Source organism: Anser anser, assembly GCF_964211835.1.
Source record: "Anser anser genome assembly, chromosome: 1".
Lineage (NCBI taxonomy): Eukaryota > Metazoa > Chordata > Aves > Anseriformes > Anatidae > Anser > Anser anser.
Window position 1 is genome coordinate 182,816,486 of NC_139720.1, and position 287,150 is coordinate 183,103,635.

A 287,150-nucleotide genomic window follows, 5' to 3' on the forward strand; every position below is an offset into this window, starting at 1 on the left:
ATGACACCTGTCAGCTACTCTGTCATGTTTTACACAAGTAATGATAGGAATAATAAAGTGTTCTGATATATCTTGGAAGGATCTGGGTTCTCTTCTGTGAGAGCAAAGAGCAAGGCTTGTTTTACTGACGTAGAACTAGACTCTGGTGGAGAATCCTGTTTTATCTAAAATCTCCAAAGCACTTATTGCACAATAACCCAGGAAAGGATTGCCAGCTTCATGCTTCATGCAAGACTCAACTTATAACCATGGCAGCAACATTTATGTCTGTTGAATCATGTCAATTTACCGACTGAATCTAAATGGGAAATGCAACAACAACAACAAGTTGCATTTGGTTTCTCTGCTTGTTTTGCCTAAAGCAGCTACTATTTTACTTTTGGACTCCCATATACAAAAATACAAGAAATTAAGCGTGTAGGTAACATTGGCATAGGCACTTTCATGTATAAAACTTTGCAACCTTTTTACTATAATGTGTATCTTTAGTGCAATTTCATGTTTTTAAGATAGCAAGCTTGAGGAGAAAAAAAAAAGGAAAAATGCCAATCATGAAATTCTAATAAACATGGATATCAGATACTCTCTCGTCATCACCATCTCTTGGAGGCAGCTGATGATAGCTTATTAGATCACGTCTCAGCTGTACGGACTGTGTGAGCAGTTTTTGACTGAATACTCACTTCTGAAGGTGACTTAAATGCGCCTGCTTGTACTGAACATGGCAAGGGCATAGTCCTGATTTTTTTATCTGTGAGGCAAAACTACCTTCCAATTCTGACAGGTGGAATCATTATTTAAATCAAAAAGTGCAGACCTTTTCCTGGTTTTCTGTATTTTTGCAAATACTGAGTACATAAGTTTTTTCAGAAGAAATCTTATCTGTTGCCAAAATAGAATCATACAATAATCTAGGTTGGAAAGGCCATCTGCTCCAACCCCTTCCACTCCCCTCATGGCACTCTTTGCTTAAAGCAAGGCCAGCTTCAAGCAGATCACTCAGGGCTGTGTCCAGTTGAGTTTTCAGTATCTCCTAGGCAAGAGATTGTGCAGCCTCTCTGAACAACCTGCTGTGGTGCTCTACCACTCTCACTGCCTCTCATCCTATCACTCTACAATAGCAGGTCAAAGTAAGTCTCCAGGAGACTCATGCTAGCTCCCAAATCAAAGGACTGCTCTCACTGCTGTACTAGGTGAGAGCCAACTCTCTGCACAGTAATATCACAGAACCATAGAATAATCTGAGTTGGAAGGGATCCACAAGGATCACCAAGTCCCACTCCTGGCTCCACACAGGACCACCCAAAAATCAGACCATGTGTCTGACAGGATTGTTCAAACACTTCTTGAACTCCGGCAGGCTTGGGGCTCTGACTGCGTCCCTGGGGAGCCCGTCCCAGTGCCCGACCACCCTCTGGGTGCAGAACCTTTCCCTAACCCCCAGCCTGACCCTCCCCTGTCCCAGCTCCATGCCGTTCCCTCGGGTCCTGTCGCTGTCCCCAGAGAGCAGAGCTCAGCGCCTGCCCCTCCGCTCCCCTCGTGAGGGAGCTGCAGGCCGCCATGAGGCCTCCCCTCAGCCTGCTCTGCCCTGGGCTGAACAAACCAAGGGGCCTCAGCCGCTCCTTTGGGCACTGATAGCTTTATGCCCTCCTTACACCGTGGCACCCAGAACCGCACACAGTGCTGGAGGCGAGGCCGCACAGCGCAGAGCAGAGCGGGACAATCCCTTCCCTCGCCCGGCTGGCAGTGCTGGGCCTGATGCACCCCAGGGTACGGTTGGCCCTCCTGGCTGCCAGGGCACGCTGCTGGCTCGTGTTCAGCTTGCTGTGACCACAGCCCCCAGATCCCTTTCTGTGGGGCTGCTCTCCAGCCTCTCGTCCCCCGGTCTATACGTATAGCCAGGGCTGTCCTGTCCCAGGTGCAAAATCCAACCCTTGCTCTTGTTAAACCTCACGTGGCTGGTGATTGCCCAGCCTGCTGATTTGCCAAGATCTCTGCAAGGCCTCTCTACCCTCAAGGGAGTCAGCAGCTCCTCCTAATTTAGTATCACCTGCAAACTTGCTTAGTATGCATTCCAGTCCTGCATCCAGACCATTTATAAAAACATTGAAGACAACTGGCCCCAGAATGGAGCCCTGAGGAGCCTCCCCAGTGACTGGCTGCTGGCCTGACATAACCCCATTTACTACAAACCTTTGGGCCAGATCCGTCTGGCAATCGTTCACCCACATAAAGTACAGGATTTTATGATTTACATGTGATAAGAGCTTAGTTATGTTTCAACTTAAAAAGAATGTACCATATATTTCCTAAATTTTGGTGCTAATTTCTATCAAGGTGCAGCATGACAGTAATGGATGATTTATCTAAGGCAAAAAGACGACAATTTAGTAGAAACGTGATGAGATGTCAAGATTATGGAATAAACATAGAGATATTTCTGATACAGTACTAGTGATGAAACAGTTAACCGCGTTAAATTTTAATTATATATAATATATATAATTTTAGGATAACCATCTTCTTGAATGCAAGTGAGGGAGACTTCACACATCTTTCAAGCTTATGTTTCAGCCTGCTGGGAGGACTTCGATGTAATGCACTGCTGTTACATTCCACCCAGCTGCTCAGTGCCAACTTTGCAATGTACAACTTATAAACATAATCCCTGTGCCTTCCAGGTCAGACTTCTGCTAAGCGAATGTGAACATATAGTAAATTCCACAGCTAGGGAACCGCACGCATGAGAGTCTCAGGAAGATGGATGTTTTCTGTTTTGTACAGCGTGTGCTTTTCTGACTTGGTTTCTCTATGTGCATTCTTAAAGAACGGCTGCATAGTCATTTCAGTCCAACATAAATCTTGCCTGTCACTAACATGGTTAGTTCCATCATTCTTGTTCCCAGCTGCTCATACTCTCTGTGCCAATTCAATCATTCATGTACCTGAGCTGTAAATCATATCAGGGAACCAATCCTGCTAAAAAATAGTTTTTTTCACGGTTTGCAGAGTTAGGTTTGGCTTCATGCTATGTTTAATCTGATCTACTCTATTCTATGCCCTCCTTGTGCTGCCCAAAGCATGCTGAAAAACAAATCCACCAAAATGGGATTTTTTTAGCAGACAGATCAGTTCACTCATCTGATTCACTGCACAGCCACATCCATAACAGTGCCAGCATGAGAAACATGGAACAAGTGCTTGGGTCTGAAAACCAGGTGCCTCTTTCAATAGTAGTATGGACCCATGCTGGTTTAAATACAGAGTTTTAGCTGTGTAGTTCACGGAAGTCCTGCCAGGTAAAGTATTAATAAGATTGCAAGAGCACATAAATCTTAGTCTTGCAAGCTTTTCTACATATCACTAAGGTGCGTTTTAACTTTCTAATTCTTGGTTTGTTCTCATCTCTTTTTTTCAGTGGATGTCTGTTCACCATCACACTTGTAAATACTGTTCTATATTTCTTTCATGATCTGTGAAAACACACCTGAGGTGTTTTTTTTTCTGTTTTCAAAACCTACAAAAAAATCTGTTTTGAAGCCCTGCAAAGGAAAGGACATGTCCTCCCTGTGATCAGTAGACTGGTACAGGGACGGAGAAAGTCTTAGCTGACTGATAAATAATCCAATTGTTTATAAGGACTATTACAAATACTACAAATGTTTATAAGGACTTTTGACACTGTCCCGCACAACATCCTTGTCTCTAAATTGGAGACACACGTATTTGATGGATGGACCACTCTGTGGGTAAGGAATTGGCTGGATGGTCACACTCAAAGAGTTCCAGTCAACGGCTCAATGTCCAGGTGGAGATCAGTGACGAGTGGTGTTCCTCAGGGGTCAGGACTGGGACTAGGACTGTTTAACATCTTTGTCAGTGACATGGACAGTGGGATCGAGTACTCCCTTGGCATGTTTGCTGATGACACCAAGCTGTGTGGTGTGGTCGACATGCTGGAGGAAAGGGATGCCATCCAGAGGGACCTGGGCAGGCTTGAGAGGTGGGCCTGTGTGAACCTCGAAGTTCAACAAGGCCAAGTGCAAGGTCCTTCATCTGGGCTGGGGCAATCGGAAATAGATGATCTTTAAGGTCCCTTCCAACCTAAATCATTCTATGATTCTGTGTTGGTTTTGTTTTGGTTTGGTTTTTATATATGTTACACATATAGTAAAATATTTGTAAGAAATGGCATCCTGCTACCATTCCAACAAGCATAATGATCATATGAGTATTTTTTGTATGTTAAATGATATGAGCAGAATGATAGTGGGCCACCCTCAAACTCATTTGTAAATGCTGTTTGGAGTAAGATACATGAAAATGGTTTACTTTTGACACAAATAATGTTTTCATTCTTGTTGATGTAGTGCTGGTGTTTTAATATACTCTACCAGAATGAGCTTAATGGAGGAGGAGTTACTCTACCAGAATGAGCTTAATGGAGGAGGAGTCTTCTTTTTTTAAGATTATCATCTTGTCAACACGCAAATGACATAACTGACTGACATTTAACCTGGAGAATAAGACACTCAAGCTGTACTGGAAGACAAGATATAAATGAATGAGCTCAGTTTACAAAGCCACTTAGCTTGGGATTTTGCCCATTTTTTTTATTATTATTATTAATGTACTAATGCCTGTCATTCAGGGTGTGGGCTAAACAAACATTACAGCTAAATAAAACTGCCAACTACTGTTAAAGGGCAGCCTTACTTCTAAGACAACCCAGCCACATACTCCTGACATTTCCTGCATGCCAACACTGGGGCTCGCTTGATGCCATACCGATCCAGTTCAGGCAACTAAACAAATCCCACTAAAAGTAGTGCCCACTTTTCAGTCAATTTGGCCACATCACCTTCATAAATAAATAAAAACATCTGTATAGAAGTGCATTTCAAAACCTTACAAAAAAAAAACCAAAAACAAACAAACTATGTTGAAGTCCTGCAAAGATAAAATACTTCATATCCTTGTTGTGATAAATGGGCTAGTGAAGTGGGAAATCTTAGCCTGGGAAATATTGTAGTTGTAAGAAATATACGTTAAATACATAAGTTAAATAAATAAATATTTTTTTCTTATATGCTGCATAGTCATTCTGTAACAAAAAAAGGGAAAATGAAGGTAAAAGTGTTTGCATGAACAGATTTTGATTTCTTCTTCAATTTTATTAGTAAGGAACTGTTTTTCTGCTTAACTATGGTTGTAATTTTGTTTTAAGTAATTTCTCATTGACTCTTGCCCAGCTGAAACCATGGGCTAACATACCAAGCCACTTAATTTCGAGAACATTTAAACATTTAACACTTAATTTGGAGAACATTTGGCACTGATTGTAGTAAGTGGATGTGTATGCATGTAGGATTTTCATGTTTGTTTTAGGAAGGCCCCGATTTGCCTGCCTTGGAAGCGTTTTAAGCTCAACTCCCCGTCCTTGACTCCTGTGGAGGGGGAAGCCGAGGGGTGGCCCTGTGGAGGCTCCGCCTCAGGGAGCCGCGCCCCTCCCTGTGGGGGAGCGCATGCGCACACGCAGGCCTCACGAGAAGGAGGAGGAGGAGGAGGAGGAAGAGCAGCGCCATCTTCTCAGCCCCCCCCCGCCCCCCCCGCGGCTCCCATGGGCGACGCGGCTCAACCCCCGCGGCCGGGCGTCGGCGTCGGGGTGGTGATCACCAGCCCCGCGCACCCCAACTGCGTCCTGCTGGGCAAGAGGAAGGGCCGGCTGGGCGGCGGCATGTACCAGCTGCCCGGCGGCCACCTCGAGTTCGGGTAGGGGGCCGCGGGGAGCCGGGGAGGGGGCCGCCGTCCTCGGAGGGAGCCGCCGCCCTCCTCACGGTTTCCCCCCCCTTCCCCTCAGCGAGAGCCTGGCCGAGTGCGCCGCCCGCGAGGCGCGGGAGGAGGCGGCGCTGCGCCTGCGCAACGTGCGCTTCGCCTCCGCCGTCAACGCCGCCTGCCCGGCCGCCGGCTACCACTACGTCACCGTGCTCATGAAGGGGGAGGCGGAGCCGGGGGCGGAGCCGCGCAACAGCGAGCCGGACAAGAATGAGGGTGAGAGGGGCGGGGGCGGGGCCTTATATAGGGGGCGGGGCCACGTTGGGTGGGCGGGGCCAATCAGAGTGGGCGTGGTCGTTGAGAGTGGGCGTGGCCATCGAGAATTGGCGCGCTGGGGGGGAACCCAGGAGGGATGCATCCCTCCCTGCATCCATCCCATTTTGCTCGTTTATTTTTATTTTTTATTTTATTTATTTTATTTTTTCTACAGGATGGGAATGGGTGAGGTGGGATGAGTTCCCCCCGGCGGAGCAGCTGTTCTGGGCCCTGCGGTGCTTAAGGGAGCAGGGTTACAATCCTTTCAGCGAAGAGCTCGATCACCTGCAGGGGTACACGGGGAGCCACCAGCTGGCCTAGGATGGAGCTGCTTTATTTCTACCATGCTAACATCACCCAGGTGAAAATACTACCCTTAGCAAAGCCAAAAACTGCCCGGTGTTCCAGCGCTTCCACCCCAGTTGTCATTCCTTGAGGGCTCCCTTGAGAGAGAGCAATTCAACAAACATTATTAATGATTAATGTTTTCTTTTCTATAAAAGTCATAGGATTTTATCTGGTACATCTTCACGTAGATGGATAGCCCTTCGGAAGTCACCAAAACCATTCGGAGAAGCTTGGGAACGGTTATAGCATCGTGCCTAAGTGAAGCTGATTTAAGCCACTGTCTTGCTTTCAGTGTAAAGCTATATGGTACATCGTGCTGCTTTCCTCTAATTATAAATCTTGGACCAATTTCTAAACTTTGCCTTGTTTCCTAAGTTCAGTTAACGTACTGTCAACGTCCCTACTGAAGAAAAATCACATTTTCCAGAGAATACCTTGTTTTCCTGCAGACAGTTGAAAAGCACAGTATTATAAACATGAAAAGGTTGCCCTGGCTGGCGGGGAATGAAGATTCTCTGACCCTTCCTGCCTTCCTACCTTCACAGAGGTCTGTTGGCAACCTCAGTGACGTGAGAATTCATCTGCAGAAGTGTTAAAGATACCTGTGGTTGATGTTCACTTCTGATCATAGCACTTAACACCTTACTGGAGAGGTGCCTACAGTGTTCTACCAGGCTGACGTAACTAACGTTGTGAAAACTAACCTCATTTATAGCTGTAACTATGTCAGACAGGTGCGCTTCTTTGCTGAAGAGGGTTGCCGCTTTTACACAGCATGGTTGGGTGTCATTTTTTATGGCTACTGGGATTTGATAGAATTCTTAATTTTCAGGATGATGTGAACAGATGATTAAATTGGTAGAGAATGAAGGAACATACATACACACACAAAACCAATGAATTTAAATGTTATTTTTCTACCATCTAACAGAATTTGGTTCTTTTCTATCTGGTCATTAGGATTTCAGCCATTAATTTTTGAAGAAGGATGGACTACAAATAAAAAAAATCAGAATTGCTTTGATCTTTTTCTCTTTAGGGTTCTTTTAGAACACATTTTTGTTTCCTTTAGATATACTCATTGTAAAAATGATCTGAGATGCATTTAATTTCTTTTAAATAAACACAATATTGGAAGATTAAAATTGTCTGAAATTGGAATTGACTCACCAATTCTTAAAGGAAATGAGATTGAATGGTTAAAGCTTTTCCTTACTTTACGCAGAGCCATCTCCATTTAAGAAAGTTTTTCTCCTGTGAAACAGGCAGAGTGATACAAAGTGTAAGGGTGCTAATGATAATTGCAAGCCTCCTATGTTGAATTCAAAGCATTAACTATGGGCAACTTCCCTTACGACAGATTCTCTGTGAAGCTAAGAAAGTAGATGTGGTTAAAAAGCAGTTTTGAAATGGAAGATATCAATGAAACTTTCTTCACAGCCCTATCTTTGTACAGAACATTTTTCTGTTGAATTCAAAAGTGGAGATTTTCATCCCAAAAGCAACTTAATGTACACTGAAAATTATTCTATTCAGCTGTCAACAAAGAGGCTGTAGGAAGTCGACAGATGTCCAGCCCATCTGTCCCAAAGAATAATGAAAAAAAGAGTAATTCAAACAATTTAGTGCTGTTTTAAATTTTAGAAGGTATCTAAGTCCTGGTGGGAAAACCCAGGTCACTGTAAAATTGTTTGTATTGTAATAAATATTTCGTTACAGTTAACGGCTATATTCACTCCATGTGTTATAAATATGCAAGTAGTTACTGAAATTAGGACAGACAACATCTCCATATGTCAATTAGTGTATCCTTGCTAAGCAGACTGATTAAATGACAGCACATTACCACAATCAGTTGTCAACAATCCCTGGCTTGCCTTGTTCTGAATGCGTTTGGCATCTGCACTTCCCGCACCACACACCCTCCCACACACCCAAAAATTCGATGCTTGGTCTTTCAAGCTCTTCAAACTTGCTCCTTTAAACTAAATTTTAGGTTTAATTTGATTTTTGGTACATTTAAGCAAGTGAATACCAACATGCAGTTAAACCTTTGTGGTTTGTTAAATTGCTTGTCATAGACAGGATTCACCTCAACTGCGGCATTACAGTTACCCACCTTTCAGAAAAATGCTGCTGAACAGTAAGTACATAGTTTGGAGCACTGATGCAATGAAACTGTTTATCTAGGATGCAACTTAAATGCCAAGTCTCTTTTTATGTACTGACGTGGCCAGTGGGAAGAGCTGACTTCTTACCTATTTCTTACATGTAACCTACTGGTCCCATTTAATCCTTTAATACACAACCCAGGAAAACGTGTGGTCATTTCTTGAGTCTTGCTTCTGTTCCTTCTTATTTATATCTGGAAACAATCATCTAACTTCACAATATTTCAGTTAGTGAATCACATATGGACATATCAGACTTTTCGGGCTGACCGTACACTACACTTCCCACAAGTATTAATTATTTCTATTTGGATTTCATTCCAAGAAAAAAATGCTTCTAAAGAAGACGAAAGAGACTGGTGAGCTGTGGCTGTGTTGTACCGTGTTAAAGGCGGTGTCTTTAGAAAAAAACACGAATCCCATGGTACAAAACAGCAAGAAAAGTGCAGTCTGCAATATTATGTATGATTTTAATCATGCATGTTTAAGAAAAATGTGAACAGGGATAAGCAAGGTTGATTAATGTGATTAAGAAAGGCCAAGCACATTTGGATTAACATAAATTAAAGGGGAAATAGTAAAGCTGTAGAGACATAGGAGGAGTAAACACCAAAGAGAAAAAGATGAAAGTTGCATAGAAGTTAAAATATCTATGTATATGCATCACTTCAGACTGCACAATAGAGGTGCAATCTTAGAAACTGAAAATATTTCCAAAGGAGTAGCTAAGACAAAACCAAATTCCCCCTCTCCCTTTTAAAATAAAAAACACTGCCCAATGTTACGTGACTGAACCTAACCGAAGAGGTCGTTTTCATTTCCACATCCCCATGGGACTCATACATGTGTTGGTCGTGTGGTAGCATTACTGACATCACTGAAGGACTGTCTAAGCAAATAAGGAAGGACTTGATTACCAGAATTTCCTGCAAGGAATACAAAAAAGTAGAGATAATTCTGATCTGTGCTTCTGGTAGCCTTGTTGCAGGGGAGGAACCTCTAACTGGCACAAGCAACAGTTTGCATAAGCAACTTTCTGATAAAATTGGAAAAATAAAAGTGGCTGTCATCATATGACTCCCTAAGCAAAACAGAACAAGGAAAGGAAAGCCAAGGGAAGTGACTTTGGAAAGATGAAAGAACGCTATAGCTGAGGCAGGAAGTACAGCTGCTGAGGTAAACAAATTAGCTTCTAAGGACTGCAAAAAGATTATAGGTGACAAGAATAACGAATCTGTGAGTACTTTGAATTGAAAGTAGCTGAACCTGCAGCGTGCCCCAAAGCATGCTATCTGTGGTGGTTTTACTCCATTGGGCAGTACGGTTCCACCACAACCGCTCTCTCACTCACCCTCTGCAAAGTGAAAGGGGGAAAAATACGATGGAAAGGGCTCAAGAGTTAAGAACAGGGAGATCACTCAACAATTATCATCACAGGCAAAACAGACTCAGCAGCTCCCCCCAGGCCCCTGCTCCTGCGTGGGCTCCTCTCCACGGGCTGCAGCTCTGGCCCGGGGCCTGCTCCTGCGGGGGCTCTCCATGGGCCGCAGCCTCCTCCAGGCCACATCCACCTGCTCCACCGGGGGCTCCTCCACGGGCTGCAGCGTGGAGATCTGCTCCGTGTGGGACCCGTGGGCTGCAGGGGGACAGCCTGCTCCACCAGGGGCCTCTCCACAGGCCGCAGGGGAACTGCTGCTGCCTGCCTGGGGCACCTCCTGCCCTCCTGCTGCACTGACCTGGGGGCTGCAGGGCTGCTTCTCACTCCTCTCTCCCAGCTGCTGTTGCACAGTTTTTTGTTTGTTTGTTTGTTTTTTTGTTTGTTTGTTTGTTTTTTTCCCCTTTCTTAAATCTGCTCTCCCAGAGGTGCAAACAACTTCACTTACTGGTTTGGCTCTGGGCAGAAGCAAGTCCCTTTGGAGCTGGCTGAAACTGCCCCTTATCTGACATGGGGCAGCTGCTGGATTCTTCTCACAGCGGCCACCCCTGAGGCCCCCCACTACCAAAACCTTGCCACGTAAACCCAACACACCATCTCCAGGATCCCAGGATGCCTGACCAAAAGTATCAGTGAGGTCTTGCAAACAGGCACATTACATCACTGCCTCAGGATCCGCACTGTTAGGTGTGTACCTGCTAAGCTCAGCTGGAAAAGAGAGGCTTTCAGCTGCTGACTGCTCAGCTGCTTTTAATACTGACATGGCGCTTTGCAAAGGGGAAAATGGAATACAAACTTCTGAAACTCAATCAGAAATCACAAAAATACTGGCACAAAATGTGCTGACTAATGAAGTTACCACATCTGAGATTTAAGTTTGCAAAATGCAACAAAGTAGCATCAAAGGTGAATTTATTTATGACAAACCATTCATTATATATTACAATAATTACAAACATTTTTTTTTGCACCTTGCTGCCGTGTTTTTGTTCTCAGAACACAGTAGACGATCAAGAACATGGATTTCTGCAGTAACAAAAAAGATATTAAAATTACAAATTTTATGCCTCATTTCTGTGCCATAGAAAAGGCTATCATCAAAAGAGTAAAGTTACTAACAAACATACAAGGGGATTCCCCTTACACCTTTTTTCCCAGGAACTTTTGTCATCTAGCGTATAGTAAATATTTATATACACGTGCGCATCTCTTGCATACATACACATTCACACATTTACATAATCACTGGAAATTTGCCTTCGCTCCTCCAGCAGAAAGCTCCCATTTTACTTGAGCATCTAATGGGGGAAAAAAATCTCAAGTCCATGATCTGAAATCAGTCACCCTTTTTTTTCTTGAGCCAGCTGTATCTTCTCCTTGCGCGGGACTGCCAGCAGAATAAAAGGGTATTGCAGTCGGTGACTAACAGCATCCAACCTACCTTCACCACAGGAAAGGTCTAGCAGGGATACTGCCCCCCATGTATCTAGTCTGAGTCACTGCTGCTGCTCGAGGAGTCTGTTGACATAACTTCTACATCATCTTCATTCTCTTTATTGTGTCCTGGAGGCTCCAACATGAAGTCATTACTGTGATTAGGAGGTAGCATGTTCATCGACATATCACTTGACTGCCAAGGATACTGAGGAGCGAGCACGTCTGGAAACAAGGGGTATAGTCAATCAAACTATCAGCTTTGTATGTCCACAAATCGAGTAATACAGATAAAACAGAACTCCAGTGTAAAATTAAAACCAATCTTAAAAACATGACTGATTCTAGGACAGTTGAAACACTCAAATAACACGTAGAGAACATCTCATGACGGAGCCATTCTATCACTGTAAAAGCCTTTTCTGCCAGAGAGGTCCATTTATGTAGGTGGCTCAATCTCTCACCACTCCACATCAAAACAGTACATATTCAAAAGGTGCTTTGAAGATGAAAATCTCTATAAGAACTGACTGAACAGGCACAAGCACCAGCAGTAATGAAAATGGTCGCCCTCCGTCAGTATGCAAAAAGAGATGAAAACATTAGATCAAAAAACAAATAAATACGTAAGGCGCATCACAGAAATCTAGACTTAAAGGTTTTGTCTCAATTTGGGTCAAACACCTTTGTTATCCTTTTTCCAACAGCAAATATGGTGCACCAAGGAGAAGACAGTCCTACTACAAAACTAGGGCCACAGTCAGCAAGGAATGCCCCACAGCACCCCAGCCAGTACGGCTTCAGTTGCCTCCATCTTCTCTCAAATCTATTCCTTCTTATCTCCTACTTCCAAAGCCCTCCTGTCCTGTACTCCTCATGAAAGTAAAGGGTATTCTTCCCCCTATAATGTGTGCATTATCTAGCTATACAAATCTGACTCACCACCAGATGTGAGGCCACGGTGCAGCCTGTATGCCAGTTCTCTGCCTGCTGTTGGAAAACCAACAATAGCACCGGGTGGTCTTAACCCAGCTGTGACGTTAGCCAGCTTCACTTGAACCAGCTGAGATTGTAAACTGATGGTTTACATCCTGTGGCCATGTTTTCAACACCAGAATTAAAGTATCATTAAACCTGGTCAAAAGTGTGTACTGAACAGCCTTGGAGCTGTGAGGATACCCAGCAGCCCAGTGGCTGGCTCGCAGACTCATTAAGGACTCAGCAACTGGACATTTCTCTGTAGAAGTCTCTGAAAGGACTCAATGCCATAATTAGCATTCTCAGGACGCTCCCCATCACACACCAACAGATTGAGGATCCCTACACAAAATGCCGTGTCAGTCTCTTCCTTTTAAATGAGGTTTTTCCCTCTCACCTGACAGTCTAGTAATTAGAGGATTTCCCCTGACATGGGAGACCCAGATTCAGTTAACTCCTTTCGTTGAGTTCAAATCCCACTTTTTCCAACCTCTCACAAAAAAGCCCTAAGGAGTGAACTTTCTGTTCTTACAGAGACAACACTCAAACAAAAAAAGCAAGTCTGACATAGCACAGAGGAGCCAGCCAAAATGGGCTCTACCAAAATTTAGGGAAACATCCAAATTACAGCATGCTACAAGACACAATCTTGACACCTCTGACCACAGACCCGTCTTCGGCATTTCCCTGCTGGGTTGCTGTGAACAGACTTGAGGGCCCCATTCCTTCTCTGCAGCTCACTGACTTGAATCCTACAGGCTTCCCTATTATATCCAGGGCCAGAGGTTTAGAAAGGGAGATGATGCAGAACTTCAACTGACTTTCTATGAAGTGACATGAGGATTAGACAGGTGACTGGAAACACAAACTCCAAGTTTATTGTTTCTCCAGTGGAGTTGCAATATAGGCATTTCTGTTGTTTGTGTTTGTTTCGTGTTTTTTCTTTTAATATTTTTTGTGTAATTTTTGAAAACAAGCTTCTCATAACACCTACAATAGGCTTAACAGGTAGTTAAGAACTGTTGCAGATCTCCTCTGATTCCAAACTAGGACTTTTTCCACAATTTAGTCTAACCATGATAACTTAATGCTGCAAAGCAACAGAACTACTGAATTCTTCATTAAGCTACTGCCATTTACCATTAAATTATATTTTAGCATAAATGAATGAATCCCACTAAAGTCAGTGAAAACGCCTTAGGCAATGCACTAAGCAATTAACAAATTAAACCTTAATTCCTGCACTCAAGGCACTGCCTCACCAGCGGTCCTTGCCAATGGCTTTTCAATCCAGAAATTCTAACCAGTGTTGCTATACACAGTGTAAACTTAAAGGAAAGCAGGGGATGACAATAAACCTCCTTTCTTCTGAATACAGCTTTCACAATTTCATTGTCACCACTGCTAAGACAAGGTTGCTTTGGAAATGCTTCTTTTTGATATGATTGAATATCATTTAGTTTACAGCAATCTAGAACAAGTGACTTGAAGGACAACTGAGGTTTTTTTTACATTGACTTAGTTCTAGTGTCTGCAGTGTGATTTAGCATGAAATAAAACGATGCAACTTCTAACTGTTAACTCTATTAACTAGTCCTTCACCGCTACAGAACAATGTTGGCCATAATTTTTGTTATTTTAACTCTGACTTGACACTGCCAAGCAACGTTTGTTCTGACAATAATGTAAGGGGGGGAAAAAAGGCTTCTCTTACCTGGCAGTCTGCCAGCTGCAAGTGCATCCCCTGGTAAGTGTCCATTAACCCCATTAGTGGATGGGTTGTTCATCTGACCCAAGAGGCCACTCCTCATTTCTAGATCTGTAGGATAGGGCCTACGTGGGTCCCCTTGAAAAGAAAAAAATTACTATTTAACAATTGCCTTGCCAACATTATCTTTTTCTCTTCAGTTTCCTGATTTAAAAAAAAAGTACTCTGAATCAGCAATGAGCATCACCCATGTTCTGTTAAAATACAAGACTTTCCTTGTTCATTCACACTTGGCACAAAAAGTACGTTTAAAAAAATAATCACGTTTAGAAGGTCTCTTTGCTCTCTCTACTACTTCACAACTAAATAGCACGGGCAGGAGACGAACAGGTTGAGAACAGCCCTGAGGAGCAGGACTGTAGGGTACTCTTGGATGCCAGCTCCCGTTCAATTTTTCAGTGAGTACTTGCAGCCCAGGAAGCCAACTGTATCCTGGGCTGCACCAAAAGCAGCGTGGCCAGCAGGGTGAGGGAGGGGATTCTCCCTCTCTACTCTGCTCTTGAGAAACTCCACCTGGAGTGCTGCATTCAGCTCTGGGGATGCCCAGCATAAAAAACACAACAGGGACCTGTTAGAGCATGCCTAGAGGAGGACCACAGAGACAATCAGAGGGCTGCAGCACCTCTCCAATGAAGAGAGGCTGAGAGAGCTGGGGATGTTTTGCCTAGAGAAGAGAAGAGAAGGTCTCTAGGGAGACCTTCTGGCAGCCTTCCAGTACTTAAAGTGGGCTTCTAAGAAAGACGGAGAGTGACTTTTTACAAGGGTATACAGTGATAGGACAACAGTTAATGGTTTTAAACTGGAAGACTGTAGATTTAGATTGGTTATAAGAAATTCTTCACTGTGAGGGTGGTGAGGCACTGAACAGGCTGCCCAGAGAAGCTGTGGATGCCCCATCCCTGCAGGTGTTCAACGCCAGGTTGGATGGGGCTTTGGGCAACCTGGTCTAGAGGGTGGTGTCCCTACCCACGGCAGGGGCGGGTGGAATTAGGTGGTCTTTAACATCCCTTCCAACCCAAACCATTCTATGACTGTGACAACTACTGGAAAAAGACTTTCATTTTAGACAAGGAGGGTAGTTTCCAAATCTATCATAACATAACCCAACACAATGAAAGCCCTGCTTCTGTCTCCACTGACTACTAACATCCTCTGTAAAGAATATATACACTGGTGAGAAACTTCATTATGTTAAAACACTGTAAGGTCAGATACCAACTATGGTTTGTTATTAAAAAAAATTGTCAGAAAAACGTTATTTACCTGGTACCCATGTCAGTGGGGCACAAACAGCATTGCTAGCACTGATCCTATGGGCGTATTTAATTATTTCTTCAGATGAAATGGCACCTGGAAGAAGGGAAAGAAAGTCACTGTATTTTTTAAGAGATTGCATTATTCAGTTATTTCAGAATATTGGATATTGTCATATTGAAAACATTAGAAATGTCATTTTGCCAAACATCAAGAGTATTCTTCGAACGCAATGACTGCTTAGATTGCTTGGGCTACACAAGAATGAGGGTTGCAGTGAACTGACTTTTCAGCCACAAGTTCAGTACGCCTTCCATGTCAACTGAATGCTCTTCAACCCTGTGAAAACAACACAAACTAATCTCTTCCATGTTGCAATTCAGCACTTCTGTTATGAAATTTTCTGTAGTAATTAAAATTTCTTTTTTTTTGGTAATTGTAGATTATACATGTAGCAGACCTTGTTTAATAAACACGTCTGTATTACAGGTACTAAAATCTTTATGAAAATCCTTGATATTTTTTAGAAGGAAAATGACAAAATGATAAAAGGTACTGTAAATGAGACCAAAATTCAGTTTAGCTTGGCAACTGCCACAGAGTGGCAGTAATTGATACACATACAAACTAGTATCACCATCTAATCAGTCTTTCATATACGTTATTGTACAAAATAAATGTTATTGCACACAAAAATTCTTTCCCTTATTTAAGTATTTGGTCTGAGGCAATTTGCCTTTGTTAAAATGTTTACGTAAGCAGATACACCACTATCAGTCCAAGAAGAGCGTCAAGAAACTTGAAATCAAGTCTAATATTAAGATATGTTTGACACAGAAAATAATTCATTTCTGAAAAGCACATTCTGCCTTTATTCTGTTGAAAAGGTTTACAGGACCGTAATGAAGAGGAAATTTGTTTTATAGACAAAGCATCTGAAATCTGTGGTGACAATATTAAAAAAAATAACTTGAGCTCACTAGCAACTTTCTTTACATCTGTGTTTGTGTATTATGTACAATCATGGATACTCACCTTTTCTTGCCTTTTCAATTGATTTCAGCTTTTCCTTTGCTTGATAAACAGCTGTTGCCTAGTTGTAGGAAAAAAAAGAACTAAACCAAAACTTCAATACATCTTTCATTTGGATATTTCTACATTAAGTCAGCTCTGTGAATAAACTGTTGCATTTAATTGCACTTTGAGAGAGAAACTACTCAAGGAACATTTTCAAAATAAACAGGCATAAAGTAGGTTTGGAAGAAAATTACCATTATAAAACTGAACTGAATACCATGATAACTAGACAGTATTTGACTAACGAGAGAAAAAAAACTAACAACACTAAAGCTCCCACAAAGTTTTAAATATTTAAATCTTCTCAAACTAACACAACACTGCCTTCTCCAGAACCATCTTTTTCCCCATGTAAATGCTCAAAAGCAAACACATCATTAAGAACTTACCAGAATATGCTCTGCTTCTTTCAGTTGCTTCTGCAGCTGCTGAATATCATTATCCCTCTTTTCTACTACCTTTTCTAAAAGCTGCATTTCGTGATGGATTTTCCCCTGGTCAACTGCCAACTTCATTAGCTCTTGAAACTCTCCATCTCTCTGAATCAGCAGCTCCAGGATCTATTAGACAAGAGTTTTGTACAACTTTTAATTAGCTCAAGTAACAACATACCCTCAATTGTGCTGCAAAGAACAACTGACATGCACAAGAGTATTTCTGTTTGTATGAAAAATGAAACCAAATTTTTGCTCTTTTTGCAGAAACAGCCTAGGAAGCACACAACAAATGAACAAACAAACACCAACATGAGGACCAAGAACTTTTTTAGTAGGGCCAAAGCCTCAGCATCACTATTGGCCTGAGTATTGGCATGGACGAAGGGAGAACTTAAAACAGGGAAAAAATAAGTAAAACATAGCGCTTACCCAAACAAAGAACTACAATTAATAAAGTCAGTTTACCTGGCTCTCTTCTCCTGGTTGTGGAAGCTTCTGGTTTCTTGAAATTGCCAAAATTTCAATTAGCTCCCTGAAAGAAAAACTGTGTGTTTATGCAATTTTCTAAGCCATTATTTGTAACTCACATCCCCATATTACCCAAGTATCTATATCATTATAAAAGCATTCATGTACTTGAGTATTTTACAATTTTATATTGTGGTGATGGCAGGGATTGCAACTAAAAGTAATTCTGTGAATAGTTTCACAGACTGGAAAATGTTCTTTTTTTTGTTCTTTGAGCTCATGAAGTACTCGTGTATTTGTACTCAAAACGCGCTAAGTTCTTGCCAAACTGCATAAGACACAAGCAAAAGCTGAGGAAAAACAGCACAAACAAATGCATTCATATCCTACTTTTACTGCCTTTGTTGCAAGAGGGCACGAAAGTTTAATTTGTCAACATTATTTTTGTTCTCCGTTTTTCCTCCACTTTTACTGCAGAGCAAATATCACACTTGGGTTTAGAGCAATTACATCTGTGCTTTCACACATCTTCAGTTTGTTGTCAAACTACTTCTATAAAAACAGGTATTTCCACAACGGTATGCTAGCAGTGTATCAATCAGGCACAAACACTGAAAAATTGGTAATAACCCAGGGCTAGGTCAGAAGTGCTTCTCAAACAAACTTCTTGGTCTTGCTTCACGGTACCCATTTACTTTGCCACTGCTACGAAGAGCCATCAAGAACCTCAAAGGGGACTCACTAAACAAGACCATGCTGCAAAAAGGCATCTTGCTATAAATTTGGCGAATGTGTTTGCCTTCTAAGGCTATGGAAGGAAGTACAACACTGTGCATGAACAATTATTTATCCAAAGTAGAGTCATTGGAACAGTACCTATCCTTTGCTTGGGCTGGAGCAAGTAGCTCAAAACAGATATACGACTAATATAGTAGCGTGGCCATAATCTTAAGACGACAGCAGGTACTTTCCAAAAAGTCTGAGTAAAACCCTCACCAGTAAAGCTATAAACAGCATCTTGTCCTAAACACCAAAATCATTTAAAACTATTACAGAATAAAGAAACTTGTCATTACCACTAAAGTATCAATCACACCTGACTGACACTGATAAAAGCAAACAAAATCTGTTGTAACTAGGTCTGGTAACACCATCAGGGATGATGCTGTGGTGGGTCGTAATTCTGTCTTGTGTTTGCCAAGTAAACCACACATGCAATTCAAAACTACACAGGGGTTATAGACTAGACATGTTGCCTTGTATCTGTGCCTACAGCCGTGCAAGTACCCATGACTGTGAAAGGCCAAGCCCTGTGGGGCTGCGACACCACTGATCAACAGGAGGATTGCCTAAAATACTGCTAAGGGATGCTCTGGAGTCATTACAGTAGAATAGTAGAACCAAGATGGAAAAAAAAAATGTTGTGATAAAGAGCACGTCTGTTTTTTTCCAAAGAGACTGGACATTCTCCAGCAACCCAAGTGTCACAAGAGCTTCTAAAACTTAAAATAACTAGAAACTAGTTACGAACTCAACTAGAAAGACAGTAGCAACTTAGCAGCATGGTTTCCTTGTGGTACCTGTGGTGGCCATGGGGAGTGAGCCAGCCCCACAGACAGCACAGGATGCTCCATCTTAAAAGTTTTCGGAAGCTCCTGCTCTTGTTGGAAGGAGGAAGATAATTAAGAAGCCGTTTAATTACGCTGCCAGCTGTGGCACACAACATGGTGGCCAGCTTGGCTGGGGCTAGCAGCATGGCCTCATAGCAGTCAGGACGGCCACCTGATCACCGAGATCACCTTTACCACTGCCTTGGCAATGACCAGAAAGGCTTAAACCACGCACCACCACCTACGAATGATGACTTTAGCATGATTTGCATTGAAAAATAAAAAAAAATGGAGGGAGGGAGCATGAACACACGCCTACCCTGAGCTCCCCGCTCGCTCCCACCTCCCCACACCGATGCGGTCAGCAGCGGGGGCAGAGCACGGTACCTGGCCAAGAGCTCCAGGTCCTCCAGCGCCGCCAGCAGCCGCTCCCGGGTGCTGCTCCGCTCCCCGCCGCCCGCCACCGCCGCGGCAGCCGCCGCCATTACGCTGCCAGCGGCGGAGGGCGCAGGCGCGCAGGGCGCATGCGCAAGGCGGCCCCAGCGGGGAGGGAGGTGCCGCCGCCGCCATTACGCTGCCGGCGGCGGGGGGGAGCTGCGCAGTGCGCATGCGCCCCAGCGGGGGGGGGGGAGGCGGGAAGCGGCTGAGGGGAGCAACGGCTCCCCTGAGGGGAGGGGGGTCGCGTCTGTGTGGGGACGCCCTCTGCTGGAGCTGGGGCGTTGTACAAGCGCCTGTGGCTCTGCTGAAGGCGTTTTGGATCCCAGGGTTTCCACAGGAAAGCCTCCTAAATGAGGTTCAGATGTACTCTAAAGGCTTAGAAAGCGAACGGCGAAGAAAGGGCTTGCAGCTTGGCGTTTTTACCTCAGTGTCTGAGGGTCTTGATGTCTGAAAATCCCTTAGGTGCTCTATCAGATGGGAACAGTTAAAATTAAGTGGCTGACACTGAACATGTAACAAAACCCCAAGCTATATGTAGGACAGAGCCAAGAACACCTCTTACCCAGGCTTTCTGTCCCATAAGCACGACCTAAGAGGTGCCAAGAGGAGACACAACCTCTCCATGGAGGCTAACGGCACTTCTGCCTACATTACCCAAGTCTACGTGCTGTGATCGGGTGGTGGGGCAGCTAACATGCAAATCCTACCCTCGATCCTGCTGGCAGCTGAGCTTTAATTGAAAAATACTGTTTGGCGTGTGTTTTTTTCGATGTTGCTGCATTGGGGCTGGTGCTGTAAACAGGCCGCTAGCTCTGGGTGGGGTCGTAAGTGAAGCCAGTGGAATTTTTTACAGTCATGAAACTTTTGGTAATGGGAAGACATGGAGACAGAAGGTGGAGGGCAGATGAGGGAGTGAAAACCAGTCCAGGGCCAGGGTTTATAGCAGGGGTAAGCACTTCCACAGAAGAGCACGGAGTCCCCAGGCTCCACATTCTTCTGTTGCCAGCAGGCAGCTGCAAAACCCGCCAGCAAACAGAGATTCTCTTCTCTCTTGGTTAGAAAAAGCACTAGATGAATGATAACATCTCTGGCTGTTCTGGTATTTACTCTGATTATCCTTTTTTACCTTCTGTAATAAGTATGTCCCTGAGAAATTTACACTTATTAAAAAAAGAAAAAAAAATGAAAGGCAAGAAACTCATTAATCAATGGTTCTTTAAATTGTGGTTTGAATAACGATTCAGCATTATGAGATTTGTGATAAAGTAATGAGATTTGGCAACCCTGAGAAGCAGATAACTCTGCCAACAAGAGTTATTTAAAATTCGTTTACAATATACAACAACCCTCAGAGCCCTGATTGCAGATAGTTTGGGAATTCTCTTTAAACTACATAGCAGATAAAATCTCGCCAAATAGTTCCACTCTTTAAATAACTTTTGCTTGCTTTTTTTCCCCAGTATTTCAATGACTTTGTTCATGGAAGGATATAATCAGTGATGTTGTCTGGTTGTGCATCCACTTCGCTGATTTGTTAGAGCGTCTGTACGGGTGCAGAAACAGAAGGAAATAGCAGCTCCAGAAAATAAAGCAATTCTTCCGCTAAATCATTTTCTTTCTCACATTCCTTTTGGCATCTGAATGATTTAGACCTGAAGGAGTTCTAATACATTTCAGGGCCGTAAGAATACTTTCACTAGAGCTAAAGCCTGCAGCATTAATTGGATGCCAGAACTTGACAGGCCAAGGAGTGAATATCTGATGTAGGTGGCTCCTGCAAGCTGATTTTCCCTCTCCGTTCTGGTGCCCAGGAACCTGTTGCCTCCCTCCCTTTTGACAGCAGCACTTCTCCTGCCCAACTGTGCCATCAGGCTTTCACTGGAGCAGACCGCCTCTTCCCAAACCGCTGACCTCCTCGAGGCAGCACGGACGTCTGGCTGTTTTCGGGTGCCCAGTCCTTCCCCTATCCTTGCCCTGTGGATGCAGCAGTGGCTGTGAAGTGCAGGTTCCCAGGCAAAGACTTAATTGGAGCTCCTGCCTCTACGTGGGAGGACAGGCTGAGACCAGAGGCATCAGGGAATGCCTCCCTGTGCTGAGACACAGAAAGGCATTCAGGCTGTGTCCTTCAGGACAAAGGGGAAGGCTGGGTGAAATGGGCTTGAACCCCAAATTTGCCCCGTGGGCCCACTGGTTGAAGTGGATGATTTGCTGAATAGGCTTCTGAAACAGCCATACAAAACAAGAAAGCCTCTGTTCCCCCAGTGTTGGTTCCTCTGTTTCCTCAGTTCTTCAGTGCTTTTGGCCTTCTTTCCCCTGAGTAAACTTTTTTTCATAATTGTGTTGGTTTTGAGCCAGTTCTGCTCCTTTAAAGCTTATGCCTTTCCTGAATAGCTAAGCATTGTTCCCTAATTTTCTTCAGCAGTCTGAGAAGATTTTATGTTGTGTGGCCATGAACGTATCTTTCCATGCACAGCGAGTTTATTGGACATTTCAGAGCTCTGTGATTTCAGATTGTCTTTTCAACGGTATATTGAACATATTATTAAGAAGCTGTTAGCACAAGCAAAAATAGCGCTTTTTTTATCCACTTAACTTGAGACTTCTCTCTTCCAGAATGGACCTTTAATGACTATCTGCAGAGCAAACTGATTTCTGTAGGTACAGACCCATGAGGAGCTGAGCTGATCTAATGGTTCGCCAGCCCCGAGAAGCAGAGATGCTGCTCGCTCCTCTCCCAGCCACAGATTTTCAGTTTCCCTTAGGATCCTCCTTGGTGCTTGTCGTATGCTTCCATGAGCCCCTTTGAGTCAATTAAAAGCCCCCCCAAACAATTAATTTTGTTGTTGTCATCGTTGGGTTTGTTTCTTGCTGGGTTAGTGAGTGAAACCTGCTCATGGGCACACGGCCAGGAGCAGAAGGGGTGGGAGGAAGAGGGCGTTGTCCATGTAAATGGTAGGTCACCCAGCCTCATCTGCCTTCAGAGTGCAGTTTTATGTTTCAAGTATTTCAGTATGACTGTGGGTCAGTGCTGAAAAGTGCAGTCTTCCCCATCTCTCTCAAGCCGTGCATTTTGTCTCGCTCCTCCTTACATGACTGAGAGCGCAGAGTGAATTGGGTGGCAAAGGAGTTCAATGGAAAAGCGTCACTGTTCTCGTGGACTTGTCTGTCTGAAGAGCTCGTTGAAGCAATTGGCTTCAGGGTAGCCGGGGCAAGAGGGATGCTTCCCTTGTTCCTAGTTAAGTGAAATTCATGCCTCTGATTCTTCTGGTCCCAGGATACTGCCGGGATTTAACTCCTCACTATTCACGAACTGGAGGATCCCTGTACCTTAGAAGTTGAGCTGTGTAGAGCCTCACGTGCAGAGCCCAGCTCAGGTGTGTGTTTCAGTCTGCGCGTTTTCCAGGCTCCAGTGCTCTCCGGCTGTCGTCTTGTTTATGTATTCCAGACACTAAACACCAAGTGTTCAGTCGGTGTGTGGTGTACCACACCTTGAAATAATAATGGAACATAGTGCCTCCATGAGATACGTAACTCCTGAAGGCTCTCAGGTGTCTGACCACGTGTAATAAAACAGCACAAATAAAAAGGCAGCAGGGCAAGCGAGAGCAAGGACAGAACAAACACTCACATCCACTTCCCCTAGATAATGTAAAAATAAAATCCTTTCTGTGAAATATAAACTAAAATAGAAATTAAACATCTTGAGCGCTGTTTGGGAGGATGCCACTGCTGTACTTTGGCCTGTGGAAAAGAGAATAATCATCCCTTATTTGTCAAGCTGTTTACACCATTAATATTTTTAAATGCCTCTAATAAAACATCCATTTCTTACTGCTATTTAAAAAGAAGTCTTTACTTCCCTGCTCCCTTTGGTTGGATAGCGATTTTAGACTGATGAGATAAGAGAGAGAGAAAAAAAAACCAAAAAAGGTGTTTTTGCTTAGCCAGTGTGATTCAAAAATAGGCTAAAGATGAGGTATAAATAGATAGCGTTATGAGCCAAAGCTTATTTTTTTTGTGGAAGGAGTGTGAAACACTAGTACATATGGCCAAAACCAGAGTTTGGTACGCCATTCCAGACTGTTCCCGAACAAAATTAGCTCTGCTTTGTGCTATATTAAACCCGAGTTACACTGATTTCTGCTGGTGGAAATCTCGGCACGGAGCCCTCAAGACAGGAAGGCACCCAGGCAGAAAGCAGTCGCGGCTTTCGGTGTGCCGGAGGGCTTCCTGGGGCCAGTGCTGCCTAGGAAGGAGGAGGTGTTGAGCGGGAGAGAGAATCAAAACTGGCCCTGGATAGCGTGGGGGGAAAAAATGACATTTGCAAAGGGAAAGCTTGCTTGACAGCTTGGCCACTAGAGATGTTCACAGTCCTGCCAAGCGTTCCCAGGAAAAAAAAGAAATTTGGGGGCAATTAAATATGAGAGCTTCTCCCTCACCGCGCTAAAGTTAACACTGGCTACTTCATAAAATAAAGCATCTAATTAGGGATAATGAGACTCCTGGGATAGCCCCCCAACACATATTAATGTTGAGCTTTCATTAAGTTAAACTTGTTTATTTGGAAAAAAAATAATGTTATTTTCCTTGTGGCTCCTGCCTTAACATGTTTACCAAACACTACTGGGACACTTACACAAGCTTCTCTAGAAGCCAGGCTGAAATTTACAGTTGTTTACTTCCCTTAGAAAAAAAAAAAAATCCAAGGGCAGTGATGACAGCAGAGTCCCCACTCTCCCACGTGGTGAATTCCAACGAGGCTGATAGGAGTGGTAATTTGCTTATGATGAATTTGCTTATGATGAATTCTTCCCACACCTCCCTCATCCCTTTATTGTGCCCCACTGCCTGCTAAAGATAAAAGCTGTCACCTCTGCCCATTTAGACTAGGTCACCTGTCCTTTAACTGGCTGAGTTTGTCTTCTGATCTCCAAGGTGCTGCTCAAAGTTTCACCTGGTTCCCAGGAACACAACTTCCAGACGGCTTTTAAATACCTGCAGCTGACACCAGCTCCAGCCCAGGAGGTTCAGAAAGAGCAGAGCACCAGCCAGAAACAGCAGTGTCTGGTTTAAATTAGCTGTGAGCGCTGAGTTCTTGGCTGAGGATAAAATTAAGATTTATTTAGAAAGCTACAAGAGCAGAAATGAAGGGGGAAAAAAAAAGTGGTTTTCCTCCTAGCAGTTGGAGCTGGGAAGAGGTAAAATTCCTCGTGAAAGATGAGTCTTGGGAGAAGTGAGGCAAGCTTTTATTGGCAGCTGAGAAAACACTACGATAAACTATTCCAAAAGCAATTACGGGATGACTTGGACTGAGCAGCCAAGCAGGATCCCATGGGAGATCCTGAAATCTGACTGACTACTGACAGTGCTGGTGCCACGTGAGACGAGGGGAGAGCGCGAAGCTCGTAACCCCGGGAAAGGCCGTTACAGTCGGTAGCAGTCTGTGCTGCGTGAAGACGGCCGCATGGATCTCTACTTCAGGACTATGGCATGTATCTGGACCACAACATAGCATTCAGAAAGCAACCCCGCTCTTCTTTTAAATGCTGGCAGATTTATCATGTCCGTGGATGTGTTGTTCAGTAGCGGTGGGGCCACGTGAGGAGTTATTTCCATAGCGCTGAGCATCCAGAAATGCAGACAGCACACTGAAGTCGTTCTTCGTTAGTGGCTTTAGAGATTCACCTCAGCTGCTCACAAAACAAATTAAGCCATTCAGCAGCATTCTCAATGCAGACTCAGAGAGTGCACCTCAAATTCACACCAAACCTCTCCCCAGTAGGTAAATCCTAACTACACTTCATGTTTACTCATGTCATGGCTCCTTTTTAGCTCAAACTGCAACATACGATTGACGTGAGGTCATTAAAAGCCATGCAGTTGTATCATGCTACCCTGCGCTAAGTCAATTAAAATTATCTGCCAAGAGTTTATGCATAATTAAAATAACTGTAGCACTGACATCCAGGACATTTTGAAGCCGTATTATTGTTTTTTGTGTGTGTGTGTGTTTTTGTTTGTTTGTTTTGGGGGGAGTTTTTTTCTTTTGCCTGTTTAATCTAAGCTCCTTGTGCCAGGAATTGTCTCTTACGCCTCGTAAGGACACAGAAGCTTGTTCAGATCCAAGCTGCTTGTCAGAATTTCATACGTTATATGGCAACGCCAGCACTGGGTAGTGCTTCATTAAGAGCCACTTTGCAGGCATGAACTTGGGCACATAAAGCATATATGCAAAATTCACTGTGGAACAGAAGATATGAAGAGCAACTGGCACCATCTGTTGCATTTTTCCAGGCCCTGGAATGAGAAGAGAATAATTCACATGTTATTGTTTCTCTTAACCTCACAAAATTCCTTTCCTCAACCCTCACCTTCCCTGCTGCCCCCCCTAGAAATACATCCATTACAATAGGAGGGAAGGTGGCTGGGCTGGGATCCCACATAATTCCTGTCCCCAGGTGCTTCACGAACTACATTTCATCACCCTTAGATTATCTGGCAATGAACTTGGCAGCGAAAAGGACGGTGTAGCAGTGAGTTATATGCATTTGCAGGCAGCCTGCCACGAAGTTCACCCCAGACAGACGTCTTGCTCAGTAGTCTGCCTCTTCCCCCACAGAACCCCTTGTGCTGCTGATTCTCCCTCGTCTCTGATCTTGCGCCGGTTGCTCAGTGCCTGAGTCATACCCCGTGGAATAATAGCCACCTTCACTTCCAAGTTCAATGGCCACCTTCACTTCCAAGTTCAATGGCCACCTTTACTTCCAAATTCGAGCCTCAAAGACAAATGAAGTATTATGATACTTTAAGAAACGAAGGCTCGATTTTGCCAGGGGTTGACCTGATGAAGTGCCAAGCGTTCTGCCCTCAGCTCAATAGCATACCTGTCCCTATGTTTAGCTTCAGGCTTTGGACTCATTGCTTATGATTAATTAGATATTTAAGCTCTTTGGTAGCCTGTAGCCTGAACACACAGCATCTGGCAGATTCCAGTCCTGCAGGACGGAGTGCTCAGGAACACGTTTGTACCAGGGCCGCACAAATACGTTTATTTGAGACGCTGCTCACTGCCAAGTGCTTCTGTCTACCCTGCCCTCTAAGCAGTGACATTTTGTCCTGTCGAATACAGTATAGTCCTGCTGTTCCCCGAGCATTTCCACGAGCTGGAACTGCACCCAGTGCGGATGCCGGCAGGATGCTTACAGGGCTGTGGGCAGCTGCAGGGACTAACCAGGTTGCATCTGACATGGCCACTCCGCTGTCACAGGAGGGGAGCCTTCCACATTCCCCCAGCAGCTCAAACGCCCTACACGAGCAGTGTAGAGGTGATGTCAGTGCTGTAGATAGCAATATACCGTACACTCCCTGCCAGCACTGACTAAAACATTTTATTACATGCAGCTGTAAGCAAAGTCAAGGAATCTCATGGGGTACGTCCTAAACTGCAGAACCCAGGAGCGCTTCCACCGTGGTCCCAAGTCTAGACACACGTCTTTTGGGTGTGCACCAACTTCTCCTCTTGCCTCACCCACTTCTCCACTCCCTGGTTTCATGGGAAATAAACTCAGGCGAAAAGACAAGCATGACACATTCTTCCAGATCCTCAAGCAAAGAAAAGGTAAACGAGAAACATACTGTAGAGTCTTCTAGCTCTACACTGCAGATACAGCCACATGCACTCTGTTGTTTTAGAGACTTAAGAGTCTTCTTTTCTGTTAACTCACACCACTGATCTTGGAAAACAGTTTTAAAAATTTATTTTTTTCTCAAAAAATAGGTATTTCATAAACAACCTTGCTTTTGTCTCTGTGAAAATGCTATCCCATCCCACTCTCACATCCACAGTGTGGGATTTCTACTTCTCTTAGGCTATCAGATGCCTTGCAAAGGTGACCCTTGCTCACTGGGGATCCACATCAAACTCCTGTCTTGTGAATTCATACTTGCCTTTGCTTTTGTCAAGAAATGCGGAATTCGAAAGAGGGAAAAGTGTCTTTATACATGGTAACCTAACGCTACAGAGTATTGTAAATAAGAGAAGGATTCGATTCAGGTTTGTAAGATTATTTATGCAAGGACATGATACAGAAATTATGTTCTGACATAAGCAGTTAGAAGTGGGCTTCGGGCATTGAAAATTCTGCCGTTATCTTAAAATTTTTTGCAGAGAGACTTTAGTTTTGCTTTTTCATGTGATTTTATGTCTATTTGTTGCAGTCCTCATCCAAGTATTTGCTGTTAATCCCACGTGCCTGGTTACCTCAAGGCTTGTTTTTATCAAAACAAAATGCTGTGGTTTGTTTCAACATCTGAATATCAGAGGTGTGTTTGTTGCAGGAGCCATGCAATGCCCCCAGTTTCAGACTGACCTCTGGCAATCCTGTGCCCTGATGGAATAACAACAACACGTGCTCGCTTCCAAACACCTGACATGCACCGATTTTCCAAAAGTAACGGTATGTGGCAAGGGAATCTGGCCCTCTATCAAACCCTATTGCTTCTATCTTTTGGAAAGATGACAAACTTCTATTGACAGAAGGAGAATTCAAACAAGTCCTTTCCAATTTGAAGTTTCACACTTTTAGAGGAATATGCTAACCAGAGTTTGCTGAAAATAAAATGGAAAGTGATGTGGAAGCTCAAGGAACTTCACGTGCTATATTCAAAGCCAGACTGTGAGCGGATTTCTTGAAATACCAAATTTTAACTGTAAAGAAGCTGTCAGAATGCATCACATATGAACACAGAAAGATGTTACAGGCTGCAGGGAGATGAATATCTATGATAAGAATAACAGCCCAACTGGCATGTGGAGGAACGCTTGAAGCCTCCTTTGTTATGACTACAGTGAAAATACACATCTATTTTTCCTAGGATAACAAAGTGTTCATTCTAGATCCTGCTTGGAGCTGTTGGGCATTTACAGAGTGTTATTAGCAACTGTACAAATGTCTCGTGTTTTTGAAAAATCAAAGGAATTAGTGAGTAAGGAGAATTAATACCTTCCCTATAGCCTTGCCCCAGGATTTGCTTATGTGTTTTCCTTTAAGGAGTCCCTGAATAAAAAATGTAATCTATGCTGGAATCAAGGCCTGGCGCCTGAGACCTCCATCTCGCAGGGGAGCACCTCTATAATTAAGATACAAAGTTGAGGCTCCTGTTGTTGCTCAGGGTCTAGTTGCCTGGCTGATTCTTCCACGCTTTTTTGCCCAGTGGGCCCTGCTGCAGGAGGGAAGGCTTGTGCTGCATGGCCTCTTTGCTGCTGCGTAAGGAGCTCTCCTTCGGGAAGAAGGGAGCTTCAGGTTTGAACAGTATCCCTCTGGGGAGGACCCAGATAGAACCCCCAATTTTTTAAATTTTATTTTTTGTGTGGATAACAAGACACCACCTATTTATATAATAGATTAAAAAAACACTTTCTCCTTGGAGGCCACGTTTCAGCAAGACACACGTTTGTTCCCCAGGGCAAGAGCTAGTTACCTAAATCTAGAAGTGAATGAATGGAAGAAGGCATCAAAATATGGTCCAGTCTCCCATAAAGTCTAATTCTGGGAAGAGGAAGAATCTCGGCTCTCATCTTTGCCTTCTCATTTCATGCTGGCTGGTTTCAGCAGATGCTGCTCTCCCTTATTCAGAGGTTTTGTTGCTAGGAAAAGGATGCACCACTGCCTAAGTCTCCCTGTTCCTGGAAGAGGAGAGAGATGCCTAAATCAAGCTCATGAATCACAGTCCTTGGGTACCTGCCTACAGATAATATACGCAGCCCAAGTCCCGTTGTGAGTCTTCCCTTTTTGTTCTGGTGCCTAAGCTTAAAAATACGTCTAACACGAATAGTAAAAGTAAAATAAAATCACAGGGGAGGTAGTTAAAAAGGCAAAGTATCTTCTCTCCTTTGTTTATGCCATCAGCTAAATGTTCTTGCCCCTTCCCGTGCATGAGATGGACTTGTGCAGCGGCCCAATTCAGAAAACAGATTCCTGAGGAAACAAAGCACAAGTTAGATTTCTAGCTAGATCAGCTTCCTGAGCTTGGTTCATCTTCTGGTTGTTCTGGCACCAGTGTCATGCAAGACACGAGGCCAAAATGTGCAAGAAAGGAAGAAATGTGTGTGAGGAGGGAGGGGAATCAGGCAGCAGCAGCCCAAATTTAGAGCAGCTTATGCTGTGTTGGAATCGTACCCTAAGGTACAGTTTGGGCTGTTATTTGCCCAGTGGGTTGCCATCATCCATACCTCCTGTAAAATAAATCTGTTTGAACTGCGCACCAATTCCCAAAATAGATTAGATATCATCCACTGTAGGGTTTTGTGATACCAAAAAAATAGAAAAAAAGAAAAAAGACTTGGCAATGAACGAGGCCCAAGGGTGGGGTTTCATGTGATGCTGAACACAATTTAACAGCTTGCTGCTGCTGACAGGGGGCTGTTCATCTTTTTTCCCTCTGCATTTCCTCCCCCACAGCCACTTGTCATTAATGCTTCCCTTGTACCATCCGGCATTTAGTTAGCGAGTGGCCAGTTTGTCTTCTAACCCCATCAGAAAAGAAAAGCCTGTGGAAAAGTGAGTGGTTTTCTGCGCTTAGGAGCTCAGGTGGCTTGCTCGATCCCTTGGCTTGGTCGGATGAGCACCACAGCAGGCCGACGCCGTGAAAGGGGCAAGAGGTTGGCCTGGGAGCAGGATCAGAGCCCATTGGCAACGCTGAGCTGCTGGGTTGGCTCCTCTTGCTGCCAAACTGCAGCCCAAATCCTCTTGGACTTCACTATCCGAAGCACATTATTGAAGGCACGCAACTGCTGCGGCAGAGCCCCGCCAAACTTTTCTGCTACAGACTATGGGCCAAAGGGATTTGCAAGGTCTTCATAGTTTGAAGAACCAGCTTTGTTCTCGGCTCTTGCTGGCAGCTCGGGCATGTTATGGGCCAGCAGCGCAACGTGCTTCCCCTCTGGGAAATTCAGCTTGCTAAGGGAGCAATCTAATTACGTGCTCGAAGCTTTTGGAGAATCTGTAACACCAGCCCCCTGGAGGGAGCTGCAGTAATCCAGATGCTAGGCAACAATAGGAGGAAATGCTGTGCAGAAGCCTGCGTTCAGGAGGAAAGAATGTCACTTAAATGACAGAATGCCTGCTTGAGAACTTCCTCTCTTTCAGCAGCGATTCCTAGCAATTCCTTTGTTAAGAGGAGCTGACATTTTGCTCGCTGTCAGGTCGCAGTTTTTACAAGTGGCTCTCCCAACAGGCCCAGCCTGTCTCTGCTGGCATTTATAAGCCCAGAGATTCACAGATCAGTTTCACAGGTCACGGGTCCGGCCCTTCCCTGTTCCCCAAACAAAAGTGATTTCACTTGGCCGATAGTCAGGAAGAAAGGAGAGCTCTTTTGCCCCTGAGGAGCAGCACACTCTGAGTGACTGCAATCTACAAAGCCATCCACATTCCTTAGACAGAAAAACAACCCTCCCTGCCCCTGAACCTGGGACGTCCAGGCGACAGGATCCCCTCAGAGCCCTTGAGACCCACAAGAGGATCCCGTCAGGGCCCTTGAGACCCACAGCAAGATCCCCTCAGGGCCCTTAAGAGCCACAACAGGACCCCCTCAGAGCCCTTGAGACCCACAACAGGATCCCCTCAGAGCCCTTGAGACCCACGACAGGACCCCCTCAGAGCCCTTGAGACCCACAACAGGACCCCCTCAGAGCCCTTGAGACCCACGACAGGATCCCCTCAGGGCCCTTGAGACCCTCTGTGGTCCTGTAGAAGCTGTGGTGGAGGCGGGGGAATCTTTCCTCCTCTCCCACACATGCACAACGTAAGCGTGCCAACTCACTTCACGCTGAAGTCCATTTCCCTCAGTGAAAACTCCTCTGTGCAGTATATTCGCTGGGTTCCTACCAACAGCATCTGTTGTGGAGCTACTGTTGAGCACATAGCGAAGCCACAGGAGCTCCAGACTCCAGATTATTCCTCACAAAGTCACTCGACTTATGTGTTTCTTGGCTGTCGAGGTCTGCAAAGAGGATGCGTGCACTTTGTGCCAGAAGTTGGGAAGTGCATGTGTTTCAGTAACGTAAAGAGAGATTTCTGAAGAGGAGGCGTCCCGGGTCTCTTGGTGAGGGTGAAGGAAGCAGGTCTAAGTCACTGGTGGCACAACAGAGCTTCTGTGGTTTCATTAGGGGTGGTGGGTCCATATTTTTTGCTCTTCTACAGCTATGCCACAGCGTGCATGGACTCTGCACCCCGTTTCAGGACCTAGCTGTGCAAAGGGTGGTGCACGCAGGCTGAAAGGCGACTTGTTGTGGCTGCATTCAGTGCCTGGTGCGCAGCCTGCTTTCCGAGAACGCGCCTGCCTGAGGCCTGCAGCAGGAGTCTTCAGATGTGCTTATCATTAAAATGTGGTTAACTCGGTTTCTAGCCCAGCTGAACTTTCACAAATAAGGAGGACGTTGTGCAGTGAAATCATACTTTTGTGTTTATTTATTTTTAGCTTTGATGGTAATTACAGTGATGCAGTCATGCTCTGGGTGTATGTGTGCTCTTGTGTCTGTCTGGCTTTGCTTTGCAAATAACTCCTGGCCATTTTCATCCCAGTTTCTCTTAGGGCTAGTGGCTTCAAAGCTACTAGGTCCCTATGTACTTCATGAAAACAGATGGTTGCATATAGCACAAGGAAAGGCTACAGCCTTACACAGAAGGAGTTTTATAGCATCAGCCCAAGCCATGTTAGTCATGAAAGAGTCTACACAGGAAAGCAATACTATATGCCCTAACCTCCTAAGAAGCTTCAGTCAGAGTTGGCACCACCAGAGGATCTCACCATGAGATGAAAATGAGTTGGGAAACAGCTTTCATTTGCTGTGTGCCATATGGAAATGGTTATTTACTTTTGAGAGTAAAAATTAAATACTAATTTTGTCTCCCGCTCTTGCCTGCTCTCTTGCTTTGCTTCCTTTTCTACAGTTCTGTGATCCAGAACCTGATCCTACGTGACCAGGAACAGAGAGCTCCTACCTATGGACAGAGGGATTAATTGTAAGAGCATATTCATGAAGAGAAACTTATCATTTGGATTTGAACAGGGAACATTTTATTTCCTGTAGTCTTCTATGTCTCTTACTTAACCACACATTGGTTAGGTGTTAGCAGGTATTTGATGGATGAGTTGTATGTCCATCACTAAAACTATAAAAGATACTATTCCAGTGGGTGAATTAAAAGGCTTTCTTGGGGAAAAACACAGTAAAACTGTGCTAGTTTTGAACTTCGGGTGGTCTTCTAGCTACTTTCAACAAAACAATCTCCTATCTTGTGGTGAGGGCCTCACCTTCCCAAAACTGAATGTAGTACTGACTTTCTGAATCAGGACAAGTGCTAACAGAAATATAATATAAATTTCAGTTGCCAGAAGAAATAAAGTACATGTTTTTATGTGCGCTGCTGGTGGCTTTTACTGTCTCTGTCTTGGCAGCAGTATGTCAATCCCTTAAGTATGCAAGCAACTCTACGCATATAAATATTCACCAGATCTTCTCAAGTGTTCAGAGGTCTGTGGCTTCACAGAGCAAATACATATGAGAATGCAGAGACGGATGTTGTAATAATTAATCACGCTGTCGTTTTACATATATAATAGAATGTAATACCATTGTAATTTCATTATTATGAGTTATTCTGTTGGCTTCAACACATTTATTCATGTTAGTAGACAAATGTACCATGCTACCTATACTGCTGAAGTAAGCAGTGAATGTCCTTTGGAACCGGAATTTGAGAATCCAGACTATTAAACTGGAAGAAATATCACTGACATGGGATCCTCTTGTGATGCTTGACCTAGGCATGCAGCCTTTTCCCACACAGTTCCTGGATGCTGTGTGGTAATCAGTCAGGGACCAATTGCAACAAGAAGTTGGGAAGCAACTGTCCTGTTTTGCGAGAGAAGAGTGCAACAGAATGGGTATGGGTTGTTCCATCACAGTGGGCCTCAGTGGGATCATGAGCATATTTAATTTGCTGGTATAGACATAGCCTCAGTATCTTGCAGTTGCTAACATGGATACAGCTCATGTGAACTTGTGAGGTTTACAGTACATAAAGAAACTCCTTTAAAGTCTGACTAATTATCTGCAATTCTTGCTTATCCGTTTTGTTCATTTAAAGATGGTTTTAGCATCAGTTCCTCCTTCGCTTTTAAGGCCCAGCTGTCAGCATCTCCTGTTCCCACAGCTCACCCATAAACCAAGGTAGCCTTCTTATGCTCCCCCAAGTAGCAATGACGTCGGCAACTATTGCAGAAGCACTGCAGATATGGAAAGAAAGGCCTGAACTCAGCTTTGGCAGATTTAAAAGCCTGTCATCTCAGTGCAAGAACAAGCCTGTGTAAGAGAGGATTAGCTCAGAATGCATTTTACATAAAAATTCAAACACTGTCATTTGAGAAAGATGCTTTTCTTTCTTTTTTTTCCATAAAGGAAAACATTCCAGTGCACATTTTGATCATTGTTTGCTCTGCTTTTAATAAAAGCCTGTGGCAGAAGAGTAAAGATAATAAAACACTGCTTAAAAAGGGCAAAACTTGAGTAATTGAGATGTGAATATATTCTTTTTCTTAGTCATAGATGTATATTAGTCAACAGTTTTAAACATGTCAAAACCTGCTGTTTAATCCTCAATTCCTTTTAATTCCCTTTCCTTATTGCTATTTTTTATATCACCAAAGTATCTGGAGGCCCACTCCTGACTGAGAACTAGGGTCCTCATTCTGCTCACACAAAAACGTTATTTGACGTTATTTGTTATTTGACGGCGTTATCTTTCCTTCAAAGTGTTTGTTTATCGATAGTTATTACTCAAAAGATGCAATGCTATGAATATATAGTTATGATTACCGTGGACAGATGGTCTTGATTCAGTTCACTGTTTTGTTTTGTTTTAATAAATTACATGTTTTAGTTAACAGAAGTCTCAACCTGACATTCACCTATCAATTTTCCATAGGCTTCCTTTGCCCTTTTAATTGTAATAGCATCCATTTAACATTTAGGTGTCCAGAATATCTATATGAACACAGCCTTTTGTTGATGATTTTGAAGCAGCTCACAAATCAAATGCTTCTAGATAAATAACTATTCTCTCAGTGCACTCGCTTGATCATAAAAAGAGCTGATGTTGTCAGAATCCCTTGCTTTGCTGTAAAGTAGTATTCCTGTTTTACAGAGGAGGGCAGTAAGAAACACAGTTTAATCCCTAATTATCGAAAGCTGTTATCGGGTAACTTGTACCCTCTGGGTGTTTCTGATATTGGGGGACAGGAGAGTTTTGAGTTCCCAAAATGTAGCCCAGCCACATTGTAGCTTACTGGGATAAGGTTCCCATGTACAGTATTTCTCCTCCCAGCATTCTAGTTTCCCCTGCAAGGAAATTCAGGTGTATGGGAAGAGAAGGACCTACGCCATGCACCAACAGGTCTCCATCTGGACAAGCAAAGGACCACAGTGGTGGGGAGGATGGAGAAGGGGAAGAACAGAGGAGGAACACACCATGAAACCCATAGTAATGCACGTATTGCCTATTACTAAAGTTAATGGATATGTAAGGCAAAAAAAATCCCTTAGCTTTAGGGTCCAGCAAATGGGACTTTCTGGCAAACATGGCGAGGGTACATTTTTTTGATTCACAGCTTTTTTCTTATCCCAGGATCATTCTTTCCCTCATTTCTGTCAGTTTGCTACTACAGAACCATTCTGGATACTATGATATTACATATTCATATCGCAATTGTAAAATAATACTCTGAGCAGTTTAAACTCTGCTTTTTATAAACCAGCTTTCACTACTGAGAAAAAGAGACCAACAAATTTCCTTCCTACAGTCAGTTCATCTGTAACCCCTTTCAACAACCACATCTTTCCTGTCCCCAGTATTCACCAACAGGTCAGTTTCTTTCAGTTTTATTTTCAATAACTACTCTTCATCTGTGCTATGTATCTCAGTTTCCCTGCAGCAGGCTGCTGTTTTCTGCAGGATATTTCAAGGGAAGCTAATTTACATGAGGAAATTGCTTCAAGGTGATCCATCGGGGACAGTCAAAAAGTTTGTACACTCTGTATGTGCTATGTGGAGTGGTTTTTTTATATATTTTTTTTTTTGTGCTTAACGCATCAACTTTGGTTCATGAGCACGTCCACGATAACTAGTTTTTGCCTTTATTCATACTAAATGGGCAATAAACTTGTGATTGCCAGTGTGGCATTCCAAGAGAACTAAGAGGGAAGAGTCCATCCAGATTTAATAGTTAGGGGCTAAAAGGGGTTTCCATGGATCAAGGCTGGCTTCCAGCTTTCAGGGGAGAAATGCTAAGGGACAAAAATGGGTGGAGTTCTCTGCCCAAAGACATTGTGAAAGGACTGCTCGGAATGTCCTTCCTTCCTTTGCAAGGTTAATGTTTTTCTAAGTAGAAAACCTGTGTATTTTCTGCCATGTCCCAAGTTGGAAATGCAAAATGCTTCATTTACCACAGAGCCAGTCAGCATCAAGCTAATTAGTACCAAGCAAGAATTTGGATAGGAAAGGATACAATAAAAGCAGTTGGAGGGAATTTACTGACACATCCTGCTTTGTTGACTGACGCTGCACAGGCTCAGAGCTGTGTGCATGCCTCGTCACAAGACAGGCAAAACACTGCACTTCTGTAAAGGTCCATTTCCCTCTCCCCAGCCAGCTTTGATCTCGGCCAGAAAGGGAAAAAATGGGGTTGTTTCAGGGCGTGCGTTCCCAAAGTGACACATCACTCCCTGGAGGAAATGGGCAGCCAGGAGGCAAGTTCATGTTTGTGGTGGCTGTGGAAGTGGCTAGGGTTAACCATGGTCCACAAGGGTCTGCCTGAAAACTGTTCCCACTCAGTGACTGAAAAGCCCTTTAATTATCACAGGGGGCTCCAGTGGTCCCTCGTCACCTGGAGGCAGTGGGGCAGAATTGATGACAAAGCAAAGGGATCTCAGAGGAGCTGGCTCCTGCAAATACCCAGCTTAACTGGAAGCCCTTTTTGTCTTCAACTTCACCCTACGAATCTGTAAGATTTGTTATTTTTAAAGCCACCTTTCATACTGCACGCAAAAAATCTCTCAATGTGACAGCTTCCATTTCAGTTTCAGGGTTCCCCATGTCCCCCAGCCCCACGTTTCAAACTTCAGACATTACAGTCATTATTTTACTACCTTCCTGGTGGCTCGGCATCCTCTTTACCTGCTCCCTCCTTAAAAGGAACCATGACTCTCCACCTCCCATCACCCACAGACACACACACACCAGCGTACCCCAATTTTTCTGCCACGATCTCAATTCTTTTCTCACGCCAAAAGCTCTCTGTACAAACCATTCTCCCTTGCCATCTACCCTTCCACCTCCTGCAAGGATTTTGCCTTCCTCTCATTTTTCCTGTTAATGGCTCAGTTTACCCTATTTTCCCTATGGTAAGGACTTCATGCTCTTTCATTCTGTGCTAAGGACTTTATGCTCTATTTTTCTTTTTGGTTCAGGCTCCCCCCATCTCCTCCCCTCCTTACCTCAGGGCTGAGTTCGCACCCATTCCCCCACCATTGTTATGTTTTCTTTCTGTCTAGGAGAGGAATTATGCAGTGTGGACGTGTTCAGCTCTATTGAAAAGGGCTAGTGGAGAGGATGAATGAGCACTGTTATCTTGGAAGGTGTTAATATGTATCCGTAATGGATTTTTGATTCAGTATACATTTTCAAAAGTACCTCAGACTGTAGGTCTGATAAACAAATGGAAGAGGCTCTGTACCCTTTTCTACATCCTTCTGCATTATTAAATGTTTACCAAAATCAACAAAGTTCTGCCCACTCATGCCACAAATATTCCCTGCAACTCCAGAAACTGTATTCAGAAGTTACTGCTTTAGAGGAACCAGAGGTATCCTGAGGCTGAGTGTAGGGCTCACAAACTCAGCTCGTAACACAAAACAGAGGAGAAAACACAGTTTAGCAAAAATTATAATGTGATTTATTCAAACATGTTTTCACACTTAAGAGCATCTCTTTAGGCCTTCTAAAACAAAACAAAACAAGGTGATAGCCCCCATGTGTACTGAGGAAAGCACGCTGTGCCAAAACATGTCTACCCATATTTTTTTTATATAAGAGTTGTTGCTTTCTTTATAATTTGGCTTTAAAACTAGCATGAAAATTGACTTAATCTCCACACTCCCAGTCTCATTAAACTGCCTATTTCTCTTGCTCTTTTTCCTCTGGTTTATTTATTTTTGGCTCCTTCTCCTTCATTCCTGGTTCCTATTTACTTGTGTTTGTTCTTGCTTCTCACATACGGGACCTGCTTCTATTGTCTTCACTCAGACAATCTTTTATTGAAAGCAAATGACAGTCTTACTAGAGAAAAGGCAACGGAAATGATCCGCTATTTTCATATTAGGATCTTGCTTCTGTGACAAGCTGCATGCCGGTATAGACATTCACCAATATACAAGAGGCCTCAGCTTTGCCAGTTAAATATTACGTTTCCATGTAAAATCTATATCTAGGAATCTATTTTTCATAAAGTTTAATGTTTTAACCTATTTTTTAAATTGTTTCCATTTAGAAGGGGCAGTATTATTTAGGAATCTAATTTCTTTTGTGCTATGAATTATTAAGACTGAAGGAAAACTAGCTGCTGGCGAGGTACATATGTAAAATCATTGACCCATGCCTTTGACTGATGATGGCTTCTTGTCAAATCATTTGCATGATACATTTTGTCCAAAACCTTTGTAGTCTTCCCTGTTGCTTCCAGAAATGGCCAGGTATTTTTTGGTATATAAATGTTAATAATCTTGAAGGGGGATTGTAAGTTCCTATTTTAGCAGAGTGAAGATTGATGATTTATCTCGAAGGCAGTCGAGACACATAATTGCACAACTTCAGTCAATGGGAATATTGCTTTTTACTTCAGTAACTAGAGAATGAAGTCACAGGCAGGAAGACAGATTATTATTATTTTTTTGTCTAAACTTTCCCAGAGGAGAGAGCTGAGAATCTTTCCTACACTGAGACTACTGTTTTCTCTCTAAATCTTGGCATTTCCTTAGAAATTACCATTACGTTTATTTTTCTTGTATAATTTATTTCCCCGTTGCAGTGTCTGCACCATCCCGAACAAATAGCGAATAGGTAGTCACCACGCCGCAGGTTGTTTTACCCTGTGCTGGTCCAGCCAATGCTGCATTATGTTGGATGCAGAGAATTTCGTAACAACCGACCACAGGGATTTCCTGAGAAACTAGGAAATATTTCTTAAGTTACTTTCAGCTTCTTCAGGGTTTCATCCTCATGATCATAGCATTACCCCACTAACCAACCTCAGAAATATAAAGGAAGCTGTTTGTTAGCTCTATAGCTTTAAATAATCCTGAACAGAAAAACCTTGTTGAGAGATTACATGTTATTGATTTTTGTCTCTATAATAAGCCAAAAAATGAGGCTTTCTGGGGAGTAAACATTTTTCCACAAATCCATTTAGGATTTAAGAAGGCAGTCATTTAGTAAATTTTCTTGAAGGAAGTTTTAAAACAGGTATAAATTATTGCCAGATACCTAACTCTCTTTGGCCCACGGACAACAATATTTAACAAGCAGTATGCTGCAGCCAACTCCAAATTTTGCTGTCATTATAACCCATGGTTTCAACTTCTCATTTTTTGTCTTTTTTTTTTGTTCAGATTGTAAGCAACACCAGAAAATTTGTGCTGTATGATGCCAAGAAGTCAGAGGCAAGGAACCCTCACCTACTGCTCTGCTTTACTAGAATTACCATATCACAAAAGAAACCTCCCTCATGACGCAGCATTCCTGTGAAAATCTTTCCTTGTTTTTATTAAGCCAGGTGATCTTACTGAATTTATGGATGTTTTAAAGAAAACGCAAAACAGGGGGGGCTATTCTCTGAGTCTGTAAATTGAGTAGAAAGGACATTAAATGTCCAAGCATCTTAAAAACGTATTTTATCTCAAATGCACAAGTAGGGATACCTCTGACTACTGCTATGGTACAAGTAATGGATCCCACCCTCTGTTACCAGTATGGTTTCACAGCCCCTCTAAATTTATGTTGCTGCTCCTTCTCTGTCTTTCCAGGCTGCCCTGCGTGTCAGGAAAATAAAGGAGAAAAAGAACTGATGAACGCAGATCTCAGCATTTGGGCCATTTTAACACCCCCACCCCCCCACCCCCTCCCAACCATCTTCATTACCAAGGCTGACAATGTCAGTGGCTGTGGCATTGCGAGTGAGGTTTCGTGTTACATCTGAAGCAAAGTGGCTGTGGGCTGCTGCCTACAAGGAGCCCTTTCACTGCTCCTTCCCCTTCCTCCCCCACCAGCCAGCTCTGGCTGCTTCCCTGGAGGCAAGTCTAGGGATCGTGTGGCTGAACGGCTCAGAGCTGACCCAGTGCAAGCTCCTCCACTAAGCAAGGGCAGTAATGGAGGCAAAATAAATAAATAAATAAATAATAAAGCAATTTTCTCTGAGATCCAGTTTACCTATGAGACCACACAATGACTGACGCACCGTATGCAACGGGGGTGCTGCTCTGGCAGACACATGCAGTTGTCCAAAATTCCGTGCAACCTGAAACTTCACCTGAAGATACCGGGTGATGCTTCAAACAGGCATGTTGGGGTGCAGCCTCTCACTCCTGCTGTTTAGGAAGAAAGTTTGCCTTAGGTGTGGCAGAGCGGCTAGCAGGGACGTTAACCCTACAGTACAAGATGTAAAGCTTGCTGTTCTGTGAGCAGGGTTGCATGCCAACCCCATTGAAACCTGTTTAAACAGGATAGAGTGTTTCATGCTTTCTATTGTGTAACTCATGCAGCTTTGCAGAAGTTTATCCTAAAAACCAACAGTTGCTAGGTAGAATTAATCTTACAGCATCAGGCTGGAAATGTCAGTTCCTTACCTTTTTGCCAAATGCTGGTAAGCATAGAAAAACTCTGAAAATCGACAGAAGCAACAAAACCTTCAGAAGAGAAAAAAAAAAAGAGAGAGAGAGAGAGAACTTGGCTAGTGGAAAAGTTGGAAAAGTTGACAAATTTGGTATATGAGAATTGGACTAGTGAGGTGAGTGAGCTATCATTTCACATCAGCAGATCTCTCAGCCTAGTTTACCTGCACATCGGTGTGTGAGAGGCTGTATCCTGAGACACAGGACTGGAGAGAACCTGTAATAGTGGGGTCTCACAGAGTGTGGGTCCATCAAGTAGGCGCAGTGCGTCTGGCCTGGCTTTGTCTTCCCTGCACAGACACTGTTCACTCTGAGGAAGAGAGAAGGTAGAGAATTAAGTGCAAATGTGCAAGATTCTGGCGATCTGGCTGGAAAGCATGAGAGAAAGGAAACTTTACAACTCTGTGGAGACCCACCTGCCCCAGATGTGATTCCTTGTTGGGCTGTGGACACGTGTATTCAACAACATCACAGATTCTGATGGACAGGACAGCTCCTTCCATGCGTGCGTGATGCAGGACCAAACAAAGTTTGCACCAGCAATAATCTGTAGGACTGGCCATGAGATCTAACAACTAATATGGACAGGGCCAGGCGCCAGCCTGGAAGGCCAAGTGAGGAAGTCTGTGCTTGATGCAGCAGAAAGGGAGACAAACGACAGGTACAAAAAAGTCCTGAGGCCCAAACAGAAATTGGAGACTATGACACTTTATGTTAGGATATACTGTAATGGAGCGAGCTGAATTCATCTTTAACCTCCCGATGCAGGTGTCCTGTGGTAAATTAAATATCTGCACCTGACCGTCTAGGCACTCTTGAGTACTAATGGACAAAACAAAAAGGAGAGATAATATCAGCTCAATAAATCCTAAAAATCAAAATATATTTGCAGCATATGTTTAGTGTACATAATGGCATTTGTGGGGATGGGAAGGAGGGGATTGCAGCTGCTAGGATACTAGAGGACAAGGGCTTGCATCAAGTTTTATCTCTGTGAAGAGAAAGGAGAGAAAGAGAAGAGCTTAAGGGAAAACAGAGTGAGCCTTCAAGTTATTCCGTGTCCTTAGCTTCCTAAGATTTTTTTTCTGTACCTGATTTAAATTATAAAATCCCTGGGGCAGCAATAGTCTTTAATTCGAGTCTTCTTTAGTACTGGCCAAATCATCGATGCTTAATGAGCAAATAAAATGTAGATAAATTAATATAAAGGTTGCCTTTGTGCAGTCTAGCACGTAATAGATGACACCCAGATAAAACTGAAGTCAAAGCATTTGTATTGAACCTGAGGACGGGACCAGCTTTAAGAGAAAAGCATGAGTCCTTCCATTGACTTCAAGTGAGGGGGGATCTGGTTTATGTTGCAAACGATTCTCTGAAATTAAGTGCATGCAACTGGGTACTATACGTGCAGGTAAATTTCTGCATATTGCATATGGAAATTTTCCTCCAGACAAACTACAGACCCAGTCAGGCAAGCCGCCGTGTCTTGGTGGGCCCTAGGGTTCCACGTGGGTGCAGAAGCTGGCCATGCAAAGCAGCTTGCTGGATTAGGGCATAATTCAGTGCTGCGGTGCCACTTACGCACTCTAATTGGCTTTATTCACAGCAGGGATGACTGAGGTGCCGGAAGGCACAAGACAAGTTGCAATAGATTTGTCAAGCTTATTTCATGCATCGTAGTTGTGGCTGCATTTTGGACAGATTGTGAAAATCGTGTTATTTTTAAGATGTAGATTACAATACTGCCTGGAGACTAAGAAAAACTGGGGAGTCTGCTGTAGAGATTGGGCCCCCAAAATATTTGAGAACACCAACAGTCTGCAATCCCAACCATCTGCGATCTAAAGAATGGCAATGATTTATATGCCATTTCACTTGCTGATGTCAGGGGGCACTGGGATATTAAAAAAGAATATAGAGGCTGATAAACAGACATATTCATTTGGATATGTTTTCTTTCCTATCCCATCCTATTTATAAAAATAAGTACCACCTTTTCACTTCTGCTTTAGCCATCAGGCATTTACGCTGGTTTTATGTTATCATTTTGCGTTGTTATAGGAAAGGTAGATTTGCAGGTGGTAGCAGATTTAACGAAGGACAAAGCTAAAAAAATGCTGCCGTGGCTATATGCTCCCATCTAACCAAAACAAAGAACTTGGAAAAAAAATGGCCAGATCAACGCATAAAGTAACAGCAATATGTACATATATTGCTGATAAAAGTGGCTTTTTCGGTAGAGGGTTTTGTCAGTGAAATATACAAGTTCTTACCTTCGTAGTAGACTTATGTATTTAAGCTAAAGTCTATTCCTAGTACAAGTCCTTATGAATGAATTCAGGGATCTCGCAAAAGGGATGGTGTGACAGAAAAGTTTTGGGGGGACATAAGAAGCTGGCAGACGAGACTCTCAGGAGGAGCTGAGGGGGCTGTGAAAAGAATAGAAGGTGGAAGGAAGGATGGGTCAGACAGGTAGAGTCATGGTGCAAAAAGCCTTGAAAAAGTGTAGATGGATTTCAACTTCTGACTAAGAAAGCAAGCTGAAGACATGTCTATCATAGAAACAACTTTCGGTTGTCTGCCTTTCCCGCACTCTCCCAAAATAAGAATTATATATATATAGTTAGACAGAGGTAGATAGACAGAGAGAGACATAAAACTGGGAAGAGCAGTTGAGGGAAAAGAGAAGTAAGACATAACCATGTCAAAATGTCATGCAGTTAATAAGAAACAAGGAGTAGAAGAAACAATTAAAAAAACACCATGACACCATATGGAACCTTCCACATTGTTACACTTAAAAGATTTTTAAAAGAAACCTTATAAAAAACTACATTTTCCTCATCTCAAAACAGTGTCCTTTGTTGGAAGACAATATAGTTATTTAAAAGGCCCACAGTTTTACGTGTTTTGATCCACATATTGTCTAGTACAGGCATTAGAAACTTACGATCTTAGTATGAGAGATGGCACGTAGGCTGATTTTGAATTGTAGATGGGCAAGCAGAAGCAAGGCTTGAAGCATCATGGCTTTTTAAGAGAGGTATCTGAAAGAGAAAGCAAGTCCCAGTCCTGATGAAGGTAATAGCCATTTTCCACTGGGAGTAAACAAGAAATCAGTTAAATGCCCCCTTTGTAGTGACAGCTGAAACAATGGAAAACCTTTGCCCAAGGACACAAACACACAGATCTAAACAGTGTAGGTCATCTGCCCCACAGGGGGTTCCTGAGATCTGATAAATGATGGGGCAGGGGACTGAAGAACTAGAGCCTTCTCTGTGAGAGAGAAGGGGCAGCAATGTGAGAGAACGAGAAAGTCGTCTGCATATAAATTGAGATGCACATACTTGCCTGAGAAAAAAAATGAGGCTGTGGTTTTGAGAGATGCAATAGGCTGACATAACACTTTTATCTCAGATAAAATCTCTAATTTCTCATCCTTTTGTCACTAATGCTTTTTTTACCTTTGCAAAAGTGGTGAGGCGCCCATCCCCAAATCCCTCTCCCTTGCTGTTTTTGGCCTCGCAGTCCCACTGTTTACTCTGATGCTAATCCATATATCTCTGTGAACTGACATAACTCACCAACTCAGCAGAAAAATAATCCAGAAAAACTCGGATAGTTTTCTGCTGGATTGGAGAGTTGAATTGGCTCATGCATGGGTCATACATACGTGCAGCACAGGCACTGGCAGATTACTGGTGGAAGGAGGTGGGCGTAAAGGGTATTGTGTGGGGGAACATGAAGGGCAAGAGGAGGAAGATGAGGTAAGATTTCATTTCAGAGGAACGGAGCCATCCAATCAACTCAGCTGCATGTGAAACCACAGCCTGAAAGCAAGCACGTAGGAGCAAAACATAGCCTGAAAGTAAGCAGACAGGTTTTCCTGTTGCTTTATTCTTACTCTGTTCTCTAATAGAAAGATCCCCAAATATCCTAAATTCTTACTAATCAAAAGGTCAGAAGTGGCAACACCATAAGGGTGCCCTTATCTACCTGTGGTAAGCCGCCATCTGTAAGCATGATTCAAGAAGCAGACAGAGAGTATTTGATCCCAAAAGACAAGAGCGCATGCTGCCTGGGGTATTAGATATACTTTGACAAAGATAATAAAATGTCATGCCTTTGCCCTCAACTGTCTTTTGCATACCCATCATCTTGTGAGGAATATCTGAAGATGTCATGAAGAACAAAGCAAAGCAAAACTCAGAACTGCGGCCATTGCATGCTAAATATTGTCCTGAATACACATAACGCCTGCAAGAATTCCCAATGAAATTGGGAGAAGAGGTGTTACCGATGCACTTCTGAATGTGGGAGTGGGGCAATAAAGTCCAATTTACCAAAGAAAATCCATAGTTGTGACCTGGCCTACTGTAGTTTATGATAGCCTCATTACAATACTTTGTGATTTCCATGTAGGATGCTCAAACACTTTTTAAGAAAGTTACTACTAAAGCTGAGTAAAACCCCAGGATCACATCAAATATTTTTGGAAAGAGCCTAAGGAAAGCTCTGTATTGTGTCCGTTTTGTGCAACCATGACTTTTTACACTTCTGTGAAATATCTGCAAAGGATTCGGTTAATCTCTGTTGAATTTTAACGTAGTTAGATTGAATTCTTGGAAAACCTGAGGCAATTTGCAGTCCTGAGTGCAAACATGTTCCTTAAATTATCCGTAGACCTTTGGGTGAAAATACTTTAGGGTGATAGAATGAGCCAGGTTAAGCTAGATTTTCTATCAGCCATTTTAAGTGAAAAATTTGAAAGGAGGCAGATGACCAGGCATACAGCATAAGGACAATTCAGTCATGGTGCCATCTCATGTCCTAGAAAGGCCAGATTTTGCTGAAGTCAGCAGTGAAGTGCCCGCTGTGCACAAGGGTTGCATTTCGCTTGCCAGGTATCTTACTGAGAGTGACAGAAACATTACTCTGCCGAGCTCTTGCCAGGAATCAAGCTCTACCCAGGTGAGTCACTAAAATAAAATCCTTCTCGGATGATAGCAATATTCACAACATGACTGTGTGCCTTGCACAGTTCTCCTGAACACCACCCTGCGTGGGGCTGTGTGTGATTTTCACTTGACATCTTACACCCACTGCATCCGAGTGGCACTGAGATGTTCACTCTTGTGCTTTTTCCCTGTGCTTTTCCAGGCAGGCATGGCGCGCTCGCCACTCCTGAGAGATGCAACAAGGGTGGTTTTGAGCTTCTCTGCCTTATCGCTACCCCTTTAAAAATAAAGATGCAATTCAAAAGAGAACCCTAGAAATCCTGGCGCTGCCAGCAGAGCCCAACCAGTGGTGTCACCCCCGGGGAAGGGGCGAGGCAGGAGGGCCCGCCAGGTCGAGGAGCGGCCGGGGGCTTGGGTAGACCAGGCCGCCGCGACTGAGGGCACCGACCCTGCCCCACACAGCGCCGGCCGGGCTGAGGGCGAGGCCCCGTCGCCCTCTCCCCACCCTTCCTAGCAGGCTCCGGCTCCTCCTCGTCCCGCCTCCCTCCTCCTCCTCCTCCTCCTCCTGCTGCGGTGCCGCCTGCCAAGGGGACTCAGGAAGGGGGCAGCAGTCTCGGCGAGGCGGCAGCGAGGGTCGGGGGGCGCCAAGGCAGGAGGCAGCCCTCCCTCGCAGCTCCGCCGGCCCCCGCGCTCGTCCTCCCTCATCTCCCCCGCCGCCATGGTGAAGGTGTCGTTCAACTCTGCGTTGGCGCAGAAGGAGGCGGCCAAGAAGGAGGAGGAGAATAGCCAGGTGCTGATCCTGCCGCCGGATCCTGCCAAGGTGAGCCCGGCGGGGCACCGGTAAAGCCGGGGGCTCGGCTCCGCGGGACCCCCACCGCAGCCTCCGGACAGCACCGTGCCCCCCCCCCGGAGCGCTGCGGGCAGCTCGGTCACTTCACGGGCGAGGTGCTGCCCTGAGGGGGACACCACCGCCACCACGACATTTGGGAACGATTTTAGTCTTTTTCAGCCTTCGCCCCTGCAGCCATAAAACGCGGACGGGCCGGGAGGGAGAGAGCTGCACGGCGGTGTGCTCCGCGCCCCCCCCCAAGCTCATGCTTCTAAAATGGCTGACAGGAGAGCGAGCTTTAAAGCCCCGCTTCTCCCTACTTTGGGGTGGTTGGTGGTGGTGGTTTTTTTTTTTCCCTTTTCTTCTTTATTTCTTTCTAAGCCCGTCAGCGCTTGGCTCGCGGCCAAGCTGGCTTTTAAAACGCTTTTCGTCTCCTTTTCGTGGTGTCCCGTCCGGCCGTGTGTGAGCTCCCTTGTCCCCGAGACCCCCCTATCCCGGCTGAGCCGTGTCCCCAAAACGGGCTGGGGAGCCCTTCTGTGGGCTTGGGGCCCCCCAAACTGCCCCTCTGGGGGGGGGACGGTGCTCCCCGTCTTCAGACAACGCTTATTCCCCCTTTGGTGGCAGGGCCAAATCCTGCTGGCGACCTGCTCGAGAGGGTCAGCCTGGGGTTGGTTTCAGCACGGGAACAAAGAGCTGCCTCCCCCTGCCCCAAAAACCAGCCCCCAGACTCTGGAAACGCCATCGCCTTTCCCCCGGCATCGCCAAGCAGCAACAAAGAGCGAGGCTGCGAGCGCTGCACAAGTTTTTGAAGTGCAAAAACTGCAGGGAATGCAAAGGTCTCTGCTTGCAGTTCTCGCTGCTCCCCTAATCAAAGGCAGTTTTTAATGAGCAGTAACGTGATGTGCTCTAAGCTCTTCGAAAAGAGAGCGAAAACTTGAAAAATGGCCAGCTGCACGTAAACAGCGTGCCCCGCTGTTTTCATTTGTTTTCATAATCTTTTCGTGCATCGGGCCTCCCAGATACTAGATGGGATCTGCAAAAAGAGGGAGAGTTTGTTAATTCCCTGAATCTTTGTGATGAAATTCTGCCTGGGGAAAACTCTGTAGGTTTTTTGTGTGTGTGTTTGTGTTTTAGCATGATGATATGCCCCTGTGTAGGTTTTGCCGTGATTTTACAGGGCCGGTTTCTTTGCCTGCAGAATTCGTGTCATTTCAAAGCCAAAGGGATATCGCAAGTTGTCTTGTATGGTGACATCTTCCTGGGTACAAAAAGTGGTTAAATCCCACGCTTCTACTAAACGTACTGCATTTATAAAACTCAGACCGAAACATTTAAGTCCTTAGAAGAGTAAGCAGCCGTGTGCCACAATGTGATTATTCAAATTCCCTGCAATTATGGGAAATCTGTTAGGTGATCTGGGTGCCTACTGGCTGCTAGCAGGAGAGCCATCCTGTAGAAGGTAATTGGTTTCCCAAGTCCAGCTTGAGCTGTGGAGCCCCTTCCAGACTCTGGGTTTGGCAGCCAGTTTGATACTGAGCAGTATGTAAGCAAGGCAAAGATGACAAGTTTCTGAAAATGAAGGGTTTTTCGTATTACCTTGGAATTCAGCTCTGCCCTGGATGATTTTGTTTCCAGATCGCCTACCAATTTGGGTTTGTTGTTCCAACTGCTAAACAAACAAAATACAGCTGGCTAATTGTACGCTGGGGAGCAAACGCTCCTGACCCTGTCCAGATACTGACGGAAGCATGTTATTTGACTATGATTTCCTTAACGCAGAGCTGTAAATTGTTTCAGCTGAGGAAGAGATACAGGATCTCTCTTAACTTTGCGCAGGTATCATTACTGCTTTCCTTGCCTAGCAATGACAATTGCAAACATTTATTAACCAGGTCAAAAGGCGGTCCGGTTTCACAGTAGCTACTTGTAAGTTCTTTGGAGTCTTGTACTGTTATCAGGGGATGAACATGCCTGTTCAAGGCTTAAAGCAGCCCTAAAATAGCATGCGAGGAGCGGATGCTTTCTGCAGATGAAAATTCCAAAAGCAAATCAATGCTCTGGAGGGACATCGAGCCTTTGACATTCTCCTTGACATATTTCCATCTCTTTTTTTTTTTTTTTTTTTTTTTTAGCAGAACTGCAGACTGTACCTACCGGTATGCAAAAATCCTCTTGAAAAAGCTTTTTTGTGTTTGTGTGGTTTAGGACATGAATAAAAGCAGATTTGAGTACAGTATCTGTAGTTTTAGTAGAAAAGGCTGTGCAATCCTTGAGGGTTTAAAAGTATTGAAACAAATTGTTCCATAGCTGTAGAGGTATTTGGGTCTTCGATTTTGGGAATTTATCCTCAGATCTTGGACAAAAAAAGAACTGAGGGCCACTGCAAAGCTTGAGAACTTCAGTGTAAGTGCAAGATAGGCTCTTTGAACTTTGCCTTCTCTAATATAAATAGACTAGAAACTATTTTTTCTTTTCTCCCCTCTACAAGGCACTTCTATTGTCTATGCAGTTCTTCAGAGGAAAGGGAAAAATAAAGCACATCTGATCAATGTGTTATTCATATCGCTTACTTCATTGCTGGAAGATGCGTAGCTTCAAGTGAGGTTTGAAGGTGGTATGGGAATGCATATGGAAGAGTGAATGCTGGTAGGTTGAAAAAAGGTCACATCTCCAAAATGCCATGTGGGACATTTGGTTTCCCATCTCCGGTATCTTTGTAGACACCCAGTTTCTGTAGGATGATGGATAGGTCTGGATCACAAGAGTGAACGTGAAAAATGCCCGAATTAACATTTTATGAAGATTCTGTTACGAAAAAAGGTTCTGGGAGGCTTTCTGGTCTGCAGTAAATGGAAAAAAAACTTAAGAATGGGAGAGGATCAGCAGAACTGCACATTCGGAATTTTGTTATTAAGAACTTCCAGATTTGAGCAAGAGGTCTTAGTAAACCAGCTGATACTCATGAATAAGGACAAATAGTTTGAAATGTCTGGAAAAGAAGGATTCATGGAATAAGCTTTTAGGCTAATTTTTTGAGTCTTGTCCTGATGCTTTTCCCAGTGCAGTATCATGAAGACTGAAACTCTGCCATTGCAGGATTACTCTGAAGCGGATAATCTTCCTAGGGCTTGTTAACAGGGGTTTGCAGCCAAACTGTATTGATGATGTGGCACAGAAATGCTCTGACCTTTCCAAAATCTGCCCGATAACTTCTGATACGCACACTGATAGGAAATGTAATTGGGGAAGTCAGGAGAGGAAGATGCAAGCAGAGTAGGGGATGTAACTGGGGAACAGCTTAAAAAAAGCTTTTGCAGAAGGCAATGGTCTCACACGTTGGAATATTCTTAAAAGGAGTTTAAAAATCAGGAGTGCTAATCCTTTCTCTGCGTGATCATCCATCGGTATTGTGCGTTGTGGAAGGGGCTCCACGCTTACTGTAGGCACCAGTTACAACTCCGCTGCTGATTTTGGAATGATACTTCCATGCCACAACTCTTGGCCAACATTCAGAATGCTCTTAGCCAAGGTTCCCAGGCCATGTTTAACTTTCCACTTCGCTCCTTGTCAATACAATAGGTTATTTTATGACCCGGTTTCCCAACAGACAGACAATGCGTGTCATTTTAATGTTTTCCTTAAAATAAAGAGCCAGAGATGGTTTGTTCTGAGCACAGTTGAAGTCTTCAGACATCTTTTCAGAGCACGTTCGATAGCTCGGGTCCTCCCCAAAGCTCTCTGGGCCCTCAGCAGCCCGTGGGCAGTTGCTCCCTTGCACTGGAGGTGGGTGACAACCTGATTTTTTTCCTGGGTGCTCAGCTCAGAGCATCTTTACTAAATACAGCTTCATGCTCAGAAGCTGTGGATTCCCACGTACACATCACAGCTGACCTTTGGGTAGCTGTATCTGCAGAGGGATTTTATTGTGAAGGTGTAAATGTTAAGAACTTCAAAAGCAGCAGCTTTTCTGCATTTATTCCTTATGAGAACATTATTTCTCCTCACTCAATCTTTTTTTTTTTTCTTTTCCAGTTTAGCTTAATCTTTTCTAAAGTGCGCTAAAATGGGAACTTTTAACGCAGAATAAGAGGGCCCACCTGGGAAATAATGTTGAGCAACTAATGAGCACTATTTTTCCACATAGAAAAGCCCTTAGATTTTGCATAAGTGGTTTTATATGATTCTGAAATACAATATTGCAACTACAAAGCTAACGCCTTTGTGCTTATATATAGAAGTACACATCCTATATAACATATATGGTACATATTAGTATATACACTCACAGTTGTTTGCTTATTGTTTTGCTGTTAGGAAAATGTTTTTTCCCAATTTGTGACATTTTTGTAGATGGACGTTTGGTGGTGTTGGTTTCTGTTTTGTTGGAGGGGCTTTCTTACTCCTCTCATAGCCTTCCTCCAGCCAAATTTCTGGTAAGGCTTTGTGTTTTCCTGTATTTTCCCTGATGCAACTAGGTCATTAAACCAACAGCTTCTGCAGTCTCTCAGAGCAGTATGAATTAAGAGATGATTATTTTAAAGAGGCCAAGAAGAAAAAATATCTGGCAAACTGAATTCTTTCCCCCCTTCTCCCTGACTTTGGTAGGGTTTTAGTGAGAAAGCCTCAGACTTCAGAAGCAAACCCTCCAGCGTCAGGCATGAGGGTACCCAGGATTCTGATCCAGATTTGGTTTCACGGGTAACTGCAGGCATAAATTTAAGGAAATTGAGTTTGCGTAAACAAAACTTGTGGGAGGGATTGTTCATAAGGAGCTCTTCCTAAGAAAAGAAGCCTTGTGGCTGTTGGTGTCCCATGCATCCTCTTACGTGGGGGGTCTGTGAAGCAGTGCAGCTTCCTGGGATAACATCCCTGTGGTCTTGAGATGGTCAACTCCTAATGCTGTTTTGTAGACCTTGCCAGCAACTGAGAGAACAATACTCAAACAAACAAACCAACCGCAAGATCTTTAAAATTTGTTCTTTTCCTCAAGTGCCTCTGAAAATCTTGCCCAGTTTCAAAGCTCAGTTAGGGATTTGGGGTTAGAGGTTAGGAAGTCAAAAAGTGGTGTTGGAGAGCCTGTTTTCATCCCATCCTCAAGTTGTGGAGATGAACCTCTGGGATAGAGGAGTTCTGCCAGTGGTTTGTATCTCACTTCCTTTTCTCTCGTCACTTCCCGACATGAAACACAAATACAAAGCCTTAGTTTGGAAACACAGCTGATTCCCAGAACAGTATTTAATATTTGAAACGGGGTGCTTTCTGCCAGACCTTTGTGATAACTGCATGGTGAGTTTGTGTCATTTATGGTGTTGGTTGTGTGAACAAGAACTGGCATCCATACACATGAAGGCAACAAGAACATTTTACACAGTTCTGTATAGCTTCTGCCTTCAGATTAACAAACTCGTACATACATACTTGGCCTGGGCACCCTGCCTTAAAAATTTATTTGGAGAACTTCCTTTGTGTATAACATTGTCGCGTGACCAAGTCTGTAATTAGGTGAAGCTTTGTATAGCACAACGTCTAGAAAAACTACCCTGCAGCTGTAATTGTTGTTGTTGATGCCATAAATTCTTTTCTTATGTTCACTCATGTCTTGCTGTGACGTAGTCTTCTTCTCTCTGATGAGATTCATGAAAGCAGCTTGAACATTAACATGGCAGAGCAGCATAAAATGCCACATAAACAGGTAATTGAAACCAAAAGTTCTGATTTAGTGGGAAATGCTCAGGTTTAGAAACTTTGTTTGTTCCTGAAGATTTGGATCAAGATGAGAAACTGCACTTTACTGTAAAAGCAAACATTCCAATGAAAACTTGCTTGGGATCATCAAATATTTTCAAGGGAAATGTCCAAACGCTTTAGACTCCTTCTATTCAAACGAATGTTTACTCCAGCATATGAACGTCTATCTCAATAAAAGTTTAATTTCAAAACGTGTGTATATATTTTTCCTGTTAAGTATTTTAATTAAATGTTTATGGCTGCAAATTTAGTCTAACACTTTTTTTTTTTTTAATAGACTCAAATAAATCATGTTTCTTTTTGCCTGGTGTTTTCCTCTTTTTTTAATTCTACCAGAAATTTTTTAAATCTTGATGTTTGCCAGTGGTCATTTGTGTATTTGGGGTGTTGTAAGAATGATAAACATACTTAGCTCCAGTAATGTTTTCATTTAATTCTTCTGCAGTGGGTGTTTGTCAGCATTTTACACATTTGATACTCAGTAGCCACTAGCTACAGACTCCTGATAACTTACACTCAAGAAAATAGTCCTGTCTGACTCTCAGGGAATCTCTTTGAAAGCAAATCTCGCATTTTTTTTTAAGTCTTAGTCATTTAAAATGTCCTTTATTCTGTGCTTCTAAAGACATGACTTACTTAAAACCTATGAACTACTGCTGGGATAAGTAGTGGTGTGTTCTGTTTGCTGTTGCATAGGTTCATTTTTTTTCCCCTCCCATTTATGCAGTGACTGACAAAGGTTGGCATTATCCGCTTTTAGTCTCCTGGTCTATATGAATAATACAACATTCATTTTCGTACTATTTATGTCCTGCTTTTCATCCTCGGTGGAAATTACTTTGAATCTACAGATGAAAAGCATGCTAATTTATAAAACTCAGATATCTGTCCTAATTTTCCAGATGTGGTAAACTAAAGGAAGGAGAGAATTAATAACGTTGAGCCTGCAATAAAATCAGAAACGGTCTTGCAGCAGACATCATGTGGCCCAGGGTTTGGACCACAGCGGATGCAGAGCCTCCAGCTCTTATCTGAGCCATCCGTGCCGCATCCCCAAGCAAGGCTCCTTTGTGCGACAGCATCCTTATGGATCTTACCGTGAGCAAACAGGCGAAGTAGTATTTGCTCAACAGTTATTACAGGGGTCTTGGAAAAACTAAGCTGATGGTTGCCCTTTCAAATAGTGTCTGTGAATACGAATACATATTTTTTAAAACATTATATATTATAATGTATATAAAGCATGTAATATTTATATATACATAAAAATAAAACCCAGGTGTTTGAGGACTAGAGCTCCTTGAATATAAATTCATAGGTAATTTGTGGCTCTTTTCCTCCAAAGATTCAGCAAACTCACGCTTTCCTCTGTTCTGAGGGTAGAAGGAGACAGCGGAATAACTGGAAAAAATGTGCATTGAGGAGCTCATAGGTGGAGGGAGCAGTGATTTCTGGGGTGGGTTGCTCCCTCTGTGCCCTGTGCACAGATTTAGTCACCCGGCTGCTTAATCATCAAGGTCTCCTAATGAATTTACTGTAAAAGGTATGGTCTACCTGCAAAACCGCGCAGCTGCACGTGTTAAAGCACAGTCCCCTTTGCAGAGCAGGATGTGGAGCGTGGCGCTGAGGCTGCCGCGTCTGGCAGCGGGTTGCCTTCTCCAAGGTTAGTGACTGCAAGAGGTTCTCTCTCTGTGTCTGGCGAGGTGTGGTGGCTTCACCTTGCTAGGCAGCAGAGCTCCACCACACCTACTCTTGCACTCTGCTGCCTGCCGGTCAGGACACGGCCAGGTACCCAGTGCTGGGGTGTACGGCCTCCACTTGAAGCCCCGGATAGTTTAATTGCAGCAAAACCCATTAGACTGTTAAAGTAGTTTCTTCCAGAAAGCGTGTGATTAACAGTGAGCCTTCAAGGTCAGCTCTTCTGTGTTGCTACTCTTGAAGCGCCGTAACTAAATGCTAGTCTGTGTTCGCTAGTAGTGCGCTATCCACTCGAAGAGCTCAGCTTGCTGTACAGATACTAAACGTCGTACTTCAGGAATGTATATATTAGCAAAGTATGTTTGTTGGAGGTCGAGCTGCCATTCCGAGTGACCCCAGCAGGCTCGGACCAAAACGGGGTGCCTTTCAGAGCAGGGGAACGAAGCAGTGGTCAAACATTGAAAGAGGAGAGCTTCAGCAGGGTGAGAGCAAAACGTTTTTCGCTCAGAACTGAACACTGAAGAGGATCCCCGTGGAAGGGGGCGTCAGGGCAGGGTCAGCCCCCGCAGGTTTTCACAACCCGATCGGACAAGGGTCCTGAGCAACCTGGTCAACTCGAGCATCTCTTGAGCAAGGGGTTGGACTGGAGACCTCCTGCGGCCTCTTCCAAGCCGAGCCGTTCTGTAGCTCTACAGTCTGCTTCTGAGAGAAACCGAGACGCGGTGCTGTAACTTGCTTGAGCTGACATACCATCTGTGGCTGAACTGGGAATAGAGTTATTAAATTGCGAGGCTCAGTGGTGCATATGTGCATGCTAATGAGATCTCTTGGGTGAAAGAGCCATCACCGTTTGGGAAAATAGTCTTGAGAGAAATCTAGGTTAAATCCACATCGCGTTCTGCCATACTAATGTCTGAGATTCAGTCAGAGGAGGAAAAGCAGAGAAATGTTCAGAGATAAGAAGCGAGCAGGATAAGGAAGAGACGGGAACTGGAACAGCCAAGGTCAAAAAGATAATTTAGTATTGATCTATTTTAAATGGAATAGGAGCCTTCTGGGTTCCTGTTTTCGAACAGTGATGCTAATTCAGGATAAAGTTGAGACAAATATTTCACTTAAAATTATAGATTTATTTAGTGTAGTTTTTATAAGTTTGGTAAAACGCAAGTCGATTAAGTCAAGGAATGTGGGTGGGGAAACAAGTTCCTTCTGGCAATGTGCAGAAACAAAACATTTTTCAGAATCGGACGGTTTATAGAAATGTCATGTTTGGCATGCTGTATCCTTACAGGATGTAGCGATTTTCTTTTCTGAAAGCAAAAGGTATTCTGGAGAATGTGCCGTATAACCTCTTAGGTTTGGGGTTTCAACAACATAAACAGCCCTCAGGCACCTCTTGCCAGATAGCTCTGCAAGTTTACTTGTGTGTGTTTCGGTCTGCCTTGCAAGCTTATACCAGAACACTTCTCTGCTCTTAAAATACTCAAGGAAAAACAGATACGGAATGCAGAGCGAATGTTCTTCCTTCTCGTTTATGAGAATGTACAGGTAAACTCATCACCATGTATATCACCGAAAATACCTGGCTTCTAGCACCTCTTTACTAGCCAAGCTTGGAAAAAGTTCTCTATTCTGGCGATTGCAGCTCCCTGGCTGTCAGTGGCACAGTAATTCAGAATTGTGAATCCAGCATGCAGGCATTGAAAGGCAATGGACATGCTGAGCGATGCAGATATCGGGAACTGGAATGCTCTTGTGAGGTTTCAGGTGGGGAGCAAGGGGATGGGGGAAGAGGACAGAAGGATGGTAAAGCCCCAAAGTGAAGGAAGCAGCTTAGCCTGTCTTCCCAAGCAGGCAGCGTGCTGGCACTGTGAATGGTTTGTCTTGTAGAGCAGTAGTGAAAGGAGGGAGTGGAAATAAGGTGTGCCCAGCGTGGCACACCAGCAAACACTACTTTGGGAGGGGGAAAAATACAGGGGCACGGACCTGGGATAAGGAAGAAGTTACAGGAAGTCTTGAAAATACCAGTTCTGGTGGTGAGAGAAGGGAATCGGGGGATCTTGGAAGTGAAGGGAAACAAAAGGAACAATTTGGGGAACATAGTTTGGAGAAAACAGAGTGAAATACAATGCATGTGCAATCGCTGTAGACAGCCTGGGATGAGGTTATAGCCAAATGTTGTACACAAGAATCACCTGGAGAAAGTCTTTGCCTCGTCACACAAGCAATTAAAATAAAAAAAGTGGTTTGGGCATTGCTTTTTTTTTTCCCCACTTTCTAGTCAATGTAAGACCAAAGCTAACAATAACAAAGCTAACAATAACCACACTTAACAGCGCTGCTCATGAATTTAATCAAAGCAGAAGACTAGTTACAGGTTTCTTTCTCTGCATCTCCTTACCCGTTTTCTTTAATTGTTGGCTGCTATCAAGTTCTGTAATCTCTTAATCTCAGAAGTTGAAGGCAGCACTTAGGTAAATGAGGATTACTCACATCAGTTAAGAGTTGCAGGATCACTCTTCCAACACACGCTTTTTTAATTGTCCCTCTATCACGTAGCTGCGGGTGAACTGCTGATTCACGTCCTTGGCATTCACTTGCAGTTGTAATTTTTCTTGACTTCCTGCAGAGACATCGACCTACGTGTTCCACCATCTTTCTAGTTTTATTTCCCTTCACTCGCCTATTTACCGTGTTGTTTCTGTTCCACCTTCACCTCTGTCTTACCAGGTACATGCAACATGTTTCTGTCCATTAGTAATGAAATCCTAATTCTTCCTTAGCTTTTTAAGGCGATCTTGAGCTGGCTGCTTATATTAGTGTTTATTCCACGATGGTTGTGATGTTTGAACCAGGAAATGATGATTCACTTGACAGACACCTCATTTTATAAATGGGAAACACTCCCATCATTTGGTGAAAGGTAGTGTCTGACTAACAGAAAAAGTAACTTTGACTTTGAACTTTTGAAAGCTCTTGGAATGTATTTTCTTGACTCTGATGGATTTCCTAATGCACAAAATTTGTACAGTATTTTTGTATAGAAAATGCACAGATATTGGGACTACAGGAAAAGGTTCATAGCACTAGCTGCCTGATAGATAATTCTTCTTGATTCATCTACTTGGTTATCCAAGCTACGTGGCGGCAGCGAGCAACAGAGGAATTAGAATTAAGGTCTGGTTTTCCTGCAGCTCTTTAGGCAGAGAGCCTTTGGCCAGATGGACAAGTCCTCGTCCATCTTGCCAGAGGAGGAACTGGCGGCACTGCCGCAGAAGGGTTGCAGTGCCCAGATGCTAACTGCACGTAAACAACTATAGCTTGTTTTCGGGCTTCGTCATCCGAGTCGAAAGAATACGTCACTCCTTGTGGTCAGCGAGAGATCTCTGAAGCGTCTGTTGTATATGGAGCCTGTTGTTCCAATAGCAAGTTAAAAGAACATTGTACTAAAAATTTCGATCTAATTTTATTAGGAAGCATAAAGTTGCCGCTTGAGAGGCAGATGAGTATTGATGGCCTTCCAGTTCGGCAGCATCTGCCAGCTAAGTGAGGAGTCTTGCAAAAGCCTGCCTTAATTTCCCATCTGCAACAAGTAATAAATAGAATACCAGGCTTGGAGCAGTCTTCAGGCAGGAATACCATGGGAGGAATGCAGAGTTCTTTCTAAATTAAGTTCACTTTATATTGACTGTCTTTTGGGAGGGTTTTCCACAGGCATCAGAGCTGCAAGTCAGAGCAGGCAAGCTCGATCAACAGAACCCATTCTCTGTAGCCGTTGGGTCAGTATTTTATTCCAAGATTTTTTAGCTTCCTTCATTAACAGACACTTTTAGGGAGTTATCATTAGTTTCTCTTCTCCCCATTCCACTATTAAAAGCTGCACGTGGTCAATATTTGCTCTGTCTGCCCCACTGCCTTCTGCCCATCTGGCTAACTGGCACACAGAGGACCTCTGAAGAAAACATCTCTGAAGAGTTTCCAGCCGGTTCTACCCACACAAATTTAAAGTTTATATATATATGTGTGTGTGTGTTTGTGTTTGTATGGATTAGATGTTATTCTCAGATGCATAATTACGGACTGTGTATCATGCTACAGCCATTTTTAGTAATATTTTGTAATACTCAGCAATAATCTGCGTCTGGTTTCTCTGCGGATCAGAGCGTAGGGTGGACCTGAAAGGTTTTTCCCCCAAAATTGGTGTTTTCTTTTTTTTTCTTTCTCCCTACCATACCTATTTTTAATCTATGACCATTATCTTTTGCATAGGTGCACACTGGTCATGCAATATTCTGGGCTCCCCACAGTGTATGCAAGCACATCCTTCTTTTCTGGTTTAGGTAGATTCATATTGAGTTGATTAATATGAAGTTTTTAAATCATAAAATTGACGTACCCTTAATTTACGCGAAGGGACAATGTCTGATAATCTTCTTACCCATTTTAATACGAACTAGACATAAGCCTTGTAAATTTTTAGACTGCTTAACTTCTATCATTTTAAAGCAATTATATTCGACTATGTACAAAAAGCCACAAGGGAAAAATCCAAGTAATTACCAAGTCTAATTATACACATTTTCTGTCTCAGTATTGGAGTTTCTTAGCAGAAATTTGCAATGCTACCCCAAACACGAATTTGGTCCTTCTGAAAAGCATTATTTTTTTTAAAGAAAAAATGTAGCATTAAAGTTGAACTGAAAAGAGGAAGAGAATGTATGTGCAGTAGCCCCGTAATAATTACTGATGTTTGCAAGTTTAAGGGTTATTAACTCTTTTTTTTTTTCTTTTAATCTACTCTAGAACGGTTGATGCTAATTGTTGTAACTGTGTTTTTGTGAAGATTTCTCTTTAATCGAGAGGTGCTTTGACAAGGCGTTTGTGATACCATTTATCCACTAGCTAGTGTTTTATAGTTCCAGTAACAAGACACGATGCATCTGCATGTTATTAGCTGCTGTGGTCACTTGATGAAGGCACCCTTACTGAAAGCTGCAGTCTTTGGTGTGAGAAGAAGAGTTACAGAGCAAAGGGAATCCTGCCAACGCCTTTAAATCTCAAAGAAAATGAGAAGTATTAAATGATCTCTTATATCTACAAGAAAATGTTCCTGCAGGGCTCGGAGCTATTCCGATTGGGAAGTTCTGAGCTGATTAATTTAATTTTAACTTTGTAGGATTTAGTGTACAAGTGGCAGAAGATGCTTCTGTTTCATGTCTTGTCCATGGGAAGTAGGCTAATCAAATGTTTTCCAATTAGAACAATCAGCTCGTCAAGGGAAAAAAGCCAGCTTTGGGCTTGCATCCAGTTCCTCCGGAGGCATTTTGCATCAGAGAAGATTACTTGTGTGGCATCCTCTTCAGGTTGAGGATTCACCATGGAACTGGAAGTGCACGAGGCAGCGATGAGGCAGGAGAGAAGAGGACCAGAACAACGATGAGTAATTGTTGCAGAAGTGCAGAGGCATATTTTGTAGAGGTCAATCTTCACCTCAAATACACGATGCTCGCTTTTGTCAGATACCTCTGGCAGCGGAAAGCTGACCTAGAGAAAAATCAGCCAGCGAGGCTGCAGTGTCCTGTTGTACTGCGGCTTTGACGCTATCAGGGAACAAAGTGCAGTCCCAGCTACGTGGGGAGAGGTGCTAATTCAGCACTGTCCCTGCTGCTGGGATCTGCTTCCAGTTCTTGTGTTTTCTTTCCTTTTTTTGAGTCGCGCTTTGATCTCTCGCGGTGCAGAGGGTCAGATTTATGTAGCGTCGGATGGGTTATTCTTTTGGGTCAGTTCAGCCCAAACTAAGCTGTCATGGCAACAGTACAAAAGCTTAGCCAGCTTAGCCAGGACAGCTACTAATATGAGTATGATTTAGCTTCAGTTGGTTATTTATACTATTTTAACATAAGATGGTTTGAAACTGCTTGGTGGTATACCAAGTTGTCAAATTCAGAAGAGGAAATCCATTCTGTGTGCTTCTTCAACAACAGCAGGTACTTTCACTCTTACCTAATGCTTGTGGTTCCGCTGTACTGAGATGCAATACTTTCGTACTCTGTCTAAACAAGAGGTTAAACCGGGCTTGAAATCTTGCTCTAATTTTGGCTTGCTGCTTTTGGCAGGCTGTGGGCAAATCAATGCAATAGGCAACTGCAAACACAAAGTATGTTAATGCCCTAACGTTAGGGATGCCTGAAAAAATAATAATGATAAAGTTTAGCTTCTGGTAGAGGATTAAAGAGTTCTGTTACACCTATTATACACATCTGTCATCTTGTATATCAAAGCAAAATTATTTAGGGTGGAATTCTCATAAACTTGTCCTTCAGGTTCCTTCTGGCTTGGTAGAAGTGTAAAAGTTGCATTCCTTTTTCTGATTATTTTTGTGGCCTATGCAAACTTAATTTGACGTTAATCCGCATTTCTAAGTAGGTGTTCACACACTATATCCCTTCTGCACCATTTCCCAGATGTGTATTTTGTAAATTGTTCTGAGCTTACAACCTGATGGAAGAAGGGAAGAGGCAGTTGTTCCACAAACGGATAATTATCCTTGGAGGTAGAAAAATAATAATAATAAGCGAGGAAATAATATCAGAAAGAAAGAATAAAGGTGCTCTTTATATTCTTCACTAGGGAATATTTTGGCATTGTGTCCCAGAGACAGTTTGCTATCCGTTTTTCTCATATTCACTTAAAACCATTTAAATGACAGGTATTGAAAAAAGTTTCAGTCGGGTGTCCTCTATGCATTGAAATACCCAGGGAAATGGTTACCTAATGACACAGGGCAACGTAAAAATAAAAATCCTTGTTTTACCTGGTTTAGATTTATAATTGAGATGATGTATAGAAGAATCCGCAGTGAATCCCAACCTGACCTGAAAGTTAATTAGCTTACCGTGGGTATTACAGTCTATTCTCAGTCTCCGCAAGCAGCCAGGTTAAAAACCACGCAGCTACTAATCCTGTAATGCTTTCTACCGAATTCCTTAACTAATTAGTAAAGTAAAAACTTCTTAAAGTTGTTACTTGGCTTTTCATTCTGTTTTTTTTTCAGGCAACTGTTTTCTAGCCACTCTGGCTTCGCCTCGTAATGAATCACGGGCACGTGGTTTTTGGAAGGGACCTCTGGAGGTCTTCTGGGCCAGCAGCCCTTTAGAAACAGGGTGGTTGCCAAAGCAAGATCAGCCAGGTTGGGTCTTGAAAACCTCCAAAGATGGAGATTTCTCCATCTGATTTACTGCAGCGCTTCGCAAGGTAACAGAAAGCGTAATCTGGGGAATATCTTCGGAGTTGGACTCTAAATATTTCTGAATCGGGTTTTGGCAACTGTTGCCTGGCAAAGGAGCTGCGTCGCCACTTCTGTAGGGAAGATAATTGCAGCGCGCTGCAAAGGTGGGTTTCACATCACCTAATTTTAGCTGCATATGAATTAGGTGCCTCGTTCGTTAACCAGGAATCTCTCCCTATAATCAGTGAAAAGAAAGAAGTGCCTCCAAAAGGCTTTTTTATCCCACTCGGAGATGGTTGGGATGAGTCATGCTGGGGAAGTGCCGGCTTCTCCCCACCTTGTTTGTGCAGGGAGGGCCTCCTTTCTTTGGTGTCAGACTTGCTGTGATGGCTGTGGCCAGATGAGAGGAATTCCTTCCTAACTGGACCATGGCAGCCTGAGGGGGAGTTATACCTACAACTTCTTTTTTCAGTGGGAAATCGTCTTAATTAGCAAATACTGAAGAAAACCAATACCACATGAGCCAGAACATTCACTGACTATCACAGCTATCAGTCCCTTTTCAAGCACTCCCCTCCTGCTCTTCCTCTGTCCTGGTTGGGGTTTTTTTGGTTGGTTACTCGTAGTGGTTTCACCCTGGTCATCGTGCTATCCTATTGTTCCTTTGGCTGCGAAGGGATGATGAATTGCTTTGTATTTAGTTGAATTATCATATTTTCCCAGAATTATCATGGCTTGGAAGAAGGTGACTCAAATCATATTAGGGCAATATCGTGCTGTTTTTCTTGGTTGTTGTTTTGGGGGGTTTTTTGGTTTTGTTTTGTTTTTGATGAGAGTTATGCAAGCTCTCGAGGGAGGAAAGAGCATTGTGATGTCGCTGATAGAGGAAAGATTTAGCAAGCAGCAGCTTATTGCTTCGGATGCCTGTGGGGGCTGCATGGTTATGCAAACGAGTGCCCCAAAGGGGAAACATCCTGCCGTTCCTTCAGTGCAACACGCACAGCAGAAAGTAATGTGTGGCCAACGCTGCCTTAGGCACAAAGCTTCCTGAAGCAGGACTTCTTAAACCATCATTTTGTCATTCCCATTCTTCCTGTTTTGCCAGCAGAGAGGTGGTAAGGTCTATTTCTTGATGTGCCAGTGTAAGAAAGGATATATTTTGCTCTTCTTACTGCCTGTGATCTTTTGTTGGTTCTGCAGGTTCACTTAAATTGCATATACCATGCTAAAAAAAATCTGACCTTTCCGAACTGGCTTCCTCGCCACGCTGTTGGTGCATGGAGGTTGCCTGAGAACAGATACTTCTGTCTGCAGTCCCTAAAATGGCTCACAGAGTGTTACTGAGTGTCTTGAGAGATTTTATTTTTACTTTTCCTTGTCTCTGCTGATTTAGTCCATGACGATGGCGTTAAAAAGTGATTGTCGGTGCAAGTTTCCCTAGACCTCAGCTGAAATAGCTCTGCTTTAAATGTTTCAAAACCACAAAACCAAACGAAAACCATTCCCAAACGACTGCGATAAAGTGCTCGTGGCCTTTTCTGATGGCTGCAATGTTTGTGCTCGCTGGGCCCAAGCTATCTGCTGTGGTAGGTGTCTTGGGAACACCGTGTTGAAGGCCTCTCTCTGATCTATTGCAGGAGCCGGAGGATGTCGTCGTGCCTGTTGGGCAGAGGAGGGCCTGGTGCTGGTGCATGTGCTTTGGACTGGCCTTCATGCTGGCTGGTGTGATCCTGGGTGGTGCCTATCTGTACAAATACTTCGCATTCCAGGTAAGCCAAGTACATTTTGTTACGAGAGCATTGTGTGTTTTCCACCGCTTTCCTTGTGTTTAAAAGAGGAGCGTCTGACTAAACCAAATAGCCCTTTTGCTCTCTTTTTTATCTTTGGAAACTTCAGCCTTTCTACAAGCAAAGTGTATGGCCTGTTCTATCAGCAGAGGAGGGCAGGACCAAAGTTGGCAGATAAAAAGGAATAACAGTTTTTAACACCTCACGGAGAACGGATTATATCTAAATATAGGACTTGAATATAAGAACCCCAGCAGTGTCCCAGATTTTCACCCAGTATTTCTCATGTTCAGCACTTGCCAAACACTGAAGGTGGCTTAACTCCTTGAAAGCCTCCTTGTTTGACCCACGATTCCTAGACACATGCGGAACCGCTCATGCAAAGGAAAGGGACCGCTCGCCAGAGCGGTGCAGCGACTCTCCTCCTTCCTAGCCTCCACGGGGATACGAAAAACAGGCCCCGCAGGGGACTTTGGAGAAGCACAGTCAGTGTGGCTAAGCATGCTCTGTCAAGTCTAATCCACACTGACAAGACGAGATCTCTGACAAAACATATTTTAACTACTGGCACCGCCGCACAAAGAGCCCGGGGAAGGCAGTGGTGCCAGGGAAGCGGAGCGTTTACCTGGAACACGGGACATGAGAGTTAAATATTGTTTTCTTCTGGGGGAATTGTCACTGGGTCACGCTGGGCTTGCTGGGCTGTTGCCCAAGTGGCGTGAGCGCACCCTCCCTCCCGCAGAAGCTGTGCTGAGTTGCAAAATTCTCAAGGGCAGGAAAGGTGAGAGCATCAGCAGAATTTGAATCCCTCTAGCCCACTGGTGAGTGAGCACAATTGTAAGGTAGGAATTCTTGGTTCTTGTCCACGTTGTTAGGATTTTGCCCCCCGTTTTGCTAGGTGCTAATGTAGAAAGCAAAATGATTGAACATGAGAAATTCCAGTTGAAATTGCACTTTATAGTAGCTTTGGCTATCAAGTTAACCTGACGTACAAGGGAGCAGGAGTGCTACAAACAGCACAGTACATCGGTGGATTGGCAGGCTCAGAGCAGCTGAAGGCTGGCTGTATTACTCACTCCTGTTTCATTGGTGCTTAGCATGCTCTTTACCTTTCATGTGCCAGCAAGCTGAAATTGCAAATACCATTTAACTCAAACCTGTGATACTTGGTCACGAGCGAGATCTGGGTTGAAGGACACATTCAGGAATTGAACTAGTGTTGCGCTGAAGATGTGTTTTTTATGTAAAATTCTAAATTGCTGGCATGTGCATATGCTGAGCAATAAGGTATATGTTTCAAAAACTATCTGGCCTATAAATCTGTTACGTGACTTCCTCTGACTTAGCAGTTTATTTTACGCTCTGCTTAGGTGAGCCCTACTGCGTGTACTGTGACAGAAGGATGTGAACTGGTTCTTTTCATTTCTTTTGGTTACCTTTTTTCCATTAAAAACTGTTCACAACGAAAACAATTTATTTTAGCAACTGACTTTAAGAACTTCTCAAGCCCTGTAAAACTAAACAGCTTCATAGAATCACAGAGTAATTTAGGTTTGAAGGAATCTCTGGAAGTTGCCTGGTCCAACCGCCTTCTCAAAGCGGGACCAAATTCAGAGTTAGATTTGCTTTCTAAAGCTCATTTGGATGACCAGGTTCAGTGCTTTAAATTGGAGCTACAGACTGCAGTTAAATCATAAATTAATAACATGCATGCATATAGGCTTAAGAATTTCATACTCTTTCTAAAAATAATGCCACAGATCCTGGGTACAAAGCAGAAGACTAGATGTTAAGAACCTGCTTTTGGGATCCTGTTTGCCTTGAAGTCAAGAAGGGAAGGACTCCCACTGGGTTCAGCAGAATGAAGGCTTTGCCCACAGTCCTGTTGCAGATAGCTACTGTCTCCTACTTTGGTCTACGCGTGTGAATCAAATTAAAGGAAAAATATTTCATCTAGTCTGACAAGTTTTTCTTCTCTGTAGTGCTTTGAGAATATTAAACTTCTAACAAGGCTGCTGATGTTGTTGTTGCTGGGTTGTTTACTATTTTTAGCAGGGCGGTGTGTATTTCTGTGGAATAAAGTACATTGAAGACGGCTTAAGTTTACCTGAGCCTGGGGCAGAGGCTCAGAGCGCTCGCTACCACACAATTGAGCAAAATATCCAGATCCTGGAGGAGGAAGATGTGGAGTTTATCAGCGTGCCAGTCCCTGAGTTTGCTGATAGCGATCCTGCTGATATTGTCCATGACTTCCATCGGGTAAGAAATGTTTCTGAACAAGCAGAAAGCATTTTAAACATGAAAAACGCTCCCCCTCAGTCATCCTGATAAATGTACTCCCTAATTATTTTGGTGGCGGAAAGCAGAGGGTGGAGGAGGCAGCAGAAACGTTTTGATCATCGGCAGGCTGGAAGCAATTATTAACCGAGCATACAAAGTACAGCATTATACAACCGTCATGAGGTAGTATGTAAAGCACCACTTGCAAATACAGTTCTGTTTTTAGAACGGGAAAGATCTTCAAGCCATTTCCTTTCCTCAGTATGAGAAAGTAAAGAAAATACGCTTCTCACCGTGCTAACTCCAGCAAACCAGAGTTCAACCAACTGCTGTGGTGACGAGGGAAGTTTGGAGAGGGCTTTCATACCTTTGACCTCAACTTGCAGGGGCTGATTGTGGCTAAAGTCACTAGGTATGGTCAAGCGCCCACAGAGGTGCTGCCTAGCACAGCTCAAAAACCCCAAAGCAGCAGGAGAGAGGGAAGGAAACGACCAGCTGCCTGCCAGAGGAAGAGAGCTCATTTTCCAGATATCATAAGAAGCCTAGCAGAAGCTGAATTTTCCTTGTGCACCACAGGCTACTGTGTTTCTTAAAGGCACCAAATCAGGCTGTTGAAGCACTTGGAGCTGTTTCTTCCTTTTTTGTAGAAACAGCTTTAGTGGGAATCTCGGTAATAAATTTTTGGTAAGACAGCTGATGGGCTTACAGCTCTTGGTAGTAATGACAGAGCTGTAAAACAATTAGAAGTCCTTTTCTGTGTCAGCGTGATGGAAAGTGATAGCTATGAAATGTTCTATAGCTGGTTTTCAGGAAGCTAAATTTCTGTGAACATTTGAAGGCTTCACTGAACTGCTTTTTTTAAGCAGGGCTGGAAAAGAAGAATAGGGAAGTGTCCTATTTTTTATGCACTTAAGAGTTTTAAGTTTTCCAAGCAAAAAGAGTGCTATCTATCAAATATTCATAACCAGACTTGGAGAAAAGCAGAGCTTGCTTAAGCTATGTCATTTAAAAATATTCCTGAATATATTTAGTGAGCTTCTGTTAAGAGTTAGAGCAAAGCCTCTAAACGGGGAAAACTAGAAAAAAAGCAGTATGTAAGAAGTGAATGGGAACAATATAATATTAGAAACTTACTTTTTTATTTAATGGATTAAAATTAACTATGCATCTTTAATGCTTTGCTCTAAAGGTCAGTGCAAGGAGCATTTGCCATGGGCAGAGCACATACTCCTGTGTAATGAGATTAGTTGCACTGGCAATTGCTGTCCTGGTACTATTTTGACTACTGGTCTCGTGGTGCTCAGTATTTTACATACGTCCGCAGCCTTAGAGCTTTCAGCAGCTTGAGATAATGTTTTCTTAAGCAAGAACAGATGCAGTAAAACACAGCTCAGTGAACAGAACCATAGGATTCATCAGGTTTATTCCTGGGGCTTTTCTCTCTCTCTCTCTCTCTCTTAATTATCAAATAATGACAGATATTCAGGTGCTATAAAGGTGCTATAAAGATAATAATTCAGCTATGAATAAAAATTAACACCTCACCTGAGTAGTATTTTAGTAAATAAAGGGATTTTTATTTGTTACATTCTTTATAACGTGGTCTTTTTTTTTCCTATAGCTCGTTCTTATCAGCACCTTTTCACACTACAGCAAAATAAAAGATTTTGTGCAGGTTTGAGCAAGGCTCTATTATTACAAAAAACAGGCAATAGGAATAAATGAATACTGCATGTGATCCCCTCACAGTTCAGATGCACCTTTGTAATTCCATTAATGTAGTGCATTTGAGCTACTTATTGCCTGCTGCCTTGCACAAATCCCAGTAAGGGATTTAAACTGTTATCAAAAATGCCTTTTATTTCTGTATTGACCTCAAATTGGACTTTATTGGACAGATTTGATAGAGAACAAAACATTAACTTGAAGAAAAACATGAGGCAATAGCAGTTTAGCGACATCTTCATGTGATTTTTCTAATGTTCTGCTTATTTTGTTTAAAATAAATATTTCCTCGCCAGAGACTCACTGCCTATCTTGACCTGAGCCTGGATAAGTGCTATGTGATTCCTCTGAACACTTCAGTTGTGATGCCGCCTAAGAATTTCTTGGAGTTGCTCATCAACATCAAGGTACAGTTAAATAATAAGTGATTTGTTCTTAAGATGGGAAAAGGAAATGTTTTGCCTTTTTTTTTTTTGGCTAGGACTGACATTCACGTGGGATGAATGAGGTAGAAAGTTAACTGATCACTGGAGATCTCTGCAAAGAGAGATAAAAGGCTGTAACCTTCTAGGTTATAACCTTCAGAGGAAGACAAACAAATCTGATTTTGTTCTTTGATGCTACAAATTTGGTTGACAGCACTGGGCAAATGGGGAGTATGCGTACCCCTTGAGAGGAATCTACAAGTTAATTTAAAACCCATTATGTCTAGGTTTTTCATAAAGCTTGTCCTGAATTAAGCCTATTCAGCTGAGACACTTACATTAGATGCACTGGGAAATCCTTCAGTGTGGGCACTGTTCAAAGCATGTTCAGTGGATCTTTGTACTTCCAGGGAGATATTTGTAGGACTGATCAGGATTTGGGGTATATATGATTAGTAAGGCCCAATGAAATGAAAAGCTTTTTCATATAGCCAAATTCCTGGGTGTGCGTCTCAGGAAGAGGAAATGAGCACCAGACCTTCAGAACAAGATTTCTGCATCCTTAAAAACGAGGACCCTGGAACGGGCCGAGACACCACAGTCGCTGAGGGACTGAACATGAGATTTCAGTGCGATGTTGTGGGAGCTCCTAATCGCTTCCCAGTGGGGTCTGATAATTGAACGGCACTGCCTGGCCTGTGGTGCTGGCTGGCTTGTTGCCACCACAGGGACTCGCTGTTCTCTCGGTAGTAGTAACTGGGTGAAACGTAATGGCCTGTGAAATTGAAGAGGCCAAAGTAGATAATCTGATGGGGTCTCTTACTAAGCTGTTATGAATGATCTTAACTTTTTTTCCGCATACGTACGTGTGCTTTCAATGAATATTTAAATAGTGTTTACAGTGGTTTTCAGCCTTTTGTTTTCTTTATACGATAGCCAGAATACTCAGGGAGGGGAAGAGAGCTGATAAGCTAACTTTTTTCTAAGATACCTGTAGGGTGTTTTAATTTTTTTTTTAACTGAGCTTTTATAAATTTGGAATTGTCGGTATCATCTTTGGGCTTGCATCTTTCAAACGTGGCTTTGGAATTCAGACTCCATGAACCATTTTAGCTGTTTCTGAATGGTTTGGGTATATAAATGAATTTCATTTGAAAAACGAATTCACAAGCAAGTCCTGTGCTGCTTTTTGATGCCTGTTTCAAGACTGGCTATTCAACCACACATCCATTATCCTGTGCATAAGGATGAAGTTGTGTCTATAAAACTCAGACACCTTCTTTTTTTTTTTTCCTGTTTTTTTCCCCCCCTTTTTTTTTTGGCCTTTTTAGTCCACACAAACTCCACTGTTAAAATCTGTTACTTTCCTAGTTTGTCATTGGTACGAAATCAAATACGCTTGGTTTGCTAGTAACAGGATAACCAGGCATCATGCATTTAATTGAAAATCTGTGCAAAAGCAAACTGTTTTCATCATTGTCCCCAGCAGTGAGTGCCCTAATTTTATCAGACATCTGTTTAATTCTCATTGTATTAACAAAAAGCTGTGGGCACTTGATGTCTCAGAAAATCAGGCTAAACATTTTGTAACTGAAATCTGGGAAACTACTCTGCAGATGTACAAAGTAAGTAAAATTCTTTTCGCTGTCCTGCACTCACATTGATTGCACAAAGAAAAAAAAAAACTATGAAATTAAAGTAGTTGTGTCATTAAAATGAGTTCTGAATACATGCCAAGGGCATTTTTGGAAGATGGACGTGCTCTGGGCTGTTTTGCTTTTTCAAAAGTTGTAATTTTAGCTTAAAGAATGACATCTCTATTTATTGATACAGTCTGCTTGAGTGAAAGGCCTCCTTTCCTTGGGGAGCAAGGCTGAAACCCAGGTATTCTTGTTCATTGATCATTGTAAAGCCAACTGGCCGATTCTCACCACCTGTGATGCAGAAGACATCTTAAAGATGATGACATTTGTGGCTATGCTGGATCCCACCCTTAGGTAGTTGCTCCTGTAGTAGCTGGGCAAGGATGATGCCTGCAGCCCAGCCACTGAGCTCCTCCTCCTGCAGCCCCAAGGGAGGGCTGAGTGGGTCCAGGGATGTCCTGTGGTTTGGATGGCACAGACCCGAGAGCATCTCCAGCACTGCTGCCCACCCTGCAGGTGGTCTGAGCTGCTGCAATGCTCTGGAACTCCCCTGGGGCTTTCGTCTGAAATTCTAGAGAGCAGGGATTAAGATGATTTGCAGTGATTTGCTTACCAAGCTTTTCACCAAATAATAACAAGTCAGACAGTTTGGGAAAATCGTGAAATCTTCCCAGCTCTTATTTGAAGAAGAAAATTTCCTGTGGCTTTCTTCACAACACATGCTGGAGAAAATTCTTGTAATTTCAAGTGAATTTTATATGGATTTTCCTTTCTTTACTGAAAAGAATAGCATTTAATCAGCTTCTTCTCAACATGTTGCTTGGGCTGGAAGGATGGATGTGTTTAGGAATGGAAATTCCAAGTTGTTTATTGACAATAAAAAGGATAGTGCTCTTTTGCCACAGAACCTGGGTTTCTCTCCATAATAACCAACCATTTTATATTTAGAAAGCAAGCAACACCTTTTCTACTGACATAATAAGAATCACACTAAAAGGATTTCTTAAATGAAGTAACATTTCAGAAGAGTTGGTTATTATTTACCAGTAGCAATATTAGGAATTCAGTTGATGCACAGGTCTGTGCATCTTCAGCTGTGGATAATGAAGCCTGATTCTTCTGTCGTTTCAGCTGCGGCAAAATAACACTGAAGAGAGTAGAAAAGGCTTGGGAAGCCTTTGTGTGTTGTCTTGGCTTTTCCCTTTTTCAATTTATTGCCTTAAAAGCACCTCATCTATCACAGAGACTTTCTAATACTTTTCTGTGTAAACAGTTGTGGGACCCCCCGATAATAGCTTGCAGGCCCAGACCATCTCTTCCTGCATTTAGTTTCTAAGCTGTGATCCGTGCTGTGAAAACGTTCAAGGCTTCCCAAATCCCGTGGACTGCAGCCGGAGTATGCTGCACCTGGTGGGTTTCATCAGCAAGAACATGCTGATGCAGAACATGCTTCTGCAGCTCTTACTTGGGAAAAGTTCCCGCTGAAGTCTGTCAGCCTGTGGTTGATTAAGTGAAAACTTCGTAGGAGAACTGTGGAGTTTGATCCATGATAATGGGTGCTCCTGGAAGAAAACACTGCTGAAGAGCGATGTTACTGTAACAGGAGAAAGGAGGATGTATATATTGGTGGAAGGGTTGAATGTAATCATTATGTATAGTGCAGTGCTGTCGTGTTGGCATGTTTATAATAAAATTCCGTAGGTAATACATATTCTGAAAATTTTCAAAGAAAATACATTGCAACCACGTTGAAGAATCACAATGCAAAGTGTTTCTTTGTGTACTTAGACTACGAAGGGATGCCTTTTGACTGAGCTGCTATGCTTGTATTCAACAGGCTGGAACGTATTTGCCTCAGTCCTATCTGATTCACGAACAGATGATTGTTACTGATCGCATTGAGAATGTGGATCAGCTGGGATTCTTTATCTACCGCCTCTGCCGCGGCAAGGAAACCTATAAACTACAGCGCAAAGAAGCCATGAAAGGTAAGCGTTCCTCCGTGCGGTCCTTTGTGGGGAGAGAAAGTTCATTGCCACTCGAGTTCAATAAATGGGCTTGATTGTAGTGAAAGGAATGACTCTTATTAAAGCAAGAACTGCTTATTGCAGTAACTGGCTCTGTGGGCTTAAGTATGTCTGATATTTTCCATGTAGGTATGGAAATAAGGCATTTATTGTGCAGAAGTGCTCAAGGCCCCAGTGGGCTAGGAACTCCTAAAAATTATGTGTATGCATGGGTATGTTTTCTGTGGTTCAAGCTTTCATTGATGCTTTTCTTCAATCTTGTTTCTTAGTCCACCCCAAAAAGCAAAAAACCCTTTCATATGAGAGAGCCCACAGCCTTGTAGTCCAAGCCCAGAATGGCAGGTTCTTCTTGTCACTAACGTCCCTTATTAACCAGTCCACATCTTCCTGTTTGCATCAGTGAAATGTGAAAGAGTTGTCTTCATAGGATACTTTTAGTTCTTGGTATTTGTTCATGGAAAACTTACGAAAAAAAAAGTTATTTGGAAGGGTTTTGACAAGCTATCAAATATTGCCTTAAAATTTTCACTCAGTTTTCACTGAGACTTTTTAAAAAATGATGTGTGGTGTACAAGTGGCCACCGAAGAAATTCAGTTGTTCTAGCCATATTGTTGGACCTGATTGCTTTGAAAAACAAGGAAAATAAATATATAGAAAACAATACAGAACAATGTTTAGAAATGCAAAGGTCTTAACAGCATGAATTCAGTATGTTGCTCTTGTGGTAATAAATGATGGGCATAGCATGGCAGTGAGCATTGGTTGGACTAATATTTGGTTAAACTCAGTTTTTCTCTGATTCTTAGATGTTGTTCAAATAGCTACTGTTGTGGAAAGAGGTTATTCATTCTTTTCTGCCTATGGCAGCTTGTTGCTTTGCTGTTCCCTTTTTCCTGTCCACACAGCACTTCTATAGACTCACTGAGGTAGAATGAGAGCTGATCTGGGTTAAAACGAACCACTAGAGGGGTTTTGGTAGGTTGCTTTTAACTTCAGTCACTACTGCAGTTTGGTTCACCATGCCTCTGCAGGGATCATCGCCTGCATATCGATTCTTTTCTAAGGATGAATGTGTGTGTCTGTGTCTTCCCTCTGAGAGGAGGGGTTGAGGAGACAGAGTTCTGGTCTCTGGTGACGTCTTATTATAGTGGATATAAAACTATTACGCCTCTAATATCCATCACTCTCTTGTCTGTTTACAAACAGGAATTCAGAAGCGTGAAGCTGTTAATTGCCGAAAGATTCGACACTTTGAGAACAGGTTTGCTATGGAAACACTCATCTGTGAACAGTAAGGAGAAATATTACTGTTACAGGAGACTTAAACTACCGTATGACCCCACCCTTTGTATTGTGTGCAGTGATTATTTTTTTAAATCTTCTTTTATGTAAGTAGTGGACAGGGCTTTATTGCTGAACACCTTCCATACTTTTCATCTCATGATACACGTAAAATCAATACGTTTTAGTTTTTTTCCCTTATTTTCAGGTGTGGTGGTGTTCTTATATTTGAATAGCAATTGTATAAAGTCTTAGTTGCTAGTGCATTTCATGTGATGAATCTTGAATACTAGGAAGAAGATAAAGGCTTTGAATTATCCACCGGTTTTTAATTAAGTAAAATTGAAAAGAATTATTAATGTACAAATGGACTGCAAGAGCTACTTCTAACTGTAATATTACCTGCTATATAGTTTGTTACAGCATATAGACAAATCTGTATTTGACTCCCTAACTAAGTGCAATTTGTTTTGTTTTTAAAATATTGTCATATTTACCTTTTTAGATTGATTTCTGACTTGATGTTTTAAAATGGCAAGTGTTTGCTGTAACAATCTTTTAGAAAATTAAGAAGTAACTTATGTTACTAACTTGTATATAATCCATGTATGTGCAATGGAAAATAAATCTTATAAACCTGTTTGTCTAAAAGTTTTGTATTTTCTTCCGCTAGTCTGGTATTTTCTTCCACAGCTGAGTGTGCTGTGATTTAGGTTGACCCAGCTGAGAGCCAGGAGTGTTCATTACACAAGTGTGTTAAGCTCTTGACGTGTGCATAACTAAGACAAAGCACAGATTACTAAAGCATCCAGTTCACCGCTATTCCAGCCTGAATAAATATGTAGGGAAAGGACAACCTTACACTGTGAAGTTTGTACATATTTTCAAAACATTGCTCAATCGCTGATGTTGAAAGGAGCCTGTGGAGATCATCTAGTCCAGCCTCCTGCTCAGAGCACAGTCAACCTGGAGCTGTGTCCAGCTGGGTTTTGAGTATCTCCAAGGTTGGAGATACTACAGCCTCTCTGGGCAACCTGTGCCAGTGCTCAACCACCCTCCCAGTAAAAAAAAAAAAAAAAAGAAAAAAAAGTATGTTTATAAATGCTATTTCTTGTATTTCAAATTGTGCCTGTTGTCTCTCATCCTGATTATGGACCCTACTAAGAATTCTGTCTCATGACTGCTTCAATCATGTGTTTATACACATACATGTATATGGATATTACACATACAAGAAACCCCTGAAGTTTCTCTTCCCCAGGCTGAATGGTCCTAGCTCTTTCTGTCTCTCATGTCAGATGTTCAAATCCCTTAATCCCATCCCTTAAATACATGGGATCCAGCACTTCAGATGTGCCAACCAGTGCTGAGCAGGGGGGAAGAATCTCCTTCCTCAACCTACTGACAGCTCTCTTCCAAGCACAGCTCAGGAGGCTGTTTGTCGTCTTTGGTGCCAGGGCACATTCCAGGCTTGTGGTCAATTTGTTGAGCCCCCAGGTCCTTTTTTGCAAAGCTGCTTTCCAGCAGCTGGGTGTCCCCCAGCCTGTACTGGTGAATGTTCATCCCCAGGGGCAGGACTTCACATTTCCCTTGCTGAACTTAATGGCTTTCCTGTCAGCCCATTTCTCTAGCCTGTCAAGTTGCCCCTGCATGGCAGCACACCGGTGTGGTCTATCAACCATTCCTCCCAGTTATGTGTCATCTGCAAACTTGCTGGTGGTGCATTCTGTCCTGTCATCCAGGCCACTGATCATCCTACGAAACAGTACTGTATGTAGTCCCTTGGGTATACCACTCGTGACTGGCCTCTGGTTGGACTTCATGCCACTGATCACAAACCTCTGGGCTGGGTTTTTCAGCCCGTTTTCAGTCCACATTACTGCCCATTTGTCTAGTCTGTACTTCGTCACTTTGAGTGTTGGAAGCCTTGAGAAAGTCAACATAAACAGAATCCACTTCTCTCCCTTTATCTACTAACATTTCGTTGCAGAAGGCAGTAAGGTTGGTCAGGCACGATTTTTCCTTTGTAAAACCACACTGACTACTCACAACCACTTTCTTGTCTTGCTAATGTTCAGAAGTGGCTTCCAGGATAACTTCCCCCATCACCTTCCTGGAAATCTAGGTGATGCTGCCCAGCCTGTAGCTCCTGAATCCTCCTTCATGACCTTCTTTAATACGGGACCAATGTTTGCTTTCTTCCAGTCTTCAGGAACTTTGCCTGATCACCGTGATCTTTCAAGGATCATCAAGAGTGGCCTTGCAATGTCATCAGCAAGTTCCCTCAGCACTCACGGGTGCATCCCATCAGGTCCTGTGAACTTAAATATGTCCAGTTTAAATGTTCCATAACCTGATCCTCCTTCACCAAGGGTAAGTCCTTATTGCTCCAGGCTTCACTGTTCCATCTTGGGAGCCTGCAATTCCTGGACATAGATCTTGCCAGTAAAGACCAATAATAAGACATATCCCGAGCTGGAAGGGACCTACAAGGATCATCGAGTCCAACTCCTGGCTCTACACAGGACCACCCCAAAATCAGGCCATACATCTGACAGCATTATCCAAGCACTTTTTGAACTCCAGCAGGCTCGGTGCCATGACCACTGCCCTGGGGAGCCTGTCCCAGTGCCCAGCCACCCTCTGGGTGCAGAACCTTTCCCTAACACCCAGCCTGACCCTCCCCTGTCCCAGCTCCATGCCGTGCCCTCAGGTCCCACCTGGGAGTACCCCAGCCTTTCCCTGAGATGCCATTCACTGGGCATACCTCAGCTTTCTTCATGCTCTTTGTCACCAGGACCCCTGTCCCATTCAGCAACAGATCTACACTTGCCCTGGCCTTCCTTTTGCTGTTGATGTATCTGCAGATGCCCGTCTTGTTAGCCTTCATGTCCCTTGTCAGATTCAGCTCCAGGTGGGGTTTGGCTTTCCTAACCCTATTCCTGCCCTGTTTGGGCAGTGTCTCCATGTTGCTCCTGGGTGACCTGATCCCACCTCTTGTACCCTTCCTTTTTATGTTTGAGTTCTGTCAGGAGCTCCTTGTTCTCCCATGCAGACCTCCTGCCACAGTTACTTGACTTTCCAAGTGAGAATGGACCATTCTCAAACTTGGAGGTGTTGACCCTGGAAAATCAACCATCTTTTCGTGGGCTGCTCCAAGCCAACCTTGAATCCAGAATCCATATAAGCAGCGTAAGTGGGGCTGATCACTCTCTGGTTCTGGGACATGAACCACCACTGCATGATGCTGGACTGCACCATTTGAGCTTTGCCGGTTCATTTTGAGCTAGCTCAAGTATTGCTAATACCAGTCTGTATCGTGCCATTTGCACTTAAACTATTGTTCTTAAAGTGAGTTTGAAATTTTTGATATGGTTGGGATCTTTGTATGGCAACTCCTATGGGAGAGAGTACAGGACAGGATGTATCCTATTACCTGTGGTTTTGAAGCTGGCTGTGAGAAAAATTTTACAGAGGAGGAAAAAAGGGAGTAACACCCAAAACCAAGGCTGGAAAATCTCCCCCAAAATCCACTTCTGAGCTTTCACAATATAGGAATTGACCTGCTTGTCCTTCCAACCAAATTATGAGCGTTGATTTATCAGGAAAGTAGGAATGTTTAATAAAATATCAGCTGCTTAAACCAATTTTTTTAAATAATATCCACCATAGGTGTCCAAATATTTTGTCTTAAGTGGATTCAGTCAAGAGGCTTTGGACTGATCTTATTTTTCATCTTTTATTAATACAGTGGGAGGATGCTTTAGTGGTTTCGGAGCTATTATATAATTGTAAACATGCTATCATCCCACTTCCTACTATTGTGAACGTCTGGATTGAGATAAAATAATTTGTTTTAAAGGAAGTTTCTTAAATAACACATTTTTCCTTCTTCTGCACTTGGCTTCACTTGCAGTTTAATATAGGTGCATTGTATGAAAAATGAAAAGTGTAATTGCTACTTTCCGAAAGTTATTTAATCCATTCTTGGTGGTGGATGTCAGTCATGAACAACGTCAACTAAAACTTCGTGTAGATGTAGGTTAGACGTTTACGTATAAATTACATTTATGTAGCTACACTTTGGTGTAGGTCTAAGCAAGCTGGAAAATCCACTGGGAAAACTTCAGCTACAGACAATCAGGATGTTGAAATCGTGTGCTTGCATAAAGGTCAAATGTATGTCAGGAAATGGTTATTCTTTCAGTCTTTGAGATTTGTACTGAAGAACTTTAAAGCATGTTTCCTACCTTTTCATGGGCATGCCATTCCTATTTTCACAGATTTGTAGGGGTTGGAAGGGACCTCAAGAGATCATCGGGTCCAACCCCCAATTTTTTCCATAAATTAAACACGGAACTTATTTTATTTATATATATTTTTAGCAAGCCTCTCACCGTCTTTACCTTGTTTTCCAAATAAAACTCGGCAAGAAACTTTGCGATCTGAGGAGCATCCTTTGATGGAGAGACCAGCCAGGAAGGAGTGGAGGTGGTGGGGAGAAATAGATTGGTTCTTATCGACCAAAGGTTCCCATGAACGTGCTGCACACCTGTGTCCCTAATAGCTTTTGAGTCTGTTGACTAGCGGAGGGAAATTTATTTCTATCAGCAGTGTGAAAATAAGCGTTGGAGAAGAAGAGAGAAACTTGTGCTGAATGAAGGAAAGCTCCTGGCAGGTGCTCACATCTTATTAAATGCCAGGCAGTTTGTATGAGAAGAAGACCTAAAACACCCTGAGACCAGAAAAAGCTCCTGATGGAAATTCTGCCCTCTTGGAAAAAGTGGAAAAAAAATAACTCTTTGAACTGCCTGGGCTTTCTTCTTCTGTTTTTTACTTTTTATTTTTCTAATTGAAAAAGGGGATGATAAACAAACCTAGCTGTGCTGTACTGAAGGAAACTACATTTCAAGCCCGAGGGATTCCAGGAAAGTGATAGTGTAAAAATGACATTTTTGGACAAATATCTTTGCAAACATTGCAGACTAGTGAATCCTAGTGCTGGGAGTCAGCTTGTCACCAAAGGAGCAGAAACAGAGCAGCACCACTGTCATCTGCCACCGTGTTTGTTTTGTGCAGGGGGCTGTGTTGCTCTCTGTGTGCCACATGCTTCTGGTGTTCAGCAAGGTTTTGGTCCCCAGCTGATGTGCGTGATCTGGGCTTGCAAAGCGTGGTAAAAGCTCCCAGTCCTTCCTCATCCTCTACCTGAAGTCTTGCAGCGGGAAGAGCCGAGGGGCAGGTTTTGGCACGAAGAAAGCACCAAAGGTGTGAATGACGGAAAACGCCAGAGGTTGGTTACCTGGTGGAAGGAGAAGCTGTGGGGTTACCTGCAGCAAGGAGCACAGAAGTGCTGCGCTTGTAGAGACAAAGCAAGGGCGGGATTCATTCGTTTGCAGATGGTTTCCAGCTGAATCAGTCCTGTGGGAGCCAACAGAGGCTTTATGGAAGTGCCTACCTGAGAGCCGCGTTCTCTGCAAGACGAGCGTCTGCTTTTGTTGCCGTGAGTTGGGTGGGAGGATGCAAGCCTCCCGTGGCTGTGTTAGCAGACGCCTGTGGTTAGAAATACCAGCAGAGCTGTGCTTTCACTGGCATTGTTTGCTCGAGTCGTAGGAGGATGTTTTGCTGTTAGAGGGAAAAAAATGAAGAGTCTGTAGAGCTGTTGTCACGCTAAGGGTGTTACTGGAGTGCAAAATGCCTTCACCTAACCAGGGTGTTTAACTGCCAAGCCTTAATAAAGAATTTAATCATCTTGTGCTCACTTCTAGCAAATAGACGAGGTCACAGGTAGACTTAATTCAGAGAAACACCCACATCTGCTGACCATGAGCTCTGGTCACTCATTTTCCATTGGTTTGCAGGTTGTTGGTTCAAGTCGACTCCCGAGTACTACTTCTAGTGGAGCGTATTCTACTTCTCGTGGTCTTGGGAAGAAGAGACACGAGGAAACATCCTTGTTGCAGGGACCATCCGCAGCAGGACAGGGTGTTGGCCGTGCTGGAGCACGCTTTCTCACGCAGAGAGGAAGCAGAAGTTGGGACTGAGCAGGACGGGAAGGGAGGGATCAGGATGGGGTCATTCACACGGCTGCGTAGCCGCAAACAACAATAGGGTTGGGGCTTGTTTGCTTGTTGACCTTTATTTCTGTTTAAATATCAGTACCAATAAAGACAAGCTGTACTCCAGAGGGATCGCAGGAAGCCCTACAAACCCCCAGGACAGAATATGCTTGGGGTTAGCAGTGCTTTACCTGTATGGGGGCACATAGGACTGTACCCGTGTGGCAAAACATGGCGTGATGTAGCTATGCGCACAAAGGTACGTTTTACATTTATGTCCTAAAATCTTCCAGAAGCAAGGAAAGCTGTATCAGGAACAATTAGTTTTTCTGCCGTAATTGCATTTGCACCAGGGCTTCTTTTGATAAATTGCACCACTCAGGGATTTTTCTTTTTGTCAATGCTAGCACAAATCTGTAAAATGGACATGACTCGGGTGGCTGTTTTCACCCAGCACATGCAATGCATTGCATCGGGCCCTAATACAATTATAAATGATTTTATATAAATAGATAAATGAAGTTATCTGAGTAAAAAAGGGGAAAAAAAAAGTCAATCTCGGGTCAAAATGCTTAACCAGCACAAAACTTTTATTAACTAATGCCAAATGGAGAGAGCTTAGAAGTACCCGTGCAAGGCTTGGCTTGCGGGTTTGCATCTAGGTGTGATGCCCATGCAGACATCGCTCCATCCAGCACCAATAATCATCTCCTTTCTGATCTCTGAAGCCGTCATGGTCAGAACGCGTGAGAAGAGTGTGTGCACGCTCTTTGCCTGAAATACCCCACTAACAATGGGCTTAACCACTCTATTGGTATAGATTTCCTGCTGTGGACTCATCACAGTAACTGAGACCCCAGCACTACATACTGTACTCGTAGATGTGAATAAATGTGAAAATATTATTAGTAACGTGTATAGGGAGAGGCTTTGAACTGTTAGAGAAGCCAACAGCTAAGAAATACTTCTCCATTTAGAGAGAAATGGATTGAAGTTTGTTTGTGGCCCATATGGATTTTACATCACTGTAGAAATATTAACTTTTAGAAACAGTTTCTATCCTTCGTATTTTGAACTGAGTCTTTACATAGGATACAATGATATTGGGGCCAGTCTAGGTACAGTATAAACAAGCATATTTTAAGTCTCAGAAACGCTCATTCTTTCTCCCCGTAACCCTGCCAGTGTATCCTGAGATAAGAGCTTAACCTACACAGCATCATTGGTACTGTGAGAGGGTATTTCAAACAGATCACCAAAAATGGGTACAAATCAGACACTTTTGCACCATTTCGAACTTCAAAGGAAGAGCTGATGCCAGGTTACCAGTGAAAGTCATGCTGGGGAGCTGAAAAGGCCTGGCTAGGGCTGTTTCAAAGCGTAGCCGTTTCCTCCTCGAGGCACTCCTGAAATGGGACTGTCATTTAAGTTTGTCTGTTGCTCTGGGCGGCTGTTCCATGAAAGCGTTTCTTAAGGCCTGTTTCTTAAGGTATACCTGCTCCTTGCCCATGCCAGCGCTTGTGCTGGGGCTTTGGGAGGGATTGCTGGGCTCCTGGTGACACTGGTGGCACGGGCTGGTGGCTGCTGCACGGTGCAAGGGATGTCCCTGCACAGAAAAGTTTGGCTGGGGAAGATTATACCCCTGCTGCCTGGCCAGGGTTTGTGTTCTCACAAAACTCCCTGTGGTTTCCTAGGGAAAAGAATAGACACTTTATTTATCAACAGGTAATACAAGAGAAATCATTCAGCTCTAGCTTGCCCTTTTTTTTTGCCCACTCTAGTTCTTTAAAGACATTTTAATAATCTCTGAATTTTACAGCCCATGAGCTTTATTCCAGCAAAAATTCAGTCAATACCTAGTGCTTGGACTAATATCCAGATGCTCCCAGTTCAGTGGCTGCAGAAAATACATTTCTTTCATGTACCTGCAGAAGAAATGGCTTTATTAGAATTGTAACTTAGGTGGTAGAGGTCTTGGCTAATGTGGAAATAAGAAGCTAGGCTTGGTAGACCATGAGGTGCACTTAAATCAAGTTTCCCCATCACAAATACTTAACTTTTATGGCAACTAAAAACGTAACAAACTTCTACCTTATCTCAGCAGTAAGAGTCAAAATAAAAAGGCTTGGCTTCATTTGTAATGAAAGAATGATTTCTATTTCCACTGGCAATTACTCTGAAACTATAGCAACACTTTTAAGCGAAAGAATTAAGATAATGAAATTACTTAAGATTGTTTAGCAGCTGGAAACAATGAATCAGGACTGCCTGACTGGGCAAGGTTTCGCAGACTGCCGTTTGTGTATGACCTACACTTCAAAAGCTGTTGTGCCAAGATGTTTAGAACAAATATAATGTCAGGTTTGATGAGAAAAGATGATTAATGCCTAATTTGATTTTGCAGTGTTTCTTTTTTTTTTCCCACTAAGAACTACTTTTCTTCTTACCTTTGCCATTGTATCCCAAAAGCCAAAAGGCTCCATTTAAAAGGAAATGTTTTAAAATACAGGATTAAAATTCAAATGTCTAGCAAGGAAGAATATGCAGCAATTTGCATACAGCTTTACATATGCATACGCCTTTCTTATTACATACACGTTAGATCTTCCTCACGCAGTTTAGGTGTAGTTGCTATATCTGAGGCTCTGGGCTGGATTAAAGGCCACTGCACCTCAATTCATCTGCTGCCTCTGGTTCTCAGTGAGCTGCAACATGAAGCACTGAGATTATTTTTTGGTTGTACCTGCTTCTGGAGGGGAGCCCTGAGCGCCTTGCTTGATGAAAAGCTGCATAAAATTTGACTCGAGAAGAGGCTCGTCGCGCTAACAATTTCGGAAAATAAGCATTTACGCCGACACCGGTTGTCAGCTCTTTAATAGAATGTGCCGCTCCCTAAGCAGTAATAGCCAGGGAGTGATGAGAGCAGCACAAATTCTTTGCCTATCGTTCGGGTGATCTGGGGCCTGGCTCTGAAAGCACGCTAACGCAGCTGCGAGGGCAGCTACCCAGGAGGGCGTGCTTCCTCCTTGCTGACAGCTGGGAGGGTCTCCACTGGCTGCCACCGAGTTTTCCGGGATGCTTTGCTCTCATCTTGAATTCTTCCGTGCTCTGAAGGCCACTGACGAGGAGAGGGCAATGGGCTCTTCTGTGCTTTAGGGTTTTTGCTCCCTTTTCCAAGCTGGTGGATCTGCCCGGTTGTCCGTGGTTCAGCTGTAGATCACGCGCAGACCTAGACTCTGAACCTTCCACGCCATCTGGCATCATCGAGAAGTAAAATATTAAATATTAAATTCCGAGAAGTATTTGAAATGTGCTGAGAAGCAGGGTAAAGTTTCTGTTACAGCCTGCTAGAATTACAGGAATGTCTGAATCCTACAGTCTGCAATTCAAACACTTCGCTTGGAGTTTATGTATGTGGATTTACCTCAGAAATCCCATTTGTTCTGTGTTCACTTTACTGTAATTGGTTTAATTCTAATTATGAACCAGAAAATGGCCTGTTTGCCTATTTTTAAATGAGAAATTAATGAAAAAAGAAAAAAGCCCAAACAAGCAAATAAAGCATGCGAATCCTAAGTGCTAGTAATTTTTTTGGTATACCACCATTGTACTCATATTTTTTTTTAAAGGCAGAAGTTTGACATCAATGCCACTAAAACTAGTTGCTTTACGAATGGATGGTAAATGTGGGCATGTAGCAAGAGCCCCTACATACAACGACTGTGCTTTTACTAGCGAGTTGCCGTAATAAAGAAACTTCAAAGGAAGCATGCTAACTTGCAGCAGTGATCTGCCTTCTAAATGTAGGTTATGTGACTGTAGATGACGGAGTAAATTTTAAGATCTGGAACAGGGGCAATGGGGACTTGAATCTCATCGTCTCAACATCCATCAGAATCACAAAATGGCCGAGGTTGGAAGGGACCTCTGAAGATCACCCAGTCCAACCCCCTTGCTGAGCAGGATCACCTAAAGCACACTGCGCAGGATCACATCCAGGTGAGTTTTGAATATCTCCAGAGAAGGAGACTCTACAACCTCTCTGGGCAACCTGTGCCAGTGCTCTGTCACCCTCACAGTGAAGAAATGTCCTCTAATATTGTGCTTCAGTTTGTGCCCGTTGCCTCTCCTCCTGTCGCTGGGCACAACTGAAAAGAGACCGGCTCCATCCTCTTGACACCCTCCCCTCAGATATTTACACACAGTGATGAGGTCTCCCCTCAGTCTGCTGTTGTACAAACTAAACAGGCCCAGCTCTCTCAGCCTGTCCTCGTAAGACCGGTGCTGCTGTCCCCTCCTCATCTAAGCAGCCCTCCTCTGGACTCTCTCCAGTAGCTCCATGTCCCTCTTGTACCGGGGAGCCCAGAACTGGACGCAGTACTCCAGGTGTGGCCTCACCAGGGCTGAGTAGAGGGGCCGGATCGCCTCCCTTGCCCTGCTGGCAACACTCTTCCGAATGCACCCCAGGACACCATTGGCCTTCTTGGCCACCAGGGCACACAGTGCTGGCCCATGGTCAGCCTGCTGCCCACCACAACCCCCAGGTCCCTCTCTGCAGATCTCTCCAGCAGGTCACCCCCAGCCGGTACTGGTGCCTGGGGTTGTTCATCCCCAGGTGCAGGACCCTGCACTTGCCCTTGTTGAACCTCACGAGGTTCCTCACGGCCCCCAAAAAATCCCGCAGGCCGGATGAAATTCCTTTGTTAAATACAGTGCATGGTGTTACAAACAGGATTGCGGTGGGGAGGTGGATGAGCGTCAGGTTTAGAGGTGGCCACGCAGGACTTCAATTCCTGTCCCCTATACCCACACCGTTGTATATATGTGTATATCCGTATACGTGTATATATGTGTATATATGTGTATATATTTGTATATATGTGTATATGTGTATATATGTATATGTGTATGTGTGTATACATGTGTATATACATGTGTATATATGTGTATACACGTGTGTATGTGTATATATGTGTATATACGTGTATATGTGTATACATGCGTGTATATGTGTATATATGTATATGTGTATGTGTGTATACATGTGTATATACATATGTGTATATATGTGTATACGTGTATATGTGTATATATTTGTATATACGTGTGTATATGTGTATATACATATATATATGTGTATATATGTGTATGTATGTGTATATGCGTGTATATACATGTATATATGTGTATACATGCGTGTATATACGTGTATATACGTGTATATACGTATATATATGTGTATATATGTGTATATATGACCGGGGGCGGTTGCCCCGATAAGGGGTTGGGGGGGGTGGGGCGAGGCACCCCGCCCGTTACCACAGGGCTCCAGTGGCGCGAAGCCGAGCCCTCCTCCCATTGGCCAGCGCCGAGCAACGGCGCGCTGCGATTGGCCGAGCGGCGGGCGGCTTCTCCTTCCGGGTTCCGCCCCCCGGTTTCGAGCCCGGTGCGGGCTCGGTGGCGGAGGGGGGGGGGGGCGGGCGGAGCGGCACGGATAAGGGGCGGGGCACCGACCGGCGCGGACGTGACGTCAGAGCGGCTGGCGGTGACGCAGTTTTCCCGCGGTTTGGGCGGCGGGGAGAGGAGCGCAGGGAGCGCGGCCGGGCGCGCCATGCCGCCCAAGCCCCCCCGCAGGCCGGGCGCCGCCCGCAGCCAGCGCTCCAGCCCCGACGGCGGCTCCGGCAGCGCCCCGCCGCCCGCCAGCCCCCGGTAAGCGCCTGGTTTAACGGGCCCGGCTCGGTCGCGGAGCCCCCGTTAGCCCGGCGGGCGGAGGTGAGGCTGTGCGCTCTTGTTTTCGCCAGGCTCGGCGTCGGGGAAGCCGGCTTCGTGGCGCTCTGCGATGCCCTGAAGGTGTCGGGCAGCGTCAGGGAGAAGGCGTGGAAGACGTACGAGAGCTTGTCCGCCGCCGATGGAGCTCCGGTGAGTACGTGGGGCCGGGCAGCCCGCTCCCCGGGGGAGGCGGGGGGTGGGGAGCTCCGCCACGCCGACCCTGAGCGGCGGCAGGAATCCCCGACCCGTGGGCAGCCCCCTCTGCGAGTTATTTCAGGCATCCCAAAGGCAGTTGTAGAGGGGTCATCCCCACCTGTTCCCCTGTGTGCTTTGCCTGCTATGCCCCTCTTCAGGAGGTGCCGAAAGGGGCCGCAGAAAAATGTGAAGTTTACTGTCAAACTCTTACTTTTTCCCCTTCCATGCTTGTAATCAGTATGTACTTGTGGCTCAGGTATTCCTATCCAACATTAGTCGTTGGGTGTGCAAATAGATTAAAATATTTCTCTTTCCCCTCACTTCCCCCCCCCCCCCCCCACTACTGCTGACTCAGAGAATGGCTATGACACAGTTTAAACCCAACCAAAGCTTTGTGATACTGACCCGACTTAAATCTAAAACACCCAACTTGGGTATATTCCCCCCATCTGGGGTCTAGCATCCGTGTGTTTGTTGTGGCCGCCGCTCGTTTTCCTGCAGCAGGAGCTGTGCGCTGCTGATACCTCGCTGCCTGCGGTTTCAGAGTGGCTCTTGGTGCAGTTGTGAGTTTGTTGACGCAGAACAGAAACGGTGTGGGGGAAAGGCTGTGTGGCTCTTGCTGTAACAAATAAGATTTTCTGGTTGTGGAGGTTCCCTGGGGAGCACTTACTTAAAAGCGAAGTCAGGCTTCTTGGTATGAACCGAAACGGAAATAGTCAGTCCTGTCAAGTGAAAAAACCAAGACAGGTTTCAGTATAATTCTGCGAATTTCACTTTCAGGTGAAATTGTCATTTCACTGATTATCTAGAAGTGGCTGGATAAGATAAAGAGCTTTGGAAACCCTCCCTTTCCCCATCAGAGGATGTGCACAGAGAAGGGCTACGAAGCTGGCGAAGGGCCTGGAGCACAAGTCCTGTGAGGAGTGGCTGAGGGAACTGGGGGTGTTTAGTCTGGAGAAGAGGAGGCTCAGGGGAGACCTCATTGCTCTTTATAGGTACCTGAAAGGAAGGTGTGGGGAGCTGGGGGTTGACCTCTTCTCACAGGTAACCAGTGATTGGACTAGAAGGAATGGCCTCAAGTTGTGCCAGGGGAGGTTCAGGTTGGAAATGAGGAGACATTTCTTCTCAGAAAGAGCAGTCAGGCACTGGGATGGGTTGCCCAGGGAGGTGGTGGAGTCACTGTCCCTGGGGGTGTTCAGGGAGAGGTTGGACGTGGTGCTTAGGGACACGGTTTAGTGGGTGACACTGGTGGTAGGGGGGTGGTTGGACCAGGTGATCATGGAGGTCTTTTCCAACCTTAGTGATTCTGTGATTGACTTTGTTTATCTGTTCAGACCAGGACAATGACAAGGCCTTCATTGTGATGTGTAACTAATGTTTGTTCTCCTGCAGCTCAAGTGCAACAAGGTCTATCCTAAGAGACTCCCTGTGTAGGAAAAGGTCTATGCTATGTTGTGGTGCAGTTCTGGATGTTTTCCTCAAACTTTCTGACATATCAGCAAGGTGTTGAAATGAGGAAACTGGCAGGTGCTGGAGCTGCTGCTTCTAACTGAAGCAGCAGGCTTCATTTGGGGCTGAAATCAAGCAAATTAATAGCCTGGCTAATTGCTGCTTCTCTTTTCAAGTCAGGCTGTTATCATGGGGAGCGAGGCTTTGCAGTGTGACTTTCTGCTTTAGGTTGTGAGCACTCAGGAGGAGGCTGTATTTAAGTGCCCACTCCCTTTTTCCCTGCGGTAAGGGGATGCGGTGTGAGGGGCTGTCTCACTGTTTGTCCTACAAGCATCAGCTGTGCATGTTGTAATTGGTACAAACCTTTCAACTCTGAGCAGGAGCAGAAGCTGCTTATCAAGCTGCTTTCCCTTCTCAAGCAAAAAGGGAAATAGCAGGACACAAATTGAGACAAATGCCTGCCGGAAGTCTTCTGCTTCACCTTGTAGCTGGTTTGACTCAAGGCAGGTCAAATCATAAGACCGCTGATGGAAATAAAGCTAGCATCTAACGATCCTGACTCTTAACCTGTTACAGAGCATAAAACCTTACTTTCACTATCACATCGCACTCTTTTTTTTATCGTTGATCTCAGTTTTGCCCTCCTCTGAGGATATGGAGGGGACCTGCAGTGCTAGCAAGGAGGCAGCGAGGCTGAGACACAAAATACTGTGTCAATGATAGAGGTTCAGGGTGCACATGTGGGCTCTGACCTGGTCTGAACACATGATACATCCTTAATGGATGTTTAGTAACTTCAAGTAAAAATTATCTATTATTAACTGCCCCTTCTGGGTTGCTTAGGGTACACATAGCCACGTGCAAAGAGACTCTGCAAACAAGGTTTATTATTATTACAGTTACTATTTTGGCAAGCACACAAAAGATAGCTAGGATGTAATGACCTATGAGCCCGAGTGTACTTGCACTTCGATGACACTTAAGGTGTTTTTGCTGGACGGGCAGGCATCAGCTGGGAGGAAAAAGGCTGGTATGTGCTGCTCCCTGAAATAACTCCCCCATGCTGTCATCCCCCAACACCACCAAAACTGACTTGCTGCTTTTTTTCCTTTTAGGATATTACACCTTTCTGTATTGACTTTTTTTTTTTCCTTTTGAATCTGAGCTACTAATGATCCTACTTCTCTCTGTAACTTTACCTTTTTTATCTTGCATGGTCCACACTGTAGCTTTCTTACAGCTCTCAGCTTCTCTGTTTCCTCATTGGTTTGACTCAAGGTTATGCAGCTGGACCTTGAATCCTTGAAACAGCTGAACCCTGCTGGGGGGTGTGTAGGAGGAGAAAGCATGGCCATGTCTCTCCTGTAACCTGTCTTTCTGGAAAATGAGACCAGCGTGTAGTTTGAAATGCTAAATCTGCAGAGAGAAATTGTTCAAAACATTGCAAAGATGATGGGGCTTTCCTTCCTAAGCAGAGAACATTAAAGCATTCCTCTGACAACCAGAGTTGAACTGCACTCTTCTATGATACAATTGTAACTTGAGACCTCTGAGACAAAATCCCTAATGCTGGTTCCAGAGGTGCAGCACTGCTGGTATATGGTATGAAAGAAGTTATCTGATGCATAACCAGAAAGATGTTTGTGCTTTAAATTCTGTTTTGTATCTGGTGAACTCCAGTGCAAGTTTATTGCAAACATGGTAGTGCATATATAAATAAGGCTTTTGCATTAATGTCACACAAAGCCTTTTGTTCATTCTGTCATTAATCTTGTTTACCAAATGAAGTTACTTAGGTAAAGAAAATGTTTGGTTTAGTGTTGTCTTCGCTATCTTCATTACAAAACTCTTACGCATTGACAGTTGTTGACTTAGCAAATTGGCTTCCTGTATGGGGACCCTTGTACTCCAGTTGTGTGTAACTCACCTGCGATCTGTATTATGAATCAGTAGTGCCTGTAAACTCCAGATGGAGTGAATAGATTTAGTGGAAGTACTGACATACTTTCAGCAGTATGTGGTTTTTGGTGTGAGAAAGCTTAGGAGCGGTCCTGGAAGCCATACTTATATTATTAGGAGAAAGTTTGGGGCATTTGTTATATTCTGCTACTGTTCAGGCAGAGAACAACCTGCGAATCTGAAGTAGGTTATCAGGAAAAATAAAGTGAATTATTGCTTAACGTATTGGAAAGAATCAATATGAGGAACAGATGGGCATGTTGACTAAATTGGAACCAAACTTCCGCAGAGAAAATCAGCGCTTTAGGAAGCTGATAGAAATTGGAGTCTGCAAAGGACCTTGAGAAATAGGGTCTGGTGTGTTTCAGCTGCCCAACTTGCTGCAGTTTGTGATGCCTGGGTAAAAGCTTTGCATTTTGTTTGCTGTTTATGGAACTACTTGAGAAACCTGGCCCTCTTGTCATCTTTTCTTGTTTCTGGTTGCACATCTTATGTTCTGACTCTGTTGACTGCTATGTGGATACTGCAGAGCACTTAACTGACTCAAGTAGAACTATTTTCTTAGTGGAGAAAACGTAAAAAATGAACTGCAGCCTAAATGGAGGAACAAAATAGTTCTTGCTATATTTAAGGTTGCTCTAGACAGACAGAAAAGCTGATCAGCTGGTGACATGTTCCAAACCTCTAAAATTTCATGAGTAAGTTAAATCTTTTTGGTTGTAGTATCATGAAAAAGAAAATATTATGGTTGATAAACCACCTACTCCTCATGTTAATGACATGCAGAGGTTTCTTACTTTAAGGAAAAGCACAAAATGTACAAGCTAATAAAGTATTTTCTGGCTGGAGCTTTGTCTCTTACAGAACTGCAGCAAAACTGAATCTGAATCTGCTGCTTCAGCTGGATGAGCAGAGTCACAGATCTTGTAGTATCCTTTATTTTTAAATAAAACATAAAAAAAACTGCTCAAAGTCCCATAGCAAATATAAATCATCACCATGGCCTCTAGCTGGTCATACTCAGTACTTTAACAGCAGATCCAGTGCATGTATGTGTTTTGCTCTTGCACTTGAAAAGCATAATTAAGTGGCATGTACTTTTTTTGACTTGTCAAATTTTTAATAGGGGAAAAAAAATACTGTTGAAAAAATAGAGGATTTGTCTTTACACAGAACTTTTTGTATGTAGATAGTGGGCACTTCACTCATTTTCAGATTTTTTTCCTATAAATTTGTTTATACAGGTCTTAAATCTGTTAAGTTTCTTATTGTGAGCGCTTCTTGATCTTTTTTCCTGCAATCTTGTACCTGTAATCATAAGCATACCTGAGAGTCTTTCTCTCACCATCTAGGTAATTGCGTGTATTAAAATGTGGTGGCTGAGATTTTGGTTCTGTGTGTTCCCGTTAATAAAACAAGGCTTCAGTGTGACATCCCATTTAATTAAAGTACCTGTCTCTATTTGTATACTTCTCATCTATGTTTCTCTTGGCCTTCTCTTATGCATCATCATCAGAAGTCTCTATTCCTGGGTCACTGTTGTAGGCAATCATTCTGCCAACACTGATAACAGTTTTCATAATAAATATCTCTAATTGTGCAGACTAGAACTGAGATTTCCTGTTACCATCTCTTCCTTACATCTGTTGTAGCACTGGAGACCATTTTGAGGTAGAGAACTGAAGTTATTTCTGTTGGTGCCTTTAACTTCCAGCAATATCTGGAAAGCAGAGAGGCAATGATCCCATTGCACAGTAATTCAATTTGAGCCTTTTAAGCCAGTCGTCCAGGTTGTTTTCACTAGATTTAGGCAAACTGATGATTTGCTAAAAAAAAAAAAGATTAAATAATAGTAATAGTAACTGCAGAATAAGAAATATTGAAAGACTTTCTGTAAAGCTTTAGATTTTTTTCTACAGAAAACTAGATTGATTTAATGCAACTGACCTATATTACCTGAATATTACAGCACTGATTTCCCCAGAATGCTTAAAAGCAAACAATTCCTGTATGAACCGTTGAGTGCTAAATAATCTTTGAGTTAGTGATTAATGGATTTTGATTTATGAGTTGAAATGAGGTTACTAGAAGTTACCTTATTTGAACTGACTGGCAGTCAAGAACAAACATTGAGTCATTGCCCTGCCCATTTTCTGTAGTCGAGCTGTATCAACAAAGAGCTTAAGTCAGACTGGTCAATAAGATAACCCTCAGGAATGAATTTCTGGCTGTGAATTTGTCTTATATATGTTCCTATGCCTTCAAGTAAGTCTATCTGGGGTGAATTGTCTGGTTTTAACTGTAAACAAACCATTTATCTGTGTCATGGGATTGGCTCGTCTAAAGGTATGCCATTCGTAAAGTATTTGAACTGAGTGATGATGCTGCAGTTTGTTCTATGGCTTCGTTTAGTTTGTATAGGAAATGACTTAAACATCTGTATGGTTTGGGAGGGAAGGAATATGAAAAGGAGATAACTCAGCAGTTGGATGTAATGGGAAGACCTCCTCTTACCTCTTCTCCCCCTCTTCTAATCCCATGATGTGTATACATAGCCTGGTGGTCTGGCTTCTTTTCCTGTTCTCCATCACTCAGCTGATGTTAAGAGGTTGGCACGCTCAGGTACTGCTCACCTTTCTTTGCTAGTAGAAAAATACTCATAATCTATTAGTTTATTCTGGCTTCTGTGGAATTTTTGTTCAACATCTGTCTGGTTGAGGAGAAGATGTCCAAAACAACGTGTAACATCAGCAGTGGATATGGGGATAGTCCAGATAACTAGAATTTGACTTCCTGTAGTAGTTTGAATCTAGTGGATTGAAAGGCTGCCATCTTGTTTAATGGTAGAAATAAATGAGCTGTTCTCATCAAACCAGTATGGTTTGGGGTGAGTTTAAAGATTGTTCTTGCAAAACCAGACCTTGCTCTTACCAACTAAACCATTGCTATAGCCTTCAAGCATTCATCTTCCCTGTGTAGAGCTAAGCCTCCTAAAGGAGCTAACCTTGTTTTTGTAGGCAACATACTAGGAAAAAGGGCTCTGCTTCCTAACATTGTCTTCCTGACCTACAAAACATTGTATTTATAGAGCAGTGCCATGATCTGAGTTTGCAGGAGCATAAAGTGAGAAGGACTTCCTTATTAAACAAGATCAACCTTGATGGTGTTGTCCTCAGGAAGTGAATAGTCATCCTTCTTAGTAGCTAACTAGGTAACATTAAGGATTTTTTCAATGGGTCACAGACACTAATACAGGAGAAACCATCCCCATCCTATAGGATGCTTTTTGTTTTTATGTTCTGTGGCTTTTACCTCTTAGCAAAGGAGTGTTGAAGTTGTCTGAGACGGTGGCAGTGCATTTCTTAACAAAGCCTTTGTTATATGCAAAATCCCCTCAAGGATTCCCACATTTTTTTGCCTCATCTGTAGGTTGCTGGTGGTACATAATGGTACCTGAAATGTCTAAAAGGTGAAAGCTTCCAATAAACAAAAAACAATGGCTAGTTGATACTAATATGCATTCCTTTAAGTATTATCAAATGCATCTCAGTCTGTTAGGAGCTTCTTTCAAAGTAATTATCTGCTGTACAAGGTGTCACAGTTCATAGAAAAATTCAAATAGGAATGTAGGAAGAAAGTAACTTAACTGACAATTACCATGTTGTTGAAGGTGTCTGGTCAGTTAGCATTCAGATCTAGACTACCTCAAGTACTGTGTGCAGTTTTGGGCATCAGAGTATAAGGAGGACATAAAACTATTAGAAAGCCTCCAAAAGAGGGCTAAAAGATGGTGAAGGGTCTGAAGAGCAAGATGCATGAGGAGTGGCTGAGTTCCCTGGGTTTGTCCAGCCCAGAGCAGAGCAGGCTGAGGGGAGGCCTCATGGCGGCCTGCAGCTCCCTCACGAGGGGAGCGGAGGGGCAGGCGCTGAGCTCTGCTCTCTGGGGACAGCGACAGGAGCCGAGGGCACGGCATGGAGCTGGGACAGGGGAGGGTCAGGCTGGGGGTTAGGGAAAGGTTCTGCACCCAGAGGGTGGTCGGGCACTGGGACAGGCTCCCCAGGTCATGGCACTGAGCCTGACGGAGTTCAGTAAGTGTCTGGACAGCACTCCCACATACATGGTCTGATTTTTGGGTGGTCCTGTGTGGAGCCAGGAGTTGGACTTGATTTTTGTGGGTTCCTTCCAGCTTGAGATATTCTAAGACTATAATTCTTACCTCATCTATTCTACCAACAAATGAAATTTTTCATGCTTTGGAGGAGGCCCCAGCCAGTCTTCACAAATGTGTAAACGCTGGTCCCAAAAAAGTAGCCATTGTAGAAGATTTATTAGCAATGTTAGTGAAATTGTTCTTGTGCTATTTGTGGACATGACAAGGTATTAGTGATGGTTAAAGTGATGAAGAAGAGGGCCAGAGTTGGTTTCCTCACTGCCAGACTGAGTTTTGTGAACTGACTTGTGTTGGGACTGTTTTAGGGTTAGTCCCCTTCAGGAAGAAACAGCTGGACAGCCATGTTAGTGCCCTCCCTGGGTTTGGCTCTGGATGCCATACGGTGCTCTTGTCACCTCAGTGTGTGACCGTTGAGTGAGGGAGAGGTCTGTTAAAAGCGGCTGAGAGGACAAGAGAGATGCTTTGCAGTCTGCTAGAGGAAACTAGGGGTAGGTGCTACCTCCAGTGAGGGTGTGGAGGGGTATCAAGGGTACAGAGGCTTTTGGGGTAGTTCTGGAAGACCATGTAGGATGGAGGGAGCTAGGTCTGGTGTGATCCTATCCCTGCTGCCTTTCGAAAGTATTTGCTGGTTTGAAATGGTCCCTGTGGTTCCAAGAGGTACTGCCTGGGAGACAGCTAGTTGGGGTGGTGGGGAAGGAAAAAGTAAAATAGGGAAGGGAGTGGGTTAAAACTAAGCAGTGCAGAAGAGTGTGAGGTTGATGGTTCAGCTCCCTCCTGGCTCTGCTTTAAGGTTAAAGGTGTTTGTTACTACCATGACTTGCTAGAGATGTTTGTGGTCCAGCTGTGGTATTAAGACCCAGTTGTAGGATAAAGCTCATGAGTATTTATTTCCCTGTCTCTAATTATTTTGCTTCTCATGGCTGCCTCCTTTCTAGGAAGGAACAAATCCTTCTCTCCTCGTTCCTTAACCTCCTGTGTCTTGTTATGGTAAAATGTAGTTTGTGTCCATAACAGTGGAAGTGCAACTGAATGATGAGGGATGTTTGCTCCCTCAGGTAATCCTGAATGGGAAACAGTTCCTATTTTCAAATCGTAATTTTAATGTACATTTAAAAAAAAAGTTTCTGCTTTATATAAATTGTCAGTGGAACCACAGCTTTTATTTTGAAGCTTAGCTGAATTACAGCTACAGTTAAAATTCATTTAGTACTGTATAGTAAGAATTGGAGTACTTGATCTGTCATCTGCAATATAAAACTTTTCCTGGTTTTCACTTACCAAATAACTGGCTATCATACATGAATGTCTGCATGAACGTCTCTTGTTTTACATTTTCTAACCTACTGTGAACAAATTAATGTTCTCTGTATACCACCCACTTGTATTACATAATACACATAAAACCCATTTTCTCTTTTTCTGAAAGGCTTATGACAAAAAGAAAAAGGAAACGTGGGGAGTCTGTATCTTTATTGTAGCAATTGATCTGGATGAAATGACGTTCACTTTCACAGAGCTTCTGAAAAGTATAAGCATAAGGTAAGTTTTTGTGAATTCAGATTTCAGTGGGAATCTTTGTGTATCAGGCTTGATTTTTAAAATGAAGGTTACTTATGGCAGTTACTGTGTATCTCAGTGAACTAGGAGTCTTGCTATCTTATTCTAGTTGAGGGAACAGTGGCATTTATTTGCTTCAACTGAGATTGGCTTATGATTGTATGACAATTTTGACTCTTGTCCTTGATAAAGTTTGAATTGATTTAACTTGGTATAAATCATGCTTGATATTTTCCTTTCTTTCTCGATATCAAGATTTTCTGTAAAACCTTTCCATTAACATTAGCCTTGTGCTAAGTCAAAAAGTGGCGAAAAAAATTAGCATTCAAATTGTTTGCCAGTATGCTGCTCACTTTCAAACACTTTAATGCCATTTTAAACTTTTTACCTTTCTACATGCTTTTGACTCGAAAATGTTACCATTATATTTTTACATTCACTAAGCTCATATTAGAGAAACGAGGATTACAGTATATCTGTTCTTAATGTAAAGTTAAGTGGCAACAGCAATAGGTGTACCCTTGTGTTAGGCCTATTGAAGGAGCAGGATTCCAGTGCTTTCTGCCTAATAACCCTTCCCTGTGTGGGTGAGCAGAGCCTTCTGATGTTCTCAGGCACTGCATCATCCCCTGGTGTTTGTCAGCAGCTTAGTGCATTGCTGTGGTTTTATCATGGCTGAAGCCTCACCGTGAGTGTGTGGGACATGGGCATTTGGTAGGAGATCGTAGCAGTTGTAATTTCATCCCATCCTTGTCTTTGTGATAGCCAAGGGAGTGAATTTACAAGCTTTTGTTGGGGGGAAACATTCACATCTGTAGACAGTGTTGCAAAAATGGGAATACACAGCAGGGGTTAGGCATCCTGCTGCGGGGGGGGTGTGTCAAGATACCCATTCCCCTTGCATGCAGCACCAAGGATGCTAAGGAGGCTAAGGCAGGATGTGGAGCACATCAGGTTGGTAATTCTGGATTTGGGCCAGAATATTTTTTTCCTGGGAGTCATCAGTTACGGTTAGACTTCTCTATGCCTCTTCTCCTCATATGATCTCACAGAACAGTGATCAGGTCCTTAGTTTCAACTTAATCTGTTCAATTTTGGCTGACTTGAAACTACTCGGATGAAATCTAATCACATTTGTGAGGTGATGTTCAGTATGTTCTGCTGGAGTACAGAACGCGTTCACCTGACTAACTTACACTGCAAACCGAAAGACACTTTTTCCCCTCGGGCTTCAAAGAATAAGCTATTATTCTATTTGCTTTTAGCAATACTCAATTGCTCGCTAGTTCTGGGCTTTTCAGCAGCTATAAAGTCAATCTGGCAGAGAATTGCTACCAGTCATCTTGCCCTCTGGAGCCACACAAATATATTTGAAAGGTTTTTTTCTTCATTACGTGGTAAAAGAATTTCTAAATGAACTTCTGACTTTATTTTATTACAAAGCAAACAGAACTCTCAAAATACTGTTTTGATAAAGAATCAAAATGTTTGATAGCTTCCTCCACATTAATTTTTAGCCATTTTTTGTTTAAAAAAAACAACAAAAACCACACATTCTTGATGGCCATAGTATTACATGGATGACTTTGGTCTCCTGTACAATACTATTTCCTTGCTGCCAAATGCTTGCTGGAAGACTTGAAGTTCCATATAATTCAATGCATTCACCTGTTTTAATTCCTAGGTCTTTCTTTGCCAAGGATGAAGCCACGGTTTATGTTCTTAGAGTAATAAGAACAATTTCTAAAGTAGAACATTTAAGTAAAACAGAGAAGTCAAGATGTCAGTGTTGGGTGTTTATGGTTTTACTGGCAGAGTAAGGAAGATGTATCTAGTTAGCAAATTTGGACTACCAAATATATCTGTACTAGCCAAGAAAATTCTTTCTGTAGTAGAACCTGTGTTAGTAGAGACCTGTGGTACTTAGTTGAACAGTATTTCTAAATCTAGAAAATGTCAAAGTGGTATATGGAGCGCCAGGTAAACAAATAGACTTTCCCAAAGCAAGGTTTTCAGTCACTGCTAGTTTTAGTAAGACTATGTTGAAGTCTAGTGAAGCAAGGCAATGATTTTTAGTGTTTTTTTTGAAGAGCTATTTCAGAATAGTCATTCTCAGAGTTAAAATAATGTCGTCTTTTTTTTCAGCGTGTGCACGTTTTTTCAGTTTCTCAAAGAAGTGGATGTTAACATGGATACTGTAAGCACTAAAGTTGATAGCACTGTATCAAGGCTGAAAAAGAAATATGATGTCTTACTTGCACTATATCACAAGTTTGAAAGGTAGTGTATGTTTTCCACTTTGAAATAACAAATTCTTTATGGCGGTCAACGTTTAGGTATTTGTATTTTTCAAATTGTGTATTAGAAGTGCTCATTTCAACTGTGTGCTAATATTTACAGATCAGTTAAGTGGAGCTGTTTATGTGCATTGAATAAACACATCTTATATTCTACTCCGTAACTATTCCAGTGCTCTGAACATTCCCATTGTTGCAGTATACACAACAGTAAGAATAGCGTGACAAATGATTGCTAGTCGCTTTAAGATTTTTACAAATGTAAGAAGGATTGTTTTACGATCTAATAATTTTTATTTAACGGTGTTTCCATTTTTACACTGCCCTACCCCCCAGTTCCTGATCCAAGAGTTTTTCTTAGGAGCTCTGGAAAGAAAAAGCACAAATAAGATTGTTTCTGTGTCCCAGATCTGGAACTGAAGGCTGTTTGTTCCAGAGTCTCAGGGCATTGCAGAGACTGCTCTAACAGCAGTTCTCAACTGTAATCAAGATAAACCTTCCTGAGTGGTTTAGCTGGCCATACACTCAAAATCACTCATCTTCGTATGGTATAAATTGAATTTGGTTATGGCAGCATGCAGAGAGCTTCCTGTGTGTCACTTAAAATTCAGGAGATTCTCAAGTGGATGCTTTTTTTGGGTCCAGTTTTTCCAAGTTGGTAAGTTACCACTCTTCTTTAACCTGAAGACAGACTATAGGATCAAGGCACCAATGTGTCTTGTGATTTAATTTTTTTCTTTTCAAAGTCTGTTAACATTAGCTTGAGTAATGTATATATTTGTAACATTTTTGTGAAGTTTTTAGTTGCCTTAAAGCTATGAAGTTCTGTGCGGGTTGTTAATATTTAGTTTTTACTTATTGCAAGTCTTTACCGAGCTGTAAAAGCATCATTGCATATTTACACAGGCACACTCTGTTTTTTGTGTCCCTCCCCCTAGTTCTTTCTTCACTTATTTTTTCAAAACTTTTTGTCCAGCGTATCACTGAGGGAAGGGATTAAGAGGCAAATTGTTTGGCTATATTTTAATATGCGTGCAACTTACATATACAGAATTTGAATTTTGGTTTAGAAAGTTTTGTTTTTAAAAATCCTTTTTTTCCCTGTTTTTACACTGCTACAGTTGAATTGCAGTAACTTTTTTTTCAGCCAGAAGGATTTGCAGTTTGTTTTTTTTCTTGCTTTGTTTTTGTATAAACTGAATTTTTCTTGATGTCATGTATCTAAAATAATTGGGAAGAAGCATCAGGTATTACAAGGTTTGCAATGACACTGCAGAAACTGTAAAGGTTTAAAAATATCTTTTATGGACTGGTCTGTACAGCTGTGGCACCTGCTTTGTCATGTTTTACAAGGTACTGAGTAACTATACGTAAAAATACTGTTTTTTCTGGAAGAAAATAGTAACAAATTTTATTGTACCAAGTTAAAATTGTTTGCTATTTAAACTTTGACATAAGCACTTTAGCAATAGCATTATTTCAGCTGTGGCAGGGCTTGAGTTGGTCTGGTAATATTCTTCCGAGAGTCAGAATTATTAAAACTTATGCTAGTTCTCAGAACATTATTGTATTTTTTACTGTATTGAAGTCAAAAATACTGCATAGTTCCAGGGAAATGTTAAAAATAAATATTTTTATTTTCTAGGACTTGTGGCCTTATTTATCTGGAACAACCCAGTAGTGAGTAAGTTTGACTTTCCAAATTGTGTTTGTCAAGATGTTTGTGCTTTGTCTTTTAACCTGCTAAGATTGACCTAAGTCATAGTATGTCATGTGTTTAATTTAAATTTAGTGGGGAATTTGAATTTCAGTGAGAGATGATGAAAGCTGCAGAAGTGATATATGTATAAATTTTGATCACTTCCTCCATGAAGGATCTCCACCCAATGGCGGGTGTCTCGGCCTGGTGGAAACGAACATTTGGAGAGTGAGCTTCCTAATCATAGCAACAAATGAATGGATGAAAAGATGCCTTAGCAACTCCCAAATGAGATTGAGTTCATGCTGTGACTGGAGAATAGGGCATTAGTCAAAGGCACGAGAGAAAACAGCTCATAACAGTTAAGTGAATTATCCATATTCACTTTCTTTTCCAAGGATGGTACAGATGTTTCCTGATTCTTGAATGGCTTTACAGAAGACTTAATTTTTTCACGTGTAGTATTAATTGCATAGGGAATGTAATAATTAATAAGCTTAACTATATGGGAAATGTTGCATGCTGTTTAAATTGTTCCATAGACTGAAGCATGTTTTCAGAAATTAGTTTTACAGAACTGTTAATGTGGAGTCTTTATTTTTGTCTATTTACAGGATTTCTGCTGAACTCAGTTCTGTATTAGTCCTAAAAAATTACTGGATTACTTTTTTGCTGGCAAAAGGTGAGTTTATTCTGCTGAATATTGTTGAAGTGTGTTTATGGGTTTGTTTTTACACCTCCAATATGAGAATAGCATCCTTTTTACAAATAGCTGTAGCACAGTTCCAGAGTGTTCTGACTGCATGGCTTTGTAACTACTCAGTAATACTTCTTTCTATGCAGTTGGGCTATTCTTTTAGCTGGTATTGCTTCCAGTTTATGAATAATATTTTGTAAAGCTTTTAAAGAGATTTTTTACTTTAAAGGTTGGTATTCTGTATTTGAGTCTGTTCTGAGATGCTTTGTTATAGTCTGCCAGTATCTTAGTAATGGCTGACTACCCAAAAAGACTGGCAGATCTTTTTAAACTAAACGAAGTCCCTGAAATTATGTCCTTTGAATGCTACAGTTCTTCCGAGAAAAGGCTGAAATCCCAGTTAAAGCTGAGTAATGAAACAATTACAATAGTACAAGAAGTCCTGTCTCATTGTACTGCTCCTACAAAAAGGAATGCATCGTGTGTCTTAGCAGCTGCCTCCTCCAGATCTGTTTTTCAGCAAAGTGTGCACATCTCCGCTATTGAAATTGGTTAGAAAATAAATACAAAATCTGTACATGTAAATAGCACACAAGTAGTGTCTATGGCTGTTCTGAATTGCTATCGGCTCTCCAAACACTTTGTGGAGACACTGGAAATCTTGGAATGGCTCTGTAGATCTTTTCTGGCATGTGAATCATAAGTTGGGAACAGCTGGGGTAATGTAGTTTTTAAAGTGCTCTTCATACTAATATTTCCTAACTTGCAAGTCATTTCATATGCAATGGGCAGGCCAGGCATACAGTAAGCATGTTTTGAATTTCTCTTCGCTTTGTATTGGGAACTCACTTATGCTTTTTGAATACTTAGCAGCTTTCACAAAGTTTTATTGAGACCACAAAAAAATGAAGAAGAATTGTGCAGAAATAAGAAGTACGTGTAGGTAAAATAGTCTACACAATTACTCCACTGTGGTAAAACGAATTTCTACATGAATTATACATATTTTTATGCATGCTTTCTCCAGAACAACAAACCCCTTAAGAAACATAAGCTTTGAAGAACACGGGCATCCCACACAATGCTTTCACTACTAAATGTAGTGTATTTTATTTAATAAACTTCCACATCTTTATTTTTCCAACAATGACTTTCAAATTTAAGTTGTCTTTACCTTTTAATGTTTGCAGGTAAAGTGTTGCAAATGGAAGATGACCTGGTGATTTCTTTCCAGTTGTTGCTGTGTGTCTTAGATTATTTTATCAAACTGTCACCACCTGCTATGCTCAAGGAACCATACAGTAAGGATTTCAGGTTTTTGTTAACTAAGTAGAAAGTAAATTTTTAAACTTTCCACTAGTCTTTATAACATTCACAATTAATATAATGAAATTTCTTAACCTCATTAAAATGGATTTTTTAATATTTAGTTCAATTGAGATGCTAATGAACTTGAACTAAATTATTTCAGTGTAGCAGTGTATTTAATATTTTGATTTTTTTCTATTCCTGCCATCCATTTGCAATGCCCTCTGCCCATTCCAGTTGTTTAGAAGCCTGCAAGAAGAGTAGTCTTGGTTTGGTAAAATAATTCTGGGTAGATGTTGATTGAGTACTATTATTTAGGTTTGCTTTGAATTACAAAAGGAGAAGATGGTGCTATGACTCTCAATTCATTGATTTATAGCAGTATGATGACAGTTGAAGTGTGCAAGGTACAGGACTACACAAACATTAAAAAAGAAATACATGGATAAATTGATTGCAGTTGTAGCTCAAAATAAAACGGAAGAGGAAAAATGTAGATTTCTATTATGTCTGTTTGGTACTAGCAAGTGGTTCTTCCTTACCCAAAAATATAATGGGTCTTACCAATAGGAAGTCGTGTTCAGCAAACTTTTTTTGTACATTCAATTTTCATATGTAAAGCCTGGGAAACCACTCAAAGTCAGAGAAAGGAAGCATTTACTTGTAACTTTGAAAGACAGAAATCTATTTTTGTCTTTGAATATTTTTATTCCACAAGCTACAGAATTGGTACACTAAAGTATTTGGAGCTGCAGTATGTAGAAAACAGTTTTTGATAATACACAGGTATATCCTGTGTTGGATTTGGGTGAGGTAGTGGGATTCATAGCCTGAATCTACTTGTGCTTCTGTTGTTTTACCACTAAATATCCATAGTGAAACTATGAAGACCAGCAACTCATTATTAAAAAAACTCATTATTAAAAGACAGGATGTGTGTTTTCTATCTTGAAAAAGAAACACTGAAAAAGAACTACTTCTGTCTAAATTGCAAATATGGGTCTCAGTTGTTTTAAGTGTAAGGCATTATTCTGACTTGGGCTGTGTGATACAGGTGCTGTTCAAGCTGTCACTCAGTGCTTCGTTCTTTTAGCAAATAACACAACGTATTATTCAAGTCCTTGTGACCGAGAGGCTTCATGTTGTGCTTAAACAGTGTCGTCATAGAATATCCTGAGGCAGAAGGGACCTACAAGGATCATTGAGTCCAGCTCCTGGGTCTGCACAGGACTGCCCAAAAATCAGGCCATTTGTCTGAGCTTTATGATATTGGCTGAGAGTTGATGGGATTTAAGGTGCAACTGCCAGAGCAGTGTCATTTGTCACGTTTTCTCATAGAGCAGTTATCAAATGTGAATGAAGTTACAAATGAGAACAGCATACTGATTGGAGTATCAAGTTTTAAAACATTTAACTGTATTAACATGTTCTTAATATAATTCAGATATTTCAAGCTGACGGTACTGAGGCTGTCTGCTTTGAGCTTAACAAAACAAGATGTTTTAACCTCATTTTAGTTAAGGTTTTTGATATCTTCAAGGTGAACTTCTTTTTTCATGCTTGTTTGACTGGGATATTTGGGGAAAGGAAGAATTCTCTGTAGAACCATACTCCAGGTTCCCACCAGCAGTTACATCCTGTGTGACTTCATTAACCTTCAGAAATGTCAAGTCACTCTTTCAGCTCATCATTTCACATGTCTATAAAAATAGAAAAAAAGTACTCATCTGTGAAAAGACAAGGCTCTCCTAGCCTTGCTACTTATTCTATGCTGCTTACAAATATTCTATGCTGCTCACAAAAAGTGCTATTAAATTTTGTGTTGAATAGTGTTTTAAAAACAATGTCCAAATACTGATATAGGATTTTAAAAATTGGTTTTCTTTTTCTATAGATTTTCTGTAATGAAGTTTTCTTACCCAGCTGAACAGATGAAAAGGGAAAATAATTAAATGCCTGAAGAGTCATATAAATAATTAAATCTCTTAAGTTTTTTTCTTAAGGTGACTAACCTTGTGATGGTTCTGCCTGTCTTTCCAGAGTCTGCTGTGACTGCAGTGACTGTGAATGGTTCAACTCGAACTCCAAGAAGAGGTCAGAACAGGAGTACACGTACTTCAAAACAAGTTGATACTGACACAAAAGTTATTGAAATCCTTTGTAAAGAGCACGATTGTAATTTAGATGAGGTAAGGTCTGTTTTAATGTATGTTAGATCTTCTGCTAAACCCCATCTGGAATGTGTTTGCTTAAACAGTTTTTAAAAATCTCTGTAATTGTGCTTATTTGATTCTCTTAAGTTCAGTAGTGAGGGTGTTGTACTGTTGTGCAGTTTCTCTTGTAGGTAGTCTAAAAAAAATAGTCCCATGGTATGGGTGATAACTTTACCAGGGTTATTTAACTGTGAAGAATACAGTGTGAAGTTACATGCTGATCAGAGCATGTAGCATGGGCTACTCTGGAGGGGGGGTTTCACAGCTGTATCCCACAGTGGAAAAAATTTACACACCTAATGCACAGCTCTTTGTGGGATTGTAAAATCCCAGTTCCCCTCTTTCTCTCCTGATAAATCTATTCCTGTATAAAAAGGACTTTTTGAATACCCAAGTAGATGATCATAGTAGAAGCAGAAGGGGGTTGGAAGGAGTGTTGTTCTTTTCCAGTTTAGTCATCTAAATTTAATGTTCCAGCTGTGGATTATATGCTGTGTGCTTACATGTAACTAAGTTTTGGATGTGCAGATAACTTTATTTTTGCTTTATTGAAAACAAAACACTGTTATAAAAGCGTCTCATTTAGTTTCTTGACTTAAAGACATGAAAGCAGTGTATGCATGGCTGCCTGCATATGTTCCTAATGTTATGCTTTTTCCTTTTTCTAGGTCAAAAACGTGTATTTCACAAGCTTTATTCCTTTCTTGAATTCTATGGGTATTGTAGCTTCAAATGGACTACCACAGGTAACTGGAATTTAAGTTCAACAGCAGTACTTTACTTCATGCCAGATTATTTAAGATTCTCTTTACACATTGATCAAGTTCTGATAGGCAGTTGTGAAATAATCTAGCGAAATGCAGTGTGTTTCAGGAATGTGACTTCACAGGGGTTCCAGGATTCATTGGGTATATGTAGCATTTACATTTGAATCTAATAAATGATTTTCCTGAGGTTGAGCAAGTGGTTTTGCTCAAAGCAAAACATGACAGAGTTAAATATCCATAATCTTGGTAAAGCCATTAATTTAAGTTACAATTTAGAATATCAAGACTCTAAAGTCAATCTGTGGTTGCATACAATCTTCAATTACATCCCTTAATATAATTGGGACATGTATTTAGTCATGTGTGAGAAGTTTCCACAAGATCAGACTTAGTCTCACAACTGGCAGAGTTTGCAGTGCTGTGTCCTTGTAGAATTACTAATATCCTACTGAGTCGTAGCTTGGATGCAGCAGAGTACCTCTGTCTAATTGCATGCAAGAGAACTTCTTTCAAAGAAGTTACATCCATCATTCTTTAAAGAGTAGTTTTAGCTGTGTCACTGTTACATAGAGCCCTGTGAAAATGAGCAGTTTGTCAGACCGAAGGTCTGCAGGTATGCCATGTATACGTTGTGTTCAATTTTATAGTATGTTGGGTGGGGAATGAAATACAAGACCCACTGAAATCTCTTTATCCCTTTCAATATGAACTTCAGGGTCAGTGCAACATCGTGTTCTGTATCAGCAATCTGTCTAGATTTTGTGTTTGGGTGTGTACAGTTTAGAAGCCCTGTATGAACTTTGAGGCAGTGGTCATTGTACAGTTTATCCTCAAATTAACCAGGGTTCTCAACCAACTGCACAATTTAAGCATAGTATCAGAATAATAGCCTAATACTGCTGAAGAAAAATCTATGAAATAATATTTGAAGAAAAGACCTATCACATGAGTCTTTCTACTGAAACCTGCATGAGATGTGTGTTTAGAAACAAAGCAAAAAGTTACAGGTATATTTCAGAGGTAGTCAATCCTTATATATAAACCAACTAACCATCTGTCATAACGAAGTTCATCCATACAATTGCTAATGATAAGGGACATTTGAATTGTCTTTTATTTCCTTTAAAATAATAATAAAAAAACAAAAACACCAACACAAACCACTGAGCTTCCAATAAACTTTAATGTTGTTTCCAAAACAAGTAAAACTTTTGGGACTTACTACTGCTTACATTTGTCTTCACTTGCATGCTTGATGATCAAGCTGTATGAACTAATGGATGAGTTGATTCAGAACTTTTATTTTTGGCTGAAGACTTCCTCAGAAATAACACAGTACTGCCATTTGGTCTCGAAGCTGTTTTTTTTTTCAGTGAAAGAATCTGAAGCTTATAGATGTTAATAGGATACTGAAATACTTCAGACAGAAAGAATGTTTAAACTATTAGGAAGGTAATGAAAGATGAAAAGATAATGAGCTTTGTTAATGAAAAATTAAAGGAATGATTGGAGTCTAAAAATGTATGGATTTAATAGTCCTTACCTCAAAGTTCTAACCATGAAATCAGTTTGGTGCAAATTTGGCGAAGATAAAAAGGATGAAGAGCAAAGCCATGTAAGAGATGCTTGCAGCTTTTGCTTGGACAGGTACGGGGTTAATTTGTTGTATGCACTGCCTGTTTTTTCTTGTTGGAATGTGCTAGAGCACAGCATTATTTAGTATGATTAAGGGCTCAGGGAAGAGATAATTGAAGTGACTGACTGCTTCTGCAGAAGCAGTGGCAGAGTTGATGTGGAGGCTGGTATCTGGCCCTGAAGAACAGTTTTAGACTTCCAGTTAGCGTTAGTCACTCAAACTCACAAACTTTTCATGCAAGATAATGTATCAATGTGGGATCTAATCAACTAAGAAACTTTAAGTAATTTTAAGAAGAAGAATGTGGACTATGAAATAATGGCTTGTTTTTGTAGAACTAGGCATGTCTCTTAAAAGTTACATCAACACAAACATTAATGAGTAATAAGAAAACTTCTTAACGAAGTTTAAGCTTTGCATCTTTAAGCTTCCATCTCCAAACAAGCAAAGATGGGGGCCTTCTGGATTGTCTAGTAGCTGTTTGAAAGGCGCACATTTTATGTTTCCTGCACATAAAGACACATTTTTCTATCCTTTTCCGGAAGGAAAGATTTAAAAGCCTAGAAACACTAGTACGATTTGCAGGTCTACATCTTCTACTCCAGCTATTTTTAGCTCTTTCACAGTATCAAGACCTATGTTTCTTCAGAAATGTCTCATGATCTTCAATTGTTTTCCCTTATAAAGGATTATCTTTGTTTGCACATGGGAACAGTAAATTTCCTCTGGGTATGTTTCAGCTCTTTGTATAAGAAGTGACTTTATGAGTTCCAAGGTCATTTTCTTAGAGTTTTTCAGCATTGTATTCGGTTGTATTCATGAGGTAGTGCTAGCCTACGTTATTGAGCAAATTGTCAAATTTGTTGCTGTAAAATAAAATTTTTCAATGTTTTTTCGAGGTTGAGGTTCTCTCAAAAGAATACAATGAGCTGTATCTCAAAAACAAAGACATAGACGCAAGATTGTTTCTGGATCATGATGAAACTCTTCAGCCCGATGTCATAGCATGGTAATGTTTCCTCTTACTGCTGTTGCACTACAATAGAAAACGTGAGCTTGTTCCCCCACCCTGTCCTGTGTTCTAAGTGGAGATCTCTGTATCCTGTTGATCTCTTGGGCTTGTAGTTCAGCTATTTCTGGTGTCACCAACCTTGCTTTGTATTACGGCTTAAGTAATCATAAAACAAGTTGCTACATATCTAGATAAAACGATACGGACTTTGTAACCCAATTCTTACTGTGCAAGTCCCTCCAGTCCAGTGGCAGCTGAGGAATTGCAAAGAGGAGGTTGCATGCTAGTTTATTACATGTGCCTGAGAATGTGTTATGGCTCTGGGGACAGCTGGGTCCTTGCTGTCAAACTTCTTCTTCAAACCAGCTGGTGGTATGTATAAGCTGCCTGCTGGGAGTGCTCCTGAGCCCATTCTGACCTCTGGCCTGTACCCAGAAATTATCGGGGGGAATAGTAGATTTGCATGGGACAGAAACATGCCACTGACTGTTTAACAGAATAAACAGTTGAGTACCGGTGTCTTGGCACATTCCCTGGTGCTGCTCAATAATGCAGATATCGGATTTTTTTAGTCGTACTCTGAAGTAACAGTGGTTATTGACAATTCAACTTCACTTGATGTGTGCTCACAGTATGAGACTGACTTTACCTACACTAGAAAACACATTCATTTAGAATTGGATTAAAATGGAGCTGTACATAATACAGAATCACAGAATGGTTGAGGTTGGAAGGGAGCTTCAGAGGCCATCTGCTCCGACCTCCCCGCTCCAGCAGGGCCCCCCAGCGCAGGGTGCCCAGGACCCTGTCCAGGCACCTTGTGCCGCTCTCCCAGGAGGAGACCCCGCAGCCTCTCTGGGCAGCCTGGGCCAGCGCTCAGCCGCCCGCCCAGCACACAAGTGCTGCCTGGTGCTCAGAGGGAGCCTCCTGCCTGCCCCTTGGTGCCCACTGCCCCTGGCCTGGCGCTGGGCACCCCTGAAAAGAGCCTGGCTGCGGCCTCTTTGCCCCCTGCCTGCGGGGATTCACAGCCCTGGGTGAGATCCCCCTGAGCCTCCTCTTCTCCAGGCTGAGCAGTCCCAGCTCTCCCGGCCTCTCTTTATAGGAGAGGTGCTGCAGTCCCTATTCTAGTTGTACATAGTAAACTAAGTTGTTATAAAAGGAATTCTAGGAAAAACTTCAAGTTGGAAGGGAAATTTGGGGGTCATCCAGTCCAATAACCTACTCATAGATCTCCTTAACAATATAAATTACATTGCTCTAACATGTGGAATGGTTGGAAATCTAGATCTCTTAAAAATCTTTCATATTTTTTCTGCAGATTAATTTTAATTAGTTTCTATAGAAAACGTACTTTTCTGGATTACTTGTGTGCTTCATAAGTCTGTTTTATATTTCTGTAGTTCACAGTTGGAGAGAACACCACGAAAAAACAATCCAGATGAGGAGTTTAATGTAATACTTCCACAGACACCTGTTCGGTATGAATTTTTCACTTAAACTGTGTTCTTTTGTTTAATGTCCTAGCTTGAAATACTCATCTCAAGAGTAGTTGGTTTGGTTTCTTTAAAGTATTTTTTATAAAACAGACTGTAGTCATGGTTCCTAATGAGTAGTGAGCATGTACTGAGAATGCCAAATGCAAATGTTGCTGGTGAAGTTGCTGGAAATCATAGGAAGGTTTTTACTTAATTGTCTAAGAAGTGTAATATGTCTAAAATGTCTAAGTCTAATATGTGTAAAATAGATTACTGTATCTGTTCTTGTGAGAACAACCTTTTTACTTTCACACTAGTACTTTTGTCTGCCATATTCCCATCATCAGTTTAAGTCTAGATCTTGTGGCTTCCTTTCCTGATACAAAACTGCTTATACACACATTTCTTCTCCCATGGTATCTTCTTCCTAGTGTTGTCATCTTTCTATAAGTGAAGATGAATGTTTTGGAGTACGAACCTTTTTTCTTTATATAATGTCAAAATAAGTGTTCCAGAATGCTAATATATTCTGGTCTATTGGGGAAAATGGGGAGATATGGTAGAAATGTGGTATTAATTGCAGATTGTTCGATCTGCAATCCAGTGCAGGAAAACTCCAAGCTTGATTTCAGTTAACAAAGGAAATGAGATCTGTATGTGCTATTCTCCCTGTGTGCCACACAGTTTTTTAGTGAAAGGACAAAGATTTTTATTTAGCAGTGCTTAGAAATTCCTGGATGCTCAAGAACCAGTCAGCTGCGTCACCGCAGTGTCATGTGCTACGTGGACAAACATAACTGTTTGCACAGGCAGTTGTTCTGAAGGTGTCAGGCTTAATGAAATTGGACAGTGAAGTTTGTTTTCCATGCTTGCTATGTAAATTACTTCCGTTTTAGCATTTTGTAGAGGTGAAAAATTGAAGTATTATGCTTAATTACTACTTTCATTTTTTCAAATGAGTAAAAATTATTTTAATTTTTGTTTAAAATGCCTCTACTGTGTCTATATGCTTGTGAAAGAATGAAATGGACTCTGGGCTTGTGCATCCGCTACAAAACCTACTAAATAGTGTGTATAGAAATTGTTTTTTAGCCAACTAAGCAGTAAGGTTCTGAAAAGCTTAATAAAAATACTGAATGGAGACATGCAGCTGAGATTAGATACTGATCAGTGCACAAAAGAACTTTTAATTGCCTGTGACTGTGAAAGGTTTTATTTGTTTGTCTTAATGGTGCCTTTTAATTTTACACTTCCAGTCTTCAGCTGCTAGTGATGCTTTTTTTAGCCACATAGGCAACAGCTTGACTGGTGGTTCCCCGACTAAATGTGTGATATCAGGAACTAGACCATCTATAACTTGAAATGTATTTAACAAGAAGGTCATTGACAACAAATCCTGTTTTTTCCACAATCTGGCAGCTTGTTGCTGCCACTTCTTGGTTGTACTGGCATTAAGAAAACAACTCTTAACACTGTGAAATATGCTTGATTAAAACTCTTGACGTGGAAGTCTTTATTAATAAAGTCCAGGAGTAGCAAGCTTCCACACTGCTAAAAATTTGAAATGTGCTAAAGTAACTCTGAGGAGCTCTAGTGAGAGATTCAGATTCTCTCCATTCAGACTTCGGGACTTCTCTGAGTTTTCCAAAATTGCTGCCATTTGAGATAGCCCAAGTAGTTTATTGTTCAATAGGAATGACTTTGGCTGTAGCAACTGTTTTTCATAAAGCACAGAGCTGTCACTAGATGGCAGTAAACCTTTGATCACCAATGCAGAGTATGAAGTGTATTGCTAACTCCTTGCATTAAGTAGATCCCCTTACAGGTTATGATGAAAGCACTAGACTTAATACTTGGAGTTTTCTTATAATGTTTTCTTACTGTAGCTAGATGTTTAGGATCTGCTTTTAAGCCCCCTGAAATTGGTGAGAATATAATCATTTTCATCAGTGGTTTTCTATCTGGTCCATTACATAAAATTCAGGTAAAACCAGTAGATAAAATAGGTGTAAGTACTAGTTCAGAGCACCATAATTATGGGTTGTTTTCATTCAATTTTTTCAATTGTCTTCAAGCTTTTTATTATCGTTAGTAGAATTTCTGTTAGAAGTGCTTTTCCCAAGCCTTCTGAAAAATAGATTAGAGAATGTGTCTTTGGACTATACAATTATGATGACTAAACGTTTTTTCTTTGTCCACTTATTTTTTGAGTGATACAAGCCAAACTGAGGTTAAACAGTGCAGAAATTCAATAAAAAATTCAGGAAATAGCTATACCACTTGAGGAATCAAACTTTTTTAGATGTTAAGTGAAAAATCATTACAATAATCTTCCTAAAAGAATAGGAACTTTATGGTATTGCTTAACACAGAACTTGAAATAAACCAGTCCACATAAGTATTCATGGATGGTAATGGATACCATGGTTCTGTATGTATGTGCGAACAACAAAGGCAGAAGAATACATTATGTCCCCAAAAGTTGGAAATGTGGACTGTTAGGTACTAGCTTGTGCACTTACCTTCTTGTCCTGTATGGCAAGATCGTTGTTCTTATTTTCCCACATACAGATATTTCAGTCACCTCCCGCATAACATGCGCAATTTGAGAAAGTGCTGTGCTCTATCTTAGAATACTGATCCTTCTGAAAGTCATGAAAAATGTTTGTCATCAGAATTTCAGTTTTAAAAGATAAATTGAAAAATGCTGTCTTCAGAGAAATACCCTAACAAGACACTTAATCTGTCAAATACAAGATCCTATGCATTTGTCTTAAGAATAAATCTAATTCTTTAAACTATAGCTCTTCTGAAATACTGATGTTACTTGGGTTAACTTTAGTAAGTTAACTTCTTGTCTTAACTTTTTAGAAAAAGGCATTGGATATAAATCAATGGATATTGAATATGGTTTTGAATCTGTTTTTAGCAGGAATCTTCGAAGCATTATGTATATGTGCACATGGTTTTGATGCTTTTTTTATTTTTCTCTACTAATTAACTGTAAAAAAAAGCCAATAAGATTATACATGGACGCATAGTTCAATATTTCAATATATCCCACTTCACAAAATGTAATGCATATATTTTTGATCTTCTGCTTCTCATCTAGGCAATAAAGAATCATCGTTCTTCCTTTCTAAGGAGATACTACTTATAATTCTCAGGAACACTGAAAAATTGCTTTAATGTCCGCATCCTCTTCTTCATCCGTAACAGTTTAAAAATTAAGGATCTTAAATGCAAAAATCTTCCAACCTAGCTGCAGATACAGAAGGTAGAATTAGGATTTCAGCAAATTACAGCCTTCCTATTGGAAGTAGAAGAGACTTAAAAATTTTAAAAATATTAAAAAGTCACATGAGAACTTGAGTTAGATTTAGACCCGGGGTGGGTGGGAGAAGACCTTCTCATGCTATTACTAATGGGAACATTGGCAGCTCTACTTCAGAAAAATGTGGCTTTTCTTTTAAGTATTTATGTTAAAAAGGCTGTATCATCTTGTGAATGGATATCAAGTGCCACACTTCAGTACATTTTTCTTACTATACTTGCGATCACAAGATTTGAAACAAAGCTGTTTTCATTCACCAGTCTTTTTTTTACAAAAGCCAAATAATTTTTTGTTAGGTTTTTGCTTAATTTAACTGAATACTTTCATATACAGGGATTGCAATTCCACCTTACTGCTTTTAGAAGTGCTCATTATTTATTACTTATATCTTCTGGTTGCTTACTTATGGATTGTAATCATTCTAATAATGCGAGAATTAGATGAATCAGGTTATTAGAATTCACAATGATTAACACAGTTCAACAGATATTTCCCAGAAGGTTGTTTGATAACTGAGTTGAGAACTGAAATCATAAACTTTTTTGTTCGCAGAAGTGCTGTTCCGTTTCTGGAAACTGAGTCAACCTCAATGCTTTTTATTTTTTCCAGAGCTGCAATGAATACAATTCAGCAATTGATGATGATTTTAAACTCAGCAACTGATAAACCATCAGATACCCTTATCACGTATTTCAATGTAAGTGAAGTGACTTGATGAAATGTTTGTGAAAGATTGTTAGAATTATCACACAATTAAAACCTATTCATAGAGATCTGATACGCGTGTTCTGGTGACTCTTTTATTAACACACACTTTGGAAGATGTACATTTTCATTGGGATGGTTTAAATGTAATTACTCCTAAACTCCGAACTTAGAAAGCATTTCTATCTATCTGATGTGTACTGGGAGACTGTAAGTACTTAAACCTGTCTGTTACTGTGCTAATGGTTTATACATCAGATGGAAAAATAAAGGGGTATAAAGGAGACATAGGAAGAAAAGAAGGATGTGTTCACAGAGGATCTCTTGTGTCCATATTCAGCAACTTAACCGTACTTAAAACTTGAAAGACGTTAACATAGTTGGTAGTACTCATATTACTAGTATTAGTTGCAGTTTAGATGCATGTGAGAAATGAAGCTGTAGTTACTGGGAATTGTTGAACACCACGTATGTTATATATTCCATCTTTTTAAATAGTCCACTCTGATTTATGCTGATGACATGATTAAGAGATGTTACAAAGTGATGCAGGACTCATTTGATTAAATCGTTAAAATGTTTTTGAAGTAAAATATCCTTTCCTTGCCGCCTCTTCTCCTGCCTTCCTTCCTGTCCTCCACTAGAATTGCACAGTGAACCCTAAAGATAGTATCCTGAAAAGAGTGGAAAGTCTTGGCCACATCTTCAAAAAGAAATTTGCTGAAGCAGTTGGACAGGGATGTGCTGAGATTGGCTCACAGGTAACTAGCGTTTTGTTTGAGTATTACTCATCTGAACTCTATTGCTACTAGCTAGTGTGAGAGCAGACATAATGACTGTCCTCCTTCAGTGAAGATTAATAATGTCAGGAAGCAACAATACTCTTCAACTTCAGGAAAGGATGTGGTTTTTTTCTAATGCTCTGTAAAGATATTTAACAAGTGATTTTTATTATTTAAGGAGCAATAGGAGCTGGGTGGGGGAGTGTGCTAGAAGCACTTTAATGAAGAATAAGAAAATTGCTGGGCATAATGCATGTAGTGAAAGGTATACTTGCATTCATTACGGTAACTTAGCCTGAAACTATGCAAAGTGTGACTTGCTTCCTTATAAAATCAGTAGGCCAGCTGTGCTTTTTACAAGAATTTTTGGAAAGCAAATACAACCAAGTTTGTACTCTGTAGCCTTCTGTCTGTCAGCACTGCTTTTTCTCCTGTAGGCCATGACTTGACATAAACATGGATTGGTCTTCGTGTGGTTGAGGTGGTCACAAACCCTAGTGGCCTTTGATGCCTTTCCTGTACTACTGACAATTATAGATGAGGAGAATGAGGTTTTTATAGTATCTCTTCCAAAAAAAACTGAACCAACCAACCCAAACTACAAAACAGAAAGGGGAAAAAAAAAAAGAATATTCTAAATCAATAAAACATGAGTCTGCCTGATGCAGTTTGAAGAACTAATTGTAATATTTTTTCTTTTTTAATAGAGATATATACTTGGGGTACGGCTGTATTACAGAGTGATGGAGTCTATGCTAAAGTCGGTAAGTTTAGTACTTGTAACTTGGTATTGCATTTCTGAATTCCAAAAAGAATCACAAGCTTGATTTATGCATTTCAGGAAGAAGAGCGCCTTTCAGTGCACAATTTTAGGTATGTGCCCATAACTCATTATTATTATTATCCGCTATTTTAGTGTTAAGGCAAGTAGTAATGACTTGTTTTTTTCCCTTAGCAAACTGCTGAATGATAACATCTTCCACACATCTCTTCTGGCATGTGCTCTTGAAGTTGTCATGGCTACGTATGTCAGTAAGTTGAATCTAAAGTGCCAAAGAGCATTTTTACTTATCAATAGTTTTTGCTATTTGTTCTAATACATAAAATACAGTAAATAGCAAGAAAACAGTGGTTGCTGAAGTTTCCAAACTGGCAATGATTCAATAAACACAAAAAAGGAGATACAACAGAAGTAAAAGAATGTAGCGCTCTTGGTAATACTGATCTGTCTTCCTTGTAGGAACTGCTTCACAAAGTGATGGCAGCAGTGCTGAAACAGACTTGTCCTTCCCATGGATTCTCAATGTATTTGATTTAAAAGCTTTTGACTTCTACAAGGTGATTGAAAGTTTTATTAAAGCTGAGCCGAGCCTAACAAGGGACATGATAAAGCATCTAGAACGCTGTGAACATCGCATTATGGAATCTCTTGCTTGGCAATCTGTAAGTAATGCTTTCAAGTAGTATTTACGCTTGTATAATGTGTATTTAGAAAAAAAATCACACTCAACTCCAAAATAAGTTGCAGTCTTGTTGAGATGTAGTTTTTCTCGTAATACAAGAGCTAAACAAGTTTAGTCTTGACATGTCTTCGGGTTTTGGAAAAAAGGTTATATCAGAGAAAGTGACAGAGCTTTTCTGATAGTTTTTCTCGTTTCTGTGATCGTAATCCAACATCTCTTACCAGTCTGCCGTGGATATGAAGGGTAATATTCTTAAATGCTATCTTGGTGCCAATAGGCAATGCAATGCATTCTGTGCTTTTATATGCATGCTGTTGTTTTATCCAGTTTTAATTCCTACTTGATATGGGGGTCTTAGTTCTGTGCCTCTGATGTGGTTGTTAATAGTACTTACAATTCTGATTCATGTTGTATTTGGCGCTTCAATTCCTTTGGTATTTTTGAAGGCCATAAAAATCAGGCTGGCAGGTTGGGTTATGCTTCTGAGGCTGAATCTCAGTAAATCAACCACTGTCCCTTTATACTGTGTGTTACTTTTAAACCAAAAATATGCTATTAATGTGACAAAACAGGAGACTATAAAGACTACTAATTTTGACCAGAAAGCATAGTGACTGTGTAAAAATCCATCTGGTACCTTGCAGTTCTGGGAAGTCTAAAAGAACACAATGCCTTACCCAATATGATACTCTAGTTGTGAAGCAAATTTGTGTATGGTTTTGTTCTGTGGTATGACTTAAGCTTGAAAAGCTAACAACTTTCTCATACTGGCGATATTTTACCAGGCTGTGGGGTTGTGCTCTCATGAACAGAGACTGCATCATTGTGTCAGACCCACAGGAGCTGCATCTTGGGCTCAGGCTCCTAGCTCAGGAGAAGCACACTGGCCTCAGTGTTATAAGGAAATAATTACCATGCTTCAAGCTGAGTCTGGTTGACCTCCTTATGTCAAGCAGCTCATTTTGCTTGATTTCCATTGCCAACAGTGTCAATGGGCATGAGTCAGGCAGCTCTCTGAATGTGTCCTGTTAAGATGGTGACCTTTGCGTTAGCGGTCTAAAACTTGTGGATTTGGCTTCATGCTCATCACCCCAGCATTGCGTGTGCCCCAGAACTCCTGGTGCTGTGCTACAGCTGATATACCAGTGTAATATTTTTTCCTCTGTAATGTTTTTGCACATTATATGAATGTCTTAGAGAAATGCACATGGCCTCTCCACTGCTGTATGAATTCCATCATAGTTTGGCTTTTCTTTGAAAGAGACTGCCCGAAAGCACTCGAAGGCTGAGAGTCTTGTACCAGAGCTTACAGCAACAGGGAAGATGAAGCAGATTGCTTGAACTCTTCTTGAAATGTTTAAAGAGTGTTTGTTTCAGAATTTTATCCTTTGGAGGACAAAGGCAGAGCAGAAATTGGCTTCTGCTACCTAATGCAAACCAGTTTGTCAGCTTACTGATCAGCAACAAGCCTTTACCTACCAATTTCTACCTAGGAACAACATGCAGATAATCTGATCTGGACTTGGGCTTTCAGACTAGGAAATCCAAAGCATTGTGTTTGTAATAATTATGGGTATAATTGAAGTCTTTTGTTAAATTACAACATCAGCAACAAGCACAAGATTACTTCAAGTTCTCTGAATGCCTTATTTGAATGTTTGGGGTGTTTCTTTGATGTATTCAATCCATCTTTGTGAGTTACCAGAGGTGTGTTTGGCACTGTTTTGGGGTGGCTTATGCAGTTTGTTTCAGTGGTTGCCAGTAGGCGTCTGTGAAACAGTATTTCAAAAAGTACTTGTTTTGTTCCCTTCCCACATGTGCTTGGCCTCTATTAAAAAACAGGGCTTAGAAAAGAGCTTGTGGATAGTACAGGAGGGAATAAATACAAAGAAACATGCAGTACATGTAGCCAGGTGCCCTTCTACTTTACTGCCCTCTGTCATATCTCCTCTGGATCACCAGGAGCTCAGGATGCTCAGTCCACAGCCTCCTGTTGTCCCTCCTTGTTGCTGGCAGGCTCATCACTAGAGGGCACAGCAAGGCTCTCAAAAGCTGAGGGAAGCTGGTGCTGGCAAGCAGCTATGGGCTGGTTGCAACAGGAGTGTGCAGGTATCTTGTGACTTCGTGTTGGTCTCCGTTGCCTCCTTGTAGGACTCCTGCAGTTACCTACTTTCCACCCAGCATTGCTGCCCATCCCTGTCTTCCTCATCCATTGTAATTTGAATAAACAGTTTAATTCTTGCAGGTATTCTGTAGCTTAAAGGGAACTAAAATTTTCAATATGGTTCAAAGAATAGTCTCTACTTTAGCATTTGTTAGTGCTATGAAGAGTACAAAAAAAAGGTGAGTACCTGAACCCTGTTTGGTGCTACAGCTGCACGTAAGGGGAAAGGCTGCAAGTTTTAACCAGCCTACACATATCCTACACATATAAGCAACCTTTTGAGCAACCTGGTCTAGTGGAAGGTATGGCAGGAGCTTGGAACTAGACTTTCTTTAAGGTCCCTTCCAATCCAAACCATTCTGTGATTCTGTAACCAGGAGAGCGGTGGCTCAGGGGACCAGAAGTAGTGAAATGTCAGTGTTGACAAAAGGCTCTTTACCCAGAGGGTGGTCAGGCACTGGGACAGGCTCCCCAGGGCAGTGGTCATGGCACTGAGCCTGCTGGAGTTCAAGAAGCGTTTGGACAATGCTCTCAGACACATGGTCTGATTTTTTGGGTGGTCTTGTGTGGAGCCAGGGATTGGACTCGATCCTTGTGGGTCCCTTCCACCTTGGGGTATCCTGTGATTCTAGTATGAAAAATGTAATTCTTTAGCCTAAGTGTAACCTCTTTAGGTTAAAGTTTCTCTAACATATTTAATGTATTTTTTTAAGAAGTGTTATACTCTGAAGAAGTGTGTATCATGCAAAAAAACTAATTTTGTATTTTCATCTAGTTCTTACTTTTTCCCCAGAGGTGAAACAATCCATTACAAGGTTTGTCTGCTCTTTGGAAAGTCAGCTGTATTGTCTGTGTTTATCCGATCTTTCCTCATTTTCCTGATTGCTTCTGGAAGCAGGACTGCAATGCGAGATTTGAAGGGACAGAAATTGAACAGAGAATAGCTGAATTTATTGTAGTTTTACTTGTCACAGAGCTTTTATGAGGGAAAACGCCTTGCATAATTTCTCTGAAGAAAAAATCTTAAGAGCCCATCTGACCTTTATCTGACTTTGGAAGCTGTATTGAATGAATGTGAAAGATGGTTTCTTACTGGTGTTCGAAGATAATACATCACTCTTTTGCTAGTCATTGCGAGTATGTTTATTGCTTTTTGCATTGCTAGCTGATTTAGTCATCTGTACTTCAGGAAGCAGATGATACTTTTCTAGGTCATCCTTTCCTTTAGCTGTGGTGGTTTTACCCTGCTGGGCAGCTGAACTCCACCACAACTGCGCTCTCACTCCCCCTCCTCAGAAGAAGAGTGGGTGAAGAAAATATGCTGGAAAGAAAAAAAAAAAAACAAAACTCATGTGTTTAGATAATTTAATTAAAGGGAAAAGCAAGAGGGGGGATAAAACAAGGAAAGCTGTGCAGAAGCACAGAGGGGAAAAAAAAAAGAAATATTCTCTACTTTCCATTAATGAGCGATGTTACAGACTGTGAAGATCAATTTGGAATACATTACTAACACTACATATTTTTATTCATTAAGTAAAAGAATACCATACTATCTATACATCTATATTTAACTTCGGAGTATTTGTGCTTCATCTCGTTAAAGTATTTAAGGCACCATTTTAATTTGATAGCTTCAGTTAAAGAGACTAAAATTACTTCAAAAAATAAAGGTATCTGTAGTCACTGATTCATTTTTATCATGTCTATATAAATATAATTTAAACCTTGGAACAGATCAAGCCCATTTCCTATGAAATGAGGATAGCCCGTTGTCTGCCAGCCCAGGAGTTCACACTCAGCCTTTTTTTTGTCAAATTGATCTGTCTAATAGCCAGTCAGGAATTATTTTGAATATCTTAGATGAAGGTTACGTGAACACATTCACAATTCTTTGAGTTTCCCTTAGTGAAAGCCTGGTCAGCTGCTGTGCCACGTGTTTGGCTGAAGTATTGCTGCTCACTGCTCTACGTTGGGAAAGAACCAGGGAGGAGCAGACTTTCAGTGCCAGTAAATCAAAGTCTGTCAGTTTTCACAGTCTATTTTAGGAGCAAGACCTCAGTACTATCTGAAATGTATCTCTGCAATTTTTTTCCTGAGTTACTGAAGAAAACATCAAGAAAATGCCTGTGGAGTGTCCGTCCTGTTATCCATACTTGCAAATTGTTCCAGTTGTGTTTCCATGCCTCTCAGCCATGAAGTGGGAGGGCCAGGCAAGGCACTAGGTCTTTTTTATGCCTCTGCTTGGGGACTATGCTTCCTGTAAATGCCTCTTCACGTCTACAGTAGGTAGAGTACAGACTGTACCTGTTTTACATCACATTTGGCATACTTGAAGTCATACTTTAGTGCATCCTCATGAGTAAGAGGAGTCCAAAGGGTAATCCACACAGGACTGTGGTTTTAAAAGGTTACCTGATAGCTTCTGTAGTTAACGGGAGTGGGAGCAGCTGCAACCCCACAGCACCCAGAAATGAATGGGGAAGTACACTGGCTCTGCCCCTGTGTGCTGGGCTGAATGGAGTTAATGCGGTCTTAGGTCTGCAAATTTGTGGTGATCTGGTCTGCTAGTTTTTTTTCGTGGGTGTGTTTGTGTGAGAGACAGATGACTGCGCTACAGGTGCAGTTGCTCACTCACTGGCTGTGTTGCTCTTTAGCACTTCCTGGCCTAATTAGTGTTTATATTTCCTTAAAGGAAGGAGGAGAGCCAATATTGACAGGTGTTACGATGTAACGACTGATGCAAGATAAAGGTGTCTCTTCAAGGTTATTTCTCTTAATGGTTAAAGTACAGTCTGAAGGAAGCAAGTGTATTTTGCTTTATCCTAACCCCTTGGTCTGATCTTTAACTTCTTCCATGTAGCATTGTCTAAACTGTGCTCTGCAATGCTTCTCCTTTATCAGCGCCTTCTCTGTGCTTTCTGTTGTCAATTAAACATTTGTGATGAGATCTGCAGTGCTGTTTTGTCATGTATCACTGATTGAACATAACTCAATGTTTGCAATGCGTGTTCGTCAACTAAATATGTAGTTAATGTTTGTGCTCGGCTGCCTCATCCCACAGCAGAGACTACTATTGGTTTTAATTTATGCAGCTTGTTGTGGCAGAAATACCTTCCAGAAGAAAACAATGCGTTCCCAGAGAATATATTTACTGCACAAATATGACAAACTCCCTGAGCCGGAATAACAGCAGACCTTCTTTGATCATGCAGTAAGGAGGAAAACATTAAATAAGCATGCCTAAGATTTCTTTAAACAGACAAGCTGTGCGGAGTTGCAGGTCAAGTACTCCTTAGTTTTTGGTAGTCTTTGTACAAGGACGTGGTTATTGTGGAGCTCCCCATGCTCGAGTGCTTGCTGCCTGTTTCCTTGGATGAAGTGTACAATTTCAGGTTAGGTTTCTGTGCTCCCTTTAAGGAGGAATTAAACATCTAGGAGGACAGGTTAGTGTATTGTCTGGTGGTGTATGACCTTCTCGGGAGCTCTTTCTGTTAGGTTTGTCTGAAGTCCTACATCTCTTTTGGAGGTAGGCGTCTACGTGCAGTTAAGAAAGCCCTCTCTTTGACTTAAGTGTCTCAAGACATTGCCTTTAAAACTAGAAGAAGTAGGAATGGTCATACCATCAACACATACAAAAAGGTTACTGGGTAAGTTGCGTTGCTTTATTAGAAGAATGACCCTAAAACTTTGCTGATAGGCAGCCAAGCAAGGCCAGGTGCCAAGGATTAGAGTCTGGGGCTGCATGTATGCTGACAGCCTGAAAGGGACAGTGGTTCAGGCTTGAGTACTGCCGGACAAATATCTTTTTGTTGTTGTTGTGTTCCCTGGCTCGTTTGGGCCTTTTTTTGGTGCTCTTTGGGACAGTGCCTGGGCAAGGTGTGGGGCGTGATGCAGGTCACGAACTATTTCCAACTGCTGCTGTGGATTAGTGGGCGAGGAAGCTCTAGCTGTGTGAGTGCAAGCCGTGCTTTGCCGCTTGCCCCCAAGGGTTTAGGACAGGCCATGGCTCGTCGTGTGAACGGCTACAGATGTAATCGTGGGCTCAGCCACAGGAGTGACTTCAGCGCTGGCAAGTGAGTCACCCCTCCTCTTACTTTCTCCCCTTCAGGCTCCGGGAGTCATACGTGTGGCTGCACAGCAGCTGGTTTCTCTTAACAAATCCAGCAGACGCTCTCTTTCCATGTCTACTGAACTTTGCCTTTCAAAGACCTTAGATATAGGAATCCTGAACTTGTGCTGTAGGCACAAGAAATGTTTGGCTTACCCAGAATGGCAGCACTTGCGGGCATGCTGACTGGCAGGAGATGGCTGACTTAGGGGAGCTTGACTGGTGTAATGGTAGGCACCTCATGAAATCTTGTGGGCTTCCCCTATCTGCTGCCACCTTTTGGATTTTAGGTGCCTCATACCCAGTCTTGGTGTCGATGTTGCTGTGGTCAGCGACTTATAACTTTGAATTTTCTGTTTTTTTCTTAAGGGTCAGACTGCGTTAAGCATCACCAAATTATGCCATTCCACACACTTACTCTCCTTTTTAAAACGTTAGCTTAGGAGGGTGCAGCTTTCCTCTTAAAGGAGGAACTGACAGTTGATTTGAGGTTTTCTGTCTACATACTAAAAATATTTCTCTTGCATCATGAGCATGCGCCAGAAGTGTGTGTGATCAGGTCACTGCCATCGCTGCTGGTTTGCATGACAATGCTGAAGAATCACACCGGTTGTGCTGTGTGTGCTTTTTTTTGTCAGGGTTAAGAATTAGCCCTGACCCTTCATTTGTCACAACTGTGCCTGGAAAGCCTTCTAAATTACAGGTTTTAAAGCAAAAGCCAGCTTTTAAATTCCTGCCTTTACAATACTAAGCACGTTCTTAGAAGTCTGTAAGATGTTTGCTTTGTGTTTGTGTACATATCATATGGTAGCATATATATATTTATATACTTTTTTAGCTTGGGTATATGCATAAAAATCTTTTTAATAGATGTATAAATAAAATATATTTACGTACACATATGTAAAAGTGATTCTTTCACCTTTCTAGTGGCCTTTAGTAGGAATTTTACTGTGGTTTTTGAGCCTCAAAACCTTTACCTGCCTTAGCAGCTGAAAGCACTCTGAAGAACCAGGAAGACTACTGAATGCTAGTCTTCACTCCAGCACCAGCACTTTGAAAATCTTCCCTGTCACTCCTATTTGTCATCAGGCTGACTCAAGCTGTTACCTGTGCTTGGGTGTTACCATCCTCCCAAATCCTCTAGGCTACTAGAAGAGAGGTCCTGCACTTTCTGCTTTTGTCTGTATTGGCGATGTGCTCACCTCCTGATAGGCACTGACAAAGGGTACAAACACTCACTAGGGTTGTAAGGTATTGGTTATGTATTAAGACTTACCTGTTTCAGTTATACCAAGGCAGCCCAACCCTTAAGATGCTGTTTCGATTCAAGTACAGACACGACCAAAGGGATTACCTAAGACACAGCAGCCCGGCAGCATTTTCATTTTGAGAAATCTGGATGCCATCCTTAAGTAAGGGTTTGTTCTCCACTTCATCTACTGCTTTAACATGTAGAGGTTCTCTTACCGGGGGCATATGAATCCTTCTTTGTTAGCCTTCAAAAGTTTGTGTTTAGGCTTGCTCTGTACTTAAGGAATAGCTGCACTTGGAGAAAGCTATTCATTCTGTTAATCTTAAGCAGGTGTTTTGTGATGGGATTATTAATTTTCTGAAGGTATCTCTCCCCATTCTCTATAAAGAGAGGAGAACATCAGTCTCAATGACCACCCTAAACTAGATGGATAACGTTAGCCCATTAAGGTTAGTAGAAATGAATCATCCGCTTAATGTTCATAACTGTTTCCCTTTCTGTTCAGCACGAAGGCTATGTTAACAAAATGTGGTTTGTTATGACGCCTGGCTTGGCTGTAGGTGGTGGTTGGGCTTGTGTTTCTCACTTACGGACACTTGTGGTTTCTGTTTATGCAGAGGCCTCTGACTTAGGTACTTGAACAAGCTGCGTACCCGTGTGGTTACAGAAGCCAGGGTAACGGCATGGTCTCTGCAGCTCTAGGCTTACAGCTGTACTGGTGAGCTGTTTGTAGCCTCTGACCTTTGCAAGCTACATTGGTTGCAATACAAAGATACCTCACTGTATCTTGTCTGGTCCCAACCTGGGTTTAGGCACAGAAATTGATCTTGATTAACACAGTATCATAGTTTTTAGCCTTTCTTCCCTTCAGGTTGCTCTGATGATCCGTAACATTTTAATAAACAATAGTGAAATGATTTTCTGGGAATTCTTGCTTTTTGATTTGTGGTGTTCTGTATTTTCGTGGCCGTACCATGGCTGTAGGACTTCCATTTTCAGTCCTAGTAGGTAGTATGAACTAAAAGCCTTTTGTTCTGCAGCATTGCGGTATCTGTACTACAAATGCTTTGTAGGGATTTTTAAAGGTTGCACATGAGGAAAAATATCTTAAAATTCGGGGAGATACATATATATATTCAGGGAGCTTTACAGTTGTTTCCATTTGTGAAATCTGTCTGGATTGGGGTGAACTTAGCGGAGCTGTCTCCTTAAATGCAAAAGTAAATAGTACATGGGTTAAATTCTGCAGCTGTATCCCTGCTGCTCCTGTCTTGGATAGGATTATGCTCTCTAACTTTGTAGTTTTGTAAGTCTTTGTAGTAAAACAACGCTTGGCTTGCATGTTTTATGTGACCTGTGGTCCTCAACAGTTGTCAGAAGCTTACATTGCTCGTCCTTTCCTGACTATTATTTGAGCCATTCTGTATTTAGCTTTTCTATGGAAGATAAAATTTGTTTCCATTAGTAAGCAAAGTTGGGCGTTGAAGAAACGTTCAAGTGTGTTTTTTAGTTATGTCCTTGGCTTTTAAGCTCTCAGGGGGCTAACAGGATCCTGTCCAACCCCAACCACCAAATTATGTACCATTAGAAGTGGGTTTTCTTTCCATCTGTTGCATTTTCTTTAAGTTACTGCATGTATACATGAATGTTTTGTTTTTTTCACTTAACCATGCACAGGTACATGTGAAACATGGCATGAAGATGCGGTAGATAGCACAGTGGAAATGTTAAAGAAACTTTAACTTGTGTAAATGAGCAAACAAAATGTTTGGAATTTGATTTTATTAATGAAAGATATTTTTACTCAGGCTAAAAATGCAGATATTCCTATACTTTATCTCTATTCTCAATTTATTGTCATGTTTTGCTATGAATTTAACTAACTTGTCTGTTAGGAGATCTTCAGAGCTCTGTACAATTCATTACTTAATGAAAGCATCAGAGCTTCCATTATAGATGGTTTTAACTTAAGTCAAACATAGTTCTTGATGCTGTGATGAATGGTGAATTACTCCACTATCACTCCTTAGCAACCTGGATTTTTTTCCCAATTTTTATTACATTAATATTTCTTCTTATAAAGAGCTTGCAAGGACAAACTTCCAAAAATCAATAGATGTAATGTGGCATAATTTTACAGGAGGTGGTGGAGACTTGCAACTAACAAGGACAATTGACTTCCTTTTATAAAGAAGCAATTTTTGCAGAATTTAACTGAAAAACAGAAGAATGAGCCTGGCACAGTTGTTTCCACATGAAGTACACTTGATTCTGTTCCCAAGATCATGGCATTAATTTCTGGTACCTCCTGTTACTAGCGTTGTTATTTAAGACTTTTTCTTCAGGGCAGCAACTCATTATTTACAAAGGATGAAGGTAGGGAGCGTCTTAAAGCTGTGTGTGTGGGAAGTTATCCTTTAAAATAATTGTTTGTGGATAAAAAGCTGGGAACTTATCACTAAAGGCCTTCCTTTGTTACTCCTTGTGCTTTGATTTTTGTGTTTAAAATAAGTTTTTGTTAAATAGAAAAAAAATCTCAGTTCTCAGTTCTGGAATTTTCACTTTTCCAACAATATGGTGGTTTTTATAGGAAAAACAGATGATTGCAGGGTGTATTTTCTTTTTGTTTTTAATTTTGTGATAAGTTCAGCTTTCTTTCAGGAAAAACAGAGCTTGTTTTATAAGCAATTGTGTAACAGGAACTGGGGGTGGGAGGGAGATGATAAATGTGAAAGGCCACGCAGTGCTTTGGTGTCAAAGCAGAGAGGTTTGTTCTAGTCTAATTCTGACTTCTTGCAGAGGTACTAGACGGCAAGCATGGCTTTCTAACTTTGCACCTTTCTTTAATGAGCTCTCTTGAGTGTGTTCTGAAAATGTGCTAATTCAGTGATTGTCAATTGTATTTATACTGAAGTTTTTATCAGCACTCTGATAACTGGATAATTAAATGAAGCCCAGGCATTTATAACTCTTAGATTTATTTTCTAATTTACATTTTGCATTAGCTTTCAAATGTATCCTCTTGCATTTTGTCAGTGATGCTTAAATACCAGTAACACTGAGGTGTAAATAATAATACTCTGGTAGGGTGCAAGGACCCTCTAATATATTTACTGCTGGAAAAGTATGAAGGAATTGCTGTTCATTAACAGGACTCCTGAAAACTAACTTGGAAGAATGCATAATGCCAGGATTTACCATGCTCACGTGGGATTTTTAAAATGACCAGCCTCGAAGTGGCCCTCATTGGTTTCACTGTGATTTTACAGGAGTACTTTGTGTAATTCTGAAGATCTTATTTTTGGCTGTGATGCTGGTTGAAGTTGCGAATGAAAACCGCTTGTCATTTGCTAGAGATGATAGAGGACTAGCATAAGAGGAGTGGTACAGAAGGGCGGTATGGCAATCAAATACTCCTTGCTTCTTCGGAAGGAGACAATAATGAAGCCAGTGGATTTGATACAAAAGGTTTTCGGTTTGGTTTGTTTCCTACCACATACACTCAAGGTGAACATTTTGCTACAGAGTGTTGTGGATGTTAAAAGCTGACGAGTTCAAAGGGAGGCAGGACAAGCTCACAGAAGAAAAACGTGCGTGTTTCTAGGTCAGATGTGTTTGTTTGTTCAGTAAGTCTGAGATGCAAGTGATGAAGAGGGGAAGCCCTGCATGCCCCTCCCGCTGTTATCTTCTTCCCCAGACATCCAGCTTTGGCCACTGTTGGAGGAGCACGATCGTAGATAAGGTGCATGTCTGGGCTTTGACCCAGTACAGCCATTCCTATCTTCTGCTTGCTCTAACGAGCTCTTTTTCCAGCTGCATTTCTATAACTGAAGTTACTTAAGAAATAAAAGGTTGGATGTTGATTCCAGTTACAGATTTCTCGCTTCCCTGATGAATCTAGTTTTTAAGCCCTTCTAGATGAAAAATATAAATAAATCTGACTTGGTATTGGTCCTACGTTTCTTTGAATGTCCAAGGTGTGTATACCAAAGGAGACAAATTTTTACACTTAATCTGTTCCTCAGAAAGCCAGAAATTCAGATTTCAAGCTGAATATTAAGTTTAAAAGGGGAAATATTTTTGTTTTTTTTTTGAAATAATAAGCTGAAGTAAATCAGATTTCTGATAGACTTTTTTTCCATGTCTTTTGGAGCAGACTGTTCATTATCTAGTGAGCAGCTGCTGCCTGCCTTCTTTCTGATCCACAAAGACTTGAAGTTAACTAAATTTTCACTACTTTTATTATCCTGGTAAGTAGGTAGTATCTGCACTCTGTAGACGAAGTAACTAGAATACAAAGAAGAAATCTGCAAGTTACAGTCCTAAAAAATGAACTCCTAAACCTCTGCATAGCCATATGAGTAAAAATAATGCACTTTTAGCACGTACTGGATGCAGTGTATTGTCAGATGCTCAGGAGCTCTGACATTATAAGATATTTTTATTTAAGATGCCGTGGCACAATTAGCTTAACTTCTCATCTAGATTTAAATTTTGGCATTGTCTGTTGCCAGAGAGACAGCAGAGTTGGTATCAAAAGCAGGATTAGACTGAAGGAGTGCAGCTGTTCAGGAGAGTGGAAGTGTTGCTCCATCCATCGCCCTCCAGGTTAATCTTCTTGCAGAGCTGTAAAAGGAGGAGAAAACCTCATCCAGTCCTGATGAGCTTGTAGTTTGGTTTTATATCAGCTTTTTCTGGGAGGTACAGGTTTGCTTCCCTTCTTCTGAACTGCTTAGATCAGGAATTTCTCAAGTCACAGATTCTCTGAATTACAGATGTTCCTCTTCTGTCTTTTTCTTTTCCTGTGGCAAGAGTGAAGTATGTTCGGTAATTAAAAACTCAAAGCCTTTTCACACAGTTTTGAGGTAGCAGGCCGTTAGCTGATGGGAAAGCTGCTGTGCTGTGCTAGGGCAAAAAGCAGAAGCTACTGCCCCAGAGAGCGAGTGCAAGGCAGAAAAAAAACCCTCTTCATGCTTCCCTAGGCTTTCTGAACTAAGAGGAAAGTCTGGTTCAAAGGGCAGCACCCAAACACGTTACTTTCATCATCTTGTTCTGCTTTCAAGTCCAGTGATTTTTTTGGGGGTAGTTTTGTAATCTCAGCAGGAGCAGCTTCCTTCTGCCAGGGTGAGGCTCCAGTGGTGCTCGTGGCTGCAGTGCAGGGATGCTACTGGACGGGGTGTCACTGCCACGCGCGGCATGAGCCATAGTCTAGACATGGAGCCCAAGAGCTTTAAAGCCTTTGGAGGGGATCAGGAAGGAGATGATTAAATGCCATTCACCCTCAAAACAAACCAGCTCTGTATAAAAATTCAACTCCTCATCATACTTCTTGCTGCGTGCTTGTGGTGTCAGTGCTGGCACCTGGGCAGTCATCCCTGTCACTGATGGTAGGTGCTTCCACGGGGTTGTTGAAACGCAGCATCTCTTCTCAGAACAACTAAGAAAGGAAACCCTGAAGTTTATCAAGTATGAGAAGGATATAAAACTGACTGCAAACACTGATAACAAAAAGCTTTTTTTACCATTCCAAATACTAAACAGGCTCTTCAAAACAGATGTGTATCTGACTTTCGAACTTCGGATTTCTCAGTGACTTCTTGTATAGGAATCATACTGGATTTCTACTCAGTGGTTCTTCTCATGCATTTTTCTGAAGTCAGATACGAATCAGGAGAGTGTAGGACTCCCAGCTAGGAGCATTGCCTGTTTTAAGATATTAGCATAGACTTAAATATCTACCTATCTTTGTAGTTTAGCTTATACTGTTTGAATTTTCCTTTCACCAGTCGTACAGAGAATGAATTTCTAATTTAGTAGCATTTGAAATCTATCAATTTCTAGTAGCCTCAGTAACTCAAGTTTTCCAATAGTAGTATTCAATGTAAAAATGACTTGTAACAGTTAAGCAAAAGTATTGCGCTAGAAGTAAACTCAGACAGTACATCATATATTCTGATAGCCCAATATGCATTTTCTCCAACATTGAGTCATTCTTCCATATAGTGCCCTGAAGTAAAAGTGCCTCAGAGTACTGTATCTGTGGTGCAACTGACTGCCATAAATCTAAAATATAACTTCCTTTTAATTTAGCTCTTCACTCCATTGTCCTTGGGGAGGAAAAACCGACACTTCTACCTTTTAAATATTTATTTAATTTTAGTGTTAAATTAATTTAGAGGAATATGTACAGTGTTCTAATAACTGAGAAACATACATAGCAGGACACTTAAAAATACTCTTTTGTATTTATATTCCTGTTTGTAACAGTAATATACATAGACTTCTCCTTTACATTGGCCTTGATTTTACAGTGTCTCAATTTTGCCAGCACGTAGTCTCAACTAACTTTATAAAAATAAAGTTCACAAGAAAATAACATCAGAAATTTTAAATGCTAATGTTAAAAAGCCAAAATATTTCTTGGGCATGAAGCTTGAGAGGAAGGCTCATTCTGAACGTTACTGTGTCTTGAATTTCTTTATGGGACACCAAATAGTTTCCTGAAAGAAATATTTTGGTTAACGTGCATACTCATTCCTAGTCATCAAGGGTCGTGTCTTTTTAATAACAATATGGTATCTTGGGATGGAGTTACCTTACTTGGAGGATGTTATTTTGCTTAAAATTTGTGTTGAGTTGAAGAACTTCTCAGAAGAGTTTAATGAAGGTACTGTACTTAAAAGCACCAGCTTCAGTCATCAGAGGTTATTTTTGTTATAATTACACAGACATCTGAGACAGAGGTGAGAAGAAAAACCAGTTTTTCTGAGTTGTTTCCAGATGCCCTAAACTACTCAAAGCTTTAATTTCTTTATGGAGTAAGGCTTGTGGAGAAGGAATATATTCTATCAGATAAGTGGAGAAACAGTAGTCTTTTTTTTCCAGATCTGAAACAGAAACAGCAGTCTTTAAAGCAGAAACAGCAGTCTTTAAAGCTGAATGTGTTGAGAATAATTGTTTTTGAGGTTAAAGTAAGCACGTGAATTGTTTAGGTAATCTGGGAGAAAGCATAGTTTGGGCCTGTGGAGAAAAAAGGGGTATTAGTGGAAGGGGAGATAACTAATCTGTTGGTTTTTGGGGAACAGGCAACAGACAGGTAATTTATTACTTATGGAAGGTGGCTAACTGGGGAAGGGCAGGTACAGGAGAAATGAAGATCTTGTTAGCACAGTGATCGAAGCCTTTTACAATGAAGGAAGTTGCTGGGAGAAAAAAAGGGATTAGGAGCAAGGGAGAGGGAAGAGGAAATTTGAAAGCAGGCATGCTAGCTGTAATTACATGACCAATATGATCGGTAAGTGGATTCTGCATTGTAAACCAACTAGTTTCGCCCCCCTGTCCTCAGTAACTTGGAAACCGATATAATTGTTTAAAACGAGCAGTTAGGCTAATTTTAGAAGTGATCTGATTTCTTATTTGTTTTTTGACTTGACAAACTAGTCTTTGGACTTTGGTAGCGTAGGCTGAAAACAGAAGTTCGTTTTTAACATAAATACAATAAAAACAGATGTCTGATGTAAGTTATTAAAGTATTTTCTGTGTACTATTATGCTTAACACTTATTCATATCATAAACTTTTCTGATGTAAAGGAGGAGTAACATTTACAGATCAGGATATATTTTCACAGCTGAAGAAATGTGCAGGCTTCTAACTCCAGTTTAGTCCCAGCAGTTTCTAATGCAGTTTATTTTGGAGAGTCACTGTCAAATATTTTCATTTTTATGGTCTGAAGGCTGTGTTGAATAAAGTTTTCTGAAACTGGCATCTCGGAGAACCTGGTATCACGTGTTCTAGTGAGCCTGTTACTTTTTATCGAATTTTGAATTGTATCCGAAGTGAAATAATACACTATTGGGTCAAAACAACAGTTTGAGACAGCGATGCACAGGGTGACAGGGTACATAGTCCTGACCGCGGTTACCACCGAACAATTAATCCACGTCTGCGTTCTCATGAGAGAGTAAAGTATTAAGGTAATGTTATAAGGCACAAAACAGGAGCAGAATATCACCAGGTGGACAAAAATCATTTTGAGTACCTTTTTCTTGCTTAATTTATTCCGACTTAACGTAAGGGGTTTGTTCAGCGTTCGTAGGACCATAGTAGAACAGGTCACGTTCACGATGAGTGGAATGAAAAATCCCACTATTTCAATGAAGATAACAATTCTGGATAGGTAAGTTTTCCAGGTAGCCTCTGGAAAGTTTTCAAAGCATGTTCTTTGTTCGGTGTTATTCCGGAGGTTTGTAGACTGAAAAAAGCTTGCCGGTGTGCTCCCTGCTAACACTGTTATCCATACTACAGCACAAACGATTTTTGCATTTCTTTTGGTTCGAAGGGTCTTCGATTGAAATGGGTAAACTATAGCTAGAAAGCGATCTACGCTTATGCAGGTCAAAAACAAAATGCTCCCGTACATGTTTGTATAAAACAGTGTGACAGAAATCTTGCAAAGAATGTCTCCAAAGGGCCAGTTTCTTTCCGTAAAGTAATAAATCCTGAAGGGCAATGTAAACACAAAAAGCAGATCAGATATTGCTAAATTAAGCATGTATGTGGTAGTCTCATTTCGCACTTTTAACGTAAAAGTGAAAATGTAGATAGCAACGCAGTTTGCTATGAGGCCAAGAACAAATACCATGCTAAAGATACATCCGTATAAAGTATATTTAAAGGAGTCCTCAGTGGAACAATTAGAGCTTACCATTATAATGGTATATTTAAAATACAAGCCTGGCTTCCTGTGGTTCAAAGCCTTCTCTGGTATTTTTATTTCAACTTTTCAAACTTCAAGCGAGAGATTGTAGGTGTGTGTCCTGGGTGCTCCGATGAGCTTCGGTTTCTCCTCAGAGCTTCAGCGAAGTGGTGACAGTGGCAGGGTGCATCTCCTGCAGTAACCCCCGGGACATCGCTCTTCTCTTCCCACAGCTACTGTAATCAGCCAGCTTTTCAACGTAAAACCTCGTAGTTGCAGCAGAGGTGGCTGTCCCCAGGCTTGCTTTTAGCTCCCTTCTTCCCCTGCCTCCATCTGATGAAGGACTTTCTGCCTCATTCTGCTGCAGCTCGTGTCGTCCCAGCCTCCTTCTTTTAAACTGAAGTAACCAGCAAAAACCTAGGCTTCAGAGGACGATTTCCCAGGCTCGGTGAAGCGTAGGCGCTGCCATGTCTCCCTTCTCACAGCCTTCTTTCTGCGGAAGGAGCTTCTCAGCTTGGCTGAGGGCTTGCCGCGCCACGGGCGGGAAGCGAGAGCGGGACGGCAGCGGCACCTGGGTGCTTGGGCGGCTCTTGCCTCGCCTCAGTGCCCGGCCTTCGCCTCGCCCCGCCTGGCCCAGCCTCCGGGTGCGGAGGGCAGGGAGAGCTGGCCCCCTTTGTAGCGTCACATCACGGGGAGGAGAGGCCAGGCTCGCCGGGGAAGGGTTTCGCTTGGGGCTGCCCGCCCGCCCCGCGTCTCTCAGCGCTGCCGCCGGGTCCCTAACTCCTCCTGCGCCCGCCCAGGGGTGCTCTGCGTGCGGTGTGGAAGCTGGGAAGTCTGGCTGCAAAATCTTGCTTTGGTTGTGGGGAGGCTTTTCTGCGTCAGAATAGCTCTCACGCCTAAAAGTTAGTTTCGTTCTTTGTCAGAGGTGGTAGCAAAAGAGGGGTTTTCTGTTTTATGTAGGATTGAACTAAGCTTACGTTTTTGGAAGATCGTCTTTCCTTGTAAGAGGCTGCGTGTTTAACCACCAAAAATCAGCTGAGTAGCCCTGTCTAGATTTCCCTCAATACGCCAGTGCGTTCCTCATGAGGGACAGAGTAATACCAGTAGATAATTAAATAATTTCACCTCCTGATTTACTCAGAGGGAGAGGTATGGGGTGATGCCCTGGGGGTTGCTCCGGGACATTCCCACAACTGAGATGTGTTGCAGTGGGAGGAGAAACTCCTAATCTGTGCTAGGAAATATGTCTCAAACTTATTTCTAATAGGCACAGATAGCACTTGTTACAGAGTAGATTTCAAACATTTATTTTTTTATGGGAAAAGCATTTTTCTCTGGTACCTAAGCACAGAACTAATACGCTGTACCAAAATAAATACTGCACTATTCAGTTGGTTTTGATAAATTAATGGGGCCAGTTATCACACATGCACGAAATATTCACATTAGTCGCTGAGTAATGAAATGAAAACATGTTGTAACTAATTAAGTAAATTTTTTTAAAAAAGCAGCTCTTACTGCCTTTAGGGGCAGATAAGAGATAAATCTCAGTTTAGACAGACTCATTTATTTAACATCAGCTTGGAGAGACTCTCTGACTTCTGGCATCAAAACCAGTATATTTCAAAGTCTTTGAAAAACAAACCTCTTCATATCTGGCTGGGTGGCGTGGCTCTCTTGAACGAGATTTTAATCAGCTGTACATAAGCAAGGCTCTGCTAGGCAGAAATTGTCTAGTCTCTTGTAAAGGAGAGAAAATAATACCCTCCACAGGGTTTTGGCTTAGTTTCTTAACGCAAGGTACCTCAGACAAAATTCAGAACAGTGCTAAAATGGGTCTCGTGTATTTTGTTTCAGGTTAGCTTCAGTGAAACCCTTTCACCTTGATTTGGAGGTGAAGTCAAGCAGTTTCACTTCAGACTTCAGTAGGCCATAACCACTAGACATGTATTTTAAAAATATTTTTGAAATTCATAACTGTAAAGCAAGGTATGTTTTCCACTTCCAAGTTGGCAAGAAATGAAAAGGTGAGCCTGGCAGAGTCTCTTGTGTGTCTAGCTCAATTCACAGTTTAACATAAAGTTACCTTTCCTGGCTTTCCCTCACAAAAGTAGTTGTAACACATGGTTGAATGTTGTTTCCATTCCTGGCAGCCTTGTGTGAATAAAAGGCAGTTTTGTTTTTTTCCAATGTGTCCTGCATCAGGTCATAGGAGCTCTATACTCAATTTTCCTACTCTGACTTGTCTTCTTTTTCCTCAGGGAAAGCTGTGGGGCTGTTTCAGTTGCTAAAATCCCCGCAGTATGGGAATTTGACATATGTCAAAACCTCAAGTGAAAACTCATCCTTAGAGGTAGAAACAAATAGAAATGAATAAGTCTCTCTCTATTCATCAGTTCTTAATTTTCTGTTTGAGCTGAGATGTGGGTGTGAAGAGAAAGGATGGGGATGTGTGTAACCAGAGGTGCTGTAAATTTTGCCACATTAAATATATTTTGGAGCAATTGTGAAAGTGCATTTTCAGCCTGCAGTTGGTTAGTCAGAGCCCCTGCCTGGTGACCATGCTTGTGCTCGTATCATGAACACGGGAACTTCTCAGAGCTGTAGTTTAGGGAATCAGGTACGTGCTTCTGCTGTCCTTGGGTAAGCTTGGGACTTCCCCTTGTACCTGTTTGGTTGCTTTGCTATTAGCCCCTCACGCTAACTGAAGAAATAAGTGATACTTGTATTCTTCCAAAAATAGCATTCAGCTGCAGGGCTTCTCCACCTGCAGAAGAAAACTTGAAAAGCCCAAGTTGACAGGTTTTGACTTCGTATCATGTTGCAGTGAATGGGTATGTGACTGAGCAGGCAGTCTGACTCATTTTCTCTTTATTGTCAAAATTTGTATGGCAGAAGGGGACTGCATACCCCTTTCCTTAAATTAAACGTGACTGATGGTTATCAAATACTGTTTGAATTTGCATTCCAGCCTGCTCGTACGCTTCTCTGTGCGGATGAACCTCCGCTAGGACAGCCTGCGTTGGAGTCCGCAGGAGCCTTCGTCTGGCTGAGAGCCAGTGCTGGCTGGGAGGAAAACTCATCGCGTGCTCTCAAGTTTCAAGCTGTTGCGCTCCATGCTGTCAGATTTGGAAAACCCTAAAGCAAGCTCCAGCACTGGGAGGGGAAAAAAAAGTACATTAGTTATTATGGAGGAAGAATTCACATAGTAATGACCTTCCTTACCCACCTTTGCTGCCGGCAAACTTCCCTTTGGCATGGGCAGGTGGGGGTAGGCAGGAGGAAACAGCTGCAGGGAGGGCCCTGTATGCTTAGGGCTTTTATTTTCCCCAAAGGAAATGATGCTGCCACTGAAGGGAGATGTGTATTTAAGTCTGTCTGCTTTTCCAAAGTAGAGACAAGAATGAGTTAGGACCTACCCTTTGTTGCTAGTGCTGCATGAGGACCCCTTAAATTCAGGAGTCCAAGTTGAATGGCAAAGAAATGTTTCACTGAAATGAAACAAATATTTGAAGGCTTTCTAAACTTCTGGAGTTCTTCTGACCAGTGTTGCACGTTCCTCTAGTGTTGTTCAAGTCTTCAGTGCTGGAATCATGCAGAAATCATAGTCAGCAGTGAAATGAATTTTGAACTCATGAATTGCACTGATGCTAGGAATAAATGTTCTGACTTTTTTTAGAGAAAAAGCAAGGGCAATATCAGTAACACAGTAACATCACGAACCCTGGCAGGATAGTATTTTACTTGCCCTAAGTGTTCCTTGCTATTTTTCTATTCATTTTCATGGGGTAGTGATGATTTCTGAAGCATTTGTAGTCTATTTACTGGAGTTTCTGTTTGAGTGTGTGTGTGCATGTACAGGAAGGAATTTAACGGTTGAGACTGGGAGCCAGGAAGTCTGTAGCTGGCTGTGTCACAGATATTTGTTCTTTTCCAATCTTGGTAAAGTTTTCTGATTTTGTGCTTTAGCTTCACTCTGTGTAAGAGCTTGTTCACTTCCTTGCTGGGGTGTGAGGCTGTCTTAATTGTTAAAAACAGTTTGAAGTCCTTGGATGGAGAACACTTTATTAAATATGATATTGAGATAATTATAATGGCTAGCAAATCGGGTAAAAATGTAGTAAGATAAAATTTCTGTAGTTGTAGATTAGATCCCTGCCAAGTAAAAGGATCTATTCAAGGACTTCACTTGGTTCAACTGCATAATTATATAGCTACAGAGAAGGCAGGGCTGGCAATGAAACTGGGGTGTGGGGTTGGCTCACCAGAGGGCCGTGCTGCCGTCTGGAGGGACCTCAGCAGGCGGGAGAGGTGAGATGGGCTGGCAGCAATCTCGTGAAGTCTGCCATGGAGAAGTGCAGAGCATCCTGAACCTAGGGGGGAGCGACCCCAGGTACCAGGACGGGCTGGGGGCACCTAGCTGGGAAGTAGCTCTGCAGCAAAGGGACCTGGGGGGCCTGAAAATTCAGTTTTTTCGTTTAAAAAAAAAAAAAACAACAAACACACGACCACCAAAACCAATCACCAGTGTAGTAGACAAGTCTTAAAATGAGCATTATACGTTTAATGGTGAACAGATGATTTTTATCTTGTCAGACCAATACTGGATGACTGTTGTATAGCCAGCAGAAGACTCCTTCATATCAGGAAACTGATTAGCTTGATGCAACTGAAACTACATATACCAATTACATGTAAAAGTTAAAACTGTAAACATTTTCTGCTGAAAGATGGACTGACTGATTATAACCAGTTTTCTGGATTACTTTTTCTTTTACTAGCTATGTTCTGATACATAGATGCAAAAAGTCTTTCAAATATCCTTAAAAAAAAAAAAGGCAGCAAGCTAAAGTGTTTGGGCTGTGAGATTCTTGGGTCCTACAAGTTAAAATAATTTGTGTGTAATGGCTTAAAAAGGAAGAAGGAAGCTCAGAATAAAGTAAGAGTTCTTCGTTCCTGTATAGCTGAAATGCTTCTCTCTTCTATTTGTGTTTCCTTTATAGGAAGCACAGCTCTTCCTTTCTTGCTTACAAAAAGAGGAAACGGTTTCTCTCCTTTTGTTTAATTTTAGGCTGCTGGAGTCCTTTTTGTGTTTTCCTCCACCTTTTGGATTCATGGAGGGAGGGCTTCTTAGACCCAAATATCAGTATAGCAAAGGTAGTTTGTTGTTGCAGTGTCTTTGGACAACTCAAGCGTAATGGATTGCTGTGGTTCTTTGTTCTTAAAAATATGTGCAGTGATTATGCCAACCGTACTTTAAAAATGCCACTTTTAGTCAAATTCTAGGAGCGTAGGGCAGTATATTTCAGTTTGAAACACTTCTTCACAACAGTTTTGGTATGCCCATGTACGAATAAACAGTTTTTGAACCACTAGTTACGTACAATCTCTTGCTGTTTCCTGTACTGTCCTTTATACCTAATATCATAAAGAGAAGTAGTCTACCGAGAACACATTTTTATTACAGAATACTATGTAAAAGCTGACATAAGTGGAAAGGAAAACCAATGTGTGGTGGTTAATCACTTCTAAGTAACTAAGAGGCAAACAAGTACATTACGTTGCTTTTCTCTCGTAGCTGGGACCCCTTCTCCTTTGAAGTGGAGCTTCAAATCTCAAGTGCTGCTGTTGGGGCTGTGTTCAGGCTTCGCAGTACCTATTAGCATAATGTAATCCTTCATAAGACTACTCGAGGCTTTATAGATGCTCTAATTTAAAGGGGAAATTCTTAAGAGACTTAATGGGAAAATTGGAGAATCTTTCAAATGCTACTAATTTGACTTTTTTTTTCCCCTTGTTTCATTTTGATTTTGCATAAAAGGTTTCAGGAACAGGGTTGGCGGAAAATTTCCTGTGCTCTTTGATGGAGGAAAGTGCAGAACTATATCCTGGAGTATGTTGTACAAGCTCTGAAGATATTTTTAGAATATTTTATTTCAGAAAATATTGTATGCGTCCTCTGCTTACGCTTTAGAGCTTAATCTTGATGTTATTTGGTTTCTGTTGAGCACAGCTATTGTGACACTAACTGAATTTATGGCGTCAGTTTTTTAAGGCACGTTATCTAAAATTTGGAAATAGTTTTCTCTAGCATTGATAGAAACATGCAGTGTCTAACAGCAAAAAAAAAAAAAGCTTTTATCTCAGAGTTCCAGTTACACTAATGAACACGTAAGGCTTACCTGGAATTATGTAAATGGTGTAGTGGGATATGCAGATTGGTTGTTTGCATTGTAAATACACACGAGCAGTTACAACAGTGTTTTAGGCCACTAACAGATGACTGGTAAATATTTGCATAAGGGTTTTTGAGTTGCATTTTTTTGTGCAACTGATGAAAATCTTAGTTTTTGCTTATGTTCTAAAATATTTTGATGTGCAAAGTAAATTTTTTCTGAGAACTTGATTGTAAAGATATCTGAAAAGAGTAAGCAGTAACTTGGTAAAATATTGATGATATGTTGATAACATGTCAGTTGTTATCTGATACATTTAAAATCGTGCCCTCCACTTTTATCTGATACATGCAGCAATAGCAGGTAAGAAATGAAACATCTACTTAGCACTCCTTGCCAGCCTTAATTCTTAATTTTTCATTTTCTGTAGTTATGAACAGTGTGTGTCTGTGTTAGGTCCCTAACAATTTAAGCTTCTACCTCTTTCTCACTCTAAGGGAGAAATTACTTTGCATGAAGAACAAAATTGCCATTTCTGTTGCATATTTAGAGGAGTTTAATGAGTCCACTTGGCTATTGGTTTGTTAGGGATGGTGACGTTGTGAGCTGGTGGTTTAAAACAGGTATCCAGATATATCCTGAGGAGATGTTTGGAGCAGTTCTTTATAAATTAATTAAAGGAAATATCTTCAGGTCTTCACTAGTGAAGACAGTATGGAATCATCCTTTAAGTGTGTTGGATATCAGACGATGACAACACGTAAGTAACTGCAGTTGGTAGTACAGTACGTTAGTAGGTGGTTAAACAACTTCAAATCTTTTCAAGCTTCAAGCTTTTGATTGAATGGTTTAAAGGGGTGGACGTTTATCCAACCATTCTGCAAGTACAGCTGAAATCTTGTCGGTAGTTGAGATTTCTCTCCATTTTATATACAAGAAATAAGTAAAATGGCTTTCCCTAAGACTATAACATATTCTGGCACTACTCAAGTTTATACTTTCTAAACCATAGGATTAGAAATTCAGACTTTAACTGGAATTGGCTGAAATTTGCAAAACGTTTAATGACAAAAGTTGCATTCAAAATACTTTGCAAGTGCAGAAACACGACTTTGATGAAAGAAATAAAAAATCAACTGCCATAGTAAGCAAATCCTAGGAATGACGGAAAGGAAATGGAAGATGCTTCAGAAATTATTTTGGAAGCTTTTCCAAACGTACAGGATGAAATGGGGTAGGGCAGAACTTGTAGAAAGAAGATTATGATTTATTTAGTTTCTAAGATAATTGCTTGTTATTTTTCAGGTCTTTAGTTTAAGCTTTTGCCCAGCCTCTCTTCTTCTCTTGCCAGGACTGGGTTCCGTGTCAGGATAACTGGTATTTATCCGTGTAGGTCTTAAAGACATATTTCACTTCCATGCCAAATTACTTGCAGCCACCGGATCGAGTGCTTGCAGCCTCTTGCAGTTTTGACACAGCGGAGGCCTCTGCCTTTATACGAGAGGATTTTAACCTCTGCTTGTCAGCGGCAGCTCAAAGCCTGCAGTCACATTCCTGTTCTCTTCTGTAAAGGACAGCATTATGAAGCTATTGAAAGAATTTGTCATACTTGTTCTATAAGATTTATGTGCATTCATACAGTTTAAAAAAACATAGAATTAGTTTGCTTTCCTTCACAAAACTGGAATGTAAGAAGTTAGGGGGGGAAAAACGTTTCGTAAGAGTTGTTCAAGCTGGTAAGCTAATTAGTATAGATAAATACTGACATGAAAATGCTTGTCTGGAGAGAACTGCTGCCAAAAAGCACAGCTCGGACTTGATTAACATGAGGAACGATTACTTTCTAAAGAAAGCGTAAGTCAGCAAATAACCTCTTTAAATTCTGCATCATAAGATCACTTAAATGATTATGTAGCATGTCATTAGTTCTGGTAAACAGTATTAGAGGTCCTTCAGCTGACTTTACCCATACAACTGCTCTTTTCCTCCCAGCCCATTTTTCTGAAGTTTGCTGAAACAAATTCAGCGCTTTATGAATTTCGTTGTTGCATTGCACACGTCGCATTGCACACTTTTGGCAGTTACATTTTCAGTGTGACAATGAGGGGAGACCTACAAGGTAAGAATACATGTCAATGCTTTGGAGGAGGGACAAAGGATGTGCTTCTCACATGATTTTTTTTTCTGCTGATATCTTGGAAATAATGGAGTTGGACAATCAAAACCATTACAAAATAATGTAAATTAAAGACGACATTTTTTCCATCAGATAAGCATCTTCAAGGTCTTAAGCTTGGTTGAAAAGACATTTGTCATGACAGAACCGGTTTTTGTCATGTGAGTCTTTCTTAACAGACCTCCTGGAAGAGTTGAGCCATTCTGGGAGGTACTGGAGTGACCCTGTCAGAAGAGGGGAGACTGGGACCTCGCCCCTGAGCTCAGAAATCTGCATCGAGAGCAGAAGCTTGCCTCTGCAATTTCCAGAGAGCCATCCATGCAGTGGGGTGTAGGTTCCCCCAGGTACTTTTAGACCGCAAAAGTGCTCTGCTGAGTGAGGAAAATGACTTGGTTTAAAACTAATCCGAGCAAATATTTAATTTCCACAGTCGTATCTGTGCTAATGTTAAAGACCACAGAGGTCAGAGTGAGGTCTGGGTGGCGGCGGGCAGCATGCGCTGTCATGTGTACCAGTTGCTTATGTTTCTGGGTTTTGTCAAACTTTCTCAGCTGCTATCTGTGATGGTTTAGTGGTGTACTGATAGAGGTGAAAAAAAAGAAAACGTGGCCATGCAGGTCCTTCAAATCTGCGGTAGAAGCAGTAGTTTTGAAAGCTATTAGCTCCAGGTTTCAGTAGTTACCAGTTGCATCAACTTTTAAAGAAAAAAATGTTTGATATGAGGACGAGGGTAAGAATGAGCAGATTAAGTACCCATTATTTAGGAAAGACCACAAAGGTCCTACATCTGCTTACAAATGTTATCTTAACTGTGTACTTCTTGAATCCATTAGGTTCTCGTATTTCCGTGCACCAGGCAACCGAGGACATGGTTTTCATGATTAACTGAGTTTAAATGTGGGCTGTTGCTCAAAGTAATCAGACTGCCCTCCATTCAGTCCTGTTTCCTCTCCTGTGCTGTACGTATTTACGTGCGGTCCATTGAATGAGGAAAATGATTTGGTTTTATGCTAATCCTAACAAGCACATAATTGCCGTAGTCGTAGCTGTGCTAATGTTAAAGCAAGGGACAGAGCAGGAAGTGCAGATGCTCGAGTGCAGTTTAGAGAAGTACCAGCGCACTTAAACTGATTTAAGCCAACTGTGAAACTTTGCAGTGAGTGTTGTGGTGGGGTGTTAGACTTTGAGGCTTTCAAATTCCTTTTCTTTCTGCTCTTGGACTGATGTTAACTTAATATTGGCCATGCGATGCTTAGAAGCCTCTGCTAAGCTCCAGAGTGAGATCTGTGTTTCTGGTGTGGCACCCTATAATTTTTTTAATGTAAATGGCTTGAAACAGTGATGTCTATAACATAGTAAAGAAAAATGTGTGCCTGATTTTTTCACAAAGGAAGATAAAAATGCACAGTAACATGGACATACTGCCCATCGTCGTGCTTTGCTGTTTGAGGTTGATAGAGGTGTGATTCAGGACAACAGCCAAACACCCAATCTGCTTCATTGAAGATGCTGGAAGCTTTCTTACTGACGTCAGGGTGGTAGATGCTTTGAGCTGACAGTCCTCTCTATTGGTATCAGCTTCTATTCTCCTTGTCAGGTTAAAGTATACAGGCTCATGTCAAACCATCTAGACAGTTACAAAGCCACAGACAAATATACTGCAGGTACCTCGTGCAGTGTATGGTTAAAACCAAGACTAGAAAGTCAGCAGAGAGAAATTCAAGTTCAGTCTGTCAGTTGTGGATCTAACTTCAGGAATACCTCGATTTACACGCACTTATTTCATTGGAGGGTTATAGTAAAACTCATCTGCTGCTTTTGCTATGGCTTAGTGATACATTTGGTTCGGAGTAGGTGTAGAAAATGCACATTGAGTGACAAAAGAGGAGCTTATTAGATATGTAAGTTTTAAAAAAAAAATACAGAAGTCTACTTTGCAGAACAAATACTGATTGGTTGTTGCAATTGAGTTGAGGTGCCTTGCATGAGATTTTCATAAATAGACACTTACACATAAGGCTTCTGTCTGCTGTTTTGGGGCACTTGTGGGTGCATGTTGGGCTGTAAGATGTTACATAATTGCTTTGATTTCTCTCACTTTATTTTATATGCTTTTACAGATGTCAGTGAAGCTGCCCAAAACAGATACCACACCAGCCAAAAGCAGAAATAGGCATTTTCTCTACAGTGAAAGTAAAGGCAGTGACTAAAATTGCATCCAAAACAAAGTCATTCCTTTACATTTGACAGCTATTTCCATGTGTTCTTTGCCTGTCTTCCTTTGAGGGAACAAAACACTGGAATGCACAGAACAATTTAAACATATATCTAGAGTAAGTTGGTGTGAAAACGCTCTGCTTCCTTACCAGAAGCAAAGTGTTGAAATGTCAAGGTCAACTTGTATTTTTCAGTGTTCTTTTTATTCTTCAAATTTTCTGAAGCAGGAAGTTTTTCCTTATTTAAATGCAATAAAAATCTATGGTGGCCATGACCTGCTGATTTCATGGACGTTTTGCTTCTTTTAAGGTAATTCTCTCAGAGCTCACATTCGTAGTAAAGTTGATAAAATTTAATCTTTAAAAAGGTGAACCATTTCTGCCCTCCACCCTTTCTTAAGAAGGGTTTTCAGCTGCTGTTGGGAGGGGAAAAAATGTGGGAGATCTTTGTAACTGGGGCTGAAACAGCTCATTTAATGCATTTGAGCATGCTGTGCTCAAACAGTGCATCTGCACTGTGCTTCCTGCATAGACCTGTCAGTCAGAATTCATTTTTAGTTGCTGTAGCTGTGCCAAAGGTTATAGGTGTTGCTGAAGTCTTCGTGCCTGGGAGAGGTAAGCTTTATTCCATGTCTATACAGCTTGAATGTGCAGAGCTTCAGTATTGAACAGCATGCTTATTTTGCTAGGAAATAAGCAGAATAGAAAGTACGTGAAAGGTAGGTTTGGGAGAAATGGCTAAGCTGCAGTTTGGGTTTGTTTTTTTCAAGTGCAAATAATAGGAGAAGCTGTAAAATTCAACGGGCTTCAGATTGCGTTTCTGTCCACATAATGTGTGACCTTTACATGTTCTGGAGTTGGAGAGCTAAAGGGAAATATTTTGGGAATCTTCTGTATGTCTGGTGGTTTAAAATTAATTATGGTGAGAGGATGCTTGTAAGTCATCCAAACTTGCCAAGCTCACAGAAAGTAGACAGCACCAAATTCTACATGGTTGTATGCAACTTCAGTAACAGTACTCAAATATTTTGATTAAATCATATGCAATGTTAGTTCACAGTGTGACCAGGGTTTAAAATTAGTATAATGCCTTCAAAAGCCTGATCAGTATGCTCCTATATTGAAGTTGCTAAAAGAGACACTGGATCTTGACTCTAAGACTCACAGGAAGAGTTGGAAATGCTCTTTGCTGGAAAACACATTCACAAAATCTAAGCTTTCTGTGGGAATATATTTCATTGAGGTTTCTTGCAAGAAGGACAAATAAAAGAAGTATCTTTAGAAGCTAATTTCATTTTCCTGAAACTTCAGGAAGTAAAACTGGCATCAGAACGCTTCAATTTTCTCGAAACAGGACCTGTAAAACGTAGCGGTTTCATCAGAAACATTGAAACCTGGGTTTTGTTCTGTTTAGAAATGACTGAGAATTTCTCACAAGGAAAAATCCAGAGAGCTTGAATATAAAAAGCATGTTGTTACCAAATAATTTTGCATATTTCTTGTGGAAACAGCAAGATATTTGTAATTTAATGAGATCAGGGGAAACATAAGTTTTGATCATTTGATAATTTCATATACCTTGTCACCTAAGTCAGTTTTACTGCTTTGCTGATACACAGGCTGTGTGTGTAATATAGCATCACTGCTTTATTATTTCAGGGAAAGTCACAGCATTCTTTTCTGTGTGCGCTGTAGTTTTTAATTAGATGCCAAAAGAAATACAACCCCAAGATAAATGGTCAAGGAATGAACGCTGCACAGAGGAGGGAGAGAGCGGAGGCCATGCAAGTTTCTTGATTTCTAGAAACACATCTCCAAACACTCAGGAGTACCTGATTGTCAGGAAAAAAAAAAAGGCATGAAATTTGTTCAGGAAATTTGTCGCTTTTTTCAGGATATATTAATGTTTATATTTAGTCCTTTTAATATAAAAGGAGGGTCGTTTCCTCAGTACTCAAGTACCAAAAACCCAAGCCCCTTACTCCCATCTCTCAGCTGGTGGCCTTACTTCTGGGTCCCCAGTTAGGTGAGTGCTGGTGAGCCCTGCTGAAGTCGTCCTCCTGAGGCACCTGCTTGTCCTCACCTTTCTCCCAAGGAGCCTTGAAGTCCAGGTCTGGTTTTGGGTTTCAGAACGGGTGGGCAACGGGGGCTGCACATAGGAAAGCTGGATGCTGTGTGTGGGTCCTCCACTGCACATCTGCATAGCACAAAGCCTCCCCATAGGGAGGGAAGTTTTTGCGCTGGTGCTATTCAAATGCGAAGGGGGGGGATCTGGTAATCATATTTCAGAGAAAAAATATGGTGTCTTTGCCTTCTTGTTACTGTGATTTTAAAACTTGAATATGATTGATATTGCTGCCCCAAGTCCCTGTGAAGTCACACAAACAGAAGTGCTCAGAGTGCTCTAAACACAGGCTTGTGTAGTTTGCAGCCATCTGCAGGGCTTATCTCATGATCTGACTTGCTTTTGTCTCGGTATGTCAGCGCTCAGACACTTTTCTCTACAAACACGTTTTTGCTCGAGTCACTTATCTTTACATGGTACTCTGTTAGTTCCTGTAATTCAAATAGCTAAGAAAAAAAATAAATTAGTCTATTTTTTTTAACAGGCTCAAGGAAGCTTTAAAAAAAAAAAACACAAATGTGTTGAGTTTGCAACAATAACTTGGTGGTACTACCTATCTACTGCAGCTCTCTGCATATCTGTTATTTGCTAGTCAAATGATTCCCAATGGCAGCATCCAACCACTCTTTCCACTACCCCCCAAACTGCCAAGGTGAATGAAAGCAGCTTATTTTATATTTTATGTCAAGTAATAATTAACAGTTGTCTCCTATACCATCAAGCGATCAAACATTGTATAGTTGGCCACTGTATTTACGTGGAAAAGCATTTATGCTTGACTTTATGGTGCAAACTGGAAACCAAGTGTTTTAAAGCAGTATAAATCAGTAATTTGCTGCATCACTTCCCTCTAAATACCTGAGGGGGAAATGTTCAGCCATCGGCCAGCCTGTTTTGCCAGAGCTATCCTTCACCGAGTCTTCAAAAAAAAATTTTTGTCTGTGGCCATGAGGAGAGGTGCTGAATATCATGTCTTAACATTATTTGCTGAAAAATAATGGTTTAATTTTGGAAAGTGTTAGTTCTTACTCTGTTAGAAAAATACTAAAGCAGGTATATTTTGCATTTTTATTAAGTTTTCTTTCATGTTTCTGAGGATCGTGAAGTAGCTCTGGATTGTCTCCTATGAAGAAGGGAGGCTGAGGGAGTTGGGGTTGTTCAGCCTGGAGAAGAGAAGGCTCTGGGGAAACTTTATAGCAGCCTTCCAGTGCCTGAAGGGGGCCTACAGGAAAGGTGGGGAGGGACTCTGTCAGTGAGCGGAGTGATAGGACAAGGGGGAATGACTTTAAAGTAGAAGAGGGCAGATTTAGATTAGATGTTAGGAGGAAATTCTTCACTCAGAGGGTGGTGAGGCACTGGCACAGGCTGCCCAGAGAAGCTGTGGCTGCCCCATCCCTGGAGGTGCTCAAGGCCAGGCTGGATGGGGCTTTGGGCAACCTGGTCTGGTGGGAGGTGTCCCTGCCCATGGCAGGGGGGTGGGACTGGGTGGGCTTTGATGTCCCTTCCAACCCATGATATTCTATGATTCTCTGCATATTTTAGTGTAAGACACTTCGGATTCCATCATTTCTTGGCAATACTCATGCATTTGACAATATTGGTTATATTTTTGTCTCAAATGTATGAAAAGCTAGTGTAGATGTACTAATGTTAGAATTGTTTCTGTTATAGACGTCTGCATTTATATGTAGCTGAGGAAGCCAATTAATACTGTAGATCAGTGAAATTGCCCTCAAGAGGAGGAGGGGAGAGTGAAGCAATAACCAGATAGAAGTCTGGGTGGCAAACCATGTAATATCCACTTCAGAATTAGCTGTAAAACTTTCAAAGAAAGCAGCAGGAAAAATACCAAGTAAATGTTAAAATACCAGATTTGCAGAATCACTAAAAAGTGTGAAATGGGTGCAACGTCAAAGAATACAGATACCAGTGTCTTCCAAGGTTTTGTTTCAGATCTGTTCAGACAAGTTATTGAGAAGTTTGGGGATGTTTTTCTGATTTTTATACTGTTCTGTATCGTACTATGAAAACTGAATTTCTTATTTTCAGACTGGGAGGAATGTGTTCTTAATGAAGACTGACTAATAATAGCATCATAGAACAGTTTGGGTTGGAAGATATCTCTGAAGGTTATCTAGTCCAACCCAAGGAGTTTTTAAAATGTTAAGCTCATTTCCAGCACTCTCCTCCCTACCTCCATTGTATCTTATTTTATCTGATCGTTAACCAAGTGCTTGTAAGGCAGCAGTGTTTAACTGGAGACGTCTTGCTAATCCTGTCAGCTGGGTGCTCAGAAGCTCTGCTTATGCCTCTTGAAAGCTGAGCGCAACAGGATGACTGCCAGGTTTTGTCTGCTGTGAGCAAAGGCTAGGTGTGGACTGAGGTAACTAAAATTTGCCCGTTCTCTAATGGTGGTCACAGAAGTACAGGTTCAAATTAAGACCAAAAGCCATTATAAAGGATGGATTTATGCCCAGAGTGTTGTTACACTCTGCTGTAAGATAGCTTTGCTACAAATTTAGTTTTTATCTTTTCACTTTCATGTGTAAATTTTTGCAGATGGAGATATTTTCTAAAAGCAGTCATTAAATCTGTTGCATAAAAAACAGTATTCATGTTTGTGTGGCTGCATTTTGATGTGAAACACGACATATCAGGTTGCTTTTGGAACTCCAATTTCTTTACCTCCTTTTTCTACTTAAACTATATGAAGTCTATTGCAGAGCGCTTGCAGTAATTTTTGCTTCTCAGGATCGTACACCAGTCTGTTCTTACAGGTTTCAGAAGATGTAACTCTTCCCAGTTAATGCTCCTTTTTCTACAGGATTAATCTTACTGTATTTGCAACTCATTTTAGACATCCACATTCTCAGCAGGTTATTTGTTGTCTACGGTTTTATTCAATTCATAATTCCTCAAATCCTTGGCTCTGTTAAAAGATACCCTCCAGCTTTTAAAAACTGCTGTCCACAAAGTTTCTCAGCACCCTTAACTGCTTTACCTGGCTTAGAAGTTATTAGTGATATGTTGTGCCTAAATCTGTCCAGCTAAGGAGAAACTGGAAAGAAAATGAGACTTGAAACTGAATTACTGGCTTTAAGCAAAGATCTAGAAGAGATGCCATGTTGTTGGTACCTGAAGGAAATTTGTGTTAAATGTTTTTTTCATGGAAAAAGATGCGTGTTGCCAGCTGGGCTTTGAGCAGCTAGTTGAAGTTAGAGGTTTCAGTATGATGATTTCTTGGGAATGCCTCATCCAAAGGCAGAGCTGATGCGCTGTGATGTGTGTCCCAGCACAGGCTGCGAGGAAAACGAGGTAACAGGCTCACTCTTGGGCTGAGGTTGCATGTTTTCATCAGCATGACATTATGCTGGCTTATTTTCATCCACATTTGACACTGCTTTGTAATCACCTCAGAGTATTTTGCTGGATTGAAGAAGATCAGAGAAGTAAGGGGAATTTCGTGTCTGCACTTGTACTCAGACAAGTAATTCCTGGAACTGCTACTCTTGGTTAACTGTTCTGGGAACAGTGACTGTGCAAGTCAGTCAGAAATGAAACGGCCAGGAAGAGCGAACTTAGCACGATATGGTACTGTAACAATCTGGTTTTTACTAGAGTAATTACATAACTTTATTCTCCTTACAGAAATGGGCACTTTGTGACCCCAAAATAATGAAGAAAGGAAGTGCTTGAGTGCTATTTTGCTTCTGAGTGCAATCATTTTTCATGTATAATAATCGTAGAAATATTGTGTTCTTAATACTTGCATGCTGTTGGTTAATGTAATGGTCCTTTAAAGCATGCCTTCTCTACTTCCTTTCCCAAAAATGTCTTCACACCCTGCAGTGTTCTTACTGTTGAAGGTTGTTGATACAGTTCTCAACCTCAAGATTTTTGGCAGGACATTTTGTTGCTGACTGATGATGCATCACCATTTCCGACAGTCAAACGGCTCACATTGGGTGCGTTTTAGTTTATGAATTGTATGCGAATTCTTGTGCTGAGTGTTGGGGGGGAACTGGTAGGAGCTCGATTCGTCTTTGAGACGTTTGGCTTTTGCCTAAAAAACCTTGACAAATAAGGTGTGTCCAAGAATTAGTCATACTGAAGCCTGGCTACAATGGGGAGCTAGGCAATAAACATGCTGATGACTTCAGATAAGGTTGTTTATGTAGCAGCACTGCCAATTCAGACCAAAGATCCATCTGGAAGAGGCTTGTGGCAGTTGCTGTGGGGAAAACTATGTGCAGGACTAGACTACAACTTCACTTACAGTGATGATGTCCAGCAGAACCATAAAAACACAGAACCATTAAGGTTGGCAAAGATGTCCAAGATCATCTGGTCCAACCGTCCCCTACCACCAGTGTCACCCACTAAACCACGTCCCTAAGCACCATGTCCAGCCTCTCCTTGAGCACCCCCAGGGATGGTGACTCCACCACCTCCCTGGGCAACCCGTCCCAGTGCCTGACTGCTCTTTCTGGGAAGAAATGTCTCCTCATATCCTGCCACGGGCTACTACTGTACTGGCACAATGGTAACTTTTATTACTTTCCTAATAATTCTTTACACTTTGACTTCTGAGCATTGAGTTGGCGTTTTCAGAATTACGCTAGTTCTAAATGTCTCATAGAATAATAGTGATTACAGAGCCCTAGTGAATGCAAAGTTAGGGTAATTTTTGTTCATTATTTTCGCTTTTATCAACAAGTACCATGGCAACTTTATCATCCAGTCACTGAAACTAGTGAGATTTTTTTTGCAGTGTGTTTGGTTCACCTACAATTGAGCATTTTGTGCTGCTAGTAGCAGCCTTTCCTTCCTGGTCGTGCCACCTTTTCCCCATCTTTAATGAAAGTTAAACAGCTGCTGTCTCAGCAGAGAGTGTGAAGCTTCAACGATGACCTCTCTCCACAGTGAAAACAGACTATTCATGCCTGTGATATTTCTCTTTTAGTCTGCCTTCCCATCTGCCCCCTGGCAGCACTTTTTAAAGAGCCTTTCCTGAAGGAGCCTTCATGGAGAACAGGTGTAGTGTGTTTAAGTGGCAGGGGTTTGGTAGTGGGAGGGCCACAGAGGTGGTTTCTGTGAGAAGAATCCAGAAGCTGCCCCAGGTTAGATAAAGGCCCTACCTCTGGCCAGAGCCAAGCCATGAGCAATGTTGTTTGTGACTCTGGGAGAGTAGATTTAGGAAGGGGAAAAAATAACTGCCATGCAACAGCAGCTGGGAAAGAGGAGTGAGAAGCAGCCCTGCAGCCCCCAGGTCAGTGCAGCAGGAGGGCAGGAGGTGCACCAGGCAGGCAGCAGCAGTTCCCCTGCGGCCCGTGGAGAGGCCCCCGGTGGAGCAGGCTGTCCCCCTGCAGCCCATGGGTCCCACACGGAGCAGATCTCCACGCTGCAGCCCGTGGAGGAGCCCCCGGTGGAGCAGGTGGATGTGGCCTGGAGGAGGCTGCGGCCCATGGAGAGCCCCTGCAGGAGCAGGCCCCGGGCCGGAGCTGCAGCCCGTGGAGAGGAGCCCCCGCAGGAGCAGGGGCCTGGGGGTGCCAGAATCCCGTGGGAGGGACCCCGCGTGGAGCAGGGGCAGGGAGGGACTGTGAGGGAGCGGTGGAGACGAAGTGTCAGGGACTGACGACAGCCCCCATCCCCCTGTGCCTCTCAGGGGGAGGAGGTCGAAGAGAGTGGATGGGGATGAAGGTTTTTTTCTTCTTTCGATTGTTTCTCACTTCTCTAGCTTATTAGTAATAGGCAATAAATTTTGCTATCTACTTTGAGTCTTTTGCCTGTGGATCTCCCCATCCTTGTCTCAACCCTTGAGCCCTTTGCATTGTATTTTCTCCCCATTTCCCTTTGAGGAGGGGGAGTGAGAGAGCGGCTGTCGTGGAGCTTGGCTGCCCACCCACGTAAAACCACCACACCAGGACACGCTCTGGCTGCAGGATCATCCTGTTCACAGATGGCTTCTATTACTTTAGAGGAGAAATCCTGGGATTTGTGAGGCATGACTTCCCTTTCTCTACCCTGGTACTGCCACTGAAAGATGCTGTCTCATGTCATCCTACAGCTGCTCGTTTCTGTCTCTTCATTTGACCCCATGCAGACACCAGCACTGCCATAAGGTGCCATAAATAGGAGAGCACCTCAGAGTGTACAACTAAGGCGTCCCCTGCCGAAAATTAAGAAAAACCAGCAGAACAGAAAAAAGCACAGCTCCTGGTCCACTTCAACATGCAGTTACTCAACTCTACTTGAACAAGACAGGTTGGGTATAGTTGGAAGGACAGAGCAGGGTGATGGAGGGGTTTGGGACTGTGTCTTTTGGTGCAATACTGGCTTATGCTGACTTAGAGCATTGTGTAGTTAAGGTTTTAATGTGCTGAATATTGAAAGGCTTGCTAGGTAACTATATATATATATATTAATAAAAAGGGGTGTATGTTAGGTGAGCGTTGAGCAGAAAAGCTGTTGAAGAAAGCCATGCAGGAGCCTACTGCAAGCCACGTAGCAGCAGTCTTCCCATGGTCGTTCTGAGTGCTTTAAACCAAGTAGTTGAATAAAGACGCATTTCTGTTTGAAGGCTGTTCTTCCAAACTCCTTTTAAAGCAATATTTCCAAAAGCTAGTTTCACCGCCTTGGCAAACAAGAACAGTCTTGATGCTCATGGTTCATTTTTTCTCTTCAATATTCAACTGCTGATTGGTTTACAGAGGTACAAAGCAATCGCTGTGTCAGTAGATTTCATATTTGTAAAGTACTATCATCTGTCTGTGTAGTATTTTTTACACATACCAATAGTATTAGTCACTCTTAACACAACAGGTCTATCATCTTTATGGTTAACATTTAAAAACTGAAGAAAAAAATGATTGCTAGAAGATTGCTTGAGTCCTGTTTCACTTTTTAAAATTTAGCTTGACTTTATTTCTACTTTGAAAGCAGCTGTCAGCCCTGATATCTAATCGTGCCTGTCAACTGTTCATCTTGCTATCACAGAATCGTCTAGGTTGGAAGAGACCACCACGATCACCCAGTCCAACCTCTGACCTAACACTAACAAGTCCTCCACTAAACCATATCACTAAGTTCAACATCTAAACGTCTTTTAAAGACCTCCAGGGATGGTGATTCAACCACTTCCCTGGGCAGCCTATTCCAATGCCTAACACCCCTTTCAATAAAGAAGTTCCTCCTAATATCCAACCTAAACCTCCCCGGTGCAACTTTAGCCCATTCCCCCTCGTCCTGTCACCAGGCACGTGGGAGAACAGACCAACCCCCACCTCACTACAGCCTCCTTTAAGGTACCTATAGAGAGCGATAAGGTCGCCCCTGAGCCTCCTCTTCTCCAGGCTGAACAAGCCCAGCTCCCTCAGCCGCTCCTCGTAAGACTTGTTCTCCAGACCCCTCACCAGCTTCATTGCCCTTCTCTGGACTCTCTCGAGCACCTCCATGTCGTTCTTGTAGCAAGGGGCCCAAAACTGAACACAGTACTCGAGGTGCAGCCTCACCAGAGCCGAGTACAGGGGGACAATCACTTCCCTAGACCTGCTGGCCACGCTGCTTCTTATACAAGCCAGGATGCCGTTGGCCTTCTTGGCCACCTGAGCACACTGCTGGCTCATATTCAGCCGGCTATCAACCAATACTCCCAGGTCCTTCTCTGCCAGGCAGCTTTCCAACCACTCATATGTGATACACTTCTTGAGTTTTTACATCTTTTCTCGCACCTTCCTTCTAATTTCAAGGGAAGATGCATGTGTGGTGCTCTCCCAGAAGTTGTCACATGCATCCTTCTCCATTTCTAGGAAACATATCTTGGTGATGCTCTTACATCCTGTAGTGAGGTGGCCCCATAGACATTCACAGATCAGCTTTGTGAAACATAGAGAACTGGTTCATACAAAGCCATCTTCTGAAGAATGGCTTGTGGCAACCTGGCTTTCCTTCTCTAACTGAAGATATCTGAGCTTATTTTTCATTGGGCCTTCAAGTACCTCTTTGTAGGAAATGGCAGTTGCTCCCATTAGAGATGCTTGATTTCATATTAATATGCATGTAGGTATGCTAGAGACTATCTACAGCAGGATCTCTAAAGCAGTTCCAAGTTTCCATGAGGGGTTCCAAGTGTCAGAACAATTGCTCTTTCTATGGTGCAGTACTTTTTTTTTAATGAGAATCTGGAACATGAGAGAACTGGACTTGAAAGTTCCTAGTAGGCTTGGAACTAGGACACCCACATTCAGATCAGCTGTTCATGTGCTTTCTGTCAAGGACTTCAAATAATTGGAGTTTGCGTGATTTGCAAATGCTGTCAGTATGTGCTTGCCACCTTCTTTGTAGTTTATGACTTTCCAAGTCTTTTGTGTGAGGAGGAAAAGCCTGTTAAAATAGAGCTCTCAAATGACCAGGACTAATTAACATTGTTTTTTCTCTCCTTTTTTCCTCTGTCCATTATGTATTTAGATAAAAGGAGATTATCACAAAGCTTGATGACAACATTTTGTTCTGTAAACCAGTGTTATACTAGCCCTAAGTTAGAAGGAGGACTTGTATTAAACATACAGTTGTTCTAAAGAGTTAAAAGCAGATCTGACAATATTCTTAAATGAATTACACCGCTAACACTGCAGTCGTTAATGTTATCTTAATAAATTTTGTAATAACAAGACCTAATAGGATCATAATTTATATAAACAGCTCATCTAGTAGGAGATGTGTACATATATGTGAAATTAAAAGTTCCTAATCTTGCATTTTTTTCATGGCAATACTCTTTAAATGTAGACTGAAGTATATTTTGGTGTGGCAGATCTAAATTACTTCAAAATTCTGAATACCAGTTGTTGTGTAATGTTTCTGAAAACGCAGTTGCAAACAGAAGTCAGCTTTCTAAGCATGTAATTCTGTCCTGGACAAGAGGAATGGAAGTTGATAGCTCCCATCTGCTCCTTGTCCTTTCACTCCAAGGTTGTCAATTCTAAATTAGCTTTATTTTGCCATACAAAATCACATCTACCTTTTAGCATATTATGAAGAAAAACATTTCTTAATGTTATGTATTGTATTGATTAACTCAATAATTTGAATAATTTGTGGTGGTGTTGATTGTCAAAAACCAAGAAACCCCACAATGTTGCTAGGCATTGAGATGCACAATTTAGCGATAAACGTTGTATTAAGGTATATTACGGGCAAATAACTAAAAACCAACTAGAAAATTACTGTAAAGAAGGGAAGTGTAAAGCAGTAGAAAATAAAGAGAAAAGCAGACCTTAAAATATTGTAAACTGCTAATTAACACTGCCTGAGAGGAAAGCTGCTCGGGGCCTTCCTTTATAATCAGTGGACTACACCCAAACCCCAGGGTAGCTGTTCTCTGTATTTAAGGCTTTAGGTCATTCATTTAATCTTCTCATGGAAACCAAAGTCCGTTAAACATGGAGTTGGGACAGAGCTGATATAAACATCAGGAAGCTGTGAAGCACCCGTGTATCCTGTATTTCATCATAGCCAAATAAAGGTTAGCCAACAAGAAATTCAGTGTATTTTGTCCAGAAAATGAGCTTGAAGACTGTGGAAAAATGACCGTAAAGGCTTGTGGTGCAGGTATTGTCGCAGGGAAGCATCCTGTAGAGGCTTCCTGAACTAACCCCCATGTAATGCACTGTTTGGTTTTGCAGAGTTTTAGTTAGTGTAAGAGGGGACTGAGTCAAACTTCTGTCTTGTTCTTGGTTCCTCTGCCAATGGCCATTTGACCCAGAGAAATCTTGGCCGTTACTTGATTCCTTCCTTTTCGCACCACTAAAATGGGGCTTGGCTAGCTACCATGTGGAAGTCTCAAAGGAAAAGCAGCATCACGTTTTATTAGTAAAATTTATTCTGTGGCTGCATTTAGCATTAAGGTAAAAATTGCGCAAAACTCCTTTCACGTGAAAGGAATGCATTGGAGGTGACCTGTTGACCCGAAGCACTGCTTAAAAGCTTTGAAAAGCAATATAAAATTTGTAAAAGATAGTGTGAATAATGTCACTTTAGAAACGAGTTACTGATTAACGTTCCTGCTAGATAAAGCTGGACCTGGGGGTTAAAGTTCTTTTTTTGGACTCTTACTTAGGGGACTGGTAATTGTCTGGTTATTGACATCATATTTTGTTCATTCGAGTGAGAGGTAGATTGTTGAATACCAAATAGTGTGACTGAAGCTGAACAGAGTTAGCACTGATAAGCTCTGGGTAATTTCTGGCCTAGAAAAATGACTGCAAGCTCAAGATTCACTAAATAAAAGTATTTTTCATGTTTATGTATATAAAGGAAGGAGACAGGGTTATAATTAAGCCCTTAATAGCTGATGTGTTTTGTAGGGTGGAGGATAGATGCATTTGCAAAAACTCACATCTGTGTATTTCAACATCGTCTCTGTTTTTTTGTGAGGCACTGGTTTTGTCGATGCGGTTAGTACCTACTTTTCATTCGCAGCGTGTGGCTGTGCACTTGGAAAGCCATAAGTAATAGTGGTGGATGGCCCTGGGAGAAGAGCACAGATGGCTTTACCTAAAGCGCTTTCAACCATAAAGCGCAAATTATGATTGTCAGGATGCTCACCTTTCATTTCAACAGGTCTAAAAGCTAAAACCTTTTCCTGCCTCGTGCAGCCCCATTACTAACCAAGTTTCTGCAGTCAGGTCACGGGTGACTGTGCTTTTTGCCCAAGGTAACCCATTGAGTCAATGCTTTAGCACATCCCACCATTGCTCATGCCAGCCAGCCTCTGCTGTTGGAAGCCAGCTGGGATGTGACAACCACTCATTTATGGCCACACATTTTATTTATTTATTTATTTATTTTACCACCAGGTCAATGAGAATTTTGGGAAGCCAGGAGATGTACTGGGCTTGCTGTGTCCTACTACTCTGTCTCTATAAGTAGATTTTTCAATGCAACGAATATCTTCTTGCTTACTGTATTTCATCTACCTGATGGAAAGCAGTGCTTTTCATATAAATTCCCATAGGGTAAAGTTTCATGTGCAAATCAGCTGATTTAACAGGTTGTTGTCAGCGAATGTGGGAGATCTTGTACTCCCTGTTTTCTGCTCTTTCCTGCTTTGTTCCCAACCTTAGCGTTGCTGCCTTGACTGTTCTTAATGCTTGTTCTGGCTTTGTTTGCTCGATTCTGAGCTGATTCAACTCAAACCAATTTTTTTCTTTAAGTTGAATTTCTGCTTTTTTAGTGCATCAGATTGATTTGCATGGAGATTGAATGAATGTTAATGCTAGTAAATAGGAGGAAAGAAACAGGGAAAATCATTTAGAAGTCGGCAGATCCCTTTCATAGGTAGCAAGCTGCCATGTCTCCTCTCATTCAGTCATTATCAGAGATGTTTAATGACTTCTTCGCCTCTAACACTGGTGATGGGCCCTGGGATACCCTGAGTTGGAAGATTGTGACTGCAGGAATGATAAACTCTCAGCCAGCTCTGAATTTCTACGGGATTTGCTGCTCCAGCTGGATGCATATGAGTCTATGGGGCCCAATGGGATTTATCTCAGGGTACTCAGAGAGCTGGCTGATCTCACTAAGAGACCTCTCTCAAGTATTGTCAGCAGTCTTGGGAATGTTGGGAGGTCCCAGTTGGCTTGAAGCTGGCAAATGTTGTCCCAGTTTTCAAGAAGGATAAGAAAGAAGACCCTAGTAATTACAGGCCTGTTAGTTTCACTTTGGTGTCTGGTGAAATTATGCAGAAGATTATTCTAGGAGTTACTGAAAAACTCTTGGAAGACAGTGTAGTCACTGGTCACATCCTACACATGCTTACGAGGGGAAAGTTCTGCTTAACAAACAATTTCCTTTTATAACAAGGTTGACCTTTTATGGTCCTTTTATGACCACCTAGTTGACCAAGGGAAGCCAGTAGATGTAATCCTTGTGGATTTCAGCAAAACTTTTGATGCTGTCTTTCGCAGTATCCTTCTGAACAAAATGTCCAGCACACAGACATAGAAGTGCATAACGCGATGGGTGAACAGTTCTCTGACGGATCTGGCCCAAAGGGTTGTAGTATATGGGGTTACACCAGGCCAGCAGCCGGTCACTGGTTGGGTTCTTGAGCTCCATTTTGGGGCCAGTTGTCTTCAATGTTTTTATAAATGACCTGGATGCAGGACTGGAATGCATACTAAGCAAGTTTGCATATGATACTAAATTAGGAGGAGCTGCTGACTCCCTTGAGGGTAGAGAGGCCTTGCAGAGATCTTGGCAAATGGCAAATCAGCGGGCTGGGCGATCACCAGCCACATGAAGTTCAACAAGATCAAGTGTTGGATTCTGCAGCTGGGACGGGACAACCCTGGCTATACATACAGACTGGGGGATGAGAGGCTGGAGAGCACCCCCCAGAAAGGGATCTGGGGGTTGTGGTCACAGCAAGCTGAACACGAGCCAGCAGCGTGCCCTGGCAGCCAGGAGGGCCAACCGTACCCTGGGGTGCATCAGGCCCAGCACTGCCAGCCGGGCGAGGGAAGGGATTGTCCCGCTCTGCTCTGCGCTGGGCGGCCTCGCCTCCAGCACTGTGTGCAGTTCTGGGTGCCACGGTGTAAGGAGGGCATAAAGCTATCAGTGCCCAAAGGAGGGCTGCAGAGGAAGTGAAGGGTCTCAATGGCAAAGTGAGGAGGGGCTGAGGTCCCTGGGTTTGTTCAGCCAAACAGAGGGGAGGCCTCATGGCGGCCTGCAGCTCCCTCACGAGGGGAGCGGAGGGGCAGGCGCTGAGCTCTGCTCTCTGGGGACAGCGACAGGACCCGAGGGAACGGCATGGAGCTGGGACAGGGGAGGGTCAGGCTGGGGGTTAGGGAAAGGTTCTGCACCCAGAGGGTGGTTGGGCACTGGAACAGGCTCCCCATGGCGGTGGTCACAGCCCCAAGCCTGCTGGAGTTCCAGAAGTGTTTGGACAATGCTCTCAGACACATGGTCTGATTTTTGGGTGGTCCTTTGTGGAGCCAAGGGTTGGACTCGATGATCCTTTTGGGTCCCTTCCAACTCAGGATATTCTATGATTCTGTGATTAAATGATGTGATTAATAAAACCACACTCTGTGTAGTGAAAACTGGAGCAGGGTTGAGAAGAGGACCCAGAACTTCTGGTCTTGAGTGCTAACTTATAAAACTGTGACTTCAGTTTCCATTTCTTGACCTCTTCCTCACCCTATATCAATTCCCTTTTCTTCTACTTATGTTTATTTAAAAAAATACTTTCCAGTCATTGTAGTTAAAATGTTAAACAAATGAAGCGGGATTAACTCTTAGTCAGGGAATCAAGAGATGTTTTCAGAATGAATTAGTGATTGCTCTGGGAAAGAAACCTGGATCCTTCAGAGTGTAGTGAGACATGGTTAGAAATAATAAAAAAGAGCAGGCAAAATGGCCAGAAGAATAAGAAATGGAGGTCATGTCTGCGTTTTCCTCAAGGGCAGCAGTGAAAGAGACAAGTGAGAAAGCACGTGCATTCCTAAATACAAGGAAGGATGATGCAAGCCAGTCCAAGATCTGGTTGAGAAATGGTGGAGAAATAACTGTGTGGTTATGAGTCAGTAACTGATGTTTTTCTGTTATGGATGGAACTGCTTCAGTATTGCCAAAATCCTAATTTAAAAATTACACAATGTGAAGAATTGTAAATCTCAAGCCGCTCTCATCTTGTTGCTCTGAGTTTGTAGTTGTCACACTTCAGAAGGAAAGTGCTCTTTTAGAAGTAAGACTAAAAGGAGGTCTTAATGCTGGTTTTAATACTATTAAAACCGGTAAGAATCACCTTCAGCTTGCTTAACAGCATGCTATGTTCGTATTTGTTATTGTACAGGTTTGTCATTTGTGTCATCACATTTTGTTAGTAATATATGCATTTGTAGGACCAAACAGACTTTGGACAATCAGATGACATTTTATGTACAAAGTGTTGACCTGATTGATTTTGTGGCTTTTAGGAGACCATTTGGAGGAAAAAGCTGAATTTCTATTTTTGCCCTGTCTTTAGGGACACTGCTTTCAACTCTGAGAAGGCAGCTGGTTTTCTGTAAGATGTTGTTCTGTTGCTTCTGGACTTCTGATGCTGCCTTCTTGGCAGGCAACATTCAGCTCAAGGATGAGAGTCCTGTTTAAAGAAAGTGTAAAAAACAGAAGCCAGCAACCCCGTGTTTTCAAAATTAGGTATAAATTTGATGCCAAATTATTTTCCCGTGAAGACTTGCAGTCTCAGCAGAATTCTACCCTGTACGTGACACGCAGATGGCGAAAGCCTGAGATTCTGTTTCTGCAAGAGTGCTGTTTGTTACTATTGTCAGCAGTAGTACTAATGTTACTTCAGCCAGAACCATCCACCTTCCACTTACATCCTCTCTTCATTGCTTCCTTAATTCAAGGTCGTAGTAAGTTCAAGCTTATTCCAGCTGCCTTGCCTAAAGTCCAGATAACTGACCTAAAATCAAAATGTGTGGACTTCTTTTCAAGTTAAATATGTCCTTTAATATCAAACTGATGTTTTGGAGTTTCTCTCCATCACCATGGTTGCCTATTGAAAGCTAGGTAATATTGAAGATAAGCTACCAAAGCAGGATCAGGTTGCTGTATTTGCCTTTAAGATCCCAGCTGGGCATAAGGGCAGAGATTTAATGGATGCAGAGCGACTATAGCCCTTGCCAAAAGTAGCCCTAGGAAAATCACATCCAAAAATGGTATTGCAGAGATCTGAATAGTCCCTGGTGCAATTAGATGGGCTATGACTGTGTTTTGTATGTTATCTGTCACATGTAAAATATTAGGTAGATGTTGTAGCAGCAATAGTACCTTTCTTTCATCAGTTACCTTCTAGTCACCCATGTGTTTTTTGAGAACGTGACCTTTTGTCTTCATACTCTATGTGCCATTTACTTTTCTCTTCAGGAATGGCTTTTTAATAGGAATCAATAAGAGACTTTAGAATACAACAGCCATGTCTGAACTCTGCAATTGACCTGTATCTAGTGGACAGAAAAAAAAAAAGTTTGATGTATTTTAATAGTTAAAATTGGTTGGTATTATTGGACAAAGCATGAGTGTTTTGAAGGATTTCAAAGCATTAATCTTCTGTTTAGGAGCATATTTGGGGGGTTGTTTTTAGAGAAGGAATAACATCTATCCAATCACTGTTCTCAGTATAATGTATTGCTACTGTGATTTTTCTAGGATTCACCTCTGTTTGATCTTATCAAGCAGTCGAAAGAACGAGAAGGTCAAACTGATCAGCCTGAGCCTGCCTCCACTCTAAATCTGCCTCTCCAACATAACCACACTGCAGCAGACCTGTAAGTGACGTGCATGCTCGGTGTCTAGTGAAATGTATAGCTAATATCTCCCTTAATATTTAAATCCAAGCCCCATCGAACTTGTAATTGCAAACTGTTACATTATTTGTCTAGGAATAAACAAGTCCCCTTATCAGTAAAATGGTTTTGACTTGACCTTAGTTGGTTTTTGGCTTGAGGTTAGTTAGTGGAGTGAGTGGATGGGTACGAGTTTTGTGAGAGGAGGGGAAGAAGAGAAAGATGATGCAGCTCCTTTGTGCTATCACTAACACATTTCTCTTGCTCTTCTGAGCTGTAATAAGAAGGAATACAGATTAGTATTTAATCAGTAATTTGAAATTTTATTTCTGTTATGGGAATAACTGGTTACAGTACCAATACATTTAGTCTCATGGGGGGAGAGGGAAGAGTTCGTGCAAGTATTATTCATTTTAAATTATTCCTTTATCTTGTGATGTTAAGTGCTTAATAGAAGTTGAATCTCCAGGTATCTTTCTCCTGTGAGATCTCCTAAGAAGAAAGCATCTGGACACCCTCACAGTGCTACTTCCAATCCAGATGCTCAGCCAGCTGCAAGCCCGCAAACACAGAAACCGCAAAAATCTACCTCCCTCTCTCTGTTCTACAAAAAAGGTTTGTTGCTTCTATACTTACTGAAGTTGTAAAGCGGTCATTTATCTGGTTTTGGAGCTCAACATTCTTAAGAGGTAATGATAGAAATATGTAGCAAAAGGCCATACAAACCCTTAACTGAACTGCTATTGAAAGAAATAGTAAAATGGTGCCAGCGGGTTAATGAGTGCACTCTACAGACCAAGTTTCAGCTGAAAGCTTATCTACTGTTTATAAGAATGACCACATTGGCTTAGATGAAGGGTTCGTCTATCATAATATCCATTTTGCAGCAGTGACCATTAATAGGTGTCACGAAAAGCTTAAGAACTGGGCAAGCTTATGTGATGCTTCCCCTGAATGCTTTTCTAAGCTTTGACTTTTTCCAGCTTGGGGGTTTTTCTGAGCTTTCTGTGGTACGTCTGCTTAATAACTTCTCAGTAGATTCATTTTCCAAATGCTTGTCCAGACCTTTTGATTCGACACAGGCATATGTGCAGTATTGTACAGTGTGGACTTCCATGTATCCACTTCCATTTCTTCTGAACCTAACTAGTTTGTTTGATAGCTCATAGCTCTTGTAGTGGGAGATGGTGAACACTTAATTGCTATCCATCCTCCATCATGTTCCTCTTATTTTGTATACCCCTATTATTACCATTTCAGTTTATTTTTCTTTTCTATCCCTCAAGTGTATCTACTGGCCTATCTTCGATTACGTACCCTGTTCTTTCGGCTTCTCTCTGAACATCCTGACCTGGAACCCTTGATCTGGACCCTCTTCCAGCACACACTGCAAAATGAATATGAGCTTATGAGAGACAGACACTTGGACCAGGTAACACTAAAAAAAAAAAAGTTTCAAAAGGCTTTCCTGCACAAAATGTTCCTTACACATTCTTTAACTGCTAAAAATTATGATTTGAGCTTTTATTTCTCTATTGATCACTCATAACAGAAATTAAGCACTTAGTGAAGTGTATTTTTGATCATCTCTGGTTTGTTTCTAAGTACCATGAAATGCTCAAAATACCATTTATGGGTATATTCAAAATAATGAACAGAGACCACATTTTCTATTAATTTGTGTAAGAAAATACTGATTTTCTTTGGGAAGACAAAATATTTGACTGAGCCTTGTTTTGTTATTGGACCCTAAAGTTTCAGTCTGTGAAATGGGTTTGAAAAGGTATTACCAGCTGCAATTAGTTAATTGTCCTACAGAAAAGGAAGGAACAGTAGTTGACATTTTCTGAAAGTTCTTACGAAGGTGAGTTGCACGGTGACTTTCAGAGCACAGTCACTAACAGAAGGCTTATAAACTGAGCTTTTGCTTTTGTTTACTTCAAGAACAGCTGCTAGGAAAGTTTCAAAGTCAGTAGCAAAGCTTCTTTTGCTCTCGCTGAAGCCAGAATTGCTTTCTGTTTTAAAAACATGAAAGCATAGAAGAGTATCACAGAAAAAGTAGGATTTCTAAATTCGAAATGAAAAGCCCGAATTAATTTGCTGCATTTTCAGTTGTTTTTTTCTTGTCTCTTTAATAGATCATGATGTGTTCCATGTATGGCATATGCAAAGTAAAAAATGTGGATCTTAGATTTAAAATAATAGTTTCAGCATACAAGGAGCTTCCCAATACAAACCAAGAGGTATGGAAATTCTTTAATATGATATACAATATGATAAACAAATTTTTAAATTGTTTTTCCTCTGTCTAAAATGAAAAACCAGGCATACAAATGTTCCTGTTCAGTACAAACTCTCCAAATGCTTTATTGTATCTCAATTTTGGGGATGAGAAAACCAGCTCTAATACTAAATGTCTCTTTAAACATCTTGCACAAACATGTTAGTAGTTCTCAGAAGGCAAACTTCATTCTGCCTTTTTAATTCAAGATACTAAATAACAGTTTATGGTTCTATCTGGAGACTAGATGAAAGATTCAAATGGAGTACTAACAAGATTTTTCAAAAGCAACCTAAGTTGCTTTAGATTTACCTAACTTCCATTGACCGTTGAGGGGAGATAGATTACTTTTTATAGATATTTCCAATAGAAATGTGGTTATATTTCAAATAGGTAAGTGTAGGGAGGCCTATTAAAGTTACAGGCTCGATTCTAACATAAAAAGTTGCTTCAGTACAAAAAACAGTTGTTTGAACTGTAAGTGTCCTTTTAGTAGCAGACTTTCTCAGTGTATTTGTGTGTCTTGGCTAAACCCCTGAGCTCTGTCTCCAAACCTGAAGAACTGTTTTATCCATGTCAGGTGAGTAATGAAGAGTTTTTTAGCCTTGCAAGGTGATCATAGTAGCAAAAGTAGCAAGGCCTTGTTTTTTTAATGACAATCGGATGTGTGAAAGTAAATGGAGCTGAAATTTGGAAAACATTGTTATAGTACTGATTAACTACATTCACAGTAAAGAAAGGGATGTGCTGCTTAATTAAGTAGGAACCTCTACTGCTGTTCATACATGTTTGGAAAAAAAACGTTCTAAATAGTAGTCACAAAGGCTGGTACCTGACACATGCCACAAAGTTTATGAGTGGTGTTATGAGTTTGTCAAATGTAATTTTTTTTTCATTTTTTCTTTTTGTTGTGTATGGTTTTCTCACCCTATGCAGACCTTCAAACGTGTTCTTATCAGGGAAGAACAGTACGACTCCATTATAGTCTTCTACAACTTAGTGTTTATGCAGAAACTGAAAACGAACATTTTGCAGTATGCCTCCAACAGGGTAAGGTGTTAGCTGTGTTCAGTATTACTTATTTAATAGAATGGGAATATATAGACAATAAAACATTATTATTTTATTATTTTATAGCCTCCTACTCTGTCACCTATCCCACACATTCCTCGCAGCCCTTACCAGTTTTCCACTTCTCCTCGGCGTGTCCCTGCTGGCAATAACATCTACATCTCACCCTTAAAGAGCCCATACAAATTCTCTGATGGGTTTCAGTCTCCCACAAAGATGACTCCGAGGTCTAGGTATGTTGGTTGGAACCATTTCTTTGAGCGAAGTGAAGTTGTTGGGACTCCAGAGAACTGCACGGTGTAGTTTATCAATAGTCTGTGTTTTTTATCTTTTCTGCTTAAAAGTTTGTGTCCTGTATTTGGAATCTTTGAGCGCGTTTCTGTTTCAGTTTAGTTAGTATGTAAGATTTTTTTTTCTCCCCAAATAATTGCATCCAATATGTGTTTTTTGGCTTGGTTGTTTCAATGTTGTTGGTTTTGACTCTGGATCATAAAAGATGAATGAATTTTTTACACTTGGTTAAGGAGAAAATAATTTTTTGGAACAAGATGGCTCAGAATATTTAGTTGACTTAGCTAAACATTTCAAACTCCTGGTCACTAGCTTTTAGCTGATAAGGATGATGGCAAATCAAAGGCATGCTGTCTGTAAAAAGCATTTCCATCTCACCATTAAAAGCCCGTGCATATCTCCAGTGGGCTTTTCAGAGTCGGATCAAGTGAGTACTGGTACAACTGATTCACTGTGCAATTATTGTATGTTTTAGGTTGAAGTCTTGTATGGGTTTGATTAGCAAACATCTAAAGGTTATCTAATTAAGGGATGATCATCAGGTACTCAGCACTGAAGTGTCCTCCTGTTGATAGGGGATGGACTGCCGGGCCTTTGATTCTTTCAGGCCACAGTTTCTAATTAATTATCTGTATGGGACTGTTGGTTTGGCAGTTGAGTTTTCACTGGCCCTAATGGAAACATGAATGATCTGAACATGGCAAAGCACGGTTTGTGTTTGCACTGTTGGCACAGAGAGGAAGAGAAAGAGAGCTCGTTAATGTCTCATGCGAAGCTGTTTAAATTAATGGATGTTTTTGTGTCTCATTCCGGAATGTTACTTAATCTAAAACACTTGTTTTCTTCATTTGGCAGAATTCTGGTGTCAATCGGAGAGTCGTTTGGGGTGAGTTTTACAATTTTTGTCTGATCTGGAATGCGTGTAACTTTGGGAGGAATGAGAGAGCCTCCTGACAGCTGTAGAACCGGCCAGTGTTTCTAATTTAATGTAGTAATTCATGGAATTTTTAAGCACAAGGATTACAGGGGGTGTACTATTAACCTTTTTTCAAATATTCAGACTTCTTTCACAACGACTAAAATCAAATGCAAAACATTTTAAAAGCAGAGTTCTTAGGCTGCAGCTTTAGAACTTGTAGTATTGTAGTGGATAATCTGGGAAGTCTGAGTAGTTTCAGGATTTACTGGTAATTCTTTCGCTATTTTTGTGTCATTTCAGACTTCCGAAAAGTTTCAAAAAATAAACCAAATGGTGTGCAACAGTGAGAGGCAGCTAAAACGCAGTGCCGAAGTAAGCGATGCTCCTAAGCCACTGAAGAGGCTGCGCTTTGATATAGAAGGGCAAGATGAAGCAGATGGGAGGTAAGAGATTGCTCTTGGACTTCTGGTAAACCAAACCAAACTATGGTTCTCAGGCCCTTCAGAATGCATCCCAACGTCCATTTATAGTTACGGAAGTTCAAAAATTTTAAATGAGAGCTGGAAGCATAATACTTAATAGGACACTTGGTGTCATGATGTCAAAAGCAAGGATTTATTCAGTGCCTTTACATTCAGCATCCTGGTGTTTCTGCTGAGTGCTAAATCTAAATCATGCTATTGTCCTTAGACAGTGTTGAAATCAAGCATCTCATGAGTTTATTTTGGAGGAAAAAAAATAGTTTATCTTTGTAAAATAAGGCAATAGCACTGAAATTAATTAATACTGATTTATAGTTAGGTTTATCAGGATAAACATTAAAAAATATATATTTTTTTTTACTTCTCTTTAATCAAATGCTTTCTGTCTGCAGTAAACACCTACCCCAGGAGTCCAAGTTCCAACAAAAGCTTGCAGAAATGAGTGAGTATTATTTTTTCAGTAACTTGTCAGCAGTGAGTGCCTTGCATAAAATAGTTTGTGTCAACTCAGATAAAAACATGGTTCAACATTGATAGCATTTCAGTGCTTGCTTTTTTATATTTGCTACACTTAATATTAAAAAATGGAGATGATTAAGTGAAAATCCTCAGAAGGCTCTTTTCAATGGCACTATGCTATTTAATATTATCAAATGCCATTGCATGTGAATAGGAAAAGGAGCATGACTTGGTCTTCCTAAATACTAGAATTTCTGAAGTTGAATTAAATGTTTTCCAGGGCTTTCCCATTTGTTGTAATGACAGATCCTTTACAGGTAGAAATCAGTAGTAATTGGCAACAGCATTAGTTGACCAGAACGCCATTTTAGGTCATTACAGTATAGTTGAGGAAAATTATACGCACAGGAAAATTGTACCTAATTTTATGTGTTGCTTTTATACTCGAATGCCCAAGACTGCTTTTCGTCTACTGCAGATCAACCTTTCTTTCAATTTTTTAAATGTTTTTCAAAGAAAATTCAAATCTAGCTCATGAAAAACAAAGCGGCTCCATTTCCACTTCTGAATTTGTATTTTCCACTCCTGAGAAGGAGCGTTCTTGGATTGACCAGGCATTGACCGCTCTGGTAGAATCTGAGCTCTGTAGCTGAGTGGATTTGCCCGTTAAAAATTCTTACCTAGGTGGTATTGCTCATCAGGACAGGGGTGACTGCAGAACCAGGCGCCTCTCGTTTATTTTAGGGTAGGGGAAATGCTTCAGTGTTTACCTGTGGCAGAGGTTAAGATGGCGTGCTCTGCTCTGTTCCATGGCCAGCTGTGTTCGTATGTCACTGGGGGGAAAAGGGAATTTGCTACATGGGCTGGCCCTGGGATGTGGGGACTGCGCAACCCGTTCGGTCCGTCTGGCGACAAGGCAGAGCCCTACACGGAGCAGTCCATTTGCTCATCTTAAGGATGAAAACAGATAAAAGTGAGGATACAACAGCCATGAGAATGGGTGGGATTCTGTAAGGTGGTGAAATAAATCGAGCAAGAATTGCTGAAATAACATTTTGCATTTATTTTTAAGTGCAGGTTTTGTTACTTAGGCTAGTGTGCTTCTATTCCTTGTGTCATTACCAATTTTTACAATAAACAATCCCGTCCAAAATAATTTTGAAGAAAGTAGCTAATTTCATTCTTTCTTTTGTAGCATCCACTCGAACAAGAATGCAGAAGCAGAAACTGAACGATGGAAACGATACCTCAGCCAGTGAAGAAAAGTGAGATTCTTCTCAGGACCAGGGTCTGCGCTGCAGGCCCTCTTAGATTGTTTTTGTTTTACAGCCTTCATTAATTGAGTTGCTTTTTTAGTCGCTTTTTATTCCAAACTCCTAGTTGAAAACATTTGGACTTTTTTATTTTTTAAATATTTTTCATGATACCTTTGCCTTATGATGTAGCATGTATCCGATGTAAGCCACTGAATTTAATTTATATATTTTTTGAGGATTTTAAAAACAGACTTGGAAAATGTCTTAGTTTCCTATTGCGACATTACTGATTTAAGCCAGTTCAGTCTCCTTGGATTGAATTTTTCTGTCTAAAGGCAAAATGTTAGCTAGAATGTTTTGAAGTGCACTAATTTTTGTTACTTAGATTTCATTTTAATATCGGAACTCGAAGCATTATTTGCAAATTTTGAAAATTAGGGGCCAGACACTGCAAGGATTTGACTCTGTATATAATTAGATCAAATTCCCATTAACTTAAGCTGCACAGCAGTCTTGCAGGGTCAGGATCTCACTGCAGAAGTAGAACTAGAAAGCAAAGTGAACTCATTATGTAGCTGTACTACTGAAACCAGTAATCCATACCTCAGATACAGAATGTTTTGCATTTTTCCTGTCCCAGCTCTCGCTCCACTCCTTCAGAGGGCACTGCCCATCTGTCCAGTTTGAATTTTATTTAATGCGAATTTCACAGATTAAATGAGTCCCAGAAACCAAGACTTATTCCCATGTGCAAAGTACTTGATAGGCTCCTTAATATCTTGGAAAATCTCAATTAAAACAAAAAGCACTACGGACCTACATTGCGCCTGGTACACGTAAGCTGTCAGTGACGTGGAATTGTCTTGGAGTGATTTCAAATTTTCATCTAACTGTAGCCAAACCCAAAAAGTTGAAAAACAGGCTCAAAAGCTATTTCCTGCAGCTGAAAGCTGTGTCGAAAGTTGGGTTCCAGGTAAGAGTAGATAGCCTGCTATCTAAAAGTGCAGGGTGTCTCTCGTTGGCCTGGTGGCAGCATCTGCACAAAAGCCAAATTTCATGACCCCAAAAGGTAGAATTTAAGAGGCAACTTGTGACCAGTTACAAGTAGCCAAAAAAAAGTTGTTTTTTTTTAAATGTGTTTGAAAATTACTGATTTGGATACTGGATTTTTTCTCGCAATGATAAAGGGTTTGCAAAATAGCCAGTTAAGGAAAGCCTGTTTTATTTCCTAGTAGAAATAAGAAGAAATGAGAAATAATACTTTTACATAAGTAAATGAGATCCCACTTTTAAATTACCCATTTTTTAATGAAATGTAGCTTTTGCAGCTACTTAAATTAATACAGTTGTAGTAGAAAAGCCTGCTGTTCCTTACACAATAACAACATAAAGCATCTCTGGGTAGCTTATTTAGAAATTGTATAGCTGAACCTAGAATACTTACAGTAGTACATTTTAAAGATCAGTTCTGGTGTTGATCAGAAGCTAACCCTAGAGCTACTAAAAATGCTGCAAACAGCACCCGGATTTGTCACTGAATTTTAAAATAAAATTGAGCTATTTTTTTAGTCTCAATATGGCTTCAGCTTTCTTCCTGAAAGATGTACAGAAGCGTTACGAGTACCCTATGTTTATTTTTTCACTTCTTGCAGTTTTGCAAACAGAACGTGTGTTGTGTTGGGGTCGCTATCCCCAAGCTCTGTTACAGCGTTTGAAGTTCCTCAGTGCTCCTTTGGTGAGAGTCTCCAGGGGTAACGTTACAGAGCCCAGTACCAAACAGATCTGTTATTTCTTTACTGTGACAATGTATTTTTTGCTCAAACAGACTGAAGGCTTTACATCAAATGTATGATAATATTTTATACAACTAATCAGTTTCTCTCCTTTCAAGACAAATAAAATAGCTTTTCAAAGATGTACAGTTGGTGATTTTATTAGATGAGCAGAAGGCTTTGTATGGCACAGCCCTTGCAGGGGTGCCTGAGGGGTGCCTTGGAGAAGTTCCTGTCTGCACTGAGAAGCGTTCGCGTCGCTGCACCACCCTGCTTTTCACCACCGATTCTCGTCTTCTCGGAACTGCTGAAAATAGCCCAGGATGTCAAAACAGGAGCGTGAGCTGTCATCGCTGCCTCAGCCAGGTGTCCAGCTGCAGGCACTTCGGCCGTGCACGCTTCCTGTCTTTGCCTTACGAGAGTCTATAGGTGCCGGTGAGTCAGAGCTCTGCTGAGCTTGGGGGGTTATTTACAGAACTGACACGCAGGACATAATGCCGAGAGCACACAAGTGCACTTGCAAACTGGCCGGTCCCTGCCCCCTCTAAAAACATCCTGTGCAGAGAAAGGCATATTGCAGCTATCAGCTTCTTATCAGATTTTGAAATCTCACTGTGTTTGAGAGTACAGCTTACAGCAAGGCCTGGGTGTACTCAAAATGCCCTGTGCTATTGAACCTGTGTTCAGCGAAAAAGATTAGACTCCAGAGCAGAAGAGTTGGATGGAAAAACGAGACAGGCATTTTGTGTGCCTTACTGCTGGGGATCGTACCCCTGATCAAACTCCCCTAATGAGCGTGGAGGAACATGCCAGCGGAGAACAATTAGCCTCCACGTCTCAGAAAGGCCCACTTCTCTCCCCTGATGCTGAGGGAATTCAGTGGCTTGCCTCGGCCATGCAGACGTCTCGAGATGGAGGTGCTGACTCCCAGACTTTTGTAGTTTTATACCTTAAGCCTTAATTTCTTGCTGCTGTCCTCTTTCCAAACAGTTTGTTCTTACGTTCTCACTGGAACTTATTCTCTCCTCTCTGCCTTTGACTGGGAGGTGTTGAATAGTGCTCAGACGAGGGCTGAGTGATACTGGTGCAAAGTGCAAGCTGAGATATTTTAAAAGGTAATAAATAAGCTGGTCGTAAAAGCGGGAACTAACATCAGCTTCAGAAGCAATTCTTGGTGGTCTGAAGCATTTTTTTTAATGATTTAATCACTAGGGCATTAATGTGAAAGGTGGAAACACACTGCTGCAAATTCTCCAGCCCTCTTGCTTTGCAGCCTCAGTTTTCATTCTGCTTACATACACTTTATCTGGTGGCAGTTATTTTCCTTAAAAACACTAATGGTCTTTTAATTAAATCTCTCTCTGAAACAGTATCTTTATTTCTTCTCTTCCCACGTTACTAACTACGTAGCCACCTCAGCTTATAAATCTGAGCAAACATTCGTCAGACTTTCTTCCCCTTTGATGAAAAGAAAGAAAAAAATCCCACTCACACTCTTTAAATACTATGGCGTTTTTATTAATGGTCTGTTAAAACCAGGCAAGTTTATTAAGAAACAAGTAATCAAAACATATTTTTTATGTTCAGGCTGTAAACTTTCTACATCATTAGGTGGTACCCAGCGAGTCCTGTCTCTATGGAGTAATTAAATGCTTTGTTTTACAAGGAAAGCGCATGGAAATTACTCAGACAACATAAAAACAGCACTTTACAGAGTTACCAGGTATTATAACAAAACTACTAAATGGCATCGCAATTCTAACTCTTATTTCAGTAACGTAACTTTGAAGTGATCCTATTCCTGTCCTATCTTTTCTTCCAAATTCCACTTGATTCAGAAATTCGATCCACCTGCGTTTCCCTTTCTGAGAAGTTGAAGATCTCTCTTTATTTCAACCCCAGGCACGTTTTATGCTGGACCACGTTTTCACATAACAAATACATTTTTTGTTTGTGGTGTCCCCCAAAAAAGAACGAGACCCACCCCTTTATTAAGCACTTAACCTGCAAGAACCACAATGTAAGTTTTTTTGCAGACAATCGTACAATGGTAAAATGCATCCTTAATTTCTTCTAAAGCGTCCCATGATTGGGTTTCAAGCACATTTATGCACAAGCATCCAAATTTAACCACTTAAGCCAGTATGTTTCTTTAAACATTGACCTTTAAGTGCCAAGGAAAGTGCATGCAAATGATGGTTAACAAAGAAATAAATAAACGTCTCTAGGAATAAAATACTGTCACATCCAGGTCAAATGATACACATTGCATGAATAAAAGCCAACACAGACATACGAGATCTTTAGAGTCACCTTCTTTCAGTCCGGAGATGCTTTCTCTCAAAATTGCAGGCTTTGTCAGCTATTCTGAAATTACAGCTAAGCTTTAATGTGTACGGGAGGTGGGAAATGAGCAGGAGAAAAATGAATCGGGAAAAAAAAACACAGAAAAACAACACAGAAAAACAACCAAAGGCACTATTGGTCCTATTAAGCCAAAAAATGCCTCGCTAAGACAACATTTTGACTGCAGGAGTTTCTATCTGGGGCGCTCGGGATGTCGAACCACTGCGTTGTGACCCTGAGCCTGCACAGGAGAGTGGTGTCATTAAGTCCAGGGAGCGGGATCCCCGCGGAGCCAGGCTCTTCACCGAGCAGAGAAAGGTTTTGATCAGACACTGAATAATAAATAAATAAAGTGGACATTTCGTTTTGCCAGTTTGGGTTCCTTAAGTAAAACAACAGGAGTATTTGGAGAGACTTTTATCGTACTTTTTTTTTTGAACTTACCATTTCATAACTACCCAGGCGGGTCTCGGGCCCTGGGGTGAAGGGGACAAAGGCTTCACCCCGTCCATTCCTGGCTCACCCACAAGGTTTGGAATTCCCCGGCCTCGGCTCACGTAGCACTGCCTTACATCTGTGTTCTTGATATCATTAACGCTGGGCAAAGATGTTTTAACCAAAACCCGCGAGGTTTGCAGTAAACTTGTGCCCCCATTCTGAATACTGTTTTATCTGCGTGCCTGCATCAAGTGCCTTTCAGAATTATCAAAACGGATCCCCCCCCCCCCCCCCCCCCCCCGAGGGAAGTTGTGGTTTTGCTGAAACTGCATTATGTACTGAAAAGTTTTGACCAGTTCTGTTTGAATATAGACTAGTGACACAGCTGCTGCAGGATGGAGTTATGCTGCTGGACAAAGCTGTATGATCAGGGGACAGGAAAAAAAAAAGCGTGGTAGCAGTAGATAATTCAGTATCTTTCTAGTGATGGTTTGAAAACAGAAGTGATTTTTTTTTTTTTAACCAGAGCATTTTTCCAAATTAATTTGCTTCCAGCACTCTTCCTATGTAAATTTTGCTGACTGCACGCCTCACCCAGCCAATCACATCCGCAGAGCCTGCTGTGAAAAGAGGAACTACTCGCTCCTTCTCCTCATCTTCTCTTCAGACTTGCTTCTCCTCTTCGTTCTCCTCAAGGAATATGATTGATTGCTTGAGAAATAATAATCTGACATAATGAAGGACAGCTATTTTCACTTCAGAAATGACGAAATGAAGCTGAGATCAGTTAAGGGAATTAAATGTGGTTCTTGGAAACCACACGTGAGGATGAGGATAAGTCACCAAAGGATTCTGTGTGAGAGCAAGGGTCTGAGTGAAGGCTGCACGACATGTATCCGTGCACAGAGCCGAGACAGTCAGCTTCTTGCCTTCTGCACCTGTAAAATCCCGCAAAAGGCCCTTAAAGCCACTTCACGCAGTCTTTCAAGATAAATAATTTCTCAGAGTTAATTTACAGCTGCCTGTTAAAAAAAATATTGAAGTAACTGCTTCATGAGCTCAGCATCTTCCGTAAAGGGGCAACCCCCATCTGCGTAACACGAAGTGGGATTTCATCTTCGCTCACTGTAGTCAGTGAGAAATCAAGTACCTACTCCACGTGAGCCATCCCGTCGCCCCTGATGGTCAGTGATATGAGAGGCACGTCCAGAGGGCAACTCCTCTCACCTAAAATAGCCATGTAATGCACGTGGTGTGGTCCCCGTTAGGGACCAACGGAGAACCTACAACAACGTATTTGGACCAGGTGCCCTATTGCCAGAAGGAAAACAGCCTGAGTCTCACTTCCATGATTTAATCGTAAGACCGATTTCCTTCACTTGAAAATTATCTTCTTTCTCCACGTTTCGTAAAGTGATCTATCTGGGGACAGGCAGTAAGACAAGAATAAACAAACAAACCTCAAGTGGAACTTCCCTTTCCTGGAGATTTCATTCGGGTTTCTTTTTCTTAGAAATGAGCAACCAGATGTTTTTCAGAGTGCTCAGAAACACTCAGAAAACAGTAATTCGTGTCCAGACCGATACTATTGAATGTTTACTGCCCCACTGGGGTGCCAGGGAACATGCTTGCTGCAATGGAGAGGAAGAGTTTTGTCATTGTCTAGAACAATGGGCATAACTGGCAGGAACTATATCCTGTGATATCTAGCTGAAGCTCTTCATGGTTTAAGTATTTACACTCCAAATGAACACGTAGCGAGACAAAACCTCCTACCAATCAGAAAGCCTCTCCTCGCAACAAAATTGATAGCACGTATTCAGAAAAACAAGTTTGTATCTTCACTGGATGATAAACCAGGCACAAAGAAGCCCACTACGGCATATCAACTTAGTTTGGTGATAAAAGTACACTATAGAAGTTTTAGCAGCAAACATGTCACTGCCTCATAAAATCCAGATACAGGTTGTTTAAAAAACCAAAAAGCAAATACTCAAAATAGGCGAGATAACGACAGCTTAGTTTGCTTAAGTGGGAAAGGGAAGTTACTGTATTAGATTCTGCTGTCAAATTCTGACTGCTGGCAACGAACTCTCACCATACATCTACGCTGGAAGTCATCTTTCCAAAAGCTGTACGTAAGCAGACTTCGAGACACTTCCTAAGCTGGTGGACACCAAGTCCTTCTTTCCACACCTCTGCACGTTCTGACCATGGGTAAGTTCTCCAAGGGAGAAGTATTTCCAGGAGGGAAGAGGATGTGCTCTTCAGCTTGCTGGTACTCGGGTCTCAGTTTCGGAATGCTCCCACTCTGCTTGCTTTGCTAATGAAGTTTTTCAGGAGATCGTGGTCCATTTCTGCAAAGCCTTGCGTTTGTGTAACAACAGTTAAATGATTTATGCAAAATCTGAAGCAAAATTCTTCCAAGTCCTAGGAACAGATTGAGTTCATTTGTAATTTGAACGACCGACAGCAACATTATTATCATTATTTTCCTGTTTCAAATCCATCGTGTAATTAGCAGACAATATAGCAGCTTTCTCACATTACCAATCCCTTTTTCTGATCAGCTTCATTAGATCACAAACGATAGGATGAAATTTGTCAATATAAACTATTCAGTAAGCCCCCTCTGAAAAAATAAACACAAAAACCAAGAGCACCCACCTAAATTGACTCTAGGACTCCATCATATTTACTGAGTTCATTAGAAAAGGTTATTAGTAACTGACACCATCAGCTTTCCCCGCATACGCCTACTAGAGCATCAGTGACTCTTTCCTTTTCCTCCCTGCACTGAATTCACTGGTGGTCCTGTGAAAACCAACAGATATCCTAGTCTTTCTGCAAATAAAAGCAAAAAAATGATATAACACGGAGAAAGCATATAGAAATTGAGATTCCTAAATAGCTGTTGCTCACTGAACACAAACTGTATGTTAGGATATGAGTGTCTTTTGTGGTCGGCCTAGGAATTTTATGTCCCTCTCCAGGTACTGGGATACCTAGATTGCTGAAATGTTCTGTCTTACCATGGTCCTGCTCTAAAAAGACGTTCAGATATTCAGGGCAAGATGGGGTACAAGCCATTAAGCCATACAGCTGTGATTTCACTCAGCAAATTTTGCCCACTCGAACTGCTCACAACAGTGGCAATCCTCCTCTCCACCTACTGGGTCAGTGGGTTACCTTAGGAGAACTTAGCTGGTTCCTACGTAACAACTTGCTGCTGAAGGAAAATGAATTGCCTTCTGCAGCAAGCACAGCTGGGGCCAGCTGCGAGGCAAACCTAAATTGGTAGTATAATCCATGATCTATAAACTCTTGGAAGTTAAAGCAAAAAGAGCGCTCTAAATCCACGCCAATTTTATTCTATGTAATCTACACAACCTTTGCAGCCTGTACAAAGAAATTTAGCAGAACACTTGCGCATTTCCTTTGGAAACCTTTTCCTTAGACTGAAACTTCAGGTCTGTTGCCTTTGCTAAGATACAACTGAAGCTTTGACAGAGGACACAGCAAGAAAAGGGGTGAGAAAGGAAAAAGAAAAAATGTAGAATATAGAAGACCGAAGTCACTGGCAGCTCAGATTTCAGTACACTTCTGGAGTGCTGCTGCCATTATCTGGGTAATCAGATGTTGCTCTACAGTCAGTGTGCAAACTTCCACATTAAATAAACTGAACGGCAGCTGCCTTTTCTGGTACTGACTGAAAAGATGACCAAAGTATCGGAGAATTCTAGTGACTAATTTTGCAATTTCAAGAAACGCTATCTTTCTAACTAATTCTGTTATATCAAAGATGATCAACCTAAAATTTTCCACATTGTGCGTTAGAAATAAACCTAAAAATAATTTTTAGCAGATGATCTTTGTACTTCCTGAGGATAGAAAAAAATATTATCAGAATTTTTAATCCTACCAGATGCGTGCAATAGCCAAGCAAGTCTTCAGTTAATGTTCTTGCTGATGGCAGATAAGCACAGCACTATAATCTTCCACTTGCAGCATTCACATTGATGACCAAAAAAGAAAACCACACCCAAAATCAAAAACCCCAAACCCACAAAAAGAACTATTTCTCCCTTTCCAAACTTCCAAGCTACCAGGCCCTTTTTCATAATCCTTCTTTGGACGGCTTGTTACCGAAGTGCCAATACACTGCAGACAGTTCTCAAACCCATGTTTACCGTATCAGTGTTAAGTCTCCTGATTTACTTCACAGTGCCCTAGACAGAGGCTACCCCATATAAAGAAGTCTTTACAGCACTTCCCTGAAGCAGTTCTCCTATATCCCTTTCTGAGATGTGGATGTAGGGAGGAGGACAACAACCTACTCCTGTACATGCTGCGTGAGGGGCAGGTAAACCAATCCATTGTCTGATGACTGTGTTAAAATATCACACGTGTTTTAAAACAATACGGTGTATGCAGAATAAAACACTGAATCATAGGAGGAAGAGGAGGATAGCATACACATAGTTATCTACCCAAGCTCTTTTATTGTTTTTCTGACATAATCTCTAGTACTTTGTCCAGGCTAGTTTCACTACTCCCCAATACACCTAAATATATTTCTAATTACTCCACCTGACACAGGTCAACTAAAGCTACTTCTATTTTTGAGATGTTCAAAACTGGTGAAAAGTTTCTAGGAAGAGAAATTCCAGAATAAACTTGTAATGAAAATTTCTGCTCTTAGGAGAATCAAATCATTCCGTCTTCCTCTTCTGTCCAGCTTCTTCTCCCGTTACTCGGGGCTTCTACCTCCACAACACACTGAAACTACAATTCCTCTTTTTGCCTCAGTTGTCCATGCCTTCCATTACTGATCATTAGTCTTGATACCTTGGTTAAGTCTGACTTCATCTCTCTACCAGCAGCTGTTAATCTCATCATCTACTAACCTGATGTTATCCCCTCTTCGTTTACAAAACTCACTGTAAACTTCCAGCCTCCTCTTTGCAAGTCCTACATGAGTTTATCTCATTAGTATACTGCTGCCATACAGAACAGGTTATTGCAACACTCCTAACTCAGTTTTTGCTTCAGTCCCTTCTTTCTACTTGCTTCCTATGCCTGGAACCACCTCTCAATGCATCTTATTTTAAGCATCTGCATCTCACAACCAGGTAAAAGCAAAAGGAAGACGTTTAATTAAAAAATAATATTACCAACTATGTATTTTGGCTCTTCTAAAAGGTCAATTTCTCTGTTTGGCTATCTTAGTTTTATTCTTACACAGCAAAATAAACCTTGAACAGAAAGATCAGGACTTCTCCATGGCCAACTAAACTGCTCAGTTATGACAATGGCTTTACATGGATTTCTTGACTAACAAAACCCACCACATCACCGTTCCCGCAGTCAGCATAGCATTAAGAAGTCGAGAAAAGCAAAACATCTTTCAAAATATTTGTCTGTTTACAAATGAAGTGCTCGCAGTACTGCTGATGACAGGTTGAGTGCCAGTGAAACATTCCAGAGCCAAGGGCAGACCAGAGGACAGGATACGGAAAGAGGAGTAACAATGGGCAATTTGTTGCATGACAGCACAATCCACCGTAAGCAACATGGTGAAAAATGGATTTTTGATATAAGCACAAGCATAAACAGGGAAGGACTTTACAGGTAAATTCTCCGACTGTTTGCACAGGGTGGTGCCAGAATGACTGTACCAGCTACAAACAGACAAAACGAGCAGGTGGAGAACGCAAAGGCAGAGAAGTAAATGGCAGTGAAAAATGTGCTCGCCATGCTGTGCTACACGAGCAGGCAGCAAGCAGATTAAGGATCCTGACTCACAGGTGCAAGCCAACAGGTCAGGAAGGTATCGCTAGTAGCTGCAGTTTTTGTAGGTTAAATAAGGCAAAACATGTCTGGGAAGTCAGAAAGGGTAATTGCAAGTAATTGTGACTCACGTGAAATGCAGTTAGGTTTATATTAAAACAGTTTCATTTCTGAGAAAGGAACTGTTTGCCTGAAGAGAAGTTCTGCTTACCTGAGCTTCATATTTGACAGCGGCAGAAAGAAGAGCAATCGCATTCTCTTCACAAATGCCTTGTTTGATTGTTTGCTGGCAAAGCTTTTTCAATCTGTTTTCTCGATAGAGTGTTGCCAAATCTAGCAGTCCTGTGAAAAATCATGCATTTTTAGCTATCCTGGTGAAAAAAATATACATTTCTATTCAAACTGATCAATTACTCTATAGTTTTAAGCTCAATTAATCAGACTTATTCTATTTTTCCCCCTGGTGATCACGTGCCTTTTTAAAGATCTTTGAATGACGTATCAAAAAGGGACACTTTGCTAATTTGAAAGTCTTGTGTCTTCTTGTCTACTATATTACACCTCATTCGAGGTATCAGTTAGTGACTTACACACTCTTAATTCATGCAGGGAACAGCTCTTTTTCATTTGTGATAGAAATGCTGCAGCTACTCAAACAGTAAGGTTTTACAATGGCATTAGTGCCTTTGTAAGAACGGAACAGTTTTTCAGATCAGAAGCAATGAGTTTACACCAGTAACCTGGAGTTCCCTTTATGGCCAATACCTATTGCATCTTCAGGAGGGAGCCTAATACTGTCTGTATACAGGTATTCCAGGAAGGCTCGGTAAACAGGATAAGAAAATTCACTCATTTCTATAATTTCATCATCATTGTTCAGTATGGAACGAAAATGTTCACACCTACAAAACAAGAACAACAATTGTTACTGTAAAGAGTTAAGCATGAAAGATGAACTGCAGTAAGATGTTGGTAAAAAAACAACCAAACAAACAAAAAGCAGACCAAATGCACAACCATAAACTCTAGCTATATGATATCTTGGTTTGAATATGTTAATTTCTTTACAGCTTTCTACATAATTCAGAATTTTCTTTTATTTGTTGTTATTATTATTTTATAGCAGGCTCCCTTTCTACTTATAATATCTTTAAGGATGGTCCATGTGTTTCTGAGGTCCTTTTCTTAAAGAAGTTATATATGAACTATTAATTCGATTACCTGGCTTGTAACAGATAAAGTTTAAATTATGTTAGACATTTCTCACATTTCAACCTGCTTTCTACAACATGATCTAGTGAGGAAGGAAAAGGACGTTGTTAGTACTTTAGATATGACTCTTTCGTCCTCTTTGCCACTTTATTTCCAAATGTTACACATCAGAATATGCTTTTCTTTTACTAAAAATTTTAATGTACAAGATAAGTTGGTTTCCTTTAATGACTCTTGGACAAGTCTACATCGTAAAGACATCACAACTTATATACAAATGAAAAATAGTTATTTATCACTTACTTTACCTTCTTCACATTTGATTTTATCAGTTTTTTTTGTTTGTTTTTCTTTTTTTTAAAATAAAATACAAAAGCATCAAGTCAAATTCATAGACTTAATTATTATCTAGCTTCTGCCACATTCTTGTACTATATTCTGTTTAGGTAGTACAAACGAGGATAGATGTCTGATGGAGAAAAGTGATGAAAAGGCTGCTAGTAAGCAGCATGTCTGAAATTTCCAAGCAGCAACGAAGTAAGGAAAATAAGGTAACAGTGAAGAACAGCAGGTGAATCTCACGCCTGAAGTAAAAGGGAGTTCATACAAAGTCAATATTTTCAAGCAGTAATTACTTAGCATAGTGGACGTAACTATACAGTTTAGTTTATAGTAAACTATACAGTTTGTTCCTTACCTAATTTTGAGAAGAACTTTATGGACGTGGATGTACTTTCCATCCACTAGAAACTTTAGGTCTGCAGTTTCAGGGTTGTCAAATTCCTTCTTCAGTGACTGGGCTACTGTTAGATGGTCGTCAGGCTCTAGGATAAAAAGGGTAATTGATAGTGACTGGTAATACTGATATCGCTCATGATAACATCCTGTGGATCTGTCAGCAGTTAACATTCTTAACAGAACTTTTCTGTAAGGCTAGTAAAAACTAACCGAACAAAAAAACATGCTCAGTATAAACATCCAGGAAAGCAAATAAGGGGCATCTTTCAGTCCTTACTGGTTTCCTGCTCCAAACAAATATGCCTCAGAAACAAAAAGCATGTCCCACTCCTCAACCTCATCTGTACAAGGCCAGAAAAAAAATACAATTAATAGTCTCACAAGTTTAATAACGTGTCTGAGAGCAAATGTTATCAGTTGTTACTGGCTAAATTATTCCAAATAAAAGGTGCTGCTTACAATAAGATGCCCAAAAAGTCAATAAAACTCAGAGTAAGGTTATCTGAAATATTCACGAGGAGACATTATCTTAAAGCAGAAGAGAACCATTATATACGAAACTGTCCAGTACAATACCCCTAAAGGTAAATACCAGCAGTTACCAGTCTACTCAGAGTGTTCTTCCTTGAGTTATAGTATTAGGAAACATTCTTTGTGTCTGTCTCTATATTCCTGTGTGCCTCATATGTACGTACATCCCACTGTGCGTATGACACTTGCGTTATAAAGTTAACAGGCAGCCTTGAAAACTGTCTCCACAGAAATTTTGATCTCCTGAACTGTTTCCAGGTCTGATTCTGAACTGATTCTCCAGCATATTAGGTGGTCTTAGAGAACTATCTTTTTTACTACTATTAACAAAATAAAAACCTCAAACACCATTCTTAATCCAGAAAACATTTTTTCTCCTTACTAGAAGAATACAAATTACTGGTTTATACAAATTTTGTGGAGCCGTAATAAGCTGTCCTCTCCAGAAAATTACATAAATCCTAGGTCCTGTAGCCTACCAAGTTATAAAGAACAATAGTAGTCTGCTGTGAATGGAAGCACCTCCACCACAAGCAGTAGAAAAAAAACACACAATACACACACACTTGGATACTGTTGCACTTGAAATTGCTCAGGAAAATGCTCAGGAATACGTATGTATACCCAATTAGGACAATAAAAGCAAAAGTGCTTTGGATTACAGATGAAAGGATGAGGAAAAAAAGCAAGGAAATTGCAATAAAAATCCTTCCGAAATTATGATACTGCAAAACTACTGTTACTTCTTCTTTTGTATGATATGGTTTCAGACATCTGCTACCAAGTACAGGGATTTTAACAACCAATGTAAAGCTGAAGCTCTACTGTAACAGTTCGAAGGATTCTGCAGTATTCAGAGGTGAAGCCAATTTTCAAATCCGAACGCACCAGAGATCCTTTTATTTAGAACTTAAAACTGACAAACATGTTTACATGAATCAGCCACCTCGTTACCTGGGATTTTAGTGCAGTAACACGATTTACATCTAATTAGTATTAGACCAATATTAAGAATATTTATAATATCCACAGGAATTGAGCATATTTATTACAGTTCTGATCAAGCCACCCAAGAAAATCCAACTGCTTCAACCTTAGAGCGAACAGAGGTCTTTGGACTATGCCCCAAAACACGAATTTCGGGAAGACATTTCCTCAGGGCAGGATTCTCCACTGAATCCCCTACTCTCCCAAAGATGAAATACGACTACTAGTATCAAAGTTTCCTTAGCCCAGCATTCAGAATGGATCACGGGAGCAGAGTGTGTTCAGCAATTTTCAGACAAAAGCACACGGCAACATAAAAGCAATAGCAAAAACAGTCCAGAAGTGGAACAGATGCATGATGCACGCCACACAGTTCAAATTACAAATGAACAAATTGCTGTACTCTAGTTTTTCGCTCAAGCTCCCATATGACATCTACAGACAACCCCAAGAGTCTCACCTTCGATTAGGTCAGTGATTAGCAACTAATATGGAATTGAATTTGTAGCTGAAGAATGAACTTGAAGAATTTTCAAGAAGAAATCCTTCACTCAGCGGGTGGTGAGGCCCTGGCACAGGCTGCCCAGAGAAGCTGTGGCTGCCCCATCCCTGGAGGTGCTCAAGGCCAGGCTGGATGGGGCTTTGGGCAACCTGGTCTGGTGGGAGGTGTCCCTGCCCATGGCAGGGGGTTGGGACTGGGTGGGCTTTAAGGTCCCTTCCAACCCAAGCCATTCTGTGACTCTGTGATCTTCATGTAAATCAAATATCTGAGATCCAGTAACTTGCCTCTTCAAAAGCTCAGGTAATGATCACTTGTGACGTGCCTGGGATTCTAAGTGCCTGGGACCAATTCTAAACGTGGGAATTTGAATCCCTCCTTCTTAGTAGTCTACTTAAAAGGCACCAAAGAAAGTTTCATGGCTCGTAATGACTCTGCACGGCTCCCTCATTTCTCCAAATTCAAACTCAGCTTCTCCATCCATGGCCATTGTACAGTAACATTCAATAGTTTTACAAGAAATACAGTATGTACCAGCTATTCAGAACACCATTCCAACAACAAATGCACACAGAATACACACACAAAAAAAGAGCATTTCCCATAGAAATAGATCACATCAATAAAATAGACAATCATTTAGCACTGCCATCAAGCTTTACCAATTTTTATCGTTCTATCCATTTGTAATTCCCAGTATATTTTTTTGCAATAAACTAAGCTTAAGCTTCAAATACATGCACACCTGTTTTATGGAGTAAAGATTTTATTTAGAAAATGTCGAAACAAAAATGTTTAAGCTCACCTACTGACAGAAGACGCCACATAACGGCAGGGGTAGCAAAGCAAGCAAACACATCGTCAGTGCAGGCAAAGTGAGTGAGGTGGGGAAGGACCACAGACTGGCCGCGGCACTGGCCCCACATGTACACCTGGCCACTCTGGGTCTTGGCAGCCGAAGTGTGAGCAGAGTGGCAGGCTGCGATCTCTATAACTCTGAATTCACAGGCAGAAAAAGAACAAAAGCAAGTCACTGTCACAAGAACAAAACGCAGTGAAAAAGCTCACTACCTCCTGCATTTCCCTGGTGCAAACCCTCTCTCCAAGCACACATGCGCTTCAGATTGCGAGAACATTTCCTATCATATGTGGCAAAATTAAAACAGCTCTCAATGTTTCTTCAAATAGTGTGCGCTCAGAAAGTTTCTTGGTGGAAAAGCCTCGTGGGTGTAAGGAGCCGCTGTTGCAGCAGAGCACCAGGCTGCAGCACGCACTCTGCTCCCTCAAACAAAGCCACGAGGAGCTCCAAGTCTCTGCATGCCTTCGGTGGTGCTGCACAGTGAGGTGAGTTGCTGCATTAAGCTGTGGAGATGAGGTACTTGAGAAGACGAAGGAGAAAATGAGGTGTTGCCAATAAGAAAAATACAAAAGTCAGGTCTAGGTAAGTTTTTTTGTACTTCGAGTCATCATAGAAAGTTAATGAGAGCAAATTTTTTCTGCTTGTTTATAGGTAATGGTCATAAACTGACAATCTAAACAGATTTATTTTAATTAAAATACTATAGTGTCATTACTCATACCATTATTATTACTTACATATAACAGACTTTCATTTTGAAAATGACAAATTCAAACCAAGCAGAGCACTAAAAGCTGTTTCTAAATGTATTGAAGTTATGGTAGGCTATCTCAGTGATCCTAAAGTTGATTTAGGATTTCCTGACTCCCACTGTGTACAACATTACACAATCTGCTGTTTTGCAGCTTGAACTACAGCTCGTTTACTTGTTTTCCCAGCTGCCTGGGGAAAATAGCTGGGAAACAACTTGTTTAAAGCTGCATGTACAAATCTTGCAGGCTTTAGTGAGGTAATACTCTCACTGACACCAGGAATGCACATTCTGGCCAACAAAAGGAAAAGGCCATGCACAATATTAAAATGTGGTAACATTTCAACTGCAGTCAAAGTGTTTGGAAAAAAATCAGTTACATTTTAACACAAATACAAAGAAATAGCAATGTTCAAAACCAGGCCGTGTCTCATCACCACCAAGGAGTTCCATCTTCCTTACAGTAACAGACACAGGCACATGTAGAAAGAGACATAATGATTTTCTTAATATTCACAACAGGAGACCACAATCACCACTCAGTAGTACGGAATAGATTCATCTCTCAGCCCACATAAATACATGGCTTTGAATTAGCAATAGAAATAACTGCACCGCTACCCATCAAGGACTACAGTAAAGTATTCAATTGGTAAAAATCTAAGGTTAATTTTCAGGCAACAGTACCGAAAGAGAACAGATCCCTTTCTCTCTCCCCTGGGTTATGAGCTGGATTTATTAGCAGATATAACACAAATTGCAGATGTCCACTCTTCACTTTTTCTGTGTGTATTCCTTGTCAAATGTAGCATGTTAAAATACAATTTATATTCAGAGGCAATAAAGCTTTTATTGTTGACTTCAAACAATGAAACTACACCACCAAAGAGAAACTGCAATGAAGGCCTCTGAAGCGCAGTGCAAGCTGAAGCAGAAAATGGCACATTCGAGCTCAGAACATTCAGTTTCTTTCTCAAGGGTGGTTATGGGGTGGATCCAGGCACTTTCAGTGAAAATGCAGATGAACCCATTAAAGAGGTTAAGATCGGAGGCAGTCTGGGCTGTGGTGACCACGCTGTGGCTGAGTTTGTGATCTCGAGGAACGTGGGCCTGGCCAAGAGCAAAATCAGGACCCCGAACTTCCAAAGAGCAAAATTCCAGCTGTCAACAGACCTAGTGGATGGGATCTCCTGGAACGCTGTCCTTAGGGACAACGGAGCTGAGCAGAGCTGGCAGCTCTTTAAGGATGTTTTTCTTAGAGCACAAGAACTCTCCATACCCTGTGTAAGAAAGTGGGCAGGGAGGGCAAACAACCGGGCTGGCTGAGCCAGGAGCTGCTGGTCAGACAGAGGTGCAAGAAGGAAATGCACAGGCAGGGGAAGCAGGGACACGTGGCCTGGGAAGAGCACAGGGATGCTGTCCGGGTGTGCAGGGATGGGGGCAGAAAAGCCAAGGCATGGATGGAACTGAGCGTGGCGAGGGATGCAAAGAATGACAGGAAGGGATTCTCTCGGTACATTGGCCAGAAAAGAAAGGCCAAGGAAAGCGTGTCCCCTCTGATAAATGAGAGGGGACAACTGGTAACGACAGACATGGAGAAAGCTGAGGTACTCAGCAACTTGTTGGCCTCAGTCTTCGCTGCCAGTCAGGCTTCCCACATCTCTCAAGTCCCTGAACCTCTGGGCAAGATTTTGCTGGGGGAGCAAAGTGCCTCCCACTGCAAGCGAAGAGCAGGTTCGAAACAACCTGATGGAACTGAACAGGTACAAGTCTGTGGGGCCCGATGCCGTGTGTCCCAGGGCCCTGAGGGAACAGGCTGATGGAGTTGCCAAGCCTCTCTCCATCCTATTTGCAAAGTACTGGCAGTCAGGTGGAGTCCCTGGTGACTGGAAAAAGGGAAACATCACTCCCATTTTTAAAAAGGTTGGACAGGAAGACCCAGGGAACTACAGACCAGTGAGCCTCACCTCTGTGCCTGGGAAGATCATGGAACAGATCCTCCTGGAAGCAATGTCAAGGCACACGCAGGACACAGATGTGATCCGAGACAGCCAGCATGGCTTCACCAAAGGCAAATTGTGCCTGACCAGGCTGGCGGCATTCTATGATGGAGTGGGTGCATCAGTTGACAAGGGAAGACTGACCGATGTCATCTACCTGGACTTCTGTAAGGCCTTTACACAGTCTCACATGACATCCTGGTCTCCAAATTGGAGAGAGATGGATTTGAAGAGTGGGCCATTCAGTGGAGAAGGAATTGGCTTGAAGGCCACACCCAGAGAGTGGTGGCCAATGGCTCCATGTCCAGGTGGAGACCAGTAACGAGTGGTGTCCTTCAGGGGTCTGTCCTAAGACCGGTGCTGTTTAATATCTTTAGCAGTGACATATACAGTGGGATCGAGTGCACGCTCAGCAAGTTTGCAGGTGACACCAGGCTGAGCGGTGCAGTCATACCCCAGAAGGAAGGGATGCCATCCAGAGGGACCTGGGCGGGCTGAAGAAGTGGGCCCACGTGATGAGGTTCAACAAGGCCAAGAAGTGCAAGGTGCTGCACCTGGGCCGGGGCAATCCCAGCCATGAGCACAGACTGGGAGAAGAACTCACTGAGAGCAGCCCTGAGGAGAAGGACTTGGGGTTCTGGTGGACAAAAAGCTGGACAGCAGCCATCAGTGTGTGCCTGCAGCCCAGCAGGCCAACTGCGTCCTGGGCTGCACCAGCAGAGGGGTGGGCAGCAGGGGAGGGAGGGCATTGTGCCCCTCTGCTCTGCCCTCGTGAGGCCCCACCTGGAGTGCTGCGTCCAGGGCTGGGCCCAGCACAAGGAGGGTGTGGGGCTGTGAGAGCGGGGCCAGAGGAGGGCCGTGAGGGTGGTCAGGGGGCTGGAGCACCTCTCCTGGGAAGAAAGGCTGAGAGAGCTGGGGACGTTCAGCCTGGAGAAGAGAAGGCTCCAGGGAGATCTCATGGCGGCCTTTCCATACTTCAAGGGGGCTTGTAAAAAAAGATGGAGATCAACTTTTTAAATGGTTAGGTAGTGATAGGGCAAGGGGGAACAGTTTTAAACTAAAAGAGGGATTTAGTCCAGATGTTAGGAGGAAATTCTTCACTCAGAGGGTGGTGAGGCACTGGAACAGGTTGCCCAGAGAAGCTGTGGATGCCCCATCCCTGAAAGTGGTTCATCCCTGGCTGGAACCAGATGATCTTTAAGGTCCCTTCCAACCCAAGCCATTCCATGATTCTGTGAAAATCAAACTTTAATGTACTGAATTTGTATGTCGGACAAATTTCCAATCTGTTCACATTTAGCATGAGAACTATAGTAAAAATGATAGTCTGTTTCCTCAAAAAGAAAAGTTAAAAAATGCCATAATTTTATGTAGCTCTTCTAAACATATGCCAACTAACGTCTGACTGCTAGAATGTAAGTATTACCTGTCCTTATCCACAATAACTGTTGTAGGGTAAGACTGGTTACTTTTATTCCCAGTACCTAACTGGCCATATGAATTGGCTCCCCAGGCATAAATCTGACCTTCATCTGTTAGCACTAACGTATGTGCACAGCCACAGGCAACCTGTAAGAAATAATAAAAACAAAAATCTCATTTTTATGCAATAGTAAGTTAATATAGACAGATGTCTGTTATGTTATACATTGATGTTATTGATTGTACTTCACTATAGTTGATAAAATTTTTTTAAAATGACAAATACAGGTAAGATGATTAAAATGGGATGCAAAGTAGAAAATTGACTTTAAAAAAAAAAAAGAAATCTGTGAGGGAACCCACCAGACAATCTCAAGAGTACAAAAAGGAATACCTAGGGATTGAGAAAGAAGGAAAGCTACATGACAAATATGGACAGTATGCTAAAAAAACGTGAGAAAAGGCCGACCAAGGCTTGCACTAACCCTGCACTATAAGCAACTACCCCAACTTGAATAGCTTACCACTGTAAAAACAAGTGAGGTCTCCCCAGTGCCTGCCTACACAAAACTGTCCCCCACCTTCTGCCAGCTCTGCTGCTTATCTCTGCTGAGATAATTTACATCAGTGGAAGAAAACTCTCCACAGCTGGGCCTGAGGACCACCAGTGCCCATACAAGATAAGCAACAGGAGCAGCCACCCAAGAAGGAAAAAGAAGAGATGAAATTTAATCTAAAACCAATTTACCTTGTTCAAAACTAGCTCATGTACCATTATATAGTCTGCAAAGCAGAAACAGTGTAAGTACATGTAGTCCACTGACATCCAGGAAGCATGAGATATGCTTTAAATGAAATAAATATTTAAGTGATTTGCTGATTGGATGTCTACAGCTTAGTATTAATGGATATCAAGCAAATGAAGTGGATGGAAATAGGATTTAAGGCAAATTTACTGGAATGCTCATACTATCTAAACAAGAAAATATACAGACGGGAAAGTATTATTTGCTTTATTATACTATTCTCCAGTAGGAACTGTTACCATCAAAGCTACAGACTACATCCTAGGACCTGAATGTAAAACTATGTAATAAATGAGCTCACTTCAGTTTCAAATTCAAATAATAATCCATAATTTATCTGATTAAATGTGATAATTATGATTCAAAGTTCAAAACACTCTTGCAAATTCTCACTAGCGTACAAAAACATTTCTCCTAGCAGAACATGTCATTTTCCTGGCAGTGTCCTCAGTGTCTCAATTTAAAACTTTCAGTATCAGTTCTGCATTTACTTCAAATATTTCTGATTGAAATATTCTATAAAGAAGTTACCGATTTGCTAGTAGCACTGATGGCAGCTCAGTTATTTGGTAGAGCGTAATAGCCACCCAAGTTCAACACCAACCATGAAATCATACCAACTGTTGACTAAAATCAAGTGGGGACAGCTTGGTCTGACTCCAAACACCTGCTAGTGATTGTGGCTGAAGTGCAATTCTAAAAACGATATTAAGTCAGCCAGAAGGACAAAATACTAAACTGTAGCATTTTCCCAGAAAAAAAAAGACAATCTAATGAAGAATGGAAGACAAGTCTAAGACTTTATTAAAAATGACATTTATTAAAAATGTCAGGAAAAAATATTTATTAGAAAGGACCAAGCGTTTCTAAATTCCTAGTCCTCTTGAAGTAAAATCCTGACCTCACTGAAGTCAATAGCAAAATTCCCACTGAACTCCACAGGGCCACAGTTTCTCAGAGGTTCATTTTAAGATATACGTTTTCATTCTGATTAAACGGCACTTTAAACAAAATTTCGGTACTACATTCTTCACATACAGAATATTAGCATTTTTTCAGTTGTTCACAAAGGGTTTGACATGGAGCATCACACACGTACCCTCTGTACACGAATGCCTTGCAAGGCTGCAATTCGGCATGGCGTTGGCTGATTACCACTGCTGCCCAGTCCAAGCTGCCCATTACCATTGTAACCCCAGACATAGACCTTAAAAACAGAAACAGGGATTTCTACTGTTTCCTTGTATGTAATTCTTTTGAAAGCAATACAACTACTTCACTGTTCCCATAATAATTTCTTTCAATATTTCGGGTTCCCACACCTTAGGATCTGTACTTTACATGTATGTGTATATATATATACACATACACACACACATATACACAAAACTTATATAAATATACAGATACCTATATAATCATACATAAAAGAAGTATATATTTTTCTGCACCTGAAATGACAAATTTTGGATGCTTCATCAGTTAAAACTTCTAAGTGTATGCTCATCTAAAATTCTAACCCTTCATATTCATCTTGCTTTTTAGAAGTTATAAAAATGGAAAGTAAGTGATTCATAGGACTGTTCCCCTGCACAGAGCAGATTCAGCACAAATACTTCCCTTTTTCAAAGAGCTAATTTCTCATTCGAAAATCTAACACAGAAGAAAACATATTAAAACAAGTATAAACTGGAAAATATCACAACAGTTTGAGTAGACTATTAATGGTTTTGCAACGAATATAAGAAGGAAAATACTGAGTACTGATAATTTCAGTGACATATTATTACACTGCTCTAATGCAGTCAGTAGCTACCTAGGTCTTAACTGAAATGCTTGGAATGATGAATCTGGAGAGGACTTAGGCTGCCCTCAGTCTTCAGCTCATATGAACTAAAGCAGAAGGAACACTATATCCCCTTGATATCCTTACAATGGAGATTTAAAAAAAATAAAAAGTATGAGAGGGATTCAAGGTGTATTGAGGTGGAACAAACATATGCAATGTGCTTTTATTTTCTCCGTTTTTCTTTTTTTCTTGAGATAATGTGTATATATGGACACTGAAAACTAAGATAGTATTGACTGATTATTCTCACGTTCTTGATATATAAGATTCTAGTATAGACAAAATACTTTATTTTGCTATAAAGACAGCAGTGGGATAACATTAATCACTACTTTCATTTTTGTTAGAATATAATACCAACTCTAAAAATCAGTAAATCGCTGTTACAAAGTTCCTTGTTTCTACACATGAGAAAATCAAGCTAACATGAAATGTTAAATACACATATATAGCTTTTTTGATTGAATCCCAACATTTGCAAAAATCTGGCCTTCAAAACGTGTTTTTTTTTTCCTTCTTTTTTTTCCTTCAGAACTGTATTTTCAAGTAAATTTGAAGTTTGATACTTGAATTCCTTCAGGAAAGCCAACTTCAGTAGTTGATACAAAGTAATAGTTGTTAAATGTTATGAGTAACCTCATAAACCAAGAAGTCGTAAGCCAAATATTAGTGAACAAATTTCTGTTTAACTTCTTTCTAAAAAAGAAGCTATAACCAGCACAAATAGGAAAATGTGCTTAAGTATGTGAGAATATGCAACATACATCTTATGACAAAGATTTTTACAAACAGTATAAGCACGTAGGTTTGAGGGATTCTGGAAATAAATACTGCTTTTCCCAGTGATAGTACATTACTGAAAGGCTTAAAATGACCCAAATCCTATAATACTACATACAACAAAATTCAGTCAGAAATTTCAATTAAAATTTCCTACCTCTCCATTTTCCACCACAGCCATGGAGCACATCTGTCCACAGGCTATGTTAACTACTATTTTATTTTGTAGGCAGCTGGTAACTCTTCGAGGAATTGGTTGATTAGCTGTTGAGCCAGACCCAACCTGGCCTGAGTTATTATAACCCCATGTGTATACCTGTCGTAAAAGAATTGTCATCAAAGTAGAGTTTATAACATACAGTTCTAAGTATGTATTCAAGAAAGAAGTTACGTGCATTAAAAAGTACATTTTGAGTTTGTGTTCATGCATTCTTTTAAGATCTAGGAAGATACACAGGTTTACAATGTAATTGTTTCTATCAAAACTATACCACTCACAATATTTATGTATTCCATTCTTTAATGTTCCACCAACCAAAGTTAAGAGGCAACACGACAGTTGCAATCGTACAAAAGATTTGTTAGATTTCCAGAGCCCAAAGCAGAGTGACTAACTGCACACGAATGGCATCTCAAAATAAATGACAATAAAACTGTTTACTTCACTGGGTAAAACTCCTGACATGAACATGATTTAAATTGACGTCAGTTTTAATGCCATTAAGCATCTACAATAAGGTATAGAATAGGAAGAAATGATAATTTCTTATTACAAGCAGATGTGGCACAAAAATCCATGTCCTACATGCACGTCAAAGTAGATAGACTAACAGATTTTCCATTTTTGCTAAACATTTGTGTTGCATCAGCACCCTGAGGACAGAAAGCACAACCAATGCACTAGGTGCTGTATGTTTTCCAGTTTCTCATGTACGAAGATTTCATTAGGAGAAAAGAGAGATTTTATTCTAGCTTTTCTCACCTCTCCATCAGATGTTAACACCATAGAATGATGAGAGCCACAAGCAACTTCAACGACTTTTTTGTTCACCAAGTTAGTGGAGACTTGACAGGGAACCAAACCATGATTTGTTGTACCATTGCCCAACTGGCTATAAGCATTATGACCCCATGTATACACTTCTCCTTCTATAATAAAAATGGAAAAAGTTGTTTTAAAATCTATTTTTCCAATGACTACATAACTTGAAATTACGAACTGAAAAGTCAAATTCAGTAACACATTATACATATTTAAGTATACATGTGCCCTTTTGGGCACCTAATCCCATGGACTATCCCAATACTATCTTCTCATAGTGTTTACCACCAATCCAAAAGGATAGTATCACCATAATCTTCGTAAAAAGAAATCGTATAGCTGAAAGAAAGGAGATAGAGCAATATAGAAGAGAAAAAGATGAAATGACACGAGTCCCCATTTCAGTTTATGTCTTTGTTACTGAGAGCCAGCCAAAATTTCTGTCTGTGTCCTGGCCCTGTGTTTCCCACTTTTGAAAAGTTCAAATAATAAGCTTTTCATCCCACTGCAATATACATGAAGATGCTTGTAGGAAAAACAATTAGGCAATGCTGCTATTTATTATTTAAACATGCCATTCGTGTCTTGCATTTTGAGAAACATGCTAGTAAAATTAAGAATGCAAGAAATGTCTGACTGGGTTAGGCATCTAGTCTATCTAGTGCAGAATTCTGTTTCTGACTAGCAATAAAAAAAAAAGATACTGTTTAGGGGGAAAATGAACCTGCAGCCCATTCCCCTCATACTTCCCAAGCATTTAGAACCACTAGATTACAGATATTATGAGGCACAACCCTTCTAATTTACTTTAATGTATGTGTATTGGCCTGTTTTGCATGATGCTAACACCTTTTTGTACTCACTTTTTTTCTTTTGTTTTAAATCAGGTATCCTCTTGTTACAATAGCGCCAGATTTAGTGAATAGTTATTCTAATTTCATCTTGTCTACCATCGTCATCATCTTCTACACCTAAGTTACACTGTTATTCCAGGAGATCTAGATTTGACATAGAACTTCTTCAGATCTCTAAAGAGATCACCAGACTCCTTATGTTTTCACTAAGAAGGGTTCCCTCAAAACTAACAAGAGAAAATGCGCTACACTAAACCAATATTTCTCTACAATAACAGGTTGCATCTACTGGCTTTATGCTGTCAAATACAAACAACCTTCTCCTCATTTCATCACTATGAGAATGATAGGAATTAACGCAAGAGTTGTGAAATGCATAAGGACAGTCTGACAGGCAGGTTAAAGGAGTCTGTGTTGAATGGCAGGTAATCACGTGAATGGAGTTATGAGTAAAAGTCATCAAGGATCAGTTCTGGACCTGTTCTTGTGCAATATTTCACTTTATGATCTGGATAAGGAGTATGATGGGATATGAGTAGACCTACCAGCAACAAAGCTCAAAAGAAAATGCAGGTGCATATGTAAAAAGCTTCCAGAATGAGTGGCCCTGAAGACTGGAGAAAATCATGGGGTGTAACAGTATATAAAGAATAGTTACACACAGAGAACATAATTCACCTCACCTACCTTTACTCATCTAATCTAAACTAGTTAACAAGATTTCTTCTCATTAATGGAGACAAATACTAGGCAGGCTCTAAAAGAATCTCACTGAGAACACAACATTAGCCATTTGTCTTCAAAAATAATGTACTTAATAGAGAACAGATCCACAGAAGGGCTGCTAGCATGGTATATGTTTCAACAGAGCGCCAATGAGACAACAGCAAACAAAAAGCTAAAAGGCAATATAAAAGTTCTAAAGCACATCTGGAAGTAAGTACTTGAGGGAAAAGATGCATTTTAGCTGAAGGACAATGTTGGCACAAGAACAGGAGCATAATGTAGCCACTAACACATTTTAAATCCAACCAGAAGTTCCAAATTTAACTTGTGTACTGAAAAATCTTCCAGAAGTAGTAACAAGATCAAAGCAGAGCTTGAGAAACTTACAAAAAGAACTAGCTATGAACAGAAGTAACATGTCATGTTGGCTAATGAAAGCATGTTAGACTTGATAGCCCAGAAGGTATATCCCAATTTTCTCTCTTATGCTCCCAACAGACCTTTAATTCCTGCTTGACTAATTAAAGTTGACCTATCTGAAAAAGCAGTATTTGCATCATACTTTACCTTCTGTAGCAAGAACAACATGAGGACCACTTCCATAACTCAGACAGGCAATCTTTTTGCCACACAGAGAATCTAATCTCTTTGGTTCAATAGTGCTTTGGATGTCTCCTGTTCCCAAACACCCACTGCAGTTCACTCCAAGCACAAAAACCTGTTACAAAAGAATCACAGAATCATAATTTGAGTTGGAACAGACCTCCAGAGGTCAACTAGTCCAAACCTCTTCTGAACAGAAGTCTGAATATATCAGTTTACTCAAGGCCATATCCCATTGGGTCTTGAACAACACCAAGGAAGAGATCTCACAAGCTCTCTAGAATTTAACAAGTCTCATGGTATTTTTTTTCCCTAATATTTAATTGGAATTTCCCATGTTCCAACTTGTGTCCATGCATCTCCAATAAATGTCTAGCCCCATCTTCTCTTTATTCTCTGATCATGGTAGGAATCCAGTGCTTTGCATTGCAAATGTCTTAGCAGTAATCAAAATGATCAGGTATTCAGCATGCAACTTGTCCTAGGTATACAATCACAGTACTAGCTTTCATAATAACTTGACACATGAACGACCAAGTATGTCATGTTCATACACTTGAACAATTACCTCATCATTTTCAGTTGCATACAACACTTCATTACCAGCACTGCCAAACACACAAGCTTGACGAATTAACTTGAGCTCTTCTTGTGAACAAAGAGAAAAAATTGGCCATTTCCCAACATCCAGCATCTTCAGGGCTGACAACAATGTTGCCTCCAAGACCTGATGTTATAGAAAAATGATATAAAATACCTAGACATAGAGAAATGTATATAAATTTGCATAGTAAAAGGATAAATTCAGAGATATACCACTACAAGCTTTCACAACCACAAAATATATTTTAATTCTAGAACAATAGTTGGAGCAAAGCCATTAAAATAAATAAACTATATCATGATCCGGAAAGAAAGTACCAATACACATGAAGAAAAGTACAAAATAAAAAGTTAAATGCTGCAGTCATATTTTCATTGTACTTATACAACGTAACTGCTAGGTTACAGGATTCAATATACCAGATTTTAATATCAAGGTGTGAAGTATACATCCAAAACTTGAAAATAATGTGTTTTTTCCTCTGATTCTATAATTACTGTTAAGAGGGAAAAAAAAAAGAACCATGTAAGAACTGCCCAAGAATATACTTATATTTAACAAATATATACATTTATTTTCATGCATTAAAAATAGAAACTCAAGAAAACTTGAGAAATTTTTTCCTTTATTCTTCACTTCTGAAATAGTCTGTGTTTCAACAATTATTGAATCTTTGGAAACTTTCTAAGAATATTTCTATTTGTAAGTAAATATATAATAAAAGAAAAAAGATATTTGAACATTCTCCAGCTTAGTCAAGGAGAAATAACAAGTTTCTTGTCAAAGGAAAAGAAAAGTAGCTCTCTCCAGACATTAAAACTAGTCAAGTTAATGTCTGAGTCTCACTCTACATTTCTACTGCTTTAGCATAGCATAAATCAGGAAAATGTTGCAGTATCAAAATTTAGCTGCGAATTTTGCATAGAACATTCATCAAAGTTTCTTTACTAACATTAAAATAAGTTCTGGGTGTGAAGAAAAGTATTATTAATTGCCAGCTCTGAAGATAAGTAAGAACGGTTTTTGCCTATCATGGCATTATGTAGTTCACCACATAACAGCAAGGACTGCATGATTTGCTTACATCTAGGAAGTAGCAGACCTACAAAATGAACTGTCACAGAATACTTTTTTTTTTAACCTCTGACTGAAACAGAGATATGAATAAATTCTACTTTAGAGTCATCTGTGTCAGTCTTAAGTATATTGCTTTTTTGACTAATATCACTTACTATGAAAAAATGTTCACAGAAGCACAGATAAAAGGTTTGAAACTAGAGATAAATCCCTAAAGAAATTGTGAATTTCAACCTTTAAACAAATATACTTCTGAGGAAGGAGAAGGAGGGTTGGTCGCGTTCCATTAAAAAAAAGCTGCGGTCTTGATGACACTAGCTATTTCCCCATCTCCTCACACCAAATAACTAGATTCAGTGACCATTTTCAGCCAAATTTGCAAGTGAAAGGGAAGTAAGATTCAGCTGTTACACAATCCATTTGGCAGTAGGCAACTGGAGAATCATACACATACATTATGAAGTAAGTTAGCAAGTAAGTAGGGCCAAGCCAGTTTAGGAAACGCTGTGTTCCATGACACATAGCAAAATTATAAGAGATGAAGGCTACGTATTCATCTAAAATCAGGATTCATAAATCTGCTTTTCACAGAACAGTTTGTTTCATGTCAAGAGGTTAGCATGAATTTTATGGAAGATTTTAGGGACTTTTAAAGTATGATAACGAGTAGCAAAAGCATCACAGACTAGTCAATTGCATTAACAAAACTGCATTCCACTTTTGCTCAAGACTGATGAAGCCACAGTTTCAAAAGGACGGTCAGGGTGCCCTTCAATTTTAGATTCCCTTACCAATGCCTCAGCAAAATAAGCTACTGGTTTCTTTAAAATGTGGGCTATAAATTCCAAGTACACAGCAGATGACTGAGCACCCATTCATCTTAAAGAGTGAAGTTTTTTTCTGTAATCTCCTTCTACAAAGAACTCCTGTCCTACCCTCATAATTAACAGGTTACAAAAAAAGAAAAAACTGTAGCATTTCTTAACATTAAAATCATACTCTGAAAAAAGTACTATAAAAAGCACCCAAGAAAAATACTTACAATATTGACTTTTTTTTTTTTTTTTTTTTAAATAGAAGAGTTATTAACGGACTTTGTCAGACTAAAACATAATCTAAATCCTGTCTCTGGAATCACTAATTTCATCCAACTTAGTAAGAGACATTCTTTCACTTTTAAAGATTTTTTCCCCTTCCTCACTTTCCATCATATTTTGTCCCCCCAAAAAAGAGAGCTTGAAGAATCAGCCTACAATATTTATGTCCCATCAGTGATTAGTTCCCTTGTTATATTGCACAGGTTCACGGAAGACAGAGCTAGACAAAAATTTGAGATTTCAAATGAACCAGCTACCTATCGCAAAGGTGTATCAGCTATGTCTCCAATATCCCCAAAATTTCACTTGACCTCATCAATCAGTCTAAAAGCTGGTTATTCAGTTCTGTCATACAGATCACCTTAACAAGGCACTATCATTAAGCTCAAAACCTAAATGATACGTTTCGTGAAGTTTTACACACAGGGTTTTCAAAGAAAAAGAAAGAGAAAAACGGGATTGATTTTTTTCATCGTATTATGCTACAAAAGTTAATTCTTACAAGTTCATCTTGTTGAAACATCAGGCTGAAACAAGTAACTTTAGAACTTAATTCTAAATTACACCAATGCTGTAAGACAAAGGAGCAATTCAACCCACTTCAAATGAATGTATTGTTCTTCTAACGATTTGTGGATCACATAAGTAACATTTCTTTTCCAACTATCATTTTATACCTAGAGTTTTGGTTTTAAGTTTATCTTGAAAGCTACCAGCATGTACTAAGTTAGTACTAAATGAAACCAGCTTAATCCTCTTGAGTAGAGCAGTATGAAAGTCTTAACACAAAGTCACACTCTGACCTTGGCACTGACTTCTTGAGCAGGAAGAGTTTCATCCTCCATATGGATTTGTGCCTGTGTCCCCCTGCAGAGAGAGAACTGTGGTTAAAATCACCATATCATATTGCTGCAAAAATACTTTATAGAACTATACACACTCCATATTAAGCCAGAACTATTTGCCTGTATTGGGTGAGAAAACAAAAATCATGAAGCTCAGACAATTTCATTTTTATATTTAACTGTACAGTGATCAGTGAGATGGACTCTACTATTCTGTATTCTTACCTAAATAGTAATTCTTGGACAATTATTTATTTTTTTTAATAAGTGGTACAGTTAGTTATTGGAAAGGAAAAGGTTTTAATAAATACAATACTCTAATTTTTTTAATTGTAGTAAAAATAGCTTTAGAACCTTGCTCATGTAATTTTTCAAGACAGTTCTTTCAAAAAAAAGAAAAAGCACACTGGACAAAGCTTTCCATTTCTGGCATAAGCCTTCAAATGTTCTTATTCCAGTTCCATTTTGAAAAGCCTTGTTAGAAAAAAACATTTGGGGCTTTTCAGGTTTACTGAGAATTGTTAGAATGTCCACTTTGTTTCAGAAAATATTGCCAGCTCTGTAAAAGAATTGCATGCTTTCTGTGATGTGCATCATCAGTGGAAACAATTTCCAGATCAGATGTTTCTTCCCACATGAATATGCATGCCCCTGCTATCCTTAAACAATTCCCTACCATAAAGCCATGCAACTCCATTTCCAGTAAAACTGCACAAATTACTAAGCAGCTTTGAAGCTGTGCGGGCTTCTTTTACTCAGCAAGTTGGAAAGTGGTAAATGTCATTTTCTTGGAGGGGCACCGATTCAGCCAATGCTAAAAATCTGTTTACATTTCACTGAAAACAGAATGTCTGGAAAATTCTGATTAGAGGCACAATAACATCCAAAGAACAAGAAACCACCATTTTATTTAGCTATTTTTCAGAAGACTACTACACTTTAAAAGAAGTATCAAATGTAGCTTTATAAAACTAGCTAATGTTATTACAAAACATGTCCCTTATGGAAGCCTTCATCCTGTAAGACCAAGCCCAAAGATGTAGAATATATCAAGTTCATACGATTTAAATATTGTCAGTTTTAAGGATTTAACAAATATGATTTAATTCACTGAATGAAGAAAAAATCTCTTTATTTGCCTTAAATGAGCACTAGTCAGTTACGCTTACACAACTGAACAGAGCCCTGAAGGAACACACATGGCCATTTACCATGCTTTACACCTTAATAATACACGGTAACTTGGTATGCTTTTGCTGTTAAGAAATTTGTTATTTTCTTATTTTCTTCAACATATTTACTTGTTCAGACAATGAGAACGCGACCACTTGATGTTGCGAATGTTATCTCTATTGAAACTAGAAACAACCTGCCAAATTAAGGCCTTTTGCATGACCAGAGCAGGATTGTGTTCCCAAACTGCAGTTCTGAAACGTTTAACGTCAACCACGTCAGCAGTGTTAAGAGTGAAACTGATTAACAAGGCCATGCAAAATTTTGCAGCTTCAATTTCCAACACTGCCTGTCAATGTTGATATGTGTAATCATCTCCTTAGCCACCTTTAGCCTACATGGCTGACAGGTTCTCCAAGAGATTAACTACTAACTATGAATTTTCTAATTTAAGTGAATGTGGGATTCTGTCTCTCTTCTGCAAGCCATTTGATACACGACTCATTCATCATTCTTCGAGTTCTAACATTTTACTTCCATTTCTTCTGTTTAGACAAAAGCACATAGTTTGACTTTAAAAGCAGGTTATCTGCTGGTATAAATGAAGATACATCAGTATGGACCATTCACTTATCTAACAAAAGGATCTCCGGCCCACTAATTTTTCAGAGCCCCAGAAACATACTGAGAGCTTTGAACTAACTTTTGCAAGAACAGAGATCACTTACATGTCCTCACAATTCAAAAGTGATGTTTTATCTTAAACATAACTATGAGAAAATTACCCTGCAACTCCATTCTTCTAACCATTCTGCAAACATAGGTGCTTTATTTCTGAACAGTCCTACATAGGGTATCGGTACGTAGGATGCCTCAGATGATACCCATTTATTCTTTTATTCAAATTCATTTGATGTAATACAAGTACATACTGATTGTCATGTTTGCATCTGCAAGGGCGTTCTTTGTAAAAAGAGGCAATTGATTTAAGAGTATATATTGAGTATTAGATCCTGAAAACAAAGAAGGACAAAGAAAATATATTAAATCATTAAGCCTACATAACAATCATTCTTATCTGAGTACCTCTAGCATACTAGTGATGATTCATGTTTGCTTACTCTTAGGAATTTTTCCTTCAGAAAAATTACTGTGAAGCAAAGGAAAAACAGTACTTTAATCAAATGTTTAAAGAACAAAACCTTCATATTTGAGTACTTTAGATACAGAAGAAAAATACAGTCCTAGCTATTAGAACCAAGTTTTTAGGGCTGTTCACCTACGAAATCTTAAAATATGCAAATAATTGCTGAAAAACCTTACCTTAGAATAGCTAGTCATTACTTTAAAAAAAAAAAAAAGGCAATACTTTCAAAAGTAAGTAGGTAAGCAAGAAATATTTCTCATGCATTAAAACTTTATATATATATATATTCACTAACTGTTTTTTCAAAAAAAAAATCTAACACGAAAATCTTAAAGAAGAAACTTCATAGTAAATGTCCATGTTTTGAGGAAGTACACAGTGTTTTAAAAGCGTTTACACTGAACTTTCATAAATCTCCTATCTGGAATCCAAGTCCAATATAAGAATCTGGACAGCGTACTCTGGCAGCCTGAGTCAAGTTGTGCAATTTGTAAGTTCTGACTCTGGATTTCTTGCAGCCATGGTATGTGGGTAGACTATGTATGCCTCTGTGGTATAGATAAGATTAAGTTAAGTAACACAGATGCTGGTTCTATTAGCTAAGCTCTATTAAGAGTCTAACCAGACCATTTAATCCTAAATATTTATACAGGTTCACTAACTCATTTGAATGTAAACATGCTTGTAGATTCTCTCTCTAGGAACTTGGCAAGCAAACGTTTTTTTTTCCTTCCCAGAACCCCACTTAGTATTTCCTCGCACTTAATTTCAGCATTTCTGAATCTCATCTGCTGAATCAAAGGTCTGTCTGGAGCTTCCTCCCCCAATAACTCTAACCAAAGGCCTTGGAAAGAGTAGAAGGAAAAAGTCACAGAAGAAAAAGGACTTGCTGACACCTTTAGGAAAGGGACCTAACCTTGCCTGATATTGTTGATTTCTCAGCAGCCATGTGCAGGAAAAGTCATGAAACGATGCTAAATTGTTCAACTGATCTTGCAGGAGAGGACAGAACAGTAATATTATTGACAGCTACTCCCACTGAAGAGGTTACATTCCCTTTCTGGGAAGACATGAGTCTATTTTCAAAATTATCATCCTTGTTCATGTACAAACACTGAAATGTCACTACCCTGTCTAGTGCCGACCATAAACTGACAGAACTCAGATCTTCATTTACTCCTCCACTGATGCAGCATTTTCCATGACCAAGGAACTGCAGACCCTGGCAAACAGTAAGTGGTTGTTTGAAGAGCTGCCATCTCCAACGAAAGCACACTCTTTTCTCATTCCCTACTTGCTTCTTGACACCGTACTGTGACTTCTTGGCTTCTGATGCAAGCTCCACTGGCTGCCTACTAATTTCAAGAGCAAAAGTACATGCAATTTGGAGGCTGAATCCAAGAACCTCTGAAAGACTGCAGTCTTGACAGTCTGAAAGCCTGACATCCTTGACCTTGTGAAGTAGGTAACTGCTACAGAAATTTCTAATTAAAATGACCTAAAATAAGACAGCCTTATTGTCTCACTCTACAGAACCAAAACTTCAGCCAAAAAACATCTAGTCAGATGCTATCTCTCTTTTTAGCACGATAACCAGTTCTGCCTGTTGGCTCCAGGAAGAGACATCCAGTATGACCCCACTGAAATTATCAGAGGTTCATTGAATAGTTTGGGTTGGAAGGGACCTGAAAGACCACCCAGTCCCAACCCCCTGCCATGGGCAGGGACACCTCCCACCAGACCAGGTTGCCCAAAGCCCCATCCAGCCTGGGCTTGAACACCTCCAGGGATGGGGCAGCCACAGCTTCTCCGGGCAGCCTGTGCCAGTGCCTCACCACCCTCCGAGTCAAGAATTTCTTCCAAATATCTAATCTAAACCTCCCGTCTTCTAGTTTAAAGCCATTCCCCCTCGTCCTATCACTCCACTCCCTGACAAAGAGTCCCTCCCCAGCTTTCCTGTAGGCCCCCTTTAGGTACTGGAAGGCCGCTATAGGGTCTCCCCGAAGCCTTCTCTTCTCCAGGCTGAACAACCCCCAACTCTCTCAGCCTTTCTCCAGCCCTCTGGTCTCGTTTGAATAGGTCCATGTCCTTCTTACATTGGAGCCCCATTTACATGCAGAATGATTTATTGGAGCTAGATGCTTGAAATCTATACGTGAAGGCTTTTTTTTTCTTTCCCAGTAATTTCATCATCCCAAAATAAATTAATTGAGATAAATGAAAGCAGTGCAGGATAAGATACAAACAACATACAACAAGGGAACACGGACATACCAAAGCAAGGAAGTTAGTGGGAATACTGTTTTATAACCCATGCTCAGCACTGCCCTTCAATTCAGCTTTAGTACCGTGGTGGTAAAGAACAAATATATCAGGGAAAAATGTTTTGAAATAAGTGAGAAGGCAGGAAAGAAAACAGATGACATGACCTTTCAACTCTTTGATGGTTTAAAAATAAGTGTCAGGATCTGGTGCGAAATTTCTGCCCTAAGTGACAAAATTGCTCTGAAACTCATATGAAGACTCCTGGGACACCTTCCCCTCACCTCAAAAACAAAACAAAGCAAACAAACAAACAAAAAAAAAACAAAACACCCCAAACCTTGGAGCTTTTGGTTAGGAAGAAAATTTGATTAATTTGATTTTTGTAAAATTCAATAGGACTTTTGTAAGTCCTATAGAAAACAGATGGTAAGACACACTGCCCATATTAAGCTTCTTTATTTCTTCCATCCCTATTCTATTTTTCCCCCCTTAGAACTGTTGTCTCTCATCGTCATTGATGTAGAATGGTGTATTGTTTACCAGGGAGCAGCAAGCGTGGAACTGACTGGAAAAATGCATCGTCATCTACCAGAGGGAAAACGCTTAAAGCAGAAGAAACAAATCTCAAATTCTTTTCTCCATTCCACAAACCCTCCAGTCACCCTGAAAAAATAATTTGAAAGCTTTGGGCATCCATCTACTTGACTGGAAAAAAAATTAAGATTTGAATGAAACAACTAAAAACTATTAAGGAACAGAAAATATATAACAAACAAAAAGCAGAAGTACAAAGATTAGAAAATAGTCTTCAGCAAATCTATGTTGAAATCTCAAGGTTGGCAGCTAAAAAAGCCTGATTAAAAGGTGTTGATCACAAAATATTTTTAAATTAAAGTATTTTCACTCTTTTATATAAGAGCAAAAATACCTTTTGAAGGCAATCAAATGTTTCAGATAATGGAAAATGAATGCACAAACTACCTTCAATGCTGAAAACCATGATAGGAGCATGCTAGAGTCATTTTCACATAATTAGTGGTTTACTTTTGCATTAAAAGAAAAAAATATATAATGAGCATTATCTCCAGATCTTCAGGTGTATTAAAATAATCAAACAATTTGTTAGACAGTTTCTTGGGGACAGGATGTTATTCCTGTATCTAAATTTAATATAATCTAAATCTAACCTGAGATGCCAAAGAAAAATATTTGCTTTTTTAATATGGCCGATTCCAGATTTTCAGAAAACTAACATGAAAAGCTCTTTCTCTTTGCCAAATTTCTAGCCAAACTCTGAACACTCTTCAGTTCCTGTAATCCATACAGAGACAAACCTAATAAAATATTAACAATGGATGCAATTATTAGCTCTTGTCCATTTAAAATACTGCATTTAATTTACCATATTACCGTTTTGGTAGAATTGAAACTTATATTGATTTTTCATTTTGACTTGAGAGTTCAAGGAACCAGCTTCAGGGAAATGAAAGTATTCTGAAGATTTGGTTTTAAAATACCTTTATTAAAAATATCAACCACGTAGCATAGCAAATGAATGCAAAATAATGCAATAAAATATGTGAAAAAAATAGAGAGCATTTCTTTTTACAACCTTAATGAATCTTAGTTCAGAAAATGTTTAAGGTTTAAGAATTTAAGAAATACTAACAGTTCATCAAGCTTATCAGGATAAACAATGTATAATGCAGACGTTAAGATGCATTGCAACTACAAGTGGGAGCCTGATGACACCAGTTCAATGCCATAGGAACAGTATGTCAAACAAGGGTCTTTATTTTATCATGTAATCATAAATATGTCATTACATTAATACAAAACCAGCAAGCAAATGCACTTACTTCGTTATGCCTCCTCTAATGGGATTTCACCTAGCCGAAATTGTTATTAGCCAGACGTTACCTGATTCAGCCAAATTTTGAGCCATGTATCAGGTCTAGCTGTTGGATCTTTGACCTCACATCCTGCTCAATCTGTTGAAGAGGAAAGCTCCTATAGTTCTAACCTCCAACCAGTTCCTTACGTGTCCAAGGAAGGGCCTTCTATGCCTTCTAGCCCCATTTAAGCTAAAAGCTTTAATTTATAAAAGGTACCTTCTAAAACATTCTATGCCTTAATTAAAACAACAACAAAAACAAAATAAATAAACAAGCCCGTAAGCATTATTAAACCACATCTGGCTCTCTTTTCTACATTCATTGCGTAGATTTAGCACAGTCTTTCTGCACACTGGGTCACCAAGAGTGGATTTTTTTCAAGACTATGTCTAACAGGACCACAGCATGAACTGGTGGCCGTACTTAGACCTCCCTGTAACACTGGGTACTTGCAAGAGTGTTTCCCATGAACCCAGCACAAAAGGCCAGGCAGGGCTGAAGGACGGTGCAATATGCATCTACCATGTAAATATAAACGTATCATCTAAAATAGATATACAAATAATGGATATTCTATACCTGGATCTAAGAATTCAGATTGTTTAAACTTTGATAGTTATAGCTGTCTGCATAAAAAAAGATATATTTTACAGAAGGGAGAGAGACAACAGTAAATAGAATTTGCACATGAAAAAAAATTTAGCAGTATTTCTCGGTGAGTAAATGACTCTAACTGTCCAGTTGGGTATTTCTTTAAGAGTCTTCTGAAATTGTAAGTGACCAACAAAAATAGCAAGAGTATAGGATTAGACATAGCAGATAGAAGTTTCCCAGCTCTTAAAAACTAATCCAGAGACAAAATATTGTTCCTTAATGTGTTTAAGCATCTAATATTAAATCTACTTGCTGCAATAGTCTCCAAACTGTAAGACATCTCATGCAACGTAAGGCCAAGGTTATTTTATTTCAACTTTATCACCTAGAGGTCTTACTTCTATTTTCATTTTTACTTAGATGATTACACAAGCTTTAAAAACACTCACCTATAACTAACTCAGACTAACTTTGGACAATTTTCACTTCATCACTACACTTTATTTCCTGCAGCTTTCTTTGCTTATCCGTCCTTTTTCTATTCTTTATTCCAAAACATTCTTTTTGAGATAAGTAACAGTTTGGCAGACCTTTTTTCTTTTTTGGATATTAATTCCAAACAAACTTTACCTTTGGCATAAAACAAGTTCATACCTTCTTTACCTTCAGGGCCCTCAGGACTCAGTGCAACTGACATCACGAATTAAGCCTCTTGATTTTCAAAGTTGGCCCTCCCGAGATCATGAATTTCAACCTTTGTTTAGGCCTGTATTGTATGTCAATAATCAAACTACAAATGTGATCCTGGATTGAAAGCTCTTCCCAGAAGTTTTCACACTGAGAAACGGGCAATTCAGTGCCTGTTCAGCAAGCTTCGAGCAGTTCTGTGTAAGTGGACTGCTGTATTTCCTTCCAAATGATGATGTTAACAAGCCCACCTATGATAAAATTCCTGGTATTTTCCTCTCAGCAAGCACTATCCTCATTGAAATCCAGCTTTTCTGGTCTATAGCAGACACCATCAAAAGATCCTATATTCTTTTCCCCATCAAAGCAATGATAAGCTTGATTATTTTTTATCCACACAGCCTCTTCCTGTTGCTTTACTGCCCACCGCATCATTACCACCAAGTGTCACTCTGTCACGTTTATTTCTCCCCAACCCCACATGCAGCAGGGTCATTATTTCTCCACTTTTCCCTTACCCGTGCCTCCTTTCACACCCTCCACCATTACTTCACCCCCAAACCAATCACCAGTTCACCCCAGCGGGTCACAACGATGCACAAAAACCATCCGTAAACAGACTTTATTCAGTTTGCAACCACACTACGATCCCCGTGCTAACTGCACCCTCTTATTTGTATTCAACAACACGAGAAACCCAATCTCTAGAAGGAACCACAATGGAAGTTCGCCCGGGAAAGCCCACGACGCCCCCTCAGCGGGCAGCCCCCAGATGCCGTCCGGGCGGCGCGGGGCGGGAGGCGCAGCGCCCGCCCTTTCCGTCCCACCCTCCCCCGCCATGCCCGGCGGCGGCTGGCGCGGGGCGGGGCGGGGCGGGCGGCGGCCGTTGGGGCGCCGCGCACCGGTCCCAACCGCCGCTCCCCTCAGCGGGGCGGCTCTGCCCGGGGGACGGGGAGGGAAGGGCGGCGGCGGGCTGCTTGCTCCGTATAGCTTACCTTCCCCGCAGGCGGCGGCTCCTCCTCCTCTTCCTCCTCCTCCTCCTCCTCCCTGCAGTGGGGCTGGGGAGGGTGCAGCCGCTGTCAGGCGCCTCCTCAGCCGCCAGGAGGGGGAGGGAAGGGAGGTAGCGCCTCCCCGGGATCCTCCTACCGCAGCCGGAGCGGGCAGCCGAGCCAGGCTTAGCTGGGGCGGCCCCTCGGGGCTGGGAGTGCGGCTGCCGCCGAGCTGAGGCGAGGAGAGGCTGAGAAAACACACCCCATCTCTTCTCTGAGGCGCATCGCTTTTGGTGATGTGGGCGCCTTGAGAAGAGCTGGGTGCTCGAAGCAAGCACGGCACTGAGGGAGAGCGCACAGAAACACTTTTCCTCCAGCTGTTGCCTCGGCCTACGTGCAGTTGACAACGTCACGTAGTGAGAGACATGTTCAGGGATGATTATGAGAACACCAAGCATTGTGTACTATTTGTATGTGCAATAAATTGTTAAAATTATTTTTCCAAGAGAAATGAAGGGACGTAACTATTTTTCTATTTCTCTTACAATATGTGTTTAAAGTTTATCTCTCCCTTAACAGGATAGCCTAAATGTTTTCTGAAGGTAGCATCCATGTTCTTATTGGTCATATCTCCTACCTTCAGTTTGATATACCCTGCTTCCTTGCTGTGGTATGTTCAGAGACCTTTGCTGTTTTATACAATAACATTGTTAGATTTTTCTTGTGGGAACCTTATTCAGAAGAAGAAAGAAATGTGGCGTAGGAGCTAGCGCTCTGACAAAAATGAAACTCCTTTATCACCTGGGGAAGGTCTCAGTTTTTTTTTTTTTTTCAGTCACGATAATCACAATTCATAATATAATCACAATTGATAATCACAATCACAGATCAATAGGCAATTTTCAAAAAATGAGGCTTGTGTAAGTATGTAAAACAGCCAAACCTGTCTCTGCAGTTACCGAAGGAGCAGAGACTCCATTCTCCATGCTTGCTATGCTGTGTGATGGTCTCATGTGATGTGCTTCACGTGCCTTGCCTCCAGTCCTTCATACGTAATACGGGAAGTGCCCGTACCACCACAGGGTCTACCAGTGCTCTTCCCTAATGTGCTCCCCTAATGCATGTGTGTTGTCTGTCCCTAACTGCAGTGCTCTGTGGAGTATCCATCTCTTTTTAGTTTGTCAGCTGGAAGTAAAGATACTACACATCAAAATACGTTCAGTGTTCCCAATGCATTTTAATCTGCAAAGGGTCTCTGTTTTCTGCTTTGCTGGCTCAGTCAGCGCTTTGCTGGCTCAGTCACTGTGGTTCTTCCAAGATAATTGGAAGTGTTTTTCCCTAGGAATGTTTTCTTCATTCGAATGAGATATCAGTAATGATTTGTGTAGAGTGTCAGCAGATTTTGGGGGTGTTGGACTCAATGACGACAGTAATGTGTTGCCCCATAGTTTTGTTCTCTCTTTATGTAGAATAAAATGATCACAGTAAAACACAATACAATTTATTGTCTGTTGCCATGTTCATTTCTCAGTTTCCTGTTTTCTTGAATCCATTTCAGGGGAAAAAGGTTGCCGGAACTCAGATGCATGTGTAAATGTAAAAATATACCTGATAATGTCAGTCTAGCAGACAATGGTAACAAGCTATTCATTTTCAGATTGGCAGAAAGACAAGCATTTTTAGTAGAAGCAATTGTTCCCTAAAACAAGTTTAATTTTGGGCTGCGAGCTGTTTATTGATTCTTCGGTGTACGTTGTAAAACAACATTGGATATTTTTCTAAAAGTTATGCTTTATTTAACCAAAAGAACACTGTACTGTGTTAGGCTGAAGGTCACACTTGGTGGAACAGATGGTGTGCTTGACCCATTCAAACAAAATTGGGTTTAATACAGTGAAGCCCTTAAATCTAGAAGCAAATCTACAAGCAAAGAGTCTGCATTTGAAACATTTTGCTAACAGATTGTCGGTGAACAATAACTGAAAGTGTGAAAGTAAGAAATGCTAACGTCATTTCTGAATGTATAAAAAGTGAAGCAAATAGAAGTTAACAGGAAATTTGCCTCCAGTAATTATTAGAAACCAACTAGTGGGAAACTGCACATAAAGCTACTATATATTTTGATAGCGAAGTTGAAAATGTGATAGGTTGCACGGAGATGATCAATGGTTTGAAAACGAGAGATGCTTTAGAAGGTGATTAGTTTATGAAAAACAGTTTATTATTTAGATTACAGTTTATAGGTTCTTTGTAATGAGAAAACATTAAGTATTGAGTGGTGTTTTAATTTAATGGGAAAAAAAAGACATAACAAAAAGAAACGGGGAGAAATTAAAGCCATAATAATATAAATCAGAAATGGAGGACAAATGTCTGACGCTGAAAGTGGTCTCCATTTATTGATTACTTCAAACCAAAAAGCGATTATGTTACTTCTGTCTTTCTTTACATACCGGTTGTTCTACACCTGTCTCAATTTCTTCCTTTCATTTGGGCCATTTCCAGTTTGCTTTTCTTCTTTCCTAAGTGTAGTGCTAGATTTAGAACTCAACAGCAATGAATGGAAGGAAGTATATCTCTGTTTCATCTTACAGACATTCTTTTTATATGTACCAGGACTGTATTTTCTTTTTATCAAATAGCAAAGTATTGTCCTTTGAAATTTAAGCTTTGCATATATTTCTTCTTAATATGTTTTCCAGTTGAATTTTTTGCATTTCCATTTGGTCTTTGGAATAATACTTCTTGGAAGATGACCTGGTTTTCTTTTCTGATTAACTGACATTTATTCTGCTTTTAATTTGACAGTATTATTTTGTACAGTGTAAAAATATGATTAGACATTAAATGAGAACGTAGCAGAGATTGTAAACACCTATAAGTCAGTGAACAGGCTTACTGGTTCCAGCACCAACATACTCCAAACCCATAGGATTTCAGTTACTTTTCCTCAGTACTGTTTTCTGCCTGAAGTTGTTTATTTTTCCAATATTTAACCACCAGTTCGGTACACCAGTTGAGTTTCAGGATGCAAGTTCTCCAAGAAGGGTCCACCTCCCTTTATGGAATATGTGGTCTGGAAACCTTCCAGGAGGCACTGGGCAAATCTGTAGGCTTGAGCTGTCGTAAATGGCTGCCGCAGCGTAGTGATGTGGAGCCTCACAGATACATCCCAGATACATCCCCATCACCTTGAACTCACGATAATCTGATTCTCAAAATCAATTACACAATTCTGTCTGGAATATTTCAGAACAATGAAACAGTTACAGACTGATCTCACATTCCTCAACAGATCTCCCCGAAGAATTTGAAGCACTGGGAAGGGTTTCTGTACTTCCTGGGTGATGAAAGCTTTGGACTAACATAATTTTGGAGTTTGCTACAAAATTATCAAATGTTGTAGTTCTCATTCAGTAGTTAAAGCCTCTGTATTTGAGCCCAACTACTGCATTACTGGGCAGAGGTGGTAATGGTAGAGACTTGTTTTGCTAAACAGTTGCCAAATAAAATACTTCAGTAAACCTTTTGTCGTATTTCTTCTTCGACAGCCTGTCATCAGGAAGTGAGAAAGCTAAGAGTATTTTCAGGCCAAAATAAAACCAGCTTCCCACCTCAATGGCAGGGTTCCCATTACCTGTGTTGTGGGTTTGGGGATGACTTTTCAGTTGTGTGCATCGGGGAAACTACTGGCGTCCTCAGTTATTACCACGAGAGGCCTGCGTCAGCCTTTGTGGAAGCAAAATAATGTGAGTGCAAGGCAACCATAGGCCGGTAAGTTCTGTCACCACATGCGAGATTAGAGGATGTTTGAGATTTTTATGACTGCTTTCATATAAACTTGTTAGACCTGAAGACACAGCAAGTTAAAGAAAGGGTAAGTGTCCCAAAAGCAGATGTTTAACAAGAGCTGTCTTTTTCTGTTGAACTAAGATTGAAAAAAGCACTTACACATTTTAACATGCTTTGGGATAGGTTACATTCTTGTCAGTAAAAAGAGCCTTAGCAAATAAAGGCTAAGAAACCTCAGTTATGCTGGTGGATCCAAGAATTTTCAAGCTTGTGAAACCTGTTTTTGTGCTCTGATCACAGCTGTGCTTCATTTCAAGGGAAGACCTGGGCATGAAGCAGCGTCCCTTTTGGCTCATCCTTTCTCCCTTCTGCTCCACGCCTTGGTTTCTAGGACAGGTAGCCAGCAGGCCAGCGTGCAGATTGGTCAGGGAAAATGGAACAGTCGGACTCCTGGAATGTGCTGCAGATCCACCTGACACTCGGTAGAGACTTGGCCAAAGTAGTCTGGGACTGCGGCTTAAGTGATTTTGTTAATTCTCGCTCTCACTGCCCTAAATGCTTTGTTTGTAGCCTGTTTGGTTTGGACATCCGAAAAGGAGTAGCTGCTGTCTTGATAAAGACCTTGCATCATCCTGTCTGTCATTCAGATCATCTTACCTGAAGAATTTAGGGATGGTGGTAGCAACAGCCAAACGTAATGTTCCTCAAGAGTCACAAGAAGTTGGCATCATGGTCTTCCATAAGCAAGGAGAAGGCATCACTGTGGTTAGGAGCATCAGGGCAGGAAGGTAAGGGGATCCTTGTGAGAAAAGTTAGGTAAACTTGTTGAAAGTGATAAATCATATTTATCATATAATCCATATATATTAGATAAACCATAGGTCTGTGGGCCAGCAATTGGAGAGACCGTGACTGTGCTACGTTTCCCTAGGGAGCGTCAATCCTCTGTGTGTGTGTAACTGTAATTTGGTAGAGTTCTTCAAGCCCAAGTAGCCTGCAAGTAGGATAAGAGATCTGGGAGCTAGCTATCGTAGGGATCATAGGTCCGTGGGCTCCATGTAGAGATGAAAGATCTACAAGTTGCCTCACAGAGGGCCCATTGGTCTGAGCCAACCACCAGTGAGACCAGGGGCCCTGAGATTCAGCTACAGGGTAGACTGTAGGTCCGGACCAGCTGCCACTGAGATTGTTTCTGTTTGTGCTTACAATGAGAAGAGATCTAAATACCAGCAGACTATGAACCTTGGGGATTTGTATGCCCAAGTGCCAGCAACCGAGGAGAGCAGGAGATCTGGAACCAGCTATAGTGACTGAATGTCCATGGACACCTGCGTGTATATGTCTGGACACTGCTAGCAGTCTTCAACCCTAATCCGACAGAGGAGAGGAACAGGATGGAGCAGTTTGTGCCATTCATGTTTGTGTGGTGCTGGAGCTGGTAAGGCACTGCTCTCTGTCTGTTGATCTGTGTGGTCAGCCACGTGTGTGTACTGCGTGTGTTTTGGTGTGCCTTGGAAGCACGTGCTCAGCCTTGCTATTGCCTGAACCTCGGGGCATGGAGCTGCAGTGCCCTCGCATCTGCTGGGCCACTGGATTCAGCTATCTCTGACAGACATCTCAGAGATATCTCTATCTCAGACAGTCCTAAATGACTCCCTTTTATCATTGTAGAGAGAAATCTTGGCATCAGTGGAGTCGGTAGCAAAATGCTGCTTTACTTTTTCTTCAAATTTCGCTCATTTTCAAATAAACATTAGATATTAACCCTATATTCTTATGTTCGTATTATCTAAAGGTATTAGGAATTTCACTTAATTACCATAAAGTTAGGTCATCGAATCCATTTCAAATGCAATGCCAATTTCCCCCTAAATGTCTGTCTGGTAGTTAGGCTGGTTCTCACTGTCAATATTCTTGCTTCTGACAGCAGGTAGATGCAAAACAGATTTTTTCATTCTGTTTTCTGGAGATAACTTTACGGTAACAGTAGAAAGTCAGTCAGTCTCCTGTCATGATTTTTTATGGCCTTGCAAATACTTTAAGCCATTCCAGAACTCCTCCCACAGGATGTAGACATGTGGCTACTTGAGCAACTCAAACAGTTTATTTGAAGCAGAGATATTGATCGGATTTGGATTTCACATCTTGAAGAAGACAATTTAGTTTCTGTCTGTTTCTAGATTAATAAATTTATCCTATGCCTAAATTTGTCCTATGCCTAAATAATACCTTTAATTGGAGAAGTTGACACCGATGACCAAAGACTACTTATAGTCACAGTAGATCAATACAGCAAGTCATTTTGCTGTAACAAAATGGTTTACTGTGGTTAAGTAGCTTTATCTTGACTGTTTTGCTTTTTAATGTTTTTCTTCTCAAATTGACCAAGATCCTAGCAATCCTTTAAACTCTAATTGCATTATCTTAGTTCTGCCCTGCTTTGTTCACTTCTACTTGCCCTGTAGTTTTATTAATACTCTACTGCCATAAACTAAAATAAAAATAGCAAAAATAGTAGTGCTAGCCTTTTTTGTTTGTTTGTTTGTTTTGTCAGAAAAGAAACCATGCCCTTTTCTTGCTATGGAGAAAGATTCAAAGGAATATTGTTATCAGCTCCCTGTTATGGGAGCTCAAGAAAGTTGTGGAACAGCTGCAGAAAGTTGTTTTTCAAGAAATTTGTAAAACAACTAAATAGTTCAATATAAGTTAAACTCAATGAACACTTAAAACAGGCTTGGGGAAGAACTGAGTGAGTAGGGCTTATTAAACTGAAGAAGAAAGGATTGAGGGAAAATGGAGTAACAGTTTTAAGAATGTGAAATTTTATTGTAAAGAGGAAGGAGATTTACTTTTTTGTTCGGAATGATCAGGAGAAAAATTGAAATAAAGGAGATAATTTTGCTTTGGCAGTAGGGAAAAATACTCTCAGTAATAATAAGGAACTTGGGTATAGATTGCCTGGTGAAGTTGTACAGTTTCTACCATTAGAGATTGTATATCAGAATAAAATAACTTTTGTTGATTCTAGTTCAGCTGATGGTAGTCAAACAGATGACCTTTTGAGTTCCATTCCATTTCTAGGACTCCATCGTTACTTCCATTTACTGGAATACAACCTGAATTTAAGATATGAACAAATAGCTGTTTTTAATTAAAGCAAAGTCTGTTTCATATAGATAATAAAAAGATTACTTCACAGTAATCCAATTATTCAAAATACTTGAGCAATTTTGGTACCTGAATTCCTTTTAAATATCCATCGCCATCCACTATTCTTTTTTTGGGTTGGGATCTTTTAAAAATGGAATAAACTGTCAGTTAATCTTCAAACAGTTGATAGAGCAACAAGTCTAGAAAGAATGATATATTTTGCTTCCATGTTCAGTAATGTCTTATTAGGTTAGTCCTGTCAAATCTTTGTTCATATCAAAATGTCAGTTTATTATTATGTTTTAAACAAATCAGATTTTCCTTGTTTTTGAAAAAAATCATGATTAGGGAAATCTAATTCTTCATTATTTTCATTCTGAATAAACATTTCAATACGTAATCCCTGGTTCCTCTTTACTTTGAGTATAGCTCTGTAGACGTCTTTATCAGTGCTGTTTTTCAGTCTACTTCATCCTTTCCATATATACCAACATAAATAATACTTTACCATCAGTGTCAATGAGAGAAGGGACAGGGCTTTGCTACCTGCATGATTACAATGCTTAGATATTACATAGGTAAAATTAGCTTTAAATTATTTTTTAATGTTTGAAGTTCATGTTTATCAACTTGTTCATGTTTAATGAATGCCCATGTTAATTCTGAAGGTGGGTTTCTTTTTATGTTACATCGTAGTTTATACAAAGAAGAAAACAGGAAACAAAACAGAAGTGTGACTGCTATGATTTTCTATAGCACTGTTATTTAATTCCTTGCAAAAATTCTATTTCTAGCACCACAAACTTTCTTTTTCCCACAAAAAAAAATGTTGCAGACAGGAAATGTTTTGGATAGTGTAACAAAGTTTCCTGATAAACATTTTATCTCAGCTGGATAACCATTTCCTGTTGGTCGGATTTGCTATAAGTATTGTCATTTTGTTGTCTTCCTTACTATAATTAACACACATATATGATCTGGCTAAGTGTGTTCATCCTGTCAAACAAAGGTTTCAGTAAAGCAGACGTGGTTATAATGCGATGCAAGAATTTATATTGTCCATTTCCCATCATTTAAACTTTGCCTGTAACAATAAATAAAATAGCAAAACACGTGGGACATTCTGGGAACTGGGAATTCCCAGCAGGGTGGAGGTTTCTCAGTATTTCAAATAAAGCGTTTTTTGCTGTGGTTGCAGTAAGCTTCTAAAGCAGTCTTTGATTAGAAGGTGGGACTTCATGGAGAATCTGATTGTTCAGTGCTAACTTGGACTTGAATTGTCCTGGAAGCGTATCAGAAGAATTTTGGCACTTTCTAAACAGCTTCAAAGCATCATCCTTGCAAACTAATATTAAAATGAGATGACATTTAAAAATTTACCCTATCAAAATATCATGTTTTCCATCAACAGAACCACCTTTGCCATTTTTGGAGTTACCTGGTTACTTTAATGATAAGAGACAGGCAGTATCACTTAAATATAGCTGATTCTGATTCTCATTCACACAAAGATCATAAGTACATTTGGCTACGCCTCTACTAAATAGTAGATGGCCAGGACACAGACTTTGGCCATGAAGCCTCCTGGCGTAGCCTAGCTAACGTCCATATTATTTAAGGCTGTATTTCCCTTCAGATCAGACTGACAAATTGATGTTGTGTAGCTCTTGGCCCTGGAGCTGCTCTGTGCTGTTAAACATCCTGTGGCCTTCAGACATAACACTTACTTATGGCTGAGGTTTTTTTTTTTTTTTTTTCCCAGTTCATTGTGTTTGAATGTGGCTGTTTATTACCTTTTGTTTAAAAGTTTGATCTACACATGGTGAAACACAACACGTGATTTCTTCCGTGCAGTTTTTCAAGAAAAATAAAATTAAGGCAAGTTACTGAAAGCATGTAGTATTTGAAGGTGCAAAGCCTGCTGAGATGGTGCTGAGGTAGACTTTAGGGAGCAGAATGGGAGCAGTGCTCACCGTAGAGCCCACTGGGAGCAGTGCTCGGTATGCACTATCCCTGAACTGTGCTAGTTGGCACAGGTCAAATCTGCCAGGAAGTCAGCTAACAAAGAGTCTGGATGTTCTAAGGTCAAGTGTTCAGCCTGTGTGTCCATGTATGATGAGTTCATGGGGTTTAACTACGGCTTTGTCCTAGCTTTATTTCTGTCAGACCTGAGGAAAGAAGAATGTGGAGAAGGAGGCTTTAGACAAAGGCACGTGCATAAGATTGAATTTAAAAATACGTGATTATTAGTCTGTTGGGGGTAGATACAATTTACTTACACATCCTGGAGGTATCCTCAGTAAATTATTCAAGGAAACAGAATATGAAACAGAGCGAAAGGTTTCTTTCTTTTTTTTTTTTTTTTTTAAATGTTACGCTAGAAGAGAGTGAATGAAAGTGTTCTTGCAAAATGTTGATCCAAGACATGCAACTCAGGGCTGAATTCATAAGCATCTGAAAGAAGATGACATTGATGTAATCATCTGTCTGAAGATGTGTGTAAAAAATTATTTATTTATTTTTAAATTCACAGCATTAGACTAACAATTCAAACAAAAAGATATTTTCCTCACAAAGTGCAATTCAACCCACAAAACTTCCTGTTACAAGATTCTGCAAGTGTTAAAAGTTTTCATGAAGAAGTCATGGGAGAGCAATCAACTGAGATTGCTCAACAGAGACTCAGGAAGTCTCTGAGATACAAACGTTTGAAGGCTACGACAATATTTAAGGCAAGTTTTATGTTTACTTACCCCATTCTTTTCTTATAATCTCTGCCAGGGAACAGACTTTGTCAGTGCTGGGGAGAAAACACTGGGTTTGGTAAAACTTTGACCTGACCCCCAATGGCCCCTCTTTCATTCTCTGTCCTTATGTAGAGGATGTTTTAATTATGCTTCTAGCTTTTGAGATAACACAGATAGGCGCTTTTTTCTTCCTGTGAGGAAATGCTCAGTGCTTTCTGGGATTGGGGCTTTTTGGTGTTTTGTTTTTAACGGAAGCACTGTTGCTGTTTGTTGATGTGAGGACTATTCTCTATTAAGGTCAGAGGGACTGAAGATTTTGTACGAGTCTAGGAAATGTGATGCAAGACTGGTTGGGCAGCCAGGCATGCCCAAACCCACCCCGAGTCATTGAATATGTTTCATATATGCTGTACTAAAATACACAGAAATGAATAGCTTAAAGAAGGAAGCATAACATGTATTCTGTGTAAATGCAAATTACTGTATTGCCACCAGAAATGTGACAGTATTTTACTATATACACATTATAGGGTATGTACACCATATATAGGTGTTAAGACACACTTAAAATGCTACACAAATCAGTGATAGATCAGCTCTAAAGATGATCTATAGAGTGTCATACATAAGAGATATACATGAGCATTATTATTAATCGACAATGTCAAAAAATAAAGCAAGAATTCAAAATGAAGGTGAATCAATAAGTCTGGGCCTACTTAGTATCCCTAAAGTATCTGTCTTTATTATCAACCTTAAAATTGCTATTTTTCAAGTTCTTCATGGTCTTACTAACCTGTATGTTGAAAACAAACAAACAGGCAAATAAAAATCTAGTAAATCTAATAAAATACTAGATTAATTCAAACAGTCCAATATCAGATATGGCTGTTGAGTCAACGTGTCTATACAGTATTCAGCACTCTTTGTAGGAAATGTGACATAGAAATAGAATTTATTACTTACTTTTAAAGACATGTTATATTTTCCCCAGAGTGATGTATAACTGTTACTTTTCACAGTACCTGGGGAAGGGAAAGGAAAATAAGCAAGTTGTTCTGGGTAAAGAGCTGGAATTACAAAACTGGAGTTCCTCAGACCAGCCACAGGCAAGTCGAGTTGTCAGTGTCAGGTGAAGTTTTCCCGAAACCTTCAATCTTTTCCAGTGACAAGGGTCTCTGGACCACCATAAGATTTTTGATGTTCTCTTTTGTACACTGGGGAATGGCTCATACTGCGTTTCACAGCTTTTTCATATGTTTCTATAGCTACAAGTCACACTGTGTGACAGTTCATCAATCACCCTGTCAGCTTCTCTTCATGGAAAAAATGAAGATGATTCTAAAAAGCAGATAGAATCTGTGCCATTCAGAGGAGCACTTTCTACTAGGAGGAATTTGGAAGAATAAAGAAGCCTTGCACAAATCCTAATTTTTCCCTAGTTCTAATGTCAAAATCCTCTAATTTAAATAAAATTATTTTTTTTTTGGAGGCAGGAAACAAATTGTGCTTTAAATTTTAGCCATGGAACAGAATAGTTCACCTGAAATTATTTGTTTACATGTAAAGTGAGTTCCATCTTTTTTTAATTCCACTTTTAAATTATTATTTTTTTTAGGGATGTTTTTTTCTCTTTTACTACTAAATATTTTGTACATGACATGTTCTACAGCACTTCTTTCCTTCTCTTTTCCCCAGTCCCCTTCCTCTCTCTTTCAAGTGTTGATTGTTGTCCTTGAATGTCTTACAGATAGAGTGAAATTGCTTCTTGCCTGTTGTCTAGTCAGTAAGCCCCCAAAGCAGGAGTCCTGTTCTTTGTGAAGTGCTCTGACAACTCTACTGTAGTACAAAATCCGCTTCTTAAAAGCATGAACTTTTCATTCTTGTCCAAAGGGACAAGAGATGCAGAAGTCCAGGAAGCACTTTTGGAATGCAAATCGCATTGTTCAATAGAGTGCCTAACACTGTAATTAAACACCGAAGTACGGTTACTATTTCACATCACTCCTTTTTTGTACTTTTGCTTGGCCTGAGCATCACATGTAAGCGTGTTGTGTAGTACAAACCTCAAGTTTGGGGCATCTTAAGTATAAATCTCAAGTTGTGGTATACATCTGAAGTTTGATCTCCTAAATTAATATCCAGGGAATATAATTAACTTCAAAATTATGGTCAGTTCTTTTAGTTCCACCAGTGCCAAAAATTCTTTGTACATCACAGCTTTCCTGGGTGTTAGTGGTGTTCTCTCTTCAGTGGTTTTGTGATAAGTGAAAAAAGGGACCCAACTGGTCCTGGCTGTTCAAAGACCCTGGGATCGCTCATGTGTCTGAAGGGGGATCCACTGGAAGAAGTCTAATCACCCTAAGTTAGGTAGCTTATTTTCCATTAATGGATTAGTAGTTCTTTATCTAAAACATTTAGATAATAAAATGCTGGACATATTCACTGCAAAATATTTCCTCTCCCTTCTTTTCTAAAGCTGATACAGACAGTAGATTGCAAAATGCATTGGACAAAATAACAACAGATTTCTGATATAGCCAAGAATGTAGCAAAGTCCTCCTAAGGAAGAGTTCAATACCTGTAATACAGACTGTTCAGTCTTCCCTCTGCTTTCTGTCTTCAGAAAAGAGTTAATATCTGGTGCATTACTTGCCTATGTGGATGTTGGTTATCACAGAATCATAGAATAGTTTGGGTTGGAAGGGACCTTAAAGACCACCCAGTCCCAACCCCCTGCCATGGGCAGGGACACCTCCCACCAGACCAGGTTGCTCAAAGCCCCATCCAGCCTGGCCTTGAACACTTCCAAGGATGGAGCAGCCACAAATTCTCTGGGCATACAGTTCTATATGGTTATACATATTAATTTGTAAATAAGGCTAACAAAGTAGTACGAAGTCGTTTTGGCTAATTAATCCAATCAATTTAGCATAGAAATTCTTAGGGACTCTTACATATATGAGGTCCAAAATTTCACCTCTAGATATGCACTCCACTGACTCCATTTTCAAGGGGCAAACTTGTGTCACTGCTCCATGCCCAAACCTTTCTCATTTGTTAATCGTGTGTACCATCACTAAAGGTATTCCGTTCACATGAAGGAAGACTTCTGTGACAGCATAACCTTTTAGCCCACAGGTCATTAAATAATTTTAAGAGGGTCAGAATGAAAAAAAAAAAACACCAAAAAACAACAACAAAAAAAAACTAAAAATGTATAATAGCTATCATGAAACCAGCTGACAGAACTGCAGATGCCAGGCAGCTGTGTGCAACATCATAGCTTTGTGTTAGCCCTGATGTTTATGGTAGCCTTGGAGTTACAGCCCTCTCCAGGATCATCAGGAGCCCAGGCAGAGCACATCTGGCTTTGCTCCTTCCTTTTCCCAAGTCAGGGAGACAGACTTTGTCCATCTTTCATGCCCATTGCTACTTCATTTTTGGGATGAGATAGACAAAGCAAACTCAAAGAACTTGAGAACACAGGTCTTTCAACAGGGCATGCATCCAGCTTAGCGCATTCCCCTGGGACACTTATCTCATACTGGGCAATATCTTTGTGGCAATTTTCATAACAACTTTGAGTAAGGAACTGACATTTCACCCGGGTCCCAGTCTTGGTACCTAAGTCCTCAGAGGTTCTCAAAGTGAAGTGCTTGTTACTCTTTTCCAGGCATCATTAATGCAAGCACTGTGGTTATGTATTTCTTCTTGTGATAGTTCAACTAGCCAAACGACTAAAAACAGATTATATGACTATTAAATGGTGAACAAAAAAATTGCTAAGATACCACCTATTTTTCTATACAGGCTTAACGGAGTACGCCAGTAAAGAGAGACTAGAACCACAATTAGCACATTTTCAAAAATGCTTTTTTATGCGTTGGAATAGTGATTTGTGGGGTGTTTATGTCGTGCTGTTTATCCATAAAAACCCAACAACTGGCTCTCACACCCCTTTCCAAAAAAGGCCCCCAGCTGAAACAGAAAAAAAAAAAAAAAAAAAGAACATGCTCCTAATGGAGAAACACAGTAGCCCCAGTAGCATTGCAAGCTGAGGTTGGTATTCCTATTGTATTACAAGCTTGCAGTGGTACATTATGCAACAAGTATTGTGCACATTACAGACCCATACAAATGCTAAGTAAAAAGTATCTCTAAGTAATGAATCCAATCCATGAGGTGCAGAGTAACATCAGTTGCAGTTGTGGCACCACTGACATTTTAGGGGACCTAAGTAGAATGTAGTTGAAGAAATGAGGTTGGATTTAGAAGGTTAGACACAGGACATAAATGGTGCCTAAGTCTCAAGGTTCAGGGGTACAAACCAAACCAAGGACTCTCAAAGTCTTAAAAAACACACCCTAAAGATCTCTAAGTTTTTGCTGCAAACCTGAAGCTTAAAGCATTTCTGGGATCTCCCTCTGAACATCCACATTTCTCCCATGCCAATATAAGGTTGCTTGTGCTTCCCTTCTTCCCTGGCTGACAGCAGGGTCAGTGTTCTTCAAAGAAAGACCATGAACTCACGTGTCTCTTGGCTGTATGATCTTGCTGAGATGGTTTAGAGAGGTCAGGCACAGCAGGACTGTTTCGTACAGCTGATAAACACCTTGAGAAACGTCCCAGGAAAGTAGTAGGTCTGGTTTTCCCTGAACATACAAGTTAGACTGCCTCTGAAGACTCTCATAGGTTATCAGAAACAGGCAGCAAATCCAGCCCCAAGCTGGGTTTAGGTTCATTCTTGCAGAACAGAGTTGACTGATGTGGTAGGATGCAGCTCCCCTCCACTGTTTTGATAATGCTCATACTGGACTCCAAAAATACCCTGCTACTTCTGTCACTCTGCATCCAACGTGTTTAATATAGCTTTAAACTACCTCAATACTTACCAGATTACAGTGTAAATGCAATTGCATAAATGTCACGAGTTAAATGGGAATAGGAGTAACATAACAGTGAAGAATGAGTGTACTTAGGTTGAACACTGCAGCTTCTTTTTGATACTTTGGCATTTAGACCACGAACAGGGTTGTATAGCCTGATTGCCTACATTTGCAAGATGATTTGGTGACTGAAGACGTCCATTTAGACTTTTGTTTTGTGGACACAGGATCACCTTCATGCATGAGCATGACACGTAGGGTGGCAGTTGCTGCCATCACTCCAGCGTAACTTCCTACACACTGAACGCCAACATCATGGAAAGGCTGCAGCTAGCCGTAGAGAAACTGAGTGTAGCTGTCTTAAGCTCCTTCCTTACTACCCTGGTCATTGTCTGGGGAAATTTATTTCTTCCATATGGAGCCAGTCAGGATGCTTCAGCCATGAAAAACTAACAAGAGAAACCCAACAAGCAAACTGCACTGGATAAACAAAGAAAACTTTAGCTTTACTTGGAACATGTAGCCTGTGTGGTGAGACGTTCCTTTCCTCAGCTATGGCATGGGACAATATGACAACAGATGCTCACGTAACATGCTTGCATAGCCAATTTATACAAATAAATCTGTGATTTATCACATAGTGGTCCTTAAACATATCAATGGACTACTCACAGATGACACAGCTGTGTTGGCCTACTCGGTTGCTCATGAATGGTCTAGACAATGTTCTCCTCAGGGACATGGATAGACTATTCACTAGATAATAGTCCACTATTCATGGACCACCAACCTTCTAGACACACACTGGTGCTTTTGCATCAGCCAGTAGATCAGGCAGCTGAAAGCAACCACCCCGTAAGAGCAGCTCCCCAGCTCGAGCTCTGGGTAGCTCTTGTTGACAGTCCAGAGGTGCTGCCTAGCGAAGGAGACATCTGATGTGATGGAGAATATGAGAGGTTCACAACTTCCTCCAGCATGGCTCATCAGTGGGTGAGATTAATCATTAAAGGCATCGTCCCCCGTCATTCTGATAACTGTGTTTTTCCCCTGCTCTAGTTTAAATTGTTGACGTTGCGTTTAGTATGCTCATTCTGAGTTGTCTGCATTTTGCTTAGTACAGTTATGTTTAAATTGGTTATACTTCACTTAAAAATAGATGTTTGTGTAGTAAAGGTTCGCTGCTACAATACAGTGACTATAAGCTGGCATTCTGTTGGTGGTTTGTTGTCCGCTATTCAAACATCTCTTGCCCTGTGACAATCTAATACCTCCTAGCTTGCCTTTTCTCTTGTCTATGTTATAGCCTTCTTGACAGGCCTTTTTCTAAGCACCTCTGCTAAGGCAATTGTCAAAGTACCTTTAGGCCTGTGCAGTTTTTTATAAACATGGAAAAGGAGGAATGGAGCCCAGCAGTCTCTTCTCTGTAAAGTCAGCAAGCCAACCCAAGAGGATAGTCCAGATATCCCAATCCCTGGTAATCCTTCTTGGTAACCATCATTTTGCGTCTGTGCTAAAGTCCCTTGTGTCCTTTCCCTTACAGAAAATATTCGGGGAGAAGAAAGTTTACTCTCTGGTTCGGTGCCTTGGTGTTGCCAGGACACAAGCCTCTGCAAACACACGTTAAGCTCTTTAAGGCTAAGCAGTAATTACCCAGCTTTGCCTGCTGACCAGTTGACTTGCTGCCAGGGGACTGAGGCAAGGCTTGCGACTTCTAAAAGCATCGCTTGACAAGTGACAGAGCGTGCAGCGGTGCTAAGGGTTCAGATTAGCACGGTTCAGTGAACAGAAAGACAAGCAAAATGGGGCGAAGTGGGGTGTGGACAAAATGATATTTATTCATCTGGAAGCCATCTGGACTTCTGGGTACAAGCTTCATGTTGCAAATGCTGGGATGGAGCTGTTCAAAATTTAAAGAGGAGTTCCAGCTCCAGTTTACCAAAGATATTTCTTTTGGGCATTTTTGTCGCCTTCAGGGGCTTCATATATAAAGAACCATTCTTCAGAAGCTCTTTCTTAGCAATGATTTTGGTTTTATTCCTTGTTAGTGGAATTTCTTTCTTTCTGAGGAGCTATGGTTGCAATTCTATCTAACCCTGTTCTTTTCTATTCTCTGTCCAAACCTCTGCAAAGAAAATTTTAACCTCTTTTCATTCTTCCTCCTGCTACTTTGAATCCAAATGGCTAATCAAACCCATACGTTAACTGAAAAAAAAAATCATGCATTTTTAGCTGTCTGCTCTACAGAAAGAAAACATTTCAGAGACAGACAAAGATCACATAAGCAAATAAATATGGATAGAACTAAACCTAGATGAAGAATGCCCGCCTAGAATTGAGTCTTTTCATAACGTGTGATATCAGGAGGAATCTGGTTCCATTCCCCAGAAGCAAAAGGCTTCACAGAAGTACAGGTTTCTTCCTTCTTTAATAACTCTAAAATATTCCTTCTTTCATGCTGTGAAAAGCCATGGCCTCTTAAGTGGAAACTAGAGTTTATAGTGATGTGAGCTGTGAGAAATTTCTGTGTTCCTCAGTGAGGTTGGGTCCAGTCCCCACACAAGCAGACATAACGGGTGGGAGCATCTTCCTTTACTTCAGGTATCTATAGGGTAGACCTATACGATCCCTCATGCATCCTTTACGGTCAGGAGAGAATAATCATCATTTTGAGGGGTGATTTATTTTGTTTTAGCTGTCTGCTTTAGGACGAGATGAATTAAATCTTGGCAATGTCCCCTCTTCTCTGCTGACTACAGAGGGGAATTAGGATCGTGACTGGCTCAGAAATCTGTGATGGAGTAAATCCACCACTGGCTACTGTTCAGACTTCATGGGCACATGGCAGCCCACAAAGCAAAAGCATGATGTACTGAGCCAGTGGATGACTTTTTAATAATTATAATGATGTTGTCTATTCGGAGGTATGTGCAGAAATGCTGTAATATTGTCATGAAGTAAATAGATATCAGGAAAAAAAAATCACTCGTGTTTTTCATTTGGTATTCATCAGAGCAAATAGCTTACATTCACACAATTCTTTTTTACTCTGATTTGTACAAAGAATTAGAAATGCCTGTTCTCTGGCTCCATCAGGAAAAGCTGAGAGCAATCTTTGAGCACTTAGGTTTAAATTTAAATCAATAATCTTTCCAGACATTTAAATTGCAATTAAGATATTAATCAACATGAGTAAGTCAAAAAAGTCTTGATCTCTCTTTAGAACAGTGACATAAAAAATCAAAAAGAAGAGACGCTGGATATTATTAGTTTCAATACGTATTGGGTTACTTAAAATGCAAATTGCTTTCTGAATCTCCAAACCTGAAAGACTAATTATTGCTATCTATTCTTGTTACTGTCTAGCTCTCTCTTTTCTGGCCACACTAAAAATAATTCTAGTGCTATTTCTCTCTGTTCCTATTTTACGGGAGTTCCTCACTGCTGATATTTTGCTGAGTTCTTACACCAGTTTTTTTAAAGAAGAAAAGATATCCATACAATCATGTTCTCTGCTCCTTTCTCTCCTTCTCTTCCCCTCAGCAAATTACTTTTAAACTCATTGTCCTGTCTCAACCAAATTAAACAGAGGGATGGAGGTTTTCCAAATAATCGTGCTTCTACCAGATTTGTTGAGACTGACAGCTAGGTGGAGGAGATTTCTGAACAAACGGGTCTACCTACGGACAAACAAGCAGACCCAGATCATGATGCATCCATTTTAGCAGCCACTAGCTGCCCCAGCATGTGATTTTTTCTGGCTTTGGGGGAACTCAGGAGAGCCTGGGGGACATTTGGGTTACTGTGGGATGAGCACATTCGTGCAGCTGAAAGGTGGCTTAAGGGACCCAAAAAGAAGAAGTCTGATTGACTTATTACTTCTGGCATTCATGAAGTAATTTGGCTGCCTTTTTTTTTTTTTTTTTTCCTCCGTGGTTCATTTTTCTTTGCTTTACCCTCTTTGAATGAACTGATAAGAGTTTTCTAAACTTGTCCAAATATGCAACCAGACTGAAAACAGAATCCATTTGACCTTGGTTCACTGCCTCAGGAACAGGTTTTCATGGCCTTTTTAAGAAAAGTATGTAAAATTCCAGGAAAAGTGATCTACAGTCCCAGAGCTTTAATGTGAACTCCTTGAACTCAGAAGCAGGGCTACTATACCTGTGGCAGATAATAACACACACTCTGTGTGCACCACAATTAGCGCTATATTTATTTACATGTACAAGTCTCAAATGGGATTGTGGCCTCTTTGGGCTTGATGTTGTACAAAAGTATATGTGTAAGAGAGAGACCAAAACACAAACTAAAAGCAAAAAAAACCACTAAATATAGTTTTCTATGAAAATTAGAGACAGCCAAGAACTTTTTATGTCATCAGAAAACATCAGTTATTTAGAATGAAAACTTCTTTTGCACAAATCCATTAGTTTCAACCTATATATATATATATATATATATTTGGTATGAGATATGAAAAAGTTCTGGGCTTGGTCTGCCCTGTGCAGAAACCTGTTGCTGTGTGGAGAAGCATCAGGCACAGACACATACAAACGTAGTGTAAAAAAATCTCTTTGTAGATTCAGTTAGTGGGTGCTGAAACTCTCCTGGTGACTCCTGAAAGCCTTATCACAACCCCCTGCTTTGGGGGGTGATCTGTGTGAGCCTGGTCAGAGGAGCTGCTCAGTGACAAAGCATGGGGTGTGCTACCCCACACCTCCTCAAACCCTCACACCTGGGGCCTTGGGATCCAACCCAAAAGGCTAGGATGGATGATGTGTTGATATGTTTGATGCCAGAGCAGAAATGGGTTTTCCCATTGGCCTGATAGGCTCTGTCTTGCGCTATCTCACTTTCCATTTTCAGCACTGAGCTTTGTTCCCAGCTCCTTTCCGTAAAACCCTTCATTTTCTCAAGTGACTATCATAGTGCCTCCCTACAGGCAGTGATCCAAATCCTTTGTTACTTCAGTCTTTTGAGCAAAGCTGACAAATTGTCAGGAAAATCAGGTGCAGAGCTCAGTCTCCTTGCTGGGTAAGCAATTCCCCTCTCAAAAGTAGGTAGTTTTTCTGGGAGGGGGCTGGCTGCAGCTGAACCCTCTGGGAAGGCATCAGTAATTCAGTCTTGGGTTGTGCATGAAAATGATTTGGTCTTCTGAAAAAAAAACATAGCTGTGCTTTCCTGCTGGTCTGATTGGGTTTGTATCAGATTCTTGTCTGTCTTTGCACTGCCTGTAATCTCATCATACCAGTGATGAACGCTAATACCAGTGTTTTGGCCTCTTTCCCTGCAGAATTATTAATGCTCTGCAACAAAACTGTCTTTACCCCGTCTTGGCTGTGTTTTTGCTAATCCTCATCACACATGCAACCATAGCATTTATTTCTTACAAATTCGCAGTCTGGTATTGGGGTAGACTGAGTTATTTGCTGAGTAGCATCAATATAATGTTTCAATAATGTGCTGCTAAACTTTGAAGGCTAACTACATTTTTTTCCTTCCTGTTCTTCGTTATGAGCATGTACAGCATTTCTAAAAACATTTTTTTTTTTTTCTGAATAGAAATGAACTTTTTTTTCCCCACATATTATAATTACTTCAACCATCACAGTCTTTTGTGTTTTGAGCCACAAATTGTAAGGCAGACAGTTGTGTTTGGACTGACAGAGACCGAAATCTGCAGTGAACCAAAGAAGACAGTGCATTGCATCCCTCTTGCTGGATAGGCCTCAGACCTCAAAGTTTATGTCTTCTGAAATAGAAGAGAGAGCCTAAGGCAAAATTAGAAGAAAGATTTAGTGTGGGTTGGTGTGATTAAATAAGTCTGTTTACAATATTGGAAAGTTTTTGGAGAAAACTTCCTAATTCAACACCTTCTCTTTGTGCAGGGAGTTGGCAGAATTGTGTCCCACCCCCGCAATGTACAGCTGACATGGGCTTATTACTGCAAATAAAAGCAGTCTGCAGACCACTAACTTAAAACGTGTTGAGAGTGAACATGGAAGTGTTCATGAAAGTTGAGAGTGAATTAGGAAGCTGTTGTTTTCAGTTTTGTTGTGTACCTGTTCTGTCCTAGGGACATCAAGTTTGGTAGACAAGAGGCTCACACTGTATTTATTCATTTATTTGCTCATAGCATAGTACATCAGGTACATGGCATTTCATGAGGCAATCTGTGGTCACACAGCTCTTCAACCCCTCCTTTTTTGTGACACATTATAAGCACAAGTGCCCATGCCAATGAAAAAGAGTTATAGAGACTGTTTGTAATGGGATGCATGCCTAATATGGTAGGCCCAGTCACTTAAAATATAATGGATATATGCTGAAAACACCCAGGACTTTTTATGCTTTATTTCCTCCCAAGGACAAAAAGTAGTCATTAACCCAGTTTAACAGTGTAATTGGGATTGGTTTCTGATGGCTATGGTTGAATGAAGGCAGCAAAGCAGACAGGGTGTATTGGGAATCTGCCCTGTGGCAGTCTACTTGCTGCCTCTGTCAGCTTCCTTTATGAACATACATCAGCTCCAAATGCCCACCTACAAGTCAAAGAGAAGCAGATATATGGACCTTGCAGTGCATACTATTACTGTGAGCACTGATAGACCCATTGCCTGCCAGAGATGCATCCATTACACTATACCCACCATAATGCAGGGAAAATACAGGTTGTTGGAAAGTATTACTAGCTGCTGTTTCCATATGTTTCTCCAAAGGAAGAGACACTGTAATGTGTGAAAATATAATTAGGAACAAATGCTGGCTAGTTGCAGGTTGGAGCAGGAAGGGGGAAGATTTATTTTGGCTGCTGCTGAGAACTTTCCTTTTAAAATTTTTAATTGGTCCTAAAAGTCAGAGCAGATGCATTTGCTTTGTGAAGAAAAGTTTTTGAATTGATGATGATTCTCAGAAGCTCTGAAATCAGTACTGATTTGAATTTAGCAAGACAGGATGTAAGAACATGGAGATTATTTTTTTACTGTTAAACTCTTCCAGATAATCCAAGAGAGGTAGTGACTTCTTCCTGCAAAACAGTGAACCGACATAAGGAAAAGTAAGACCATAGGCGATGATGTGTGTATGATAATGCTCTTTATGCTGCTAAAAAGCAGGAATGTTATTTCAGTAATAGTGCAACCTTACTACCAAATTGTAAAGTTTAAAGATTACTATCGTACTGTCTTCCAGTTGTCTTGGAATTCACAGCAAATTAGTGTGTAGATAATCTTAGGATTAAAAGGCACATCAAACATTTTCTGTGGCCTTAACCAGTGCTATATAAAATGGAATAAGATCACGGATGCTATTAATTCTGAAATGACTGAAAACAAGAGAGCAGTGCCCACACTTAGAGATACTGCGGAGGATGAAATTACTAAATTGGAGCGAAATGGTTTAAAGGTTTGACTTCTGACCACAAACTACTCAATAATTAGATAGTGGAGACAAATTTTGACAGATCATGAATGGAGGTAGATTTGGAAAATATGTGAAGGAAGAAGAAAACCTTAATTTTACTAAAGCTTAAGTGTATAATTGATTCTGTATTATATGCCATATTGTCTGTAGTTTATTACCTGTAGTTTGCAAAAGAGGCACAGTATTGATGGTGGAGAATGTCATTTGACAATTCCCATTGTGTTCCCAAAAGAGCACAAGTGAGAGCATAAGAGAGGTTGCGTGAGATCATGCATGTTTTTGTTTGCTTTGTGAAATGGCACTGTCTGCTATATCCATCTCTGGGTACTGTCAGGTGTCAACAGCAGTAACGTACAACTCTGTTCACTTCTGTATGACTGAGATGTAGGAAATGGAAGCAAGATTGTCTTTCCTAAAGTTATCTTTTATTCCAGTGAAACTTCACCAAAATAGCTTAGTATGACTTGGCTGTTGTCCTAAAATAACATTAGTAACTCAAAGATTTAACTCAATATTCATTCTCAAGTGTGTAAATCATTACAGGCAGCTAATTCCCTCAGTAGAGAGGGCTACAGGGAGAATGATGCTGTGTGCAAGTCATGCCAAAGACAGAGTGATACTTACATAATTATATTCTATAAATAATGTTTCCGTATATAATTATGCATGTTCTGGATATGCTGTTATGTGGTTTTTCCACCCAGAACTGCAGGAAAAGGGAAAGATGAGGAGCGGTACTTCATCAGCAGCTCTGGCCAAAGGCATTTTGCTGCGGGGTGCTGCTGCAGGCAAAACTTTTCTATGGCTCCTGGGAAAGCTCCCTCTGAAGCTGCTCTGACACCACCTTTTAGAGACGTACTCTGCATCTTCTACAGAAATAGTATACAAAAAAAAGCCTATGCCTGAATTAGGAGAGCTGTCTGTAACCTATTTTAAGCCACATGCAGGAAGTATTTGGATTGCCTTTAACACAGGTGCAGTACTGGAGGTATAGTGCTTGTTCAACCCCTGTCCCTTCCTCTCACACAACCTAAAGGAAAACCAGAATCTAAACATGGCAGAAGTATTTTTATATCCCCTAAAAATTCCTGTTTCCTCCAGGTATGTTTTGATTACCTGATGCTCCTTCTAAATATACTCTGTGTATTATAATGTACTGATGTGTACACAAATATATATAGAGATATGCATACCATGTACTAAATAAGCAATTGTATCATCTAAAACATAACTCACAGTTTCACTGGGCATTTCTGAAGGTGAAAGAAATCCTGTATCCAACCAAAACTGAAAATGGAAACTAGATAGGTAACAAAAAAAGAAAAAAGAAAAAGTACTATTACCATTCCTATCTGCACATCTGCACATCTTGCACAGCAAGCTATGATAAAAGAGCGTGAAGGCTTCAGGCCCAAGCTCTCCAAAGTTAGGAAGTGCCAGAAAAAATTGCGCAGACAATTTTCTTTTTTCCCTTTGCACAGGCATGTTGTGATGCAGCCTCTAGTTCCCCTCCTAGTTTTGCTCCAAATAATTTCTACCTTAATCTCTGCAATGAGGAAGAGTGATGATTGTTCAAGACCTGCTCCTCAGCAGCTGGCCTTGTCCTGCTTTAGCCTTCAGCCTTTGGCCTGGTTTAGCGGCACTGCAATGAGGAGACAGTTGTTCAAGGCTCCCTCTGGAGTCAGTGGTGAGATATTAGCACTTCCTCAGCCGTTTTCAGTTCAGTGTCAACTTTGAATTACTTCTTGGAAGTGTTTCTCTCTCTTTTCTGCAGAAGGAAGCCACTGGTGAATAACTGCCTATATCACACACCTTGAGTGTTTAAAGTTAGGTGAAATAATGCTGGCCCATAAGCCTTGTTCTGCTCCTCTTCTCAAAGCAATGATTATTCTCTGTTTGGGATTTGCCATGATACACACAACTTCAGAGTCTGAAAGCTTCACAAGTTATGTTTTTTCAAGACCCTCTAAAATGGGGGGATAATGCAACTCCAATTTGTCTGTTGAGAGCTGAGACACTGAGTCTGCTAATTCTGCTAAAATCTGTAAGTTTTGATTTCAAATGTGCATTATATGTGGATTAAAAGGGAGCTGTCGTTGCCTTTGGGTGTAGTTCTGTGTAGATGTACCAGCACGCAGTGCTCAGGACAGGCCCAGGAAAATGCACTTTGTGAGTCCTGTGCAGGGCCTGGTGTAGGCAAGCAGGCCGGGACCTTGCAGGATGCTCTCAGCTGGAAAGGGCAAAGTGTCCTTCTCCACAGCAGCATTCAGTCATCTTATCTGCACAGATATCTTCTTCCCTCGCCTCATTCATCAGTCCAGCTTGCAGTTTCCATTAGTCCAGGTGCTCCTGCCCTAGGTCTTCTTTCCTCTAGGCCCCTTTCACTTCCCCCAGTCTGGATTTTCATTCCCCTGAGCCACATTAGGGACCTTCCCTTCACTCGGCTACCTCATCCCAGTGCGAGGGGTTCTTGAGAATAGCTCTTAACAAGAATCTCCATTAGGAAGCCATCTTGGCAGTGAGGAACCATCTTGGCAGTGAGGAACCATCTTGGCTCCTATCTGAAGCTACATCTGCAGGGTAGCACTGCGACCACTGTGGTGGGACTCTGGTTCAGATAAATTACCTTCCACTTGCAGTAGTTTTTCTTGCAGCCTTTTGGCTTTGCTTGTAGGTTTCTCATCCAAAGAAAATCCTGACTTCATTAAAACATTGGTCCTGTGGGCTTTGTGTCATGCCATGAGTGCTATTACTTACGCTTACCTTAGGGAAAAAAGCATGCCAGCCTCCAAAGTTCAGAGGTAGAATCAAGCATGACTGCCAACTTTCCTACACTTCAGGTTTTCCATACTGAAATCTCCACTCGAGTCTGAATGTTTTGAAAATTTAGAGGCCAGAATGTCTGGTGACCACTTTTGGATTTTAATTTAATCTCACTGCTTTTAGAGTCACAGGCACAGACGTTGGTCTGATTAGACTGAGTTTATATATAGCCCCAGTAAATGGTGGTCATTTTATTTTAGCTAGGAATGGTTTGGATCATTCACCCTAAGAACGTAACACTGAAGTAATAAGCTTAGTTAAGTAGAAATCAAGAGGTAATGTTTATAATTGATAAAATGAAAAAAAAAAAAATCACAAAGAACAACTTTGGATTAACTTCCTATGTTTTTCTTGCTCACAACCTGCTTTTCTGGACAAAAGAGAAACAAGAGATGAAGAGGTGATGAGCTCTCCAAAAACATTCCTCAGCCATTGCCTTTTAAAGCCTAAATCATTTAATTTGCAGTAGATTCTGTTTCTGTCCCCCTCATCAAACATCAGTTAATTCATGTCTATGTCATTACAGCATTACTAGACCAAGACCTTGTAAGGTCCCAGTAATCTTACACATATCTCAACAGCTGCTGGTGGAGCAGCCACCCTGACTCTCAAATGTTTTATCGCAGCCTCCTTATAACACAGCATCAAACGTTGTGACTTCTCCCAAAATCCATCCACACTGAGAAATTGGCGCATCACAAAGCTTTCTTGCCTTTTGTCTGATAGACGCCTTCCTCTGTTTCGAAGACAAATCCTTAATATTTCCCTTACAACAACTGAAATTTGTTGAAAACTTTTGAAAGAGTCCAGCAGAGGGCCACAAAGATGATACGGGGCCTGTAGCATCTTCCTTATGAGGAAAGACTGAGAGACCTGGGTCTGTTCAGCCTTGAGAAGAGAAGACTGAGAGGGGATCTCATCAATGTTTACAAATACCTTAAGTGTCGGAGACAGAGGGATTTGGCCAACCTCTTTCAGTGGTTTGTGGCAACAGGACAAGGGGCAATGGCCACAAAATGGATCACAGGAAATTCCGCACCAACATGCGAAACAACTTCTTCACGGTGAGGGTGACAGAGCACTGGAACAGGCTGCCCAGGGAGGTTGTGGAGTCTCCTTCTCTGGAGATATTCAAGGCCCATCTGGATGCCTACCTGGACAACCTGCTCTAGGGAACCTGCTTTGGCAGGCGGGTTGGACCCGATGATCTCTTGAGGTCCCTTCCAACGCCAACAGTTCTGTGATTCTGTGATTCTGTGAAATAAGTTCTCAGCCACTTTGGCCTCTCGAGCTGCACTGTTTGCATCACAGCAGTGACCAACTCATGTGGTCACCAATGTGTAGCTCAAAACGACAGCCTTATCGAGTCAGTAACTTGACCACAACAAGAGGAAGATGCACTTTTCATACTTTTACACAGTTTTTCCCATATTACTGATAAAACTGCCCCTGGTGGTTTTGCCACTTAACTCTCTGACCCTGTGTAACCCTACAGTGTGGCCCTATTTGAGCGTCATATTTCTGCCATGAGGTTTGCTGGCTTCCCCCCATGAAGCAGGCACACAGATGACAAATAAGCCCTCCATTAAATAGTCCTGTGAAAGGTCTCCCTGTTTAGGATCATCTTGTCTGGCTGCTCAGTATCAGAACCATGGATTATAAAACTTATGTTTCTCTTCCCATTTTGGAGTTAATTTTGGTGGAACAAATCCTGTCAGAGCAATATAGATGTACAGGCAGGTTTTGAGCTCAGAAATCTTGGCCTGTCTAGTCCTGTTGAAACACGCTGGAGAATTCCTACCAAAGGTATGAAATTAGTTGATTCAAGCACACAAAAGAAAAATAGTCAAAACAAGAGTTGTTTGAACCCAAGTGGAAATCAGAGGTACCTGAAACCTTAGTGAAGATCTTTTCCTGAGAGAGGGCATCTGTAGACGTCTCATGCCCTTGAGTAGTCCTTTTTATTAGAAAGACAGGGTAGTTCATTTATGGTGGAGCTGTGGAGAGCAGTCAGTTCTCTTGTCTAACAAAATGACACACGAAGGAGAAGAGATGATGGCAAAATTGGGGATGTGTTTGTAGACCCACAGCTCAGATATTTTCAAGACATGGCAGTCTCATATAGGTGTTCTTGGCTAACAGTGTACCCCTTCGAGCTGATCCTCTGGTTCCTGGTGGTCAGGTTAGTCTGAGTTGTTGCTTGCCTGGTCTGGTCTTTCTCCTGCATTACTCTGTGAGCAGCCAGCACAAGCTGCAGCTGCAGTATCTCCTTGTTGCATGAATGTCGTACAGTATCTCTCTCCTAAGTAACAGGGAGAGACTCCACATGGCTGATACGCCCCTGAGTGTTGACTGTTATGTTAGAATACAAGGTTTCATAATGTTCAAAACATTCATGAATCTCAGACTGCAATAAGGGCATCATGAAGAGTTACTTTCAAAACACCAGCAAGACCAGTGCAGTTCTTTCACCTTTGCTCTCCCATTTGGAAATGGTTTCTCATCCCACTCAAATGGCCTATTGCATGTAGCAGAGAAAGAAAAAAAAAAAAAAAGAAACAACACACATTGTTTTTCCCTTCCAAAGCCTTCCCAGCAGGAAGCCACAGTCACACCCCTTGTAGTCGCTTTGGGCACTTCTGTCACACCGCACTAGGACGGAGCCAGCCACCCGCAATGCCTCCCTGTAACCCTCATGAAAGGCTGAGCAACAGCTGCCCACCTCAGCCCTCAGAGTCCCTACATCTTGGCGGTGCCTTGGGGACAAAAAAAAAGTTAGCTGAAAGGGATGGAAAACTGGGTCTTGAAAAATACCTGTTTCAGTGGTTTATGTATGAAGCCACTAAAATAAGATTTTGAAAGTAGCATCCATGGAGAGGAAGATGTCTCAGTAACTAGATGGTGATATGAAAAAATATGAATAAAAACAGGATAAAAACACTTGTAAGTATTTTATTTTAGTATCACCGAGGCGTGGAAATGTAGAGAATCCTCCTCATTGAAAAGTGGTCTTGCAATTCATAAAAATCCAGTGCGTGAGAAGCAGAAGTGTCTTTTGCACTTCGCAAACCAGGCTGGGCTGTGTTTTATGCTCCCAGTTAACTCTTGCTCGGTGCATGTTATGTTCCTCTTCTAGATGGCGCCAGTGTCTCGCTCCTGAGTTTTGCATCCCCTTCTGCTAACTTTTGACAACTGCTATTATTTATCTCACTCTTGACTTCATGGCTTAGGATGTTTTCTGCAGATTTTTTTTTTTTACTATTTTTTTTAATATCTAGTTTATGCTTTATTATTGTTGTATGGAACATGCTAGCTTACATAAAATATGAAAGAAGATTGATGACATTATTCCAACTTTTCTATAGCCTGGAGTCTTTTCTCCGCTCTGCAGCATGGCCCTGTAGTAACAGGCACTGTAAGAGCAGAACAGAGCCTGTCTGTACCAAGGCATCCCAACTCACATATTTGGATGAGATCAGGGATGCTGCTTGGTTCACCTCCCTACAAAGCAGGTTTTGGGGTGCCCTTTCACATGTAACTGATGCAGTGAAATTTATCTTTATATGTCCCTGCAGTTGTTTCAAACCTCTTTACTGCCTAATGTCAGTTTGTTCTCCCTGAAGGGCTGATGCCTCTGGTTATGAACTGAAATCAGTTTTCCCATGTTCCAGCTGTTTCAAGAAGAACTGATAGCTTTTAATTTCAGATGCATCATGCAAAGACCTAGGAAAAGGTGCTGTTAGCTCTAAAGATCTATTATTTTTAATAACATTTCTAATACAAGGGTTATGTTGCTTTGTAAATTGTGGAACAACTTTTCTGTTGGTCTACCTACCCTGGCTAACAGATTTATGATTATATTGCTTTGCCAGTCAAAATCTTTCTCTGTCACAGGGTTTTTTATATCATGTGTCATCCAAAAACCACTCAGTACCCCGAGTGCCCTCAGTAGAACTGGGATTTTCTGGCCTTTCAAGTGGGACCACTGAAACAAGAAGGAGGATTTTGCAGCACACCTGAAGGTTAATTATGGTTTGCATCATTTTGATTTCCTTCTGGAGCTCATTCCACGTTGGCAACCCTGCACTGAAAACATCTGTCTGTGACTCAGCGTCTTGATGCTGAGATTTGTTTCACCAGACAGCAGCAGCCTGGTTGGCTCAGGGGAGAGGTGACATTGCTGCAGTGGGTCTCCATGGTCTGGACCTGAGGCTTTTCTGCCCCATCTCTGGGATGGGCATTGCACCTCAATGCCTCAGCCTTGGTAATGCTGAGGGCCTGCTATTTGCAGCCCTGCAGCTTGCCTTTTACTCACAGCTCTGCAACCTCTCTCCAAAGCAGCTGAGGCAGCATTTTCCAGAGCTTCTAAAGCAGTGTTTTTTCCCTTGTTGTCCTCATGCGCTTGTCATTTTTCATGCTTTTTTCATGGCTTTGCACCTGCAAACCCAGATATTGTTGTTATGATGGGTTTTCACAGGAAGCAGCCACCACTGGCGTGAGATTCGCACCTTATTTCCCTCCTTTCTTACCTTTCATTTTGGAGCTTTTTAGTTTAGAGAAAACCAGGAGGATGCTCATCTGGGTCTGCTCTTCGCAGGTGGTCAGTCAGAGAGTTTTCGCTTTTCCTCTCTGCCCTGTGGGCCTTTTTTTTTTTTTCCTCCTAAAATAGCTTTCATCATTAGCTGGAGACCCTGCAAATAAAATGGCAAGTGTGTGTCCCTGAGTATTCTTCATGCAACATGGGGAAAATAGTCTTCTGCCATCTTACAGTCACACCCCTTAAAAAGACCCCCATGCTTGAATTGTGTGATGTATCAGGAGTCCGTGATCTCTCTTCTTACATATATTATATGCAGAAAGAATATTCATATACATAAAAGGAATTTCTGAGTTCAAACTGGACGCTGCTTCATTGAAGCACATTTTCCTCCCAAAGCCACCTCAGTAAGCAAAAGAGACTGGTTTAATCCAGGCGACTGCAAAGTGTCATAGGAACCACTCTACAGGTAGCAACTTGCTTTCTTCCTTTAGCAGGAACCGGCAGGGATTTTAGCAAACTGTGTGCATACAAATAGAGATCAAAGAGTACTCACACCCACAGCTCACACAGAACTCAATAAATTACTGGAATGGTTAAAAAACACATCCTTAATCAAATAGCAAATGGCAAAATTATATGACAAGTAGGCATCCAAAGAACTCATTAAGAGGTAGAGCAAGAACCAGCATGTCTGAAATTCAGCTCACCCTATTCACACAAGACCAACTCACTTTGAAAGCGGCATTGACACATCTTAGAGAAATGATTCCAAGTCATTTTTCAGGTATTTTTAGTATTTTTATAACATGATTGCTCATTTTTCCAAACACACAAGGGAGAAGGCTGACCTTTTCAAAGACGAACCGATGCTTCACTATGAACAGGTCTCTCTAATAGATGCTTTGCCACCCTGTGGCTCACATTACATGAAATCTGTTGAGAAAAGCTATTAAAGCCAGCGACAAGAAGGGGGATGAGACATGTGGGTAACAAATTATCCAGTTTTACAGGAGGTATTTAAGCTCGTGGGTACTGTGGCTGGATGTGGAGGCATTCTGGCTGCATTTACATAAGATGCTTGTGTGGCTTCTGTAGGACAGACTTTCTCAGGAGACTGCTTATGAAACCCCCAGCTTTGCCCATAATCTCCAAGAGTAAGGTGAGCAGAGGTGTTAAGCCTGGCAGCAGAATTAGGTTTTGCTTTTAGTGAAGATAAAATTCATGGTGCTTGATTATGTGTGTCTTGCATCTTGAATACTGATACCCACATCCCATCCCACTCTTTCCTCACACCCATGTATAAATACCCAGGAAAAGTCATTCTCTCTCTCCTGTAGTCTAGGAGAGTGGTCTGTAGTGTCTGTGGGTGCTCCTGAGTTGTGCAGTTTTGGTCTCATGCTCGTAAGCTCCTTCCACAGAAGAAGGCATTCAGGGCTTTACTCCATGCCAGAGAAAGTCCTCGGTATGCACTGCTGATTTGGATCTGAATTTTGTGTTATCTGCTCTTGTCCTCTCTTCTTTGAGCAAGTCACCTAGGTGAAAACAGTGATCTTGTATGCTGAGACACAATATGGACTAAGCCCTTCTCAGTACTTCCAAAATACATTAGAGACTGGAATTTTACTCAGAAGTTGTACCTACCCTTTGTCAATGGTGTTAGCAGATGATAAGACAAAAGGCACACTTGAATTTTGGAAATAGCATGGACTGCTTGGACTAAATTTGCTTTCAAACATTGATATTATAAAGTTCTTCAGAGACTGCGTGGTAGTTACAATCTACTCTTAGAACCAAGAAAGAAGAAGTATACAATCAGTGAAAAGGTGAGGGAAGTTTGTATTCTTCAAGTCAACATCTGTTTTGAGAAAAACAAAACAAAACAAAACATGTAAGAGTTGCTAGGATATAATGTACATATCGATGAGGTCAGGAGAAAGAGAGTTCTCAGAACTACCTGAGTAATCCATACGAATTTGAGTCTATCAGTTCAATCCACCAGAATTAAATGCAGGTAGAAATCATTTTATTTTCAGTTTCTGGTTCCTGTAGAGGGTGTTGAAGTACTTCTTAATGCAGTCTGTCTGTATGTTTATTTTGCTGGTTCATAAAACTGCAGAAGACAGTAAAACACATACCCTGAAACCATAAACCTGCCTTCAGTTCTGTGCTCAAATCAGCATGGAGACTTGGTTTTCAGAATTCAGTCCTCCATCGACATAGAGATATTCTTGAACCTGAAATGCAAGAAGCACTGTATAAGACCACTGTCCAAATTTTTGGCCCTTTCAAGTTGAACTGCTGCTACTCCAAAGTCCAATTTCTTTAGAGCGCTCTGGCGCTGCTGGCCTATTTTGCTCAGTGGGCTGCAGCACTCTTAGGCTTTTTTGACATTAGAAGAAAGCACTGGCTCAAAGACTCTGTCCCTTCTGACAGACAAGAATCTGTCACCTTTCAGATCATCCTTGACATACAACCTCTCACCCATGATAAAATCAGCAAAACCCATCACTCTTCATTAGGACTGGCAAGGAGAGAGTGCAAACACATAACAAACCTTTGCAACCTTGTCCTGAAAACTTGTGATGGTTTGGGAGCTGACATGCTGGATGTAGAATAGCAATTACTTGCGATAGAATACTGGAAGGCCTATTTTAGGTGCCATGTAATTTACCCATTGAGTTAATGACCAGAAACAAGTACATTTAAAAAGAAAATACTGCATTTAAGAATCTGTGTTCCTTTGCCTTAACTAACACTCATGTATTCTGCAGTCCTTGTCTTCCTGGACATTTCAGGTAGGCAATGCTGTTACCAGTATGAGAGTGTGGGAAGGAAACACTGTAAGTGAAAGCACTTCTATATACTTCCCTTAAGAGATGTATTTTACATTTTTAAAAAATGTTTTCCAGCCCTGTTTTCTTTACCCTTATGAAGATGACCTCTTAGGAGAAGTTTTTTCCACCAGAAGACTGTAGAGGTAAGGTCTACAAAGTCTCAAATATTACTTTCTTTTGGCATATGATCATTATGAGACAAAAGCCCAAACTTATTTCAAAATTAATATCCTTACATTTTATTCACTTTCATGGTTTTCTCACTGGAGAGGCCACAGTATTCATATGTACCAGGAATGAATGCATATCAATTCACTTCAAACAACCTCTGTTACTGCATCGGTAAGTAATTTTGCCTTGAAAAGAGACCCTTTCCTATTTGGCAATGCATACACTAGACATCTGTAGAGTTTTTGCTTTCTGATTGCTTAGATCAAAGTCATTAAGCCATTTCCTGAAGGCTTTTTTTTGCTTTTGCTAAGAAGTTGCTAAGGACAACCAGCCTTCAAACAAAAAACATCCAGGTGGATTTCAGCAGATAAGGATTTGGTTTAGCATAGGTGTCCTAGCTCCTCATAGTCAGTTGCACTCTAAAATAAACCAGGCAGGTCCTTCAGCTCCTTTTGAGAGTTTTTCAATATTTTACGTACTTAAGAAAGTCATACTGTAAACTGGGGTTTGTGCACATACCTTGATTAGCGAAATCTCACTTCATCCCCTGACAGAGGTGCAGTCATAAGCGAAAGACACAGAAGTGCCAGTTCAAGCCTTGCTCTGGGGCCAAAATGAAGGTTACATAAATAAAGTAGTTGGTTTTTCAGACCGGAGAGCCAAAGACGGGTGGACTGTGAGATTGGCAATCACTTTCCTTTGTGCTTTCCTTGCTAGTGTCACTGGGATACTCTGCTCACCTCACCTCCATAGGTTACCTTGGCTCAGGCAAATAATTCTTTAGCCTCCAAGCACCGTCCTATGCCAACAGGCAAGCATTTGAGGGTCACCACAAACAAAATGCAAACTGGCACCCTGTATATTAACTGAAATGTTGTTTATCGTTATTCTGGTATTGTTTTCTCCGTTGTGATGGAATCAAATCATGGTCATAGCCCTGATGGTGTTCTCCACATACTCATTGCGCAAAGGGCAAAAGGGAGTATGGACTCACTGACTAACTCATTCAGTCCACTCCATTTGAAGTACAAATCAGTAATGTCTCCTACAGAAGTAGCTCCTTTGGCAGTCTCTCTTTTCCCAGAAATCTCCATATAGCTTTCCTCTCTTTTGACTTTAGTGGGAAATGCTTCAACCCCTGTCACAGTTGAATCATGCATGCATTGCCTAAGGGAGGGTGGTTTGCTAAGTTCTTTGTAATGGGCTCCTTGGAACAGATACTAAGAATTTATTCTTTATACTAAGAATAGGAATGCCTGGTTTCTTATGATTAGTGTTGGCACCTTTGTTTGGTAGGCAATCATTAGTATATTTTTCTGTATCTTCCTGCCAATGACTCTTTCTCTCAGTTTGGATGCCTATTTTCTCATGATGTCATTTTTTATTTACTTGAGAAATCTGCTGTTTATCAGCTGTTCAAACCATTTAACATTGTAGACAATCTGGGAACATTTATGGTATGTGAGAACATCTCTGGGCATGCATTATTTCCCTGTTATTATGGACCATATTTCTCAGAATAACCGTTTCATAGACTCTTGCTCTTCCCAGGGGTCTCTATTTTTAAATTTACCAATGGGAAGTTTTTCCTAGTAAATATTATCTAAGGTTTATATTTCTTTTCTACTGTAAATGCTACTGGTGTTTACTGCCTGTCTCAAATCTTAGATGCTCAGAGCCACTGGTAAATGCTGTTAGAACCTCCTTGCCCCGTACTTGAGAAGATCCCAGGGATGGGTTTCAGGGGCACAGTACTCAGATGACCCTGCTGTCATTCTCCTGCAGTCTCAGCTGCTGAGGATATTTCTTTGTTCACTGGCTTCTCCCAGTGCACCCAGTCCTGGTCAGCATTCAGCATGTGCCTTGCAGTAAACACAAAGGGACCATTTCCTCGATCTCCGATGACTCTTCCTTTGTTTTTCTCCCTACTGGGCACCCTGTTTTGTTGGGGTCTCCTTTCTCTCGCTGCACAGCAGCCATCCTTCCCTTCTAGACTTTTTGCTTAGCTGCTATTTTCTTACTTCTATCTATCTGTCGCAGGCCTTCTTTGATTACCTTCCCACAGCTGGACGAAATCTAATAACAGAACTATTCTTTTCTTTGTGTCTTGATATAAGAGCTCACCAGCAATGATTTACATGCCTTGGGTCTTGTCCTGCTAGGGACAGAATTTTACCAACGCTGCAATCAGATGCTCATATCCAGAATCACAGAATTGAAGGGGTTGGGAGGGACCTCTAGAGATCACCAGGTCCAACCCCTCTGCCAAAGCAGGTTCCGTAGAGCAGGCTGCCCAGGTAGGCATCCAGACGGGCCTTGTATATCTCCAGAGAAGAAGACTCCACAATCTCCCTGGGCAGAAGACAACCCAAGATACCTAAGACAACCTTCAAAGGAGCCTAATTCTTCCTCCTTCTGAATTACCCTGGGCACCAGAAGCCTTATGCTCTCCCAGGTACTATTCTGAATGATAGCATCCAAGGTTTCATCACGCCCAGCTTTACCACCGTAGGCCCTGAAGAAATAAGTCATTGAAATATCAGTATTCTTTCATAGCTATGTTAGCAGCAGTCCACCTCTTTCTATTGCAGTCCTCAATTTATTAATCCTTTTCCAAATGTTTTCACATATAAGTGGACATCATTGCTGTGAATAAACCATAATTCCTACATGAGAATTCCTCAGCTCTGTCAGTTCAGGTCTTAGCATCGATCTATGTGCTTTGCTGTTCGGCCTGTATTTACCTATTGATTAGTAAGTCCACTAGAAGAGATCTCTGCTGGCCTTCTGAGCGCTTCCAGCTATAGCACTAGACATACCTGAATTAATCATCCTATACTGTTTGAAAAATATCCGCCCTTTCTTCCTCTTGCATCTTCCTGAGCTTCTTGAAGACTCCTTGTAACCTTTCAGAAATCACCTCTCTTAAAATTTCCTAGTGGCTATCTGCCTTTTTCCATGGATTTTTAACCTCTCTTAGAAAAGCATTTAATTTCCAGCACAGACCAAGTAGTCTCCTGCTGCTTCAATAGGAATAGATTCTCCTGCATCAAAATCTACCTTTCAGGTTTAAATTAAACCCTATGTCTTTAAGTTAAGGAATTAAATCCTTAATTAAGTCCTTAATCAAATCCTTCAGGACTAACTTAATACTGAAAAATTTTTACCTTAAGGTGGAAACCACAAGAACTTGAATCTTTATCCAGGAGTGCTCTGATACTGCTCTATTTCCTTTCCTACCCAGAAGGAAGTAGCTGCTCCCCTACCCTTCTCCAGATATCTCAGAATTAGGCTGCTTGCATAGAAGCCAGCCCTCCAGAGGCAGAGATACCTGTCATAGGGAGGAACAGCTGTAGCAGCGGGCAGTTTGATCATCACTTATGTAAACAGGTGAGCTCATAGTGGTGACTTGCTTGCCAGGTGAACCTCAAAAGGTGTCTGAATCAGCTTCTATGAAATACTGGAGGTACTTGTGACCCATGTCGAGTAGGAAGCTGGAAGCTCTCTGTCCAAAATGCTCCTGGCACCTGATAAAAGACTAGAAAGAGGCAGAGACATAATTCCAATAGTTGCTGGAGAAAATGATATAAAGGGGAGGCATAAAAATTCATTGACTATAAAGGATACTTCTATAGTAAAGGGAGAGTATACCAGCCAGATGGACCTGATATAAACCATAAAGTAATCGTGCTGTTGACACTTCGACTTAAGAAGGTCACAGATCAGTATTTAAAAGGAAGTGTACATGATTTGAGATGTAGTATCCACTAGTGGAAAACTCTGTAATACTGAGTAAAGGATAGGATAGACTATTGCAATATTCAAATAGAAAATGTGGAAAAACAGATGAAGTCTGGAAAATGGGACAGAGAAATCGAAGTGGAAAATTAGAATGAGGATATCAATGTAATAGGTGTATCAGAAACCTGATGACACATGATAATACTGGGCACAAAGTATCCATGAACGATGTAGACACCTATGCTGATGGAGCTCTGCTCTACGTAAGAGAAAACTCTACTTGTGTTAATTACATGTTCATCTTTGTGGGTTGCAATTCCAGGTTTCTGAAAGAAAAATACAATATTAGCGTATCATATTATATTAACATATTGCAAATATGACTGTATTCATATTACATTATTTTCTAGAATGTTTGCTATTATACATTATACATTATAGAATATAATTATAATTATAATTATACATTATAGAATCACAGAATAGATGTAGCTGACAGGAATCTCTGGATATTGCTTAGTGCAAACCCCCTGCTCAAAACAGGGTCAGCTGGAGCACGTTGCACAGGACTTCAAGAAGAAACAACATTGACGTACAGTCACTGTTACCATGGAAGAGCCATTTTGTAGTAGTGACCATGAGTTGCTTGGATTTACAACATTTGCAGGATTGACTGAAGCAAAAACTCCCAATGAAACGAGTAAGGTTCACTTAGAGCTGTTAAATTTTACAAAGGGGGAGTACACAAAAGTAAGGATGTTTATTAAGATGGTGTTTAAAAGGGCAGAATTGAATCACTGTACACAACGTTGGGACCACTCAAGGATACCATACTGGAGCAACAAAGAAAACGTCTTCTGCTAATCAAAAAAGATTTGGGAAGGCACAAAAGGAAGACAGCATAGATAAACATCAGTGAAAGGCATGCAATTAAGACCAAGAAAGCTTCCTTCGGGACGCTGAAGTTGTGACCAAATAGGGTGAATGGACAGATCCGTTAAGCTGTGCCTACGTGCAAAAATGCAGTAAAGCAGGCCAAAAAAACCTTCTCCTAAATCCCTCAAAAATCCAAAGAACACTGGAAATTATTTATATATATATATAAAAAAAAAGGCATAAAAGCTTTTAGTAAACCCTAAAAACACAGACTGCAAAGCCTCTCAGAGGATTGTTTAGAATAGTATAGAATAGAACAGAACCGAACCGAACCAAACAGAACAGTTGGAAGGGGCCTCTCCTCACAGGACATGCCCTCCAGCCCTCTTACCAGCTTTGTTGCCCTCCTCTGGATGCTTTCGAGGACCTTAATATCCTTTTTGGATTGTGGAGCCCAGAACTGCACACAATACTGTATCCAGATCACTGATAAGATGATGAACAGGACTGTCCCGAGAGCTTCAGGGCCCGGAAACCCCCTCAGACATCCCCTGGGGCCTTGTGTGCCTCACACTCTCCTCAGCACAAAGCCTTCTGCAACCACTGCCGTTAGGGGTGAGTTGGTGTAACTCAATTATCAATGTGTGAAAGATGTGGGGGAAAATAGCCACAGGCAGGAAAAAAAAACACACATATTTATTTGTACTTTTTGGATCTATCTGCTGAGGAAGAGACTGAATAGCTCTTCTTGCAGAGGGTTTATCAGAGGACATGTCTCAATTTGAACTAAAAATGTCATGGAACAAGCAGACAGAATTAACAAGTCCCCATTTCTTGATCATTTTTATCTGAAGAGCATCAAAGGAGCTCCAGGTAGAAATCACCAAATTTCTCACTGTTAAGTGTAACTTTGCACTTACAGCTGTCTTAGTACCAAAGGAATGGAAGACGATTAATGAGAAAAATGGAACCACTAATTAGGAAACCTGATGTGTATACTGGGCAAATTACTAGTAACTCTGTTAAAGAAACATTGAGAATTAGTGGATCTATGCATAAACTTGACATAGCAAGGAAGAACTTTTGCAATGGGAAATTGTATCACTCAAATTAATATTAGAGTCCTCTGAACAAAAAAACGTGAATAAAGGAGACATGGATTCAGCATACCTGAATGCTCAAAGGAAATCAAAGAAGGTCTCTTGCCAAGGGGACCTTTTAAAGCAATTTAACAGCTGGAGGGTAGAAGAGAAGATCCTTGTGTGAATAATCAGGAGAGAAAGGGTCGAAGTAAAATAAACAATTATTCTATTAATAACAAATATTAATAATATTAATAATTAAATAATACTTCTTATGCTACTGTGTAAAATCCTACAAACGTTACTATGCCACTGTGTAAATCTATAATGCACACATGTTTTTAATATTCTGTGGTGTATTGAGCTCCCCTGCCCAGTGGGTATTAAATTGGATGAGTTTCAGGGTTAAAAATGACCAAAGTGTGCAACGCCTCTCCCATACAAGGACTGAATGGGTAGGCTTGGGCTTTTCAGCCTGGGAAAGGGATGATATGGGGATGTGGAAAATGTCTGCAAAACCATGGATGGCCTGGGAAGGGTGAACACTCACATCCAGTCTGGAAATAAAAGGAAAATTGTCACCTATGGTAATGCCAGAAAGCTGTATGCTGTCTTCCAAATGCACCACTTTTTTCTGTATAGGATTGAAGGGTCATCAGTAGAGATAAATGGGAGCCAGATCCAGAATACACAAAAGGAATTGTCTTTGCTAAAATAGATGCAAGGTGGGAGAATACTAAGGGGAAGTGCCAAGTTTGCTTTGTTCCTAGTCTCCTCTGTTAGCCACAGGTGGAGATAGGATGCTGGCCTACATAGATCCTCATTCCACATCAGCCAGTCTTTTCTTCCTACATAGGAAGAAACATTTTCTTCTGCTCTTTTTCAGTACAAAACTAGGGAGTAAAGAAAAGTTCAAAAGTTCAAAAGAGATGAAATGATATGCTTTTCACTCATGTAACTCTACTATACTTTTGTACATCTTTAATGCACACAATCTGATTCAGCAGCATATGTTTTCTACGATAAGCAGTTCAGCAGAGGAACTCTTCTGTGCAAGATGTTGTGGCTGTCAGGGGTTGGCATGGGCAAATTCACTGAAGAAAAAAAACATCAAGGGTTATTGAATCTCCCACAGCAAATCATTAAGCAAGAGGTATTGACAGCTGAAAGATTATTCTGGGGAAGCATCACTACATACTTGACTTTTTTTTTTTTTTTTATTGAACTGCTCCACAGGTGCCCCTGGCTGGTCCCTGTCACAGCCAGGGTACCAGGGAAAGGGAGCATTTTGTCTGTATGAGACCCATATGCATACATATGGGCCTGTGGAGTTTTCTAAGGGTGTATGCAGAGGATGCTGTACATAAAGCTGCTGACCCTACTGAAGCATTTAAGCTTTGCAGAGACGCAAGCAGTGAATTCTAAGACCTAGTAAGTCTGCTTGACATAAGAAAATGGCACTGCTATACCGATATGTGGAAACTTTTCTATTACCTTCAGAGGTTATAGTGACCATCCTTGATTATTAAAAAAAAAGAAAGTAAAGACATGATACTATTGTTAAATTAGAACATTTGGGTTATTTTCTAGAATTGCATTTGATTAGTAGCGAAATGAAAGGTTTAAATTATCACGTAATGATGCTAAAATGATATAAGTGCTCATACAAATTGGAGAAAAGTAATTTAGGTAGCTCCTAGGAATTATACTTACTATCTGACTGAATTCACTTAAAAGATGCCTAGGAAATTAATGTGTAGAGTAGAGCAAATGAAGTGCAAAAGGCATATTAAAGGCAATGTTCTCTGGAGCTTTCCACAGAGTGATATTTTTTTGGAGACTGCATCATGCAGTTCTGTCAAGTCATGTTAAGATCCAGAAGGTAAATAGCTGCTGTGATTTTAAAGCATATTAACTTTGTCTTGTTTCCTCTTTACATAAGCCTGTGACTTTCTGTAATAACTTCAGTGTCACAAAATAACCTGGCAAAGTTTATGGGCATCTCAATCAGAGTTGACAGGCTGTAGTCCCACTCCTGCCCTGTGCATGAATACCAGTGTTTGCAACTAAGAAACATTAAATTTCTCAGCACTGAGAAATGCAAAGGATCAATCTCCTTGTCAGAGACATCCTCCAACTGACTGGAGATCAGCTACACTGGTAGGTGCCTTCCTCTCCCCAGCACAGTGCCACATGTGCCACATGTATGGGACAGGGGTTCCCAGCAGACCAGGTCACCCTCTGGGCTTGCTGTATCTCTTCCCGCCACCTGCTTGGCAAGTGATGTTCTCCTCATGGGGAAATTGGTCTAACTCATGCTAGTTTCTTGCAGCAGCAATGCTTGCTTGATTCATAGGAAGGTCTCATGAGAAAGTGAGAGATTTGTGTGAAAAAAAAAAGCTGTGAGATTTCATCTGAATTGGAAATCTGCTGACGGCCTGCTGTGTGTTTTGCTTCTTGTCTATCAGCCAGGAGAAATGTTGTTAAAACCAGTCTAGCATGTGTAAAGCAAGAGCAGGGAGATCTGTGCTATTGCTCCAGGAAAGCAGCCTTAGCATGGGAATTCAGTATCAGTCTTCCTGTAAGCAGAGTACAGCACAACTCCATGGAAAACAGAGTTACTGAAGATGCCACCAACAGGGCAGAATGCATGGCCCCTTCCCATGGAAAACACTTCATCTGCCTGGGGATATATAGTTTTTATACTGATGCAACGCAGATTAAAAACGTGACAGAGACAGAAGTTTTGGCCTGTGTCCCCACTGTAGAGTGGCTTCTGATTTCAAAGGCATTCAGATTCAAGCCCTTGCCTCCACAGCTGGACATCCATGCCAGCCCTGTACATCCAGGAAAGTGTGTTATCAGAGCCTGAGGAGAGAAGAGAATTCCCCTCTATCCACAAAATTCACTACTTGTAAACTTTACTAACCCTTAGTACCCTCCTGGCCTGGGAATTGAACAAATTCCTTGTCTTAAAATTAGCTATACCAAAGCTTCATTTGCCTGGTTGTGAGAAGAGTCAAGCAGAGCTAATTGTGGCATAGATAGTGAATCTTACTGCAGATAACTAGAGCTACAAAAAGTACATTTTCATTGTGTCATTCATTTTAATGAGAAGTAAAATAAGCTGATGCAGGAGATCCTGGGCAAGAGAAAGCTTTATTATGTATAAAAACTTCTCTACTTCTTCCCCAGTCCATTATGTGAAGAATGAGTCACATTTTTGACAGGAGTGGATGAGAAAAGTTGTGGCTGCAGGACTGCGAGTACAAAGGGAAGCAGATGGATGGGTGCTGGAACATGCTGAACAAACAGCTTACTTCATTTTGTTTATTCTCTTCTAAAGCACTCGGTCGCTGGGTATTAGGAATGTTACATAAAACTAAAACCATTGTGCTAATTTTTCTCTGGTGTCATGCTCCAGATTTAAAGAGAATTACAGCTTTGGTCTTGTAGCAACAATAACAAACCGGCAGAAACATCTCTGCCAAACAAAACTGAATTATATCATGTATTTGCGTTTATTTTCTTTCTGCAGAAAAAGAGCAGTTAGCCTTTGCCCAGCCTGTCCTCATTGCACAGAGGACTCTAAAAGCAAAACAGCAGGCAGTTTATAAAAGACATAGTGAGCTATCTCCTGGTTTTGCTGTAAAACCCCATGCAAGCTTGACTGACTATCAACCATTCTTGTAGCCAGCCCACCTCAGGCTGCTCAAACCTTTCCAGGCTAGTCCCAAACATTAGTGGTACTGGTGAACAAGGTCAACCAGTGACAAACCACCCCAAAGATGGGTGCTGAGGTACCCCCCAGGCTTGGTACCCAGGCATGTGGGGCAGCATCATGGCTCAGGCTTTACTTGTCTTCTGCAAAGAAACCCAGAGCTGAGACTAAAACACTGAAGATAAAGACCAAAGACGGCATTAATCAGCTCAGTCTGGGCAGCTTTCCAGAGCATGGTGGTGTGGGATGTGTGGGTGACAGACTACCCATAGTGCTGAATGATTCCTGTCCTACGAGGGTGGAGGAACCCGGTGCTGCAGAAATTCCCCCTGCCCTCTCCCACCCTTGCCGCCATCGCCTCCAGCCTGACTCAGCCTGTATGTACCAGTAAAGAGGATTTTGCTACATCATTTCACAAAAGCATGTAGTGGGTAACAGAGATGAGCTTAAATTAATTCTCATTTTTATCTGGAGAGACACTAGTTGCAAACTAATTATGAAAGAAATATATAATACAAGGCTGGAAATTTCATTTGTAAATGGACATTTTTCACAACTGATGACCAATCATTTATAAACAGTTAGATATTTTCTTAAAATTCTGATAAAAAAAACTGAGACTAAAGGTCACATTATTATCTCCTTCAAAATCACATATATAGTCAGTCTATCTTTATATGGTATTTTAAAATACAGTTTAGTAAGCATCCAAAGCTCTAAACTATTTCACAAAGCCTGTAGAATAGAAAATGTTGCCACTGAGATCCAAAGCCTAAGTTTTACCTAAAGAAGCATCATTAAAATCCAGACCCAGGACAAAAATTTAAACTTACGTTTTATGTCAGGTACAGGTGGTGCCTGAAGGAAGAACATCTTACATACTCCAGGGAGAATCACCTCTGGCAGACACATGCGGTCAATGTCGGATAGAAAGAGCAAGGGACTTGTGTCTCCCAGGAGGAGACCCCACAGCCTCTCTGGGCAGCCTGGGCCAGTGCTCAGCCGCCCGCCCAGCACACAAGTGCTGCCTGGTGCTCAGAGGGAGCCTCCTGCCTGCCCCTCGGTGCCCACTGCCCCTGGCCTGGCGCTGGGCACCCCTGAAAAGAGCCTGGCTGCGGCCTCTTTGCCCCCTGCCTGCGGGGATTCACAGCCCTGGGTGAGATCCCCCTGAGCCTCCTCTTCTCCAGGCTGAGCAGTCCCAGCTCTCCCGGCCTCTGCTCACAGGAGACGTGATCCAGGCCCTTCCTCACCTGGGTGGCCCGCTGCTGGGCCCTCTCCAGTATTTCCACATCTCTCTTGTACTGGGGGGCCAGAAATGGACCCAGCACTCCAGGTGTGGCTTCACCGGTGCTGAGCAGAGTGGAAGGATCACCTTCCTTGACCTGCTGGCACTGCTTTGCACACTGTAGCCCAGGACACCATTAACCTCCCTAGCATCAAGGTCACATTGCTGGCTCACATTGAGCTTGCTGTCCGCCAGGATCCCCAGGTCCTTTCTGCCAAGCTGCTTTCCAGCTGACTTGTTCCTCTCCAGGTGCAGCACTTTGCACTTCCTCTTGTTGAACTTCATGAGGTTAAGAATTAGCAGCGACTACACTGATATGAAAGTGGATTTGTTTTTAGTTGGAGTTTATGTGGAAAGAATTGCAGGCTATATTTAACAGTGGCATTTAACCACTGAATATAAGATGCAGAGCACTAAAACCTGATCATTCTGACTTTGGAACATCGTTGGTGTTTTTTTATCCAGTTGTTGTGTCATGGTTATTATAAAACAGTCAGAAAAAATACATTAAAAGAAGCTTGTTTTGCGTGTGGTTTCTATATTTGTATGAAGGGAGAGTTCAGCAGAATAGCACAGGATTAACAGAACACTTAATACGAGATAAACACAGATCAAAACAAAAGAGCTTTCTGAGTAGGGAACTTACTGTAACATTGTGTACATGTGCCACGATATATAAACAGCAAGTCTTTGGGAGACCATATTTAAGATAGAGATAACTAGTCGTTGGCAAGCCCTTCAGATTCTGCACTTTCCTTATCCAATCAATGTGCAATTCTGTAATATCTAATACACATCCACACCCCCACAAAAAACAACCAGAACTAATAGAGGTTGCAGTTGCTGACTGTACAATTATTCAAAACACATAATGCAAGCAGAAAGTCACTGCAGCATCAAGGCGACTGGTGGCGATCGCTAGCTCTTTTTTCCTTTCAAAGTTTCTGAGGCTATCTTATGTAGGTTTTGATCAAAAAGAAAAGAAAACAAAACAAAACCTTTTCTTTCTGAAGACTTCAATGGGCTTTAGAAGAAGGCCTTAGAAAGTGTTTGGTGTTTTGCCCTGCTGTAGTTCAGCCTTTTCAGAGTCAAAGATTAGATCGGTAACTGTCCAGGAAATGCACTAATGCTCCCAGCCACCATCAATCCACAGTTTTGAAAACCAACAATTCTTCCCAAGGCCCACAGTCACCCTTGGAGGGTTGGGCAGAAAACATATCTGGTTTTGGTAGTTCATACCACATTTCAGAAGGACATAAAACTATTAGAGAGTACCCAAAGGAGGGCTGCAAAAATGGTGAAGGATCTAGAGGGCAAGGTGTATGAGGAGGGGCTCAGGTCCCTGGGTTTGTTCAGCCCAGAGCAGAGCAGGCCGAGGGGAGGCCTCATGGCGGCCTGCAGCTCCCTCACGAGGGGAGCGGAGGGGCAGGCGCTGAGCTCTGCTCTCTGGGGACAGCGACAGGAGCCGAGGGCACGGCATGGAGCTGGGACAGGGGAGGGTCAGGCTGGGGGTTAGGGAAAGGTTCTGCACCCAGAGGGTGGTCGGGCACTGGGACAGGCTGCCCAGGGCAGTGGTCATGGCACCAAGCCTGCTGGAGTTCAAGAAGTGTTTGAACAATACTGTCAGACACATGGTCTGATTTTTGGGTGGTCCTGTGTGGAGCAAGGAGTTGGACTTGATGACCCTTGTGGTTCCCTTCCAACTCAGGATATTCTATGATTCTGTGGAAGGATAGCTTATTTTATATAAAAACAATATTAGGTGTCTTTTGCTATTCCAGATAAATATTAACATTCTTCTGCCCTCATCAGTATATTAAAGAGGAATAGCAAACAGTAACAAGATAACTAGAGGCAATTAAAAAAGATGTAATTACTACTGTTGCAGAAGAAACAGCTTGAAAACCTCCTGTGCTTTTCCTTTCTGAATTATTTCTGTTAAAATTGCCCCTACTTCCCCTTTCTTCATGCAGCAGTCACTTTCATCTTCCCATCTATCAAGCCTTATGGCTGTCAGCAGATGAGCTACCAGCATTTGATACTGTTTTATTCCTGGATTGCAGAGAAAATGAATGCAGGCTTTACGATTTTAGTCTCTGAAAAGAGATATGTGTTAGTAGGCTAAGCTGCTGTGCTGAAGACGTGCAGTGCTAAAACCTTCGATGAAGGTAATTCCTCCTGCTTGCTTGACAGATCAATTTTTATCAAAAATCTCTTGTCATGCAGAAGTGAAACTCTGCCACTGGAAGTTTGTGCCTGCAGAAAGCAAAACACTGACTGAACAGGAGAAAAAATATGCGGACTTCTTCACTTGGCTTGCTTGGGTCACTTGATAGCTGCCCCAAAGCTGGAGATTGCCACATCTCACATGCATGGTCCCCATGGCAGTGGGGCTGATGTACAAATGCCTTTGTGCCCCTTGAGCACTGGCTGATGAACTTGCGCATCAGCTTGATAGCTGTTGGGCTACGCATACGTGTCAGACACACAGATTTGCCCAGGTGGGTGTCGGGCAGCTCTCGGCCCCCTTTGCTGCAGTGTGAAGCAGACAACTACCTGCCCGGTGAGACTGCAGGGATAGAGATGTGCACCAGGTGATGTGACATTAGGAGACAAAATGTAGCATTCCTCTCTAGTCAGTGGGAAAAATGAAGATGGCAATTTGTCCGATGTGCCTAAAGACTTATTTTAGAAGGAGACACCTGCTCTTTTGTTGTTTAAAACAGGAGCAGCAGCTCTACCCAGGCCAGAAAACCCCTGTGCAGAGCTCTCTAAAAATGCCTTAAGCACTTTCTTTTTTCTTTTTTTTTTTTTCCCCACAGAGAACTCCCAGCTCTCCAGAAATACAGCACAGGTATGGAGGAAGGCCTGGCCCTTTGCAGCATGTGGTAGTATGATATGTGTTTAGGATGTCCATGCTAAGCAAGGCATGGGAGGTAGACTGCTCGACTGGTTGCCACCAGGTAGTGCTTAGCCCACAAGGACATTCCAACTAGCCTACAGAAAATGCTGAACAGGAGAAGGAGAATCTAAATGTTTGCTTTTAACTGGCCTGGGATGCTTATCTCAAGTCTGAAATGTAAGCTTCTCCATGCAACGGCAATGCAGAGCCTTCAGTGGTGGCTTTGCTCACCACTGTGGGCTGGAGGGAGTGGTGCCCTCCATGGGCAATGAGCCTGTGCAGGGCTGGAGGGGAGGCAGGTCTGTATAGAAGGGGAATTAAAAAGAATGAGTCACCCCGTCCTGAAACTGTGCTTTTGTGCAGCCATAAGTGTAAAAAGGGAAGAGAAAGAGGCGGGACGGTGTGTAACTGCAACCCATAGGGGTGGCTTGCACTCTACTGCGTCCTGAATCCTCTGTGAGTTTTGTGGAACTCAAGATGCAGAAATAATCTGGGTTGTGAACTGTTGAGTGTGATGTGCGCACAGAGTCTTGTAATGACTCTTTCATGATATTCTGAGATGGCTTCTCCAGAATTGCTGAAGTTTTTATCAGTAAGAAATGTAATAAACTCTCCTCGGAAGCTGAGTCATCCACTGACTGTATATAAAAAATCCCAAGCAGTCACTCCGGATCTAGCTCGTCAGGTGCAGGGTGAGCTGGCAGCCAACCCCATCTATTCAAACTGAGGCTAAAAGCAAAATGCAGAATTACTTTATAAAAGGAAGGGAAAAGGTCTGTCCAGAAAGCAGGGTGTACTAGAATGTGAATATAGGAAGTCTTGCAGGCAATGAAGATAACCATATCATACGGCGAAAGAGTCAGTCTCAAAACACATTCAGGAAAATAACATGATCAATGTCTAACTTTTTTGCATGTTTCAGTCTCTGACCCTGTGTATCTGGGAACAGCCTGCCTATCAGTCCCAGCATGATTATCACCGTGAACCATGTGACAGAGATGGTATCAGACTGCTTCTGCACTGCCTCTGCCACTTGCAGATGAGATACAGTTAAGATGCAGTCTCAATGGATGGCGCATCTCGTGAGATAACTCCGGGCCCATAACTCTCCTTCAGCCATGGTCTTGCTGTCTGAAGCAGTCATTCCCCATGCTGCCTCTTGCTGCACATCATAGCTTCCTCCTAAAGGGCTCTGCCCCTGAAAGCTGCCCACTGGGTTATTTCCTACCCTGCTTTGGTCAAAAGAGGCTGGGTGAGCTAAAACCTCCTGTTTCAGGTATCTACAGCACCTATCTTTCTGGCCAAAGTGGGTTTGGGAGCACACATGTGAGCCACTGCTGGCAGACCTTGGGCTGAGACAATAAGCAAAGCAGCCAGCATGACCACAGCTTCAAGAGGATGACTTCCACAACCCTTGGTGCCACAAGAGCTGGCAAGTCTAAGTTAGGCCCTAACTTAGAGTGGATCACTCTAAGTGGAGTGGTTTCATTTGGGTCCTAATTCAGCCACCACACCTTGAAAGTTCACTTGACATTGACTTCTACCAGGGGTCTTTTTAAACTTACTTTGCAGTGTCAATGCAAATATAGGCAAATGTTCAAAGCCACCACTCATGGATGTTGAGCTCACCCCAGAGACTGAAGATTTTAGTCTAGTTCCTTGGTATGCTGTTTTTTCATGTCCTCCTTCAGGTCCACGCTAAAAGAAGCCCACGGAGCCACTTGAAAGCTATATGTACCTCCTCCGTGGGATTTCGGAGTTTTGGTGGCACTGATCCTCACAGCCACTGCACGTTGCCCACTACGACCCCACATAGGGAGCACACCATATGAGAGAATCATATGCAAGTGGCCAATGGAGGAAAGATTACAAATGGGATGACCTAAAGCGATTTGGGATGTAAAAGACTATAAACGTAGGTGGTGAGAAGGTTTGTTGGGAGACTCCCCACCTGCTGAGCTGTGGTAAGCAGCTCTGTGTGAATTCCTGATTGCGTTTCCTGATGTTTATGAAATAAAACACAGCACCTGAGGTGTGTCTGGTCTACCTGTGTGTTGACGACACAGAAGAGGGATAAACAAGCAGTTATAAAGAATTAACAAGCTTTGTTTAAAGAACTCTATTTCAGCATTGCAGTTGTCCAGGAGCACCCAACACTACAGTTACTGTAGCTCCACCGAGAAGTGGTAAAATGTTAAGGGACAGCAAGTCATTCACTCCAGTCTTGTTCATGGCCTAAAATAGTGATGTATTCAGTTCTTATCTACATTCAGGGAAAATTAGTCCCTCTGCTCCATAAACTTGTCTTTAGACTGCGAGCTGAATTAGATTTCTCATGAACTCCTAGATGCCTGCTTATGGTTTTGCTCATCGTGACCTTTCTGCATAAGAAGCCTCGGAGATAAAGTGGGTATATGGCCTCTCCATAATTCCAAGAACTACTCTTATCCATGTGAAACATATACAGGAACATATTCTAATATTTCAGGCAATCCTGATTTCCCAAAAGCACATATATTTAAGTGTGAGCCAAATACAGAAATCCAGAGAGCTTCCAGATACCACGTAAGCTGCAGGGCCCCTTCCATTGGGTGAAAGATATGAAACATTGCCATGTGATTGCTAGCACCACTCCTTGAGCTGAGACCATTTCTCTCTTAAGAACCCATAAGGTCTGTTCATCAGGATTTACTTCCCTTTCCTACTACTCATTGCCCTTCTGTGGCTTCTGCATAAATAGCATTTGAATTTTGCTTTAAGTTTTTGTGTGTTTTTTTTTCCTTTCCACTAACAAAACTGAAAGTTGTTAACAACAGCAAGCAGAAGAAGGAAATACTGAGCACACCAGAAGGCACACGAGCTGAGGTAAGACAAGATTTGTCTGCTTTTTCTGATGTAGATAGAAAGGGTTGCAATAACTCAAATACAAACTACTAAAACACGACCTTCGTCTTACTTGCAGTAAACTTTGAATTTGCTAGTAGCTGTGGTTGTTAACTAAATTTCTCTGTGATAACACAGGGCTTCTGAATTTTCTTTGGCAGAAAAAAAGAAAAGTAGGTTTATGTAACTAGGACTGTTTCCAGATGGAAGATAGCAGTCAAGTAGTGGATCTGATTAAGTAAGTCTTGTTTTTTAACTAGATGACAAATATAGATTTAGTTTATGGCCAACTTTTAAAATAAAAAGGGCTAGAGGTCAGATTCTTGCATGTAGAAAGGTTAATAAAATGCCATATGTTTTGGCAAATTGAATTCAGTGTTAATTCCAAATATTACATTCTGTTACATTTATTCTTGGTAATGCTGCTCCTGAAACACAAAGTGAATACTAGAAAGAAAGCCAACATGAACTTTAAGGAATATTAGAACTTCTGTTGCTTCTATATAGCAGCAATACCACAACTGCTTTCCTATTCAGATAATGAATATGATGAGACTGCGGTGTCTGGGGTCTTCTGCAGACAAAAGGGATACTGTGATAGATTCACAGAGCACCTCTTCTTCCTGTAATACAACCAGGTCTATATACCTCTTAGCATTACAAAGATATGTATTTTGAATGAATAGTCTGAAATCCTTATTCATCATTACATATGCAGAACATCTTATTGAAAATATGTTCTTTGGTAGTTCTCTGCATTACAGAGATCTCAGTAGTAGATCTCAAGGCAGCAGATTTTGAGCTTTTACTTGGTCTTTTTCAATTTGGAAATAGAGAGTTCCACATTTATACATTTAGCAGCAGTCCCCTCCATCACACCTCCCCAAAAGGAGCGTGTCCTTCCGTCCGGGCAAGCACAGAAACTGTTCCCGTTGTCAGCTGAGATGCTGGCTGACTTGTCTGTCCGCTCATGGTGTAGCTCCCCACTAGAACTGGGGAGAGCCCAGGCTGCCAGTGCTGCCTGCTCCTTACTGCACAGAGGAACACCCTCTTCTACCTGCTTGAAAGCAGACTCCCAACAGCCCTGCTGAGCACCACAAGTCCCAGTACTGTGGGACCCTGTGAATAATAGTGCATTCACACTATCCTCCACCTCTGAAAATCTGCAGACCTTGACCCTATCCTCCTGTACGTACTGAAGAGACCCAGATTTTTTAGTCCTCACTCTTAAAATCCTCCACAAGTCTGGTCTGACTACTGAACTCTAGAGGACTGTGTTGCGGATTTGTTAAGCCCCACACTTTGCTTCTTACCATTTAGCCAGCTTTCAGTCCGTAGGAGAACATACCTTCCAGCTCTCCGGCAACTTAGAAACATTTAGTGCAGAGCTTTGTCAAAAGCTTTGACAAATCCAACTGTGTAAATGCGTAAATATGCGTATACACGTATAAAATGCCCCCCTTCATCCATCCTTACAGCCCTTCAGCAGGCGAGTAGGGCAGGATCGAGACCACCAACTCACAGCCTTCGAGTTCCTCTCTCAAGCCTTTCTTGTAGGTGAAGAGCTTTAGTGGTGACACACTGGTCCCTGGCACCGTGCTTGATTGTAATGGTGGGTTATGTGCTTTGGCCAGCAGCGCCACATTTGAGATCCTTTGGGATACTCACATGAATGCCACATGGACCTCACTAATTATTGGCTTCTTACTTATCTAGCCAGCTTAATATTTCCTGCACACATAACGTCAAGTGCATCTAGCTCCTCTGACCTAACGGGTTTTGTTGAATTTTCTGTGTTTATTTTTTTCTTCTTTCTTTTTTAATGCCCCCCCCAAATTCTGTAGAATGCTTGGTTCTGGAACCAGGCTCTACTGTGATTGTTAGTACAAGGCTCTCTCCATCCAAAACTGCTTTAACTAGGACCCATGCAGCACTAAAGATCAAATGCAGAATAACATCCTGTATTGTGGATTGTGGGACTAATTATCCTAGGAACTGGGCATTTGTTGCATACAGATATCATCTCTGTATCTTATTCTGATGCAGTATCACATCTGTACAAAGGCATCTGAAATCCCCTGCTAATACTATCTGCTTTCAGCTTTTCTAATCTCACTTAACATTTTCTGATGACTATCATCGTCGTGATGAGGAGCTTGGTAGTGCAGTCCTAGTACTATATTTTTATTATCATAGGATGGGATGTTTGCCCACAAGGACTTCGTAGCGCTTCTCTGTAGCGATAATATTTTTATGCTATTGCTAGTTACACAGTCCTTCCTGCACAGTGCCACTCCTCCACCTGTACATCCTACACTATCATTACCATAAAGCCGGTAGCATGGCAACACAGGCTCCCATTGATTATCCTCTCCCCAGCAGGTCTCTGAGGTGCCTGTTGCACCAGGGCTGCCGTTTCATGCCAAACCTTCCAGCCCCCCTGTCTTATCCTAGGATTTGAGCTTTGGTGCAGAATTACGTGTAAGGTTTGCTTTTTCTCACTCCCTCAATATAACATGTGCCAGCCTTTACGGGCAGTTGGATTTGCCTTCCCTGGTTATTGCTGTTATTGCAGCTGTGCTTTACAGCTTTTTTTTTTTTTTGCTTTTTCCCTCCTGGCCTTTTCAGCAGCGCACTGGATGTCAGCAGCACTGCTCTTGCAGCTCTTGTCAGTCCAGCCCACTTGCTCTCCCATGCCCGTCAGCTCTCCTGTTGCTTCTAATCAATTATTCCTCTGCAAACCTTTCAGTCTGCAGTGCCAGCACACCGGCTTCACTCTGGGTATGGAGCGGCCTATCCTTTCTGTACGGCTTGCCTTTATCCCGAAAGATCCCTCATTTCCTTACATCCTAGATCTCTCCTCTCTACAGTCTCATCCACGTGCTGAAACACCGCAAGTCTGTGCAGACTGCTATCTGCATCCCCAACTTAAAATCTGATAGTTTTGGGACACTTTTATTAGTTTAGTATCTCCTTCAATCAAGATTAGTCTCCTCTTTCTTTTGCTCTGTCAGTTCCCCACCAGGCTTGTGTACCCATGTTTCTTGAGAGTGTTAGATTCACTTTCTTATTGCCACATAATCGTAAATCACACTCAAGCCAGGCTAAAATAAAAGGCAGCATTTTTATTCATAATAAAAAAATATAATTTTGTATATATATGATTTATAATAAAAGGTCGATATTCCTTGATGATATCCATAATAATCAAGCTGTAAATGTTTCTAGAAAACTTCTCGGAGGAGAAGAAATTAAAAAATAAGACCGCCCAAACTCAACATCTAATCTACTTACACAGCAGTTACTTCAGAAAAGCCTCCCTTTTCCTTGATCAGTGGATGTGCTCCCTCTCCTGCCAAGGTAGAGCTTTGGGATGTGCATCAGCTCCTTCTTCTTGGTAGCTTCCATCAGAGAAAGTCACATAAAGAAAAAACTCCTCCCAGTGAGTTTCCAGCAGAGAAGTCTTCAAGCACCACTGAAGGGAGACTCTCATTGCAGACTGTCCCTTTCTCTCCCTCTTTTTTTCTCAGAAGGATATTAGACTGAACTATCAATCTCCCTTTGGAAGTCTTTTTGGGGACCGTATAGATCCCCTCTCACCTGAAACCCCTGCTGTTTGTTCCTGACCCAGGAGACAGTCTGGATGCTCTGTGAAAAAGTTTGTTGCCTTTCCTTAGACATGTCATTCTTTCTGTGTATCAAGGAGCCATCTCCTGGCCTTAGCTGGCTGGTGAACAGCTCTTGGCTTCAAGGACGGGATTAAAATTCTCTCCTTCTCCTCTGTGGTTGCTTGAGATAGTCCTGCATGGAATATGTCTTTCACTGCACATCTTCTGTTCGACACTGATCCGTGTGTTAAAACACAATTAATAGGAGCATCTGCATATGATAATTGCAAAGGTCATTCCTGGCCGTTTGCAGAAGGCAGGCACCGTGGTGGTTAACGCATTTCAGGCTACTGGTCCCCAGTCTTTTTCTCTTAGACAGCCCATAACACCTTAAGGTTTTACTTGTATAATTTGGAGAGGAGTCTGAGTACTGGCTCGCTTGCCAGATGCAAGAATGCTGAGTTTCCTCAATTACACATACACATTTGGTTTCTTGAAGGTCTTCAGATGGCAGGAGAGATAAGGAGCACAAAATATCTGTAATGGTAGTTGCTAGCTGGATAACCTCACCTGAAGAGCTTGACCAATGGTAATTCAGGTTCTGTGCCTGTAGTGCTTTCCCCAGAGCACAGGTACCCAAGGGCTTTTCATCAACGGGACTTTCATTACTCGTGGTGCTGGGCAGGGCTTTGAATTTGACCATGCTCCAAGTTCTTCCTCCTCATTCTACTCCTTTATCTCACAGAAGGGCTTGGTGGCCCACAAAACACGGATGCTTCTACAACTGGCAGGTTTCTTCACTGATAGATATTTTGTTGTGTTTCGAGGTTTCTAAAGGCACAGATGCTTGAGTCATAGCAAAACACAATCAACAGGTCTCTTTCCTTTGTAATACATAGGGATGCAATGTTTCCCTGCAAAATAGGACCAACTTCCATTAGGAGAAAAGCTGGTTCCTGATCCCACACAGAAAACTTCGGTGTCAGACAGTAAGCAACTTGTACAGAGTCAACCAAAATCATTCAAAACTCCTCAGACCACAAAAGATTTGTTAGGGACTGTACCTTGTCTATCCCCTCCACTGTGGAAGAGGCTCTCGGATGAGATTTACTCTAGGAGCACTTGTTCCCAGAGGCTTTGCCGAGCACTAATATTCAGTTTTCCCCGTTCCAGTCTTCAGTGCTCCTAAGCTTCCTAGATATTGTCTTTGTTTTCTGGAGGGATGATTGCGGTCACTGCAGGGATGGACACAAATTCACTGTGAGTGAAATGTCCTCATTGCCTAAGCTGCCACGGTCCCGTCTTGCCACAGGGAGGGTAAGCCCTGTCCCACAGGAGCCCAGCCTGGAGAGGTCCCATTTCCCATGCTCCGTCTCACAGGGGAACCAATAAAAGGTGACTGCTAGGGCACATCTGGTTGCTATATTAGGGGATCCAGACACAGCCCTGAAGATGTCGTGGGCTGCCCTCAGCATAGCACAGGCTCCCACACCATGGGAAAAGGCTAAGGGTTCACAAATCACCTCCCATTCGCAGCAGCATTGCCAGTACTCTAGTGGGCAAGTGGCAGACAAGGGCTCCCAAGTCTAGATCCTACTCTTCCCCCTAGGGAGACTCCAGGAGTGCAAATAATTTCATTTAAAATCATGAAGCCTGTGAGGTCCAAATTAAAATACAACGCACAATCATGTGCCATTGGCCCATTATCACTCCCTCTGGAGCAAATTAAGACGTCCTTCTTAATGCAGTTGGAAATCTCATATAATTCTCTTTTTTAGGGTAAAAATTTCCAGAGCTTCATTTCTGGGATGTGCTGGTAGATGCAGAGAGGGGATTGCTGTCCCACTGTTAAACAAGTAACAAGACTAGAGACTTCATTTTCAAATACTACTAGCTGCAGGTTTGCTGGGAGAAGAAACGAGGAGTTTAGCAAGGAAATAGCCTCTAATTAGAAATATATATTATTTAGAGTGGTTTAGTGATCAGAGATTTTGATTTGATTGAAATATAGTCTCATGGAGGGGGAAAATGTCACTCTCTATGAACACAGCCTGTTTTTTTGCAGGCCATTTTCATTAGGACTGCTAATGCAGGCAGTCCTGGAAGTTTGCATAGATGAGTGTCTGATTTAGAGGAAATGAGCACAAAAAAGGTTGAAAAAGCAGTAAACGAAGCAAAGGCCCCACAAAAAGAGACCTTGGAAACCAATTAGAGGAAAGAAGAAATAAGGAGGAGGGAGTTAAAAAAGGAACCATGCATGACTAGCAAAACATTTACTCAGTGTTTCAGGTCGAAACATCCGTAATTGACACATATTGAAGTGTGTCAATATGCCCTTGGTATTGCTCAGGAAAGCTCAGTGACACGCTTTCAACAGCAGATAACATACCAGAAAAAATTGTCTAGTTCCAATTGGTGAATTGGAACTAGACAAATTTTGACTTTTTATCCTAATTTGAAGCACAAACTTACCAGCGGACAGTGATTTCTCTTTTGATGTTCCCTTGGGAGGTAACTGGGGACTCAAAACCTCCCTGCTACAAAATGGCTGGTGGTAAGTCAGGTTATTTTGCATAGGGAAGATCAGGGAATTGCCATCAAAATGTAGGCATAACATTCACCTTCAAGAGCCAGGATTTTCATAGTTTGAGATAACAAAGAGATGCTGTAATACTGAAACCATTTAGAGCTTACTTGGTGCTTTATATCTTGAGATTTTTACATCTTGAGATCATTTACAGGAGCATTGCAAGTGATTACTCAATAAGGAACCTTTATTTTCCACTGCATCTTGTAACTTCTGCCCTGTGAAACCACCCCAGCACTGAAGTCCCTGCAGAGGCTGCAACCCTGAACTCACTCCACTTCTTTCTACTTTGGCAGGAAGGCAGAGACTACTCCAGACTATGAATATTTCTGAGACGATGCTAAACAACTCAAATAGCAGCTCATTCAACTATACCATTGATGCCTTCAAGCAAGCCATTTATCCTGTCATGTACCTCTTTATCTTCTTCCTGGGTGCTGTTGGAAATAGCCTCTCCATATATGTTTTCTTCCAGCCTTCCCAGAGGAAGACCTCAGTAAACATTTACATGCAGAACTTGGCTGTTTCAGATCTTATGTTTGTGAGCACTTTGCCCTTTCGGGCCTCCTATTACCTGTTGGGATCGCATTGGATATTTGGTGATATTGTCTGCAGGATTATGACTTACGCCTTGTACGTGAACATGTATTGCAGCATTTATTTTCTCACCGTGCTCAGCGTGGTTCGTTTCACCGCCATTGTCTACCCATTCAAGCGCTGGAAAGTAACCAACATGAAGTATGCCAAGATAACCTGTGCAGCGATATGGGTCTTTGTTCTGGCAGCCTCCAGCCCTCTGTTTTGCAAACAAATTGCTGGGTACAGTAACCCAGACAAATGCTTGGACCTCCACCCTGAAAGCACAGATATTCTCCTCATGATGAACAGCATTGTCCTCGTTGTGGGCTTCATACTGCCCTTTTGCACGATTATCATCTGCTATGTCTTTGCCATCAGGGCACTGCTCAAGTCCAGGACTCCTCAGCGCAAGAAGATGGTCTCTCACAGGAAGGCACTGTCAACCATCATCATCACTCTCATCCTCTTCCTCCTGTGTTTCCTGCCGTACCACATACTGAGGACAGTCCACCTGATGCTCGACAGCTGGAGCCAGAACAACCTGTCCGTGCACAAAGCACTGGTGGTCACGCTCTGCCTTGCTGCCATGAACAGCTGCCTCGACCCTGTGCTCTACTACTTTGCTGCTGAAAATTTCAAAGCAAGAATCAGAAGTTTATACCGCAGGTAGCTGGTGCAGAACTGCAAAATCACATACGCACATTCCTGCTGGAGCATCTAGACTGGGTCCATGCTATTAAATGAAAGAGGCTGCATGACGCTGGCCACCCTGTAGCCACGCTGCTCTGTGCCAGGCCCCTCTGGACCACAAGTGTCTGGGAAAGACCTCACGGGGTTGGCCAAAACCAAGGCAGGAGTTCGGTGGCATGTCTGGTCAGAGGTTAGGTGCCTGGGTGTGATCCCTGGTCCTTGTCTGTTGAGCACTGTAGATGCAGCTCTAGTGCCCACCTTCCCCATGACAAGGGAAGGAAAGGAATGTGCCTTGCTACTGGAGTCCATTTATTTAATTTCACGATACCCAACCAGTGATTTAAAGGGAAAACGCTCACCTGAGTATCTTAGTGCCTCTTTGCTCTCTGTTTCTCTGCACATGCAGAGGTGCCTATCTCAGGTGCTGTGTCACCCAACAGCTTCACACTCCTCTGCAAGGTCTCTTCACAAACACTGGCCAAAGGTTTACACATAATAGAAATGTAAAGTATCACTAATACTTTCTGCTGAGGCTGACTTTGTAGATCAGGTGAAGAACTAAATGGGACCCAGTGCTGGCACAGCCTGTTTAGAAGGCATTACCATTTCCAGATTTTCCTCTCTGAGCTGGCCACTGAGGTATTTTGTTTAACATTTCGCTGATTATCAAGTGAGATAATGGTTTCCAGCAAACAGTGTGGGTACTGGGATGCTACGAATGATGACTATTGGCAGTGAGGGCAGGACGTGGGCTGGCATGGAGCTGGAAGGCTGCAGGTTTGGCAGCTCGTCCTCATGTAGGGATCCAGAAGAAAACTAAAATTATTTAGGCAATGACAAGTTACTCGTATGCGTACTTTGGGAAATCTCATGAAATTGCTGTCTGCATTTTTAAGTCCGTGAATAATTTGTAGCATATTTCCTACAAATCAGACCAGTTGCAATTAAGTGAAAACAGGGTCCAAACTCTGACCACATTGAGATTTCTTTTTAATTGTACCTCATTTTTTAATAATAATTAAAAAAAAAAAAAAAGACTTGTCATGGCTTGTCATGTTTCCCAGGAAAGCAACTGTCTCATGAAAACTTGCAGACGCGGCTGAAAGCCTTCTCTTCCTGTGAAATCCTCCCAAAGGAAGGTTTCTGCCAGTGAAAGTGCTTTCTCAATGCTCTGAACCTTGTTGGAGAAAGCTCTTGGTAAACTGAGCATTATTACTCCCAAGCAAAAATAACTGCAACTAGCTATTTTCAGCTCTGTCTCAAATTTGCAGAAAACATGTCATTGCTGGTCAGGTGGAAAAGTACTTGACATAGCTTTGGGAAAATCCTGTTTTTCTTGGCTATCTAAGGGTTATATTCAATTGAAGAGTCAATGTGTTTTAGTCATTTTATGCTGTCTTTGACGTAAGCACAAAGCTTTATCATGAAGTTTTCACCAACTTTCATTTTCCAAATCCTTATTTCAATAGCTCAGATTGGCTTATGTGTCCAGCGGCACATCTTGAAGCTGATGTAAGGAAGCCATATGAATTCCTGCAGTGCTGGGTCCCATGCTATTGAAGGAATAAAGAGTAATACGTAAGGTCTGCAATGTCAGTGGGATCAAGATGGTAGCCTGTGCAAAAAGATAGTGGGCAAATAATTAGAACAAAAGAGGGCAACCTCTTTTTCTGTGTTTTTCCCCTGTCAGGAGTAAGCCTGAGCAGGGACAAGTGACAATCTTGGAGCCTCTGGCAAGGTACTCTACGCCTTAAATGCTACAAGGGAATGGAAAATAACTAGAGATGGTTATCTTCAGCCTAATCTCACCAATGTGTTTGTGTCTGTGTCTATCCAAATGCACCCTATTAGTGAATAGTTTTGCATCTAAAGGATAGATATATCTCACTTGTGTCAAAACCATGTTTCAATAAACTAGATTGACTAGTTGCTGAGGTTATGTTTTGTGTTGATTGTACAGCTAACAAGGAATCTCTTTGGAGTGCAGGGGGAGAAAGGTGAAGACACGGAGATCAAGTTTGTGTAAGTGGGCTAATATTTCACAAGACAGAAATGTCTCTGGAGGTATGAGAGCATCCTGTTGTCATCTTCACCAAGGAAATAGTTGGGAACATGAGTCAAAATCTGGGGTGTGGATATATTAACAGATTTTCTTAATATTATTTACTTGCAAAAGTATTGAAGATCATACGAGTTAGAGATCCTCACCTACAACTTTAGAAATACTTGCATAACATGCCACACTCACATTTACTGTCATTTCTCTATTTGGTACCCTTGTATGTTTCTGCTCACTGAACAGAAGACCATGTAGGGGAAAAAAAAAAAAAAAAAGAGCAACAACAACAACAAAAAAGAACAAAACCACACACCATGTTTATTATGAAAAATAAAGCTCCTGACAGTTAAATTCCTAGCAATGCTTCTGGGTTCCTCAAGGGACCACCTACCCTTACAAAGTATTTTGGCACAGTTCCTTAATTTTCCAGGAGACAAAAATCTACAAATAGCTATGTGCCTTAAAAGTTAAACCCATGGTAAATTTTTGAGCTTGAAAGAGATATAAGTATAGAAATAGAAGTCTTTAAGTGACTGGTACCCCTAAACAATTGTAAATGTGTTAGCTTCATATACATGTTTTCCTGTCATTCATGGAAGCCCTGGTATTTCTAGGCAAAGGCAATTTTTCAGTCCAAAGCTACACCACGGACAAGGAGATTTTCTAAAGTAAATCTTCCTGCATCCTGAACCACTTGACCCTCAGCACAGGGAAATACCACTCTTCACATTTGCATTTTCACCCTGGTTCGCATGTTTTCCTGATGGAGCAGTGTCACAGTGCACAGGGAAGCATCATGTTTTCGTGGACTACAGACATGCCTCTGCATCCTGCCTCTTCTGTTTTCCAAATGTGACCCTATGCCCTCCCAAAGGATAACTCTGCTCCTTGCCATTTTATAAAAGATCTTTCCGCATGCATAAAAAAAATGGAAGTGGCACAAATCAGAAGAAAAAAACAATGTTTGGGATAAATATTACTCTTCAACTAGCCAATGGTGAACAAAAGCCTTTCAGGGAAGACTGGTGTGAATTGGAAGAGAATTGTTGAGCAACCTGTTTTTTTTGTTATTGTTGTTGTTTGTTTTGTTTTGTTTCTAGTATGGGCTGGAGAACTTTATTATAACCAATGTACTATATATAGTAGTCTAAATTATATCTAAATTATATCATAAACATTACAAATCATGACTAGTATAATAATATATATAAATAAATGGAATATGTATTTGTTGTGTCATATTCAGTATATTTAACATACATAATGCTGCTTTTTATATAAATATATGTAATGTATTATTACAAGCAATGTATTATCTCACATAATTTTCATTTTCATGATATATCTTCTGCCCTCCTCAACATATATACTGTTACCAAGGCTTGTATTTTGCTTGAGCTCCTAAGCGTGTCTGGAGAAAGAGGTACACACTTTGCTTCCCCTTCCAAGCTTCATATTCCTCTGTGCTGTAACAGCACATTGTCTGTTGGCAGCAGACCAGGCGTCAGATTTTTTCGCCTGTCTTTGAGCTGCTGCTGCTTCTCATCGTCCCAAGATAGAAACGACCTGCTGCCCCTCCAGCTGACAGGAGCGGAAATAAGTTCCATCCAAAACAGCCAAGTTCAGTCACAGTCAGGAAGAGTCAGATGTTATTTCATATTAGTCCATTTGTGTACTAATATTTTTATTTCCTGCATGGTATCTGAGCCAGTTCGAACGACACCCTCTTTCAAAGGCTGTATTAAAAGCGCAAACTCAAATTCCCTGAGAGAGCCCAGTATTGTTCAAGGTGCTGCAGCTTTCTGGCCAGCACTGACCACGACCTGACACACAACATGACTGTCCCCATCTAGCTCTGTAATCCCCTACCTCTCACAACATTGTGCTGTGTACATACAGGAATCTTTCTAGACATCTGCAAATATAAGCAACGTATTTAATTGCATGCAGCTGATGGTATGTAGTTACATCTGTTTATCCACTGGTCAAAAGCTTAAGGAAGCCAAAGGAATTAAATAGCTTCCTTTGTCCCAGATTCCCTTTTGGCCTCTCAGAGAATCTGGCCTGATTTCCACCACCACTTCCCCTCCCTTTGATTTTACAGCTGAAAGCACGAAGCTGCCTAAGGCTGGGGCCAAAGCCTGGTCACTCAAGTCACATTCCTGCTCACATGAGCAAAATTAGACCCTTCATTTCTGAAGCTGAGAAATAAAGCTCTGCACTTTAGTGTCTACCACCTGTATCACCTTAGGTAGGCCTTGCATGCTGGGGCTGGTAGTGGGCAGATTGACTCATCAGGTTGGGTGTCCCCGTTTCCAGACATGGAGCAAACATGTTTGCTGGTGTTATGCCTTCCTCTGAGCAGCCATGGCATGTGAACTGGGGAAGGTTCACTCACAGTGGAGCTATGTTTTATAACGTACACAATTTTTGTAAAGGAAATCAGCTGTGGTGGGGATCTACACTTGGTGCAGGTGGGTTTTTTTTATCTTATTGCCAGCTTTCTACGCTGGAAGTAATTTCTGGTGACCTCCCACTGCAAGTCTCCATATCTGTTTTTGAGGGCTTTGTTTCAAATGCTGGCATATAGAAGTTGATAACAAAGGCCACAAAGCTGGGGCTGAGCCCTGCCCATGAAAACCACTGCTGTCTCATTCATCAGCCTTCTGATGTGGTTATGGCCTGGTCATGAAATGCTTCTGGTACAAAGCACGTGGCAGCAGAGAGCTTGGCCATCCCTGGCAGGCTGGCTCCAAGCCCTGCTGAGGCCTGGCCCAACAAGCCCTCCATGGAAGAGACAGCCTCGCTTGTGTTCGGTTTCTCTTTGCAACTAGTCCCTTGCCAGAGTTTCAGGAAAAAAGATATTTTTTCCTGATATTATGCTTTGCTCATTGCTGAGATACTGTTTGCATGCTGTGTGTTAGCGTTTTTTCTTGGCAGCTACAAGGACAAACCCAGAGAGAATGGGAAAAATGATCCAGCCCAAGAGTCGTCATACATCTTCTGAAGGCCTTTATTACTCCAGTTGGAGTTGTCTCTTCTGGTGGTCCCTCACCACTAGACGACAAGATTTAAACCCAAGTCAGAAATGTGAACATACTCTAAAAACAGTACTATCACATTGATTTTTTTCTTTCTTCCTTTTTTTTTTCTTTTTTCTTTTTTTTTTTCTTTTTCTCTTCTTCATTTTGAATCTCACTGAACTTTGCTGTTGAAGACATTGAACCTAGCCAGTCTGCATGGCACTAGGTTTGGGCTGCTGGTAAGCATGGAAAATTCCCTATATAAAACTGATAGCAGCAGAACAGGCAAACGCAGCTCCTCCAGAAGGTGGAGGTGGTGTGTGGAGAACACAGCTCAGTGCTGCTACACCAGCCCTTCACAGATGTACACTCACTTGGGCAGCCTGTGGTCCCGGACTTGAAGCACACCCTCTGGCTGGCCATATTTGTGGACCTTTCTGTTCCATCTGCAAACTCCTGATTACACTTAAGTAGTGATTTATGTTTGAGCTAGCTGGGCTATGGAGCTAGCAGGCTATGCAGTATGGGGAAGCCATAAGAGCGGATGGGCAGGTACAGTTGGGACTGGCATAGGAAAGCACATTGCACCATCCTCAGAGGAATGGGACGTTCAAGCCAATACTCAAAGACAATGCATCTTAAGCCCACCTGCAGACCTTCTCCAGTCTCAGGATCTCTCATTTTACCATTTACTTTTCAGGGCCATTGCAGCTCAAAAAGCAGGCTGTGGTCTCACAAGGAAAAACCTATCTACAGGCTTGCAAGGAGCAAGATGACCTCAAGGTCTATGAACATGGCCTGTGGTGCTTTTTGCTATTTTCTGACTATCTGATCTAAAGCTTGAGCGCCCTGTCTTTCAGGGGGATCCTGCAGACCTGACTCACAGTCAGCAAAACTCAGCACCACACAAGCACATGACGTGGGCAGCCAGCCTGTCAATAGGGACAAGAAGTTCTTCTTGGGGTTGTGCTATGGGAGATGATAAATGTAGAAATGACAGACTTTCCTCAGATACCAGTTCCACTGATGAACTTTACACTGGCAAGAAGCAAAAAGTGTTATTGTCTCCCCCTAAATTACCTTGAGTATTCCAAAGCCATGAGCAAAGAGCAGCATGCTGAAGCAAGACAGCATTTAAATGAGCCTTTCCAAACACCACTCCCCAAGTAAGACTTTTTCCCTTGAATCAGCCAGCAGTAAGCACCTTTAAAAAACACTGAATCTCCTCATGAAAGCCTTTAGATGATCATGTCCTCTTACCTCAGATTCTAAACCAAGAGTGGCGCACACACAGCTACTCATTGAACCAAGCCAGTAATATCAATGTAGAGACACACACCTATAAAAGGGAACTCCCAAACCAAAATACCCCCTCTCCCATGTCCTCTCTTTGGCCAGTACACCCTGCTGTTTCCACCCATACTGTTTATATGCCATCTAACCACTGAGCTGATGAGATGACATAGCTTTGGAGACCAACCAAGACATTGGCAGAGCGTCTATACCTGGTCAGAAGAGAAGGGGTAAGGATGACCATCATTCCTGTACCCCTGGGCAGCTTGGAGGGCCAAGGATACCCTGACATCTGCCTGTCTCTCCTGCCCCACCCCAAAAAATGCGTGTGACACTTTGGCAGCCAAATGGATGGGGAACCAGAGGGAACTCTTTTAGCTAAGCGTGACTAAAACTGACTTTAGGGTGCATCCAGCTTCAAGTTTCATAGGGAACCGGGGTCACGGGGCAAAGAGAAACCAACAGTAAGGGGAATGGTGCCAAAGACTTTCTCAGAAAACATCAAGTAAAAGCAAGGAACTTATGAAACCTCTGCCAGGAATAGATCGGCATGGCATGGCAATATCTCCATTTCAGAAATTCATTTACTTAGAACCAATCTTCCAGGAATGAACCTTTAAAGTCACACAGGAGTGTTCCCAAGTTGCTTGGACTGTGCCTCATAGCTGAGAACTTTCTTAATTTTTCCGTACATTTAAAGATGTTTATTTTTTGGTTTGTAATGGGCATTTGGTTTGTAATGGGCATTTTCATAGCCATCACATGGTCCCATAATATACTTGCCTTTGGAGTGCATTCATATTCTTAAGTTTTCGGTACACATTTATTTAGTTACACATGCAGGCACACTCACACTCTCACATTTATTTTTTGTATATTTATATATTTAGATACTTATATACGGGCCCATAGATATTAATTTGTGAAGTCAATGAATAAGTATCTGATAATCAGTGCCAAACTTTTCAAGGTGAACGTCTTTTATAACCATATTCCATTAATATTCCAGTAACAGATTTTACCAAAATATAAGCTTCAGAACTAGCCAGCCCTCCCTCCTCTACCACCAAATTACAATGCAGATCTGATGTATACAATAGTGAAACTTTGTTCATTAACTGGTGTATTGGCATTCATGGTGCACTGGTGAAACTCTTTCCTTTCTGGGAATAAAAAATCAACAAAACCACCCTAAATCTCTTGTCCAACATTTTGCTAAATTTTGCTCAAAATCCTTATTATGAGAGAATTTCTACTTCCAACTTGACTGTAAGCCACACTTTGGCCTGAGGTGATACGTAAAGCTTTCAACATGCTGTATTCTTTTTTAAGAAGTTGACAAGCTGTCTGTTTTTCACACGCATGAAAACCACGTGGAAAAGATTTCAAAAATCTCTACTGACGGCTGTGAAATAAACAGCAGATTTATGGCCTGACATTGGTGTAGTATTTCTTGCCCTATGGTGTGCAGACTGCTGGGATCCATAGATCCTTCCAAGAGACTACAGTATGTAAGAAAAATAAGCAAATCTGCTGTCACTCAGATTAAATGTGCTATGGGGGGGAGGGGGGGGGATTACACATCCAAAGGGAATCAGAAAGTTGTCATGAAACATCATTACCAAACGTGGACATCACAACCCAAAACGCAGATATCTGTGTTCCCTGCATGTACCACCAGCATGAGTAAGCAAGAGCATAAAAGCAGCAAGGCTGAGCATTAGATTTTGAGAAGTTATGTGCAAACTCCATTGGATAGTGCTGCACTCTGGCTGGGTTCGCAAGTGCTTCAACATATGCAAAGAAGAAAGGGAGATCTAGCAAAAATTCAAACCCTTCAAAACAGCACTGAAGAAAGTAAAGGGATTCTGTTAAAATATTTAGGACTTTTAACCTAAAACCTCCCCCTCTCTCTCCCATTAAGAGCAATGTTCCCAATTACAACTAATTTATCAATGTGGAAGGCATCAAGAGAATTCCAATTTTTAAAGTAGAATGAAGAGATGAAAATGTAATAGCCAAAAATAAAGATGAAATAAAATTATATTGAAGACTCATGAGGAATTGAAATTGATTTGAAGGCCAATATAATCTCCCTCCAGTAGAAGACAGTATTATATCTTCTTCCCATACACAAATGTGTAAGAAGCAATCAAATTTTATTATTTCAAAAAAGATGTGCCATAAGCGGAGGTGGTAACAGAACACAGTCAGATTGTTCTGCAGCTCTGGGGACTTTTGCTCATACACTGTGGGATTGCCCAGCTGCCTCTGGCAAATGTAGAAAAGTATAAAATCAGATGCAAACTGCACTGACGCTGTATTTTCAAAATCCAAGCAGGGTATCTGGAAGTGCCTAAAAACACAAAATACAGGAAAGGATGTTAATAAATATATCGATTTCTATGGGAGGAGACAGACAAAAAAGTAATTCTGAGTAGGGGAAGAAGTGAGTATGGAGACCATAACTATATCAAGGTTGAATTCATGTGCATGGAACAATGTCCTGGTGCAGCCAGGTGCTTTCCAGGCCAGGCCAGACAATTTAAAACTAGTCAGATTATTTAGACCTCAATATTTCAGTATTATGCTGTGGTGTAGAATGAGCCCGTGATGGATACGGAGGCAAAGCCCAAAGTTTGAACCAGAACTGTGTGGCAATAAGCAAAACGCTGACTTAACGAACAGGGATTTCCAGCCTGTAAACCACAGAGTGATAGAAATCATAGTGCAGCACAGTTCAGAGAAATATAAAGAGGTCACATTGTGACGATGTGCATTTGAAGCATCCCAGGCACATCTGTCTATGGTGAGCTACAAAACCCCGGGGTGAGATGATCACCTCAGATAGACTCGGCTGGAGAAGTGTCCCAGGCAGGGGGGCTGTGAAGAAATCTCCCCTATATTTTCTGAAAACACTGCAGTACATTAGACTTGGCTTCATTTCTTCCCATAAAATACAATAAGGCAGAAATATTCCCCCCTGCACTTGTGCTGTACTTTTGTGAGAAACTACTTCCACTTCTTTGACGTTTCCCCAAACTGCTCTGTTGCAAGAACTTCCTCAAGCAAAGTCTCTGCCTCCAGGTGCATTTAGCTTAGTTTTTGCAGAGGACACCTTCCCCTCCCTCCAGGTTTGCTGCCTGCGGCACGGAGGCTGCCCCACCAGCCCAGCCTCCCCGGCACTACTGGGGTTTCCTGAGCGGATGTCAGCTGCAAGGGACAGATATTAGGTCAGAACTTCATGGCTCTAGCATCAGCCAGGATGTCTCCACCTCCTCTGTGAGTCATCCTGCGAGATGGAGGCCCAAGGGTTGTCTGTGTTTCTGGTGCTTACAAATGCCGGTGGTTTCCTAATGAGATGAGCAGTGGAAAACCAGAGGTGCTATCTCTGTTTGGCTGTAATTCAGAGAACGTCTTCCATAAGCACTGTGATGCTACCAGAAGTAGTTTCTGGGTTTCCGATGCCTGTGAGATAAATGCACAAGCCCCTCTTGGTTCCCCATATAATCAGCAGAAGGAGGTGGGCGTTTCCCAGTGCTGGTTTATTCCACCCTAACACAGAGTTGACCACAATGACTTTAAGAGCGGCTCAGGGTGATTCTCAGCCTTTTTTTTTTGATATATTTTATAGATTGCTACTCTTGGGCAAAACAAATCCCATCTTAAATCTCTCAGTTCTTGCTCATGAAAACCACAGGGACGCAGCACTGGAAGATATCTCCTGGGAAATGGTGCTGCTCTGCTGCCAGCAACAACAACACCATATGTCCAGGTACACAAAGCAATCAGAGGCACCTGAAAAGCACTTAAATGACTAAAATAAAATGTTTCTTTGAAAACCTTTTTCCAGATGATGGCAAGAAACAGTTTTCCAGTTTCCTGTCTAAATGCAATTATAGATGCTTGTTCAAGCATTGACACTCTCCTGTATCTTCCATAGCTGGTTTTTTTTCGTTTATTTTTTCCCCACCTGAGATTTATTTGAAAGACATATTATTGAGTGGAAACGTTTTTGTTTTGGTTTATTGCTAAGATAAGCATGTCACATACTCTATGTCACATACTCATGTCATTCTTCTGTGCACCCACTTGAGGCTGATTGCCTCTTCCTGCACATGCATGTTCAGGACTGCACACAGTGTTTCAGCCCAAGTGAAATAATTTGTTGTTTACAACAGAGGAGGGCCACATATCTGCTCTTGTTATGAATGTTTACAGCAGTGCCTACGCTGATGGATAAAAGAGGCCAAGCAGTCTGGACTAGCTCACACCCATGTTAACATTCAGAACAACCTGGAGAGAGCCACCTGGAGCCCTTCAAAATGGAGCTGGGACTGACATAACAGACTCTCTGAGAAGCAGATAATCAACTTTTTGGCTTGGCCTGGCTCCCTTTTATCTAACAATACTCAAAGATTAAGTGGTCTCACATTTTGCACTTCAGATGTTGCTCCTGTCATAGATTTCCCACAGGCTTTTCAACATGATGCTGGAGTCCTTTGCTTTTAATTTGTTACCACATGCTCACTTTTGGTGGCAGCATTGTCAATAATAAGGTAAAAGGGGATGAGTTTCAGGTCTGATTATGGAGGACCCACAATACAAAGTTCCCTACAGCTTCCATCTCCTTCTTCCTGCTGTGATCTTTCTTTAGAGAAGGATAACTGACATATCCTCATGTATGTGCATCTCTTTTTCTTCCTCTTCAATAGCAGTACTAACCAAGAGCTGGTCAGTCCGTGACCCCCAGCTTGAAGGACTTACTAAAAAAATGTTTGCTCTTCAGTCTGCAACACCATTTACCCTAGATCTCTCCCAGTTTGGAGGAAGAGGCTGAGTATTGTGATGCAAGGACTGGACCAGAGCAAATCACGGTTCCTATAAATGAATCATCTCTGAATCTACTGACTACCATAAGACTGCTGTTTTATATTAACTTGATGGATTGCTGAAACTGTAAGAAACAATGTCATGAGAGAGAAGTAGGGAAAGGAAGCAAGACCGGGAAAACCAGTAGTGAGAAGAAGCGGAAATAGGGAAGAAATTAGAAACAGAAACATTTTTATGGGATAACTCATCACAGCATGAGACAGCTTTTGGCGCCAAGCCGAGACTTCTCCTGTGGGACAACACTCTTTTCACATTTCTGACTGATGAGAAATGGGTGCCAGAGGTGGAGGTCCCTGATCCCACTGCTGAACACCACAGCTTGCAAATGGCCTGGCCTACTATGGAAAGGGACACGGAGCTGGCCAGGAAGACCCTGGTTCTTCACAGCTACCACTGGGAGCAAAGATCCAGCCTGAGTGAGGAGGACCAAGGCAGGGTTACGTTGACAAAATTATGGCCTTGGTGAGTAACATCTTTGTACGGGAATGGATGCTGGAAGCTGGATGCTCTTTCTAGGGGTATGGTTATAACTGTGTTTTGGTGCTGATTGCTGGCTTCATGTATACTTCTCACTTCTCCAGCCACAGAAAACTGGGGAGAGAGCATAGATCCAAGGAATGAAAGAGGGGAACAAAGGGAAGGAAAAAAACAACACACATACTGGAATGGAAAAAAAAAAGAGAGAAAGAGAGAGAGAAACAGGAGTTGACAAAGACATGAGCAAAAGGAAAGAAAGGGGACAAGAAAGAGAAAAAAAAGGGAGACAAAGAAAAGATCTTATTGCTGATATCCAGGAATCAAAGCCATGCAGTGGCAGAGAGGAAGATGCATGCTGCATTTAGAGAAACTGTATAGAAAGTTTAACTTACGTCAGTCTCACTATGACTGGCTTACAGTCACGGGGGAAGTGTTGCATGAGAAAGAGGTAGAGAGGGCAGCAGAGTCCAAGAGACACTAGTCTAAAAGTTTTGCCCAAATATTAGTTCTTGTCATGATGCTTTGTTTAGAACTGTGGGATGTTAACAACTTAAAGAATCATCAGCACCGAGCCCGTCTGAATATTTTCCCAAGGCATATTGTGCATATGACACAGAAAGACAAATGAGTAATAGCTGACAAGAAGACTGAAATGAGTGATATGAAGCAGCTCCTTCTGCAGTTGATATTCTGCAGGTATTAGTGGGGGTCCCACACTGGGGTCTCAACAACCCCTTGATTTAACCCAAATGTCCAGAAGCCTCCTGTTCCTGCTTTCAGTAGGGTAAAATCTACATGCAGTCTAGTAAAGGGAAATGCAGGTTCCAGAAACTGTTGTTTTTCTCCCTTGTTCTCCATCACTCAGAAATGAGTCAACAGTAGCATGAGTGATTCATGAGGAAAACTCTGAGGAAAACTCTGAGACGAAGGATCACTTTTGTCCTCTTTGCAGACAGATTGCTTTTATGCTCCTAACTCTCTAGCAAGGGAGCCCTGCTCCTTCTCTGCTCGAGGTACAAGGAGTCACCCACTTTGGGGGGGGTGGTGGTGGTGGAACTCCCTCATCGCAAGTATTGATGCTTCTCTCCCTTGAGCTAAAAACTAAAGGCTAAAGCTTTGGGAAATCCAAGAAAAGAGGAAAATAGGCTTTGAACTTCCTGGCTTTGTCTGTTCTGAAAACTAAAGGTGGTGAGGCTGAGGACACCAGCATATGTTCATTCATACTGCCAGACTGCAGCTTCCTGGCAGGTTTTGGTCCGTGTTGACAATCTCAGGCAACACATGAGTTCAGGGCACTGCATGGGCTGGCCAGGAGAGAGTTTGTCTGCAACCACATGGGCTTGTACCAGGAATCGTAGAATGGCTTGGGTTGGAAGGGACCCTAAAGCCCACCCAGTCCCACCCCCCTGCCATGGGCAGGGACACCTCCCACCAGACCAGGCTGCCCAAAGCCCCATCCAGCCTGGCCTTGAACACCTCCAGGGATGGGGCAGCCACAGCCTCTCTGGGCAACCTGTGCCAGGGCTTCACCACCCTCTGAATGTCCTCCTAACCTTTAGCCAAAATCTCCCCTCTTTTAGTGCTTAATCACTCTTTTAGGAAGAGTGAACCACGTTGCACCACTTGGTCTCAGTGTGAAGTAAGAGACCCTGAATAGTAGTAGCCAGTGACATCTAGGGAAGGTTTGGGTTAAAGTACTGATTACAATGTAGATGTCTAAAGGAGAGAAGAAGCTGCCCTGTTGTACTGGCAGCCTACTTTGGACAATCCCCGTTGCTATTCTGCACTGTGAAAACTCTCCACCACCCCTCATGTGCAACTCTGAGCCACAATGAATAGCTGTATTACTTACAGCAGCAGCAGTAACAGTAATAGCCACGTTCTTAATCTGCTGGTGCCTTTTATTAGTCTTTGGAGACTTCCAGCTGGAAGAAAGGTCCTGCAAGTATGAATAATTTTGCCTTGGTGCACCTATATAAACTCAGCATAGCTCCACAGAGGTCAGTGACTGCTTCAGATATTTACAGGTGGAACTGAACATGAAATATGAGAAGCTTTGCAGAATTGCAAAGAAAAATGAAGCAAATCCTGCTCTATCACTTAGGCATTTAGATAGCCTTTATACAGTTAACCACAGTACGCAGTTTGGTGTTTATAAATATGATTTTTCAATAAAGCAATGCAAGTTTTAAAATGCAGCTGTCACACAGCAGCAGACAGAGTGAGCTCATAAAAGTAAATCCCTCGGTACAGATGACATCACCGAGCTCTTTAAATGATAAACTTTCACCTTCCTGAGCCAATACAAAAGAAGCCTATCTTCTTGCTAAAAATACAGCGTACCAGAAAATCACATACACTCAAACTGCACATTAAAATGCAGAGGGAGCCCTCTGGGATTTGTGAACAAATATGGTCCTGTGCCAGCTCTGAGTGATTTAAGGCTGTTAAAGTGATGCTCTCAAACAATTAAAAATATCTGCCAGTCTTGTCAGAAGGCTGCCGGGCTCTTGCGGCTCCTGCAGTGTTAGAGTAATTCCATGGTGACGGGTTGATGTTGATGCATAGTGACATCTGAGAGTGGAGGTCTGAGCTCTTACGTTTCTACTCCCTGGCACTCCAGAGAAAGGATAAACGGAGAGGTGGTTGCTGTCAATCAGAGACCTTGCACAATGCAGGGCTTGGAAATGTCAATACACCCAGAAAGATAAAGAGAAATGAAATTCACAGCAAGGACTCAAAACTCACACCACTTTTCAAGAAGGTTGGTCCTTCAGGATGACCATCAGTATTGAGTATCACACTCTCCTGGGACAGCATTAGCAGGTATTGGCTTGGCTTTATAAGCTCCTTCTTCCCGAAAATTATCCCAGATAAGTTCTCAGTGAATGGGGACTCTGTCCAGAGATGCCCTGAAAAATGCTCTTTTGGAACAGCAGAAAGGTGGGAAGATGTGATACCAGCCAGCCAAAACAGTCAGAGCTTCCCCTGCTGTGTCTGCCAGGTGCTACAGGTTTTGGACCCAAGGTCTAAATTTCCAGCAATGGTGATTCAAGGCTCATTATTAGTCACCCCCACATGGGTGCCTAATGCCATTTAGAGGCCCTTCAGCGTTGGCATGAGGCTGATAGACATGACCAAGGGATACACAAGGGCATCCCAAATGTCACTAGGTATGATGGATACAAGCAGAGGCTCACCAATGACAGCATTCAGCCCAGTGACTCCCTAGCCTCCTCTGTCTGTATCGGCATGGAGCTGGTTTCAGTTGTCCGTACATCCCTATGGTCATTTGTGGTGTCAACCTGGTGTCATTTTAAATGGTGGGGGATATCCTGCCCAGCTTACCAGGATATGTGTCTCCTGTAATTGCTGTGTCATAGCTGCCTGGCATGCACATGTGTCATAGTCTCCATAGGTGTCATGGGACCAAATGGCACCAGCTGACTACTGCACATGGATATCTATATAGAGGAGTCCTAAGCTAGACCTGGACCCCACCACAGATGTTTAAATCACAAAGAAATTTGCAGACTGTGACTTCTGCCCCTGTTTCCATTAGAGTTTAACAGATACCAGCAGGACCTCAAATCAACCCAGAATTCACTTGGTCAAGTACTTTTTTACTTGCTTCCTTCCCAAATTGAAATCCACCAGATTGGTAAATTAAGCTGCTACCCCATAAAATGAAGACCAAACAGAGTTTTGGCACTCTACTATCCATGATCCTTCCCTAGTCATTTTATAAGATGAGCATGTAATAGCAATGTAGTCACGCTTTATATACCAGCCACTGAAACAAATCACTGATATTATGACTTTATAGGTAATTGCTTACTTTAATATTGATGAGTACAACTTACACCTCTCTGCCTGTACAAAGCTCTTTTGGTGTTTACCCATATTTTTTTCCAGGTAAATAAATAAATCTTAAAAATCCAAATTAACTTTTGCAATGCTAGCCCTGTCATCCTGGAGGTTGCTGCTAACTCTGCAGTATTTGTTATTAAACCTAATATTGGCTGCACGGTAATATGTTGTTAAGGTTTTATGCCGTTAAGAGCCTTAAGCTTTGTGCTGACATTTAGTCCCAGCTCTTTGTGCTAGTTACCTTGCTCCACAATTACCACCCAACATCTGAGATTAGTTCGGTGTTTCAGCTTCTAACACATGCCCATCGGGCATCTTTGCTCCTCTCTGTGTTCAGCACAGTCAAAATCTGGTGGGAGATCTTCATGCGCACCTCAGTTCTTGGCAAAATAGCTTTCCTACAGTGACCTTCTGTATGGCTGAGTTACGACTCTGACAAGCTCCCATGGCAAATCCATTCCTGTCTTGTCAGGAATCTTGTAAGTCCTTAGGAGCCCCCAAGCACTGGAGACACCACTTGGGACAGGCCTCAGTGGCCAAGCAAAGCTCCCTAAATATGTCTTTTATATGGGATATGAGAAAAGTGTGTGTGGGCAAGAAGTACCACAGGCTGGTTTGTGTAAGGACAGACAAAAGCTTGCATATAGCTGCCTCTGTGACCGTGCCCCAGAGCCCTTCAAAGTCTTTTGGATGGGCTAAAAAAATAACATAAGAATTTGAAGCACTGGGAGAATTAAAGTGAGTGGTTTTTTGTTTGTTTGTTTGTTTTTCTTTCCCCTTTGGATAAGTAAAGAATAATTTAAACCAATATCAAGATGTTGAAGAGTAGTCTAAATTTAGATGTGAAAGCTGGGGTTGACACTATCCTGCCACATGGACATAGACCCATGTCACCAACCAGGAGGTGGCAGTGGGAATCATAGACTCATAGAATGGCTTGGATTGGAAGGGACCTTAGAGATCACCTAACTCAAAGCCCCCTGCCATAGACAGGGATGCCACCCACCAGATCAGGTTGCTCAAAGCCCCATCCAGTCTGGCCTTGAACGACTCCAGGGATGGGGCATCCACAGCTTCTCTGGGCAACCTGTGCCAGTGCCTCACCACCCTCTGAATTTCCTCCTAACCTCTAACCTAAATCTCCCCTCTTTTAGTTTAAGACCATCCCCCCTTGTCCTATGATTATTTACTGGCTTATAGAGCCCTTCTCCATCCTTTTTATAAGGCACCTTTAAGTACTGAAATGCTAAAATGAGGTGTTCCTGGAGCCTTCTCTTCTCCAGGCTCAACCACAACTCTCTCAGCCTTTATTCATAAGAGAGGTGCTCCAGCCCTCTGATTATCCTCATGGCCCGCCTCTGGACCCCCTCTAACCGGTCTACATCTTCCCTGTGCTGGGAAGCACCCTTGCAGTGGTGGGTGGCCATTGCAGGCTCCAAGATGATGGCTTCCCATTGCCTCTTGCTTGTCAAAGGCTGAGCTGCCTTAAAAAAAAAAAAAAAAAGAAAAAAAGAAAAAAAAGAAAACCATGCAGCCCACAGGAAGCAGAAATAACCAACTACCTTTTCTCACTGCACAGCACAGAGGATGTGGTTTTCATTTTTCACATGGGACTTGCCACAGTTATCTTTTCCACTCCCTCCCAGTCGGAGGATGGCTAATGGCCCTGTGTGCGGGTACAATCTCATGAAAATTTCTGTTAGCCCAGGGTTTATCTCCATGGCTGACTAGTACTGTTTCCCAACTGATGCCTTCACTTTTGTTTTCTAAAAAGGGGGCTAATTCCCGCTGTATTGAGGTACATTCTAACCAGCTGTATTGTTGTTGCGGTGTTTGTTGTTGTTGTAGTTGTTCTTGCTTTTAACTCTGGCCCTTTATTGTTGTTATTCTTTTTTTCTTACAGCTTCCCTCGTTAAGTTACATCTCCATAGCTAAGAAACATTCGAAGTGAAGACATTGTCAGATCTTCCAAATTGCTAGCATAGAAAAAAATGCCATGTTCCTTCCCCCCCTCCTTTAATGGCAGTACCATCCTGTCTCCCCCATGTTTACACATTTTTCTTGCCTCCTGATTTCTCCTCTCATTTCTCTATTTTCTCCTCTCATATATTCTCTAATTCTCTAGTGGCAACTGTACTTTCTCCCAGAGTTTGAACCATAGAATCACAGAAGGGTTTGGGTTGGAAGGGACCTTAAAGACCACCCAGTTCCAACCCCCTGCCATGGGCAGGGACACCTCCCACCAGACCAGGTTGCCCAAAGCCCCATCCAGCCTGGCCTTGAGCACCTCCAGGGATGGGGCAGACACAGCTTCTCTGGGCAACCTGTGCCAGGGCCTCACCACCCTGTGAGTGAAGAGTTTCTTTCAAATATCTAATCTATATCTCCCCTCCTCTAGTTTAAAGCCATTTCCCCCTGTCCTATCACTACACCCCCTGACAAAGAGTCCCTCCACAGCTTTCCTGTAGGCCCCCTTCAGGCACTGGAAGGCCGCTATAAGGTCTCCCCAGTGCCTTCTCTTCTCCATGCTGAACAACCCCAGCTCCCTCAGCCTGTCTTCATAGCAGAGGTGCTACAGCCCTCTGACCATCCTCATGGTCCTCCTCTGGACTCGCTCGAATATGTCCATGTCCTTCTTGTACTGTGGCCTCCAGATCTGAAGGCAGCACTCCAGGTGGGGTCTCACAAGAGCAGAGCAGAGGGGGAGAATCACCTCCCTCACCCTGCTGGCCACACTTCTTTTGATGCAGCCCAGGATACGGGTGGTTTCTGGGCTGCAGGCTCGTATTGCCTGCTCATGTTGCGCTTCTCATCAACCAACACCCCCAGGTCCTTCTCCTCAGGGCTGCTCTCAATCCATTCTCTGCTCAACCTGTGTTTGTGTTTGGATTTGCCCCAACCCAGGTGCAGGACCTTGCACTTGGCCTTGTTGAATCTCATGGGGTTGGCACAGGCCCAGGTCTCTCTGGATGGCATCCCTTCCCTCCAGTGTGTTGACCTCACCACTCAGGTTGGTGTCATCAGCAAACTCAGTGAGGGTGCACTCAATCCCACTGTCCACGTCACCAACAAAGACATTAAATAGTGCCAGTCCCAATACTGACCCCTGGGGAACAGCACTCGTCACTGATCTCCGCCTGGACATCTGTCCAGGCGGAGATCAGAAAAAATCTGCAAGAAAAGAAAAAACAGAGATTAAGACCTCAATACCCTGAGAATCATTCATCTGCTCCTCAAAGGACATCACTGTGGAAATGGCAACACTGATTTTAGTTCAGGGGAAAGTAATAATTGTGTCCTGTGTTTTGGTGCTAGCAGGTATCACAGCGATGAAACGTAAGCTCATTGATTTCTGCTACACTGATGGTGTGAGATACCATCTTATCTTTTATACGCATTAGTAAACATGGTTAAAAACATTGTATCTTCAAAACATCCTTTCTGTCAGGTTATTATTCGGTTCTGGCAAAGCCAAGAGAAAATCATGCTAACTTGACCAGATTACTAGGAGTCTTAAATCTTTCCTAGGATGTAGCAGCTCATCCTTATTGTGTATGAGCCAGCAGCAGATCTACTGACCTTCGTGGAGTAGATTTGATCTTTTTCTTTGATTAAAGATCTTCCAGCTGCACTGAAATATATATATATTAAAAAAAAATAATTGTACATTCTTGTATCTACCTTCCCCTGTGTGTTCTTCGCAATATGTTAATTGCGAGCATTTAATAATACTCAGAAGTTTCTTAACTGGGCCACATAAAATATAGAAAGTGACCATTTCTATAATTTTTTGAGAGACATCCTGACAAATGTGTGTTAAGTACTGTCATAGGGAAAAATTGAAACCCCCTTTTCTCATTGCTTGGGGGTATGTGTGTGCCAGGTCAAAGGGACATCCCCAGTTACAGATTTAGGCAATATATCAGCTCTTTGATGGTTCTCCTAGGTCTCCTAGATACAGCCTCCTTACCTGGGTGTGAGCAACTCATGTCATCCACCTGGACTTGAGCAAAGCATTTGGTACTGTCCCGCACAACATCCCTGTCTCTAAAGGGGAGAGACATGGTTCTGACAGACAGACCACTTGGTGGGTAAGGAATTGGAAGGATGGTCTTATATGAAACCATTGTCTCATACAAAACAATTCCATTCTATGTAAAACCCTGCAGTCAACAGCTCAGTGTCCAATATTCTGGGCTACAAGTGCACGTGCAACAGAGATGCTGTTTGTCTGGCTGAGCCAAAAACCCAGCTCATCTTCTCCTTCTCAGCTTTGCATTTCATTACTTTGACATTGGCTTTTGCATGCCATCCGCTACCCCATTGCAAGCTCTTTAAGATGAAACCCAGATCTTTTCCCTTTGGCCTTTTCTGCATCATCTATCACTGTGGACAACCCCATTTTCTTTCCTCTGCCTTGTAGTCTGGACTCTTTTCTCTCCTTCAGCCACACTAAATCTTGTCTCATTAAATCTTGTCATTTCTTCTTTAATATAATCAAGATCAGTCTTTTCATTGCTATCTTCAGTCTTAAAACCTGATTCATCTTCTGTTCTCATGGCAATAAATTCCTGCAAGAGATGGATAGCTGGAATGCCACTAGAATATTTCAATAAGGGAATAAATCCTGTTTGTCTACATTCTTTGTTCAATCTCAGTGATTTGTTGCTCCATTATAAACTGACTTCACTTCACGGACAAAGCAAATTCCAGGTGTAGGCCTGTCCTGCGTGCTGTTAATTGTGTGGCCAGTACCACTTTTGATCTGAGCTATTACTGACCAGAATTTCACATGGCATCTTGAACTTCCCTTGCTACTCCACTGCAGGTTCATCTGATCTGTTTTCCACTCTACAGTAATTATTTCATGCCACTCATTATAAGTGAACAAATTAGTTCAGTTTATAAGCTCTGACTCTTCCCCTCTAAATACTTTCTCCAATGGACTGCTTTCAGCTTGTCTTTTTCTCTGAGCCACCAATGGGACATGCCTACTCTGGATGTCGTGGAGAGAGAGGTCTTTTTTCTTTAGTTACACAACGGTTTGGTGCTGGCCTCACTCACACAGGAAAGATGGTAATTCCATGGAGCGACTTTTTTCTTTGAATTATTTTGTTTGCACTGATTTCTTTCCTCTCTCTCTTTCTCATATATTTTGTACATTGCCAGTTTCGACCTTTACTTGTCTGACACTGTACTGCTCATGCTCGGAGCATGTGCAACCTGTTCGTTAAAAGCCACCTGGAAGATGCACCAGTCATCACAAGCATCCTTGCTTTTCAGTCACATCGGTCACAAGCCAGGTCTTTAGAACCCCGTCCTCATCCTTCAGCTCTTAGGAACCCAAAGATATCTGAACATTGTATGTTTACATGCATGTGATGTTATATCCTACAGGAAACTGGTAGGGATCCTTCTCTTTAGGTGGTTTAAGTCTTCCTCATTGCAAAGAAAATTTCTTTTTAGAAGTACTGGGTTGGATTTACTCTCTCATACAGCTTGGTCATGTGGGAAATTCCAGTGTCAACACGGATGGAAGATGCATGCTCCTGCACATAGGCATGCATAAATTAGATGTATGTATATGAATATAATATACACGTTTACCATTGCCAGAGGCATCTCCATCAGCAGCACAGGACCCGTGACACGAAGCTGAATGTACGTGATTCCTCCCAGCAGAGGTCAGTGGTAACTTAGTCACCAAAACTGCTCCGTGCCTACAGCTCAGTGAGCACACACCATGGGGAAAAGCGCACTGCGGAGAGTTAACTTGGGCAAGTTTCTATACCCAGAGTAGGGAAATTTCATAGTGATTTCTCAGTTTAGGGTTATAGGTACATTGCAGATCCAGTGCTGCATTGGCTTTTTCCTGAGAGGTGTATTGGACTTTTCATTTTGATAAACAACATTGGTGGCTCACAGCAACACTGCTCCTTCTTTTTCTTTCTTTTTCTTTTTCTTTTTCTTTTTCTTTTTCTTTTTCTTTTTCTTTTTCTTTTTCTTTTTCTTTTTCTTTTTCTTTTTTTTTTCTTTTTCTTTTTCTTTTTCTTTTTCTTTTTCTTTTTCTTTTTCTTTTTCTTTTTCTTTTTCTTTTTCTTTTTCTTTTTCTTTTTCTTTTTCTTTTTCTTTTTCTTTTTCTTTTTCTTTTTCTTTTTCTTTTTCTTTCTTTTTCTTTTTCTTTTTCTTTTTCTTTTTCTTTTTCTTTTTCTTTTTCTTTTTCTTTTTCTTTTTCTTTTTCTTTTTCTTTCTTTTTCTTTTTCTTTTTCTTTTTCTTTTTCTTTTTCTTTTTCTTTTTCTTTTTCTTTTTCTTTTTCTTTTTCTTTTTCTTTTTCTTTTTCTTTTTCTTTTTCTTTTTCTTTCTTTTTCTTCTTCTTCTTCTTCTTCTTCTTCTTCTTTCACTTTTTCTTTCACTTTTTCTTTCACTTTTTCTGTTTCTTTTTGTTTCTATTTCTTTTTCTGTTTCTTTTTCTGTTTCTTTCACTTTTTCTGTTTCTTTTGGTTTCTGTTTCTTTTTCTGTTCGACTTTTTCTGTTTCTTTCACTTTTCCTGTTTCTTTTTGTTTTTTTTTCTTTTTGTTTCTCTTTCTCTTTCTGTTTTCCTTCCCTTCCCTTCCCTTCCCTTCCCTTCCCTTCCCTTCCCTTCCCTTCCCTTTCCTTCCCTTCTATTTTTCCTGTTTTGTTTTGTTTTTCCCCTTTGAATCTTGTTGTAAATGATACTTTGGCCATTGTCATTTTAAAATAAAGTTAAGAATTCTCAGAACAGTTTGACTTGCCACTTACAGTGTATAATCTATTAAATATATATACAGTGTATAATCTATTAAAACCTGATTCATTTCATGTTTTATTTTCTCTCTTGCTGAAAATGAGAACTATGTAAAAATACACTCCCTTTCATTGTTTTTCTCCTATTTTTGCCTCACCCCCCTTCATGCTGCCAATATGAAGCATATCTCAGATATAAGAGGCTACAGACCATGTTTAATAAATTGCACTGCAGAAGATAATTGTGTATTGTATTTTCCAGCATCTCTTCCTTTACTATAAAAAGCATTGCAAACTTTCTTTCATGATTGATTTCAAGTCAGCCCAGCCTCTAGCTCTGCAACAGAAACAGCAAAGTACAGGTGAAGGGGAACAAACTTGTAATTAGTGCCCCACTTGCCTCCATTAATTTATTTCAGATTTACCAACCTTATGCTGCTTGATATATAGCAATGCCACTCCTGTAATTCACAGTTGCTCATCATTTAAACAGCAATAAAAGAGACACGGAGCATTTCATAGAGATGAATGACCTCCTAGAGACCTGCTGACCTAAGGCCAAGGCCCGATAACCCTGATTGACCATAAATTCCCAAACTACTTTGGCCACAGTTCATCATTGCTATTGGAAGCTGAAAGGCATGGAATGAAATGCAAAATGTCTGTTGTTTCCTGACTGCCAGGTTTTGTGATGTGTATGCCCTAAGTTACCCTGGAAATGTTGGGAACTGCCAGGGAACTAACTTTCTTTGTCTTAGCTCCCCATATTCTATTTCTATATCCTAGCTTCACTTTTCTTCTAATTTAGGGAATAAATTGCAGTCCCCTGTAAGATTATTTCATCCACAGTGGCAACATAAGTCACATGTCTTGAAATGTGCTACGATCTTAATATTATAACCAGAGAGGCTGAAGTCTATTCACATATGGGTTTTTCTTCTTTCCCTCCTGTGTGTATTCATGTGGTGTCAGAGCTTCGATATATGAGCCGTCCTCCCTAAACTAGTGAGAAGGCCCAAGCCAGAGCATCCCAAGAAATATAACACTTCCTTGTAATGGAGATGTCAATAACTCAGTGGCTTTGTTTTATCAGGAATAAATCATGGAAATTATCCCAGGTCACCATTAGGACAAGGGAGCACCACAAGCCCAGGGTTGTATTGTGGCTTGTCACCATGCTGATTTTGGTCCCCGTCAGGTCTGATTAAAAAAGGTAGAAGATTCTATCTATTGGGGCTTACACTTGAAAATGTTTCTGTGCTTGGAAGGGCCAAGAGCCTTCCAGCAGAGGTTTCGGAGAAACTGATGAAGGAACAAATTCCCAGCAGCAAGCTCCTTCACCTGTTGTTCATTGCACACCTCCTCCCAGTTTCTGCTGGATCCAAGGGAGAAGCAGCAGCAACGCAAAGGAAAGAGGCTTCCAGCACTGAATGAAGGAGCTGGGGAGATGCTGGAACTGCAGGGAGGTGGCAAAAGGTGCAAAGTCCTGAAGAGGGTATGTAATGCTATTACATTTTAGTCATAGTTTTGGAGGAAGTCAGCTTGAGAAATGATGCCCACCAGAAGGTAGGGAAGACAGTGAAAAATGCTACAAGAACAGACTATTTATTTGTTTGTTTGTTTGTTTATTGTGATCATCAATTATTAGATATCAAGTGTTCTTGGAGTATCCCTTATTTTATTGCAACCAGTCAAGCAAAAGTAAATGTGGGTCAAGTGGCAAGAAGAGATGTATCTTTAATATCTTCACAGTAAGATCTACTGAACTGCGGTGTCAACACCACATGAAGTAGTCAGTGGACAGAGTCTTATTTAAATATTCCTCCTTGGATATATTCATTTGCCAGACTTAGATCACTGAAGCTGCAGCTGGAAGATTTAACCAGATATTCCACCTGAGCATTACTGCAGAGCTCATCCCTCTAACGTTTGCTCACACAATGTTTATCCTAATGACACACATCCTGAGGAAAATACATCTCAAGTGGTAGATCTCATCTTCAGGATACTCTTTTCTGTCACTCAGGCCACATTTTTATCTTCTTCTCTGTTACAAGTTTGTGATAAGATAAGAAATCAGTAACAATATTTGAAAACCCAACAAATTTCAGTAACAATGGAAGAGCCCAGACTGCTGGACAGAGCCATCTCCTTTCCAAAGTGTATGCTTCAAGGTAGTTCAATGACACCAATGGGAAGATATGGCCACCAGATGAATGGAGAGGAGGAACACTTCTTCAGTAAGGACAGGCTGAGAGAGTTGGGGTTGTTCAGCATGGAGAAGAGAAGGCTTCGGGGAGACCTTATAGCTACCTCCCAGTGCCTAAAGGGAGCCTGCAGGAAAGCTGGGGAGGGACTCTTTGTCAGGGAGAGGAGTGATAGGACGAGGGGTAGCAATTTTAAACTAAAAGAGGGTAGATTTAGACTAGATGTTGGAAGGAAATTCTTCACTATGAGGGAGGTGAGGCCCTGGCACAGGTTGCCCAGAGAAGCTGTGGATGCCCCATCCCTGGAGGTGTTCAAGGCCAGGCTGGATGGGGCTTTGGGCAACCTGGTCTGGTGGGAGGTGTCCCTGCCCATGGCAGGGGGTTGGGACTGGGTGATCTTTAAGGTCCCTTCCAACCCAAACCATTCTGTGATTCTGTGATTCTAAGATTCAAAAGGCAATCTATATTTGAAAAGAAAAAAAAAAAAATCTAAAAATAGTGTTCTCTATTACTTACAGTTTATTACAGTTGCAATTGTGCCCTATTTTTTTGGCTTTTTTTTTTTTTCTTTTCAAATATTGTTATGGGGTTTTCTACTTGTGTGGATGGATGAGTAGTTGGATGGATCAGTAGACAGATGTCTGGAGAGGAAATTTTATTCAGGCAAATGGGAATCAGCATGTGAACAAGTATATTCATGCCAGAATTGCTTTCTCATCTGTCATGGATAGAGACAGAAATAAATATAGGTATATATGCTGTTATTGGCAGAAATGCGAGATAAAAGTGAAGGGAGCGTCTTTCAGAAAACTAAATGACTGATAGCGTTTCTCCTCTGTCGGAGGGAAAACAGCTATTTAAAAACTGGGATCAGCATGCCAGGGTAACATAATAGCCTTTATTGTGGAAAAAAAAAAGTATAAAACCAAAACAACAAACAAACCCATCATGAAAACATTGTTAAATGCTTTGATTTTTCCTAGGTTTATTTTTCAGCACTTCTTGCTTTTTCCATGGTCTGTGTCCAAAGTGCTGTTTGTATGTGCTTGCCCAGCAAACAAAATATACATGGGGATACAAATACTTCTAAAACCATGTATTTTGTGGTAAGGAAGTTTGGAACTGCCATGCTTAGCCATCTCCCAACCCAAAATCTGGGGAAAGCAGGCCAGGGCTGGTCCCTGCTGAAGCTGGGTACAGCCGGAGCATGCCTTAGGGATGTGGGGTGATGGGGGCTCTGCTGGTGATGTGGCTGTGGGACAGCTGGTGGGGCTGCTCCATCCAGCCCAGCCACCACAGCCACGGCAGCTTGGCCCCACCAGCTCCTTGCTGCGGAGCTCATCACCACGATGGGAAGCCCACCAGAGATGGCGCCGGTGTTGATCCCGATGGAAAGACTTTGCACGTGGAGGAGTTGGTGTGCAAATAAGGATGTGCCTGTGCATATGGGCTGGTCTTCAGGGCTGTGCCACACTGCACATCTCCCACAGCTTCAGGACAGACCCAGCTGGGTCATTGCATCATAGGAGCCTGTGGGCAGCCGCCACATGGAACCAGTGTTTGCATTGTCCCTGTCGCCTTGCCTTTATCTAACAGGGCAGCAACAAGGTCTCATGTGAACACCATAGAAATTATGAACAGAGATGTTTTCCTGTAAGAAAATCCTCTAGTAGCTTGAATAACAGAAATGGGGTAAACCTTTCTGGAAGGGGCGTGCAGGCGGACGGGAGGCCAGTTTGATGCTGCACAACTTGGGGTTCCCTTCATCTAAAGGGATGTTAGATTACCTGACGTCTCTTCATGACTCATCTCTCTAATAATCTCTCTTTCTTTATAGTATTAGGCATAATAAATAACATTTTAAAACCAGGGCTTTGATGATTGCTTTGCCAGCGCTGGTCAGGCCTTGTCTCACTTTTTTCTTTCTTTCTTTCTTATCTGTTCCATAGGACACCCTTTTTAAGTTTAATCATGGTTCACATTTGCTTCATCTCCGTGGGATGCCTCCTCAAGGGTTGGAGCCAGAGAGCATGTGATGCCCAGCAGGGAATATGGGCTGTGTTGGGAATTTTGGTCAAGTGTACTATTCCCCTTCCCCGTTGCGATAAGCGTGGTAACGATAATCAGGAAAACAGCTTGAGGATTTACAGAGGGAGGGGATGCAAACAGATCAAGAAGATCTGGGGATTTTAGAAAAATGTAAACCTTTCCTTCACTATGTCTAGCAGACCTTTACTGCATTCCATCAAAAACTGATTTTTTTTAACTCTTCAATGAATTTCTCTTAGTTTGAACCACAGCTTTATCCAGCCCCATTCCCCTATGGTAAGTCTTTGGCTGCAGGCATGCATCAGAAGCAATGGTGAAACAGTCAGACCTCGTCTGGCTTTTTCTGCTAATTTTTATATTGCTCTGTCATGCCTTGTTGGAAATATTCTGAGATCGCTGTCTTGGCTGCACCCAGCATAGTCCAAGACTGTTAACACAGCTGGGGCTGATACCATCACATTCACCTCAACTCCATCCCTTGAAATGTTCAAGGATGCAGAATAGATGAGGATCGAAAACACGTTTTGACTGAAACAAAATATGTAGAGGTATACAATTGCATTATTCTCTCAGCTTCCGTATACAACCTGAGCACAGTGAGGAGCTCCTCAATATACAGATTTCATGAGCAGAGAGCCAACAACAAAGAAACAACTACAAAGTACAAGTGCATTGGGCCCGACTCAAAGTGCAAATGCAGCAGCAACCGTGAAGCATTTTAAACAAGTTGTACTGGCCTGGGGGGATTTGCAGCTTGGCAAAACAGGCAAATGTACAAAATCTTCAGTAAATAAGGAGAATAGGGAGGAATGAAAGGGCGCACTGCAGCTCAGGACCAGCACTTTGCCTCCCTGCTCATGTACTGAGAAAACACCTATTCCTATCCATGCACTGATACTGGGGAATACATTTTCACAGCAGCAAAACTGCCTGCACGTTCTCAAGGCCCAGAGTGATAGTGGGGTTCAATTTTCTTAACCTGCCAAGAGTTTTTCCTCAAAACCAGGCAGAGGCCATCCTGGACAGATAAAAGAGCAGCTGCTGATGCAGTTTATGTCCAAGCTCATGTAAAATCTGTTTCTTTTGATCGCAGGGTTTAAACACCATGGGTACTAGAGCAAGCCAAGATCTCAGAATTGCTGCAATTATTCTTTTTTTTTTCTTTAACATCACATGAAGACCAGCAAAGAGGCATTTCAGGTTTGGGGATCCTTTGAAAAGCATGCTGCAGCCAAGTGGCACGGTGTAATTATTGGTAACAATGCTGGAGGGGTCTCTGTTGGGTTTTGGAGGATACTTCCAACGCTGTGCATTTATTTAAAAAAAACAATAACAGCAAAAAAAAATGAATCCTAGAACATCTTATTCTGTGTACTGATCTTAAAATTGTTCCTAAACGATACTCAGATTTGCTCACTGAGGTCTTGCGCTTGCCTTGTGAGTGTGTATTTCAGGTTTATTGGGACAGCCCCATTCACAGCCTTCATGCTGGGCTTGCCAGGTAAAGACATTTGGGGTCTCTGTTGTGTTACCCTGCTGAGCCTGGAGGTGCAGCCTGGTATGGCAGTCGTAATGTCCTCTAGCTCTGCTGGAAAAAAAAGAACAGCTTCATAAAGCCAGCTGATGCCCACAGGGCTGTGGTTCCCAAGGTATTTGGTGCTGGGGTGTTTTGCTCCACAACACTGTGCAGCACAAGAGCAGAGAGGGGGTGCTTTGCTCCAGGGAGAATAAGAACACTAATTAATTTCATGCAATCTTTTTGTGTCCATGTGCCCCTTCCATGTATCTCAAATGCTTTACTACAAATACAGGGAGACAACATCTAATAATTTCCATGCCAGGAAAGGCCTTCCTTTTATTCTTGTTTACAAGCTGGGGCTCAATATGTTTGAGATGCCCCAAAAAACCAGACCTACCTCTAGTTGCTGCCCCATCTGCCATCCCAAGAAAATATCTAAGGCACTTCGGGCATTGAAAATGGGACTGGGTGTCTGTGCTTAGTGTCCAGGTTAAATACTGAGGCATTGAGCTTTGGGCATCCTAAAGAGCAGAGCTCCTCAGACTGCTGCTCCCAAAGGAGGCAGGCGCTATGCTGGGGCA

The 287,150-nt window shown here is 41.5% G+C and overlaps 7 protein-coding genes and 5 long non-coding RNA genes across 23 annotated transcripts; 4 read left to right on the plus strand and 8 right to left on the minus strand.

The window, feature by feature from the left end:
- Nucleotides 1-4,628: 4,628 nt before the first annotated feature.
- Nucleotides 4,629-7,585, plus strand: NUDT15 (nudix hydrolase 15). Of its 2 annotated transcripts, XM_083796004.1 has the most exons (4): nt 4,629-5,772; nt 5,861-6,051; nt 6,266-6,451; nt 6,594-7,585. In XM_083796004.1, the coding sequence occupies exons 1-3, from the start codon at nt 5,621-5,623 to the stop codon at nt 6,409-6,411; spliced, it is 489 nt and encodes a 162-aa protein (XP_083652130.1). In that variant the 5' UTR covers nt 4,629-5,620; the 3' UTR covers nt 6,412-6,451; nt 6,594-7,585. The 2 variants fall into 2 exon arrangements, with proteins under 2 accessions (XP_083652130.1, XP_083652129.1); XM_083796003.1 differs by having other exon boundaries at nt 4,633-5,772; nt 6,266-7,585.
- Nucleotides 7,586-10,939: 3,354 nt separating this feature from the next.
- Nucleotides 10,940-19,614, minus strand: MED4 (mediator complex subunit 4). Its single transcript, XM_083795997.1, has 8 exons — nt 19,458-19,614; nt 17,458-17,524; nt 16,945-17,115; nt 16,514-16,571; nt 15,488-15,574; nt 14,171-14,302; nt 11,486-11,703; nt 10,940-11,070 (listed from the first exon to the last, which is right to left on the minus strand). The coding sequence occupies exons 1-7, from the start codon at nt 19,553-19,555 to the stop codon at nt 11,531-11,533; spliced, it is 786 nt and encodes a 261-aa protein (XP_083652123.1). The 5' UTR covers nt 19,556-19,614; the 3' UTR covers nt 10,940-11,070; nt 11,486-11,530.
- Nucleotides 19,615-19,709: 95 nt separating this feature from the next.
- Nucleotides 19,710-45,706, minus strand: LOC310880343. 3 transcript variants are annotated; one of them, XR_014571639.1, is made up of 3 exons: nt 40,926-45,706; nt 40,077-40,819; nt 19,710-39,651 (listed from the first exon to the last, which is right to left on the minus strand). It is a non-coding gene; the product is annotated as an uncharacterized lncRNA (long non-coding RNA). The 3 variants fall into 3 exon arrangements; XR_014571640.1 differs by having other exon boundaries at nt 40,077-40,206; nt 40,465-45,706; XR_014571641.1 differs by having other exon boundaries at nt 19,710-25,805; nt 37,063-39,651; nt 40,077-45,706.
- A 141-nt stretch (nt 45,707-45,847) lies between these two features.
- Nucleotides 45,848-72,790, plus strand: ITM2B (integral membrane protein 2B). Its single transcript, XM_083795981.1, has 6 exons — nt 45,848-46,287; nt 62,608-62,739; nt 64,810-65,016; nt 67,059-67,169; nt 70,668-70,818; nt 72,065-72,790. Exons 1-6 carry the CDS (start codon nt 46,186-46,188, stop codon nt 72,151-72,153), a joined length of 792 nt encoding a protein of 263 aa, XP_083652107.1. The 5' UTR covers nt 45,848-46,185; the 3' UTR covers nt 72,154-72,790.
- LOC310880350 lies at nt 72,321-80,878 on the minus strand. Its single transcript, XR_014571645.1, has 3 exons — nt 80,287-80,878; nt 80,052-80,120; nt 72,321-79,885 (listed from the first exon to the last, which is right to left on the minus strand). It is a non-coding gene; the product is annotated as an uncharacterized lncRNA (long non-coding RNA).
- A 2,620-nt stretch (nt 80,879-83,498) lies between these two features.
- On the plus strand, nt 83,499-165,625 carry RB1 (RB transcriptional corepressor 1). Of its 2 annotated transcripts, XM_083796047.1 has the most exons (27): nt 83,499-83,904; nt 83,997-84,114; nt 93,165-93,277; nt 95,441-95,575; nt 97,238-97,276; nt 97,906-97,973; nt 99,179-99,289; nt 101,337-101,485; nt 102,178-102,255; nt 104,812-104,921; nt 106,325-106,402; nt 110,343-110,430; nt 111,083-111,199; nt 111,928-111,984; nt 112,062-112,093; nt 112,176-112,252; nt 112,461-112,663; nt 156,817-156,935; nt 157,423-157,568; nt 158,240-158,385; nt 159,092-159,196; nt 160,171-160,284; nt 160,372-160,538; nt 161,452-161,482; nt 161,816-161,958; nt 162,390-162,439; nt 163,652-165,625. In XM_083796047.1, exons 1-27 carry the CDS (start codon nt 83,807-83,809, stop codon nt 163,723-163,725), a joined length of 2,766 nt encoding a protein of 921 aa, XP_083652173.1. In that variant the 5' UTR covers nt 83,499-83,806; the 3' UTR covers nt 163,726-165,625. The 2 variants fall into 2 exon arrangements, with proteins under 2 accessions (XP_083652173.1, XP_083652174.1); XM_083796048.1 differs by lacking the exons at nt 83,499-83,904; nt 83,997-84,114; nt 93,165-93,277; nt 95,441-95,575; nt 97,238-97,276 and adding an exon at nt 97,585-97,652.
- LPAR6 (lysophosphatidic acid receptor 6) lies at nt 123,178-129,059 on the minus strand. The gene has a single exon (XM_083796081.1). It carries the CDS (start codon nt 128,917-128,919, stop codon nt 127,897-127,899), a length of 1,023 nt encoding a protein of 340 aa, XP_083652207.1. The 5' UTR covers nt 128,920-129,059; the 3' UTR covers nt 123,178-127,896.
- Nucleotides 165,626-166,980: 1,355 nt separating the features above from the next.
- LOC310880363 (RCC1 and BTB domain-containing protein 2) lies at nt 166,981-202,680 on the minus strand. 2 transcript variants are annotated; one of them, XM_083796061.1, is made up of 13 exons: nt 202,097-202,679; nt 193,299-193,362; nt 190,286-190,444; nt 189,682-189,832; nt 187,475-187,641; nt 186,650-186,808; nt 184,963-185,070; nt 183,062-183,204; nt 178,831-179,021; nt 175,968-176,094; nt 174,824-174,960; nt 174,270-174,400; nt 166,981-170,698 (listed from the first exon to the last, which is right to left on the minus strand). In XM_083796061.1, the coding sequence occupies exons 1-13, from the start codon at nt 202,546-202,548 to the stop codon at nt 170,558-170,560; spliced, it is 2,130 nt and encodes a 709-aa protein (XP_083652187.1). In that variant the 5' UTR covers nt 202,549-202,679; the 3' UTR covers nt 166,981-170,557. The 2 variants fall into 2 exon arrangements, with proteins under 2 accessions (XP_083652187.1, XP_083652188.1); XM_083796062.1 differs by lacking the exon at nt 166,981-170,698 and adding an exon at nt 170,987-171,112 and having other exon boundaries at nt 202,097-202,680.
- Nucleotides 202,681-206,842: 4,162 nt separating this feature from the next.
- Nucleotides 206,843-212,703, minus strand: LOC310893092. The gene is made up of 3 exons (XR_014578709.1): nt 211,786-212,703; nt 209,120-209,174; nt 206,843-208,998 (listed from the first exon to the last, which is right to left on the minus strand). It is a non-coding gene; the product is annotated as an uncharacterized lncRNA (long non-coding RNA).
- A 9,728-nt stretch (nt 212,704-222,431) lies between these two features.
- LOC310896938 lies at nt 222,432-225,710 on the minus strand. Its single transcript, XR_014581937.1, has 3 exons — nt 225,629-225,710; nt 225,327-225,390; nt 222,432-223,695 (listed from the first exon to the last, which is right to left on the minus strand). It is a non-coding gene; the product is annotated as an uncharacterized lncRNA (long non-coding RNA).
- Nucleotides 225,711-233,560: 7,850 nt separating this feature from the next.
- Nucleotides 233,561-245,966, minus strand: LOC310880395. Of its 3 annotated transcripts, none has more exons than XR_014571669.1 (4): nt 244,712-245,966; nt 240,246-240,310; nt 237,790-238,525; nt 233,561-233,687 (listed from the first exon to the last, which is right to left on the minus strand). It is a non-coding gene; the product is annotated as an uncharacterized lncRNA (long non-coding RNA). The 3 variants fall into 3 exon arrangements; XR_014571670.1 differs by lacking the exons at nt 240,246-240,310; nt 244,712-245,966 and adding an exon at nt 239,467-240,236 and having other exon boundaries at nt 237,790-237,996; nt 238,385-238,525; XR_014571671.1 differs by lacking the exons at nt 240,246-240,310; nt 244,712-245,966 and adding an exon at nt 239,467-240,236.
- CYSLTR2 (cysteinyl leukotriene receptor 2) lies at nt 233,681-262,875 on the plus strand. 5 transcript variants are annotated; one of them, XM_083796090.1, is made up of 3 exons: nt 233,681-234,430; nt 250,869-250,930; nt 257,440-262,874. In XM_083796090.1, exon 3 carries the CDS (start codon nt 257,463-257,465, stop codon nt 258,390-258,392), a length of 930 nt encoding a protein of 309 aa, XP_083652216.1. In that variant the 5' UTR covers nt 233,681-234,430; nt 250,869-250,930; nt 257,440-257,462; the 3' UTR covers nt 258,393-262,874. The 5 variants fall into 5 exon arrangements, with proteins under 5 accessions (XP_083652216.1, XP_083652218.1, XP_083652217.1 ...); XM_083796091.1 differs by lacking the exon at nt 233,681-234,430 and adding an exon at nt 250,276-250,737; XM_083796089.1 differs by lacking the exon at nt 233,681-234,430 and adding an exon at nt 250,721-250,737 and having other exon boundaries at nt 257,298-262,874.
- Nucleotides 262,876-287,150: the final 24,275 nt, after the last annotated feature.

Bases quoted from the DNA above. Each gene is read 5' to 3' on its own strand.
- NUDT15 (XM_083796004.1), top strand. From the start codon at position 5,621: ATGGGCGACGCGGCTCAACCCCCGCGGCCGGGCGTCGGCGTCGGGGTG. The intron at 5,773-5,860 runs GTAGGGGGCCGC...CCTTCCCCTCAG, and splicing joins GGCGGCCACCTCGAGTTCGG to CGAGAGCCTGGCCGAGTGCG. The intron at 6,052-6,265 runs GTGAGAGGGGCG...TTTTTTCTACAG, and splicing joins CGAGCCGGACAAGAATGAGG to GATGGGAATGGGTGAGGTGG.
- MED4 (XM_083795997.1), bottom strand. From the start codon at position 19,555: ATGGCGGCGGCTGCCGCGGCGGTGGCGGGCGGCGGGGAGCGGAGCAGC. The intron at 17,116-17,457 runs GTAAACTGACTT...CTTGTCTAATAG, and splicing joins AACCAGGAGAAGAGAGCCAG to ATCCTGGAGCTGCTGATTCA. The intron at 11,704-14,170 runs GTAAGAGAAGCC...CCTTGTTTCCAG, and splicing joins TGCAGCTGGCAGACTGCCAG to ACGTGCTCGCTCCTCAGTAT.
- ITM2B (XM_083795981.1), top strand. From the start codon at position 46,186: ATGGTGAAGGTGTCGTTCAACTCTGCGTTGGCGCAGAAGGAGGCGGCC. The intron at 62,740-64,809 runs GTAAGCCAAGTA...TACTATTTTTAG, and splicing joins ACAAATACTTCGCATTCCAG to CAGGGCGGTGTGTATTTCTG. The intron at 67,170-70,667 runs GTACAGTTAAAT...TGTATTCAACAG, and splicing joins AGTTGCTCATCAACATCAAG to GCTGGAACGTATTTGCCTCA.
- RB1 (XM_083796047.1), top strand. From the start codon at position 83,807: ATGCCGCCCAAGCCCCCCCGCAGGCCGGGCGCCGCCCGCAGCCAGCGC. The intron at 93,278-95,440 runs GTAAGTTTTTGT...CTTTTTTTTCAG, and splicing joins CTGAAAAGTATAAGCATAAG to CGTGTGCACGTTTTTTCAGT. The intron at 97,277-97,905 runs GTAAGTTTGACT...GTCTATTTACAG, and splicing joins CTGGAACAACCCAGTAGTGA to GATTTCTGCTGAACTCAGTT.
- LPAR6 (XM_083796081.1), bottom strand. From the start codon at position 128,919: ATGGTAAGCTCTAATTGTTCCACTGAGGACTCCTTTAAATATACTTTA.
- LOC310880363 (XM_083796061.1), bottom strand. From the start codon at position 202,548: ATGCTTGGTGTTCTCATAATCATCCCTGAACATGTCTCTCACTACGTG. The intron at 189,833-190,285 runs GTAATTGTTCAA...CTTTTGTAACAG, and splicing joins ATGCAACTGAAAATGATGAG to GTTTTTGTGCTTGGAGTGAA. The intron at 185,071-186,649 runs GTAGGAAATTTT...TCTGTTTTTAAG, and splicing joins CTGTGGTGGAAAATGGAGAG to GTCTATGTCTGGGGTTACAA.
- CYSLTR2 (XM_083796090.1), top strand. From the start codon at position 257,463: ATGAATATTTCTGAGACGATGCTAAACAACTCAAATAGCAGCTCATTC.